Here is a 288358-nt window from a genome sequence, read left to right as displayed (position 1 = left end):
CTTTAAAAAAAAAAAAAAAGATAGAGAGGCCTGGGTGGCTCAGTTGTTAAGCGTCTGCCTTTGGCTCAGGTCATGATCCTGGTGTCTAGGGATCAAGCCCTGCATTGGGCTCCCTGCTCAGGAGGGAGCCTGCCTGTCCCCCTCTACTCCCCCTGCTTGTGCTCTCTCTCCAGCTGTCTCTCTCTGTCAAATAAATGAATAAAATCTTTTTTAAAAATCATAATAATAAAAAAGTGAGAGAGAGAGAGAGAAACTGTCTTCCAGGGTGGAAAGGTGGTTTCCGGGGAAAATATCTATATAATTTAAGAAGGAAAGGTGTCAATTAGAGACTGAACTGTCACCAAAAGGAACATCACCATCATCACCTTCACTGTCAAAGCAATGGGTAAGCTTTGTTGAGCTCAGACCACAGGATAAATATTCTTAAATATCACAACCTGTTGAGGGAGTTGCCATTATGTCCATTTGCTTAGAAGCAAATTCAGTCTCCAAAATCCACATTCCTAACTAACAATTATGATGTACTACAGGGATTGGCAAACGTTGTCTGTAAAGCATCAGATAATAAATATTTTAGGGCTTATGGTCTCTGGAGATTTCTCAACTCTGCTGTTGGAGCAAGAAAGAAGCCAGAAACAGCATATAAATGCAGACTCTGGCTGTGTTCCAGTAAAACTTTGTGAGCACTGAAATTTGAATTTCATATATTTTTCATGTGTCATGAAATATTCCTATTTTTATTTTTTTCCAAACATTTACCAGTGTAAACACTATTTCTCACTCGAGGACTTACAAAAACAGGCATCAGAAGAGTTTTGGCCCTGGAACCCTAGTTTGCAAATCTTTGGTGTGGACACATTAATACTAATATCCAGTATCTATTGAAGACTGACCAGGTGCCAAGGCAGCACCGGGCTTTCCTGAGAATGACTCATGTCATCTTCATAGAAACCCCATGAAGTAGTTACCTGTATGTATAGAGGAAGAAATGAGCCATGGATAAGTTAAGTAGCATGTCCAAGGTCACAGAGCTAGGTCGTGTTGAGCAGGGATTTGAATTCAGGTAGCGTGACTCTGAAGTCTGCACATTCAACCATCATGTTTAACTGCCTTCCATTAAACTTTTAACTTTAGTGCCTCACTCTCTGTCCTTCTGTCCAAGCCCATAGGTTTCACCTTGTCCCTCTAAAAGGCCCACTGGGTCTGCCTTTGCTTCAGCACTGGCTCGTAGGCTTGATAGTTTCCCCAGCTCTTTTCGTAGATCCTCTTCATCCTTCAGCAGCTCAATCCCAGGACCCCGAGACTGGGACCTGAGCCAAAGGCCAACACTTAACCGACTGACGCCCCCAGGCGCCCCTTAGGCTTGGGTATTTTGAAGTAAGCTACTAAGGCACTGAGCCACCTCAGTCTAATAATGGTCTCCTTGTTAATTTTGCATTTGTGATAATAGAATAAAATGGAGAAAGCGTTGCCAAAAGGTCATTTAAAATGGAGCCGGGGAACCTGGCTGGCTCAGGCGGCATAAGCAGGCGACTGGAGATCTTGGAGTTGTGGGTTCCAGTCCTGCCCTGGTTGTAGAGATTACTTGAAAATTTAAAAAAAAAAAATCTTACATATATACATATGTTTGTACATACGTATAGCATACCTGCATATACATATGAGATCTACTTTTTGTCATTGTTTTGCAAAATACACTTTTTTCATGGAATAAAATAAATAAATACATCTTTTAAATTAAAAAATAATAATAATAAAATGGAGCCAGGATGACATGGAGGAAGCAAGGCTTATGCGTGTTTTCCGTGTCAAATTTTGGAATTTTTGCTGAGCTCAGCTAAGAGCCAAGGCATCTGCTATATGTTAAAATATACATAAATGGACCTTCCCCCTGACACTGGCCCCAACAACCAATCACAGATCGACGAGTGTAACTGCTGCTTTACCAGCAGCGCTCATATTTCGTGCAAAACTTAACATAAATTCCCTCTTTCCTCTTTAAAAACTCTATAACCTCCTTTGTCTCTCCAGAGCACACTCCTGATTCCAGCTGGATCAGGGTATCCTGATTGTAATCCCTAGGACCCCAAATAAACACATATTTTACTCCACAGCTTGCAGTTCTGTTTCTCGTCGGTAGACACTTGCTACTCATAGGAGAACTTCTGTTCCCTGCAAAGGATGAATTCTTTCCGTGGATCGAAAAAATAATTCCTCTGCTCATGATGTGACTTCTCAGGCACCGTAACCTGTGTGGGCCTCTGATGGCACCACGTGAATACTTCTGGCCTGTGAGATTGTTTTGGGTTTTTGGGGGGTTTTTTTGTTTTTAAGATCTTATTTATTTATTTGACAGAGCAAGTATACGGAGAGGCAGGCAGAGAGGAGGAATCAGGCTCCCTACCAAGCAGGGAGCCCGATGCGGGGTTCAATCCCCCGACCCTGAGACCATGACCTGAGCGGAAGGCCGAGGCACAACCCACTGAGCCCCGCAGGCGCCCCTGGCCTGTGAGTTTTTATTGGAAGTCACAACCGGATTCATCCAAGAATTAGCCTACTCGGGGACGCCCGGGGCTCCGATGGCGTTTAGTTATTCCGCATCTTCCCCAGAAGGTGTCGCTGGTCCTTGAAGAGGGAAGGTCTTGTTGGGCCATCAGGCAATTAGGCGGTAGATTTTCCTTCAGGTAATTGCTCCTGGGAGCGTCCAGACAGAGCTGTGCTTACCGGAACTTTCAGATTGGTGCCCCTGACATCCTCCCTTTCAATCTCTTTATCCTCTGGTTCAACACCCCTCTCCACCACCCCCGCCCCTCACCTCAGCTCCCAACACGGACCCAACTTCTCAGTCCTGGGCAGCCATTTTCTCACGGGGACCCCTCCTCAGCCTACCGGGTCTGTTACATCACAGGGAGCCGCACTCCTAGAGACCTTCCCAAAAACACATCAATAAAAAAGCATAGATGATACTGACGTCATTTGCGAATATATGTGAGGTTCTGTGGGGTCCGGAGCCGGCAGCCAAGAAGGAATTCTTGAGACCTCTTGGGTGCAAGATGATGGTTTTAGTAAGGCCCCGGGACAGGACCTGTGGGCAGAAAGAGGGACTGCTGCCTGAGGCTCCCTATTGTGAGGAGCAAATGATGATATACTTAGGAGGTGGGGGAAGTAAAGATATGGGAAATGCCAAAAGGATTCAGGACTCTGCTAAAGAAGACACAGGATACCAGAGGTCTTGCTATTTGTCAAACCAATTGTTTTTCCCTCTAGCAAGGTTATTAACACTAAGACAGTCAGGATGTTCCTGGACGAACGTTTTATTCTGCCTGCCTCAAGGATTTGTCAGTGGGCTGCAGGCTATAAGGACATTTAATTTTATCTACATTTCCTTCTGCCTTTGTTTCCACATCAAGATGTGTGAGCGGAAGTTTTATAAATGTTTTTTCCCCGTCTCTATCGCTCAGACTTTCTCTGAATTGGTTACACTATTTGATAATGTAAAATCAAAAAAAGGTTTTTTTTTATTTACATAGAATATACTATTTGTTCGGGGGTACAGGTCTGTGAATCATCAGTCTTATACAATTCACAGCAATCACAGTAGCACATACCCTCCCCAGTGTCCATCACCCAACCACCCCATCCGTCACCCCCCAACCTCCAGCAACCCTCAGTTAAATCAAAAAGATTTTTAAAGGTAGACTAAGTTATTACTAGGTCAGGGATGACATCATTCTGTGCTTGGTCGTTTGTACATAGTCTTCCCGGGTTTTGCTATTATTGAGTACCACCTGCACGATTACATACTTAATAGCTTCTGTTAAATTTATTCACATTTTTAAGAAGTCAAATAAATACATCTTAAAGAAAATCCCACATGACATAAAATGGAAAATGCATCTGCCACAAATATAAAGTAACTAAAAATAAACGCAACAGAAATAGAACAATATTCTCCAGTCTGCTTTAATACTATCACCCGCTGGAAGCCGGGATCCTTTGTTAAAAGGATAATTAGCAAGTGTTAGGGATCTTCTCTTTTACTTAATCAGTATGATTGAAGGAGCATTAAGTCATTGTTAATTAATACAATGGCTCTCATATCTTTTATTGGGTCTATTTGCACTTTAATGAAGTAATCTCAGAGACAATACCTTGGTTGAAGGGAACGAATTCTCTCGAAGTTGCCTCTCAGGTGCAGGGGACTGGTGGGGGTGGAAGAGGCCTGCGTGTGCGCACGGGAGGGCTGAAGTAGGTGAGCGGGCGGACTTTTCCTGAAGGTCATGTATTCAATGGTGGCACGTGCCCGTGGGCCTCACAGGCAAGGGGTGAGGTCCGGAGGTGACAGAGCGCTTATTCCCTGGCCTGGCTCACTCAAGTCCTTTACAGGGGCCTGACCACAGCTCCATGGCCACTCCTACAAACATTCACAGAGGGGAAGCAGGACTGTCTCTCTCGTTCTTCCAGAAACACTGAAGACAGACGGAAGAGAAACCCAAAGCCAAATGGAGAGCCAGTGGAGTTCCACAGGAGTCAACGTCCTGCCGCAGTGGCTTTGCAGCTCTTTTCCCCCTTCACTTTCTTTGCTCGTCACCGCAGTGGCTGGCATTCTGGGACTTGGGTCCTTGGAGCCAGCAAAGCTAGAAATGAGGCTGGACCCCAGATTTAAAAGCCCAGGCGAGGCTTCATTGGGACTCAGGCTTGAGTACAAGAGAAGCAGCAGGAAAGAATCCTCAGGCTGACTCTCCGAGGAGAGGTCGCAGGGAATTTTTTAAAGAAACTTGGGTGAGGGGCGCTTGGGTGGCTCAGTCAGTTAAGAGTCGGCCTTCAGCTCAGGTCATGATCCCAGGGTCCTGGGGTCAAGGCCCTGACGGGCTCCCTGCTCAGCGGCAGTCTGCTTCTTCCGCCCTGCCCCCCCTCCTTCCCGTACTCATTCTCTCTCTCTCAAATAAATAATCTTAAAAAAAAAAAAAAAAGGAACCAACAACTGAATGCAGGAAGCTAGGTAAGAAAAGGGTTCTGTCTAAGCCTGGAAAGGTGGGTAGTTATTAGCACCTTGGAGTTCAAGGTCATGCTTCTTTGTGAGTCTAATTAATGTGTCTAATTAACATGTTAAATCTCCACCCCTAGGCGTGTTTTTAGTATTATAATGAGGGAGAGAGTGGGTGAAAGTTCAGGACTAGGGTTCATTCTGGTGCAAACTGGTTGGGACCAGTCTGGGTTTGCCGGTTAGCTGGTGCTTTCCTTTGCAAGAAAAGTAACAGCTTCCAGGCTGCCGGGAGTTTTTCCCGTGCTCAGGGGCTTGTGCCCAAGGTCCCCGACTGGCTGACTGTCATTAATTACGAATGAAGATCTAAAGAACAGCTAAGTCTATTAACATGTAGTAAAATGAGCTCGAGATTTGGGAGCAGAGGACCTGAGATCTGATGCTCTTTCAATAGTCCTTTGCTGTCTGATTACCTGATTTATCCCATCACAGAGCATATCTCTTCTTCCAGTAAATCTTCAAGTCCCTCCGCCTTGTCTGAATGGATTAGCCGCAGAGGTCCACACTTAGCTCCTGTGTAAGAGGAGAACCGTAGTGTCTATCCGCTCTGGATGGCCGGCGTCTGGACGAGGTCAGCTCTTGTACCCATCAGGTCAATGACCACAGAATCTTATGAATCAGAGAAAACCAGCCATAAGCTGGTACCTCATTCCACAGCCCAAGGCAGTGGGGAGCAAGTGGCAGCCAAGAAGACGGTTACTTACAGAAAACCACTATGCGCGATCAGGATGCTGAAGATCATTTTTACCTAGTACGGCCACACCTCAGAGACTGCGGGTTCAGGACCAGACCACGGCAATAAAGTAAATATCTCAACAAATGAATTTGGTTCATTTGAATTTGGTTCAAATGAATTTTGGTTCATTTGGCTCAAAGTGAGCCAAATGAATATTTTGGTTTTCTGGTGCATGTAAAAGTTATGCAGTAAAAGTTATGTAGTCCCTTAAGTATTCAATAGCATTAGATCTAAAAAAAAAAAAAAGTCCATAAATAAAGTATTGCTAAAAAATGCTAACCCATTGTCTGAGCTTTCAGCAAATCGTAATCACTGATCACAGATCACCCTAACAAATATAATAATAAGAAAGTTTGTGGGGCACCTGGCTCAGTCAGAAGAGCATATGGCTTGATCTTAGGGGTCATGAGCCCAACTTTGGGTGTAGAAATTACTAAAAATAAATAAACTTCAAATTATTTTATTTTATTTTATTTTATTTTTTTAAGGATGTTATTTTTATTTGACAGAGACAGCAAGAGAGGGAACACAAGAAGGGGGAGAGGAGAGGGAGAGGGAGAAGCAGGCTTCCCACCAAGCAGGGAGCCCAATGTGGGGCTTGATCCTAGGACCCTGGGATCATGACCCGAGGGAAAGGCAGACACTTAACAACTGAGCCACCCAGGTGCCTGCCCCTGGCCCCCAAATTTTACATACTAGGATAACTACCTCCAATTTGTAAAAAATGCAGTTGTCTGCAAAATGCAACAAAGTGAAATACAGTGTGAGTTATGCCTGAATTTACTCCTTACAATAGCATCATGAATTCATGTCTGTTACTACCACCACTTTACAGGTGTAGAAACCAAGGCACAGACAATCTAGGTCATTTGTTCCTAACCACGATCAATAAGCAGTAGAGAAAATTTTGAATTGCGCTAACGCACCGCTTAGGGAAATAGGAGTAAGAAGATATACAAAACACTGCCTTGCCCTTGAAAACTTCCACCCTAAAGTAGGGGCAAGGAAGAGGCACAACCACGAACACTAAGCCAGGTAGAAGACAGAGCCAAATAAGGATATTAGGAGGAAGGGTTCCTTCCGCATGGGGATGTGTGTGCCGAGAGCCAGGACCAGGGGGTCCAGCCATCCACATCTGTACCAGGGACTCCCTGGTAGGGAACAGAGAGGGTCAGGCAAATAGAGCAGCACAGCTTCCAAAGATGGCTTGATGGGCCCTTTCATGCCTGATCTGCCTGTGTGTTCCAACATTGATCGAATTTCGGATCCCCAATAGGGGACGGTGGACATGGAGCTCCTGATGTGCTGGAACAGGAAGCCCTCTGCCCCGCTATGGGAGAGTCTTGCCCCTGTCAAATTAACTAAAGTCATTAGACAGCCGTGGTCTCCATTAGCAAACCAAAATCTAAGTCTGAAAGTGCTTCAGGGTTACAAAATGGAAGGACAACCCATCACAAGCAGTCAACTAGACATTAAGTTCTAGTCAATCAATAATTTCCTTGTTTCACCCTTGCCTTTTCTCTGTACAAGTCTCTCCCCACACTTGGTGGAGTACTCCTAACCACTTTTGGTTAGGCACGGCCCCATTTGGAAGTAAATAAACTCTTTCTGCCTCCCTTTACCTTTTAATACCCCCAACAGTCTATTCATCTCCTCAGAACGAACTTAACCCGAAATGCAAGACATAGAGGAGAAAGTTAGATGACCCCACAAAGGAGGTATAGCAACAAACCCCAAATATGGAAATCTTCTATAGGAAAACAGATCGTTTTCTGTACGTCGATGACATGGGGGTCAAAGGAGAGAAGACTGCTTGAGGTGCCAGTACTAAGGAGACAGAACCTCATGTAAGGTAGACCCTAGTTCAAAGAGACTGACTGTAGAAAGACACTGGTGAGAGAATCAGGGAAGGCTGATTATGGGTGATGTCGTAGATAACACTGAGAAAAAGTCATTTAGTCAGCAGTGATAATGGCACTGTGGTTGTATGAGAAAATGTCATACTGTAGAGATCTATTGTGCTTTCTGAGATTTGACACGACTTCAAGTATCTTCTTTATAACACTTGAGCAAGGGGCGCCTGGATGGCTTAGTCCGTTAAGCGTCTGCCTTCAGCTCAGGTCATGTTCCCAGGCCATGATCTTGCTGTTGTTGTTGTTTTTAAGATTTTATTTATTTATTTATTTATTTATTTGCTAGAGTCCCCCCTGAGTAGGGAGCCTGACATGGGACTCAACACCAGGACCCTGAGATCATGACCTGAGCTGAAGGCAAACTTTTACCCGACTGAGTCACCCAGGCGCCCCTAAATAAATAAAATCTTGAAGAAGAAGTAGTAGTAGTAGGGGAGGAGGAGGAGGAGGAAGAAGAAGAAGAAGGAGAAGAAGAGGAGGAGGGAGAAGAAATGTTATAGATCTTGCTGATTACGTAACTGTTTACCTTGTCAAAATTCCTAGATCTATGCAGCAAAAAAAAAAAGGTAAGTATTATTCCATGTAAATTATACTTTAATACACCTATTTTTAAAAACAAAACAGGATGAGACCCAGAGCTAAAGAAGAGAGAGAGGGACAGAGGGTGGGAGGAGAGGGAAGAGAGGAAAGAGGGATTCTCTGCAGAGAAGGCTTGGAACCTAGAGATCAAGAGAAGCTCCGTGTGAACACGGACCAGTGTGAGGTTCCACGTCCTTCTGAGAACAACCGCCTCCCTGTGTCTGTTTCCACAGCCTCGGGGAGGAAACCCGAAAGATAAAATTCTGCTTCGCTTCCCTCCCGTGTTTCCTCTGCTGTACTTCTGAGTGCTATACCCGCCTCGCTCCGCTGTCACCCCTCCTCCTCGCCGTTTTCATTCTCTTGGGAAGACAGTCCCGTCTCTCCTCCTAGTCTCAGTGCTGGCTGCTGAAAGCAGGGGCTGAAACACTGATATCACCTTGATATAACTGGAACAGCCTGTTCCGGGGACGGAACAAGCCAGCAGTGACCCAGAGATTTTTGTTAAAGAATCTGACTGTATTGATCCAAGTTTAAATGAAAGAATGGGTAAGTATTTTTGCGACTAAGCAGTCTCGCCAAGAATTGATGAAAAAAAACATTGAGGAAGAGTTAAGTGGAAAACAGTGGGATTCCCTTTCCAGCTCCTTCTAGCTGATGGAGAATTCTTCCCGATTTCCATTTTGGCAAATGGGGGGTCTCATATCTCACGGGGGGGGGTGCCCCAGGACCCCTCAGGATACCTTTCAGACAGGGAGAGTTACCTAATCACAACCTGCTTATTTCATCCTAAATTACAGTATTGAAAGGTTTGCGGAGCTGTTTTTTTCTTGAGAAAGTACATTTGTTAAAGACTGAAAGTTGATTGATTAGTAAAATAATAAACTGTCTTGTCTTCCTATGTACACCTTCAATTTCCATAGTTGCTTATTTCTTGTAACAAGAATTTTGGGGACTAACAAGTAATCGAACTATTTGGATTTTGGAAGTGTTGTTTTCATTTCGTATCTTTAATTTTTATTTTTATTTTAAAGTTTATTTTTTAAATGTCAGATTGGGTGATCCATTCCAATAGGTCAAGAAGTGGGAGGGGCACCTGGCCAGCTCAGTGGCTACACCATGTGACTCTTGATCTTGGGGTTGTGAGTTCAAGCCCCACGTTGGGTGTAGAGATTATATAAATAAAATCTTTTTTTTTTAAATAGGAAAAAATTAGAATGAAAACTTTTCCTTCCCACCTACAGAGCACCCCTTCCCTAAAACAAGTTTTTTTTGTATTCTTCCAGGGGTTGTAATGCATATGCATATGAATATTTGCTTACCCCATTTTAAAGTGTAAACTTTCTATTAAAGTACGTATCCCTGGGGATGCCTCAGTGGCTCAGTTGGTTAAGCATCTGCCTTCAGCTCAGGTCATAATCTCAGGGATCCTGGGATCCAGCCCTGTATCAGGGCCCTTGCTTAGTGGGAAGTCTGCTTCTCCTTCTCCCTCTGCCTGCTGCTCCCCCTGCTTGTGCTCTCTCTCTCTCTCACTGACAAATAAATAAAATCTTTAAAAAATAAAAAATAAATAAAGTACATATCCCTGGAGAAAAAAAAATGCACAAATAATAAGCGATCAGCTCAATGGTTTTTCTTACCGTGTAACCCTGGATCAACAAAGAAAACTTTACCAGAATCTCAAAGCCCATATCCAGTCATTAACCGGACCAAGGCTCAAACCCTCCCACACTGTATCCTAATTTCTAGCACCATAGACCGAATTTTATATAATACAGTGTGTATCCCAATGTACCTAGCTCTTTCCTTCAACAATGTGTCTGTGAGATTCATCCCTGTTGTTATATGTAGTAGTTGCTGATTTATTTTTGTTGTTAAATAGTATCTCATTGTGTAAATAATATACTTCACTTGATCTGTTCTACTCTGTGCGGACACCTGGGTATGGGGCTATAACGAATAGTGCTGCTATAATTGTTGTCTTTCTTTTCTTTTTCTTTCTTTCTTTTTTTTTTTTTAGCTTTTGTTTATTTATTTGAAAGAGAGCAGGAGCAATGGGGAGGGGCGGAGGGAGAAGCAGACTCCCCATGAGCAGGTGAAGCCCAATGTGGGACTAGATCCTACAACTCTGGGATCATGACCTGAGCCGCAGGCAGTCACTTAACTGACTGAGCCACCCAGACAGCCCTCTTTTTTTTTTTTAAGATTTTATTTTTTAAAGTAATCTCTCCACAAAATGTAGGGTTTAACTCACGACCCCAACCAAGATCAAGAGTTGCAGGCTCCACCGACTGAGCCAGCCAGACGCCCCATGTTCCTGCCTTTTGGCGAATAGCACGCAAGCAGTTCTTTTGCACTCCTAGGACGGGACTCCGGGATCACAGGATTCGTGTATTAGGCTTCTGCACATGCTGACAAAGAGACCATATTCCCAACAAGGCTGTCTGTGTGGTTGCTGTATATCCCAGCAACACTTGATGTTGACTAGTTTTTGCATTGTAGTCATGCTTCTGAGTGGCTTCCATACCTTTTCTTAAAGAATAATAGCCAAATAACTTCTCACATTTGCAGGTCATTTGGATAGCCTCTTAGTAAATAGGTATTTATTTAGGGCTTCTGCCCATTTTAAAAAAACAAGATTTTTTTTTTTTAATTCATCAGTAGTTCTTTACATTTCTGGCTATGATTTGTTTTTGTAGTTGGCACTTTTCGTTCCCTGCTTTAAAAATCTTTGCCTTCCCAGGTCACCTGGGTGGCTCAGTGGGTTAAGCTTCTGCCTTCAGCTCAGGTCATGATCTCAGGGTCCTGGGATTGAGCCCCACATTGGGGTTCCTGCTCAGTGGCGATCCTGCTTCTCCCTCTCCCTCTGCCTGTCGTTCCCCCTGTTTGTGCTCTCTCTCTCAAATAAATAAATGAAATCTTTAAAAAAAAAAAAACATTTTTTTTGCCTTCCCTAAGCTTACAAAGATATTTATCTATGTTTCTTCTATTAGATCAATTGTTTTGTTTTCAGATATCCAATCCTTCCAAGCTGAGGGCTTTTATTTTTTTTCAAGTTGACTTTTATGTATGTTGTAAACTAGGAATCAAGATTCATTTTTTTTCATATGAATATCCAGTTAACTTAGCACCATTTTTTGAAAGGGATGTCTTTTTTCTACCACACTACAGCATAAATCAGTTACGAATCAATTGCCTGTGTATGTGCATTTCTGGACTCTGTCTTACTGGTCTATTTGCCTTTTGTTGCACCAATAACACACAGATTTCACTACTAAATCTTCACAGCTTTACTGAGGTATAATTGATAAATAAAACTGTAAGATATGTAAAGTGTGCGATGTGATGATTTGATGTATATTGTATCAATTAGCCCATCCATCACCTCACTTACTCACCTTTATTTCTTGGTGAAAACGTTTGAGTGCTACCGTCTTAGCAAATTTCAATCATACCATACAGTATGTTCGCCACTAGAGTTGCCAGTGCTACACATTTGATCCTCAGACTATATCCATGTTACACTGAAAGTCTGTTCCCTTTTACCCGCCTCTCCCTCTCCCTATTTCCCCCACCCCCCCAGCTCCTGGCAACCACTTTTCTACTCTCCATTTCAGTGAGTTGGAATTTTTTCCATAATAAGACTTGGTATCTGATAGTTGAAATCCTTTATCTTTGTTAGACTTCAGGGTTGCCTTGGCTCTACTTGGCCCTTTGCATTTTCATACCCGTACCCCATCCCTTTTTAACCTAAATCATAGCAGAACAAACATACGGGTCTGCATCTTGGTTTTTTCCCATATGTCAGAGGTTTTTATATAACTACCTAAAGAGCTTCCCTGGTTTTTTTTTTTTTTTTTTGAAAGCTGAATAGTATTCTATAGGATGGATGAGACAAAATTTATTTTATCTACTGCTGTTAAGGGACAGTTAGGTTAATTCCAATCTTTTGCTCTCATTCATACCTCCAATGAAGACATTTAGGCTTCATGTAAATTGTTTTCTTTGGTGGTCATCAATGTAAGTTCAAAGATATTAGTAAATTTTTCTTATTTTTCATCTACTGGGAATAATAAAATAACAACACAGGATATGATTAGGAAGAATCCTTTGTGGCTTTTGGCCAATATTTGCCATTTTGGAAAGTATAGTAGTTGATGTTAAAAATAACCTGATGTGGGGGCACCTGAGTAGATCAGTTGCTTACGTGTCCAACTCTTGATTTCGGCTGAGGTCATGATCTCAGGGTCATGAGATCAAGCCCACCGTCTGACCTGTGCTGGGGGTGGAGCCTCCTTAGATCCTCTCTGCCTCTGCCCACCCTACACCTCTCTCTAAAAAACCCAAAAAAACAAAAAACCTTTTATGTAGGAAATATGTTGGGATTCAGAGCCAATGGCCAAGAAAGAATTCTTGAGACATCTTCCCTGCAAAAAGTTAGTTTTGTTAAAGCACGAGGACAGGACCTGTGGGCAGAGAGTTGCATTGGGTCATGAAGAGTGGCTTATGATATACTTTCAAGTTGGGAGGGGTTGAGGGATAGTGTAAGTCTCTAAGGAATTTTGGAAGCAAAGTTTCCAGGATCTTGGGGGGCTAAGCTATTGTTAGGAAAAGGTCATTTATTACTGTCTAGTAAAACTCTAGTCATGAGACCCTTCAGATGTGTACAGGTGGGCCACAGGCTTGGGGGATGATTGCTAACATAGATGCTGGGGGTAGAGACATAGGAAGTTCCAAAGGAATTTTTAAATATTATAGAAGACGTGCAGGACCCTAGGGGGTCCAGCTAAGATTGCCTTTTGCCCTTAGGGGCATGTCAACTTTGAGGCCCCTGAGTTTCTAGAAGAAGGTCACACTCTGCCTGTTTCAAGGATTTGTCAGTGGGCTGTAAGCAGCAAGGAAATCTAAGTTTTATCTTTTGCCTTTGTTTCCCACATTATAACTAACGTCTGTACAGAGCTTTAGGGCGAAAGAGTTATTTAACAGAATCATTCTACATACGTCACTTTCACCAACGAGGCAGGATGTATTTTTTATCAATTTCATGTTATAGATGAAGTGCAAAGAAGCTGAGTGACTTGCCCAAGGTTTAGAAGTAGTGAGATGGGGTAGCTGGGAATTGAATTTCAGCTGCCTGACTTGATGTCTTGCATAAAGGCAAACAAGCAATTATAAACAATTAAACAATTAATTGTTTATAATGTAACAATTAATATAAGCAATTATAATACATCAGAGCTCACTCCATATTGCAAACTCCGTGACATAATTTTTTAGGTTAACTGCTCAAAACTAAAGCCAAGCTTTCCTATTACAACCTAATTTATTAAATACAATCATGACTCTTGGGAAAGTTACATTTTAGATGCAACTGTCTTTGCAACTTAGATTAGGTTAGCAAACTTTGAACAGATTTGAAGCAAAAATATTCTATTGTTCCACCTAGGGTCAAAATAAAGGTTCTGATTCAATAAATATTTTCCACATCAAGTATAGAGTGGGACAAAACTTAGTTCTTAGATAACTCCACATTTATTTTGCTAAATAAATACTTAATTGTACTTAGTGACTATTTTACCTGACTGTGTTTCTGAGGTGGAGTGGCTTTACCTTCTGTTGACTTTTATTTAAAAAAACACCGGGGATGCCTGAGTGGCTCAGTCAGTTAGGCAGCTGCTTTCGGCTCGGGTCGTGATCCCAGCGTCCTGGGATGGAGTCCCACATCGGGCTCCCTGCTCAGCGGGGTGCCTGCTTCTCCCTCTGCCTTTGCCTGCCTCTCTGCCTGCCTGTGCTCTCTCTCTGACAAATAAACAAACAAATAAATAAAAATTTTAAAAAATCTTTACAAAAAATAAAAAAAGAGTGGACACACCGGGGTCCTGAGGTTTCACCCAAGCTTCCCCCTGGTTGAAGGAGCTGTGTAGGAATCTCCTCCCCAGCCAACTCCGGGGACAGGGACTGGTTTTGAGTTCCGTGGGATCATTCGCCGACCCGGGATCATCCCCTTGAGGATCACTTCAATTCTTTTTCAAAGGGTCCGCATTGAACAATTTCCAGGAGCCCTTTAAATGCAATTATCTTAGGAGGGGCAGTTCAGTCTAAGTGGCCCTGACCCACCCACTACCCCCCCCCCCCCCACTGTTCGCTCTTACTCCATTCGGTTCTGTGACTGCCTATTGTTTTTGCCGTCTGTCTAAAACGAGTTAAGCTTCGGAGGAAAGAGGAAAAAAGATAGCTAGGGGCTCTCCAGGCCCACTAAAGTGTCCTATCCAGCCTTTTCCACACTGCATTATTAATACAATAACAATGCTTACTTAGTTATCTGCAGCATATCATTTTTTAAAATGCATAATACTAATACTGCTCGATTGACGGTTCTTGCATTTAATTATTAACTAACTAGCAGAGATTCTGCAGTTTTAATGAGAACTAATGGTAACATATGAAACCGTCCTCCTCCCCTCTCCCTACAAATCTCAGGGCCAATTCTAGCCACACCCACCTATTGGCAGGATGAGTGTACCTTTTGGGGCCCGGCTGTCGGTTCATCAATTTCCCCGGACTACCTCCTCCAGAGGTCCTAAGGCAAATTCGAGGGCTCCAGGGCGGAAGTGGGAGGAGCTTGAGTTTGGGGTTGGTGGTAGCTGTTCTACTGGTTTTGTCCTGAACTTCTCTTTCAGGTAAGATCATTTTAATCAGGAATCTGATGTTAGGTTCTCCTGAAGGCAAAAAGCAGTGCAGGCTCTAAATGGTTTTTAGATTTTCTGAAACAAAGAAAGGTTCTCTGAGATCATCAGCCTCTTGAGGCCGAGGGAATGTGATCTGTCCAAATTATTTATCGAAATAATTTTTTTTTATCTATTTTTTTCCTTCTCCCTTACCCCCTGTTTTGTTTGTTTGTTTGTTTGTTTTATTCTCCAGCACTTCCTTTCCCCAAAATCTCCAATCAGGCCTCATCAAGTTCATCTCCAATCTTCAACTACAGCTTCATCGAGGAAACCTTGAAACCTGACAAAAAGTAAGTGATTTGTTATATGTTCACTTCTTTGTGAATTTTAAAAAGATTCCTACCTATTTAAAAATTTCATTTTTTTAATTAATTTTACATTAATGTTATGTGAAGGTGTGAAATATTTTAGGAACAAGTGGAATTTTGAGCAAGGGTCAACTCCTAACTTTTCCTTTGCTCGTATTTTGGGAAGTCCTGCTTTGGTTTACAGAAACTCGCCCTCCTTGTGGACTCCAGCGTGCATCTTGGGTGTGAGTGAACTTGTCATTCTTCGGAAGCACACAAATAGGAACACCGTGGCCCGCTACACGGAGAGCTGAAAACAACGTTCTGTGGGGTGAAAAAAAGACCGAGGTTCTCAATTTCACTTTCGAACAATAACTTGTGATTCATGCAAGTTATTTAAGCTGTTTATACATTGGTGTCCTTACAGGTTATCAAAAGGTAATTTATTTGAGCAAAAATCGGCTGGATTCGGGCAGCCCCAGACTGAAAGTGTTGAGAAGCATCGGCAATGGCAGATGCAGGAAAAGAAGCTAAAGCATAGAAAGGAAATTATTCCATTGGCTATCGCTTAAAGTCTAGTCGGCTGTGAGTGATCAATTTTACGTTTTGATTTCTTAACCTCGAGGCATTCTGGGCTTAGATTTTGGTTTGCTTATGCAGGCCACCAAACCATTACAGCCATTTTGGCCTACTGGCCGCCTTGTCCAGTTAATTTAACAAGGTAAAATGGAGACAACACATAACTCACAAAGTTATTGAAAAATTAAGTAAAAAAAAAAAAAAGATGAGATCATTTAGTAAGTAGACATTCAAGTATTTATTGAGTCTGTGTTAGTTTCAAGCACTTGGAACTAAATAATTGAGCAAAACAGACAAAAATACATTTCTGCGCGTGCAGTTAACGTTCTAGTAAATTGCATAATATGTAAGCACCTGGGAAAATAGGTCAGAAGTTAATAGAGCAGGGGCGCCTGGGTGGCTCAGTGGGGTAAGCCTCTGCCTTCGGCTCAGGTCATGGTCTCAGGTCCTGGGGTCGAGCCCTACACATCAGGCTCCCTGCTCAGTGGGGAGTCTGCTTCTTCCTCTCCCTCTGCCTGCGTCTCTGCCTACTTGTGATCTCTCTCTCTCTCTGTCAAATAAATAAATAAAATCTTTAAAAAAGTAAAAAGTTAATAGAATTATGTCCTAATAGCAGAGCAGGGCCTGAAGGATCAGGAGATCCAGGGAGGTCACACTGGAGAGGTGACATTTGAGCAGATTGGAAGGTGATAGAGGTTTGCCATGCTGCGAAACAGGGAAAAGCATTGCAGAGAGAGGAACAGCCAGCACAGAAGTCCCAGGTGGGAGCGGCCCTGTCTTGTCCCAGAAGCAGCAAGCCTGCGGGTGTGTTGTACTCAGAAAGAGATGACAAGAGATAGGGTCAGAGAGCTAAGGGGTGAGGAGACAGCAAGCTAGATCAGGTAGAGCTTTGTAGGCTTATTAAGGGGGTTTGGCTTTTGCTCTGAGTGAAGTGGGGAGCCACTGGAGCGTTTGAGAGGACTTCTTTGAAAAATGTTTCCTGCCCAGTGTACCTGCCTGGGTGACTCAGTGGGTTAAGTTCCTCTTTTGGCTCAGGTCATGATCCCAGGGTCATGGGATCGAGCCCCACATTGGACTCCCTGCTCCACAGGCCATCTGATTCTCCCTCTGCCTCTCCTCCTGGCTTGTGTTCTCTCTCGCTCCCACACACACACTCTCTCTCAAATAAATAAATAAAATCTTTTAAAAAAGTTTCCAGGCCACTGAGTGGAGAGGGAGAATATCAGACAAGGTTGAAAGCTGGTAGAGTTTGCCGTAATCTAGGTGAGAGATGATGAGATGAGGTCAGGTCAGGTAAGAGTTGGTCAGTTGCCAGACAAGTTGTGAAGGTAGAGCCAACAGACATTCCCGACAGATCCTAGATGGAATGTGCGAGATGAGTGATGGCAAGGATTTAGGCCTGAAAGGAAGTTCGGCAGGGTTGCCAGTCCCTGGGGGCAGAAAGAGAGGCTGGGGATGGAGAGGAAACCTGGGTCTCAGCCCCCCTCTGATCTGCTGACTGGCATGTTGATGTTGCTATGTCTGTTAGATGCTGGCCTGGCCATGCCAGTGGGCACTTAGATAATGAAGCTCGGATCTCAGGACGGGGTCTGGGTTGGGGGTATGTATGCCTTTGGGAACATTAGCATAAGTGCCTGCAGGAGCCTGCGCAGGAGAGAGCAGGGGTAGGAACCAAGGCCCTGGGGCCTCCGGTGATAAGACAAGAGGAACAAGGAAAAGAGATTATGAGGAAGTGCCCAGGAGGTGGGAGAAAAATCTAGAGGGTATGGCGTCTCCGAAGTAAAGTGAAAAGGAGCTTTGGAGCCGAGATATTGATAACTGTGTCCTGCAACCCACCCACCAGGTGGGAGGCACTGGGGACCTGCCGCAGGAGCACCTTGGCAGCGGCCATGGGACCGAGGTGCGCGCAGAGCAGTCTCAGTGGAGTGAAGGGTGAAGGTTTAAGTGGGATTTGGGGAAGGAGTGTTGTCCTCACGTGCATATAATTCGTTGGGGATTTCTGCTGTAAATGAGAGCAGTAACTAGTAGGGGCAGAAGGAGGCCAGAAGGGGCAGGGTCCCTGAGTGGCTTAGTCATTAAGCGCTTGCCTTCAGCCCAGGTCATGACTCCAGCGTCTTGGGGCCGAGCCCTGCCGTGGGCTCCCCGCTCAGCAGAAAGCCTGGTGCTTCCTCTCCCTCTGTCCCTCCCTCTGTTTGCGCTCTGTCGGATAAATAAATATTAGCAAGGCCATATTCCTGAGAAGGGAAGAGGGTCGGGATTAAGTGGCTTTGGATTGGAGTGCAGACAGATGAGGGTCAGCACACTTTTCTACAAAAGAGGAGACAGTAAATATTTCAGTACTTGCGAATATATAGTTTCTGTTGCAATTTGCTTGTCTCTAGAGCCCATACAATTCATAAATGAGTGGGCGTGGCGTGTTCCAATTAAACTTCATTTCGGTCAGCTGAAATGTTAATTTCATATACTTTCACATGTGACTAAACATACTCTTGTGATCACCTGCCCCCCCCCCCCCACCGATTATTTAAAAACTAAAAAACCAGGCACGGTGGTGGCTCAGTGGTTAAGTGTCTGCCTTTCCGATCAGGTCACGATCCCGGTCCTGGAATCGAGCCCCACATGGGGCTCCCTGCTCAGCAGGGAGTCTGCTTCTCCCTCTGACCCTCAGCCTACTTGTGCTCTCTCTCCTTCTCTCAAATTAAACCTAAAAAATAAAAACAAAATAAAAATCTCCAGAAATAAAATAAAGACTCAATAAATACAACTAAACTAAAAACTAAAAACCGTCCTTTGTGGGCATGCCGTACAGAAACGGGTAGTGGGCTGCATGGCCCATGGGCCACGGTTTGCCAGCCTCCAGTCTAGGTGGCAGCGGGGAGGTTAGTTAACATGGGTGAATACAAATTCAGTGGAGATACGTGGTGAGGGGAATCCAGGAATTCTCCCAAGGGCTTGGATTTTCTGTTCCATAGGACCCTGAGAATGAGGAAAGAGAGAGTACAGTAGGTTTGAGGAGAGAAACGAAGGCCAGAACTACAGAGGGTGACTCGACCGGGAGCCGATTAAGTAGGATGATTCTCTGTGCAGCGTGAAGGCCCCTCTTCAGGTCTGGGGTCCTGAGTCGGAAGTGAGACAGCCACAGTTGGCTGCATGAATGGGGACACCGAGTTGTGAGAAAGTTGGGCCTTCCCAAGCTGTGGTTTTGCCAAAGGAGTTTCAAGTAGGAGGAGCAAAGAAGGTGCATTTATGCAGGAGAATCATTATGATGGTTGTAAGGTCTAGCAGATAAAACAACAGGAGGCCCAGTTACATTTGAATTTCACGTAAACAAATAATGTTTTAGTAGAAGCACAGGACACAGGAGGGAGGGAGAACATAAAGCTGTTGAAGGCATCTTGTGGGTGCGGGGCATCAGTGGACTGGAGGTTCTAGTGTGGAAGAATGTTGGAGACCAGGAAGGGGGAGGTAGAATCAGATGCTTAACCTTGAGATTAGGAGCAGTTGCAGCTCCTGATCGTGACAAGGTTCAGGGTTCAGCTATGGGGATAAGCCAGTAGCACTGGGTGGACAAGACCACTGGGGGTAAGGAATTCAAGGAACTCACCATTCAGAGGGGTGGGGTACACTGATAGGGCATTGATAATGCCCTAAGAGGGCTGAAATAACTGTACTCTTCCCATGTATCCAGCACCGTGTTGGGACAGGAAATAAAGATTAATTAGTGTTCCAGGCTAGAGTGACCTAGAAAGGTCATTTAGAACAGGATTAGGCGGGCCCTGGAATGTCATGCTAAGAAATTTAGGAACATTGGTTTAAGATCCCTCCCCTGTGTTGAGAAACAGTGAAATCAATACAACTCTTCCATTGACATACCTGAATATAAGAGGTTTCAAATATGGAGTTGAAACGTATCGTGTTACCATATTATATAAACTGGAGTGGGGTCAACTGCTCTGTCTTTTTAAGCCTTCATAATCTTCTGGTTACTTAGAAAATGAAAGTAATATAGAAAATACTTTAAGGACTTCCTCCTGCCCCCCCCCCCAAGTGAGTAAAAATCAGACTGCATAGAAAGAGTAAGGTTGAGTCCTTAAAATATGCATTGGACCTGTGTGGTGGGTGCCTGGAGGTTGGCCTAAGGAAGGGTTAGGGAGGAGCCTGCATGGGCTGGGTCATGACCTAGTAACAAGGTGTCAGGTCAGACCTTTGAGAAGAGGGAAGGAGCAAGCCAACATTTTTCTGCTAATTAATGTCTCTGTACTGCTTTAGTATGAACACCCTCCCCACTCCCCACCCTTGCCGGTAGTATGCATAGGCTGTAACTGGGATCTGGAAACTAACTGGAATTAGAGGAGGCATAAAAGGGCCTTCCGAGGCGCCAGGTTCTCAAACCACAGTATGCACTTGGTAAGACAGGCTGCCAGTGCTTACGGAAAAGCATGCTCCACGGCATTATCCAATCAGAAATGGAAAATGGCTTATTTGCACAACTGGGATATAGGACATTTGGGGGAAGACTGCGGCGTCCAACAACCCAGCTGCACCCATGGAGAATATTATGGGGCCTGGTGGGGATGCTAACGCCTTTAGTGAAAGGGAATGGGTCAGGTGACAGCTAAGAAGCCCTCTACCCCAACTCCAGAGCTCAGTCAGTGGCAGAAAGCAGAGAAGGGGTTTGTGCAGAGCGTGTCCTCCATTCCTGGCAGAGCTCTTGGCACGTACAGATCAGTAAATTTGTTGAGTGAATGAATGAGTACAGAACAGCGAAAGAAATTCTTCAGAATTTCCTAGGTTGTGTTTGACCACTTAACCAGATATGTGGCCTTGGGCGAGTTAATTAACCTCCCTGAGCCTCAGTGTCCTCATCTGAATAATTAAACTAATTCTGGTCAATACCTCCACACCTTTTGCAAAGATGGAATGCGATAGCACTTAACAGTTAAAAAGAGTGATGTTTGCCAATAGGAAAAGAGATAGGGAATAGTCTTTGTGAGGTGGGAGCGGGTTTTTAGAAATAACCGGAATTAAAAGTGGGGTGGGGGGCCCTTTAACATTTTTGGAAGTTCTGGAACCTAGGAGAAAATCTTCCCAGTAAAGGTAAAAAAAAAAAGTATTTGCTTTCTATTACATGTCAACTTGTATGGAAGACGGTGGTACATCTATTACCTGGAAGCAAATCCCTGGGGATAGAGAACACCCTGAAAAAAAAATAGAACAAACATGCAGATAGCAGGTAAATCATGGAATAAAACTTCAGCCCAGACTGTCAGGTATCAAAACCCTTATTATTGGAGCACCTGATTGGCTCAAGTCAGTAGAGCATGCAGCTCTCCTTCTCAGGGTTGTGAGTTAGAGCCCCGTGTTGGGTGTAGAGTTTACTTAAAAATAAAACCTAAAAACAAACCAACCCATACTATTTCTATTATACCAATAATTTAGGCTCAAGTATCTTAGAATGTTAAAGGTGACTTTAGAGGTTTCATCCAAACCCCAGTACAGAGCCCACATGTCAGCAAGAGTGACTTCTAGATTTGAGGTCAGAATGAGATCTCTTAAGACAATCCCATTCATTTTGAATGGCGCTGATTATTCAAAGGTTCTTTCCGACAAATTGGAATTAGTCTCCATCCATTTGCCCCACGTTGTCACTGGCTCCAGCCTCCAGAGCTGCCCAGAGGAAATCCAGGCCTGCTTGAAGGACATGGGGCCACGGCCTTATGATGGTTGTGTTACCACTCCCCACAGCCGTGCACACGGTGGGCACACAGGAAATGCTCGCTGCGTTGAACCTGTTTCTGCCTTTTCTTGCAACGATTGCTTACAGAGGAGGTAGCTCCCATTTCAGTCACTCCCAAGATGACGGCTGCAGGTACACAATGTGAGATGCTGGCTCCAAGCCCTGAGCTGAGAACCATCCTGGGAAGATAGAGTTAGGCTCTCGTTACTTCCTTCAGTCAAGAGGCATTTATTGAGCACCTACTGTGTACCAGGGACTGGGCACCTGTCACTCAAAATAGGCACCTACCCTTGTGGAGCTCTTCTTGTATGAGAAAACAGAGAATATGTGATCTTTTAGAAGGTGATAAGTGCTAGGGGGGGAAAAAATGAAGCAGGTAAGGGGAATTGGGAGTGTCAGAATGGGAAGTGTTCTGGTTTCAGTTGAAGTGTGATGGCCATGGAAGTGAAGACAAGGAGGTGAAAAAGGCATCTGGAAGGTTATCAGGGGGAAAGAGCAGAGAGGGCAGAGGGAATAGACTGTGCAAAGGTCCTGAGGTATGAGCCTGCCCAGTGGGCAGGAGCTGAGTGAGCCAGGTGAACGGCCTCCGAAGACCCCCTCAGAGAGACATGGGCTCGAGCTGCATTGTCTGGCACAGTGGCCTCTAGCCACATGTGACTCTCAAGCTCTTGAAATCTAGTCCAAACTGAGACATGCCATATGACCAAATGACGTGCTGTGTTTCAAAGACTTGGAATGAAAATAAGAAGGTAAAATTTCTCAATTTTTATATGGAGCCTATGTTAAAGTAGTAATGTTTTAGAGATACTGCTTTTAAAAATACACTGTTAAAATTCATTTCACCTGTTTCTTTTTACTTTTTTATTATGGCTACTGGAAAATTGTAAATGCCACACGTGGCTCCTCTTTCTATTAGTCAGTGCTGGTCATCTATACCTTTCTAAGGACTTTGCTTTTATTTATTTATTTTTATGGTTAAAATGGGGAGCTCTTGGAGAGTTTAGAGCAGAGGAACGACATGGCCTGGGTTTTCGTGAAAGGATAAGTGGGGCTACTGGATTGAGGTTAAGTTGCAGAAGCTCATGTGTAGAAGCAGAAGACCCTTCAGGAGGTCCTGGCAGTGCCTCCGGGGAGGGGTGTGAGGGCGGCTTAGCCCAGGATGCGCCTGATGGAGGTGGTGAGATGTGACTGGAATCAGAATATATTTTGAAGACAGAGACTGTAGGATTTCCTGCAGGAATAGATGTGGGATAATAGAGAAAGGAAGGAGGCAAAGATGTCTGAATCTGTTGACTGAGAAACTGGAGGAACAGGACTGCACTTCAGTGCGATAAGAAGGGACGCCTGGTCTTCGCTCAGCCAACTTTCCTGTCTGGCTCTTAGATGCAATTTAACTGAGTAGTTAAGCATCAGAGTTAGATTCAGTATTAAATAATGACAGGTTTTGCCTAGTTCTATGGCAGTATATTAAGTTGCCTCCCTTTCATTGGTCCTGACAATGAGTGAATATTTTTTTAAGTGTATATATTTTTAGAAGTCAACTCAGAAATTTTTAAAATAAATTTTGGTAGAAATAAAAAAGAGGGAACAGCTGGGTGGCTCAGTTAAGTGTCAGTCTTTGGCTCGGGTCATGATCCTAGAGTTATGGGATCAAGCCCTGTGTTGGGCTCCCTGCTCAGCGGGGAGCCTGCTTCTCCCTCTCCCTCCGACTGCTGCTCGCCCCACTTGTGTGGGTGCTTTTTCTGTCAAAAAAAAAAACAGATAGGAAGACCATGGACAGAGCAGTGGAATATCAGGATATCAATTGGGGTGTCAGTTAAATAGTAGTGTGGATATTGAGTAGGCCGTTGGATATGTGAAGTATGGCACTGGGGAGAAGTCTGAGTTAGAGGTTGTATATTTGGGAACTGTAGTATCTACTTAAAGTCAGGAGACTAGGGTGCTTGGATGGTTCAGTTGGTTAAGCATCTGCCTTTGGCTCTGGTCATGATCTCAGGGTGGTAGGATCGAGCCCCACATTGGGTTCCCTGCTCAGTGGGGAGCCTGCTTCTCCCTCTCCCTTTGTCCCTCACCCTGCTTCTGCTTGCTCTCTCTCTGTGTCAAATAAATAAATAAAATCTTTTTTCTAAAGTAAAAATAAAGTCAGAAGACTAGAGGAGCTCACTAAATGAGTGAGATTATGTTAAGAAGACCAGGTGCCTGGGCGGCTCAGTAGGTTAAGTGGTGGACTCTTGATTTCCACTCAGGTCGTGATCCAAGGGTTGTCACATCGAGCCCAGCATCTAGCTCTGTGATGAGCATGGAGCCTGCTTGATTCTCTCTCTCTCTCTCTCTCTCTCTCTGGGGGGGGGGGGGGGGGGGAGTCCAAGGACTCAGTTTAAGAATAGGACTGGGGGGAAAAGGTGGAAATCAGCAAAGAACTAAGAGAGGCAGAGGAAGAGTCAGAGTATGGTGACCAGGGGAGCCAATCAGGATCGTGTTTCCAGGAGAAGCAAGTAATCGGCTTTATCTAGTGCTTTCTGTAGGTAGAGTTAAGATGAGAACAAGGACTTGACAGTTGGATGTAGGTGCTGTGCAGGTCAGGAGGAGTTTCTTTAGAATGGTCTGAACAAAAAGTCTGATAGCAGTGGGTTTAGCATCAGTGAGCATGGAAAACTCCAGAAATTTTACTGGAAAAGCAAGGAGAGAAATGAGGCCAGAAGCTGGTAGATAATTGAGGCTAAAGAGAGATGATGAATAATGATGGGACAGATAAGAGCAGGTTCATGTGTTAATGGGAACAACACAGAATAGAAAGGGAAGTTGATGATGTGGGGGGCGGGGCAGGGGGAAATGGAGCAAAAAAAAAAAAAAAAAAAAAAAATCTCCGGAGTCCTGTTGCCATAGAGATGGGAGGGCGTTTCGTGGAGGACACAGGCAGGGTTGCCCTTAAGAGCCGGGACAGTTCATCAACGGTAGCGAGCAGAAAGCCAGCGATCACCCTGCGGCTGCTGGGGTGGGGGTGGGGGGCCGGGGAAGGCGTTTCGTGGGCGCTCACTTCCAGCCGCTTCATTTCCTCCTGAAGTGGGAAGCATGCCGGTGGGCAGAGAGGCGTTGGAGGTGTGTGGAGGGAGCTGAAAGTGTAACACAGCTGTCTGGGAGAGGGCGTGAGAGTGACCGCACTGGGGACATCCAGGGTGATTGAGGGTCCTCGTGATATTATGGGTCTGAGTTTGAAGCCAGAGCGGTGAGCTGGGTGGTATGTTTCCTTCGGCTCCTTTTTGCTGCAGTTGGGCCAGGACCAGGGTCAGCGGAGAGTGGATGGATCCAGGGCTGTGCTACCTGCAGACGGATCGGGGTTGCATTCAAGAGAGCGGTCTTAATGACGCTCACAGAGTTCGCGCATTCAAACAGCCATTTGGGCAATGCTCGGGGTCGCCAGTGCCGCAGTGGAATAAACTTGCGCCCGCAGCTCGGCTCAGCCTCTGCGAGGACCCTGTTTGCGCTCGCCCGGCTCCCAGGGGGCCCCGGCAGGAACCCTGGCTGGAACACCAGATAAGACAGGGCTGCCACCTCCTGGCCGGTTGCTGCTACTGCAGACACGCCGGCCCAGCTCCGCGGCTGGCTTATCGCTGTGACTGGTTTAAAAAAAAAAAAAAAAAAAAAAGGTGACCGGGCCAAAAGCCAGCCCCGGGAGGCCACCGCCTCTGCTTTTCCCCACCCCTCACTCCTCCGTTCTCATTCTCAGGAGCAAGCAAAATAATGCCTACGAAGGGACGCTCTTTTCCTGGGAAAGGTTTCCGTTTTAGCAGACAGCTGTGAGTATTGAAAAGCCCTCAGGAAGCAAGCGAATGAAATAGTCTGTGAATTTCGCGGGTCCCTGGAAAATCAACGCAGAAAATACTGGAAGTGCAAGGGTTTGCCTGTGACCATCCCTGCGGCGCCCTCCCCCCCCCCCCCAACACACGTACTACTTTGCAGATAGGACACTACACTCATAGTAATCCCAAACTGAGTTGTATGTTTTTAGATCAGAATCCATATTATGTGTTTACTGGGAACCATGATGCCCTATGCCCCAAATAATGTATTCATCAGCCCGTGGTTTGGTTTAAAAAGCCTTCAATATTCTCCACTCTTCACACATATTTCCTGTCTTGATTAGAATTTTTAGAACTATTCCTTTTAGTATAATAGCACTGAAATCCTTTAAAAATTAAGTAAATTAGTCTGAAAGGATTAGACAACATGTGAGGCTTTATTTTATTACTGTATCAGATTAGTTCCCTGGCAGCTGGGCCCAGAGCAAATGGAGCCGCAAGTGGGCAAGCATTTATGAGTTGATTTTAATTTTTATTAAGACAATACCTGAATATAAGTTCAAATAGTTAAAAAGGCTTATGATGAAAAATGGCAAATATCTGATCTGCCTTTTCTTACCTCCTACCCTTGTATTCATGGAAAATGACCTGTGTCTTTTTGGCAATCTTTCTTAGCATTCATCTCCATGTTTCTGAATAATGTATTTATATTGTGTTTCTCAGTTTATCCATTTTAGATATTACTGATTCATTTCCCTCTCCTCAGGTAATGATACAAAAGATTTTTGGCTACATTTCTTTGACAAAACATAGTTCATTGCTGAGGTACAATCCTTTGTTTTTCCTGGAATTAATAATTGCCTTATTTAGTTGCCCAACTACTTTACTTCACTGAATCTTTACCACACATACTTGATAATATTACAAAGGCACTGCTTCTCATTTTTCTTGTAGTCCTCTGTATTACCATTCTCCAGAGAAACAGAAGAGAGAGAGAAAGAGAGAGAGAGAGAGAGAGAGTGTGTGTGTGTGTGTGTGTGTGTGTGTGTGTGTGTATGGAGAGAGAGTGAGAGATTTCATTTTTAGGAATTGGCTCATATGATTGTGGAGACTTGGCAAGTCCAGAATCTGTAGGATAGGCTGGCAGGCCAGACGCAGAAGGGTTGATACTGTAGCTCAAGTCTGAACGCACTCTGGATGTAGAATTCCCTCTTGCTCAATGGACATCATTCTTTTTTCTCTTAAGGCATACAACTGATTGGATGAGAACCCCCAATATTATATAGGGTAATATGCTTGACTCAAAGTCTGTTGATTGAAACATTAATCTCATCTGAAAAAATACCTCCTCAGCAACATCCAGACAACATCCAAATAATCCAGGATCTTGGACTTGCCAAGTAGACACATTAAAATTAACCAGCACCAAAACAAAACAAACAAAAAACAAAACAAAACAAAAACACAGAAATGAAATTTAACCCTTAGGGCGCCTGGGTGGCTCAGTTGGTTAAGCATCTGCCTTTGGTTCAGGTCATGATCCCAAGGTATTGGGATCGAGCCCTGAGTTGGGCTCCCTGCTCCGCGGAGAGCCTGCTTCACCCCTCCCTCTGCCTGCTGCTCTGCCTAGTTGTGCTCTCTCTCTATCTGTCAAATAAATAAATAAAATTTAAAAAATATATATATATATCCTTTGCACTTTCTTTCCTAGAATCCTCTGTTCATGAATATAGTCTCTGCTCTTAATTACAGCCTTTTGCATACCTTCCCCAGTGGGCTTTCTTCATGGCTCTCCTGGAGCCCTTTCTCATCCAGTTACCCCTGTTTGAGGGGAACATATCCTTCAGTAGCTTCTGGTGCAGCAGAAGTAAAAGTTTAAAGTCACTGAATGTTTAAAACATTTTTAACCTTTTTAAAAATATTTTTATTAATTTATTTGACAGAGAAACAGCTAGAGAGGGAACACAATCAGGGGGAATGGGAGAGGGAGAAGCAGGCTCCCTGCTGAGCAGGGAGCCCGACGTGGGACTTGATACCAGGACTTCGGCATCACGACCTGAGCCGAAGGCAGACACTTAACGACTGAGCCACCCAGGTGCCCAAAACATTTTTATTCTTCCCTCACATTTGACTGATAATAGCGCGCTCTCTAAAATGCTGGATTGGAGATGCTTTTCTCTTAGAATTTTGGAGGCCTTCCTCCATCATCTGCTGATTTTCCAGAGTTGGCAGTAAAATTTTGAACAATCCAGTAAAATTCTGATTGACCTGCGTTTTCTCTCTGAAAGCTTAAAAATTCTTTCTCTTAGGGTGCCTGGGTGGCTCAGTTGGTTAAAAATGCTTTCTCTTGACTCCCAGGGTCCTGAGTTCTGTGGTGACATGGCAGGGTGGACCTTGTTGAGCACGCAGCCCAACTTTCAGTCTGGAGTCCCATGGCCTCCAGTGCTGGCTGGAAACATTTCTCATGTCACGTTGTTTTCCCTCTTTTTAATTATTTCCCTCTTAATTAATTATTTTCCCTCCTTTCAGTTATTTCTTTTTCTGGTAGCTGCTGCTTTTATTTGGGTTGACTTTCTAATCTGATTCTAAGCTGCTTTCCTACTTTTGTTCTCTTTCACTTTTTTAAAGAAGATTTTATTTATTTATTTGACAGAAAGTAGAGAGGGAGCACAAGCAGGGGGAGTGGGAGAGGGGGAAGTAGGCTTCCCACCGAGCAGGGAGCCGGATGCAATGCAGGGCTCCACCTCAGGACCCTGGGTTCATGACCTGAACCGAAGGCAGATGCTTAACGACCGAGCCACCCAGCGCCCCACTCTTTCACTTTTTTTTTTTTTTTTTTTAAAGATTTTATTTATTTTTTCAACAGAGAGAAATCACAAGTAGGCAGAGAGGAAGACAGAGAGAGAGAGAGAGAGGAGGAAGCAGGCTCCCCGCCAAGGAGAGAGCCCGATGCGGGGCTTGATCCCAGCACCCTGGGATCATGACCTGAGCCGAAGGCAGAGGCTTTAACCCTCTGAGCCACCCAGGGGCCCCCCACTCTTTCACTTTTGATTTAACTTTCTGGTTGGTACGTTTCCCTGATTTCAGTCTCCTAACTTTTTATGATTTCTTTCATTTTGACTATTACAATTTCCCAGAGCCCTTTCTTGCTTCTTGATTTTTTTCTTCTTCTTTTTTTTTTTCTTGTAACATCTTGGTGGTTCTCTCCTCAGGAACGTCAATAGCATAGTAACAGCATTTCCTATACTCTTTCCTCCACTCTTTCCTCCAAGGCTTGGTTAGTTGGTTGGGTTTTTTAAAAAGATTTTATTATTTATTTATTTATTTGACAGAGCCATAAAGAGAGAGGAAACACAAGCAGGGGGAGTGGGAGAGGGAGAAGCAGGCTTCCCATGGAGCAGGGAGCCCAATGCAGGGCGTGATCCCAGGACCCTAGGATCATGACCTGAGCCAAAGGCAGACACCCAACAACTGAGCCACCCAGGCGCCCCTAGTTGGTTGTTTTTAAATCTCTTTCATGTTGGTGGCTTTTTCCAAATGTGTAGTCATCCCTGACTATTCATACTTACGAGTGAGATCACTCTTTTGGCAGCTGATTTGTAGCTCTACACATACAGGTTAAACTTTGTGGGTTGGTGGGTTCTCTTTTAGGGGACTGGTCCTTGAGCTGCCCTTTTTATTATGGAATGCTAAACTGTTCACACTTCATTTTTCTAAGGCCGTTCAAATTCTGCAGAAAAGAAAGGTCATCCATTTCTTGCAACGAGAGTGATGTCCAGATGTAGGCCTCGTTGCTGATCTTCTGAGGGCAGGATGGGAAGAAAAGGCCGAGGGCCCCACAGTTAATTTGCAGACTTTATTTAATCGAGCTAATTTCAGCCTAGGGCTCACTTCAACCTTCCCTTGCTCTTTATGACCCCAAATGGCAAATGTCTCCAAGTCCAAAGACTTGGTTATTCAGGTTCCCAAGAGAACAAATAGCGGCTCTCGTATTGGCTGGGGAGACATTATTATCTCACGAGTGGATTAAGGAAAACAACTCAACTGCCCAGTACTAGGACATTCCGCCAATGCTTTTGCCTTACTCCAGCCTGGCCGGCCTTAATCCCTGGGGTCTCCAGGCATTAACTAAGCCTGTGAGCCAGTTGGCTTTCTTTTTTCTTCCACATTCATCTCCATTTAAGTTAGAATGTTCTCCCCTTCCTTTTTTTTTTTTTTTAAGATTTTATTTCTTTATTTGACAGAGACAGCGAGAGAGGGAACACAAGCAGAGGGAGTGGGAGAGGGAGAAGCAGGCTCCCCACTGAGCAGGGAGCCTGATGCGGGGCTCGATCCCAGGACCCTGGGAGCATGGCCTGAGCTGAAGTCAAACCGTAACAGCTGAGCCACCCAGGAGCCGCAGAAGTGACTTTAAATGCTCATTCACAACTACTGACAGATGGCAGGGGCAGAGGGGCAGGGCTGGAGTTGTTGTAAGACCGCTAGTGGTGTTCCTGTTCTGTGTTGCCTGGTGAGGAGCTAATGGCTGAGAGTCAAAGCTTCTCCATCTGTGAAATTACACAAATACTCACCCTGACTATCTTATGAGATTGTTGTCAGATCACGTGTGATCATCCAGATCCAAACGTTTCCCTGACTGTACACTGCATTGATACATTCAAGGATAAGTTCATGGACTTTGCCAGAAACTTGCCTACCTTTTCTGTGGAATGTGAAATGAAATGCGGTGCATTCCATGATCTTATGACACTCAGAATTTAGTAACAGTTGTTTAGAGAAGAGGAAAAACAACAAAGACAATCTGGCTTTTTTTTTTTAAGTACTGGAATTTACATCTCCACTCTGAAATAATTCTGTGCATATTTTTCTGATCCATGTCTGCTGCCATTGGCTCCCTACTCTGCTTTCTTCTTCGTCTGTGTTGAGTTTCTCCAGCCTTTAAAGAAAAGCTGGGAAAGCTTCAATGTGGTGGGAATGACCCAAATGTCCATTGGTAGATAAACATATAAATACGATAATAGTATATGCACACAGTAGAATAAGATGCAGCCTTAAAAAGGAAGGAGATTTTTTTTTTAAGATTTTATTTATTTATTTGACAGAGAGACCACAAGTAGGCAGAGAGGCAGGTAGAGAGAGAAAGAGAGGGAAGCAGGCTCCCCGCCGAGCAGAGAGCCCAACGCAGGGCTCGACCCCAAGACCCCAAGATCATGACCCAGGCCGAAGGCAGAGGCTTAACCCACTGAGCCACCCAGGTGCCCCAAGGAAAGAGGTTCTGACACCTGCTTCAACACGAACCCAGAGGGAGGATGCTACGTGAAATCAGCCAGCCACAAAAAGACAAATGCTACATGATTCCACTTGTCACATTAATCACAGAGACAAAATGTAGGATGGTGCTTGCCAGGTCAGGAAGGGAAAGGAGTTATATTTAATGGGTGTATTTTCAGGTTTGTAAAATATGAAGAGTTCTGGAGATGGACAGTGGTGACGGTTGCACAACTGTGTGAATGTGTTTAATGCCACTGACCTGTTCTTCAGTGGTTAAAATAGTAAATTTTATGTTATGTATATTTAGTCACAGTTTAAAAAATAAGAAAAATAAAGCAGCTTAAGTGCATGATAGACAACATGTCCAGGAATAAAATCAGGTATGCATGGTTCTCTAGAACATTTTTTTTTAAGATTTTATTTATTTATTTATTTGACAGAGCAGGAGAGAGCGCAAGCAGGGGAAGTGGCAGGCAAAGGGAGAGGGAGATGTAGGCTCCCTGCTGAGCAGGGAGACCAACACGGGGCTCAATCCCAGGACCCTGGGATCATGACCTGAGCTGAAAGCAGATGCTCAACTGACTGAGCCATCCAGGGCCCCTGTTCTCTAGAATCTTAGGTGTCTACAGCGTAATAGTAAGGGTTCGGTACACTTATGGAGCTTGTGGAATTGCACTGTATCTCTGCGTACCAAGTTTTCAAGTGACTTTTTTTTTTTTAAGATTTTTTTCTTTATTTGAGAGAGAGAGATCACCGAGGTGGGGAGAAGCAGAGGGAGAGAGAACTTCAAGCAGACTCCCCACTGAGCGATGAGCCCCATGCGGGGACTGGATCTCACAACCCTGAGATCATGACCTGACCTGAGCCGAAATCAAGAGTCAGACACTCAACTCACAACCCTCCCAGGTACCCCTCAAGTGATTTCAGTGAATTGTTCTCAGGGTTAGGTGTTCTGAATGAAGTTTGAAGAAATTTCCGGAAAGATGACTAAAATAGATTTCAGTAAATACCAAGTTCCAACTATTACTCTGGAGAAAAAGGAAGAATTACAGGAACGATCAAAAGGAAGGTCCATTTCAGCTGTGTTGTGTTCCTTCCAACTGACTGGCATTTTTGGTAAATGACAGGCCTTCCAGTAGCAGAGACCTTGGGCAATCATCTGGTCCAGACCATGCCTCCAGGCAGGTAAGATATCATCATCCCATTTTGCAGATGAGGCAATCCTGGTGACTGGAGAGGTAGAGAAACTCGGCTCAGGTCACAGAATGGGGGAAGGAATGGCGTCCAGAGCTCAGGGCTCCTGCGTGCCAGGACTGTGTTTGTTTCTGCTCTCACACTGTCTTCTCTAACTCCTCTGGATCTCCATTTTTTTCTGCCACATTCTAGAGTTACTATATTAGCTATCCTCATTATTGTGTATAAAGTCTTTGAGTGTTCAGGCTGCTGCTCTGGGAAAAGGCGGGTGGTTAAAAAGCTTTTCAGAGTTGATTTGATGGGTATCTGGAATCGAGTCCCAGGTTCAGACTCTAAAGGCAGGAATCCCTGTGATGGTGGATGAATTGGTTGACCTCTGTGACTCTCGGATTCCTCATCTGTTTAAAAACATGCCTGATTCAAAGTGCTTTTGTGAGTCAGTGACATTTGTTTGTGAAGGTATTTCATGTGGTATAAAGAAAATGGTTTTTAGGGGCACCTGGGTGGCTCAGTCAGTTGAACGTCTGATTCTTGACTTCGGCTCAAGTCGTGGTCTCAGGGTCCTGAGAGAGCCGCACTAGGGCTCTGTGCTCAGTGGGGAGTCTGCTTGAGATTCTCTCTCTGTGCCTCCCCCACCTCTGCCCGCTCTCTCGCGCAAATAAATAAATAAATCTTAGAAAAAAGAAAGAAAGAAAATGGTTTTTAAAGTATGGTCCTGTGAGTCTTGGGGGTACCCCAGACCTTTACAGAATTTTATAAACCAGGAGGTTTACAAAATTAAAACTATTTTCATGAATATATTAAAATGTTATTTACCTTTCTTCACTGTGAATCTCTCACACATGTGCAGTGAAGTTCACAGAGCCTACATGAGCTCTTCATGGGCTGTAACACATTAAATGCGGAAGCAGACATGAGATGTCCCGCTGCTATTAGGTTAGATTTTAGAGATTGGCAAAAAAAGTTACTGTGACTGATTCTGCGAATTTTTGTTTTGAAGTTCTTTTTTTATAAAAGTAGTATTTATGTTAAAATGAAATGCGTTATTACTATTATTTCACGTCAATAAATATTTCAAATAATGTTCAATTTTTATTTCTAATAGGGTAAACATTGACAGAACCACATAAAAGCTTTTTGTGAGGTTTTCATTTTTTTTTTTAAGATTTTATTTATTTGACAGATAGAGATCACAAGTAGGCAGAGAGGCAGGCAGAGAGAAAGGAGAAAGTAGGCCCCCCACGCTATGCAGAGCGCCTGATGCGGGGCTCTATCCCAGGACCCTGGGATCATGACCTGAGCCAAAGGCAGAGGCTTTAACCCACTGAGCCACACAGGCGCCTCTCATTTCTTTTTTTAATTTAAACAATCCACCATTATGAATTTGAGAGCTTATTTGTTTTTTGTTTTTTCCTTTTTTGGGGGGGGTTGACACTGGGCTCATGGTTATGACTTTTTGGTATTACATAGATATCTGTCAGTCATAGTTTCTGTAAGTAAAGCAGTTCTCAAGACCTAAAGTATAAATGTTTTTTAAAGTAAGCTTTGTGCCCAATGTGGGGCTTGAACACATCACCCTGAGATCACGAGTTGCATTCTCTACCGACCGAGCCATCCAGGCACCCCTTAAAGTGAATATTTCTAAATTTCACAATATTTTCCAGAGAAAACCATGACATCTGGGGCTTTCCCCACCTGAACCACCAGTTAGGGAACAGTCAACCCTGTCTGTCTTGTCCACCCAGAGATTCAGAAAAAACACTGAGTGAACCTCTTATTCTCAGAACAGATACAGCTCTTTATATCTTGCAAACCTGAAAATACACCCATTAGGTAATACCTCCCTTCCCCTCCTGCTCTGGCAAGCACCATCCTACTTTCTGTCTCTGTGATGGATTTGGCGAGTGGAGTCAGGCAGCATTCGTCTTTTTGTGGCTGGCGTATTTCACATAGCATTCTCTCTCTGGGTTCGTGTTGTAACGGGTGTCAGAACCTCCTTCCTTTTTAAGGCTGCATCTTACTTCATCATCAGTGTACGATGATGTAGGATGGTCTTTAGAACTGAAGTATATTATACAGAACTTGGAGAGTTCTCCGCATGAGAACCACAAGGGGCTTAAAATTTAAGAAACCCTAAAGGAAAAACCCAAAGTTCAGTTTTACAAAGCACGGAAATAGAGCTCTGAGAAGTCCCTAGATTACCTGCTTTAAGAACTGCAGGTGTTTGGTTATGGGTCTGACTGGGCTGATGGTGGTTCTCTGTGTCCTGTGCATTGACTCAAAAGAGAGATATTATGGAGCATTTTCTGATTTTAAGGGGTGTCAGGTTCCTTTGGGTGCCCATCTTCAGAAGGATAAATAAAAAGGAGAGTGGTTTATTTTGAAATCTGGGTAAAATGTGGGCTTACCTAGATGGAAGATGTGTTAGTAGATTTTTTTTAAAGATTTTTTTTTTAAGATTTTATTTATAGGGCACCTGGGTGGCTCAATCACTAAGCATCTGCCTTCAGCTCAGGTCATGATCCCAGAGTCCTGGGATGGAGCCCGGTGTTAGGCTCCCTGCTCAGCGGGAAGCCTGCTTCTCCCTCTCCCCTCCCCCTGTTTGTGTTCCCTCTCTCGCTGTGTCTATGTCAAAAAAATAAATAAAATCTTAAAAAAATAAAAGACTTTATTTATTTATTTGAGAGAGAGAGAGAGAGAGCATAGAGGGAGAGGGAGAGGGAGAAGCAGACTCCCCGCTGAGCAGTGAGCCTTATTCGGGGCCTCAGTTCCAGGACTCTGAGATCATGACTCAAGCCAAAAGCAGACGCTTGACCGACTGAGCCACCCAGGTCCCCATGTCAGCAGGTCTTTAACAGGTGCGACTTAAGGACTCAGTTCAAAGGAGTGAAAGTGTAGATGGCATTCGTGGATCGCACAATCCCAAAGGAAAGGCCTAGAGCTGGCCACGGGCTTGCCTGAATCCAGGGGTCTCTCCTGGCTCTCCCTTTGTCCACTTCTCTCTGCGTTTTGCTCCTTTGCTGGTTCCATGGCCCCAATTCTGTCCCTTGACGGGAGAGATACGCCCATAGCAGGGCTAAGGCCCGCTGAAAGGAACACCTCTGACTCGGGAAATTGAAGGGAAGGACTGTAGTTCAGACTGCGTCCCATGCCAGAAGGGACTGAAAGTTCTGGACAACAGTTTCCTTAAAAATGGTGAAGTTAGGAGGCAGGAGGAACTTGACACCAGAAAGGGCTGATGTGTCTGGTGATTGACTCTGTCATGAGGGGAATGCCCTTTTAACGTCACTGTTCTCTAGCTGATGTTTCTCCTTTGACCGAGATCGCATTACTGATGCCAAGAGATTGGTTACCTCATGATCTACAAGGATTGAGTTACTTAACCCTGGTTTACCTCAGTTTCTCATACTAATATAACTTAATAATACTGTGTTTCACAAGGCAGTTGTGCGGATTAAGTGTTTAGAACAGTGCCTGACATACAATAAAGGTTAAATCCAGGGCTTAGTTCACAGTAGAGAGAGCAGACAGTGTGTGAGGCACCAGGAGGATAGACAAGACTTAACAGACGCTGGAAAAGTTCGTTGCTCTAGGGTAGCAGGGTGTCTGAAGACCACAAACTGGAAACCACAGGTGGTGGTCCACCTAGGCAAACACCTCAGGATTGAAGGTCTGGCATACTTGTCCAGAAGCAGCAGTACAATGCCACTCTCTTCCCAGCACTCTCGAGACATTTGGAAATGCAGGGCTAAGAGGTCAGGGCTGACATTGTGACTCGGATGTGTTTCTGGCCGTTAGTGTCTGGGGAAACAGCATGTTCCTGGGACAGTCCTACGCAGAGAAGAACTCCCCTTCCTAAAATGCCCAAAGCACCCCCACTGATGTAAGAAACTAGAATGGCCTCAGTAGGCAGGCCCCAGAGTGACAGGGAGTGCAAGAACTGAGGGACTGAGAAATCCAAGCTTCGGGGGGTGAGGTCAGTCACCAAGCAGTAGGTCCTCTGGGCACCCGGCCTTTTTTTTTTTTTTTTTTTTTTTTTCAGATTGCATTTATTTATTTGAGGAAGACAGAGTGAGTATGTGTGTGTGTGCGTGCACGCACGCAAGTGGGGTGGGGGGGGCAGAGGGAGAGGGACAAGCAGACTCCCCACTAAGCAGGGAGCCTGATTCCCCTGAGATCATGACCTGAGCCCAAACGAAGAGTCAGACAGTTAATTGACTGAGCCACCTAGGTGCCCCTGGGCACCTGGCTTTTGGGGCAGGATTCTTGTTTTTGGGAAAGAAGCAGAGACAGGAGAGGGCAGCGCAGAGCTCTGAGTACATAGGAGCAGAGACAAAGACTCCAGACCCTGCACAGCACTGGGCAGGTCATGCAGGACCCCGGCCAGCAGGCTTGTCTGAGTTCTGCCCCTGCTCTGCCACCTACATGCTTGTGAGGTACTGTGTTTTGTTGTTGTTGTTGTTGTTGTTGTTGTTGTTGTTTTGGTCAGTTACTATTTCTGTAAACCTTGATTAACCCCTCTGTACAGAGGGTATACTAAGGATAGCCTCCGCCATGTAAGGGTGCTGTGAGGACAGACTTCTTAGCATAGCAGCTGACACGCTGTAAGTGTTCGGTCAAGGGAAGTGGCATAATTACTGTCATCAGTAACAGTGACAGAGATGCAACGAGGACAGTTGGCCTCAGGAAAGAAGTGCTGTTAACCAGTGTGGGACATAAGGGCACAGCTCAGTCAGAGTGCGGATGGAGACAGCTTCTCAGTTTCTTGCTGTGTCCAAGTGGGGTTGGTGGTTGGGATGAAGACGGATGCGATGTTGCAGCCGGGGCCCAGCAGATCGTTGTGTGAGGAGAAGGACCGTGGAAGATTCCAGCTCCTCCACAAAGGAACCAGCAGCTTAGCTGGGGAGCTAGGACTAGCACTCAGGAATAGTTAAAGGAATAATAGGTGCATGTACTCTTACAATTAATGCAGAGCAGTATCTAGGTTTGGTGGTGCATGGAGGGGTAAACAAAAGTCCAGAAGGATGTGACCAGATGTTAACAGTGGGAATCTCCAGGAGATGAGAACACAGATTTGTTAGAAAGATTATCAATTTATTTTGTAATTAGAAGAAAAATGTTAGTCCTAAGAGATCGAAGACAGCCTGTAATTCAGTTAAGAGTTCTGGAATACCACAGAAATAAGAAATCCCATGTTCTAGACTAGTGTGCGAAAAACAGGAGGCGGTGGCCTCTGGGGGGTTCCTGACAGATGGATAGGATTTAGACATGGATGGGAGAAGACACTCCAGAGGGGAGACCTAGGCGAGTGGATAATCATGATGGGTGTGCCAATCACCAATTTATTCCCTCTCAGGTCTAAAATCCACTCTTGGCCCTGCTTTGTGACGCTGGAGCTGAACTGTGTAGACCTTTCTCTCTTGCCCGTTGGCACAGCGCTTGGCTCTGTCCTGCTACAGCGTGCCTGGAGATGTTGAAAAGAGCCCCCTGATCAAGGAGGGACCACAAGAGCCGATCCAGATTGGTCAGATAAGGAGTGCCTGGGTGGCTCAGTGGGTTAAAGCCTCTGCCTTCAGCTCAGGTCATGATCCCGGTTCCTGGGATCGAGCCCCGCATCAGGCTCTCTGCTCAGCAGGGAGTCTGCTTCCCTTCCTCTCTCTCTCTGCCTGCTTCTCTGCCTATTTGTGATCTCTGTATGTCAAATAAATAAATAAAACCTTTAAAAAAAAAGATTAGATAAGCACAAGAAAATTTTTCAGCCTCTCAACATTTAGGCAGAAGAGAAATTCATTCATGAGCTGAAAGACTAGTAAGAAATCTTAATGTTGCCAAAGATCGCTTAGCAACTGCCTGACAGACCATGAGTCTTCCCAAGGCTTGGGCCCTCTGGCCTGCTCATCCCTTCCTCTACAGCCTGTCTTCCATGGTCAGGACTCTCCTGACAGGCGCCTCCTTCTCTGAATGCTGAGCACACCGCATTTTTCACACCACTTTACCTTTGGCCAGAGTATTGCCACTGCCTGGAACACCGTTCTCCATTCTTTGATGCCTTGACAAATATCTGTTTGTCTTTCAAGAGGCTGATGGGGCATCACGATGGACATCGTGGTGGTGAAAGACGTTTCCCCAGATTATCCTCCCTCCAGCTTCATACCTTCCCCTTCCACATTCCTTCTGGATGCCTCGATTCCATGCATTAGTTATCTTAGGCTTACTTGTGTCTTTGTTCATCTTTTCTGCTGCGAAACTTAATACTTTAATTCTCCCTTAGATCTCCAGAGCCTAGCAGATAGCCTGGAACATAGCATGTGGACTGAACTGACTTGGGAGGATGGTGATATTTGAGGGGATTAAACACTCAGAATTAGTGTGTGGGGGAGGGCATTGGTAGGTGTAGAATAGCATTTTATAGTATTCCTGGTTTAGGAATGTTGGCCATCCAATATCTGTTCCAGTAGGTTCCATCAGCATGGTATGTTCCTACCTCTGACTGTCTCTCTGTTCTCTCTCATACACAGGCAGGGGTAAGTGGTAGATGAATTAGAATCTGTTGTTAAGTTAGTCTGCTTTGGGCTCAACCTACGAAATTCTGAGCAGGAAAACACCTATACTTCCTCATGAAGTTCTTTTTTTTTTTTTTTTTTTTTTAAGATATTTATTTATTTATTTATTTGACAGGGGGCGGGGGCGGGGTACAAGCACGGGGAGTGGGAGAGGGAGAAGCAAGCTTCCTGCTGAGCAGGGAGCCCCATGCAGGGCTCGATCTGAGACCATGACCTAAGCCAAAGGCAGACACTTAAAGACTGAGCCACCCAGGCGCCCCCCCCTCATGAAGTTCTTTTTTCGGTGTCCATTTCAGTTAACATCCCCTCTTAACGTAAAGGAGGGGAAAGTTCTGAGGTGAACAATAGAAAATCCCTCACCTTGCTGGTGTTCTGGGGATAATTGTGCTGGTTAAGTGACTGCCTGCATTGCTCTTCCCTGGCCCAAGCTCTTTAAGTCCATCCCAAGCTCAGAGCGTCTAGATTTTGATTGGATTTTTGCCAGAGCTCATTAGCATAGTGTACCTTGACCTGGATTAGGGAACTGCAGCTTCTGCTTAGAAAATGACCAGAACCTGCTGGGACCTGAACCAGAGATGAGATTTTTTATGACACAGTGTTGTCTGCATCTCCGTTAAGAAGTCAGAAGGTAAGGAAGACAGAAATCCTGGGGCGAGGCCAATGTAAGGAATATGCTAATAGCGATCCCATTCCTACAGGATTTCAGTTCTACTTGAAATGATGAAATTTGAATACATTTTGCCCCAAGTTGCTTAAAAAAAAAAAAGGAAGTCTTTACAAATTAACTTTTTTAATTCTGGAGAAAAACTGAATTATTTTCTAAGGGCTGCAAACCGTCGTTCCCTGTGTTTCGTTCTTAACTTTCAGGGAAATACTAAACTAACATTTGTTCATTTGGCAACAATTTATAACTGAGAAAATAAAAAATGAAATCTTTGTGCAGCAAGATTTTTTATTCCTCTCTCCTTAATGTAAAAACGAAAGAGTTATGTCCGTTGTTTAAAACAATGCTTAGGAATTTTTGAGATATGACTCTTGTTATTCAAGGTCTTAAAAAAAAAAAAGAAGAAAGTTCAGTCTGTCCCAATGAGCTATAACAAGTTTTAGACCATCTGAGTTACTGTTGTTAACGCTCAGAGAGGTAACCCCGTAAAGCTGTTACCATCAGGTCGCCACACGATCTCTGTGTCTCGTAGACTTGGAATCGAAATCTGAATTCAGGTCAGTCTGTAGCAGCATTTCTTCAGCAACTCAATGTTTATTTCCCAGACATAGAATTTGATTTAGAACTCCTGGGGATTTAACCTTGCATGGCAGTGTTTGAAACAAGAGATGGACTTCATGCTCTTTGAATCTTTGACCACTAGGTTGTAGGTGAGTGTGGTAGGGGGATAAGGGGTGAAGGGACCCCTATTAGCTTATTATCTAAGGGTCATACATTCGGGTCAGCAGTCTTCTATATTCATATACTTGCCCTCAAATCTCAGTGACTGACAAGTGTTAGGGTAAAGATACGTGACTAAGGAACAGAGCCCATGGCACTTCCTCAGTTGGAGACTATTAAACTAACTCATAGTTCAGGTATACTATTAAGTTGTTTTGTGTAACATCATTATGTCCCTTGTTTTTACAAGAGCCACCAGCAAATGGAGATTACACACATACTAACATGTTTCACTTTGTGTTCCACTAATAACGCACATTTCATCTGCAGAATGATCAGGTTTTTTTCCCTCAGAGTAGAACATTTCCTTTCTTCTTCCTTCCTTCCTTCCTTTCTTTCCCCCCTTCTTTTTTCTTTTTTGGCTAAATCTCCTTTAACCAGTTATGATTAGAAACCAGAGTGGTATTTCTTATGGGGGAGGAAATTCAGTGTGCAAACATTTTTGAATCTCTATCATTTACATAATACGATTTAATCAGAGTAAAATGAGATAGAATCTCCAGTGGGGGGGGGGGGCAGGGGGGAGGGAAGAGGGATATTTTTATTAGAAAACCTTGAAGGGTGCTTTTGAGTTAGTCAGAAAACAATATTTTTATTTAAAAAAATTTTTTTTATTTTATAACATTCTTTTAATTTTATTTTTAACATAAAATATAGTATTTGTTTCATGGACACAGGTCTGTGATTCATCAGTCTTATACAACACCCAACACTCCCCACACACATAACCCTCCCCAGTGTCCATACTCCAGCCATCCCATTCCTCCCCCCTCCCCAGCAACCCTCAGTTTCCTGAGATTAAGAGTTTCTTATGGTTTGTCTCCTTCTCTGGTTTCATCTTGTTTCATTTTTTCCTTTCTTCCCCTATGAACCTCTGCCTTGAAGAAATACTATTTTAAAGCAGTGGTTCTCAAACAGTTCTGCCCTTTCCAGGGGACATCTGGCCATGTAGGGAGACATTTTTGGTTGTCACAACAAATGATGTGTTTCTACTGACACTTAATGGTCAGAGACCAAGGATGCTGCTAGACGTCCTGCAGTGCACAAGATAACCTCCCACAGCAAAAAAATATCAGGTCCTGGGGCTCCTGGGTGGCTCTATGGGTTAAGCGTCTGCCTTCAGCTCAGGTCATGATCCCAAGGTCCTAGGATCGAGCTCCACATCGGGCTCCCTGCTCGGTGGGAAGCCTGCTTCTCCCTCTCCCACTGTCCCTGCTTGTGTTCCCTCTCATGCTCTCTCTCTCTCTCTCTCTTTCTGTCAAATAAATAAATAAAATCTCTGAAAAAATTACCAGGTCCAAAGTGTCAATAATGCCCAGGTTTGAGAGAGAATCCGATTTGAGGCTATCCATTAATAATATTTGAAGATACAAAGTACACACTGGTTTATTGAGGAGATAAAAATTCCTCTCTGGCAATTTAGATTTAAAAAATACTTCTGGATACATTTGGTTGTGATGTTTCCCACTTCTGACTTGAACCACGCGTGTGTTAGCTAGTGTACAAAGGTGAATCTATGAAAACAGCTCCAAGCGAGCTCTCCCTCTTGCCCCAAGGTATATGGAGGACAGTGTTCTAACCATTGGCTGCGGTGACAATGGTCCCCACTCTGGCTTTCCCAGCCCGGGCCCAGCAGGGAGAAAGGCGGCCCCAACCCAGTGAGTGTGGTGCTTCTGATTCCCCATGGTTGAGCTTTATTGTCACAAGATCACTAATGACTTCTACATTGTGTTTTTATTTTGTATGTTGGTGCTTGCAAAAATGTCAATGAATCAGGTTTTTCTGGCAGGCGAGTACTGATTTTTATCTCTTTAACGGTCAGTATTACTATCACTTATTTTTTAGTGTCAGAAAACAGTCTCCAGGTCTAAGCTACTGAGTCAAGAGTGGATTGATCCGACTGTAGGAAACGCCTTTGAGAGGCAGATTCCCCACCACTTCTGTGGGAAATTGGGTAGACAGAACCCTATGGATGACCTGACTGTCATGGCGCCTGAAGACCTTGATTCCGAGGACAGGGAGATGTTAAGCTGGGATATTAACGATATGAAACTGCCACAGGTACGTACTTACATAAGAATCTGCCTTCAGCCTTTGACTCTGAAGCCTTAACTTGTTACATTCTGGAAGGAGATTGGTGAGGGGCCAAGCTGGGTAAATTCCTGTCCTGCAGAGCTTCGGCTGGGCATCTAACTGAGGAATTTTAATCAGAGGAGATGCCATGACCTAGAATTGGAGTGGGTCTTTACCTGGCAGACACCACCCCTCGCCCCACAACAGTTACAGACTGAAACAGAGAAAATGCGGCTTCCCTTCTCTTTCAAAGTTTGGTGTGGCTCCTAGTAGCACCTACCCCAGCTAGCTGGTAGAATAAAGTCCATGGTGAGTTATTTGCCAATAGATTGACTCTGCACAGTGCACAGATTCCCAGAAAGCCTTATTTGCTATATAGTAATGGGTTTCTAATTTTTTTTTTTAAGATTTTACTTATTTATTTGACAGAGAGCACAGGCAAGCAGAGCAGCGGGCAGAGATAGGGGGAGAAGCAGACTCTCCACTGAGCAGGGATTCCCCATTCAGGACTCCATCTTGGGACTGACTCCAGGATCATGACCTGAGCTGCAGGCAGTTGCTTAACCAACTGAGCCACCCAAGTGCCCCAATACAGTAATGGTTTTAAATTAAATCTGTAACGGGAATGTCCAAATGATAGTGCTCTTATGGGCTAGAGCAACTCTTGTAGAACTTGTGTAAGTAAGATGGGGTGCATATACACGGGGCTGTTTTCCAGCTACGGAGAGACTGTTTCATATTTTCTTTACCTTCATGTTTGGCATTTGACTTTTTAACTCTTAATTTGGTGGAAAATATTAATTGTGTAAAACTGACCTCCCCTGACTCCGTTTTTGGCATTCCAAGGATGTTTTCACTGGAAGTTGTTTGGAAAGGGTATTGGGAAGGCAGGGTGGAGATCACCAGTACTGTTTAATGAAAATGTCAAGCTAGTCTGCCTGATTCTGGGGAACAAATTTGGTTTTTACCAAGGCAGGGCAGAAGAAATGAGATTCCACAGTCTCGATTTAAAACCATTCCAGATTTCTCATGAAGACTTCCAGATCATTCCAAATTTCACTCTATTGAAGGTTTTCTTTTGTTTCTCTGTTTTCTCTTAAATTCCTACCTATGTTACCTCTCAGTAGGTCTTAGAAGAGCTGGAAGTCAAAAAGTATACCCTGGGGGCGCCTGGGTGACTTAGTGGTTTAAAGCCTCTGCCTTCGGCTCAGGTCATGATCCCAGGGTCCTGGGATCGAGCCCCGCATTGGGCTCTCTGTTCAGCAAGGAGCTTGCTTCCCTTCCTCTCTCTCTGCCTGCCTCTCTGCCTACTTGTGATCTCTGTCAAATAAATAAATAAAATCTTAAAAAAAAAATATACCCTGCTTTTCACTCAGTTAAGGTGCTTAAATAAACCAGAGTTGAATCATATAAATATCTATTGTAGTGATTTGTCCTTATAGTTGTGCCTTTTTTTTTTTTTTTTTTAGATTTTATTCATTTATTTGAGAGAGAGGAGAAGGAGAGAGAGAGCATGAGCAGTAGGGAGGGGCAGAGGGAGAAGCAGACTCCCTGCTGAGCAGGGCTCTATCCCAGAACGGTGGGATCACGACCTGAGCCGGAAGTTAGGCGCTTAACTGACAGAGCCACCCAGCTGCCCCTTTATGGTTGCTCTTAATTGGTTTATGATCGTTGCTGCTGTTCTAGGAGAAACTTTAATGTACATTGTAGTTTACCTGGCTCAGGGACGTTGACCACTTCCTTTTCCTAATTTCATGGCTGTAGCTCACAAGTAGCTGCCGGGTAATCTAAGCTTCAAGAGTAGAAGTAAGCAAGGACCTGGAAGGTTTGCAGGGCCGCCTTCCCGAGCAGGGGTTTTAATGGGGTTTGAGAACCCTCTGAAGTGGCAGGTAACACTGTCTGCTAATACGCATTTTTTTTTCCTGGGACCGAGGGCCATATCATTCATCAGATCTGTAAACAAAAGAAAGGAAACACCAGGGATGCCTGGGTGGCTCAGTAAGTTAAGCGTCTGCCTTCCGCTCGGGTCGTGATCCCAGAGTCCTGGGATCAAGCCCTGCATTGGGCTCCCTGCTCTGCAGAGAGCCTGCTTCTCCCTCTCCCTCTGCCAGTTGCTCTGCGTGCATGTGCTCGTTGTCTCTCTCTGTCAAACAAATAAATAAATAAAATCTTTTAAAAAAAGAAAGGAAGCACCACTTCTCTGGAGGAAAACTCGGGGCTCATGAAAGTTCATTTTCCATTATGAATTTCCAAAAACAAAAGCATTCTGTTTCCTAAGACATTGCATTCAGAAATTTACAAAAATACACAATGTAGTTTTGAAAATGTATCATTTATAGTTAATCAAAAAGTAGGATTGTTCTGGAAATAACTCAGTGAACTTCAGCAAGTGCCCTTGTAAATATTCCGGGGTAATGATTAGAAGTGCAGTGCCTTTAGGGCACCTGGGTAGCTCAGTCAGTTAGGCCTTTGACTCTTGGTTTTGGCTGGGGTGGTGATGTCAGGGTTGTGAGATCGAGTTCTGTCCAGCTGTTTGAGGGACTGTGCAGGGTGTAGAGCCTACATAAGATTCTCTGTCTGCCGCTGCTCCCCGCCCCCAGCTCATGCATTTTCTCTCTCTCTCTCTCTCTCTCTCAAAAAAAAAAAAAAAAAAAGTGCCGTGTCCCTTTAATATTTTCTAAGCAGAGACACCACCATCCTGATCTGGGTTTGTGCTGGCTCTGGAATCGTATCACGAACCATTTGAGGTGAAAAATAAAAGGGTCTTGGAAAGATTTCCAAGCTGATTAGGTTGTATATTTTGAGAGTATTTCAAGGCCGAGTAGTTGCACTGTGTAAGCCGGGGTACAGGGACAAAACCCCGGCTTGGAATTCCAGTTCTGCCTCTTTTTAATCTGTAAAGCCTTAGGGAGTTGTTTACCTTTACTGAGACTCCCTTTCCTCTTCTGAAAATAAGGTGGTTGCACTGACCAGTCTAGGGTTCTGGGACCTGAGAGTAGGAAAGCAGCCTGCCTTCTAGAACTGTCAGCCCAGCGTTAACACAGTACCTGACATACATTAACAACAGTTGGTAAGTGTGGAATTCACTAGAGAATGGCTCCACTGCTTTCAACCTGTGTGACTCTAAACAAACCATTTTTGAGTCTCAGTTACCTCCTCGGTAGAAGGAAAATCAAAATTCCTTACGCAAGCCGCTTAGAGCCCTGTTTGCCAAAGTATGTTCTGTGGACCATGGGTGACGCGGCGTTTTTGTAGGTGTTGTAAAGAGAAACAGAAGCCCTGGATTCAACAAAGTTAAACAGATTTCTTTGCGCGGATCGGAGACTTCCATCCGCGTCTGTGTTGGCGGTGCTCCCAAGAGAAGGCGGTGTCCGGCTCTGTGGCTCGGACTTGTTTTTGACCCTGGAGTCCTCTCTGTGGAGCCCCTCAGGCGATTCCTGTACCTCAGACTACCTGTTTGGGCACCAAAAAAAAAAAATCCGGTTTGAAGGATCAGATGCAGTTGCTTGTTATTGTTGTAAATTTCATGCAAGGAATTCAGAGTTTGTTTTTTCCTAATTTTGTGTTCTTGACAGGATGAGTACTTCCACAGTGTGTAGGCAAATTCTGGCAACTGGTAGACCCATTTCTTTACTGCTAATCTGCTCACATGCTTCAGGTTTTGAGATGGGCCTCTGAATGCTGAAATGCTCCGTGCCCTGAAATTCCGTAGCCCCTTACATATCTCAATCATGCCAAGATTTATGGGTTGATTTTTGCCAATAGTGAATGCTGATATCCTCATTAGGACATTAGATGTTCCGTGGGGCGCCTGGGTGGCTCAGTTGGTGAAGCATCCAGCTCTTGATTTCGGCTCAGGTCATGATCTTAGGGTTGGGAGGTCAAGCCCTGTGCTGAGCATGGAACATGCTTGGGATTTTCTCTCTCTCCTTCCTCTGCCCCTCCCCTGCTTGCTTGCCCGCTCTCTCAAATAAATTAAATTAAATAATTAAATTAAATTAAATTTTAAAAAGACCCAAACATTTCTGAGTGACGACAATGGGTCAGACACTATAGCAGGCTCTGGGGATACAGGGGCCATGAAGCTATGCTAACTTTCATGGATGGGCTCATGATCTTTTGGGCAAATGGAATAAGGTCTGTGCCTGAATGGAGAGTCTGTGTCATGCAGAAAAATGCTGGAGGTCCTTGCAAGAGGATGTATGTAATTCAGCGTGCCTTGGACATGGGAATCAAGACAGCTTCTGGCACAGGGCTTTCTCTTGTAAAATGTAAAAGGGGGAAGCAGACAAGACCATCAAGGCAGAACAGGGCACCAGAGTCCAAATGCTGTTCAGCCTCTACGTTTGAGGGAGCTTGTGCACAGGCATTCAGAAGGGTCAGCAGGGAGCTGGGGGAGGCTACTGGCTGGAAAGGCGGTTTGGAAGCAGACTATCCTAAGAGGATTCAGTTATTTTCTAGGAAAAGGGTAGTCATTAGGCTTTTGGGGCCAGATGGAATCTTGATTGGATCTGGGGCTCAAAGTCCTCTTGGCTCTGGCTAAGTCATCCCTCCCCTCTATTTGTTTCATGTGGGCTTCCTCCTCCTCTCAGCTGCATGTCAGATCTTTATAAATCTTCCTTTCACTTGCTTCTGGTCCCTCCTCTAAGGGTGGTCATTTTGACACCCTTTCTCCATAATCCAGCCCCCAGGGAGCCAGCTCTGAACCGCAGGCACTCAGCTTACTCAAAACCACCATTGATAAAAATCTCAGACCAGTGTGGTGTACCAGTTTGCTTTCCCTTTTTATTCTAACCCTTATATTTTCATTTTACATTTTCATTTTAAAGGTGCAACTATAATTGCATTAGGGTTTGCTTGACCCAAGCAGCAAATGTCTGGTGTTGGTTTAGTCTTCCCTACATTAAAAATGTTTATTACAAGTTAACGGAAAGGGTCACAATCTCATTAATACTGACTGTAACTCTTGGCAGCTTTGAACAGCTAAGAAAGTGCTTTTTTCCTTTTTCTTGTTTGGAAATTGGGAAAGAATTACTTCTTTTTTTTTTTTAAAAGATTTTATTTATTTATTTGACAGAGAGAGATCACAGTAGACAGAGAGGCAGGCAGAGAGAGAGGGAGAGAGGGAAGCAGGTTCCCTGCTGAGCAGAGAGCCGGATGCGGGACTCAATCCCAGGACCCTGAGATCATGACCTGAGCCGAAGGCAGCGGCTTAACCCACTGAGCCACCCAGGCGCCCCAGAATTACTTCTTTTTCTTCCTAAGTAGCACCCACTTTGGCAGGGCGCTGAGAACACCTGTTCTGTTCCTAACACTAGCCAGTTTCTCTGAGTACAAGTACAGGGTGTACTCAAAAGCACCATTGCAGACAAACCCTGAATCATTTGGTTCCTAAGTATGCAGTTTAAACCTGTGGCCAGGGGTGCCTGGTTGACTCAGTCAGTGGAGCGTGCAACTCTTGATCTCAGGGTTATAAGTTGAAGCCCCATGTTGGGCATGGAACTTACTTAAAAAATAGTAAAATTAAATTAAATAAAAAAACAGCAAACCATGGCCAAAGCCACACCAAGCCATTAACTCACAAAATTCCAAGCTTTAAGTATATTCTTTTCTAGAGAAAAGATAAATATACATAGGCTAAACATAAATACAGGTCAGCCTAAAACCTGGTGAGTCAACCACAAAGAACCCATGTCTCCAGTTAGTTAATTTCCTGGATCATGATTTTAGCCAGCAAGGTTGCTTTTGCCTCAGACTTCAAAGTGAAGGTGAATCTTGGAGCTCTTCAGTGAGTTCCGTTGTGGCTAAATGGAATCACAATGAGCCAGGAATAATCAGATGTGTCTTGGTGCTGACAAGCTAACAGGTAAACCAGATTCTGGGTTTCTTGTCAGTTATTATCTGCCTGCGTGATCAGGTCACATTATGTTGGTCTAACAGGTATACCTATGACTCTGTCCTCCTTGCCAGCATTCCCCTTGATGTCAAGGTCATTTGAACTTCCTGGGACAGCTCCACCTATATTGGGCTCCCTTGGTCATTGAATCCCCACTGGTAGAGCTAGAATCATTCTGCCACCCCAGACTCTTATTGGGATGGGGACATTACTACATCTGTGGTAGGAAAAACTGTCTTCTGGGTGCCTGCCGGGAGGTCCCTTGCTTAGCCAAGTAGAGTGGAAAAGGGAAGGAAGGAGAGTAGAGAGAAGCAAGTGATGGAGAGTTTGAAAACAGGAGAACTCCAGCCCATCTTAGTGTTATCTGAACAAAAACGGACATTTTTGTTTTGAATTTTGATCCTTTAACAAAGGTAGGAAATTGCAGTATTAGCCCTTATAAGGAGTCACTCTTGAGTTAACTCAAAAGCATTTTGTTGAGTTGAATTTCTTCTTTGAGAACACGTGGGTTTGGTTTCCTGTTGGCACGGAAGAGATGAGTTCCTGAAAATGTGTATAGGAACCAAAATGCTGGTTGAATTGGTTTTTTTTCTGTGTTCCATAAGTAACATGTCATTTTTTCCCTCTATCTGCTTTGCTTAAAGGTATATCTGTATGCCTTCCCTGTTTTATTTGGAAACATTTACTTATAAAGAAGCTATTCTTTTTTTTTTTTTTTTAGATTTTTTTTTATTTATTTGACAGAGATCACAAGTAGGCAGAGCGGCAGGCAGAGAGAGGGGGGAAAGCAGACTCCCCAAGGAGCAGAGAGCCCGATGCAGGGCTTATCCCAGGACCCTGAGATCATGACCTGAGCCAGAGGCAGAGGCTTAACCCACTGAGCCACCCAGGCACCCCGAATTAAGCTATTCTTAGCATTAAAGAAAAACGCAGATAATTGCTTTGTATGAGAGTGGATTATATGCTAGGTGAAATCCATTTTTTTTTAAGATTTTATTTATTTATTTGTCAGAGAGAGAGAGAGAGAGAGTGAGCACAGGCAGACACAGTGGCAGAGGGAGAAGCAGGCTCCCTGTGGAGCAAGGAGCCCGATGTGGGACTCGATCCCAGGACGCTGGGATCATGACCTGAGCCGAAGGGAGCCGCTTAACCAACTGAGCCACCCAGGCGTCCCGGTGAAATCCATTTTAATATAATAACAGTGTAGTGTTGGTGTTTTGATGCCATATTTCACAATTTTCATTTTCATTTTATTAGTTTTGTTTTAATAGTATATATTTAATTTTTAAGGGACCCTATTAGAACTTCATGTAGTTAAGTAAAGCAGAATAAGGAGGATTGGGTGCTCTAGGATTCCATGGAGTTGCAGAGATTTTGAGTAAGTTAGAGGATTAGGTCTCTTAGTAAAAAAATTACAGAAGTCGTAGAAATGTTAAACCCCCCAGTGATGTTACCCCTTGAGATTATAAAATATAAATTCGTTAGATTTCCTGTTGGAATCCTGTTGGAAACCTGAAGAATATTCCCTTTAAATTATAAACTTTTAACCGAGAGGAAAAACAAAGTTACTCATGAAAAGTTAGAAATTAAAATAAACACAAGATCAGAAAAGAAGAAAACATTTTATGGAGATCCGCTAAACGAGATTAAGAAATGATTATTCTTTCTTTTTAAATTTTACCTCTCTAGTGCCTTGAATTTACAAGACTTTCAGAAGTCACTGTCATTCATTTGACACCTGGGTTCCTTTGCATTATGGGAATCTAGGTTTTGTCTTTTTTTTTTTTTAAAAGATTTTATTTATTTATTTGACAGAGAGAGAGAGAGATCACAAGTAGGCAGAGAGGTAGGCAGAGAGCTGCTCTGCTGAGCAAAGAGCCTGATGTGGGGCTTGATCCCAGGACCCTGAGATCATGACCTGAGCTGAAGGCAGAGGCTTAACCCACTGAGCCACCCAGGTGCCCCTAGGTTTTGTCTTAATTTCAATGTCAAATGATGTCAGAGATTCCACTAAGCACCCAAATCAAAAGATTGAGCATAGAGAAGAGCTTGATATGAACACATTTACTTCTAGGAATTTTCTCAAGTTAATACGTTGTCAGAATTATTACCGCATTACTGATGGAACTGGAAATGTAGGCTGCCAGTGAAGAGGCTGCTGGGAAGAAAAAAAAAAGGCTTAAAAGATGGTCAAATGTAGGGGCACCTGGCTGGCTCAGTCAGAAGAACATGTGACTCTTGATCTGGAGATCGCGGGTTCGAGCCCCACACTGGGTATAGAGGCTACTAAAAAAAAAAAAAAAACAAATAAACTTAAAAAAAAAAAAGATAATATTTTCAAATGTAGAAAATACTACAATCCCTGAGGCACCTGGCTGGCTTAGGTTTGAGAATGTGACTCTTAATCTCAGGGTTGTGAGTTCAAGTCCCACGTTGGGTGTGGAGCCTACTTAAAAAATAAATAAATAAAATATTTCTTAAAAAGAAAAGAAAATACTGTAAACCCTAAAACAAACCTCAACAATGTTAAAATAGTTAAAATACAGTGTTCTCCAAAGATGGTGGAACCAGCCTAGAAATTAATAGTGAAGGGCAGTAGGGAAATCTGCACATACATGGCAAATAAACAGTATATTTGTAAGTCATCCATAAGTCAAAGAGGAAGCTTCAAAGGGAGATCAAAATATACATTGAACTGAGAGAAAATTGTGGGGAGAAAAGATGATGGAGATCATTTCTTCCTCTGAACCTCTGAGACACTCACATATACCTTCCCCTCCTCGTGGTTCATGGGATTAATGGCGTGACCAGCCTGCAGGGGCTACTCACCTTGAAAGTGAAAATCACCGCTTTTCTTCAAGTCCGCATGGCCCTTGTCTCTGCTACCCTGACCGCTGTGCTTTGTGTCTGAATTATTCAAATGCCCCCAATAGATTTTTACAGTCCAAATTGTTAAAGGTCCACGTTAGTGTTTGAACCCGCATTTTTCTTATTCCAGAAGATAAAATATTCTGCTTCTTGGGGCCTTTCTGTGACTACAGAAAATAAGAAGGCATTGCTTAGAGCCTTAGGTCAGAAGGCAGAGAAGAGAAGACAAGATGTGTGGAGGAAGCAGGAAGGGGGCTGGCTGCCTGAGGTAAATCTTACCCAGCTCAATATTCCCAGGGAATTGGGAGAGGGAGGGAAAGATCTGGAAAAAGCAGACAGTCCATTCAGCATCTTGGCCTGGCTGCGCCTGTTTCCGGGAAGCTCTGCTCTAGTTGCCTGATGGACCAACGCCACACACCCTCCTCCATTTCCCTTCTCACCTCACAGCAGTTACAGTGAGGCACATGAAGGATTCCCCTGAGCCATTACTCTGAGAAAGAAGGCTGTGGAGTCAGTTGTTCCAGCAAAGTCTTTGCTTTAGAGGGGCTTGGACTCCCATCTTGGGTTTGACTTGACAAGGGACAAGGTTTAAGGCATGAAGTGACCTCTCTGTGGGTTTTCTCCCTCCTGAAAGCCGTTGGCTCTTACAACCACATTGGCTGCTTGTAGCCCTGGATCTGGTCCTCCAGGCACGGCTTCAGATGTTTATTTATGTTAACTCATTCAGTCTTCATAACATCCCTGTGAGGTGTGTACTCCTGTCACCTCCATTTTACAGAGCAGGAGAGCAGGAAGTGAAGGCACCCAGAGGGCAAGGAACTTGGTTAAGACTTTGTACTGAGGCCATCTACCTCAGGGGCTGGGCTCTCAACCAGAAGTCAGGAGACTTTCTCTAAAGATTGTCAGTATTTTCAGTTTTATGGGCCATTACAGTCTCTGCTATAATGAATTGACTCAGCTGTAGTAATGTCAAGTATGCATAGACAACACTCAAGTGAATGAGCTTGGCTGGGTTCTAATAAAACTTAATTTACCAAAAAAAAAAAAAAAAAAAAAGGCAATGGCCTGGATTTGATCCATGAGCCCTATGTTGCAGACCCCAGCTTTTTTTTTTTTTTTTTTAAGATCTTACTTACTTATTTGACAGAGAGAGAGACAGCAAGAGAGGAAACACAAGCAGGAGGAGTGGGAGAGGGAGAAGGAGGCCTTTGGCTAAGCAAGGATCCCGATATGGGGCTCAATCCCAGGACCCTGGAATTATGACCTGAGCTGAAGGCAGATGCTTAACAACTGAGCCACCCAGGTGCCCCCAGACCCCAGCTCTTAACTGTTCCTAAAACTGCCTCTATCTCATTTATGTTTCCTCAGATCCACTTTAGTTCCCATGACATGCCATTCAAATGGCAACTATCATTACATCAAACTTAAAGTTTACAACACATCTGTTCTTTGTGGTACTTCTTTGAAGAATATTTTATCACTATGTCCATTTTGGAGAAGAGCAAAATGAGGCTTCAGAGATAGTCACTTGCCCAGAGTCTCAGGTTACAAAGCTCTCTGGCACGTTTTAAACTTGAAATCTAACTCAGTAAACACCAACTTCCCCATGCTGCCCTTCCATCCTGTTGTTGATATTTTCTCTTTTCCTTTTAAAATGCACCCCCACCCCCCGCAATATTCTATGCCTGCTTTCTTGTCGGGGAATCAAAAGGAAGGCACCCTGACCTCTCCTTCTGGACCTTCTAGAATCTTCTTGATGAAAAATGTTCTTCTGTCATGCCAGGTCTCTGGAGGGTATGGGAATAGACACAGCCTAAGTTCAAGTATGGAGATTGCTTAGCAAATGTCATTCTTTTTTTTTTTTTTTTAAGATTTTATTTATTTATTTGACAGAGAGATCACAAGTAGGCAGAGAGGCAGGCAGAGAGGGGGAAGCAGACTCCCCGTTGAGCAAAGAGTCTGATGCAGAGCTCCATCTCAGGACCCTGAGATCATGACCTGAGCCGAAGGCAGAGGCTTAACCCAATGAGCCACCCAGGTGCTCAACGATTGTCATTCCTGAGAATGAAGCAGGATCAGTCAAATGCAGTATCTATGCACCAAAGGGCCTGAGGAATGGGAGCCTCAACATCAGTGACTAACATTTATTGAGAGCTTATTCCATGCTAGGTGCTGTGCTAAGTATTTTTTATATATTATCATATTCTCAGAACCATACTTAAGGTTGGCAGGTCTTGTTATCCGTATTCTACAGATAAAGAAACAGAAGCACAGAAAGTCCAATGACAAATGCCATAAGGATTGAGTGTACTGATGATCTTTCTTAAGGAGAGCTTAGATGTTCACACAGGGTGAATAGTGCTAGTGCTAGTGCTAGGCAAGAACGTAGAACTTTCCAGCCAAAGTAAACTCCTCCCCCTCCTTGTTGGAGGCCCATGGATCTAGAAGTAGATAAAAAGGAAGAAGTTCTCCCCAGGGGAGATAGTGGCTTTCCGAACCCTCCCAAACCCCGGCTCTCTAATTTTCCCACTATTCAGCTCTGGTGACTGCATAAACTGTTCACCTTCGCAATAAGGTAACTAATGTGTTATGAGACATTATCTCACTACCCTGCCACAGTGTTTTCCAGTGTGATTGTGTAAGAGCACAATCACATTACTTCACCTCAAAAATTCTTTGTGGGAGATGGTCAATAAGTCTTCTCTCCAAGGCCTAGAGAATCATCACGGAGTAGAACTAAGGGGAGGTGGGGGGTACTGAATGACAGCCCAGTTTGGTCCAGGGAGCAAACATTCCGCAGACCCAGCAGGCCTATTGGTGTCACTACACCAAGCTCAGATCCTGCTGTCAGAGTGAAATGCTGGTTGGTCTTTGCCAAAGGTCTCCACAGCTCTTGGAGGCCAAGACCACTTTCACATCTAAGAACGGTTGTGTGTTTTTTTTTAAGATTTTACTTATTTATTTGAGAGAGAGAGAGCACAAGATGGGGTGGGGCAGAAGGAGAAGCAGACTTCGCGCTGAGCAGGGAGCCCAACACAGGGCTCTATCCCACGACCCTGCGTTCATGACCTGAGCCGGAGGCAGACGCTTAACCAACGGAGCCGTGCAGGAGCCCTACGAAGTTATGTTGTCTCACTTAAAATACAGCAGTATGTTTTGTGTCTCTAACAGAATGTGAAAAAGACCGACTGGTTCCAGGAATGGCCCGATTCCTACGAGAAGCACATCTACAGCTCAGAGGACAGGAACGCACAGCGGCACCTGAGCAGCTGGGCCATGCGCAACACCAACAACCACAACTCCCGCATCCTCAAGAAGTCCTGCCTGGGTGTGGTGGTGTGCAGCCGCGACTGCTCTGCCGAGGAGGGTCGCAAGATCTACCTGCGACCCGCCATCTGCGACAAAGCCCGGCAGAAGCAGCAGAGTGAGTAGCGTTGGCGGCACAGCGAGGAAGCTGGCATCCAGCAGCCTCCTCACCCCTCGGGGTCTGCCCTGTGGTTCTCGCCATGCCCAGAGCACCCGCCAACAAAACCGCTCCCTTGGGTTAAGGCCCCTGACTCAAGGCTTCTGTTCAAAAGCGGAGGTATCACTTAGGGGACTCATACTAGTTCATCAGGGGACCTACACAAAGTCTAGGAGAACGTTGTTGATCACTTGACCACGTGACATCCTGGGGAATGGGTCTCCCCAGCCTCACCCAGGAGCTCAGTGAATGCTTTGGTCTGGAGTGGGAGGAAGTTTGAGATTCGGCTTCAGTCCACGCCATTTAGGTCCGTGCCATAGTCTGGTTCATTGTGTTCCTCTTTATCACGTCCATCGGATTATGAAACAGATGCATCCAGCATTCCCCTGTGCCCTGCCCGCTGCAGACCTCAAGTTACTTCATGGTCTTTCCTTGTAAGCTGTCTTGAAAACAGGCTCTCCGGAAAGGGTCTGGTCTCGGTCATTTACACTTTAATGAACATTTAGGGGCTGTGCTTCTCCTCTTCTGTGACTTTGCTCCTTGACCCTTAATTCTCACTGGGAAGTGAAGGAATTCTGTCCTCTTCTCTACAGAGAATTTCAGGTCTCAGTAAATATGGAGGGAGGGATTTTCTGCTCAGAAGAGCTCTCCCTTGACCTGTGAGATATCCCAGTCTGTAGGAAACCGCTTCCTCTGTCCCTGTGTGAGACTGGTCTGGGAGGCTTTGATGGTCAGGCCTCCTGGGGTCAGAGGTAATGCCCAGTGGAAGGGAGCCCGGAACACTGCACCCAGGCCCATTCTCGACCATCCCGGAGTCAAGCGCCGCCTGCCGGGGCCGCATAGACTCAGGACTCAGTTGGCAGGGTCACCTGCTTATGCTTTCTTACAGGGAAACGCTGTCCCAACTGCGACGGGCCTCTGAAGCTCATTCCTTGCCGAGGCCATGGGGGCTTCCCGGTCACCAACTTCTGGAGGCACGACGGACGCTTCATATTCTTCCAGGTTGGATTTGACTTAGAGTTAGGAGATGCCGTTTTCTCTTTAATTCGGGAAATGTGTGCAGAGTACAGGGGGAGGTTCCGTACAGGAGATGGGCAGGGGAACGCGAGCCCGTACCAACCCCGAGGCGAGCTCTGGGCAAGCAGATGTCTGTACCCACACCTGCACACGGGCACCAAGACCCGGAGCCCCTGGAGGGGGCCTGGCTGACTCTGCCTCTGGCCCCTGGGGGGAGGCAGCCTGCAGTAATCTCATCACACTCAGGCTAGCACAGTGCTGCGGCATGTGGTTGGCTTCAGCAAACCCGAAATGTGAGTGTGCTGGAGTCCTTGAGGGGGCGGTGCTAAGAACAGGATAAAGTCTGGCTTCTGATGGCAAAAGGTCCGTGGTGTACTGGTCAACCAACCCTCCAAAAAGAAAATGTCCCGATGGCTAGTGTGGGCCAGCATCTGTGATCACAGCAGTTCCCATCGTGGCTCATCTCCAGCTGCCAGCCAGCTCCTAGAATTCCCGAACGTTCTATAGCTGGCTCTCAGCTTGGGCAGCTCTAGCATGCTTTGAATCCCGGCTCCCCGCTCACTCATGGGGGGACAAGGGGAGGAGTGTCCCCTCCATGGCTGGTGGAGTGTCCCCATGCTTCGGTTTCCTACTCTGTAAGCTGGGGTAGTGATAATGGCAGCAGGACTGATGCTGAAGAGTCAGTGAGGTCGTGTGTGTTGCAGCCTCCTCCACACACCGCAGGAAGCACTTCGTAGTGTCGCTTGTTGTGGTTGTGAGTGTGACTTCACCAGGTGGGCGAGGGGCACCATGTTCAAAGGCGGGCAGGAAAGCACGTGATGGGCCGAAGAGGTTTATGAAGTCTTGGGCCAGCAGCAGTACCCGGTCAAGCGGCAGGGCACGGGGTAACACTCTACACACCGTGAGGTCCAATCTTGCTGTGTATTTTACCTCCTTGTCTCCTGTAAGTCAAAGGGAGAGCATGATCATCCAAAACCAGAAACCAAATTGGAAGCCGAGGCAAGAAGAACAATGAAAAAAGCACACGTGGCGTCTGCCTCCGTCCCCTTAAAGCTGAAGGAGAGCCCAGAGACAAAGGTAACCTGTCCCCCGTGTGTTCAAAACATATGGCGACTCTCCACCCCGTGGTAAGGACAATACCCTTCTCCAGTCCCTCCCCACCGACAAACGAGGTCAAAACCATCCCATCTGGTTCATCTATAGGGCAGCATCCCCCAGAGAAAAGAAATAGAATCTGGGGTTTTCCTCTTAATTTCTGCCATCTTGTAGCGTGCTCTCAGATACTCTTAAACTTCATGTAATTTTAGAAACATCTACCCTGCTACAATTACAAGGAGAGACTTGGATTAGTACTTAACCTCTATTTGGCACTTTATATTTTGGTTCAGAAGTGAACCTAAAGTGGTCTTGGCAAAATACCATTCCAAAATGGGCATTCTTCCCCTGAATAGATTAGCAGACTCGACTCAGGGGAAATAACCAGGAAGTTTCTGAAAACATTGGCCACCTGTGGGGTTGGGGGTTGGAGAGGCCACACTGTGATGTGAACTCGCTGGCTTTATGGGCACCATATTATAGGTTGGTGGGTTTGTCTGCTTGATAGTGATGCTAATTCCTATATTCTGCTGCTGCTCCGTGCTCCACATTTCTTTTCATGAGGACCGAGATGGAGCCCGTCCATCCCTAGAGGTTCTAAATGTCCCTTACGTAGAAAAAGAAAATGTCGCTTGGGTCGGTTATAGGGACATGTGAGCCCCTGAAACCGAATGGCGGGTTCCTCACCCCTTCTGCCAGCCATGGGACAAGTTGAAGGGCATTTCCTCCCACTCTGCCTGGGCACAGTCTCTCTATCTCCACCCTCTTGTTACATAAGCAAGCAGATCACGTAATTCTCAGCCAGTTTTTTTCCCTGTGATGAACTGGAAAGTAGTACGTATGCTTCCTTTATTTATAGAAATAAATTTACTACTTCATTTTCTAGAGGCCCTATTTATGGGTCCACAAAATCCCCATGAACTTGGAGAAAAGACTCTTGAGAAGAAAAACAACAGAACAACCCTAGTCTCTCAGACTGCAAACAGTATTAAAAAATAGAAAAGTCAAGGAAGGAAATGACGTGTGTGTGTGTGTGTGTGTGTGTGTGTGTGTGTGTGTGTGTGTATGAGAGAGAGACAGACAGACAGACTGGGTGAGCAAGCAAGAGATCCACTGAGAGTTATACTGAGTATAATATAAATCTTTGAAGCTGTAGTTTGATTTTTCTTAAATAGTCTCTTATAAGTTTCTCACAAAGACAGTTATTGTATCACATTTGTGTTTGAGGATGAACCATTTTCAACACACTCGCTCTGCTCAGAGTCAGAGGAGTGAGAGTAACACAACTCATGCTGGTGAGTAGGCTGTACAGTGGACCTGGAGGCAACCTTGACTTCTTTCAGACTTTAAGTGCTTGTGGTGAAACCCTGCTGTGCGTTTGTGCTTCAAGTATGTGAGGAATGAGGAAAGTCGGACAGAGCACTTATTTGCACAGAGTAACTCTGGGTGCCTGTGGTAGTAGTGTCAATTTGCTTAACTTATTAATGTGAGCTTTTCGCTTTCCTTTCTAGTCTCTTCCAGGTGAAACCCAAAGTTGGGGAAGTTTACCTTTAACTTGGTCTTTCCAGGAGGGCGTCCAGTTGCCCAGTAGTTACAATGGACGTTTAATAGCTAACACACCCCAGCAGAAGTCTCTGAATGATTGCTTATTCTTCTCCAAGAGCTGTTGCATGGGGGGAACCACTGACCTGGCAGACCCCACTTCCACCTTGGGCCCCACTAAGCTCTATGACAAATGCAAACTGTCCAGTAGTTGGCTCTGTAATGGTGGGGACCTGCTTCATCCTGTTTCCGGAGTCTTCTCTGACTACGATGATCGGCAAACATGGAATATAAGCACTGCCTTGGGGAGACATTCTCTTAATGACAACTGTTGTCCCAGTTATCCTTTCCCTCTGACCAGCTGGCCTTACGACTTCTCCCCTTCCCAGAGCTCCGCAGACCCCTTTCCCCAGCAGATTCCAGTGGAACCGCCTGTGGCCGAAAGTAGCTGTCGCCCAGTGTGGCCTAATCCAGGGGGTGAGCTTTATGAAGAGAGGGTGCATGTGGATTTTAACAGCTGCTGCCCTTCCTCCACATGCCACTCGCCTCAGGAAGACCCCTTTCTCCTAACGTACGCCTCCCATCCCCACCATCAATACTCACTGACAGGCAAGAGCAGCAAATGGGATTTTGATGAAGACATGAGGGGTGTGGGTTTGAATCATTACAGCAATGAGATGCTTCTAAACCTCTGTCCTTTAAGATGATCCAAACTGAAAACCCTGTACACTATTAGCAGGACTATAATTTAGTGCACTCTGGAAAACGTATGGAGGTTCCTTAGAAAACTCAAAGTAGAACTACCTGAACTCCCATGGTCATTGCAGCAACATTTACAATAGCCAAAGTGTGGAAACTGCCTAAGTGTCCATCAGCAGAGGAATGGATAAAGAAAATATGGTGTGTGGTGTATATGTATATATATACACACACATATACAGTGGATTGTGTTACTCAGTCTCACAAAAGTGAGAAAATCTACCATTTGTGACAACATGGATGGACCTTGAGGGCATTATGCTAAGTGAAATAAGTCAGACAGAAAAAGACAAATACTGTGAACTCATTTACATGTGGAATCCAAAAAAACCCAGACTCATAAAAACAGATCAGATTGGGGTTGCCAGAGGTTATTGGGGGAGGGCAGGAGTCATGGTGGGGAAGTGGGTGAAGGCAATCAAAAGATAACGAAACTTCCAGTTTTAAGATAAATGTACACTTATGTAATGTTGGAAGCTGTAATGTACAACATGATGACTCTGGTTAGCAATATTGTATTGCATGTTGGGAAGTTGCTGAGAGAGTAGATCTTAAATGTTCCTACAATGGGGAAAAATGTGTAATTATGTGAAGAAATGGATATTAACTTACTGTGGTAAAAAATTTGGCAGTAAATACATACATTGGGTCATTATGTTTTACATCTTAAACTTACACAATGTCATATGTTAATTATATCAATAAAACTGGAAGAATAAAAAGATTACCCAGATTTTTTATAACCATTCAAAAAAACTGTTTTAAGAAATGGCTGAAAAATTTCTTTGGGCAAGAGCTTTCAGAACATAACCACAGGTAAATCAGAACCATGGCAACAAGCAGAAGGCAAGACTTCCTCACACAAGTAATTTGGGTCTTCCTCTATTCCAGTCCTCTCATCCTTAGGGAGGAATGGAAACTTATCTGGTCTGTGGTGAGAAACGTCCTCTGCTTTTTCTCCCCCCTCATTATTTGGGGGGTCTCAGCATCTCCACTGCATTATCTGTTACATTGTCCTTGAATCCTATCAAACAGCAGAGATGAGGAGAGCCCACCTACCTAGGATCTCACCTCTGCCTTCTGGGAAGCTGAAGCTGAAGCAACAGGGATAAAGGGTAAGAGAGCTTCAGAGGTGTAGAAAGATGAAGATTCCACCACGGAGGGGTTTGATGCATTGCCTAGTATTAAACCTGTGGGGTTGATTCGTGAACTCTGCACTTTCTGGTTGATTTCTAAGACTTGTCAAGACAAGGAATATGACCTGATTCCATCTAAGACAAAGACCAAGACTAAATGGCTGCAGGAGGAAAAATCCATTCGTGCCGAATGGCTTCCTGCTCTTCCTTCTCACTTTCCTTCATGGCCTTCCCCTTCCATGAAGGCTTAGACTCTTGTCCCATTTAACTTTGTTTTTATAGTGCCTAAGTCAGTGCCAAGTTCCTAATCGGAGCTTGAGAAATGTTAGCTCAGAAAAGTCCTTGCGTAATGAATGTGGCCATGGTTGGCCAGCCATATTTGAATGCCAGTTCTTTGCTAAAGTACTTGACAATAAAAGATGACCCTAGACATAAAATCTGGAAAGAACTGTGCAATAAACAAATATTTTCCAAAATTAATTACTTTTTTCCTTTTAAAGGATAACAAATGCACATAATACAAAATTTGGTTGCTAGTCTCCCCCTCAAGGCAATACTGACTCATTTCTTGTCTATTCTTCTAGAGGTAGAAGTATTCTGTGTGTGTGTGTGTGTGTGTGTGTGTGTGTGTGTGTGTAGTACCATACCAGATTCATTTCTAGCATGGCTTGTCATTTTAGGACACAATCTGGGCTTCAGGTCCTTATAAGCGTATAGGACCTTATAAGCATATAATTGCCTCATTCTTGTTTTAAAGATTTTATTTGAGAGAGAGACCACACAAGCGGGGGAGCGAGGGCAGAGGGAGAGGAGAAGCAGAAGCAGACTCCCCACTGAGTGGAGAGCCCAGTGTGGGGCTTGACCCCAGGACTTGGAGATGGTGACCTGAGCCAAAGACAGACGCTTAACTGACTGAGTCACCCAGGCACCCCAGGTTGTCTCATTTTTAATGGTACAGAATACATTCCATGACTGTATTATAATTAAGTAGTCCTCTATTAGCAGACATTTAGATTGGGTTGAATCTACTTAATTTGTTTTCTAAGTGCATAAAACTTACATGTTCAGTTTAACAGAGTTCTAAAGCAAGTGCTTATGTAAGCACCATTCAGGCCAAGAAATAGAATTTATGACAGTGAGTAAATCAAGGTCCCCTGATAGGAGCCCCTAATCTCACCCACTCCTGATCTTAAACCCTTTTCTGCATTCCGAACATTACATAATTGACTGGCTTTTTATATTTTTACTACATTTGCATGTACTATGAAGCAATATTTCAGTTTTGCCTTTTGGGGGAAGCTTAACAAATAGAATCATATGGGGTACTGTAAAAAAGTTGAAATATAGCTTACATACAGAGGAATTCACAGATCATCTATGCAGCTCAGTAAATTGTCACAAGCACACACCAATCTAGCCATCAGCTAGTTAGCATGTAGTTTGCTCGAGATTGTCTCCGTTAAGAATCAGATTGCTTTGTGGGGTTGTGGTTTGTTATTTTCAGTCGTAGTAAGTTATTTTTTCAAGTTGATTTAAGTAACCTCTGCACCCAGTGTGGGGCTCCGATTCACAGCCGTGAGATGAGGATCCATCTGCTCTACCAACAGAGCCACCAGGCACCCCTAAATTATTTTTTCACCCATAAATGCCTTTTCTCCATGCTCTCAAGCAAGCGATCTCTGCTGGCTAAAAATTTTGGCTCAAAATTCTGGAAAGTAGTGTGCCAGAAATTCAGTTCTCCTCTGAGATTTCCAGGGTTTTGAGTCCCCTCTTCTACATGGTTCTTGAGTCTGTAACCACTGGATCCAAGAGTTTGAACTAAGTTTCAAGGTCACTTGTGCAAATAACTGAACAGACATGAATCTCTCTTACTCTTTCCCAAATAAAAGTTTATCCAGCATGTTTTTATTGCTTTGCAGAGAGGAGAAATTCTTTTCTTCAGAACATAATCACCAATTAAAAACTACAATAGACTTAAAATACATTCTAATGTATCTTGAATATTGTGATTTTTCCTTGTTTTTCAAAGGTCTAATTCTTATCATTCTTCCTGCTCCATCTCTGAGAGCAGGGATGGGGTATATTAGTGTGTGTGCTCAACTTTTACACCCATGACTGCACATAATTCCAAGCATTTTTTCCTGTGATGAGAAGTATTAAGATCTGTTCTCTTAGCATCTTGCAAATATATACAGTATTGTTTCATCTTGTGTGCACATATAACTTTAACTGAAACTGCCAAACTATTTTTACAAAATGGCTATATTATTTTGCATTCTTACCAGTTAGTGTACAAAAGTTCCAGTTGCTTCTTGCCCCAATCTTTTAAATATCAGCCTTTCTAGTAGGTATACGTAGTGCTATTTCAGTGTGGTCTTTAAAAAAAAAAAAGGTTGATTTTTCAAAGATTATATTTGTCAGAGAGAGAGAGAGAGCCCAAGCAGGGGGAGCAGCAGACAGAGGAAGAAGCAGGTCAGACTCAATCACAGGACCCTGGGGTCATGACCTCAGCCGAAGGCAGATGCTTAACCTACTGAGCCACCCAGGGACCCCAATTTATTTATTTTAGGGGGGGCGGGGTAGAGGGAGAGGGAGGGAGAAACTCTAAGCAAACTGCTTTGAGTGCAGAACCTGACACACGGCTCCAGGTCTCGATCTCATGACCCAGAGACAAGGACCTCAGCCAGAACCAAGCATAACCAAGCATCAGCCATTTAACTGACTGTGCCACCTAGGCACCCCTCAGTGTGGTTTTAATATGCATTTCCCCTGATGACTAATGATGCTGAACTTTTTGTATGCTTATTTGCCATTTGTAATATGTTTGGTGAAGTGCCTATTCAAAACTTTTTTTTTTAGATTTTATTTATTTGATAGAGAGCACCTAAATGCAGAAGAAAGGGGGTGTGGGAGAGGAAGAAGCAGACTCCCTGCTGGGAGCCTGCTGGGTGGGGGAGGCTTGATCCCAGGATGCTAGGATCTGGACCAGAGCCTAGGGCAGACACTTAAGGAACTGGGCCAGCCAGGCGCCCCTATTCAAAACCTGTCACTTCACTGGGTTGATTACCCAATAAAAAGTTGTAGGACTTACATATTCTGCTTACAGTTCTCTTACCAGATAAATGTTCTACAGATTTTTTCCTAAATCTTCTGGATAAAAGTCTGTAATAAAATATAGGTTTTATGTATTTTTATCCCAGCTATTAATGTCTTCCTGATCCAAGATCACAAAAATTTTCTCCTTTGTTTTCTGCTAGAAATTTTATTTCTCAACTCTTACATTTAGGTCAGTGTTCTGTTTCTGGTTATATGGCATGAGGTAAGCGTTGAACTTCATTTTCTTTCGCACATGGATATGAAATAGTTTCAGCACCATTTATTGAATCAAAATGTAATTATGATCTTTGGTTGAATGAATATTCAGAATTTCTGCTTTTATGACTATGTTACAGGGAGACCATTTGGTGTATTATACATTACCATTCTTAGACAGCAGATCGTGTATTCTGAAGTTAATGATTGTCTCATCTCATTGCGTAGTTCGCTATATTACTAACGGTAGTTTATCCTTAACCACTGTCCAAGTTATAAAAGTCCTTTTCTTTATAGTGACCCATAGTTTTCTTCTTTAAAATTTTACTTATTTAAGAGATACCACAAACAGAAGGAGCAGCAGAGGGAGAGGGAGAACCAGACTCCTGACTGAGCCCAGAGCCTGATGCAGGGATCAATCCCAGGACCCTGGATCGTGACCTGAGCCAAAGGCAGACACTTAACTATCTGAGCCACCCAAGCACCCGTAACTCCTAGCTTTCTTAAAGACCATCCTCCTAGAATCTTCCATCTCTCCTCCACTGTGGACAGACTGCACAGTAATCCTGATGTTTTGCTGTCCTATTGTTTCTCTTCACCATCATCTTTGGACCCTCTTCTCCTCTCTGTGGGATTCCACACCTTTCTCATTCTTGGCATGGTCCTGATTTGGTGGAGCATCCACTCCAGTAGTTTCTTATGAAAAGATGGATCGGAGATAACTTTTGAGCTTTTGTACATTGGAAGATGTCTTAATTCTGTCTGCATATTTGAAGTTTTAGCTGAGAGGAGAAGTCGTTGGAAGTGATTTTTCACTCAAAAATTTGAAGTTACTGCTCCACTATCTTCTAGCTTTCAGTGTTGCTATTGAGAACAGTGGGATTTGATTTCTGGCCATTTGAATGTGGCCTACTTTTCCTTTTCAGGAACTTTTAAAGTATTTTTTGTTATTTCTGATTATCTGAGATTTTATGATAATGAGGTTTGGTGTGGGTCTTTTAATTTTTTGTTTGTTGTGCCAGGCATTTACTGAGTTCTGCTCTGGGGCATTTTCTTGTATGTAAAAAGATGATAATTGGGGAGGGAGGGGGCACCTGCTGGCTCAGCCCATAGAGCATGTGACTCCTGATCTTACGTTGTAAATTCAAACCCCATGTTGGGCATGGACCCTACTTTAAAAAAAAAAAAAAAAAAAAAAGGATAATAATGTTATTTTTCTCATTCTCTTTTTGTAACTTCTTTCAAAAAATCTTTTTTTAAAAGATTTTATTTACTTTATTGACAGAGATCACAAGTAGGCAGAGAGGCAAGCAGAGGGAGAGGGGGAAACAGGCTCCCTGCTGAGCAAGGACCCCCCCCAATGCAGGGCTCAGTCCCAGGATCCTGAGATCATGATCTGAGTGAGCTGAAGGCAGAGGCTTAACCCACTGAGCCACCCAGGCGCCCCTTGAAATTTCTTTTAGTTGGGTGTTTGTATTCAACAATTTTTCATTGAGCACATACTCATGTATTTGCCTCGGCTACTGTACCAGGCAAAATTGCATCAACTGTGTTTACTGAGCATTGATTGATTACAAGAACCATACCTGGGCCTAGAGAAAGTTACAAGATATAATACTAGATCAAAGGAATCCAGATTTATTGAGGTCAAGATAAAATACAAATAGAAAATTATAAAAGGCAAGTAAAGTAGAAACATAGATCTTAACAGTTACAGTAGCACAAATTTTACTTTTAATATTGTCAGGCTTCATATATGTAGTCAGTGAACTTCCTTTCACCTGGCTTAATTCCAAGCTCCTGGAGATGACTTAGAATGGCTCAAACATAAAGAAATGTCAAAGGCTAATCAAAATCCATGATCAAGACTGTTATTCTGACTTTGATAAACATATAAATAAGAACAAAGTGTCCAGAGTAGAAACTAGTTCTACTGCCTTTGTTTTGTATAAAAACAAAGTCATTTATCACTTAGTTCAGACCAAATGTATGCTTTTGCCACCTCGTGACAGCTTCCTCAATGTCAATGACGAAGTACAGAAAAAGATTGAACTCCTAAGCCAAGAGAATATAAGGGAGATCGTAAGTGCATCAGAAAGGTCAACACATTACTGAGAGATGGGAAGTAGATGGCGGGTATATGGACCCATAGTGTGGAGGTGTGTTGGGAGACTAGAGGTGGGGCTCTGGAAAGTTTGTGTGCTTGTCACCAAGCTGAAGAATGGGAATGGGAAGGGTGGCGACTCCAAAAACAGGGCCAACACTTGAAGGTCTTTCTCCAGATCAGCAGCTACCAGTCAGACCCTCTCCCAGCAGGCATTCACCCAGACCTGTAGCCTGGGGAATAAAAAACGAAAACTAAGCATTAAATTAACTTATCTCAAAAGAAATTCAATTAAGTGTTCTAGAAAGTACTAAGGATCTTAATAGGGTACATGTTCCCAAGAATAAAACCCCTCACGCTTGCCTTTTGGGGGTCCAGCATCCAAAGTAAGAACTGGTATTACTTGATCTTTATGCTAGAAACTTAAACCCACAGGTAAGAAAATCCTAGCCGGCCGGGTGGCCCTGTAGGGAGCTGTTGACATAGACCCAGTACTGTAAACAGTCATCCTTGAGTTCCAACTTTTATTTATTTATTTATTTTGAGTTCCAACTTCTAAAATTAACCACAGACAAAATACAGAAGACCTCTTAAAGTTACAGCACAGCACGTAACTTTTGCAAACATAAAGGTATAGTTGATAGATGGTGAGGGGGAAAAAAGTGGAGAATTTGGGTAGGGTTCCTTACATCCTTGTATGGAAGGGAATCACCAAATGCTGATGAATATTGATGAACTAATAAATGCATGGTGGTTTAATGTGTTATTTCAAGCTTCCAAGATACTTACTAGAAACATTGAAGAATAATCCTATAACAACATAGGATGGAAAGATCACAAAGAGGAAGGGAGAGGGCAGGGAGAGGAGTGGTCCTGCCACCAAACTAAATTCATTCTGGGGAATGCATAACTCTCTAGACTGGAAAAGAATAGGACTTAGAATTCTGAGGGTGACCTTAGAGAAACTGAAAAGTCGGGGCACCTGGATGGCTCAGATGGTTGAGAGTCTGCTTTCAGCTCGGGTCATGATCTCCAGGTCCTGGGATTGAGCCCCACGTCGGGCTCTCAGCTCAGCAGCAAGTCTGCTTCTCCCTCTCTCCTTGCTTGTGCTTTCTCTCTCTCTCTCTCTCTCTCTCTCTGTATCTCTCAAAAGAATAAAATAAAATCTTAAAAAAAAAAAAAAGAAAAGAAAAACCGAAACATGATTTAAAGTAGAGGATGCCTGGGTGGCTCAGTTGGTTAAGCGTCTGCCTTCAGCTTAGGTCATGATCCCAGGGTCCTGGGATCGAGCCCCGCATCAGGCTCTTCACTCAGAGGGGTGCCTGCTTCTCCTGCCTGCCGCTCCTCCTGCTTGTGCACACTCGCTCTTTCTCTGACAAGTAAAAATCTTAAAAAAAAAAAAAAAAGTAAATAAAGTAGTTTCCTTTTGAAGAAACTTGGAGGAGGGGCAGGACTTTTCTTACAAATTCTTCACTTGTACTATTATATACTATTCTTATATTCATTTATATGTGTATGTATGTATATGTATATATGTATATAATATATATGTTATATATAATATATATGCATTTACCATGTACACATTTCATTTTTATTAAAAACTGAATAACAAATAAAAATCATACATGAATGGGGCCAGGAGGACTCAATCAAGGATCATGATCTCGGGGTCCTGGGATCGAACTCTGCTCAGTGGGGCATCTGCTACTCCCTCTCAAATAAATAAAGTCTTTTTAAAAAAAAAGCACTACACGAACTTACAAGTTCGTCACAAGTGCTTTTGATTGGCTTCTATTGTTCATCATATATGATTAGTAATACTTCTGTTTATGACATGAGTGCTAACAGCTGTGCTTCTACTCTGTACCTTCCTACTGCTGATCTGTTAGCTGGTTCTAAAGGTACGAAGTGGCCCTCCATTCGGGGAGTGCTTTCTTGTTCTTTCATAGATAATATGCAATCGGGAACTGGGTAACTGGAGAGGCGTGAGCTCAGAGACGCAGGTGAGGTGCTGTCCCTGGCCAGGTGAGTGCAGTGAGTGGGAGTGAGCAGGCAGTCAGCCAGGGTGCTGCCAGACTGTACATGGCCTTGACTCCAGGTGGTACCTTTTTTTTTTTTTTTAAAGATTTTATTTATTTTTTATTTGACAGATATCACAAGTAGGTAGAGAGGCAAGCAGAGAGAGATGAAGGGAAGCCGGCTCCTCACTGAGCAGAGAGCCTGATGCGGGACTAGATCGCAGGACCTGAGCTGAAGGCAGAGGCTTAACCCACTGAGCCACCCAGGTGCCCCCTTTTCCCACTTCTTGGGACCCATTTGATTTTGCTCTGGTTGTAAGGGAGATGGAGAACATCCCTTGGAGGAACTGAAGTGTTCGAGCTGTCAAAACTCCATTCTGAGATGCAGAAAGTTTTTCATGAAGCCTGGGAAGAAATGTACTTTTTATTGAGAGGGTTAGAACGTGCCAGACATTGTGCTGCAGGCTTTCTATATATTCCCTTATTTAACCCTCAGAATGATGATGTAGACCGTTTTCACCATCTTCATTTCACAAAGAAGAAAACTAAACTCCCAAGACGTTAATTAACAAGGCTACCCAGATAGAGTACAGAGTAAGGGTTGGTTAAGAGCATGAGCCGTGGAGGGGAGGGAGGGGTGGGTGGGCAGAGGGCGGGGGTGGGGCAGTGCATTAAGAAGAGCCTGATCAAAGAGTACAAATTTGGAATTAGAAGATGAGTAAGTTCTGGGGATCTCATGCACTGCATTGTCATTATAGTTTCAACACTGCATCATATTCTTGAGTCACTAAAAGATCTTAAGTGTTCTTGCCACAAAAAAAAGAAGTAGGAGGCACGACGGAGGCGTTAGTGGTAACTGGATTGCAGTATGTAAGTATGAAATCAACACGTTGGATGAAAGGTAGCCTGTTTACCATGTGCCTTTATTCCTCCAGGTGTTTTGAACCGTTGAATGTTTCCTTTAAAATTTATTTCCAGTTCCCCTTTTCATAAGCACCAAACTTGGATCCAGTCCCTTGGATCCAGTCTGAGTGTGTCCTCCAGGGGTCAGGAACCTCCTCACAAGACTTCACTTGTGAAAACCCATTCTCTGCTAACAGCTCTGAATAAGTTATCCTCATATGGTTTTGTGTCTGCGTTCTAGCAGGGGCCTTTGCGAGACAGTGATTTGGCCTAGGACTGACTGGACCCACAGGAGGCCTACTTTGGCAGGATGCTGGGGAATATTCTAGGACTGGTGTGTGCTTTATGAGTCCACCTCAAAGCAGAGTCCATTTTGGCCTTGCTTGTTTTGGAGTTAGTAGTTCACATTTGTTGAGCAATTACTCTGTGCCAGGTTCTGTTTTAAGGGCTGTATGTTCATTTACCGACTTAAGATAGCAGCACCATGAAGAGGGTGCTGTTACCATCACTCTCCTAAATGCCAAGAAGTAACTTTTCCAGGGGCCTTTAGTTGATCACTTGGGAGAGTCAGGATTTGAACCCAGGCAGAGATTCTAGTCCCGATCTATGCTCTCAACCACTCACAGTATTTGCCTTGGTCTCCCAGAGCTTAGTGATGACCCAAAACCCAGGGAAGGAGGAGGACTGGCTTATGGAGTAAGGAGACTGGGTCCTCCCAACAGTTAACCACTGAGAAGAGGGCTAGCAGGGGAAAGCCTAGGGAGGGACAATTCATTCCCCATCAGTCAAACGCCACACCAGGAAAAGTCCAAATGCTTCACAAGTCCCACGGAACTCATTTGAAATAGAAAAAGATAAATCAACTGAATTCTGACCCCCCCCCCAAAATGTTATCAGGAAAATACAGATGATGGAATGAGTGTTCACTTCTTTGAAAACCTTTAAATTCACAAAGGATATGCCACACGATTCCTTTAAATAATAAGCTAAGATTCACTACAATAAATGCAGCTTCGATGAAGCTTTGCAGGTACCATTCCTAGAGCTTCCTAATATTCCTGAACCAGAAGGTTCGGGGCCAGAACTGCAAGGAGCTCTGTGGAAGGGTCCTGAGGGGCAGTCACGGGGCCCCAAACCAAGGGCTCCACAAATGGTAAAGCCTGTTCTGAAACCAACATGGCAGGGCTACAGCTCCCCTGACCCCCTGATGTCACCGAAACACGTGTCCTCCTCTGGCCTGTGAGGGCAAATGTCACCGTGTTAGTATGACAGAGTCACCTCAATTCTGTACAAGATTGTCTATTTATTTTTTACCATATTCTAATATTTCTGAAATCAGGATGTGGCGATTTATGTATATATTTAATGTAATAGTGTTTCTTACTGTTTTTTGATTAACCTGTTGTTAAAGCAGTGGCTCATTTTGCAATAAATAGGACCTAGGTCCTAAGAACCTGGGCAAACTCCATCCTCCAGAGCACCTGGTCCATGTGGGCTCCCACTTGCAGTGCAATCCCAAGTGCCTTTCCTTTTCACCCCGTGTCCTGGGGGTCCCTAAGCGCGATGTGACGGGCTTCCCCCAGGGAGGCCTCAGGCTCACCTTGGGGGGGGTCTGTCCATCCTGAAGTGTGCCCCCTCGCTGTGTGGCAGTCCCTCTTCCTGTGATGGGTGGGAGGGAGCAGCTGCAGGACAGTCCAGCCACAGCTCCTGGCCCCTTCCTCTGGCTGCAGCTCTGCTCCCTGTTTCTCCGCCCACTCCCACTGCCCTGGTTCCCCGGGCTGCTGGGCTGCCCTGCCACCGGGGCCTCTGCCCAGGTCTCTGCCAACCTTCTGAGTGCCGGGCAGCAGGGCCTTGCCAAGCCCTGACACCTTCAGGGTGTGGCGCATCAGTGGGCTCTTGGCGACCCTGACACGACCCTGACCCTGCTCTGGGTTTCCGCCATCTCCCCTCCCATAGAAGAGTCCCTTTCCTCGCACACAGCTTCTCCTGGGGGAATCCCGCTGGGGATGGGCACTCTGGACTGGAAGGCCACTATGCTGCCCTCCAACCATAGTCTGTCCCAGGACGCAACTTGCTGCAGAGTCTGGCCTTCCTGCTCTGCTCCTTAGCGTTGTGACTGGTCCCCTAGAGTCCCCACTGTTCTTCCCCGCAGCCTTGCTTACAATAAGCCTCCCCGCCCTCCGTAAGTCTCTCAGCCATTTCTTTCTTTTTTTTTTTTTTTTTAAGATTATTTATTTATTTATTTGACAGAGATCACAAGTAGGCAGAGAGGCAGAGAAGAGCCAGGGAAACAGGCTCCCTGCTGAGCAGAGAGCCCGATGTGGGGCTCGACCCCAGGACCCTGAGATCATGACCCGAGCTGAAGGCAGAGGCTTTAACCCACTGAGCCACCCAGGCGCGCCCCTTTCAGCCATTTCTGAACATGCCTGTGTCCTGGCCATGGAAGGATCCAAGTTCTCTCTCCCTGAACTCCTGACCCACCTTAAGAGCTCCTTGGCTCAGGGAGCGGAAGAAAGGTGGGCTGCGCATAGTGGGGCAGACTTCAGGACAGACTGCTAAAGGGGCCGACCACCTCTGACACCCAAGCAGGTGAGCCCAAGGCATCCCTAGTTTATACCTGGCACTCAGTGCCTAGGAACTCAGGGGCTGGGGCTGGGCACTCAGAACATCTGGTGACATTTACCCAGGCTCCACCATTAGGGCCTGACAAAGCCCCTCTGCAATACTTCAAAATAAGAATTAAAATTCTCAGGTGTCCCTAAAGTTGCAATGCACAACACACACACACACACACACACACACACACACACACACACACACACACACACAAAACACCTTTGCATATCGGTTGTCATTCTGCCTCCATCAACCTGTTTTCTCAGAGTAGTTTTTGTTTTTCCTGTTGGATTTTGCTGGATCTGCGGTAGCAAAAGCTGCCAGGGTTCAACCATGAGATAGAGTCCATGCTGTGCGCTGACGTAAAGAATCCCAGGCTTTGGATGTGGAAACGTGCTTGGGTGACCAGAGGTCACAAGGCTGGCTTTACATGATAGCTTCCTTAGAAACGCTGGACATTTCTCAGAAACCATCAAAGCCTGCTGCGGTTTGCATGGCTAAGTGTGTTGTTAAGCAAAAAACTCCGATGCTCTCTCTGGCTTCTGGCTGTGCCTAAGCCTCAACGTTACAACAGAGATGAGCAAGGGACAGCTTGCTCCGGCATACCAACCCTGAAAGATACCACTGCGGAACTCAAAATGTGGACCACGAAGATTAAGATCTCCAGACTTACCTCAAAATAAAGCATGCTTTAGGGAAGTGGGCAGAGTGGTGACAAGGTCAGGTGGAAGGAGCCACTGAAGACTGAGACTTGAGCTCACCTGGGAACTCTCCTTCACTGCTGATTCGGGAGTGTGGTGTCAACACCGTGAACTGGAAAGGACACGGAACAAAGTGCCAGAAGATGTTTTAGGGGAGAAACACGGTCTCCTCTACCCTCTCTGGTTCTGTGACTGAGGCCGTGCCTGGAAATTAAACTGCCAAGAGAGGGACAAACAGGAGTAAAAGGTTGAATTCGCATTTATATGGAGGGCCTCAGAGACATGAAATGAGACCCCAAAGACATGGTCAGACCCAAGGGCTTCTATAGTGGGCAATAAATATGTAGAGAAGTGAAAGACATTTTGAAAAGACTTTTGAGCTTCTGGAGCTGGCACATTGTGGGAAGGTAAATGTAGTGGCCGATGAATGTTCAGGAAGTTTTGTTATGTCACTTCCTCTCCGTGCCATCTTGGGACTGCTGAGTCTAGAGTCCTCTCCACTGGTTCTGTCTTTCTGCCCTTCTAGGTACAAGAGAGAGGAGGAGGATCCCTTCACAATGGGAAATCTGTGCCCTGCTTTTAGGCAAATGGGGAGGGTAGGGAGATTTTTCTGTGGTCTTTTTCATGGTTGCATTCAGCTCAAAATTCCTACGCCAAAGTGGCATGTTTTGGGGTGACATATTCCAGTAACACTCAATTTCGTATAAGTAATCGACAGTCTCTCTCCTGCTAGGCCGAAAGCACTCTGAGGGTAAGGACTGTGTCCATCTTGCCATCACTGTTATTTCCAGGACCTATTACAGTGCCTGGTCCATTTATTTGACTACAAATTCACAGACGATTGATTTTGAGCAGTGCTGGGCCTCAGTTGCCTTGTCTGTGAAGCCAGGATAATAATCTCATTTTACCATCACTAGATCTCTTTCTACACTGACATACAGGTTCTCAGGGTGGGCATGAGGAGACAGTATAATCTCTTAATTTAAAAAAAGTGTTTTTTTAATAAGATCTTATTTTTATTTATTTGACAGATCACAAGCAGGCAGAGAGGCACGCAGAGAGAGAGGGGAAAGCAGGCTCCCCGCTGAGCAGAGAGCCCAATGCGGGGATCAATCCCAGGACCCTGAGATCATGACCTGAGCCGAAGGCAGAGGCTTAACCCATGAGCCACCCAGGCGCCCCCCAAAAAACCATGTTAAGTGTAAAAAATTTTTCATCATTTAAATGGTAGCTCTTTCTTACTTGAATGTTCCCAGGGAAATACGGCAAGCTGGATGGGAAGCAGATCAAGACACATCACAGGAAACTCCCCGTGAGACTTTTCTCATTTTGTCCCCTCACACGTTTTGCTAGGAGTTTGAAATGTGTGGCTGCACACCTTCTGCTAAGGAAATTGCACCAAGGTGGGGATGGCTGGAGGAGCAGCAAGTGTTGATTTCCCAAGTGCTGCATTCACAAAGGCAGGAAGGATAAGAAATCAGAAGCCGGACTTTGCTTAGCTGCAAAATGGAGTTTTTGAAAAAAATGTATAGCTGTACTAATCTCCCTGTGTTTTTCGCAGAAAAATGATAGCGGCAAATCTATGACTTAGTGGAGAAAAGTCCTTCAGGCTGGCATTGGGTGTCTTGGATCCTAGCCAGGGCACACTCTGCCTTGTCCTTGGGCAAGCTGCACTTCCCTGGGGCTCAGTTTCCTACTATTGATCTGAATGTCTATAAGGCTCCTCTGGGCTCTGATTTTTTTTTTTAAGATTTTATTTTTTTTATTTGACAGAGATCACAAGTAGGCAGAAAGGTAGGCAGAGAGAGGAGGAAGCAGGCTCCCCACCGAGTAGAGAGCCCGATGCGTGGCTCAATCCCAGCACTCTGGGATCATGAGCTGAGCTGAAGACAGAGGCTTTAACCCACTGAGCCACCCAGGTGCCCCTGGGTTCTGATGTTTTTAAAGGTAGTATCAGTACAGACTGGGATAAGCCAAGTCCAGGTGCTGCTGCCTTAAGGTGTCTCATCCCATTCCCAGGTGATGCTGGTATCCCCCTAACCAAGTCAGCTGGGCTAACACTTGAGTCCACTCCCCTAGGGTGGGTGAGGCTGCTTGGCTCATTAAAAGCCCCTGGCCCGACCTCCCAAGTGACCAAGGATACAGTTAAGAGATGCAGGGCATTGGGGGGGGGGGCGGAGAGCAGAGCCCTGTGGAGGGGCTGCAAGAAGGGGGAGTTTCGGTCCCCCTGCAGCAGGTTTAAGGATTAAGTAGGAAACTGGTGAGCCCATCAGTCGCAGTCTTCCAGGTGTGAGTTTAGCTAGGCCAGGCAAAACTCAGTGTAGTTCCTTAAAGCTGGAGCTTTCAAGAAGCCCAGACATTCGGCTAGGACCTACAAGGAGTATCCTGGGGCTTGGGGGTGAGGGCAGGTTGGATGCTAGGGAGGGGACTCTGCACACAAGTTGCTGGCGATATAACATCACACCTTTTCTCCAAAGGCTTGTGATGGACGGTGCATGCCGGGATATGGGAGAAAGTAGAGCACAGGTGAAACACAACCTCTGAGAGTGTCCCGGAGGCTGAGGGGGAGCAGATTGTATATAATTATTGAATTAGTCTTTGGCTGGGGAGAATTCCGGGAAGGTCTCCAGGAGGAGTAGAACTCTCGACGTAGAGCTGGAGCAGCCGGGAGAAAGGCATTCCAGTGCCAGCAGAGCAGAGGTGCAGGGCAGAGAGGTGACTCGGGTATCCTGGGAGCCAGCCAGAACACCTCTTGGCTAGCCAAAGGCCCAAGCAAGGGCAGAGAGACGTTTGGAAAAGTAGGTCATTGCTGAATCTGAGCCTAGAATACCATGTTAATGATTCTGGATTTAGCTTGTACACCAAAGTAAGAAATGGCTGATTGCGTTTACCCTGCAGATGGCTTTTGTCTGGCCTGTTTAATGTGTGTGTGTGTGTGTGTGTGTGTGTGTGTTTGATTTGAGCCAACTTTTAAAAATATGGACCTGCATTTCACATACTACTCAGATTTCCAGCTTCTCCTTAACCGACTGAGCCACCCAGCCATCCCCCTGCTTTTTCAAAAGATTTTATTTATTTGAGAGACAGAGTGAGTGAGAGAGAACGCACACAAGAGCAGAGGCAGAAGGAGAGGGAGAAGCAGGCTCCCCACTGAGCAGAGAGTCCAGTCCTCCAGCTTCTTAAACACGGGAAGATCTGGCCTCACAGAGACAATCTGCAGGAGCGGAGTAGCTGAGTCCCTTTTGGACGAGCTCCATAGGGTGCAGCAGGCGTGTCTGCATACCTGTCCCACATGGCTTGGCTCATCTGTGGCACCGTCCAGGCCCAGGCCATAGAAGGTTGCAGCTTGGGGTTAACAGTTAATGAGTAAGGCTAGCGGGGCCAGGGGGGTGCAGCATTTTGGTGGGGCAGAGGCAGGAATGGAGGCAGCGTGCCTGCCAAGACAGTTGGCAGAGGTTCCAGCAAGCTCCTCGGTGGTAGTGGGGCATGAAAAGAAAGCTGGTGTTCTGTGCTGAAGGAACAGGTGCTGCCTGGTGGTCTGGTGTGTGATGTGGGGTCTGGTGAGGTCTCAGTCCCAAATTCCCTCCCAGCCAGTGTGAAGCCCATGCTCGAACCATAATAACTTACACCAGATCATTTCACCTCCCTTATCTCCTTTGATCTGCCACACGCGTGAGCGCAGGGTTGATACTGTCTGCCCTATTCTGTGGGTAAAGAGGCTGAAGCTCCGAGGTGGGGGGTATTTGCCTAAAACTGCTTAGCCAGGAAACAGAACCCGAACAAACCTTTGCCTTTGGGCTTCCAACCTGAAGCCACTTCCGTTGGTCAGGCATGCGTCTTTATGTTGCACAAGGGACTCGGCTTTTATCTTTAAAAAAAAAAAAAAAAAAGGAATGCTTCATGAATTTGAGTGTCATTCTCATTGCAGGGCTTGGGAAAATCTATCATTCCAATTTGAGCATAAGCGCTGTCAGAGTGAATGCCTCTCACTGTGCTCTTTTATTTTTATATTTACTTATTTGAGAGAGTGAAACAGAGCATGAGCAGGGTGAGAAGCAGAGAGAGAAGCAGACTCTCCACCGGGCAGGTAGCAGGGAGCCCAATGCGGGGTTGGATCCCATGACCCTAAGATCACGACCTGAGCCGAAGGCAGCCGCGCCGCTTAACAACTGAGCCACCCAGGCACGCCTCTCCGTGCTTTTTTTAAAGTTGCAACTACATTTAGGTAGGAGGCAGCTCTCCTGCTCCCAGCAGAGTGTGATGGTCTCCTGATGGAGGAGGCACGGTAGCCTTGGGGGCTGGGTGCTGGCTTGGAGCCCGCCTGCCTGGCCTCGAATCCCATGGCTCCCACTCGCTGGCAAGTCAAGAAATACTGTTGCCTCAGTATCCTTGGGTGTAAGAAGTGGTGGCGGTGCCTACTTCACAGGGATGCTGCAAAGATTCACTGAGCCACTGCGTGCTCTCTCCTGGTTCTCCACACTTGAAGGAAGCCTGTTCCCAGCCCTGGGTGTCTTGTGCTGAGCAGAGAACAGCAGGGGCATTGGGGAGACTCGCACAGATGTGGCTGGAGTACTGGTACACCCTCTCTGCACGGTGTTGGCCAACAGGAGGCTCTGTTGGTTGGCGCAGAGCCCTCTGGGCCATGATGGGTGGTGGAGAGAGGGGCTTGTATTTCTGGCACAGCCAGAGCAAGGAGACTAGAGGAGGCTGGTGAAAAGCCTCAAGGTAGACTCCATGCTGCCTGATATAATCATTGGTGCTAAACAAGCTGGTATTGGGCCGACCTAGTGAAGCACCTTCCGAAACCCCTGAGCTCACAGCCTGCACCCCTCAGAATGCAGACAGGAGCTGGACTGATGTTCGTAGAGGCTAGGCAGTTGGCACAGCTGTGGTGAGCCGAACGAGGCCCCTGATGCCTAGGACCTGTGACAAAACATTACGTGGCCTGTGCTGATGGGATTAAAGTAAGGACTTTGAGATGGGGAGACTAGCCTGGGTTATTCAGATGACCCAGTCTAATCCCAGAGCTCCTTAAAAGCTGAGAAACTCTGCTAGCTGTGGTTCAAGAGCGAGGGAGGCGTGGCTAAGGAAGATGCCTGCCACCGGCTTGGAAAAAGGAGGAAGGGGACCTTGAACAAAGAAGTGGGGGTGGCCCCTAGAAACTGGGAGAAGCAAGGGGATAGATTCTCCCCTAGAATTTCCAAAAAGGAACACCATCCAACAGACACCTTGATTTTAGCTCAGAGAGATTCACATCCCATTCCTACCCTCAGAGATGCAGGAAACTCCTAGAACCGAGGAAAACAGGAAGGGCACAGAGAGGTTTCAGAGAGTCTTGAGTGTTTGGGTGGGATCAACCGTGACGAAACTGTAACCGGAGTCAAAGGTCAAACCTAAGGTAATATATTTAAGGGTATGTGAGCTGAGTTTTAGCTGGGCCTTGATGTGGAGTGAGTGTGACCCCCATCCCCCTGTCCCCACCCTACCCCGCAGAGAGTCTGTCCCTGAAGCCACCTCTCTAACTACTGCTCAAGACTTCTACTTAGTTCTCTCTCCTTCAGGATAACTCAAGTGGTTCTCAGTGAGGTGACGACAGGGGTAATTTTTCCCTCAGGAAATATTTAGCAATGTCTAAAGAAATTTTTGGCTGTCACAACTGGGAGGGGGATTGCTACTGGCACCTAGTGGGTAGAGCCAACAGATATTGCTAAATAGCCTACAATGGGCAGGAACTTACCCCTCCCACATATAGCGAAGAATGATCCTGTCATAAATGTCAACAGCAGAAGTCTGAAAACCCCAGCGGTAGACAAAACTGGGAGGAATGGGTTCAAATCCACGTGGCTGATGAGTGAGAGACAACCCTGCCTCTCTGTTCCTCACTGAAAGGCGGTCACCCCTCAAGCCAGTCCCCTGAGTGCAGCAATTCTGATTGGTTCCTCTGCCCACGCATAGGACCAACCCCAACTCAGGCATTTATGACAGGCAGTAACTGGGATGACTAAAAGTTGTTTTTGTCCCCCATTGGTTTTATTTATTTGAGAGAGCAAGAAAGAATGAGAGCTTGAGCAGGATGAGGGGCAGAGGGAGGGGGAGAAGCAGATTTCCCACTGGGCAGGGAGCCTGTTGTAGGGCTCGATCCCAGGACCTTGGAATCATGACGTGAGCTGAAGGCTGATGCTTAAACCCACTGAGTCACCCAGGCATCCCGAGAAGGTAGTTTCAATTCTGAGAAGCCACCAATGGCACAGAGGGAGTCTTTCTGTAAAACCGCTTCATCTCCTGGTTAGTATACCTACTGTTTCTTGGAGGTGTCTGTCCCATTCCAGCAATGTCCGCTTGACCATGTCTTCCCAGGGCTGAGCAGAGAATTCCAGGGACTATTTCTGTGATCAGGATATAGAGCTAATCTCAGGACAGCCTCTGATTGACCCAGAGCTCTTCTCCCTCTGTATTTCCCCATCATTCCCACCCATCAACGTAAACCAGATGGTCACTGCCTACCTTGGTCTGGCAGAGGGTAGAACCCATGGTTAAGGTGTAAAGGCCCCGGCCATAGGAGCTTCAATAAGTAGGCTTTGACATGTTTCATTTCTAGTTTGCGGGGAATTTGACACAATTTATCTGGTATAAACAGAGGCTCTCCCTACCGTACAAATGAGGAAACAAGGCTTTTTTTTTTTTTTTTAAGATTTTATTTATTTATTTGACAGACAGAGATCACAAGTAGACAGAGAGGCAGGCAGAGAGAGAGGGAAGCAGGCTCCCTGCTGAGCAGAGAGCCTGATGTGGGACTCGATCCCAGGACCCCGAGATCATGACCTGAGCCGAAGGCAGCGGCTCAACCCACTGAGCCACCCAGGGGCCCCGAAACAAGGCTTTGAAAGAGGATGTTTCTCAAACATGAGGGACTGTTGTTCTAGGTGGTGAAACCCCTAGCTACCTACCTGGATACATCAGGATAATCTTCACCAAATTATTCCCTAGGCCAACAGTTAGTGTTACCACATCTAGAGTTGAAAAGCATTAAGTTCACACTTTACTCACACCTTCCATCCCCCCCTTTCTCACCACAGTGATAACCACATTTAGTACCCCACATCCTCCCCATACCAAACCCTACCGGGTGAAAAACTGGCAAGGAGACAGTAGGAACATCTTCCCAGCGTACCCGTGTCCCACAGCACATATAGACAAGGGTCACCCGGGTACTCATTAGTGAATGGCAGACATGAGGCCGGCACATACAAACAGTGGTTCTCTCTGGTGGCAACTTTATGGATAAATGCTAATTTCTTCTTCATGCCTCTCTGTGTTTTCCAAAATGGGTATATTCATTCTATAATCAGGAAAAAAATAAGTTTTGAAACCAACATTTCCTAAGAAATAATACAGGAAAGTTGTGAGTCTAGAACCCACATCTTTTCAAACTGAGCCAGACTCTGTCGTCTTTACTTTTCAGTAACGTTTGCCAAAAAGTTTGGAAAATTCACAGGTGCTTCCCAGTGGGCTGTGTCCTTGGAAAATGGAGGACAAAATGGCAAAGTATTATTGCCTGTCCCAGAAGGATTAGGGCGAGGGCTGTGGCGTGCTTCCTCCATGGTGGCTGACCCTAAGGGTCTAAGCAACATGGTAGCCACGTGGGCAGCTCTCCTCACACTCAGAGAAGTCTGCTTAATGATGGTCTCAGTAGAAGAAAAGCCTGTTCTTGTTTTTTTTTTTCTTTTTTTAATTGTTTCGTTTGAAAGAGAGCACAAGTAGGGAGCAGAGTGGAGGGGAGGGAAAGGAGCAGAGGCAGAGGGAGAAGCAAACTCCCCACTGAGCAAGGAGCCCAATGTGGGACTTGATCCGAGAACACTGGGATCATGACCTGAGCTGAAGGCAGATGCTTTACTGACTGAGCCACCCAGATAACCAAGATTATTCATAATTTTACAATCTTCTTTCTGGGGGCTCCTACTTTAGGAGCTATCTTCTCCAGCCACCCGAGTAGTACTGTTCTTTTAGAGAATCCCATGCAGTAATAGTTTCCATAGATAGAGAGCTGTTTACGAGCTAGGGCTTAACATCCGTGGTGTTTTGTTATCACAGCTACCCTGCAGGTAGCTGGTCATCATCATCCCCAGTTTACAGGTAAGGCTCCAGGGGGTAAGTGAGATAACTAGTGCTAGTAATTGTGGGAGTTCACAGCCAAGGCTGTCTCTAACTCCCAAGTCCAGGGTTGTCTTACTGTTTTCTGCTACTTTCTTCTCCCTTCAAGTTCTGAGTTAGGGGAAGGCATTACTCCTTCCTGTTTGGGGGAATAAGGTCCTTTCTTTCCTGTTCAGTTCCAAAGGTTCTAAAGGGACCCAAAGGAATCATGTTTAAGGTTTGAAAGATGTACAGATGAGAGCCCCTAGATCTATACAAGCCCCAGTGTTAATCATGTGCTCTGAATGGTACTCCCCTCTTCCTACCACAGTAGGCTTGAATTGGGGGCACACAGGCAAGGAACTCTTCCTCTGACACCCTGACAGTAGAGAAGATCACAGACCTCCCCTCCACTGCAAGGGTTCCTATGATGGTCGAACTTGCAATCATCTTGCATTTAATGAGCATTTACTATGTGTCAGGCTCTGAGCTCATGTCCTTTGATCGAATTTGTGGTCTTGGCGCCACATGGAGGTGCCTCATAGATGGGAATGAAGAAGGATCAAGGCAAGGAGGGGAAACTTGGCCTCTACTTTATAGCTCAAGGGAATGTGAGTCATGAGGCAAGGAGAAGGTATCACTCATCAACCATCCACATCAACCTGGGATTGTGGGTTCAGGCCTGCAGCAACTAGCCATATAGCAGAGAAACAGACTGCACTAGGTCACAGATGGGAAGGAAGGAGGAACTGGCATACCGATGCAGACTTTCCTGCTGTTGGTGATTGCTGGCACCAGGCCCTGCTGGCTGACGGTAGTTGTCTAGTTGTCGGCAAGCCTTCCAAGGGCAATGAGCAGCGCTCAACGGGAGTCAGTCTACACTCGCCGAAGAAGCACCAAAGCCATTTTCTTTCTTGCTTCTTCCTTGCTGTCAGGAGCAAGAGAAATAGCCAGACTAGGACAAATAACTTAGATTCCAAGTTAAATCTGATTAAAAGCTGTTTGTAGGGCAGTGGCCTTGTATCTAGAGTCACCATTCATCCCAGTTCGTCCAGTTTAACAGGCCCAGTTTGTGCTTGTTGTCTCAGTGTAATGAGAAAACACACTCCTCTTTTCACTAAAAAATATTCTGATTTTGCCAACAAAGGGACGATATGGTCACCTCGCTTATGTAGCAGGTGTCAACTTACTGCTCCTTTGGCCTCCACGCAATAAAATGGATGGATTTCCCGTGTTTGAGTAAAGGTTAGTCTGCACAGACTTCCATTTTGTGAGAGAGAAGCGGAGGCCACTGAGGACAATACCACCCCATCCATCTTCAGTCTGCTGGGCGTGCATGGCCGCGCGTGCATGCACGTGCGCGCCCTCGCACACAGTGTCTGGCGTCAGTCGCCGTTCTTTGAACGGCCCCCGCGTGCTTTTGTGAATCTCAGTTCCACAGCCAAATGCCTCCTGCAGTCACAAGAACAAGGTAGAGATCAGGGAGCCTTGAGTGGATTTAATAGTGATGCGCCAAATCTTGAGACCCGCGGTAGACTGTGGGAGGCGGAGCTGGGGGCCCCCCGGATACAAAGTAGTCCCAGACTGAGCTCTTTGCCTGTGAAATGGGGACAGCTTGGCCTCTCTTCTACCCCTTCCTATCTTTCTTCCCGTCACCACTTCCCCAGATGACTCATCCCAGGATCCCTCTCCTGTTCTTCCAAAACAGGATATTCTGTTTCCTCAAACAGCCAAGATAAACTGGCCAGATAAAAATGGGCCAAGACAACTGGGATTCCTTGGCTGACATACTGAGTACTTCCGCATGGCAGGAGTCAGAGCTCTGACATCGAGATGGCATTTCATGTTTGGATACACACCTTAATTCTTAGATCCTGTCATTTGCAACTTTGAAGGCCAATCTGCAGGATTTGGGAGTGCTCTGTTTTCTTGTGAATGTGAGAAACAGCTCCCCATAGACTTGACTACAAATAAAAGCAAAAATAATGGTGGGACAAGAGTGTCACCTAGTGGCAAAGGTATGCTTTCATTTTTTAGTTTGTTTCAATAAACAAAAATATCAAAAGCCCATAGAATGTGCCCAGTGCTTACTAGGGATTATTGTTATTATTTTAACTGAAGTATAGGTGGCATACAATTTCACACTAGTTTCCGGTGTGCAACATAGGTGATTTTTGTAAGTCTGTGTGTTATGCTGTGCTCGCCACAAGAATAGTTACCATCTGTCACCATACAATATTATTAGAATACTGTTGTGTATCTTTCCCATGCTGTACATTTTATGCCCATGACATTCCGTAGCTGGAAACCTATACATCACACTGCCTTTCACTCTCTTTGCACATCCCCCTACCTCTTCTCCTCTGGCACATCTGTCTAGTCTCCGTAATTTTAAGTTTCTTTCTGCCTTTTGTTTGTTTATATATTTGGGTTTTTTTAGATTCCACATATAAGTGAAATCATAGGGTGTTTCTTTTTCTCTGTTTGACTTGTTTCACTTAGCTTTATAACCTTCCATTCATCCATGTTGTTGCACATGGCAAGAGCCCATTCTTTTTCATGGCTGAGTAATATTCCACTGTGTGTGTATACACACCATTTCTTTATGCATTCATAAATAAACAGACACTTGGGTTTCTTCCATATCTTGGCTATTGTAGATAATGCTACAGTAAACACAGAGGTGCATGTATCTTTTTGAATTTGTGTTTTTGTTTTCTTTGGGTAAATGCCCAGTGGTGGAATCTTACATTTCGAGCTTTACTTTTTTGAGAAAACTCCATACTGTTTTCCATAGTGGCAGCACCAATTTACATTCCCACGAAAAGTACACAAGTGTTCCTTTTTCTCCATATCCTCATCAATACTTGTTATTTCTTGTCCTTTTGATTCTAGCCATTCTGAATGGTGTAAGGTGATATCCCGTGGTAGTTTTGATTTGCTTTTCCCTGATGAGTGATGTTGAGCATGTTTTCTTATGTCTGTTGGCCATTTGTATGTCTTCTTTGGGGAAATGTCTGTTTAGGTCCTCTGCTCATTGTCTAATTGGATGATTTTGTTTTTTTGTTACTGAATTATAGAAGTTTTTTTATATTTTGGATATGAGCCTCTTATTGGATATACCATTTGCATAGTTCTTCTCCCACTCAGTGGGTTGCCTTTTGGTTTTATTGATGGATTCCTTTGCTGTGCAAAAGCTTTTTAGTTTGATGTAATTTCAATAGTTTATTTTTGCTTTTGGTCCCCTTGTCTGAAGAGACATATCTAGAAAAATACTGCTAAGGCTAATATCAAAGAAATTACTGCCTATTTTCTTCTAGGGTTTTTATGGTTTCATGTCTCACATTGAGGTTTTTAATGAGTTTTGAGTTTATTTTTGTGTGTGCTGTGAGAAAGTGGTCCAGGTTCAATCTTTTGCATGTAGCTATCCAGTTTTCCCAGCGCCATTTATTGAAAAAACTGTCTTTTTCCCCATTGTATATTCTTGCCTCCTTTCTTGTAGATTCATTGACCATTAAAACATTTATTTTTCTGGGCTCTGTATTCTGTTTCACTGGTCTTTGTGTCTGCTATTGTGCTGGCTCAATATTGTTTTGATCATTACAGCTTTGTAGTATATCTTGAAATCTAGAGTTGTGAAACTTTGAGCTTTGTTCTTCTTTCTCAAGATCGCTTTGGCTATTTGGCGTCTTTGGTGACTCCATATGAATTTTAGGACTGTTTTCTTTGGTTCTGTGAAAAATGCTGTTGGTATTTTGATTGGGATTGCATTGAATCTGTAGATTGCTTTGGCTGGTACGGACATTCTGACAATATTAACTCTTCCAATCCATTAGCATGGGCTGTCTTTCCATTTGTTTGTATCATCTTCAGTTTCTTTCACCAGGACTTTATGGTTTTCATGGTACAGGTCTTTTACCTCCTTGGTTAAATTTATTCCTAGAAATTTTATTCTTTGGGGTACAATTGTAAATAAAATTGTTTTCATAAATTCTGCTTCTGCTACTTCATTGTTAGTGTATGAAAACACAACCAATTTCTGTGTATTAATTTTATATCCTGCAAGTTTACTGAATTCATTCATTCTGATAGTTTTTCTGTATATAGTATTGTGCCATCTGCAAATAATGACAGTTCTACTTCTTTCTTGCCAATTTGGATGCCTCATTTCTTTTTCTTGTCTGAGCGCCATGGATGAAAGCAGTGAGAGTGAACATCCTTGTCTTGTTCCTGGTCTTAGAGGAAAAGCTGTCAGTTTTCACTGTTGAATATGATGTTAGCTGTGGGTTTGTTATATGTGGCATTTATTATGTTGAGATGTGTTCCCTCTAAACTTACTTTGTTGAGAGTTTTTATTATGAACAGAAACGAATTTTGTTAGATTCTTTTTCTGTATCTATCGAGATGATCCTAGGATTTTCATCCTTGGTTTTGTTGCTGTGGTGTATCATGTTGATTGATTTTGTGAATATTCAACTATCTTTGCATGCCCAGAATACATCCCAATTGATCATTGTGAAGGATATTTTTAATGTATTGTTGAATGTGGTTTGCTAATATTTTGCTGAGGATTTTTGCATCTATATACATCAGCGATATTGGCCTATGATTTTCACTCTTTTTTAGTGTCTTAGTCTGGATTTGGTGTCAGGGTAATGTTGGCCTCGAAGAATCCATTTAGAAGCTTTCCTTCTGTTTTTCTTCCATCCTCCCTCACAATAGTTTGAAGAGAATAGATATTCACTCTCCTTTAAATGTTTGGTAAAATTCACCTATGGATACAGCTGGTCCCAGATTTTTGTTTATTGGGAGCTTTTGATAACCAATTCAATTTCATTACTAGGAATCAGTCTGTTCTGAATTTTTATTTCTTCCTGATTTAGAATTATAGAAGATTATGTTTCTAGGAATTTATCCATTTCTTCTAGTTGTTCAATTTGTTGGCATATTATTTTTCAGAGTAGTCTCTGTAATCCCTTGAATTTCTATGGTGTTGCTGTTACCTTCCCTGTTTCATTTCAGATTTTGAGTCCTCCCCTCCTTTTTCCCCTCTTGAGTCTGGCTAAAGGATTATCAATTTAGTTTCTTTTTCAAAGAACCAGTTCTTGGTTTCATTGATCTTTTCTATGTTTTCAGGTTTTGTTTCTTTGTTTGTTTTTAGTCTTTATTTCTGCTCTGATCTCTATTATTTCCTTCCTTCTATTAACCCTGGGCTTTGTTTGTACTCTCTTTCCTAGTTCCTTTAGGTGTAAGGTTAAATTGTTTATTTGAGATTTTTCTTGTTTCTTGAGGTAGGCTTGTATTTGCTATAAATTTTCCTCTCAGAACTGCTTTCACTGTGTCCCAAAGATTTTGGACCATTATGTTTTCATTTTCACTTTTCATTGGGTATTTTAAAATTTCTTCTTTAATTTCTTTATTGCCCATTGCCACTGTTTAGTAGCATGCTTTTTGGGCTCCACGTGTTTGTGCTTTCTTTTCTTGTGAATGATGTCTTTTGATTCATACAGCTGTGATTAGAAAAAGATGCATGATATGATTTCAGTCTTCTTAAATTTATTGAGACTTGTTTTGTGGCCTAACGTATGACCTCTCCCAGTGAATGTTCCATGAATACTTACAAAGAATGTGTATTCTATTGATTTTGGATGGAATGTTGTGTATATATCTGTTAAGTCCATCTGGTCTACTGTGTCCATTCAAAGACACTGTTTCCTTGTTGATTTTCTGCCTGGGTGATCTATCCATTGAAGTAAGTGGAGCATTAAAGTCCCCTATTATTGTATTACTGTCAGTTTCTCTCTATATGGCTGCTAGTATTTGCTTTATGAATTTAGGTGCTCCAGTGCTGGGTACATAATAATCTGTATTCTTTTGTCAGATTAATTCCTTTATCATAATGCAGTGTCCTTCTTTGTCTCTTGCTACTGTCTTTGTTTTAAAGTCATTTTGTCTGATCTTAGTATTGGTACATCAGCTTATTTAATTTGATTTTTTTTTTTTTTGGTTGAAACAAAATGTTACATTAGTTTCAGGTGTACAACTAACTTAGTGATTTCACAAGTTTATGATACTCTATGTTCACTGCAAGTGTAGCTACAGTCTGGTCCTTTACATCACTATTATAATTGACTGTATTCCTTATGCTCTGCCTTTTATTCCTGTGACTTAGTCATTCCATAACTCAAGGTCTGAATCTCCCTCTTCCCTTCACCCATTTTGCCCATCCCCCCACTCTCTCCTGCCCTGGCTATCAACTGTTTGCTTTCTGTATTTATGGTTCTTTTCTTTTTAAAAGATTATTTATTTATTTGAGAAAGATGCGAGAGAGAGCACAAGCAGGGGGTGGAGAGAGGGAGAAGCAAGCTCCCCGCTGAGCAGGGAGCCCAGTGCGGGGCTCCATCCCAGGACCCCAGAATCATGACCTGCTCTGAAAGCAGACCCTTAACTGACAGAGCCACCCAGGCACCCATGTATTTATAATTCTGATTCAGCTTTTTGTAGATATTGTTTTTTAGATTCCACATATGGGTGGAATCATGGTCTTTGTCTTTCTCAGTCTGACTTATTTCACTTAGCATAATAGCCTCTAGGACCACCCATGTTGACTCAAATGACACAATCTCATCCTTTTTATGGCTTTGTAATATTCCTTTGTGTATATATACCACATTTTCCTTTCTATTCATCTATTGGTGGATACTTAGGTTGCTTCCATGTCTTTTATTTTTCTTTTAAAGATTTTACTTATTTATTTGAGAGCATGAGAGAGTGAGAGAGAAGGAGTAGGGGGAGGGGCAGAAGGAGAGGGAGAAGCAGACTCCCCACTGAGCAGGGAGCCCGCTGTGGCACTTAATCCCAGGACTCCAGAATCATGACCTAAGCCAAAGGCAGACTCTTAACTGGCTGAACCATCCAGGTGCCCCAAGTTGCTTTCATGTCTTGCCTGTTGTAAATAATATTGCAATAAACGTAGGTTGCATATATCTTTTTGAGTAAGTGTTTTCATTTTCCCTGGGTAAACCCAATAGTGGAATTATTGGATCATATGGTATTTCTGTTTTAGGTCTCTAATCCATTTTGAGTTTATTTTTGTATACAGTGTGAAAGTTGTCTAGCTTCTTTTTTTTTACATGTAGCTGTCCAGTTGTCCAAGCACTGTTTATTGAAAAGACTTTCTTTTCCCCATTATATATTCTTCCATTTGTGTCATAGATTAATTGACCATATATCTGTAGGTTTATTTCTGGGACTCTGTCCTGTTCTGTTGATCTTTGTGTCTTATTTTTGTGCCATATCATATTGTTCTGGTTACTGAAGCTTTGTAGTAGATCTTGAAATCTGGAGTTGTGCTACCTCCAGCTTTGTCCTTCTTTCTCAGGAGTGCTTTGGCTATACAAAATCTTCTATGGTTCCATACCAGTTTTCAGAATATTTGTTTTAGTTTTGCAAGAAGTGTTGGTATTTTGATAGAGATTGCCTTGGATCTGTAGATTGCTTTGGGTAATGTAGACACTTTGGCAGTATTAATTTTTCCAATCCATGAGCATAGAATATATTTCCATTTGTTTGTGTAGTCTTCAATTTTTTTTCACTAGTGTTTTACAGTTTTCAGAGTACAGATCTTTCACCTCCTGGTAATACCTATTCCTAAGTATTTTATTCTTTCTGGTGCAATTATAAATGATGGTGTTTTTTAAATTTCTCTCTGTGATTTTGTTAATGTATAGAAATGCTGCTGATTTCTCTGCATTAGTTTTGTATCTTGCCACTTTATTAAGGTTTTTTAATTACTTCTAGTAGTTTTGTTTTGTTTTGTCTTGTTTGCTGGAATCTTTAGGATTTTCTATGTATAGTATCCTGTCATCTGAGTAGTGACAGTTTACCAACATGGATGTCTCTTATTTCTTTTTCTTATCTGATTGCTGTGGCTAGGATTTCTAGTACTATGTTGAATAAAAATGGTGAGAGTGGGCATCCTTGTCTTGTTCCTGACCTTAGAGAGAAAGCTCTCAGTTTTCCACCATTGAGGATGATGTTAGCTGTGGGTATTTCGTATATAGCTTTATTAGGTTGAGATATGTTCCCTCTGACCTCATTTATTTGAGAATTTTTATCGTGAATGGATTTTGAATCTTGTCAAATACTTTTTCTGCATCTATTGAGATGATCATATGGTTTTTATTCTTGATTTTGTTGATGATAGTATATGTCATTGATTGATTTGCAAATATTATACCATCCTTGCATCCTAGGAATAAATCCCACCTGATCATGGTGAATCATCTTTTTAAGGTATTGCTATATTTGGTTTCCTAATTTTTTAAAGATTTTATCTATTTGGGGCACCTGGGTGGCTCAGTGGGTTGAGCCTCTGCTTTCAGCTCAGGTCACGATCCCAGTGTCCTGGGATCAAGTCCCGCATCGGGCTCTCTGCTCAGTGGGGAGCCTGCTTCCTCCTCTCTCTCTGCCTGCCTCTCTGTCTACTTGTGATCTCTGTCTGTCAGATAAATAAATAAAAATCTTTAAAAAAAAAAAAGATTTTATTTATTTATTTGAGAGAGAGACACAGTGAGAGAAGGAACACAAAAAGGGGGCGGTGGGAGAGGGAGAAGCAGGCTTCCTGTGGAGCAGGGAACCTGATGTGGGGCTCAATCCCAGGACCCTAGCTGGGATCAGGACCCAAGCCAAAGGCAGCTGCTTAACTGACTGATCCACCCAGGTGCACCTTCCTAATATTTTGTTGAGGATTTTTGTATCTATGTCCATCAGAGATATTGGTCTGTATTATGAGTGTGTGGGGGGGGGCGGTTTGTGTTGGTGTCTTTGTCTGGTTTTGGTATCAGGGTAATAATGTCCTTGTAGAAGGTACTTGGGAGCTTTCCTTCCTCTTTTATTTTTTCCCCTCTGAATAGTTTGAGAAGAATAGGTATTAACTCTTCTGTAAATATCTGGTAGAATTCACTTGTGAATCCATCTATTCCTGGACTTTATTTTTTTGTAGTTTCTTCTTTTTTTAAAGATTTTATTTATTTATTTGACAGGGAGAGACAGAAAGAACACAAGCAGGGGAAGGACAGAGGGAGAAGCAGGCTTCCTGCTGAGTAGGGAACCCGATGCAGGGCTTGATCCCAGGACCCTGGGATCATGACCCAAGCCAAAGGCAGACACTCAACAATTGAGCCCCCCAGGTGCCCCTTTTGGTAGTTTTTTGATTACTGATTCAGTTTTTTTACTTGCAATTGGGCTACTCAGATTTTTTATTCTTGGTTTAGTTTTGGAAGATTGTATGTTTCTAGAAGTTAATTCATTTTTTCTAGGTTGTCCAGTTTGTTGCCATATAAATTTTCATAATATTCTCATAATCCTTTGTATCTTTGTGGAGTCAGTTGTTACTTTTCCTCTCTCATTTCTGATTTTATTTATTTGGGTCTGTTCTCTTCTTTAAAAAATTATTTTTATTAACATGTAATGTTTATTTGCCCCAGGGATAGGGTCTATGAGTCATCAGGCTTACAACCTTCACAGCACTCACCATAGCACATACCGTCCCCAATGTCCATAACCCAACCTATCCCTACCACCCCCCCAGCAACCCTTAGTTTGTTTTGTGAGATTAAGAGTCTCTTCTGGTTTGTCTTCCTCCCAATCCCTTCTTGTTTCATTTTGGGTCTGTTCTCTTTTTTGTTTGGTCTGGCTAGGGATTTGTCAATTTTGTCTTTTCTATTGTTTTTTAGTATGTATGTCATTTATTTCAGCTCTAATCTCTATTATTTCCTTTCTTCTACTTACCTTGATGTTTGTTTGTTCTTCTTTTCCTAGGACCTTTAGGCATATGGTTAGATTGTTTAAGATTTATCTTGTTCCTTGACGTAGTCCAGTATTACTGTATACTTCTCTCTCAGAACTGCTTTCTTTGTGTCCCAGAGGTTTTGGACTGTACATTTTCATTATCATTTGTCACCATGTATCTTTTTTTAAATTTCTTCTTTGATTGCTTCACTGACTCCTTGGAATTTTGTGTCATGTTGTCTAGTCTCCTTGTGCTTGTGGTTTTTTTCCCAGTTTTTTTTTTCTTGTGATTGATTTCTAGTTTCATACTGTTGTGGTCAGAAAAGATGCATATGAGTTCAATCTTCTAAATTTGCTGAGGCTTATTTTATGGCCTACTATGTGATCTATTCTAGAGAATATTCCATGTGTACTTGAAAAGAATGTGTATTCTGTTGGTTTTGGATAGAATGTTCTGTATGTATCTGTTCATCTGGTCCAATGTACCATTCAGAGACACTCTTTCCTTATTAATTTGCTGTCGGGATGATGTATCCATTGATGTAAGTAGAGTGTTAAAGTCCCCTACTATTATTGTCTTACTGTCACTTTCTCTTAATGTCCATTAATATTTGCTTCATGTATTTAGGTGTTCCAGTATTGGGTGAGTAGATATTTATAATTGTTACATCCCCTTGTTGGATTGATCCCTTTATGTAATGTCCTCCTTTGTCTCTTGTTACAGTTTTTATTTTTAAGTCTATTGTGTGTGATGTAAATGTTGCTGTGGCTTTTTTGTCACTTCCATTTGTATGGTGAATGTTTCTCCATCCTTTCCCTTTCAGTCCATATGCGTCTTTAGGTCTGATACAAGTCTTTCATAGGCATCATATTAGATGGATATTGTTTTTTTTTGTTCATTCCACCACTCTCTCTTTTCATTGTAGCATTTATGCCATTTACACTTAAAGTAATTATTGATAGATATCTGGTAATTGCCATTTTTAAAATTTGTTTTCTGGTTGTTTTTGTATTTCTTCTCTTGCTCTCTTTGTGATTATTTGTAGTGTTTTGTTTGGCTTTGTCTTTATTTTTTGTGTATCCACCATAGGTTTTGGGTCTGTGGTTACCATGAGGTTCATATATACCATCCTAAGTAAATAACCATTCATATTAATTTGTTGGTTATTTAAGTTCAAACATATTCAAAAAAATTTTTTTAATTAGGAAAGAAAAATTTTACCCCTTCTCTTCCCTTTTTCACTCTCCTCTCCAAGTTTTATATATATATGCTATCATATTTTACATCTTCTTGTTCATATTTTTCTGATCTTTTTTTGAAGTTATTTATTTATTTATTTGACAGAGAAAGAGAGAAAGCACGAGTAGGCAGAGGGCAGGCAGAGGGAGAGAGAGAAGCTGTCTTCCTGCTGAATAGGGAGCCCAACCAGGGCTTGATCCCAGGACCCTGGGATCATGACCTGAGCGGAAGACAGCTGCATAACTGACTAACCCACCCAGGTCCCCCTCTTACGTCTTAATGGACATTTCTTTTCCACTTAAAGAAGTTTCTTTCACATTCCTTTTTTTTTTTTTTTTAAGATTTTATTTGTTTATTTGACAGACGGAGATCACAAGTAAGCAGAGAAGCAGGCAAAGAGAGAGGAGGAAGCAGGCTCCCTGCTGAGCAGATAGCCCAATGTAGGGCTCAATCCCAGGACCCTGGGATCATGACCTGAGCCGAAGGCAGACGCTTTAACCCACTGAGCCACCCAGGTGCCCCTTCTTTCACATTTCTTATAAGGCTGGTTTAGTGGTAATGAACTACTGTCTGTATATTTTGTTTGGGAAACTCTTTTTTTTAATTTTTTAAAACGTTCTTATATTAATTCCCATTAGTTAACATACAGTGTTCTATTAGTTTCATGTGCACAGTATAGTGATTCAGCAATTCCATATATCACCGAGTGCTCATCACAAGTGTACTTTTTAATCCCTGTCACCTATTTAACCCACTTAACTCCCTTTGGTAACCATCAGTTTGTTTTCTATAGTTAAGGTCTGTTTATTGGTTTGTCTCTCTTTTTCTCCCTTTGCTTGTTTGCTCTGTCAAATTCCACATGTGAGTGAAATCATACAGAATTTGTCTTTCTGTGACTTATTTTGCTTACCATAGTATACTCTCTACTCCATCCTTTTGTTCCGAATGTCAAGATTTTATTCTTTCTTATAGCTAAGTAATGTGTGTGTGTGTGTGTGTGTGTGTGTGTGTGTGTGTGTGCATGTCAAATCTTCTTTATCCATTCATCAGTCTATGGACATACGGGCTGTTTCCATAATTTGTCAATTATAGATAACACTGCTGTACACACCAGGGTGTGTATATATCCCTTTGAATTAGTATTTTTGTATTCTTTTTTTTTTTTTTAAGATTTTACTTATTTATTTGACAGAGAGAGACACAGTGAGAGAGGGACCACAGCAGAGGGAGATGGAGAAGCAGGCTTCCTGCAGAGCAGGGATCCCAATGCAGGCTTGATCCCAGGACTCTGAGCCAAAGGCAGACGCCTAACGACTGAGCCACCCAGTTTCCCATATTTTTGTATTCTTTGGGTAAATACCTGGTAATGCAATTGCTGGATCATGGTTCTATTTTTAACTTTTTGAGGAAACTCCATACTCTTTTCCAGAGTGGCTGTACCAATTTGCATTCCCACTAACTGCACAAGTGTTGGTTTTTCTCCATATCTTGTCAACACCTGTCATTTGTCTTGTTGATATTGGGAGTTTTTTGGTTAGTGATTCAATTTCTTTCCTGATTGTGAGTCTGTTCAAATGTTCTGTTTCTTCCTGTTTCAGTTCTGGTAATCTATATGTTTCTAGGAATTTATCCATTTTTGTCTAGGTTGTCCAATTTGTTGGCATGTACTTTTTCATAATATTCTCTTATAATTGCTTGTTTTTCTGTGTGTTGGTTTTGTTATTTCTCCTCTCTCATTTGTGATTTTATTTATTTGAGTCCTTTCTCCTTTTTTCTTGATAAATTTTGTTAGAGGTTTATCAGTCTTACTGATATTTTTCCAAAGAACTGGCTCCTGGTTTCATCTGTTGAGTTTTTTCATTTCTATATCATTTATTTTTGCTCTAATCTTTATTATTTCCTTCCTTCTGATGGGTTTGTGTTTTGTTTGTTCTTCTTTGACTAGCTCCTTTAGGTATAAGGTTAGGTTGTTTATTTGAGATTTTTCTTGCTTCTTGAGGGTAGGCTTGTATTGTTATAACCTCCCTCTTAGAACCATTTTTGCTGCATTGCAAAGGTTTTGGACCATTGTATTTTCACACTTATCTCCATGAGCTTTACTTCTTTTATTTCCTGGTTGACTCATTCATTGTTTAGTAAGTAGCATGTTATTTAACCTCCATCTCTTTGTGGTCTTTGCAGATTTTTTCTTGTACTTGACTTCTAGTTTCATCACCTTGTGGTTAGAAAAGATGCACGGGATGACTTTGATCTTCTGGAATTTGTTGAGGCTTGTTTTGTGGGCTAATATGTAATCTGTTCTGGAGAATGTTCCATGTGCACTTGTAAAGAATGTACATTCTGCTTTAGGATGGAATGTTCTGACTATAGCTGTTAAATCTGTCTAGTCTAGGGTGTCATTCAAAGCCATTGTTTCTTTGTCGATTTTCTGTGTAGAAGATCTGTTCATTGAGGTAAGTGGGGTTTTAGTCTTCTGTTAATGTATTATTGTTGACTCATTCCTTTATGTTATTTACTGTTTTAGGTATTTGGGTGCTCCCAAGTTGAGTGCATAAATACTTAGAATTATTATGTCTTCTCCTCTGTTATTGTGTCCTTCTTTATCTTCTAGCAGGACAGCTATAGCTAAAGTGGGTGCAAGCTGAGGTATTCCAGGGTTCTTAGTGTGTGGGGTGCCCTGGTGGGGTGATTAGAGTCAAGGCCAGCATGGGCCAGGTTGTCCTGAGGTCCTCCAGACCTGAGGACAGACACCCTGGTAGGGAGTAGTCCAGGGGTCCTGGGGTTGTCTACACAGGGGGAGCTTTGGTGGGGCAGCTAGAACTGAGGGAGACACTGGCCAGGCCTTCCTGGGGTGCTCTGCACAGGGGAGGCTTAGGGGCAGCTAGAGCCAAGGCAGGCATGAGCCAGAAGGTCCTGAATTGCTTTGTGCCAGAGGTGCCTTTGCAAGCTGTCTGGAGCCAAAGTGGTGTGGGCCTGGAGTGTTCTGGGGTGTGTTGCACCTTGGTGTGACAGCTAGAGCTGCAGTGAGCCCAGACCAGGGAGTTCTGGGGCTGCCTTGGTGGGGCAGCTGGGGCTGGGGTGATTTAGGGCCCAAGGGCTCACCGAGGCCATAAGCCAACGGTGGCCCCCAGGCCTTATTCCTGTCCATTGTGGAGTGGGAATGTAAATCATGGTGCTCACCAGCCCTTCCGGTCCAGAGAGAGTTCTAGCAGTTTCCCCACCATTTGGTGGAGTTTTATGACTGGCTCTTTTATATTTTAGTTGCCTTTCTCTTTTATTTCATTTTTATTTTTTTTAAGATTTTATTTCTTTATTTGAGAGATAGGGAGCACGAGTAGGGAGGGGGGCAGAGGGAGAGGGCTCCACCAACTGAACCACCCAGGTGCCTCTAGTTGCTCTTTTAAACACGGCTTTTTTTCTGTGCCCCAGGGCATTCGGGGCTGGTGTGGGCCAAGGCCCAGGGCTCACTGAGGCAGCCAGCAGGATACGCTGCATGGACTCTGTTCCCATGTGCACCATCATGGTGAAGGGGGAGCATAAACCATGGCACTCATGCACCTCTCAGACCTGGACAGAGTTCCAGGGCTGGTTCCTTTATATTATAGTTGTCCTTTTAAAACACAGCTTTTAGCTTTAAAACATAGCTTTCTTTGTCCTTTTAAAACATACCCAGAGCACCTGAGTGGCTCAGTTGTTTAAGCCTCTGCCTTCGGTTCAGGTCATGATCCTGGGGTCCTGGGATTGAGCCCTGCATGGGGCTTCCTGCTCAGTGGAGAGCCTGCTTCTCCCTCTCCCTCTGCCTGCTGCTCCCCCTGCTTGTGTTCTCTCTCTCTGTCAAATAAATAAATAAAATCTTAAACAAAAAAAAAAAAAACACAAAAAACCCAAAGCTTTTTTTTTTTTTTTCTGTGCCCTAAGGGAAGCAGATCTGCTTACTGTCTCTCAGTACCTCCCTCCTCACTGACGTTTGCAGTGTGGGGGATGGCTCTTCCCTTTACAAGCGTGTTTCCATCTCCCATGCTGTTCTCAGTGTGGTCTTTTCTTTGTGCAGAAGTTGTTCAGTCAGCCATCACTTCCTCTTCAGGAGGAATTGCTTTATGAAAAGGTGTAGCTTTGGTCCGTCCCTGGAGGGGGGGGTTCAGGGTCTTCCTGCATTACCATCTTGGATCAGAACTTAGTGATCATTTAATGTACACAGCACAGAGGTGCTTCGGAATCAGGAATTTAAAAGGAATATTCCCAGACCTCAAGGAATCCAGATTTTAATAGAGGGAACTTGATGTGTAAAAACTTTAAAATTGTCTGTGATAACAGATGAGAACAAAGGCAAGAAAAATGCAGCTAAAATTAAATTTCCTTACAGTTTTCAGCCCACTGATAAATACCTGAGAGTTACAGAGCATGACATTCCTCAAGGACTCATGACTGCCTTCATGTTAATTTTTTTAAAAGATTTTATTTGAGAGAGAGCAAGCGCGTGAGCGTGTACACAAGTTGGGGGAGGGGCGGAGGGAGAAGCAGGCTCCCTGTTGAGCAGGGAGCAGGATGTGGGGCTTGATCTCAGGACCCTGGGATCATGATCTGAGCCCTACACTGATGCTTAACCCACTGAGCCACCCAGATGCCCCAGTGTTAATATTTTGCTAGAGACTAAAAGCACCTTATCTTGACCATAATAGATCTCTAGATCCTGTCATTCTTCTTTAACATGTGGAAATCCCTTTAGAGACTTACTGCATCTCTATGCGCCACCCCCCCCAAACTTAAAGTATATAATCAGTCGCTCCTCACAATCACAAGTGCAGCTGTCTGTCCATGGGTCCTGTGCCTGTGCTATAATCATCTTTTTGCACTGAAAACTGTCTCAAGAATTCTTTCTTGAGCATTGTGCTTGATGGCCCCACATCTTTCTTGGTGTCCCCTATATACAGGGATTCTGCATCTTCCTTCATTTGGACTTCCAGCCTCAGGGCAAACTTGGTGAGTTACTTATCTTCAGACTCCCATGCAACATTTCCTCCTCGTTGGTCTAATGTGATCCCCTCCACATTTCTGGTTTAGCCACTTCTGCCCAGGAGACCTCTGCCTGGAGCTGTCTAAAACAGGTACCCCGACTGAATTAAAACCCAGCCAGGGACCATTTCCTGGGGAAGTCAGCTATCAAGACCACATGTGTTGGAATGTCACTTAGACCATGATGGATTTCCATCTTTACTATTCTTTGTCAGTGTCCTCTACTGACAATTTAAATTGTAACATTAGGTATTTCCTTCTGCAAATTTTTAGCATCTCCTTGGGTTAAGATGGCAGGCTCTATGGGTCCACCTACCGACACCTATTGTGTCCTGGGAAAAACGAAAGGGAAGAAAAGGGATGTTGACATCCCTCCAATAAATAAGTCAGTATCTTAACAGCTTTTTGAGGGATGCCTCTGGTCTCTCTGAACACTAGGAACACTTGACATAATCCTGAAGGGGATGCCATCAAGCAGTCCAGGAGAGATTATGATAATGGACTTTTCTCCTTTTATGGGAATGGAATTTTCCTCTTGGGGGTGTCTTCCTCCCTTGGGGTATCTCTTAACCCATTGGAACTGATTTGGATTGCAAGATTTAAAAGAAGAAAGGACTCATCATCTTCTGCAATAATGTATGGCCTCAGTACTCCTTAGGAGTTGAGGGGAAAAAATAGCCCAATAATGAGACAACAGACTTCAGTACTACATACGTTAGGTCTCTTCTGCAGGAAACAAGGCAAGAGGATTGAAGTGCCCTATGTCCAAGCCTTCATGGCCTTAAATTAAGATCCTGACCTCAGGGCTTCTTGCAAAATTTGTTCCACCACTAACCAAGCTAATGAACCCCCTCAACATATTGGACAATGATTGTCTGAATAGGCCCCCTCCTCCCAAAGAACTTGGGCTCCGGGAGGAATCACCGGCCAGTTCAAAGAAGACATTGAATCTGTTACTATCCCTCCTCCTTACAAGCCCCAAGACCCTTCCGCTCCAGCTGGGCATACCAGGAGTGGAATTCCCTGTCTTCTGGGAGCTCCTTCTAAACCTGGACTATATCCTGTTAGGGAGGTTGCTAATGGAGACAATGGACGTGATTACAGTCCCTGTCCCATTATCCATGGCAGACTTGGCTCAGATAAAACAATAAGGATGATATTCTGAAAACTCTTCTCAATTTATTGAGGGTTTTCAGCAATTATCTGTTAGGTTTGAACTCATTGTTGTACCCCTGAGGAAAAGAACCCTATCTGGGCAGGGGCTCAAGAATTTGTTGATGAACTAGCAGCCAGAGATAGAGATGGTTATCTGGTGGGAGGTGTTGCTATCCCAAATACCCAACCACACTGGCATTATCAAGGAGGGGAAAGATGATAACTTAATGATAACCAAATGATAACTTAATAGAGGAATGAAAAAAAGTATTTGATAAACCTATAAGCTTTGTTAAAATTCATGGAATTACTCAAGAACTGATGAAAATCTAGCTCTATTTCAAGGTCATCTGCTAGAAGCCATCCTTACATATACAAATCTGGACTCCCATCTCACCTGAGGGAACAGTTAGATTATGCATGCATTTTTTAAGTCAGTTGGAGGCTGACATCCACTGAAAATTGACTAGAGTGACTTTAGGTCCTCAACCCCACCCAGCACCTACTAAAGTTCACTACTGGAGTTTTTAATAATAGAAAGTTTTAAGACAGGAAAAGGACCGGAGAGCTAAACTGCAGGGTAAAATACAGGTTCAAATATTGGCTGCCGCTCTTTGCGGATCCCCCACAACACCAGACTAACCAGGGGCCAAAGAAAAAGCCGGCATCAGACCAAGGACCAGGTAAGACCCATGCTATGGGTGTGGCCAGATCAGACATTGGAGCAAGGAATGTCGAAAAAAAGCTCTCCACCAGGGCCATGTCCTGTCTGTAAGGAAGAAGGACATTGGAAGAGAGACTGTCCTCATCTCCAGAGAGAGAGGAAGACAGGAACTCACTTCTTCGCCTGAGAGCAGGAACCTGAGGATCTGGCATGATGGGGCCCTGAGGCTGGTCCGGCTGCCTTTGACATCCAGATGACTGAGCCCCAGGTTACCCTGGATGTGGAAGGTAATTTTGTCAATTTCCTTATTGGTACAGGAGCCATTTACTCTGTTTTTACTCAGCACTCGGGCCGTACTTATCTTTCTCTCTCTCTTTCTTTGTTTCTTTCATTTTTTATTTATTTTTTTTAGAGAGAGTGAGTGGAGGGGGGAGGTGTAGAGGGAGAGAGAGAATCCCAGGAAGGTTCTACATTCGGTATGTAACCCACTCAGGGCTTGATCTCGTGACCCCAAGATCATGACCTAAGTGGAAACCAAGAGTAGGATGCCTAACCTTAACCACCCCAGCCCTACTTGTCTTTCTAACCACAACATTGTTGGCATAGAAGGGGAAACTAAAATGAGATGTCAGACAATTCCTTTACCTTGTAAATATAGAAGTCAGTTGGAGGGGCGCCTGGGTGGCTCAGCGGGTTAAAGCCTCTGCCTTCGGCTCAGGTCATGATCCCAGGGTCCTGGGATCGAGCCCCGCATCAGGCTCTCTGCTCAGCGGGGAGCCTGCTTCCTCCTCTCTCTCTGCCTGCCTCTCTGCCTACTTGTGATTTCTGTCTGTCAAATAAATTAAAAAAAAAATAAAATCTTTAAAAAAAAAAAAAAAGAAGTCAGTTGGAGACTCGTGTTTTTCTAGTCCTTCCATCTTGTCCCACTCCATCACTTGGAAGAGACTTAACACATAAACTAGGAAGCAGGTTTGCTCTTACTAAAGAGGAGAATGGCTTTTCTCTTTAACACTTGGAGAATTAAAACCTTGCCCTGTTATGCCTTCTAATATTTGGAAGGAAGTAAATCCACAGGTCTGGGATTGCAGTGTCCCAGGACAGGCTCTTAAAGACCAACTAGTTAAAATGACCTTAAAGGATCCAACCACTATATGTCATAAAAAAAATAGATACATCCCTTAAAACCTGAGGCAAAACCTGGGTTATAATCACTTATTGGTAAGTTTCTCAAACATGGTATGTTAAGGCCTTGTCAATCTCCTTATAATACTCCAAGTTTACCAGTTAAAAGGCAAATGGATGAATGGCATAAGATTCAAGGGCAATAAATGAAGCCGTTGTACCTATTTATCCCATAGTGCCAAATCCCTATAGTATTCTCACCCAGGTCCCTGGGGATGCTAACTGGCTTACAGCACTTGACTTAAAAGATACCTTCTTTTGCAGCCTTCTAAGTGAAGAAACACAGCCACTACTTGCTGTTGAATAGGCCTCACGTTCAAGCCCAGAGGCTGCTCAGTTAACTTGGACAGTCTTGCCACGAGGATTTAGAGACTGTCCTCACCTATTTGGGGCTGCACTTTGTAAAGACTTTGGTGATAGATCCTTGATCTATTGTCCCCTTGAGGGACGATAATTCAATATGTGGATATTTTACACTGTAGTCCCACAAAAGAAATATCTGAGAGTAATTCTATAACTTTTTTTTTTTTAGGATTTTATTTATTTATTTACCTGACAGAGATCACAAGCAGGCAGAGAAGCAGGCAGAGAGAGAGGAGGAAGCAGGCTCCCCGCTGAGCAGAGAGCCCAATGCAGGGCTCCATCCCAGGACCCTGGGATCATGACCTGAGCTGAAAGCAGAGGCTTTAACCCACTGAGCCACCCAGGCACCCCTATAACTTTTTATTTCTTGGCAAATGGGATAGCATGTTTCTCTTACGAAGCACAGATATCTAAACAAAAGGTGCAATCATCTGTGATACGAATTAACCCAGGCCCACCATACCCTGTCCGCTGATAGGAAAAAGACTGTGTTATCTCAGACCCTGCGCTACAAAGAAATAACTCCATATTTTCCTAGCTGTGGCAGGCACCCATAGGGTGCCTGGATTTGGGTTCTTCGAATCATTGCATGATTCAGTTAAAGGCCCTGATAAGGAACATTTACTCTGGACTAAAGCCCAGCAGACAGCCTTTCAAACATTAAAAGCTAACCTTTCATTGGCCCCAGCTTTGGCTTTACCAAATTTAGAAAAACCTTTTACTTTGTATATAGCAGAAAAACAAGGACTATCTTTGGGGCTTCTTACCCAGAGATTAGGGAACAAAACAAGAGTGCTGAGTTTCAAAGGCCCTTGATAACAATAGCCTCAGGGTGGCTGGCTTGTCTTTGAGTGGTGGCTGCAGCAGCTCTCCTGGTAGAAGCAGCTTCAGAACTTACTGTGGGACAGTCCTTGACAGTGGTGACTCCACATCAGGTCCACGGTGTCCTAGAGACCAAAGGTGACCAATGGATGACAAGAGGCGGACGTATTAAATGCCAGGCTATGTTTATAGATATATCTGAAATAATACCTAAAATCTGTCAAACTTTAAACCCAGCTACCCTGATGCCTGGACCTGACCATCTGACTTCTATGTTAGGACATGACTGCTCAGAGATTACTGATTTTGATTATTCTAGCTGACCAGACTTAAAAGATTCCCCCTATTGAAAATGCAGCAGATAGTAGATTTACCGATGGCAGTAGCTTCGTGGATAAGGGAGAAGGAAAATCACTTATGCTGTAGTTAGCTTAATTAAGACCATTGAGGCCAAAACCCTTCCAGTAAATACATCTGCCCAAAAGGCTAAATTAATAGCACTTACCCCTGCTCATCAATTGGCAAAAGGCCTAAAAGTTAATATTTATACTGATTCCAATGATTTTTCCTGGTGCTACATGCCCATGGAGCAATTTGGAAAGAAAGGGGATTACTATCAAGTCAGGTCCCCAGATAAGGGCCTGAAATAATTACCCTTCTTGAGACCATAAATCTACCTACAGAGGTGGCTGTAATTCATCTCAAAGGACATCAAAAGGATAGGACCTTGGAATCTAAAGGAAACAGTTTGGCTGACCATGCAGCCAAACAGGCAGCACAAGATTAACAAATACTAAGTTTTACATCAGTTTTAACTCCTATTATTTACTTAAGTGGTGGGGGGCAGACAGGGGGAAAGGCAGAGGGCAAGGATGAGAGAGAATATTTTTTTTTAATATTTTATATATTTATTTGACAGAGAGATCACAAGTAGAGAGGCAGGCAGAGAGAGGGGGAAAGCAGGCTCCCCACTGAGCAGGGAGCCCGATGCGGGGCTCGATCCCAGGACCCTGGGACCATGACCCGAGCTGAAGGCAGAGGCTTAACCCACTGAGCCACCAGGTGCCCCGAGGATGAGAGAGAATCTTAAGCTTGGAGGCTTGATCTCACGAGCCTGAGATCATAACCTGAAGTGAAATAAAGAGCACTTAACTGACTGAGCCCCCCAGGTGCCCCCATATCTTCAGACTGTTTAGACCAAGAGATTCATGTGGCCCAGAAGCAAGTATGTTTTTAAAAATGCACAGGACTGCCTTGTTAATGATGGAAACATCTCCATACCCAAAAATAACCGATGGAAGGTAAAATACAGGTTTACACCAGGCTACTCATTTGGCAAAAAAACGCTTTAGAATGTTTAATAAAAAATATATTTGGTGGCATAAATTTAATGACTATAAAAAAGATCTGTCGATCCTGTATTGTTTGTGTACAAGTACATCTGGAAAGAGCTGTCCATCCCGCCTCCCCCCGCTTTTGACACCAGTCCAAAGACATGGAACGTATCCAGGAGAGGACTGGCAGCTTGATTTCACACAGCTGCCTCCTTGCAAAGGCTCTAAGTTCCTACTAGTGTTTGTTGATACTTTTACTGGCTGGGTCAAGGCCTTTCAGTATAAAACTGAAAGAGCCATGGAAGTAACCAGAGTTCCGTTGTGAGATCTTTGTCCTAGATCTGGCCTTCCACGGACCCTTCAAAGTGGCAACAGACCTTTTACTGCACAAATAACAGATAGCACAAGGGAGCTATTAAATATTAAAATAATTAAATATTTTCTATATCCACAATCCTCTGGAAAGATAGAGAAAGCTAATCCTACTTTAAAACAACACCTTACTAAGCCTAGAGACCCGGGAAGACTGGGTGACTCTCTTATCACTAAGATTTCTCAGAATGAGAACTGCTCCCGAAGAACCTATAGGTTATGAGAGATTATACGGAAAACCATTTCTTACAGTGGACCTGTGATAAGATAAAGATCATAACACTTTATTTAATGATTCATTTGAGGCTGGTTTAATTCATAAGTTACTTAACGAATATGCTGATGACATGCTCCCCAAACCTGAGCATGTCAGTTATAGTTCATAACTGAAAGCCCAGCCCATGCCGGCCCTGGAGACATACATGGCTTCTTTCCAGGATTGGAAGTCAAGTGCAGTGGGGGACTTAAATCCAAAATAGAAGAGTTGATGTCGGGTCATATTATGTACTTCTGCTGCAGGAAAATTAGGGGGACACTCTTCTTGGACTCCTGGATCTAAAATAAAACCTGTACTTCCTTCATAGGAAACCAGTGAACAAACTATGATACCTTCTTACTCCTGTGAACCTTTAGAAGATTTGAAACTCCTCTTCAAACGACTGTGAAGGTTGTATATTTTCTTTTTGTTCTTTGTTCACCAACATTAACAGACAGTGCCTTTCTACAAAGGGCACAACATTATGCTGAACTTCAAAATAAAACAGTTTGTTGGCTGTGTCGAAATGTGCCCATGTCAAGTACATTGAAGTTACCCTGGTATGTTTCTCCTTTACAAGCTGCTGACTGGCACCTTATATTTTAGATATGATACATAATCCTAACACCAGCATATATTGTGATAATTCTATCACTTAAAAAAAGTGTTTCTTCTTGGCCCATGATCAGTATGACTTGGAACTTTCCAGGTCATAGCCAGACTTTTTGATACCCTCAAACTATTAAGGTGTTGTTTTTTTTTTTAAGATTTTATTTATGCTTCCTCCTCTCTCTGCCTGCCTCTCTGCCTACTTGTGATCTTTGTCTGTCGAATAAATAAATAAAATCTTTAAAAAAAAATTAAAAAAAAAGATTTTGTTTATTTATTTGACAGAGAGAGAGATCACAAGTAGGCAGAGAGGCAGGCAGAAGGAAAGGGGGAAGCAGGCTCTGTGCTGAGCAGAGAGCCCGATGCGGGGCTTGATCCCAGGACCCTGAGATCATGACCTGAGCCAAAGACAGAGGCTTAACCCGCTGAGCCACTCAAGCGCCCCTCAAACTATTAAGGTTTTAACTGAATTCACAAGCCTACAAGTTAATGTCTGTCAATGAGTGCTTAGATTGCAAAACCCTGCTTCTCAATATACCTATGATGGTATATACCAAATGTGGGATGGTTATTTATGGTTCACACCAACTTCTGGACAATGCAATCAAAAGGCAGTTTTATGCTGACTACAAAGAAATCATGTGATACCTAGACAGCATTTGAGATGGCTATCGCTAGAAGATGCTCTCAAGCCATTGTACTCCAGGTTACTGATTAGTTTGCTAATCTGGGCAAGGCAACCCAGAATTAGGTGGCTGGCTCCAAATGGCCCCCGATGGTTACATGGCTCTAACCTATGGCCTCTGGGATGGATGTGTCATTGTACCTTGGGTTTTGCTTGGATTCATGGGCACGTTATCAAAACCATCACTACTCTGGCTAATCTTCCAAATTTAAAACAATGATAGACACGATCACTATTTCACTGGTATGATCATTTAACATCCATCTTTGTTCCCTCGATGGAACTGGAGGATGTCATTTGGCATATGGAATCCCTTACCGAAAGCACTATAAAAGCACTAAATGATTCACAAAGTATTATTTCCTTACCTAATGCTGAAGTTACACAGAGGCTTAAAGCACTTCTACAAAATCAAATGGCCTTTGGTATTTAACAGCTGCACAAAGCGATACCAACCCTGTTATTAAAATGGAATATTGTGTATATATTCCAGTTTATCACAGAAAAGTAACAGGATTGCTAAAAGATATGAATACTCAAACTGGCACTTTACAGATCCCTCCCTCTCCTTTAATGATTGGCTAAACTCCTGGACTGGAGGAGAATCTTGATCAACTATCAAAGGTCTTTTTATTGGGCTTCTTATTCTCGTAACAATATCCATCTTCTTTTGCTGTTTTTTTTCCAGTGTCTCCCTGCATGGTCTCCCTGGGGAGACTCTTCCAACTGCCTTTGCTTCAAGCTGACCGATGATCCTTTCTACTTGAGGAGATTTGCATGGGTTGTCTACCTTGGATTCGGCTGCCTCTGCCTTTGGTAACTCCTCTGTATAAATTCCCCAACTGACCGATGTTGACTTGTAGGTAGGGACATCGCTGTGCCCCTCTTCAGCAGGAAGAAGTTACAGAAGATAAAAACCTTCCAGCCTCAACGACCTTAAAGATTGAAGGGTCAAAATTGTTCGGTGGTGGGGGGCGGGGGGAGTGATGAGGCGAACAAAGTCAAGAGAAATGCAGCTAAAATTAAATTACCTCACAGTTTTCAGCCCACTAGTAAATGCACGAGACCTGCAGAGCATGACATTCCTCAAGGAACTTGTGGCTGCCTTCATGTTAATGTTTTACTAAAGACTAAAAGCAACCTCATCTTGACAATAATAGCCAGATCTCCAGGATCCTGTAAATATTCTTTCACATGTGGAAATCCCTTTAGAGACTTACGTTATCTATATACTTTTAAGTTTGGGGAGGGGGTGGCGTGTAATCAGTTGCTCCTCACAATCCTAAGTGCAACTCATTGCCCCCCCAGGGGTCCTATGCCTGTGCTATAATAAAGGTACCTTCTTGTGCCATAAAATGTCTCAAGAATTCTTTCTTACCCATTGCGCTCCATGACCCCACAACAGTAACTGCTAGGAGAGCGGTAATATGGGGTATTTAGGAAACACAGACCAGGGCTACATTCTGGTGGAGTAGGGGAGTGTATTACAGAGGGGCTGAGCCTCAGGTTGAGAGGGAATCCCATTAGCTCCATGATTGGCTCAGTGATCCCTGCAGCCAGTTACACTAGTTAAGAAGCTGTGAGGGTTGAGCTTAGCCCACATTATTCTCTTGCTCTTACTGGTTGGGGATGTGCCTGTCCATCACAGTAGCCACCTGCCTTATGGGGTTCTTCAGCATCTGAGGTACAGATTATCTGAACTGAGATGTGCTGTAAATGTAAATTATATTGCAGATTTCAGAAATTAAGAATGAGTGTAAAAAAAATCACATTAATGTTTTTATATTACATGTTCAAATGATAACTGTCTTGGATCCATTGAATTAAAGTCTATTATTGAAATTAATTTCATCTCTTCTAATTTTTTTTTGTTAGTGTTGCTCCAGAAAACTTAAAATATTTAATTTATGTAGTTTAAATTTGAACTAGGTGATGCTGGTCTAAGTCATTGGTTCAGCTCCAGTAGGAGTTCTAGAATGTTGGAGTTTTGACGTGACTTCTTTAGAAGTGGACCCTTGGCTCTGCCACGGAGTCACCCTTGCCCCACTCCTCAGTAACTAGGGTAAGCTTACACACGTTTAAGTAAGCTCTCTCTCTTTTTTTTTTTAAAGATTTTATTTCTTTATTTGACAGACATAGATCACAAGTAGGCAGAGAGGCAGGCAGAGAGAGAGAGGGGAGGAAGCAGGCTCCCCGCTGAGCAGAGAGCCCGATGCGGGGCTCAATCCCAGGACCCTGGGATCATGACCTGAGCCGAAGGCAGAGGCCTTAACCTACTGAGCCACCCAGGTGCCCCTTAAGTAAGCTCTCTTAACACCAGGGTTATTTTAACTTTTAAAGTAGGGACAATAATGCTTATGAATTGTGAACATACACAATTGGTTTATATTCCCTATAAACCAAAGCTTTTTCTCCATACATAACACATTTAAGCTCTTAAAATGTTTAAACGGCTCGGTCGAGGTGTCATTTAGAAATAATAAACTCTTAATGGACATTATTAAGACTCAAATTTATGGAGTGCTTCCTACTGCCAAGCCCTTGGTATGGATTCCCTCCTGTAATTTGTGGGGCTCTACTTTTATCGCCTTTGGCAAACCAGTTCACCATTCCAGGTCCCCATTTCCTCACCTCTGCACCGGGATGGTTGATCATTAAATGATTTCTAAGATAAATTCCAGCTTTGACGTCCTATGTTTCCTCTGAATTTAAAAAAAAAATTTAGCTCTCATATTTGTAATATTCCAAAAAGTTATCCTCCAATGGTTGGTTTCTTTTTGTTGTCTCTTGTTCTTGTTTCCCTGGTTGTATTTCTTCTTTCATCTCTCTGGAGATGTATAATGTTGGTTTGTTCTTAAATTTTTCTCCTACTAACTGTCCTTTCCTGTTTTTCTGCGTTTCTTGTTCTTTTTCTCTGTATGTTTGCTTCCTTTTTTTTTTTTTTTTTTTTTTTACTTTTTTAAATTACGTTATATTAGTCAGCACACAGTACATCATTAGTTTTTGGTGCAGTGTTCCATGATTCACTGTTTGCATGTAACCGGGTGCTCTGTGCCTTATGTGCCCTCCTTGATACCCATCCCTGGGCTCAGCCATCCCCCTACCCCGCTCCCTTAAAACCCTCCATCTGTTTCCAGAATCTGTAGTCTCTCATGGTTTGTCTCCCCTCTGATTTCTCCCCTTTCATTTTTCCCTTCCTTCTCCTAATGTTCTCCATACTATTCCTTATGTCCCTCACATAAGTGAAACCATATGATAATTGACTTTCTCTTCTTGACTTATTTCACTCAGCATAATCTCTTCCAGTCCCATCTACGTTGAGGCAAAAGCTGGGTATTCATCCTTCTCTATCTTTTGTGTTAGAGACTTTCCCCTCCCATGTCTGGCCTTCCTGGCTTGCCTGTTGATATTCAGGAATGAGACACTGAATGCTGACCGGAACCTCTGTCTGGGGGGGAGGGGAGGAGCGGTGGGGGACGGGTGTTGACTGAGTAGTGAGAGATGAGCCTAGTTTGTTGAGGTACCTCAGTGTCAGTATCTAGAGGTCTTTATTTGGAGAGGCTATTTTCCCAGAGAGGAAATCTCCACATTCCTGCCTGATAGGTATCAGCCTGGCAGTTGGAGTTCTGAAGGCTAATTGAGAATCCTCCTTGCCAGGTCTCACCATTTCAGTGTGGTGCCTTGCCTCCAGTTGGAGTTCAGTTGAGTTATTTGCTCTCTTCAGCCTCCCCTACTTCCAGCCAAGGCCTCAAGTCTCTACAGAACAGCAGCAGTCACGAGAGTACGTGCAATGGCTGTTGTTGATGAAGCACCAGCTCCATCAAGCATTGTTCTAAGTGATTAACAAGGAATGTGTCATTTCTTCCTCTCCACTCTGTGGGTGGGTACTGTTCTTTCCACCAATTTCTTCTTGGGACATGGAGAGTTTAGGTGACTTGCTCAAGGTCACAGAGTCATGGATCTAGCACTTCCACCCAGAACCCAGGCTCAAAACCCACGATGTCACTTGTCCCTCTGCTGTCTACTTCCCAAATTCTACCCTCTCTTATCCACTGATGGTGCCTCTCCTGTTGTCCTTGTCTTTGGGGATTTACTGCCATTTTAGCAGGATCGCAGAGAAGAGTGGAGATAATGTGAAGGTGTCATTCACCATATATAACCAGAGATGGAAATCCCTTTTTGGATATAGGTGGCCCTCATAACTGGTCACCTGACTGATGAATGGCCAGTGTGAGACTAAGGCCAGTCCTGCTGTCCCAGCTTCTGCTTTTGATCCCAGTTAGACATTGTAGCCTCAGAAGCCCCAGGGAGCCCTAGTTCATATATTTATTGGCATCATGGTCAACTTACCTAGAGCTGTTGCCAATAGCATCCAGCACCAGGGAAATGACTGGCTAGGTTGTGCAATTCGGAGCATGAGACCATCAGCTAAAGGAGACAGAACTGAAAGTGTTTCACTGCAGGAGTGAGAAAAATCTCACATATATATCAGAGGCCAGAACAATTAACACCAAAAGGTAAATAGTGGATTTTGTTGGGTGAGGTGCCTACAGGTAATTCACGTTTTTTTCTTTCTGTTCACCTGTTTTCCAGATTTTTTTATACTGCATGTGTTATTTAACAAGAAATGGTTAAGATGTTTAAAAACATTCACCCTTTGATTCAGCATTTCTGCTTCTTGGAAACATCCTAAGGAAATGATTAATGATAATGTATGTTAAGATTTAACAACAGCAATGTTCATTCCAGAGACATTAAGAAAGTTAGAAAACAGAAATGTCTAAAAAAGAGATTAAAGTTGGACTATGTAGTCATTAAGAATATATATTGAGGGGCACCTGGGTAGCCGACTCTTGATCTCTGCTGAGGTCTTGATTGCAGGGTCATGTGTTCAAGCCACACATTGGGCTCCATGCTGGGCATGGAGCTTACTTAAGAAAAAAGAGAATATATATTGAAATGATGTATGCGGTACAATTATGTAAAGAAAACAAACCTACAAAGTGTGTGCAATAGAATTCCAGTTTTTTATTTTTATTTTATTTTATTTTTTTGAAGATTTTCTTTATTTAAGAGAGAGAGAGTGAGAGAGAGAGCATGAGAGGGGAGAAGGTCAGAGGGAGAAGCAGACTCCCCGTGGAGCTGGGAGCCTGACTCGGGACTCGATCCTGGGACTCAAGGATCGTGACCTGGGCCAAAGGCAGTCGCTTAACCAAGTGAGCCACCCAGGCGCCTGAATTCCAGTTTTTTATTGAAGTATAATTAATATACACTGATGTATCCGTTTCAGGAGTACAACACTGATTCAGCAGTTCTATACTCCATGCTCACCGTGGTAAGTGTAGTCACCATCTGTCACCATGTGATACCCTTATAATATTACTGGCATTATTCCCAATGCTGTACTTTTCATCTCCATGAATTATTTATAACTGGAAGCTTATACCTCTTAACCCCCATGTGTATTTTTCCCCTCCCTCCATCCACCTCCCCATTGGCAATCATCAGTTTGTTCTATGTATTTTTTTAATTAGCAATAATCGCGCCTCAGATAAACCTCATTGGCTACGATACTGCCACTGCGCAAAGCTTGGTCTATGTATTTTTTTAGAAAGATTTTATTTATTCACTTTGACAGCAGGAGAGAGAGTGAAAGAAAACACAAGCAGGGGGAGCAGCAGAGGGAGAAGCAGGCTCCCCACTGAGCAGGGAGCCCAATGCAGGGCTCGATCCCAGGACCCCAGGATCATGACCTGAGCCAAAGGCAGACGCTTAATGACTGAGCCACCCAGGAACCCCCATTCTCTGTATTTAAGAGTCTCTTGGTTGGTTAGTTGGTTTGGGGTTTTTGTTGTTCATTTGTATTGTTTTTTAGATTCTAAATATGAGTGAAATCACTTGGTATTTTTCTTTCTCTGACTTATTTCGCTTAGCACAATACTCTCATGTTTATCTGTGTTGTGGCAAATGACAAAAGCCATTCCATTTTGCGGCTCAGTAATATTCCATCATAGGTATATACCATTTCTTCCTTATCCATTCATCCACTGACAGACATGGGTTGCTTCCATATATATATATATATTATATATATATATAACCAAAAATAAAACCGCAATAAACCTACAGGTGTGTATCTTTTCTAATTAGCATTTTTGTTTTCTTTGGGTAAATACGCAGGGGTAAAATCACTGGATCATATGGTATTTCTATTGTTAATTTTTTGAGAAACCTCCATGCTGTGTTCACAGTGGCTGTACCAATTTACATTCCCACCAACAGAGCACAAGTGTTCCTTTTTTCTCCACATCCTCATCAACACGTGCTGTTTCTTATCTTTTTGATTCTAGCCATTCTGACAGGTGTAAGGTGCTATCCCAGTTTTGATTTGCATTTCTCTGATGATGAGTGACGTTGAGCATCTTTTCTTATGTCTGTTGGCCATCTGGATGTCTTCTTTGGAAAACTGTCTATTCAGGTCCTCTGCCCATTGTCTAATAGGATTATTTGCTTTTTTGGTGTTGAGTTGTAGAAGTTCTTTAGGTATTTTGGATATGAACCTCTTATTGGATATACCATTTGCATAGCTCTTCACCCACTCAGAGGGTTGCCTTTTGGTTTTGTTGATGGATTCCTTTGTTGTGCAAAAGCTTTTTAGTTTTATTTATTTATTTATTTATTTATTTTTAGATTTTATTTATTTATTCGACAGACAGAGATCACAAGTAGGCAGAGAGTCAGGCAGAGAGAGAGGAAGCAGAGAGCCTAATGTGGGATTCGATCCCAGGACCCTGGGATTATGACCTGAGCCGAAGGCAGAGGCTTTAACCCACTGAGCCACCCAGGCGCCCCATAAGCTTTTTAGTTTGATGTAATTTCAATAATTTATTTTTGCTTTTGGTCCTCTTGTTTAAGGAGATGTATCTAGAATAATATTGCTAAGGCTGATGTCAAAGAAATTACTGCTTGTTTTCTTCTAGGAAGAAAGGTCTTTTTTTTTTTTTTTTAAGATTTCATTTATTTGACAGAGAAAGGAGGGAGAGAACACAAGCAGGGTAGTATGGCAGGCAGAGGCAAAGGGAGAAGCAGGCTCCCCACTGAGCAGAGAGCCCGACATGTGGCTCCATCACAGGACTCCAGGATAATGACCTGAACCAAAGGCAGACGCTTAACTGACTGAGCCATCCAGGTGCCTCTCACATTGAGATCTTTAATGCGTTAGACTTTATTTTTGTGTGTGCTGTGAGAAAGTAGTCCAGTTTCATTTTTTTGCATGTAGCTGTCCAGTTTTCCCAGCACCATTTATTGAAAAGACTGTCTTTTCCCCCATTGTATATTCTTGCCTCTTTTCTCATAGATTCATTGACTATATAGGTATTTTTTCCCCCAGGCTCTGTATTCTGTTTCACTGGTCTGTGTGTCTGCTATTGTGCTGGCTCAGTATTGTTTTGATCACTACAGCTTTGTAGTATATCTTGAAATCTAGAGTTGTGAAACTTTCAGCTTTGTTCTTCTTTCTCAAGATTGCTTTGGCTATTTGGGGTCTTTGGTGACTCCATATGAATTTTAGGACTGTTTTCTTTGGTTCTGTGAAAAAATGCTGTTGGTATTTTGATTGGGATTGCATTGAATCTGTAGATTGCTTTGGCTGGTACGGACATTCTGACAATATTAACTCTTCCAATCCATTAGCATGGGCTGTCTTTCCATTTGTTTGTATCATCTTCAATTTCTTTCACCAGGGCTTTATGGTTTTCATGGTACAGGTCTTTTACCTCCTTAGTTAAATTTATTCCTAGAAATTTTATTCTTTGGGGTACAATTGTAAATGAAATTGTTTTCATAAATTCTGCTTCTGCTACTTCATTATTAGTGTATGAAAACACAACCAATTTCTGTGTATTAATTTTAAAGATTTTTTTTTATTTATTCATTTGACAGAGAAAGAGATTACAAGTAGGTGGAGAGGCAGGCAGAGGGTGGGGGAGCAGGCTCCCCACTGAGTGGAGAGCCCGACGTGGGACTCGATCCCAGGACCCTGAGATCATGACCTGAGCCAAAAGCAGAGGCTTAGCCCACTGAGCCACCCAGATGCCCCTGTGTATTAATTTTATGTCCTGCAAGTTTACTGAATTCATTTATTCTAATAGTTTTGTGATGGAGCCTAGATTTTCTGTGTATAGTATTGTGTCATCTGCAAATAGTGACAGTTCTACTTCTTCTTGCCAATTTGGATGCCTCATTTCTTTTTCTTGTCTGATTGCCATGGATGAAAGCAGTGAGAGTGAACATCCTTGTCTTGTTCCTGGTCTTAGAGGAAAAGCTATCGGTTTTCACTGTTGAGTATGATGTTAGCGGTGGGTTTGTTATATGTGGTCTTTATTATGTTGAGGTGTGTTCCCTCTAAACTTACTTTGTCGAGAGTTTTTATGATGAACAGAAGTGAATTTTGTTAGATTCTTTTTCTGCATCTATTGAGATGATCCTAGGATTTTCATCCTTGGTTTTGTTGCTGTGGTGTAGCATCTTGATTGATTTGAGATTATTGAACCATCTTTGCATGCCCAGAATAAATTCCACTTGATCATGATGCAAGATACCCTTTTAATATATTACTGATTGTGGTTTGCTAATATTTTGCTGAGGATTTTTGCATCTATGTTCGTTAGGGATATTGGTTTGTAGTTGTCTTCTTCTTCTACTACTTCTTCTTCTTTTGTTTTTTGCTTTGGTATCAGAGTAATGCTGGCTTCACAGAATGTATTTGGAAGCTTTCCTTCCTTCTAGTGTGTGTGTGTGTGTGTGTGTGTGTGTGTGTGTGTGTGTGTGTAATTGTTTGAGGAGAATATACATTAACTCTCCTTTAAATGTTTAGTAGAATTCATTTGTGGATCCATTTGGTCCTGGATTTTGTTGTTGTTGTTGGGGAATTTTTGGTAACCCATTCAGTTTCTTTACTAGTAACCAGTCTGTTCAGATTTTCTGTTTCTTCCTGATTCTGTTTTGGAAGATTATATGCTTCTAGGAATTCATCCATTTCTTCTAGGTTGTCCAATCTGTTGGCATATAATTTTTCAGTGTCATCTCTTAATTCTTTGTATTTCTGTCAGTTTTTACCTCCCCTCTTTCATTTCTGATTTTATTTGTGTCTTCTTCCCTTTTTTTCTTCTTGATGAATATGGCTAAAGGTTTATCAATTTCGTTTATCTTTTCAAAGAGCTGGCTCTTGGTTTCATTGATTGTTTCTTTTGGTTTTCTGTTTGTTTATTTACTTGTCTCTATTTCAAATGTTTTTGCTCTGAACTTTATTATTCTTTCTTTCTACTAACCTTGGGTTTTGTTTGTTCTCCCTTTTCTTATTCCTTTAGGTGTGAGGTTAGATTAAGGTTTTTCTTGTTTCTTGAGGTAGGCTTGTATCAGTATAAATTTTCCTCTTAGAACTGCTTTCACTGTGTCCCAAAGATTTTGGACTGTTGTGTTTCCGTTTTCATTTTTCACCGGCTATTTTTAAATTTCCTCTTTGATTTCTTCATTGATCATTGGTTGTTTAGTAGCATGTTGTTCAGCCTCCATATATTTGTGCTTGTTTTTTTTTTTCCTTGTGATTCATTATATTGTGTGAAAAGGTGCATAGGATTTTAATCTTCTTGAATTTATTAAGACATGTTTTGTGGCCCAACATGTGACCTACTCTGGAGAATGTTTCATGTGCACTTGAAAAGAATTGGCATTCTATTTGGTTTGGATGGAATATTCTGTATATATCTCTGTTAAGGCCCTCTGGTCTAATGTGTCCTTCAAAGACATGTTTCTTTATTGATTTTCTGTCTGGATGATCTATCCATGGAAGTAAGTGGGTTGTTAAAAATCCCCTACTATTTTTGTATTACTGTTAGTTTCTCCCTTTATGTTTGTTAACATTTCTTTTATGTACTTAGGTTCTCCAATGCTGGGTGCATAGATATTTACAATTGTTATATCTTCTTGTTGAACTGATCTCTTTATCATTATGTAGTAATGCCCTTCTTTGTCTCTTGTTACAGTTACCATTTCAAAGTAATTTTGTCTGATCTAAGTATTGCTACATTGACTCCTACCCCCCCCCACCCACTTCCATTTGCATGCTAAATCTCTTTCCATGCTTTCTCTTGTCTGTATGTGTCTTTAGGTCTGCAGTGACTCTCTTACAGGCAACATACAGATGGGTCTTTTTTTTTGCATTCAGTCATTTTGATTGGAGCATTTAGTCCTTTGACATTTAAATTATTAATAAGTATGTACTTACTGCCATTTTGTTCATTGTGTTGGTTGTTTTTGTAGGTATTTTTTGTTACTTTCTTCTTCTCTTGCTCTCTTGTAGTTTGTTGGCTTTCTTTAGTGTTATGCTTTAATTCCTTTTTCTTTTGTGTGTGTTTGTATCCATTACATGGTTTGATTTATGGTTATCTTTTCATTCATATCTAATGTCTCATGTGTATAGCAATTATATATTAAGTTGATGATCTCTTAAGTTCAAGCACACTCTAAAAGTATTAAATTTTTATTTCCCCCCTACTTTTTATGTGTATGATATCATTTTCTACATTTCTATTTTGTGTATCCCTTGAGTGAATGTTATCATTACTTTTTGCCACTTAAATTATTATGTGTCTTGGTGTGGAACTCCTGGGTTCATCTTGTAAGGGGCTCTCTGTGCTTCCTAGACCTGGATGTCTGTTTCCTTCCACATTTAGGGAGGTTTTCAGTTATTATTTCTCCAAGTAAATTTGCTAAGGTTTTTTTGTTTTTGTTTTTTTGAGAGAGAGAGAGAGAGAGAGCACAAGCGATGGGGATGGGCAGAGAGAGAAGGAGAGCAGGGAGCCCGATGCAGGGCTCAATCCCAGGACTCCAGGATCATGACCCGAGTCAAAGGCAGATGCTTAACCAACTGAGCCACCCAGGAGCCCCTCTTCGAGTAAATTTCCTGCCCCCTTTCTCTCTTTTTTCTTCTTCTGGGATCCCTATAATGCAAATGTTATTAGGGTTGATGCTGTTGGTGAGTTCCCTTAACCTATTCTCATTTTTAATTCTTTTTATTTTTTTCTGTTTGGCTTAGTTGCTTTCCTTACTGTCTTCTGGATCACTGGTCTGTTCTTCTGCATCTTCTAATCTGCTGCTCTTTCCCTTTGGTATAGTTTGTATTTTGGTTATTGAATTCCTTACCTCTTGTTCTTTTTTGTATTTCCTATCTCATTAAGTTCTTAATGAGTTTATCTACTCTTTCTTTTTAAGTAAGCTCCAGGCCTGGCATGGAGCCCAGCTCAGCACCTTGCGATCAAGACCTGAGCTGAGATCAAGAGTCGGATACTTAACCAACTCCCAGGTGCCCCTATCCACTCTTTTCTCAAGTCTAGTGAGTATCTTTATGACCATTACTTTGATTTTTTTTTTTTTTAGGTTTTTTTGAGAGAGAGAGAGCAAGAATGAGTGGTGGGGAGGGGCAGAGGGGGAGAGAGAGAGAGAGAAAGAATAAGAGAGAGAGAGAGAGAGAACAGATTCCCTGTTGAGCAGGAAGCCCAAAGCAGGGCTCAAGCCCAGGACCAGAGATCATGACCTGAACCAAAGGCAGATGGTTAAATGGCTGAGCCACCCAGGTGCTACATTACTTTGAAAAAAAAATTTTTTTTTAATCAGGCATAGTGCTTCTCTGTTTCATTTTTGCTGTGATTTTTCTATGCTTTCATTTGGGACATATTCCTCTGTGTCTTCACTTTGTCTTAGTCTCTGTGTTTGTTTCTGTGGAATAGGGAGGTCAGCTACGTCCCTGGTCTTGAAAGTACTGGCCTTGTGTCCTGTGGTGTCCTGGAATGCAGTGCCCCCTGGGCCCCAGAATCAGCTGCTCCAGGTGTGTCCCTGTGGAGGCTGCATGTGCTCCGCTGTGCGGCTGAGCTGTGTTTGCCTTCCCCTAATCAGCAGCAATGACCTGCTATGCCTGCCGTGGGCACACGGCACTGGGTTTGGACCCTGCGCCATTGAGGGGCCTGATACCAGTTTGGGGCTTGTAGGTGGATGGGATCGGCAGTCAGATGAGGTGTGTAAATCAGCCTTTCTGCTGTAGCTGTGGGCCCTAGGAAGGGCAGCGCTTTCTCCCTGTGCTCCACAGAGGCTCGCACTGATGGGCAGAGCCGGCGGTCAGACCAGATTAATCTTGCTGGTGCAGTTATCAGAGCACCAAGCAGTGGAGCTTGCTCCCTGCACAGCCAGCTAAGAGGCTCTGCCTCTGGAACTGGGGGCGCACTGGCAGATTGAGTTGTCTCCCTCTCCCCATGGCAGGAGTCGCTTTCGGCAGGCAGGCGAATTTGGTGAGGGGGCGGGGGAAGCACACGGGGTGCTGGTGAAGTAGGTGGAGCGTTAGTGCTGGTTGCCACCAGTATCTGACTGTCTAGTTTCGGGGAGGGAAAGCCCCCAACAGCCCTGAGCCCTCCTACCTTGCCCTCCACCAAGGTGTGAGAGGGGATTTGTGGAGGAAATGCAGCAGCAAGAGAAGCCGACTCCAGGGTTAGTGCTTAGGCCGGAGTCCCTGTGAGGACAGCTGAACAGTTCAGGCAGGAGTGAAATGCAAGTTCTCAAAAATGTTTCATGGATTTTTTAGGAGTGACTGTACCTACTGCTCTGTCAGCTTCCTCTGGTACTTGCTGGCTTCTGTAATGTCCAAATAGAGCAAAGGAAGGACATTCCTGAAGTTGAAAGGCTTCTGTGGCAGGATTTGCAAAGAACAGTAGAAAAAGGCTACACGGCAAAAATTCCTTCTAGTTAGTTATCTTTGGGTGTGTCTTCGGGTATTTTTTGATTTTCTGTATATTCTAATATTCTCAAAATAAATGTATACTGCTTTTGTATTAACAATCTGAATGTGCTGGGCAGGCACCTGCACGGTTCAGTCAGTTAAGCGTCTGACTTGGTTTTGGCTCAGGCCATGATCAGGGTCATGAGATAGAGCCCCCGCCCCCATCAAGGTCTGCACTCAGCTGAGTCAGCTTGATTTTCTCTCTCCCTCTGACCCTCTCCCCTGCACTCTAAAATTAGTATTTAAAAATAAAAATCTGTACAGAAAACAATTTAAAAAATACAACTTTCAGCTTTAAGCTAAAGATGTAAGAGTTGCTTTAGCAGGCACAAGGAAAGCTTTGAACTTGGTATCCACTGGCTGTCTGCAGCAGGTCTTGACTAATCCAGGCATGGTGGCCAAACAAGAAAATCTTCAATTCCCACTCTCCTTAGGAAATTCTTTTCTAGCTGTATTTGACAAGGTCCTAATCAAATGTCCTTTTAACTTGCGTATCAAAACTACTGGCCACATGAAGAGCCGCCTTACCTTAGAAAACGGGGAGGAAAGCAATAAGCCTAACTTGAGGGAAACACCATTTCTCAGATGACTACAAAAAGCCAGCCTAAGTAGGAGTCTCTTCTTTTCAAACACACTCTGGATGTTTGGTTTTCACCTTAAACATAACATGCATTAGTTTTTTAAAAGACCTTTCCCATATCGAATTGTAGGAACTTAGCAGGCATCTTTTAATGTCCACATGAACTTGAAAGCAGCTGTGGCTGCAGCTGCTGATTTCTGTTAAGTGTGTGCATCTTTGACTCTAGCTGTGTTGGAATCACCAGGAAGAGAGCTGACTCTGGGAGAGGGCTGCCCGGCACCAACTCTGAGACCACACAGCAATGGCATCATCACTAGGGAGGCAACACAGCACACTCAGGGGCTGGCGCTCTCCGTGTTTGAATTCTGGATAGAGTGGGGACCGGGTTGACGTGATGTTCTGCTGTGTTCTTTGAGGAACAGAGATGCCCAGCTGAGTTTGTTGAAGGGCTCTCGGCTGGAGTGTGGAGATCTATAGTCTGAGGCTGCAGAGAACATGGATGGAAAAGAGGCAGGTTTCTAAGCTTTTGCTGGCTACCACAGGGCTGTTTATGGCTCTGACGTGTAAGGAAGGCCCTCCAAAGGCATTTTGTTGAAAGAAATGTTTATTATTTTATTGGTCAAACAGTCTCAAACAAATTCAGAACAAGTTTTCACATTTTGAGCCTTTAATGCAAAGACACTATGTCATGCGTGAGAGAAATGCTGACCCAGGGGAGCCCTCCCCTGAAGCAATTAAATGCCAGGACAGTCAGGCGGAAGGAGACTTGTGGGACAGAGTTCTGCTCAGAAATCCTCCTGAAAAGGGACATGATTTAAAGCTCATCTGAAGATTTTTTACAACATAAATGTGCCTGAACAACTTGTAATCTCAACTTCTTAATTTCGAAACAAAATACCCCAAGTATCAACTATCCCTTTTAAATAAAAAAAATAATCAATTTATACTCTTCTTAAAAGAACTCTAACAATGTAAAATAAGTTCCAATTCCATATATATATATATGTACATTTATAACTTAGGTGCTCTTTTGCTCTATATACTTTTATTCATGCAACAGTGACAGAGGACTGGATGTGAGGCCCTACAGAGGCCTCTCTGAGAAAGCAGTGTAGCTCCTCACTCTGGCGAAGAACAAGGGGGTGTACATCTTGTCAATCTCAAAAGCAGTAACTGCAGTCTCACCAGTTGATCTGGAAAGAAAGCACAAAATTACCAGTTACAAGGAAATTTCAACTCATTTAAAATCCTTACATATTTATAGGGGAGAGCTTATCTTACGCTTTAGTCTTTTTTATTTTGAATTCATCTCAGTAAACTAAAAATGATAGCAGTATGATAAGAGAAAACCGCAGGCCCAAAATTGTGTCACTTAGACCGAGTTCCCAAACCAGGGCCCAATACCTAATCTAAATGCAGTCTCAAATCAGTCGGGAATCTTCTGATGGGAGTCCATGCGTCTGCCACATGGGCCCTCTCCACCCTGCGAAGGAAGATGAGGTAGCCTGCATGATACAACTCTCTGCTCCTCCCTCTGAGGGAAAGCAGCACTACCTGGAACAATCCTTCCTGCCTCTACCCTCCTTTTATAAAAACCTTCCAAGTTTGTGCAACTCCTCTGAGCTCCCCTCTGTACCCTTTAGATGGGATGCTGCCCAATTCAGGACTTGTTTAATAAAGCCAATAAGACAATTAAAATTTACTTGGTTGAATTTTTGTCATTTAACAGATTTGGTGGCAGCAACAGGATCTAAAGTGAACTTGTGGCAGCGCCTGGGGATGAGAAAACATAGGCGTGGTACCTGTGAACCTTTGGAGTTCACTCTTTCTCACAATTCTGGGCCCATGGGTAAGTTCCTCTCGGTTATGGGTTCTTTGTCATCATTGCTGACACTCAGGCTCCCCAGCTACATGGTGTCCCTTTACAGGGCAGGACAGCTTATACAGTCTATCGCTAGTGGGGATCTTGGAGGCCAAAAAGCCACAAGAATTGGTGGGGATGGGTCGAGCATTTAAGGCCTGTTACAAGTGCTCAAAACCTCAAGAAGACTGCTGGGATGGGGTAAGTTGATCGTAAAACAGGTTAGCCTGGCACTAGGTCACCTACCAATCTCCAGAAACTTCCCAAGCACAAGGTACCCTGTGAAACACGCACCACCCTCCACCCCATGGCACATCCCTTTCAGGTGTTTGTTTAGCTCAGAGGATCCCTAAATTCTGAAGGATCAAGTATGCCACCTTCTGGCACACCTGCTTATTTCATGTCTAAGAACTACAGTCCCAGAAGTTTCAGATATCTAGCAAAAATGACAAAATATTCCTAAGCTTGTTTTGTGTCCTGAGGAACTCGGCCTGGTAACCACCAGGTCCCAAAATAGACTGATGTGGGTTGACTCTGTGACTAGCGTCCTACCAACCTGCTGGAGCCCTCAGAAGATCATGACCTAGAAGTACAATGGCCGTTACGTGGAAGGTTCCAATTAGGTAAGATCATTTAAGAAGACCTGAAAGCACAGGTTCCCAATTAAACAGAATGGGACACCCATTTCATGTGGCATGCAGACGCCTCCAAAAGGTTTCAAAATTCCAAAAACAGTTTCATTGAAAGGTTTTATTGCAAAAAAGTTTAAAATTAAGAGAAAAATGTAGGTACCTATAACAAGACTGTAAGACTGAGTACTCGTTCTCATCTGAATTTTAAAAGATTACATAAACATCAACAAAATTCTACCAAGTTAAGGGCCTTACAGACACCCTGTTATCTACCTTCTAAGCAGGGCCCTCATATGAGCCCCTCTCAGAGCTGACAAAGCTGAGGGATTTTCTGATAAACTGCTACATCATTCCTTAGACAGTCAAGGGGAAACCAGCAGATACCAGATCGTGCCGAGGGGATCCTGGACAAACTGGCAGAAGCCAGCAAAAGGTGAAAATTCTTACCAGCGTCTGCTGTTCCAAATCTCTGCCTGCCAAGTCAAACAGAAAATAAAATCACACTGTCCTTCCCTTCTAAATCCAGGCCCACTGGTTAGTGATCCCTTCTTTCCCAGGGACAGCTACTGTCTTTCCTGTTTACCTGGTTTTGCACAACTGGGCTTGGCTTTCTGCCTACTTGGGACAGGCAGGTTGTTGGTTCTATCTTTTGGCCATCACTGTGAGTGATTCTAAATTTGGGCAAGTTGATACCCTCTGTATCCTCCTTGCTGATCCATCTTTTTTACCCAACAGAAGCTATTCAATCCTGCCCAAAATACGTAAAGTTAGAACGATGTACCAGAGGGGAGAAAAGCAAACTGAGGATACTACAGTTGGACAACTGCAGCAAGCTCTGATGCCATGTAAGTTCAACAATCCAGTTCTCTGGACTGAACTGAAAGCAGTTGTCCTTGTGTTACACGTCTTTACAAACCAGCAATGTAGCTCTCCAGGCAATCGAAAACTCCCCTATTCCTTTACCAATCCCAAAATGTCCCCTACTCATCTCAGACAGCTTGTACATTACTGGCCTTTGGAAACCAAATTTCTTATAGAAGGAGCCTGCATTTTTTCCTGTGCTTTTTAAATCTAAATGTTCAATGTTCTACCTGGTCTTCTCCAAGAATTCCTTAGTCCATCTCTTTAAAATACAAACTCAAGGGGGCACCTGGGTGGCTTAGTGGGTTAAGCCTCTGCCTTCAGCTCAGGTCATGATCCCGGGGTCTTGGTGATCGAGCCCGTTGGGCTCTCTGCTCAGCAGGGAGCCTGCTTCCTCCTCTCTCTCTGCCTGCCTCTCTGCCTATTTGTGATCTCTCTGTCAAATAAATAAAAAAAATCTTTTAAAAATAAAATAAAATACAAACTCAAGGAGATGATTCTTATCAAGAAAAAACAAAATGGGTAAAGTCATTTGGAACTTGATGTATATAAAGAAAACCTTTACCCACATAGCCAGGTAACCTCAACACATTCAACCTACCAGGAAAACAAAACTCACATCTGACTTTGATAAATCCTGTATTTATTTTAGGGCAGGATTTGCAAAACCAGCAGTAAGGTCTCTGAGCCAGCCTGTTCACATGTGTTTATACATGTGTTGTTAGTTATGTGGTACTTTCCACTTATGGTATTGCTAAAACAAATTTGTAAAAGCTCTATTTAGTGGGTTTGAAGGCAAGTGCCTGTATTGGATGGGCATTCTGAAAATCATAAAGTCAGAGACTAACCCAAATGGTTAAGTGCATGTGATCCAGGAAAAAATATATGATATAAAAGCTAGATTATGGCTGATGGTTTAATTAAAAGACATGGTTTTAGTTATCAACATTAAATATTAAACTTATTCTACCTGAGTTTACTAGCCATATAAATTCACATTCTCTAAGATGTATGCACACAAAACATAATAGCTTAGGAGAATGGCTGACTTTGTCTAACACATTAGACAAAAGTGTTTGTAGTAATCTAAACATAATTCAGGACAAATAAAGCTAAGCAAGACAAAAGTTTATAAATGAGATTTTTGGCATATGTCTACTTAGTTTTCCCAAACTTTTTAAATAGACTAAAACCTTAAACTGAGTTAGGTTAAAAGATAAATTAAATTAAATGCATTAAATATCTAAATCGTTTCCAAATAAGATAAAGTACTAAAACATTAATAAACATAGGTTTATCTACTTTTGGCTTCATATTACAGAGAAACTAAAAGATTTAAAAAGGCTAATGCTACACTGAAACATGTAAAACAGCACATGCTTCAAGAAATTTTAAAATGTGTTCCTAAGTAAGTGAATTTTTTAAAAATGCTAGTTTAACAGTTCAAAATTGCTCATTTCTTAGTTTTCATTAGAAATTAAGGTGTTTTTTTTTTAAAAGACTTTATTTATTTATTTGACAGAGATTACAAATAGGCAGAGAGAGAGAGGAAGGGAAGCAGGCTCCCCCGCTGAGCAGAGAGCCCGATGATGCGATGATGCGGGGCTCGATCCCAGGACCCTGGGATCATGACCTGAGCCAAAGGCAGAGGCTTTAACCCACTGAGCCACCCAGGCGCCCCTAGAAATTAAGGTTTTTAAGAGTTAAGAATTCTAATATCTTTGTATTTCAGGAAATCAGGATATGTTTCTCATAAAATAAAGTATGAAAAAAAGGGATATACTTTTTCACTAAGGGAAAAGAAAGTAAGTTTGTCCTAAAATAAAGCTGGTTGTTAAAGGAAAAAAAAAAAATTGGGATGTAGAAAAGAGGTTGTAAAAGGTTTGTGGAAACAAATCTTTAAAAAAGAATTTAATGTGTGGTCAGACGGTAAGATTAAAATATATTTTTAAAAAATGAGCTTCAATACAAAGAAAGATGGTACAAAATTAGAATTTAGTTTTCTCTCTGTTAAAAAAAACAAAGTTTTCTTGAATTTTGGTCTGCTTTTGATAAGACTACAATTGCATAACAATCTATAATCCTACTTTTAAGGCAAGTGCTTTAAAACCTTTTTTAAAAATTCTGACAGACTTTCAAAGGACCTGTTAAACTAATGAGGCTTATTCACTGTTAAGTGAATACTAAGCCTTCTCTGTGGCACAAGTGGCTAAAGTCCACCCTGCGTCCACAAACATGGCTCCCCATCAGCAGACTTGCCAACAGCCTGCTTCTAAACCAAAGACAGTGAAATGAGTGAGCATTGACTGCAAATTAAACACACACTTACAGAAACCCAGGATGGCCCGGTTCTTCCTGGCTCCCTGACAAATCCCACATTTTAATTTGTGCATTCCTTCACCTACCACAGCACAGTGACAAAGACTCAAATTATAAACAGACATTGATAGACTTTTATGAAAATACAAAAACACTCTATCATTAATGTCTGACCCGTTTGGTCACCACCACTCACCACGCCCCACCCCCATAACCGATTTTTGTTCCCAGAGGCCTCCAACGTCTTCCCTCTGGATCCTTTGAACGCTTGCAGCTGAACCTCATTCAGGTGCCACTTAGTATGGATGGGTGATCAATAGGTTCTTATTCTTTTTTTTTTTTTTAAGATTTTATTTATTTATTTGTCAGAGAGAGAGAGAGAAGAGAGAGTGCACAAGCAGGCAGAGCTGCAGGCAGAGGCAGAGAGAGAAGCCGGCTCCCCGCTAAACAAGGAGCCCGATGCAGGACTCAATCCCAGCACCTTGGGATCATGTCCTGACCTGAAAGCAGTGGCTTAACCGCCTGAGCCACCCAGGCACCCCTAGGTTCTTATTCTTTTATGTATGTCTTCTAGATGGGTTGAGATTTCCCCTACTGTAAGACTGATGTCCTCATAGGAAAAACCAACCGGAAAAAAAAAAAAAGACTTTAAACTGTGTTTCCCACTTCGGGTAGATTTCCACTATCTCTAGGGACCAAGGCAGCCATTTCACTGGACAAATCACATAAGCCTCAATGAAAACCTTACAAGCTTCTTAGAATTCTATCAATACACAACCTTCTGATCCCTTGGCGTCTCATGCTTGTGTGACCAGCTACTACTGTAAGTCTCTAATGTCTTATGCTCAAGCCTGTCATCCATAGATTCAAGAAGCTTTCCTGGATCCCAATTCAAAGAAACCTGTTGATCACAGCCTAGAGTTTGGTGACTGTATAAACGTTGCCAGGGGAAAACCACTCTCCAGCCCCACTGGAAAAGGACCTTTCCAGGTGCTCCTGACCACTGATACTGAAGCCCTGGGTACACATCACACAGAGAAGGCTCCAGTCGACCTGGTCCTGTACAGTTGCTAGAGACCTCCACACATCAAAGTGACAAGCAGAAGTAGCAGACTTCAAGGCAATCTTCTTCCACCCCGGATGACAGATGGACTGCATACGCTAACTAAATGTAAGCCCTTTCTCTTTCCCTCTCCTTCACTCTGGCATTGGCCTGGAAAGATAACACCCTCATCTGTATCTTCCAGGCCACTTCGTGGGAGGAGTATAACCTCTGGAATTTAAAACGATCTTTTATTTCAGGCTAGGAGATAATCTAACTGTGCTTCTAACTTTTCACAAGCAAAATAATAGAGCATTGGTCGAATCTCCTAAATTTACATTGTTGAATTAAAAAGGAAACATTTATGATTCAGATTCACTCCTTTTCATAGGCCCCAATTTCCTTAGTTAGGGATACATATAAATGAGGCTCTGACCAATTCTCAAAATTATTGCAAAATCTGCTGCTGAAGCAAATTTTTGGACTCTCTAGCCAAAGTTGTCCTTGATTATCTATCTCTTAGCTGAACAAGGAGGTAGGTATCTATATTTACTATCATTAATTACTATTAGTAACATATTACTATCAGTAATCCTGCTTTTCATTTAGCATTCTGACATACGCATTTTCCTACACTATTACTCTTCAGAAGTATTTAAGAATAATTTAGTAATAATAATTTATTTAATAATAATTAAATTTTCACTGTCTGCCTGTACCACAATTTCCTTAATAATTCCCTCCTTTTTAAAAAAGATTTTATTTGAAGAGACTGAGCACAAGCAGGAGGAGGGGCAGAGGGAGAGAGAGAAGCAGACTCCCCGCTGAATGAGGAGCCTGATGTGGGGCTCAATCCCAGGATCATGACCTGAGCTGAAGGCAGATGCTTAACGAACGGTGCCACCAAGGTATCCCAATAATTCCCCTTCTGTTGGAGATTTATGTTGTTTTCATTGTTTGGTAATTAAGCTGCTCAGAGGGGATTCTGCTTGTCCCTCTCCCTCTGCCCACCTCGGCTCTCTACCCCTCTCTGAAATAAAATCTTTTTTAAAAAATTTGATATTTTTGATTACATCCTTTGAACAGATTGCTTAGGAATGCTAATAAGTAAAACGCTCCAGACATTTTAAGGATCTTGTTAAAATGTGATTTAAGAAGAATTATAATCCTAAAATAGAATTTAGTGACTTAATATTTGCATGATCAACAGCATTATCCCAGTGGGGTTGGGAGGGGAAGCAGATAGTAAGTAATACTACTACAGCCTTTTATTTTTGTCCCCCAAAGGGATAAATAAAAAGGCAGAAAATTCAAGTAACTTTATACATAGAGTAAGGAAGTCAATGTGAGCAGTAGCAGTTACAAATGACACCTATAAAAATGTCCTTTTTTCTCCTAAAACATGATGCTTTCTATTTATTTGGTACTATGCTGGGTTTGGTTTCTTTCTATGAGAAGAAAACAGAACATTTCACTGCATGGTTTACTGAAAGGAACAAAAAGGAGATAAATGACTGCTAGGTAAGAATGAAAAAAAAAGAAAAAAGAAAAATGCTTTCTCAGTTCTCAGGACCTTTCATACAAGTGGGGAAAGTGTGGAAATACGCCACAGAAAGTTTTCAACCCTGTGGCTAAGGTTGTGAAGTAGGTTAATAGAAGGTGACCTCAAAATTTGTCTCCAAGAATTCTGGATTCCATTTTGGAAGCAAGAGCCATCAATCACACACCAATATTCTTTCAAACCTGACAACAGCAAACCTCACTATCCACACAAATTGATGGTTCACTTACTTCTGTACTGCTCCTTTCTCACACACATTGTTGTGTTCCTTAATTACTGCTTACAGGTAAATCCGAACACAAAAAGCTTTAAATAGGAAACACCTGATAGATTTGGCTTTGGAATACGTGACATCCTTTTAGAAGACTTACCCTCCTTGCTACAATTTTATTAAAATCAGTGTATAATCCCAGAGGGTAAACCAACTGGAAATAAAAATTTTTTAAAAAATGTAAGAGTGAAGCACTGGAGAAGAAAAAAGATTTGAGGTTTTAAAAGTGCCTTGAGTAAGTCAATGAGGAGGTAACACATGAACAGCGTAAAGGTGATGAGTACCATTCTAATTCCAAAGTGGTGGCACCCGTTCCCATGCCTATTCCCACGGCCACTGGGGAGAGCACCACCTCCTGGTCCACTCTTTTGCATGCCTGACAGACTCCTCTAGAAAAGACGGTCATTGGCCAGGGACGTCTCTGTGGTGCCACTATCACACTGACAGCTCTCTACTTAGAGCACAGAAAACTCTGGAGGCATCTACAGGGGCCATGTAATACTCTGTAATGTAACGTCACGGAACATAAAGTGGTTTCATAACAGAACGTTAACCCTGAGGGCTTTCAAATCAGAGAGTTTGCTGAGCCTGATATGAAGTACACATTTATTGTGCAGCTTCGGCATCTGTACTACATTCACCTACCTGTACGTGACGTGACAAGAATGATGGATCCAGATGAGTTTGTTGAACCTCTGGTGGCCACTGGAACACAGCTGGAGCCCAACATGAAAACTCTGATCTGCTTCTTGTACGGGGACGCGACGGAAATATCTGTATTTATAGTCAAGTGGTTTCTATAAAAGAAAAAGTGTGTGAGCTATCATGAACCCCCCTCAGTCATCATGTAACTATGACAGGCACCTATCATGCAAGGGTAAAGTAAAAGTAACATCTTCTCTGCACACAGTAGGGGGGGTCTTGGATATCAAATGAGAAGGTGGATGAGTGCCCTGAAAAATGGTAAGCACTCTAAAAATAAGGTTTTCTCTCCTTCATCGGCTCAGTTACTCAACACAACCACCCCAAGTGTTAAGTATGACTGTACACTGCTGTTTAATGGCTAAAAGAATGAAGACCCAGGAGGTCAAACAAGTTAACCAAAATTACACAGCAGTTGCAGAGTTGGAAATGAAAACTTCTGTCTTTTCCATGTAAGCCTAGTATTTCCTTCTACTGAAAATATGGCAATTTTTAAAGAGGCAAAGTGATAAATTGGTGAAAGATGCAGAAGCAGCATGGGGCAGAAACTTACCTTTTGCAATAACAGTAAAAGAGTCAACGAAGAAAGAGATGTGGACAACGTTCATTAGAATCACGCTTTTGCAAATACTGGTGCTAACAACACAAGCATGCCAACACTATCCATGGTTTCACTGTTACCATATTCTGAAGACAGAACTGGTACTCAACACAGGAGTTCCTATACAAGATAAGACTAAACAAGGGCCTCACAACTCCCCAGTTCTGACCTCAGGAAACTCATGCCAAAGCCACAGCCACAGCCACAGCAGCTACCTCTGCCCCTTAGACAGCTGTCCCAGATCCCCAGCGCCTACCTGAGGCAGGCAGAGAAGCCAGCCACCAGTGGCCACAAGGTGAAGGGACTCCAAGGAAACCCTGCCCTAACTAACACATGATGCCAGAGAAGAGAGGAGCATCTGATACAAGGAAAACATCTGAAAACCATATTAATTATAAAAGCATTGGGCAAGGGGTGCCTGGGTGGCTCAGTGGGTTATGCCTCTGCCTTTGGGTCAGGTCATGATCTCAGGGTCCTGGGATCAAGCCCCACATCGGGCTCTTTGCTCAGAAGGGAGCCTGCTTCCCCCTTCTCTCTGCCTGCCTCTCTGCCTACTTGTGATCTCTCTCTGTCAAATAAATAAATAAAATCTTAAAAAAAAAAAAAAAGCATTGGGCAAGTATTTATTCCAACTACATCACAACTGACTCCTTGCGTACCCATTTTTAAAACCAGGATTGAAAAACACATGCAAGAAAAGTTGTGCAAAAAAAATTAGGCCCTCAATGTGTTAGAGTTAAAAATATTCTGGAATATAGTAATTCAACAATATTTGCTTGGCATTTTTTTTTCCTTTTGTAAGAACAGGAAGAAGGGAATTATCTTACTTTAGCTTATTTCCAGTAGAAATTGAAATTCTCTGTAAGAACATCCTTGAGAAAAAATTATCTATATAAGCTAACTTAGAAAGGAAATCCCTTATGATTCAAAATAGGGATAGCTAAAAAACATATTCAGGTATAATTTCACTAGTTATTTCATAGCACATTTGGCTTTACAATTTATAATTTCTAAAAAACCTAGACCAGAAAAAGAAATCACTTAGAGAAAAATAAGCTGATCCAATTAAAAAACCCCCACATTTCAGAAAACCCTCCAGCTCTCTTCAGAGAGATGTTTTAAGTCAACATATATTTTGTGTAACAGTATACATTATGAAACAGTATTTTCTTATCCTTTCTAATCAGAATGCTTGAGTAAGTAGAGTACTGAAATAAACAGAGAACCTTTAATTCCAATCACATACTCACCTCTTCTTTTTTCTTAGTTATCACAGCAAATACTTTGGTCTGATTGTCTGTATCTTGTGATAAGCGATAATGACCCAATAGAATTGCATCAGTTCTAAAAATTAAAAAGTACAATTTAAGTTCAAGTCTATTAATCAGTTGTTACATGTATTTAAATAATCCAGGAAGTAATGTGTTCTAACAGTGGTTACTCAACTTGCCCGAGAAGAATCAGCTAGGATGTGAGTAAACCTAGTTTGCAAGGGTTCCAAGACCTACTGAAGCACACTCCCTAGGCAGAGAGTCCCAGGCACTGGTGTTTTTCCTAAGGGCCTCTGCGGAGTGCTGTTTTCATCAGCCGGTACTAAGTTAAGGAAGCACTGGATTACATTAACCTGCAAGTAACCACAGAAAATGTGAACTGGACAGACAACTACAGAAAAATACTACCTGGTATTCCTAGTTCTTAAGCGAGGAACAATGGACTGGGGCTCCTCGGGGGTTGTCAACACCATCACAAGGCCATCAGGGAAGAATCTTATGTACCTGTGTAAAAAGAAAAAGAACACCAAAAAACACCACACACACACACAGTATAAAATATGTTCTTGTTTCCTGGCACCTAAACCTGTTCACTGCTGTGAAATCAAATCAGAAATACCATGGGCCAAAAAACCAGCAAAACAACATTAAAACAAACATGACTGGCAACCCATGAGGCCAGTGAAAAAGAAGTGAAAACAGTCTGTTATTTTTCTTAGAGGGAACTGTCGAACTTTCAGTTTTATTCCTGAATAAAAATAAATATACCTCTGTTAAAACTGTTTTTTTTTCCCTAAAGCACTAATTAAGTCAAGAGTAAGACCTAGTGATCATACACAGTAGTTCACATGTCTCCTTATTTCTCAAGGCCAGTAACATCTGATGGACAGTAAGGCTGAAAGAGCACCAGCTAAGTGAAAAGGCAAATGAATCCCACCAAAAGCAAAAAACAACAAAGAGCTCTAAAATGTAAAGGGATTCTTCGATTTAGAAGCTAGGAGGAATTAAATAATTTGTATTAACCTCTTGGTTCTTTGAGTTCAGTTCCTGTTACAAAACTGGAGAAAAATACTGAGGGTCATTTTGTGGATAAATGTGAAGGCCACAAACAACAGTTGCCCAGTAACTAATGAACTAATACTTGGAGAGAGAGAATTTTTCACTCACTCAGTTTACTACAGTTGTACCTGTAATATTCCACTTGGTGCCAGGCTCTATAGAAACCATCAAGAGACTGTTCCCCTTGACGAATATATGTCGTTTTACTGATATACACTCCTATAAAAAGAAAGTTTTGAGGTTTTTTAGGTTTTGTTTTTTTTTTTACAGTTAAAATCAGCTAACATGTTTCCAGCTTTATTTTTACTGTGGTTTCCTTTAAGTATGATTAGAGTACTTAGATCTGTTACAGAAAGTTAAGATTGTGTACTTATCAAAATCAACATGCTAGACCACTATTTCTCCTAAGTTCTGAAGAGTTCAACTTACCATCAAACCGAACACGGGGCCTTTCTAAAAACATCTCCCTCCAGGATGTGTACGGAACAAGCTTAATACAGCTTCTGCCCCAAACTTTCAAGCAGGCCAAACGCCATATCTCAGGGTCTCTAGGTAATAAAAGCATAATATCAACTTATAAAAAAGGCTAAGTCCCTGAACGCAGAAATATTTCTGCAAGAATTTGATGAGCACCTGCAAGGCACTGACCAGGGCTCTGGAGACAGACAAAACAAAGCCCCTGCTCTTTTCCTTGTGGGAAAGCAAACCATACCAAGAAAAGTTTCAGATAGTGTGCTCAGTGCAAAAACAAATGAAGCAGGGTAAACAGGCAAGGACAGCTATGGTGGGGGAGGAGAGACTACTTCAGGCACAACGGCAGGGAAAGTACCTGGGCAGAAGCCATAGCAAGTGCAAGGCTCTAGGTGGGAGGGTGTCTGGTGCGTTCGATGAAAACCACATGGTTGCAGCTAACTAAGCCAGGTTCACAGGTTGCATGACTGGAGGGGCAGTGAGGGGCTTAGAGGCTATTTTGTGACATGGATGCCACTGAAGAGCTCTGAGTATGATTTAGGCTTTCTAACTCTGGTGGTCTGCTCTCTGGGTGCTCTAGGGGTGGAAGAGGGGTAGCAGGCCACTGCCATAATAACCCAGACCAGCTATAACGGGAGGAACAAGAAGGGTCCCTGGACAAGGGGGAAATGTCAGATTAAAGATCTATTTTTAAGGTAGCACCCACAGAATTTTTTATGGGATTAGTGTAGAAAACTGAGTACCTTTTTTTTTTTTTTTTTTTTTTTTTTGAGAGACAGGGAGAACGAGAGAGAGAGCACAGCAGCAGAGGGAAAGGGAGAAGCAGGTTCCCTTGCTGAGCAGGAAGCCCGACACGGGGCTAGATCCCAGGACCTCAGGATCGTGACCCAAGCTGAAGGCAGACAGTTAACCAACTTTGAGTCAACCAAGTGCCCCACAAACTATATATTTTTATGTAAAATATCCATGAAAGATTACCAGTCTCAAATCATTTTATACTAAACTATGATTATTCTTCACAAAGCAGTATTTTTAAAAGTACAGGATAACTTCTAATGGGCCAAAAGAAAATGCTAGTGCAATCTAAATTTAAGTCATTACCACGTAATGGTATTTAGAGTTATTGTGAAGGTGACTCAAGTTTATTTTCCTAGCACAATTCTTTTTCCAAATCAGCTAGAATAGCATGCAAACTGCTCTATGGAAGTAATACGTGTGACTACATCTGCACCCTGGAAATCCAGTGCACTCTAGCCTTTAAGGGCTAGGTGGTTTGGGAAGATCACATAAATACAGCTTAGGCAAAACCGTCCATTCTAAGTTTTTACTGAATATCGATCAAGATTTTTTCTTTATCGAAACTGGCAAAAGACCATAATTCTTTCTTCACCCCTGCCTGAGTTGTTTTAAAAAGATGAAGTACCTGGCACAGATATAGAATCCTCTGCACACCTGCGACAGCTGCTCTAATGACCTGAGGTCTAAGTCGCTAGACACCACCCATCGGAAGATGTACATCAGGACCTCCATCGGCAGCACTGCAAAGAAAACGTCATCCCTTCAGTGACCCTCCTTGGTTACTGGACGGTCTCATTCTCGGGTGCAGGCAGCTTCACTACTCCCGGATTTTGTGAATCACAGCCTCAGTATGGCTCAGAGAGTAATAATGGTTTCGGACGTCAAGACACAAATTTTTTTTCAGTATAGAACAGACCAGAAGCTACTTTTATAAAGCACCTTTTCCTTCAAAAGATCATTTTATCACCAAGAGACATTAAAATAAATTAAAATAGTCTGATATGTATATATTTATATCAAATTATGTACGTATACGTAATCCATATTGCATTTGCTAACACTAAAACTTACTTTCATCTCCTTGAAAATTTTCAAGTGTCTTTCTCTAGAAAACCCCATAACTAAACAACACTTAACATATGAAAAGAAAAAAAAATTAATTTTTATTAATATCTTTTTATTTATTTGAGTGAGAGAGTGTGAGCACAAGCCAGAGGGGCAGAGGGAGAGAATCTCAACTAGACTCGGAGCTGAGCACAGAGCCCGACACAAGGTTCGATCCCAAAACCAAGAGTCTGGACACTTAACTGACTGAGTGGCCCAGGTGCCCCAAACACTCATTTTTAAGTATGTAGCCTCTGGGGTGCCTGGGTGGCTCAGTTGGTTAAGTGGCTGCCTTCGGCTCAGGTCATGGTCCCAGGGTCCTGGGATCAAGCCCTGTGTCCAGCTCCTTGCTCAGCAGGGAGTCTGCTTCTCCCTCTCCTTCTGCTTGCCTGTTGCTCCCTCTGCTTGTGTTCTCTCTCTAGCTACCTCTCTCTGTGTCAAATAAAAAAATAAAATCTAAAATAAATAAATAAAAATGCAACCTCTCTCAGGCTGAAATGCCTCATGACACCTGTCTTCCTCTAATTTTCTTGGGCAGCTTCGATAACTCAGACACCCTTTTAAATCTTCAATGAATCAAGAAGGGCACCCTTAAACTGTACTCCAAACTCCTTTCTACTTCAGATTTTGAAAGCTTATTAGTATATGTAAACAGTAATTATAACTAGCTCTCCCAACATACTTTGAACTAGAGCAATTATTTGGCTAGTTACCTGGCCGGCCCTGTAAGTTTGGAAAATTTAAATCTAAAGTAAAAGTGTACCTCCCTGAGTTCTAAGAGCCATGCACGCTTACCTGATATGTGAGTCTGATTGCTCTCCAGCTCAGGCTGACACAGTTTGAGCACAGACTCCTGGAACGTGAGCTGCTGCTGGAAGCACGACAAAAGGTCTGCCATCTTGCTGTCATCGTCATTATCTTCCATGCTGAAAAAGGAGGGAGGTGAATAAATTAAGTGCTTCACTCCACAAACATAGAGTTTAGAAACTGATTTTTGATAGTACTTTCAAATCTGCTTTAGAAAAAGTTATCTAAATGCAAACTGTCTTAACTACTTTTTTTGATTTTATAAAAGTTTACTCTGCCTCACAAAGGAGGGCCATACCAAATTTTTTGGCGAAAAAAGCTTCAGCCATTTTCATTCTCACCCAGAAAGAACTAGAATTTTGGATACAAATGTTGAGATTTAATTAGTCCATTTTACTGTAGAGATTTCTTGAGTTAGTGAAAAAGATAATTTCAAATGATTTTTAAAAACTTATGTAAATATATTCCATACTAATGTGACTACAATCCATTCTAACTGGATAAAAATCAAATATACAGATGTCATCTGTGGTACTTACTTACCAAGGGTTTTCTAACAGATGTGCCTTACCACCCTACCTTAAGAGAGGAAAATATGTAATTTAGAAATCTTAGCAGGGTCCACAAATCATCTATCATTCATCCAAACAAGGGTAATTCAGTGTTTAAAAAAAAAAAATCTGCCTTTAATTTTTGTTGAATTAACCTTAAAAGCGATCAGATATACAAAGCAGCTTAGATGAGAATAAGGTCCAAAGACCAAGAAGGGCTAATTACACCACAAGAAAGGCACGTGTGGCAGAGGCTAGATGGGTACAAGGGCTGCTCTACCAGCACTTCACAGAAGGCAGAAAACAAGAACAAAACCAGGAGAGTGACTTTCAGAGATTATAAGACCTGATAAGAAAAACACACCTTTATCCTTCAAGAACTTTCACTGCATCTGGGCTTGTACAAAGGGATGGGAGAGAATAGAAATGCTTCTTTAACATTTTTAATACAGCCTTTCTCAACAGCACCTGCATCTATTCATCAAACGGGCCAAGAGCTGGGTCTAAATGCCCGCCAGAGTATAAAGAGGCTTAGAAAAAGCCCACATGATTCATTTTGAGTTTCAACTACCTCATACTATTAAATTTCATTTGGTGAACAACACCATTAGCCTCCAAGTTCAGACAGACAGTTAAGACTAACTTCACTGGGATATTTTTATTATCCAAAGCTTGAGTGTTAATACTGCAAGCAGTTAAAAAAAAAAAACACTGGCAATGAGCACATGTTATCCGTAAAAGTAACTTCTTAATTACCTCATGACAGAGGTAATACCGTAACATAATGGTAGTATTTTATTACTAAAAACACTATTTTCCTATGTATTGCTCATTTCTAACCTGACATTCTCTCATGGGTAGAGAGACTCTCCTCCCTCTAATATCAGCAAATTGAGCTTTTGGAGATAGATTAAGCCAAAAAGAATTTTCTATAATTGGCCTGCAAATCTTTTGATCTTTGTCCATGTAAAACTATCAATGCCGCTTTATGACTTTGATGCAAGAGGCATCTATCCAAAGAAACATGGCTTCTATCCTACACCTGGGCTTTTAAACAAACATAGTCTTAACAATGTCCTCCCAGATACCTTAAGAGAATAATAAAGTCTTGTTATAATTCAGCATTTCCGTAATAAAATGAAAAACCTTTAAAAAAATGTGTAACTTCAAACATATCAAAAAGGAGAAAAACTAGTCTGATGAAACCCCATGTACCCATCACCCAATTTCAACCATTATCAACATTTTGTCAACTTTGGCCTAATTTTATTTTAATAGATTTGACTTTTTAAAATAGGTTTCAGGAAGGTGAACTGTGTCTTTTAATTTACTTTCAATAATCACTGCTTTTATTTAAAAAAAACTCTTGCCACCTTATCTTTGTTGTATCTGTTTAAAATGTGCATTCCTATATTTTAATCTTAAAATTTCCCTAACTAAAAAAAAATTTCTACAGCTTTATAAACAAGTCTTTATGCTAAAGACTATATAATTTAACAGAATTACCACCATCTTCTTATCATGTTAAGAGTCAACAGGGCAAAGACGCTTAACTTTAACAAACTCTATGTATTACTGTCTATCGAATTATATACGCACTAGCTGTTTCCAACGCCATCACCATCTGGAGACCGGGTATAAGTAATCTTGAACTCTATATCAGGTACAAGTTGCATAGCCCTACGATAAAACTTGATGGCTAAAAGAAGAAATAAAGCTAAATTAGCTATGACCACACATTTTTTGTCATTTCCTTTGATTACCTATAACTGTGGTTTAATTTGGTAACTTTCTTTACAAACAGCCAAATTCCTTTTTTCTACATGCAGTAGTAGTTCAGTGAACAAACTTATTTCCAAGCCTTACTACTCAGAAATAACCTTTCTTTTTTCTAAAGCTAACACATTATAGCAGCTTAAGGACTGTTAGCCCTTCCCACCTTCTCCCTCAGCCTCACAGTTAGACGCGATCTTATGTGGTTGTCTTTCTTCACACTTTGGAAATGTAATTGCTGTAGACCCGAGAAAAACACTTTTAAGCAACCTTTTGTTTCTAGGATGCAGAGTTAAGGGTAATCAAATGCTTCCTACTAGGTAGAAGAAAGACTTTTTTTAAAAATTAACCTTCAAATCCAATTTCCTTTAGTCCAGCTGCCTATTACTTAGCTAAATAACATTTAAAACCTATTTTCTTATAAAGTTCATGGCCAGGTGGTTTAGAGCTATGGTATTTATCACTCTCTCCCACAAAGCTATACAACTGAACTTGAGACTGCAGAAGTCAACCAGCTCTTCTTCCCATCGACAGACTCTATTCAATTCAATATATTCTGCTGTGTTCTGTTACTCTGGGTGAATTACTGTACACTAAATGGAGATGAGAATCTTACAAACTAATGAAGACTGTGGAGGGATCTCACCATTTGGGCTCTTTTAATATCTGAGTGAAAATATCACTAGAAGAAACTTGCAAATAAAATACAGTAATCCTGAAAATGTTATTTTGAGGACATTTTCAAAGTGATTCAAGCACAAGCATTTTTCCCATGCCCCAATTATTAGCTTTACTATCACAAAATGGAAGCCTACTTACACACCTAATACAGTAAAATGCCCCACTGCTCTGTTTGTTTATGCATTTCTAATGGGTTAATAAAAGAGGTAATTAAAAGAGGTAAATAAAAGAGGTAATTAAAGCTGAGGGGTAATTCCTTAGTGTAAAATGTAAACTAGTAAATATGTATATGTTCCAGAAACTATCTTTTATATTCCCCCCCAAAGTAATTTTCACCCATAAAAGAATACACTATTTTAAAATGAGAAACAGTTATTTTTAAGACCTTAATATAATGAAGAATTAATAAATACTAAAACCTAAACGTAGACCAATATGATGATGGTTCACAGCAATATTTTTTGAAAAGAGGTTATAGAGAAATACAATATTTAGTTTTGATTTGGTAGAAAACAATTTTAAATATAGGGAGACTGATGTCTACATAACAAATATATTCTAGTTAAAAAAAAAAAAAAAAACTGTTCAGTAACTAAGAGTTGTTATTCAGAAATGTCATGACATATGATCCTGGGCCCTGAGTTTTTTTACCTTCATAGAGAGCTCCATTCTGTTCTTCTTCTACTGCTTTTAGGAAGAGTTCTCGAGCCTATAAAAATAGTGAAATGCAATTTTTGAAAGTCTGTTTTAAAAATGAGTATGCATGGCAGTATAGCCTTTCTAACACAAGTGCCAGAATGATTGGATACCCACAGGCAAAGTAATGAACCATGACCTAAACCTCACATCTTACATAAAAATCAACTCAAAAATGGATCATGGACTTAATCGTAAAATAAAAAACTTAGAGGAAAAAGAATTTTTTAAATCTTGGGAGACCTATGGCTGGGTGAAGAGTTCTACTTGATCCAAAAAACACAATCCATAGAAGGAAAGGTTGATAAACTGGAACTCATCAATATTAAAAACTTTGGCTCCATGAAATACCCTGAGGATGAAAATGTAAGCCACAGGCTGAGAGAAAGAATGTACGAGCCATTTACTCAACAAAGGACTGTATTTAGAATAAAGAACTCTCAAAACTCAACAAACACAAGCAATGCAATTAGAAAAGACAATATATTATACAGAGAGGAAAGGTGGCAAATGGCACATGAAAAGATATTCAACATCATTAGCCACTAAGGAAATACAAATTAAGATCACAGTGAGGTATCACTACATGCCTATCAGAATAGCTAAAAAGGAGTGACAACCCCAAGGTCCGATGAGGCTGTGGAGACGCTGGACCACTCAGATACTGCTGCTGGAAACATAAAATGGTGCAGCCACCCTGGAAAACCCCTGGGCAGTTTCTTTTAACCAAATAGGCACTTACCATACAACCCAGCAACTGCACTCCTAGGCCGGAGAAATGAAAACTTACATTCATGCAAAAACCTGCACATGAATATTCGTAGCAGCTCTATTAATCACCAAACACTGGGAACAACCCAAATGTCCTTCAACTGGTGAACAGTTCAACAAACTGAGGTGCACCCATACTGTGCAATACTACTGAGCAATAAAAAGGAACAAACTACTGTTATACACAAACCTGGATGGATCTCAGGGGAATTCTGGTGAGTGAAAAATGCCCACCTCAGAAGGTTATATACTGGAGGATTCCATTTTTGCACCATTTTTTGAATATCAAAGTTACAGAACTGGAGAAGAGATTAGTGACTGCCAGTGGGTAGGAATGGTCAGGGAGTGGGGGACAGGAGAGAACTACAAAGGTGCAGAAAGAGGGAGTCCTGTGGTGCTACCACAGTCCCGATCTTGATCGTGGTGGTGGTTACAGGAAGCTACACACGTACTATTTATATACATGCACATAAAAAAAGTGCTTACAAATCTGGGAGGTCCGAATAAGCGCTGTGCATTATACCAATGTCTATTTCCTAGCTTCTGATATGGTACTATAGCTATGCAAGGTGTCACTGCTGAAGGAGAAGGGTGAAAGGTACACGGGGCTTCCCTGCACCTAGGTTTCTATAATTATTTTCAAAATAAAAATTAAAACAAGATGAATATGGAAGTTTTTAGTTATCATGGTAATTTCAATTACTTAATGCCAAATTGCTTGTAAAATATTTTGTGTAAACATGAGAACCTCTATGGAACAGGAAAAATGGAAAGTATAACGTGCCTATGTCATGTAAGTACTAAAAAGAGACTTATTCATCAGGTTTATTAGACAGCATTCCAAATATTTTCAGTGTGAGCACTTTCAAAGTCTTCCAGAAGAAGGAAATAATTAATGCATCATTATACATTGGTTCAATTCAAAATGTAACAAAATACTGCATTAAGACCTTTGCAAAGGTGTTAACATTTGAACAAGTTTTTTCTCCTTTTGGGCTTCTACTAATAAATTCAGAAGCATCGAACTTTTAGAGACCAAATGAATCTTAGGCATATAAATTGCCAAAGACAGTTCCATAAAGACACTGTACCTCTAGAAAGAAGCCCGTGAGGAATGGTGGTATCATCCAAAGCACCTAGAAGTAGTAGTGAAGGATGGACATACCAGTATACTTCTGCACATGAGGAAAAGTTTTATTTCATAAGTTACGTGCTTATGTCACCAGAATACAATTACAATGATCACTTACTTAAGACTCTGAAAACTCTCATGTGCAATTAAAAAAAAAGTTCCTTTGTCACAATGTCCATAATACTTAACTTTTCTTCTTTTGCCAGTTCTTGCTTTCCTTTGGTGTCTGGTGCTTTCAGTAAAGAGCCTTTTGATGCTCTGCAAGGCCGAGTTTCTAAATTGCTAGAGCCTACACCTGGAGCAAGTTCAAACATCCACTGAGCTCGGAACATCTGGAGCTGTGCCTAAGGAAAGAAAAGGACTTTAGGGCTCACCAAGGAAGAGCAGCTCAACCCTGGACAATTTATCAACAGGCCCGACATCAATTTCCATATAAATGCATACTTAAGACTAGGAAACATGGTCTTTTAAATTACTAAATCAATATCCATTCAACACGTTACCTTCTAAAATACTGTTCTGCTTAAATCTTCGAAAAAAAATCATGAAAAGTTGCCTGACTGTCTATATGGGAAAAATCTAATGGTATCAGATAACCAAGTTCTGGTTAGAGTTGGAAAGATAAGCCATCTCCTAGGGGCTGAACATAAAAGCTTTCAAACATTTGTTTACCTGGAATACATCATCTACTAGATGTGGAAAGTACTGTTAATAATTCTGTAGTTGAACCCTAAGTCCTTCTTTCAAAAGGAAAGAAGGTCCTTTTTTTAAAAGGAACTATTTTCTCTAATATATGTCATAAAAAATTCTGAATATAGAAACTGAAGTTTCCCAGTGTGGTGGACTCTGCTGTGCTGCCCAGATCCCTTCAGGAATGAAGGCACTGATCAGCCCGAATGCTGGGACTGCTACAGAAACAGCCCTCAGCTGTCAGCCCGTGTGGGCATCGCCTACACAAGATCACGCCTCTTCCCCGGCGATCGCTACCCAATGACTGATCAACAGCTGATAAAAGTGTAAAAGGCTCTGGTTCCTCCATACTCAGAACTCCCACAGAATTGGCTGAGATGGTCCTTTAAGACGGTACAGCAGCTAGACTTCTCCCTCTGCCCACTCCGGCCTCCTCCCTCTCCCCCTTCCATAGGTGTAGATCCCAAAAGAACTCCCTAGTACACTTTCCTCATCATAGTTTCTACTTTAAAGTCTGTTCCCTGGGAACCCAACTTGAAATACTCCTTCTCCCAAAGAAGGCCATTATCAATACGACTGTGTACATTATTCCTAGTGTTTTTTTGAAGAGGCATATATAAAATATGTAAGTTTTTAAAATAACTTTTCTTGCCATTCTGAACAGTTCTGGTTCCCACCCAACCGCTTCTAACACAAAACATACACCTTTGCCCTACAGAATCTTTAGAAACACTGAATGTCTGCTAGATGATACATTCCAAATAAGTATTACAAAGCTTAGAAATTCAGTAAGATACACGAATGTAACTACAATAAATATTTTTCTATTTTAATGCACAAGGATTTGCCCCATCCTATTAAATGACTGCAGTGTATTTCAGTGTATGAATGTACCATTACTTAATACAAATGACGGATAATTAGGTTGTAGTCTATTTTTTCATATTATGCTATAATAAACATTCTTGTACATATATATTTACTCAGTTTCCCCATCATTTCCTTAAGATTAATTTTCTACAAATAGAATTGCTTGATCAGGGGTGCCTGGGTGGCTCAGTCACTTAAGTGTCTGACTCTTGATTTCTGCTAAGGTCATGATCGCAGGGTTGTGTGAGATCCAGCCCCACACGGGGCTCCTCCATACTCAGTGGGCAGTCTGCTGGAGATTCTCTCTCTCCCTCTCTGCCCCTCTGCACAACTCACACGTACATGTACCCTTATTCAAAATTAATAAATCTTTAAAAAAGAACTGCTCAATCAAAGGAAATGTATGTTTTTCATCTTGTTCCATGTTGCTAGTCTGCCCTCCAAAAAAGCTGTAGCAATTTACACTTCATGTGCACTGCTTGAATGTCCTCAAAGACTGGACAACAAAAGGCACTGTTCACCAATCTGATTAAGAAAAATCTCAGTGTAGATTTAATCTGTATTTTATAAATCATGAGACTATCTCTTCAAATATTTAATAGCCATTTATATTATTTTTTCCATTAGTTGTCCATTCATATCTTTCTATCTTGTGTCATTTAAATTAATTTATAAGGCTGTTCCATATACTGAGGGTGGGTATCAATCCTCTGTCAGTACATGGTAAATAGTTCTCCTAGCTAATCATTTCTCTTGATTTATGATGTCTCTTCTACATATAGGTTTTAACTTTTGGGTGATCAAATCTGTCAATCTTTTTAAGGTGATGGGTTTTAAGTTATGTCTTATTTGGAACATTTTAAACTCATATATTGAACCTCATAACGGCAATTATTATCTTCAGTGTGAGCACTTTCAAAATTTTCCAGAATAAGAAAATAATTTGTGCATCACTACACATCTGTTCAATGCAAAATATACCAAAATACTGAATTAAGACTTTTGCAAAGGTGTTAACATTTGAACAAGTTTTTTCTCCGTTTGGGCTTTGGCTAATAAAGTCAGAGGCACAGACCTTTTAGAAACCAAGTGAATCTCAGGGGTCCATAAATTACCAACAAGAGTTCCACGAAGATCGTGTATCTGTAGGAAAGCGCCCATAAGGAACCCGTGATACTTCAGTATCATCCAAAGCACCCAGAAGCAGTAGTGAGGGATAGACTGGATCTGCTGCTTGTGGAAGCTGGCCAAAGGGAGGATCCCGAGCTCACCTCCTCCGACAGACATACCAAGACAACATCTACCACAACTCATTCCGTAAATGACCTGAAGATGCAGAACAGATCTTCCACAGCTAGTTACAGAGAGAAGACCACTTCACAAAGGGTAAGAGGGGCAGAGATACAGCTGGGAACCAAATCCCCAGAAAGACTAACAACTAACAGGAGGGACATCACAAGCACAGAGGAGTGAGGGGATCAAACCCCACACCAGCCCTGGGAAGAGGAGTCCCCATTACATCTGACTTTGAAAATCAGTGAGGCTTAATTCCAGGAGAGCCAGAGAGCTCTTGGAAAAGGAGTCTCCATCCTTAAAGGGCCAGCAGACTAAAAACTCTACCAGGAAATAGCACAGAAGTAGCACTTTGCAAATGCTGGGATATATGTAAAGGGCATTTATTAATTAATTCTAGAACATGTGCCAAAAGGGGTGGGTATTTGCAGGAGAGTTCTCCAGGAACAAAAGTGCTGGTACGTGCCATTTTTCTTCCCTCCCCTAGCCTGGATAGTTGGGTGCATGCAGGAGCTAATTCTAACACTATCCATCTCCCTTGCTAGCACTTTGTGCCCAGCTGCTGCATTTACCTGTAGACTTCCCACCCTAGAGGCACCCATCCAAAACAGCTCTATGCCTGCTACAGCCAACAAGGCAGCCCGGGCCAGGACCAACAAACCTCCTAGGGACTCCTATCATGGGAAGGGAGATAACCCCACACAATAGCATGTCAATCCCTGCAGCCAGCCTCTTTCCTGGCAGTGCAGGAGGCAAGCCCTGCCCTTTGGTGTGCCTGCAGCTGTCAGTAGCAGTTAACTGCAGACAGCCATTGTGAAGACTGACTCCAACAACTATAAAGCCCATGGAAGCCAGGCATCTAACAGCACCAGGAACAAAACCTGCCCAGGGCGCCTGCAGGAAGAAGTAGATCACTGAAACCAGTGGACTGAGGGCCGTCCAACCCACCAGCATGCCTTTATCAATCATAGCTCATCCACAAGAGCGGGGCAAACACAGCCTACACAGCTCATGGTGTGATTGGTTCTGGTGACCAGGGGACTGAGCTACAGGGCACCTCAGGACTTCTTTCACACAAGGCTACTACTTTCAAGACCAAGACATGTAATTGACCTATCTAATACAAAGAAACACAGAGAGTCAGACAAAATGAGGAGACAGAGGAAAATGTCCAAAATGAAAGTACAAGACAAAAATCGCCCCCAGTGAAAACAAACAAATAAACTACATGAAAACAAGAGAAGCAATGTGCCTAGTAAAGAGTTCAAAGTATTGGTCATAAAGATACTCAACAAACTTAAAAATGGGTGAAATCAGTGGGAACTCAACCAAGAGATAGAAAATATAAAAAAGAACCAATAAGAGCCAAAGAACTCAGTAACTTAAATGCAAAATACACTAGAGAAGAATCAACAGCAGATCAGAGGACACAGAAGAATAGATCAGTGATGCAGAAGACAGGGTAATGTAAAGCAACCAAGCTCAATAGCAAAATGGAAAAAGAATAATAAAAAAGAATGGGTTAAGGGACCTCAGCAACATCACTGAGTGTAGTAATATTTGTATTATAGGGGTTCCAGAAGGCAGGGACGACAACTCATTTCAAGAATACCTGAAAACTTCCCTAATCTGGAGAGGGAAACAGATACCCATCCAGGTCCAGGAAGCACAGAGAGCCCCAACAAGATGAACCCAAGGAAGTCCACACCAAGGCCCATAATTAAAATGGCAAAAAGTATAAAGAGAGAATCTTAAAAGCAGCAAAGAAAACAGTTCCTTATGAGGGAAACCCCATCAGGCTATCAGCTGATTTTTCAGCAGACTTCACAGGCTAGAAGGGGGTGGCATGCTACAATCAAAGTGCTGAAAGGAATAAAACCTACAACCAATACTCTACTCAGCAAGGCTATACTCAGAACAGGGGAGAGAGAGTTTTCCAGATAGAAAAAAGTTAAAGAAATTCATCACCACTAAACCAGCCTTATAAGAAATGTTAAAAATCGGGGCGCCTGGGTGGCTCAGTGGGTTAAGCCTCTGCCTTCGGCTCAGGTCATGATCTCAGGGTCCTGGGATCGAGCCCCACATTGGGCTCTCTGCTCAGCAGGGAGCCTGCTTCCTCCTCTCTCTCTCTCTCTGCTTGCCTCTCTGCCTACTTGTGATCTCTGTCAAATAAATAAATAAAATCTTTAAAAAAAAAATTCCTTAAAAAAAAAAAAAGAAATGTTAAAAATAATCCTTTAAGTGAAAGAAAAGGTCAGATCTAGAAGAAGATATTAACAGAAAAAAAATTCACTGGTAAAAGCAAACATACAGTAAAGGTAGTAGATTAACACTTGTGAAGCCAGCATGAAAGCTGAACAACTAATGTAATAAAATCAACTATATCTACAAAGATTAGGCAAGGGATACACAAACTAAAAAGATGTAAAATAAGACATCATATACAAAGAACAGGGAATGGGTAATGAAAAGTTAGTGCTTTAGAATGCATTTGAACTTAAGTGACCATCAACTGAACACAGACTGGTATATGCACAGGATGTGATAAATGAACCCATGGTAACCACACATGAAAAAAAGAATGGATACACAAAAAATAAAGAGGAAGGAATCCAAACACAACACCAAAGAAAGCTATCAGTCACAAGGGAAGACAGCAAGAGAAGAAAAAAGGAACAGAGAAAAGCTACAAAACCCAAAAAACAATGAACAAAATGGCAGTAAGAGTATACTTATCAACAAGTACTTTAAATGTAAATGGACAAATGCTCCAATGAAAAAACAGGGTGTTGAATGGATAAAAAAACAAGACCCACCTATATGCTGCCCAGAAGAGACTCACTTCAGAGTCTGAAAGATGGTGGCAGATTAGGAGGACACTAGGATTGCTTCATCTCTCCAATACAACTAGATAACTATCAAATCAACATACTTCAGAAATCGACCTGAAGACTGGCAGAACAAACTCCACAACCAAAGGTAGAGAAGAGGCCACATCAAAGAAGATAGGAAGTGTGGAGACACAGCTTAGGAGAGAAAGAGATCATGGACACTGCAGTGGGGAGGGAGTCACAGTTGCAGAGAAGGGCTAGAGACAGACTAGCACACAAGGGAGAGCACAGTGTGGACACTTGCTACCTAACTTGCTTATACCAAACCCCACCACCCCATGATCCACAGGTACCACCCCTCCGATTCACAACTGCCTTAGTCCCATTGCGGCAGGCCCTCTCTCCCCTAGTAGTGCAGCCCAAACCCCTGTTACACCATGTTTCCTCACCCAGAAGTTTTACAGGGCCTCAGTTCTGGTGGCAGTGGGGACAGCTGTCATTTCATAAGCAGACCAGAGCACACCTAGTTAAAACGCAACACATTCAGACCAGGGACCAAACACCGCCCGTAACAGCCAAAGGAGCCTCTGCAGACTGGCCTGAAGGATAAAGCGGCCAGGACACAATAGCAGAGTGCACAGAGCACACACTGGAGACACTCCCTGAAGCACCAGGCCCTGGGGAACAGGAGACACTAGACTGCAGGGCACTACAGGACCTTTTCTTCCTAAGGCCATCACTCTCAAGAATAGGAGACATAGCTGACTTTCCTAACTCACAGAGGCAGGCACAGAGACTTAGACAAAATGAGAAGACAGAAGGATTTGTCCCAAATGAAAGAACAGGACAAGGCCATGGCCAGAGATTTAGGTGAAACAGATATGAGTAACTTGCCTGACAGAGAATTAGTAATGATCATAGAGATATAAGTAGAGAATAAATATAAACAAATATAAATATTTAAAATTAAAAATAAATAAATATAAATATATAAATATATATATTTAATATATATAAAAATATATATTATAAATATTATATTATTGTATATTATATATATTTATATATTATATATATTTATATATATTTATATATAATATATATTGTATATATTTATATATTATATATATTATATATTATATAATATATAATATAATAATAATATAATAATAATTATATATAATATATATTATATATATTATAATTATATATATTATATATATTTATATATATAAATAAATATATATAAATATATATATTTATATATATAAATATAAATATATAAATAGAGAATAAAGTAATGATCATAAAGATACTCACTGGACTGGAGAAGAGTAAAAGACATCAGTGAAGTCATTAACACAGAGATAAAGAATAACATAGAGATAAAGGATTCGATAAACGAAATGAGAAACACATTTGACGGAACAAACAGCAGCTGGAAGAAAGAGAACGAATCAATGACCTAGAAGACAGAGTAATGGAAAGTAATAAAGCTGAACAAAAGAGAAAAAAGAATTATGCAAAATGAGAAAGAATACACATTCTTTTCAAGTGCACATGGAACATTCTCCAGAATAGATCACATATTAGCCTAGAAAACAAACCTCAACAAATGCCAAGAGTAGAGTCATACCATGCATCTTTTCTGACCATAAAATGATGACCCTAGAAGTCAAACACAAGAAAAGATTTGGAAAGACCACAAATACACAGAGATTAAATAACATGATACTGGGGAGGAGTCAAGATGGCGGAGAAGTAGCAGGCTGAGACGACATCGGGTAGCAGGAGATCAGCTAGATAGCTTATCTAACCATTGTGAACACCTACAAATCCAACGGGAAATCAAAGAGAAGAAGAGCAACAATCCCAGAAACAGAAAATCGATCACTTTCTGAAAGGTAGGACCTGCGGAGAAGTGAATCCAAAGCGACGGGAAGATAGACCCCGGGGGGAGGGGCCGGCACCCGGCAAGCGGCGGAGCGACGGAGCACAAAATCGGGACTTTTAAAAGTCGGCTCCACTGGGAGACATCGCTCCAGAGGCTAAACTGGGGGGAAACCCAGGCGGGGTCAGCATAACCCCAGGACCCGCAGGGTCACAGAAGGACTGGGGGTGTCTGAGTGCCACAGAGCTCGCAGGTATTGGAGCGGGGAAGCCGGCTATAGCGACAAAGCCGAGGAGTGAGCTCTAAGCCCAGGGTTACCTTGTGCCGGTCGCAGGCTGGGTGGGCTCGGAGCGTGGCCGGAGGCCACAGAGACAAAAGCGACCCGGCGCTTTTCTCCAGCTCCAACAATTGACTGCTTTCCTCGAGGCGCGACCGCAAGCCAGGGAGGCGGGACTGTTGGGCGCTTTGCTCTGAGAGCGCACTGAGGAGCGGAACCCCAAGCTCTCGGCTCCTCCGGGCCGGAGACTGGGAGGCCGCCATCTTCATTCCCGTCCTCCGGAACTCTACGGAAAGCGCTCAGGGAACAAAAGCTCCCGAAAGCAAACCCGAGCGGATTCCTTAGCCTGGCCCCTGGCAAGGGCGGTGCAATTCCGCCTGCGGCAAGGACACTTGAAAATCACTACAACAGGCCCCTCCCCCAGAAGATCAACAAGAAACCGATCCAAAACCAACTTCAGTCACCAAGAACAGCGGAATTCCACAGCAGGAGAAAGCAAATCCTACCTGGACAAAATGACAAGGCGGAAAAACTCACCTCAAAAAAAAGAACAAGAGGCCGTACCGAAGGCTGGAGACCTAATCAATACAGACATAGGTAGCATGACAGATCTAGAGTTCAGAATGACAATTCTCAAGGTTCTAGCCGGGCTCGAAAAAGGCATAGAAGATATTAGAGAAACCCTCTCCGGAGAGATAAAAGCCCTTTCTGGAGAAATAAAAGAACTAAAATCTAACCAAGTTGAAATCAAAAAAGCTATTCATGAGGTGCAATCAAAAATGGAAGCTCTCACTGCCAGGATAAATGAGGCAGAAGAAAGAATTAGTGACATAGAAGACCAAATGACAGAGAATAAAGAAGCTGAGCAAAAGAGAGACAAACAACTACTGGAACACGAGGAGAGGATTCGAGAGATAAGTGACACCATAAGACGACACAACATTAGAATAATTGGGATTCCAGAAGAAGAAGAAAGAGAGAGGGGAGCAGAAGGTATATTGGAGACAATTATTGGAGAGAATTTCCCTAATATGGCAAAGGGAACAAACATCAAAATCCAGGAGATGCTAAGAACGCCCCTCAAAATCAATAAAAATAGGTCCACACCTCGTCACCTGATAGTAAAATTTACAAGTCTTAGCGACAAAGAGAAAATCCTGAAAGCAGCCCGGGAAAAGAAGTCTGTAACATACAAGGGTAAAAACATTAGATTGGCAGCGGACCTATCCACAGAGACCTGGCAGGCCAGAAAGAACTGGCATGACATATTCAGAGCACTAAACGAGAAAAACATGCAGCCAAGAATACTATATCCGGCTAGGCTATCATTGAAAATAGAAGGAGAGATAAAGAGCTTCCAGGACAAACAAAAGCTGAAAGAATTTGCAAACACCAAACCAGCTCTACAGGAAATATTGAAAGGGGTCCTCTAAGCAAAGAGAGACCCTAAAAGTAGTAGACCAGAAAGAAGCAGAAACAATATACAGTAACAATCACCTTACAGGCAATACAATGGCACTAAATTCATATCTCTCAATAGTTACCCTGAATGTTAATGGGCTAAATGCCCCAATCAAAAGACACAGGGTATCAGAATGGATAAAAAAACAAAACCCATCAATATGCTGCCTACAAGAAACTCATTTTAGATCCGAAGACACCTCCAGATTTAAAGTGAGGGGGTGGAAAACAATGTACCATGCTAATGGACATCAGAAGAAAGCTGGGGTGGCAATCCTTATATCAGATCAATTAGATTTTAAGCCAAAGACTATAATAAGAGATGAGGAAGGACACTATATCATACTCAAAGGGTCTGTCCAACAAGAAGATCTAACAATCTTAAATATCTATGCCCCTAACATGGGAGCAGCCAACTATATAAACCAATTAATAACAAAATCAAAGAAATACATCGACAGTAATACAATAATAGCAGGGGACTTTAACACTCCCCTCACTGAAATGGACAGATCATCTAAGCAAAAGATCAACAAGGAAATAAAGGCCTTAAATAAATAACATGATACTAAACAATGAATGAGTCAACTAGGAAATAAAAGAAGAAATTTAAAAAGTACATGGAAATAAACGAAAACACAACTGTCCAAACCTTTGGGATGCAGCAAAATTGGTTCTAAAAAGTTTATAGCAATGTAGGTCGCCTCAAGAAGCAAGACAAATCTCAAATAAACAACCTAACCTTACACCTAAAGGAGCTAGAAAAAGAACAAATAAAACCTAAAACCAAAAAGAACGAAAAAAGAAGGAAACAGTAAAGATTAGAGCAGAAATAAATGATGAAGAAACAGTAAAGATTAGAGCAGAAATAAATGATGAAGAAACTAAAAAAAAACAATAGAACATATCAATGAAACCAGGAGCAGAGTCTCTGGCAAAAAACAATCCATAAAATTGATAACTCTCTAGCCAGACTTATCAAGAAAAAGAGAAAGGATCAAACAAAACCACAAAGGAGAGAGGAGAAATAACAGCCAATACCACATAAATACAAACAATTATGGGAATATTATGAAAAACTATATACCAACAGACATCTAGAAGAAATGCATAAATTCCTAGAAATACATAAACTACTAAATCTCAAAAAGGAAGAAAAAGAAAATGGAACAGACTGATAATTAGCAAAGAAACTGTATCAGTTTAAAAAAAAAAAAAGAAAAGGAAAAAAAAAAAAAAACCTCCTAACAAACAAAGTCTAGGACCAGATGGCTTCACAGGGAATTCTACCAAACATTTAGTTAGCAATAATTGTGCCTAAGATAAACTTCATTGGCTTTAATACTGCTGCTGCACAAAGCTCTACCAAACATTTAAAGAATTAATACCTATTCTTTTCAAACTATTCCAAAAAGTGGAAGAGGAAGGAAAACTTCCAAATTCATTTGAAGAGGCCAGCATTGCCCAGATAACAAAACCAGATAAAAGCACCACTAAAAAAGAGAACTACAGGTCAATATCCCTGATGAACACAGATGCAAAAATCCTCAACAGAAATGAACAAACCGAATCTAACAATACAGTAAAAAAAATCATTCACCACAATCAAGTAGGAGTTATTCCTGGGTTGCAAGGTGGCTCAATACTTGCAAATCAATCAATGTGATACATCACATCAATAATGGGAAGGATAAGAACCATATAATCATTTCGACAGATGCAGAAAAAGCATTTGACAACATACAGCATGCATTCGTTATTAAAACCCTCAACAAAGTAAGTTTAGAGATAACATATGTCAACATAATTAAGGCCATATATGAAAACCCCACAGCTATATATATGGTCAATTAATCTTTGACGAAGCAGGAAAGAGTATCCAATGGGAAAAAAATAGTCTCTTCACAAATGGTGCTGGGAAAACTGGATAGCGACATGCAAATGAAGGAAACTGCATCATTTTCTTATACCCTACACAAACATAAATTCAAAATGGATTAAAGACCTAAATGTGAGCTCTGAAACTTTAAAAATCCTAGAAAAGAGCAAAGACAGTACTTCCTCTGACACTGGCCATACCAACTTTCTTCTAGATAAGTCTCCTGAGGTAAGGAAAACAAAAGCAAAAATAAACTACTGGGGGACTACATCAAAATAAAAAGCTCTGGGGCACCTGGGTGGCAGAGTCAGTTAAGCGTCCAACTCTTGGTTTCAGCTCAGGTTGTGATTTCAGGGTTGTGAGATCAAGTCCTGCACTGGGCTCCACACTAAGTATGGTGGCTGCTTAAATTTCTCTCCCCCTCCCCCCTTTCTTGACCCTCCCCCATGCACTCTCTCTCTAAAATAAATCAATCTTAAAAAAATAAAATTAAAAGCTTCTCCACAGCAAAAGAAACAATCAACTAAACTAAAAGGCAACCTATGTAATGGGAAAAGATATTTACAAATGACATATCCACAATTAAGAACCAGTTAGTATCCGAAAAAGATAAAGAACTTAGAAAACTCAACACCCCCAAAAAACAAATAATACAATTTGAAAATGAGCAGAAGACAGACATTATTATTCCAAAGAAAAAATCCACATGGCCAAAAAAGACATGAAAAGATACTCAACATCACTCATCATCAGGGAAATGCCAATCGAAACTATAGTAAGATATCACTTCACACCATCAGAATGGCTAAAATCAACAACATAAGAAACAACAGATGTTGGTAAGGACATGGAGAAAAAGGAACCCTCATGCACTGTTGGTAGAAATGTAAACTGGTGCAGCCATTGTAGAAAACAGTTTGGAAGCTCCTCAAAAAATTAAAAATAGAACTATTCTTCAATTCAGCAAGTGCACTACTGGGTACTTACCCAAAGAATACAAAAACACTAATCCAAAGGGATACATGCACCCCTATGGTTACAGCAGCATAATGTACAGTAGCCAAGATACAGAAGCAGCCCAAGTATACCCATCATTTAATGAATGGATAAAGACGTGGTATAGACACTGGAGTATTATTCAGCCATTAAAAAGAATGAAATCTTGGGGCACCCGGGTGGCTCAGTGGGTTGGGCCTCTGCCTTCGGCTCAGGTCATGATCTCAGGGTCCTGGGATCAAGCCCCGCATGGGGCTCTCTGCTCAGCAGGGAGCCTGTTTCCCCCCACCCCTCTCTGCCTGCTTGTGATCTCTGTCAAACAAATAAATAAAATCTTTAAAAAAAAAATGAAATCTTGCCATTTGTAATGACATGGATGGAGCTAGAGAATCTAATGCTAAGTGAGATAAGAAAAAGACAAATGCCATATGATTTCACTCATAACTGAAATTTAAGAAACCAAACAAAAGGACAAAGGGGGAAAAAAAGAGAGGGAGACAAACCCTTAACTATAGAGAATTCTTAACTATAGAGAACAAACTGATGATTACCAGAGGGAGGTGGGTAGAGGAATGGGTTAAACAGGTGATGGAGATTAAGGAGTATACTTGTCATGATGAGCACCAAGTGATGTATGGAATCGTTGAATCATTGTATAGTATACCCGAAACTAATATAACAGTGTATGTTGGTTTTTTTTTTAAAGATTTTATTTCTTTATTTAAGAGAGAGAGAGACAGAATGAGAGAGAGCATGAGAGGAAAGAGGTCAGTGGGAGAAGCAGACTCCCTGCTGAGCAGGCAGCCCCATGTGGGACTCGATCCTGGGACTCCAGGATCATGACCTGAGCCAAAGGCAGTAGCTTAACCAACTGAGCCACCCAGGCGCCCATAACGCTGTATGTTAATAACTGAAATTAGAATAAAACTGAAATTAAAATAAAAACTTAAAAAAATCAGACTGTAACCCCCCCCCAAAAAAAGCCTATTTGTTTTCTAAAATCTATTTTATGTCATAGGATTAAACTGTTACCAAAAGAAAAAATAATTTATTCAGCTATGAAGATGACAACAAAACACAGTAGCCAAGGCTGAGAGCTTTACCAAGTTTCAACTTCCACGTACCAATATTTAATTCAGTGTATCTCTTTTTTACAAAAATAATTTGTAAGACTAAAATAAAATAAAAATAAAAAGTGTGTGACAGAAGTATTTAGAAATAAGCCAATGAAGTGTATCTTTTATTTATTTATTGTCTGTTTTAGTCAGCAAAAAAAAAAAAACCTTTTATCTTAAGACACATACAAACTAAAAGTGAAGGGAGAGAAAAATACATAGAATGCAAATGGAAGGGGGGGGAAAAAAAAAAGCAATACCTGTATCAGACAAAACAAACTTTAAAATGAAGACTGTAGCAAGTGGCAAAGAAAAGTACTACACAGGGCACCTAGGTGGCTCAGTGGGTTAAAGCCTCTGCCTTCAGCTCAGGTCATGATCCCAGGCTCCTGGGATCGAGCCCCACATTGGGCTCTCTGCTCAGCAGGGATCCTGCTTCCCCCTCTCTCTCTGCCTGACTCTCTGCCTACTTGTGATCTCTGTTTGTCAAATAAATAAATAAAATCTTTAAAAGAAAGAAAAGAAAAGTACTATATAATAGTGTGAAACGGATAAAAGGATCAATCCAAAAAAAGATATAATAATTACAAATACCTATGTATCCAATATAGGAAAACTTAAATATATAAAGCAAATATTAACATAGAAAAAATGGACAGTAACACAATAGTAGGGGACATGAACACCTTATTTACATCAATGGACAGATCATCCAGACAGAAAAACAATAAGGAAACAAAAGTCAATCAACAACAACAAAAAAATCAATCAACACAGGAGACCAGCAGAACTTAACAGATACATACAGAACATTTCAACCAAAATCAATAGAATACACATATTTTTCATGTGTAAATGAAATGCCCTCCAAGACCAATCACATGCTAGGCCACAAAATAAGTCTCAATAAATTTGAAAAGTTTGAGATAGTTACCAGAGGGGAGGTGGATGAGAGGATGGGTGAAACAGGTGATGGGAGTTAAGGAGTGTACTTGCTCTAGTGAGCACTGGATGATATCTGGAATTGCTGAATCACTACATTGTACACGTGACACTAATATAATACTGTACATTAACTATGTTGGAAAATAAAAAATAAAAAAATAAAATGTTTGAAATTATTATCAAGCATTTTCTCTGACCACAACACTATGAAATTAGAAATCAGTTACAAGGGAAAAAAAGGGAAAACAATAACCACATAAGGGACTAAATAACACATTACTAAACAACCAACAAATCGACAAAGAAATCAAGGAGGAAATAAAAAAAAAATACATGGGAGACAAATGAAAATGGAAATACAATGGTCTAAAATCTTTGGGATGCAGTTGAAAGTAGTTCTAAAAGGGAAATTCATAGTGATACAAGTTTCTAATCAAGAAATAAGACAAATCTCGAACAATCTAACCTGACATCTAAAGGAACCAGAAGAACAAAGCCCACAGATAGTACAAAGAAGGAAATAATAAAGATCAGAGCAGACATAAATGAAACAGACTAAAAAACCAACAGAAAGAATCAATGAGACGAAGAGCTGTTTTTTGGGGGGAAAAAAAATTGGCCAGACTCATCAAAACAAAAACAGAACTCAAGTAACTTCAGAAATGAAGGAGGAGAAATAATAACAGACAAAATACAAAGAATTGTATTGTACAAAAGAACTGTACAAAAATACAAAGAATTGCAAGATAATATTATGAAAAAGTATATGCCAAAAATTTGGACAAGTAGAAGAAATGGATAAAAACCTAGATAAAGTCGTAGAAAAATACAAAAATACAGTCTTCAAAACTGAATCAAGAATAGAAAATTTGAACAGATCAATTACCCTAACACATTTGATCTGGTAATCGAAACACTCCCAAAAAACAAAAGTCCAAGACCAGATGACTTTTCAGGTGAATTTCAAACATTTTTTTTTTCCTATCAATTGTTTAAAGAAGAATTAATACCCATTCTTCTCAAACCATTTCAAATACAGAAGAGGAAGGAAATTTCCCAAATTTACTGTACAAGGTCAGCATTACCGTGACACCAACAAAGAAAAGGAAAATTACAAAAAAAGAAAACTACAGGCCAAACTACAGGTCACCCGATGACCCCAGATGTACAAATCCTCAACAAAATATTAGCAAACTGAATTCAGTAATACATTACAAGGATCATGCACCACAATCAATGGAATTTATTTTAGGGATGCAAAGGTCTGATTCAATATCTGCAAATCAATGCGATACTTCACTCTAACAAGAGGAAGTATAAAAACCATATGATCACCTCAACAGATGCAGAAAAAGTATTTGATAAAATTTAGCATCCATTCACGATAAAAACTCTCTGAACAAATGGGTTTAGAGGGAACATACCTCAACATAATAAAGGCCATATATGACAAACCCACAGCTAATATCATACTCAGTGGTGAAAAATCCAAAGTTTTTCCCCCTAAGATCAAGAACAGGACAAGGATGCCCACTCACCACTTTCATTCAACATAGTACTGGAGGTGCCAGTGGCAGCAATCAAACAAGAAATAAAAGGTATCCATGAGGTGCTTGGTGGCTCAGTTGGCTAAGTTGGTGGAATTCTTGAATTTGGCTCAGGTCATGATCTCAGTGCCATGGGATCAAGCCCCTGTGGCAGGCTCCATGCCCATGGAGCTGGGCATGGAGCCTGCTTGGGATTCTCTCCCGTTTCCCTGTACCCCACAACACGTGTGCATTCTCTATCTCTAAGAAAAAAAAAAACAAAAACTAAAACGTATCCATATTGTTAAGGGAGAAGTAAACAGTCACTATTTCCAGATATATATAGGAAATCCTAAAGGCTCCACCAAGAAACTATTTGAGTAATAAATGAATTTAATAAAGTTGCAGGATACAAAATGAATATATAGAAATCTGCTACATTTCTGTACACTAAGAACAAAGTAGCAAAAAGAGAAATTAAGAAGACAATCCCATCTGCAACTGCACCTGAAAGAAATTACCTAGGAATAAACTTAACCAAAAAGGTGAAGGAGCTATACTTTAAAAACTATAACATGCTGATGAAAGAAATGGAAGACAATACAAATAAATGGAAAGACATCCCAAGCCGTGGATTAGAAGAATCCTGTTACAATGTCCACACTACCCAAATCAAATCTATAGATTCAATGCAATCCCTGCTAAAATATCTATAGTATTTTTCACAGAACTAGAACAAATAACCCTAAGATTCACATGGAACCACAAAGACCTTGAAGAGCAATCTTGAGAAAGAACAAAGTTTGAAGAGGTATCATAACTCTGGATTTTAAGATATACTACAAAGCTACGGTAATCACAACAGTATGAGACTGGGACAAAAACAGATATAAAGATGGACAAAAACAGATATAAAGATCAACAGAAGAGAGAGCCCAAAAATAAGCCCACACTTAAATCGTCAATCTACAACACAGGAGGCAAGAATATGCCAGGGGGACAAGACAGTCTCTGCAATAAATGGTGCTGGGAAAGCTGGACAGCTATATGCAAAGGAATGAAACAGGACCACTTTTTCATATCACACACAAACATAAACTCAAAGTAAGACCTTTCTTAAACTCAAAATGTAAGACCTGAAACCACAGAACTCCTAGAAGAAAACACAGGCATTAATCTCTTGGACATCGGCCTTAGTAACATCTTTATGGGATGTGTCTCCTTAGGTAAGAGAAACAAAAACAAAAATAAACTATTGGGACTATATCAAAATAAAAACCTTCTCCATAGCAAAGGAAAAAATCAAGAGAACAAAAAGGCAACTACTAGTGGGAGAAGAGATTTGCAAATAATCCAAAATATATAAAGAATTTATACAACTCAATACTAACAAAACAAATAATCCCATTAAAAATGGGTAGGGGGCGCCTAGGTGGCTCAGTGGGTTAAGCCTCTGCCTTGGGCCCAGGTCATGATCTAAGGGTCCTGGGATAGAGACCCGCATCGGACTCTCTGCTCAGTGGGGAGCCTGCTTCCCCCCCACTCTCTCTGCCTGCCTCTCTGCCTACTTGTGATCTGTCAAAAAACAAACAAACAAAAAAACAAACAAAAAAACCTTAAAAAAAATGGGTAGAGGACTTGAATAGACATTTTTCTAAAAAAGACAGTGGCCAACCAGTACATGAAAAGATGGCTCAGTGGGTTAAAGCCTCTGCCTTCGGCTCAGGTCATGATCCCAGGGTCCTGGGATAGAGCTCCACATCAGGCTTTCTGCTCAGCAAGGAGCCTGCTTCCTCCTCTCTCTCTGCCTGCTGCTCTGCCTACTTGTGATCTCTGTCTGTCAAATAAATAAAATCTTAAAAAAAAAAAAAAAAAGATGTTCAACATCACTAATTATCAGGAAAATGCAAATCAAAACCACGAGTTATCACCTCACACCTGTCAGAATGGCTAGAATCGAAAAGATAAGAAGTGACAAGTGTTGGTTAGGATGTGGAGAAAAGGGGCACCCTTGTGAATTGTTCCAACCACTGTGGAAAACAGCATGAAAGTTCCTCAAAAAAATAAAAATCGAAATAGCATACAATCCAGTAATTCCACTACTGGGTATTTATCCAAAGGAAACTAAAACAGTAATTTGAAAACAATACATGTACCTCCAAAAAAAAAAAAAAGTTATATGTACATTTATTTTTGTAGCAAATAGGCCGATGTCCAAGAGATTAATAGCCAAGATATGGAAGCAACCTAAAGTATCCATCAACAGACAAATGGATAAAAATGTTGTATGTATGTGTCAATGTGTATGTGTATACAGACACACAATAAAATATTACTCAGCGACAAAAAGGAATAAGATCTTGCTATTTTTGACAATATGGATGGATGTAGGTGATATAATGCTAAGTCAAGTAAGAAAAAGACGAATACTATATGATTTCACTTATATGTAGAATCTAGAAAACAAAACAAATGAACAGACAAGAAAACAGAAACAGATTCATAAGTACACAAAGGAAACTGGTGGCTGGCAGAGGGGACAATGGGGCAAAGGGCAAAAGGTGAAGGGGATTAAGAAGTACAAACTTCCAGTTATAAAATAAATAAGTCACATGGGGCGCCTGGGTGGCTCAGTGGGTTAAGCCTCTGCCTTCGGCTCAGGTCATGATCTCAGGGTCCTGGGATGGAGCCCCGCATCGCTCTCTCTGCTCAGCGGGGAGCCTGCTTCCCCCTCTCTCTCTGCCTGCCTCTCTGTCTACTTGTGATCTCTCTCTCTCTGTCAAATAAATAAATAAAATCTTTAAAAATAAATTTAAAAAATAAATAAATAAATAAATAAATAAATAAGTCACAGATGAAAAGCACATCACAGGGAATATAGCCAATGATACTACAACGACATGTAGACAAATGGTTAAAAAAAAAAAAAATGTCTGGGCGCCTAGGTGGCTTAGTTGTTAAGTGTCTGCCTTCGGCTCAGGTCATGATCCTAGGGTCCTAGGATCGAGTTCCACATTGGACTCCCCGCTGTTTCTCCTCTCCCTCTGCCTGATGCTCACCCTATTTGTAATCTCTTTCTCTCTGCCAAATAAATACATAAAATCTTAAAAAAAAAATCTGTAACACAGCTTTAATTTACATATTCTGTAAACCAATATGAAAATACAGTTAAGGGGTGCTTGAGTGGCTCAGTGGGTTAAACCTCTGCCTACGGTTCAGGTTATGGTCTCGGGGTCCTGGGAACAAGCCCCCCATCAAGATCTCTGCTCAGCAGGGAACCTGCTTCCCCCTCTCTCTCTGCCTGCTGCTCTGCCTACTTGCGATCTCTCTCTGTGTCAAATAAATAAATAAAATCCTTAAAAAAAAAAGAAATAAAGAAAATACAGTTAAATTTAATGCAAATAAGAACCAATAAATGTTGGAGCACCTGCCTGGCTCAGTCAGAAGAAAATGCGACTTTTGATATTGGGGGCTGTGAGTTTGAGCCCCATATCGGGGGTACGTACTTATGTACTTAAATACATACGTAATTTTAAAAAATAAAGAACTGATAAATCTTCGTAAGTATGACCAATTTTTGCTTATGTGTGGAAAGCAATGGAATAAGAATTAAATATACACTTGAAGAAACATGCCTGCAGATCTGTTTCAGCAGGGCTTTCGTTTTCATCATCTTCTGCTCTGACAGTATCAGAATGACAATCTTCCTCAGCTTCTGCCTGAGGGGAGAAAAACGGAAAGAATCATCAGGAATATGCGAACATCAGTTTCCCTTTGTAATCCACATCTCCTTGAGCTACCTGCCCAATGAAATATTTAGTTGCTTCTCTCCAGGTATCTCCTTCACAGCAGAAGTTTAATGATTTGATACTTTAGTAACCCTGTAGAACAAACAACTTCACTGGGCTCTGGCTAAAATGTTCTAGTAGGTGATTTAAAACAACTTTGCTTCAAAAAATAATATGTAGCTGCAGCATAGGGTTCAGCAAATAGTTTTTGTTTCATGGATCACTTAAAGTTTGACTGTTTTTAGCCCATATTTGGATGTCGTTCCTTTTACACGACTGGCATGTTACCAATATGTGAATGTGACTTTTGTCCATTTATTATTTTAAATGTCCTAGGAAAGCTCATTAATCAGATATGTAATAGTGAATGTTTTTGTAAAGAAGCCTGTTATGTTTCACAGACCCAGGTTTTTATATATTGAATTGATTTAAAGTAGAATAAAACTGGACTAAAATTACTGTGCAATGGCCTGGGGTGTTTAGTACAGGTTTCAGGTCAGTTTCCTTGCATTTTATTCTTGTATTCTCAACATATGTTTGCTAAATTAAACTGAATTCTACCTTCCAGGGAAAATGACATGTTGCCTCAGATCAGTGTGTTGGCTAACAGACTTATTAACAAATGGGACTTGCTCAACACTTCATGTGTTCAGTCCTACAATGTAGCAATAGGGGAAATGACCTGAGGGTCAGAAGTAAGAAATTATGAAACCAATTTTACTTGTTCCAAAGATGTAAGTTTATGATTGTAGATTTTCATTGTAGTTTGTTTCTAGGGCAAAAACATTTACATTAACACACATTTTTGAACTTGGCCACCAGACAGACATGCAGTACATCACAGAGCAACATAAATAAGCCCTGCTTCTTATCTCTGACCACCAGGCTCAGAGCAGAGGTGCGTTTAAGACTTGAACTAGATGGTGTAAGTTAAGTGCTAGGCACACTGTAAAGGATAAATTAATGAAAAAAAAAATGAAAGAGGCCAAGATTCTGAATTAATTTCCAGAAAACTGGAAAATTGAAGCACTAGTGTATCACCAAATATATATTTTTAGTAGCTAAGCTAGAAGCTTTCCTACTAATAGGAGAATAATAATGAAGGACTTTGAATTTATAGATCCCACTGAAAAGGCTCTTTCCATTCTCCAGTAAGAGGCTGATTTATCACTGTAAACTCTAAGTACAGCTAATGTGTGGGGACCTGAGCTCTCCAGGGTATCCCCTTAATAACTCAGACTTCTAGCTCTGTCCGAGCAGTCATGCCTAAGTGACTTCTTTCAACAGCTTTCTCTGCTCTCTCCAGCATCAAGGTCTAGCATATGCTGCTTGCTCTCTCCATCCGGAATAATTTCTTCCTCATTTGGCTATTTCTCATCCTTCAAGGTCTCAGTCAGGGACTATCCCAGTAAAAAGGACTTTCTGGTCTTCTGAATTGCCTTTGTTTGCCTACAAAACTTGTGCTTGTATCATAGCATCTAACATTTGTATTGACATTTGGTCTCTTCCCTAGAGTCAGTGCGTTGGGAACAAGGATCAGTCATAAATTTGTAATCTCAGAGGGCCAAACACATTGATGGAGTTATAGTAAAAGCCTGTCCAGGCCTCAGCTTTCACACCTGTAAAGAGAGAGTGTTGGATGTGGTAACCTCTGAGGTCCCTTTTCATATATGAGAATCTATGATTAAAAGTTTACCATAAATTACCTCTGGTGATTTGATCTGGTTATACTGAAGATCTAATATCGTGCTGGGGGTCTAACATTATGCCAGGCTACTAGTAAGTGCGAAAAAAAGAAAAAAAAAGCGCGAATTAACCAATTGTGCGTATCTCAAGGATGAGAAAAGAAATGAGAAATCAATAATACAGAAAGCATCTTCTCCCGAGAGTTCCTGTTATTATTGAATTCCAATCCTTTATTACTTTAATTCTGGCAGTACGATGATGATCAAATTGGGGGTTTAACTACATTTTGCCAACTCAAATACCAACTGAGATAAATAGATCCCCAGCTGTCACCCAGAGATTTTCACGTTATTTTTCATAACTGAGTATGACATAAACAGCACCTTTCGCGTGAGCAGTTCACGTCTCCATCATTTTACTCCTGTTTTACAAACAGGATTAATGAAATATAAGAAGTTAAGTGCTTAATCCTGGTCAGACAACCACTTCCGAAAGTTGAAAGGCACAGTCAATTACTGCTTTTTCTATCCTCCAGGTTAACTTAATATAATAAATTCTTTCAGCCATCCACTTATTCAATAAATATTTGACTGTCTGCGATGAACTCATTAGTCTGGTATCATTTCACACTCGATTCATTTAATCCTAGCTAGAGATTAGTTTCTCAGATGGGAAATTTATTCAAAGCCAAAGAAAGGTAGCATAGAGCAGAGACTACATATTCCAGCATGCAACAGTCCCAAGGAATTTGCGTTGTCAATTTCTGGAGCTTAACTCAGTCCCTCTCCATTTGGACCGTACTGACGCTGCTCAGGCCCTCACCGCTCGGAGGTGAGACATAATCCCTCTGATCCCACACAGCCAGGACCGCCTGCCAACATCCTACCCTCGGCAATGACGCATCACGGGGCAGGCGCGTCCTAACCCCAGGACTCCTTAAAGGATCTGAACGGCTTCTCCGTGGGTACTGCCTTCCGGAGAGGGAATAAATCAACAAGTGTCTCCGTTTGCCAAGGATTCCCCCCTTCCCCGCCCGCCAGTTTCAGACCTGCTACGGCTCACCTCAACCTATCCTCATTGCTTTGGATAAAATCCCTAGAGGAGAGTAAGACTGGCTCGCTGTCCTCAGCGAACCAAGAAAAGGCATTCTTCTCTGCTCTCCTGCACACCCGCTCTTCCTCACATCGGGTCCCGGCTACCGGGGGCCGCGGGGGGGGGGGCGGGGGGAGTTCAGCAGGAAGGAACGGCGGGGAGCGGTCAGGGCTGGCACCCGCTCCACTCCCGCTCAGGCCAAGGGCCTTACAGTGGATGGCGTTCCCACTCCTCCCAGTCTCCACTTCCCGCTATCTCGGGGCTCCTCCCAGGCCTACCCCCTTCTGCACACCGCACTCCCGCCTCGCAGTATCACTCCGAGTCCCCTCCCGGGTTACCATGCTGGCGGGGCAGCCGGCCGCGGTCGAGGGGCTCTCCGCGCCCCCTCTGCACCGCTCCCCCGAGGAGGTGTGCTGGGTGTCCGGGTGTCTACTCCTGCCCGTCTGCTGCAACAAGGCTTAGCAGAGTTCTCGGTCGGAGAAGCGCACCAGGCAGCGGCAGTAACTGCGGGCCCGGCGTACGGCAGCCATCTTCGCGGGGCAGGGGGCCAGATCCGGGCGCGCTAGAGCCACGGCCGGGAAGTCGCGGAGCGCAGGGACGCCCGCTGCCAGCGGAGGCCGAGGACCGTACGAACACCAGAGCGTCGGCGCTGCTGGAAAGCCCGGACGCCGCGGCGTAGCTGCCCGCTCTACTGCGGAAACCTGTGCCGGCGCACTGAGCATGCGCAGTACCGCCACTGCTTGCGTGCGCCTCACGGCTCACCTGCCCCGCGCGCGCCGCCTAGTGGAGGGGTCGGTGGCGTGGGCCTACTGCGTGCGCGACGCGTATTGGCAATCGGGTCACCAATTTGCTGACCCGAAATTCAACCCACGTGTTTGTCTCAGTGACCCCTTATGCAAACTTGAACTATAACTATCTAAAAAGTGTTTATAACTGAAAATTTAGGGTTGAGACCCTAAGGCGAACAACCCTTCAAGAGCATTGAACTTGGTGCTCCGCGAGGTCGCTAGTACGCTTTTCCGAGGTTGTCCAGAGTCCCACGCCGGGAATGCGGAGAAACAGCGAAACTCCACTACAGTCAGAGGCTCCATTACAGTCACAGGCTGTTAGAATGGCTAAACTTTTTGAAAGCACGGATCTCGAGGTTGAGGAAAAGATAGACTCAGGAGAGAGGCAAGAGAAAATAAATGCCCCGCAAAGCATGTCTTACTATAGATCCCATCATGCAACCGGTGAAAGACGTTGGGGCTTCTAAGGCCCTGAAACCCGAGTCCTGCGGAGACGGCGCCCGGGAGGTACTCTGGGATTTGTAGTCCGCTGTTCCTCGTAGAGTGCCGGAACTTATCCCGCGATACGAGCCCCACCTCTTAAAGCCCAAACACCTGACTTTGTTTCCTAAGAAGACACCCTTATTTATCAGGCAATTTATTATGTTTCCACACTTTACATTATTTTCAGTACGGAAGTTTGCATGCTCTGTGAAAACCTACAGTCTTACAGCCTCATACCTTCATTTGGCAAACATTTACTGAGTTTCTACGATTTCTACCAAGTGTCAGGTGCTAGCAGTGATTAGGTTTCCAAGACTGAGTTCATCGATCCCAGAGTTTACATCTATTATCCATGATTTTATTCTGGAGATACTAGAAATGCAATACATCTTCGGCATAAAAAAAAAAAAGAGTAAAAAAGGAGGGGGGTAAAATGGTGAGCTACAATAAGAAAACCCAACTTCTTTAATATTAGGATCCACCCTTCAGATAGGTGTTTTTATTGCTCCCTAAATCAGCTACCTAGAAAAAGGAACTTCATGTTTAACGAAGGCCAAGAAACTTAACAGTTTTAATTTTTTCTTTTTTTTAAAGATTTTATTTATTTATTTGGCAGATAGAGATCACAAGTAGGCAAAGAGGCAGGCAGAGAGAGAGGAGAAAGCAGGCTCCCCGCTGAGCAGGAAGCCCCATGCGGGTCTCGATCCCAGGACCCTGGGATCATGACCTGAGCTGAAGGCAGAGGCTTTAACCCACTGAGCCACCCTGGTGCCCCAAAACTTAACAGTTTTAATTTTTAAAGGAAACGTTAGTCTTTTAAGGATGATTTCCTCCCAATGACCTCTTTAAAATTAGATTTTGCAACTTAAATGGGTGGGAAGGTCAGATGTAAGGATTTATAATAGAAGAAAGTGATATGTGACTCATGAACACAAAAAAATCAGTTTTGCAAATAAACAATGAGGTACTGAAATGTTTTCAGAACTACTCCATTTCATTAAACATGTTGAATGCTAATTTAAGATATCTTGGTTAATTCAGATGATTTCTATTCTAATTAATAGTAAATCTTAAAATAATAATTAGTATTCATAATGATAAATTAAATACCTATTTTATTAAAATGTTATTTTGGGGGCACCTGGTTGGCTTAGTCAGTTAAGCGGCCACCTTCAGCTCAGGTCATGCTGTCAGGGTCCTAGGATCCATCCCTAATCATGCTCCCTACTCAGCGGGCAGCCTACTTCTCCCTCTTCCTCTGCTGCTCCGCCTGCTTGTGCTCTCTCTCTGTCTCTCTCTCTCTGTCAAATAAATAAATTAAAATTAAAAAAAATAAATAAAATGCTCTTCTATTTCAGTTACTAATATTCTATTTTAGACCAATATCCCCTGTATCCACTATACTTCAGGTTCGTATTATCCTATCATATTATGTTTACAGGATTATAATTTTCCTGACCTAAATCACATACTAGCTCAGTGGACCCTTGTTAAAGGTAGAACAAGAGAGTCCCTATATTTGCTGGGTAGACTTGCTTGGACAACTGGTAATTTTGGATACTTTAAAAATCACCTTTCATGGGAGCAGAATATAATTTACTAGGTCATCCCTCTTGTCTCCCTGTCTTTTCATTGATAAAGACTTTCAGTTTTCATTTACCATATGGTTTGGGTGTTATATAGGTAAACACAAAGATAGATAAATGTTATACATTTCCCAAGTGGCCAGATGATCCTTTCCCTTCTGGGACAGGAAATCTTGTATCTTGTGAGTTTCTTCAATAGGAGCAAGAAGAGAGAGGGATTCAGGTCTTTGTTACAGATTCTATTAGGAAAAAACAATGCTGAGTTCTTAGAATTCAGAAATAAAAGCAAAGAAAATCGATATGGTGATGAGCTGGAGAATCTAAACTCAGAGAAAGATCCGCAGTGTGTGTGTAAATGGGCTATTGCTTTATTGATTAAAATTGTGTTGCTTATGGCAGTACCGTTCCCTGGACCAGAAGCATCAACACCAGAATTCTGGGAATAAGGCCCATCAATCTGTTTTCACAAGTCCTCAGATGATTCTAATGCCTCCAACTAAAGTTGTCCCCTCCGCTACGGGCATTAAACTAGTTCTGAAAAATATAAAGACGTGGGGCAATTACATGAATTTAAATCGGGAGCCTTGAAGCAGTTTCTTGTCTCAAGGCACTTCCGGAACCAGTCCTTGTATGGTTGATTTAAGGTAATGTCTACAGTATAATTTAGGACACAAGTGTGTTTAGCACACAAGCGTTCGGTTACATATAACTAGTTACACACAGAGGACAATTGTTGCGTACATCATATCTAGTCCGTTTCCCACCTGGATAACAATCCAGTTTTTCAAACTAAAGTTGCTAACTATAGAACTCTTCCAGCTCACATGAACGCGAACGGGGCAATCCGTTGCGTGTTTATTTTAAAATATTTTTCTTGCGGGAAAACTAACACAATCTGCCATCTTAGCCGTGTTGGAGTGTACGTTTCAGGGGCATTGATTGCATTCACAATGTCGTGCGTCCCCGGTTACGTTTTTCGAAAGCCGGGAAAGGGTTTTCACCATGATTACCTGTAATGAAATGTACTCAGAACCTGCGCCCACAGCCTCCATTTCTAAATCTGGGTACCTGAGGCAGCCGACCTGCAAAAAAGGAGTGCGTGTGGAGCTGGGGGGCGCACGGGCGGTCAGCGGGCCGCAGGGATCCCTGGGCTCGGTCCGCCCCGGCGGGGAGCGCAGCGCCGCGGCTCGGCGCCCCCGGGTGGCCTGGACGCGGTGCAGGGACGCGCAGGGCCAGCGAGGGGAGCTGCAGGGTAACTTTTCCCAGGGAAAGCGGCCGGTCGTCCCCGCTAGAAGCCTCCCTGCCTTTTGTTTGTTTTTCTGCCGGAGGCTGGAGAGCGGCCGGGTTCCTGCTGCTCCACCATGCTCCGCGCGGCCCGTGCGACTCGCCGGACCTCCCGGGCGTCCCTGCACGGACCGCTCGGCCCGTCCTAGCAGGGATCGCCCCCATCCCCTCTTCTCCTGCGGGCCGCTGCGCCCCAGTCGCCGAGGAGCTGCGCTCACCGCAGGGGCGGGCCCCCGCCTGGGTTCGCGGCGCCAGTAAGTGGGGCCAGGGATTTAGGGGCTTCTGCCGGGAGATCTGTCACAGGGGGTGAAGGACTGGAGCTGCGGGGAGACCCCTACGCGGGGCCCCCACGAGGGGCTGGAAGGAGAGGGAGAGGCTCATGGGCTGTAGTTTGTCTCGCGGTCATGTGGCTCTCTCCCTCTTGGCTTGGAAACTCCGGGTTGCTCGGAGTCTGGAAGATTTTGATGGGTGTTTACCTTTCGGTGTTAGAGAGGGGAAAGACCCGTGCCGGGTTTGAAGCCCCCTTAGTAGAATGTGGAGGATTGTTCTTGGAATTTTCCTGACTAGGCCTGTGGCTGTCCCACATGGGGTCTTAGCAGGAATCCTCTCACATTTATGTGCAACCATTTTTCACTGGGTTTCTTTCTGCTCTGATTTCTTCTTACTAACCTGAGTAGATGTTAGGAGAGGGGTGTTGAAGGATTTTTTTCCAGAGCAGTCGTTTCTTTTGTAGTGTGCCTTTTCAAGTCTGACTTGGACACTGACATTGAGGGCTTTTACTTTTAAATATAAAAGTAGTTTAAGGCATCATTCTGCAGAAGAGAGTATTCATTTCTGCTTATAATTAAGTAAAGATCTGCTTTTACTAAAGCTGAGGTATGCTGAGAGGGTACTGCCTTGAATTTTGCATGCAAGTCTAGATTTCTCCAAGGTATTGAGACTTGTGTTTTTATTTTGGCCCGGAGCACTCTTCGTAGCTATAGAAGTTTGATAGCTACACTTCTCATTTCTTGCATTTTCCAGTGAGTAGGCTTTGAGGATGTGCCCCAATAGTGAATTGTACTATTGCTGAATGTAAAATTAAAATGAGCTTGAAATTTGTGTAGTCAACATATAAATTATTAAGAAGAATTTGTGTCTCAGACCTATGCTAGCTGTACTAGGAGTTAATATATGCATAGATATGCACATTTGAAATCGTTTCTGGACAAAGAGCTGCAATTTGGTAAAGAACCTTTTTTTTTTTTTTTTAATTTGGTAAAGACTATTTAAGGCCTTCCTATCTATCTGAGGACCTAGTGTAAAACACTAGGAAGTGGGTGTAGAAATGAGAGCAGTGCTGGGATCCTCTGTTTAAAATGATGTCCTGTACTATTGCCCTGTTCCCTAAGGTCCAGCCCCTTAGGGACCCTGCCTGCTTTCTGTTTATCCCCTGTCCACTTTGCCTTGACCCTTCTCCAAAGTCAAAGCTGTTGGCTGGGCACGAGTGGGCAGCCCATCTCTTAGTGAGATCGGTTTTGTTTTAGATGATAGGGGGATGTCTTGGAGGATTGATGGAACCTGTCTGAGTAGGCAGAGGTCTGTGCTCCTTGCCAAGGGAACTCAGCATTTACTCACACAGAAGTGGTTTCTCTCACTGAAGTTTCTTACCTACAGACTACCTGTAAATGAGCTCCCAGGATAAAGAACGGGTCTTTGGGGGTTTTGTTGACTATGCAGCACCAACAAAGCACTTTTTATACTTTCATTGTTTTATTCTCAGTGCCTTTTGAGGTTCCCAATAAAGGTGGAAAATCATGTCAATGTTGAACCTTTGGAATTATCTTTAATCATCTTTTCCTTCATTTCCTTCATCCTTTGTATCCGTGAGTCACCAAGACCTTTGAAATGTGATTTATACCTATCCCTCCCTCCATATTCTAATCTAGAACCTCACCCTTCCTCTCTGGAGGACTGGAACAGCCTCTTAGCTGGCCACCCAAGCCTGGCTCTTAATAAGTCCTCAGTACCTGTTTGCTGAATGAATGAATGAATGAGTGAATGAGACATTCCCCTTTTTCTTCTCTTCAGCATTTGTTCGTCTAATTTTTCTAAACTATCACTTCCTCGACTCTCTTCTTGCCTTTCAACCTGGTTCCTCTCCGTGTGTTATCTCAGTTCTAAAATAAATTGCCAGATTTTTCAAAGCCTTCATAATCAGGCCTCACCCCTCCTATCCAAATCCTATTTTCAGCTCAGCAAACGTCCCTGTCCCCGTGCTCTATGCGGCTTGGTCTGGCTGTCCTGCTGAGGGGGCCAGGCTCCTTCCCACTGCAGTGTCACTGCCCAGATTGCACCCCTAGAAACCCCCCTTCCTCCCCATTCTCCTGGGCAAATCTTACCCATCCTTTGAGAAGGATCCCACACCCTCCTTCTTCCCTAACGTGTTCTCTAACTACTCATTTATCTTCTCTTTCTTTATTTTTTTAAGTTTTTTTTTTTTTTAAGTTATCTCTACACCCAACGTGGGGCTCAAACTCATGACCCTGAGATCAAGACTCCCACACTCTCCAGACTGACCCAGCCAGGGGCCCCTCTCTTCTCTTTCTTTAAAGTCTTTTTTTAAAGATTTTTTTCGTTTATTTGACAGAGAGAGAGAGAGAGCAAGAGAGGGAACACAAGCAGAGCAGCAGGAGAGGGAGAAGCAGGCTTCCCGCTGAGCAGGGAGCCCGATGTGGGGCTTGATCCCAGGACCCTGGGATCATGCCCTGAGCCAAAAGCAGACGCTTAACAACTGAGCCACCCAGGCACCCTCTTTCTTTAAAGTCTTTTTTTTTTTTTAAGATTTTTTTTATTTGACAGCGAGAGAGGGAATACAAGCAGGGGGAGTGGGAGAGGGAGGATACTTGTTTGTTAATCCTTCATTATATTGCCTGCATTGATCTCTAATTGGTTTAGGTTATTTTAAGCCTCTTCAGGGCAGAAGCCATAGTTTATGCGAGGTAGTGTGATGTCTTGGGCTTTAGAGTCAGGCAGAATTGAGGTCAGGGCCCGAGGGCACTGATTATTTCTGTGGCCTGGTGGGATTTCCTAGATTTGAAAAGAGGGGCCATGCCTCCCCCAGGAGGGGGCGGTGTGAAGATGGTCTATAGTATCTCTACAGGGTTGGCCCTGCCCTGCATCCCCCAGTGATTCAGTGACTCGAAGGGACCTGAACATTTAGGACCTATTTGGTAGGTATTAGTTGACTGACTTGTAGTAAACTACAAGTCACAGCTCAGCCCCGAGGCCCAGAGGACCGACAGGCGTGCAGTGAATCCTCCCTGAGCATTATCCTGACCTTACTTAACATGGCTTGAGCTGAGGTTCTTCCTGGCTGCAGCTCTGCTTCTGGGATCTGTTGCTGTTTTTCCATCTGAACCTTGCCAGGAACACTACTGCCTTCCAGTTGTGTGTGTGTGTGTGTGTGTGTGTGTGTGTGTGTGTGTGTTTTCCTCTCGCTGCTTCTCTTGCAGAAAGCGCCTCCGTTTCATTTTTTGGGATCTTGCTGAGTTGGAGTTGTACCTAGGCCTTCTATTTTTCTGCTTGTGGAGTGTGTGTGAGCATCTTTATTAATGGCAGAACTCCTTGCCTGGTGCTTTCTTGGCAGAATTCTGGGTGCAGTGACCTTTCTGTGTATGTTGATCTGTCAGCCTGTGAGGAGAGTCTCACTTAACTGTAAATTCTCTCCTTGGCTATCTTTGCCAGCCGCAGCATCCTGAGAGGGGCGGATGAGTAGAAGACGAGTGCACAGAGAGATTTCTAGTCCTCCACTCATCCAGAGGAGTGTGGCTAGGAGAATGTGCAGAGGAGTACACGGGCTGATTAACACACACGCACACGTACACACACAAACACACACACACACACGTTGTTTGGGGGTTACGATGCCACCCTATCCTAGGTTGTGACTTTGCTTACCCCGAAACAGCTCTGATGTTGTTATCCATACACATGTGTTCTGGAAAATTACCTCATAAAAGCAGTTTGGTAAAGCAAGTCATTTTGTGGGCAAGTTGCATTACAGTGCTGAGTGTTACGGCAGGCAGAAATCGGAGATGTCTTTACTTGCAGCCAGAGAACGAAGAGAGTAAGCACAGGTCTTCTCAAGATGGTAAGGAAAGTTGATGTGGACATCCAAACTCACCCTCTCTGCTCCTAGTGAAATGCTGCGTGATGTTAGGAAAATACTACTATGCAGCCGATCCTAAGGAGCTACTCAAGCCCAGTGGAAAGCTTCCATTCCTGATTGCCTCGCAAGGAAACTGAAGTGTCCTGGCACAATGAGTCGGTGCCTGACTCACTGTGCTTTGAAAGTCGAAACCTTCATAGAAAGAGTGCTTGTGGTCTGGCTCACCTGGGCAGGTGAAATGAAGCCCCGTATGTGTGGACTTGTGAAGTTGTCTCCGAGTTTGAAGAAAGCACATCATCTGCCCCCTTTTTTTTAGTATGTGGTTCAGGATTAACAATACAGTTATATACTTTAAAAAGACTATTAGAACACTTCTTACATTCGCACATTAAAAGATGTGCTACTCTGAGGATAACAAAGATTCTATTCATATTTTTTTAAGGTTTTATTTGTTTATTTGAGAGAGAATGAGAGCATAGAGGGGGGAGGGTCAGAGGGAGAAGCAGACTCCCCGCTGAGCAGGGGGCCCAATGTGTGGACTCCATCCCGGGACTCCAGGATCATGACCTGAGCCGAAGGCAGTTGCTTAACCAACTGAGCCACCCAGGCGTCCCAAGATTCCATTCATATTAATTGGGTCTCTAGGTCTCATCCGTAAAGTGAAGGCATTGGATCATCATTAAAGTCCCTTATAGGAAAAAAAAAAATCTAATCTGTAGTTTAAAGTTTCCTCCACTTTATGCTGTATCTGTGTTGAATTTAGGTGCTATTGAACTTAGTTAGTATTCAGTCTATACTGATTGGCATTGGGTTATATATTCTCTTACGTTAAATTTTTCCAGAATTTTAAGTTTGTTGTCTTAACGCAATTTTTTAAAATGGGAGGGCCACAGTAATGCCTTACATATCCTTTGGTACTTTTACCACGTCACCTGGAGCTCTTAGTAGCCACTTGATAAATGTATAGCAATGGCCAAGGGCTTGTGAGAGCCCCATATTTGTGAGGAGAGATCAAGGTGAGTCATATTTTACCTTTCTGTAGGTGTAATATGACCTGTACTAAAGTGCTGATAACAAGTGGCTGCCCTCGTCATTACTATGAAAGATAATGTCCCAGAGCCCAAGGTAAAGTATTACGGTGTAATGTCCAACTACATACTTGACAATGTCATGAAAGTTACTATCTGCATGAACTTGTACTTCCTAGAAGATAATAATTAATGGTTTTGGCCTCTTGGACACTGCCTTTGCTCTCACGGTAAATTTATTAAAGAGTGATTTAACTCAGACAAAACTGAGAAAAAAGGTGCATATTCCTGCGTGTTATCTTAGCTATTGAAAAACAAATGTTTTCATGCATTTGTGTAAAAATTCATAAAAGGGTTCACAATTTGTGTGTTCTGGCCCCCATATAGTCCGATCTTGCAGAGAAGGGAGGCACGAGAGGATGAAATATGCAGTGGGAATGGGGTCAGTGGTACAGGAAAGTCACCAATAGTGAAAAATTACCCTTTACAGACCCATAATGTGCTCATTCATTCATTCATTCATTCAACAAATGCTTATTGTGAGCGACTCTTTGTGCCAACTGTATGCCAGGCCCCTGTCTAGATGCTGGGACTAGAGTGAGGAACGGAAGAAAAATTCTGCCCTCAAGATATTTATATTCTCAGGAGAAAACCAGTTTGTGTAACACCATAACCCCTAGAACCCCATGGCACACAAGACTTATGTGGAGAGGGCTAAAATGTTTGTTTATGTGCAGATTTCCTCCGTTTAGGGGTAGACAAATTGTGCTTTGTAGGCATATTCTGCCTGCTGCCTGTTTTTTTACACCGACTGTATGGAACACAACCCATTCATTTACGTACCATGTGTGAGTGCATGCTTTGGGGCTACACTGGGGGGGGGGGGGTTGAGTAGTTGTGACAGAGACATAGCCCTCAAAGCCAAAAATATTTACTAGCCCTTCGTGGAAGATGCTCGCTGACCCCTGCCCTGTTTTATTTTTATATTAAGTCTTTACCTCTTTGATATGTTTTATTGACTTGTTCGTTGTGTGTGTTAGTGAAGCACCTTCCGCTGAGTGAGATCAGCCCCTGAGTTGCACAGCCCTTGAGCTACACCGTCTGTTCTCATTCACTTCCTCCATCTTCACCTCAGCCTGCCCTGCCCCCCCTTCAATCATGAGGTGGTTCTCAGGCAGGCCGCCATGCTGGACTATTGTCACCTACGACAGCCTTCGTTGTTAAGCCTGGGGGGGACTGTCCCTGAGCTCAACCACCGTCTCACACAAGTCCTCTTGTTCTTCAGCGTCTCACGCTAACTTCAGCTCCTCACAGTCCCCACGAGCCACCTATAGTGATGTGCCCTCGTTTAGAAATAATCTCCAAGTGACCAAAGACTTTTTTTTGGTTCAAGGCCCGAGCACCCTTTGGTCCCGTAGGAGAAGCAGTGGGAAGTCGTGCTACTGAGGGCCCTGGTGCACGAGGAGTTCTTTGCTCAGAAGTGGGGTGAAGGAGGTGAGGGAGGGAGAGGCGTGAGCAGTCTCTGGGGAATAGCAGAGGCATACCAGCTAGCTAATTTTCTTCTCCCCTCACTCCAGTTGATGCAATAGCCAAAATCATCTTCGGTAAAAGCAAAGCAAATTCCACATAAAGAAGGTTCCTTTGGCTTTCCTAGCTTCGAGCTGCTGTCCCCAAGGCAGAAAAAAGCGCTAACCTAAGAGGCAGAGTACTTAGAAGATGTTTTTGCTGAAATGAATATGGGCAGAAAGATTAGGCCCCAGAGAGGAAAATATAAACACAGATGTACTATTTTTAGTACCCTTTTTAAAGTAAATTAACAGTATTAACTCTTGCAAAGTTATGACACTATTGGACCCAGAGTACGATGCACTGTTACCTGCAGGATAAAGTAAAATGGAACTCTGAAGTGCCGTGAGAAGGGCCATTGAATGATTTTGCACATAATTCAGCTTTCCTAGGAGGACAGATAAGTTTCAGTGTAACACGATTAAGGTGGAGGGAGAAAAGCTGCTCAGAAGGGTCTGAAGTCAGCAGGGCCGGTGAACCGCAATTCCCAGATAAGACCAAGTTTGTGTACAGTTTTCTGTGTTCTCTCTTGAAGAATTAGTAATTGTGGCATTTATTCAATGACGGTCCGCGTTTCAGACTGAAGAATGGACTCCCATTGTCCTTGCCCTCAGCCTGTTCTGCAGGCTGGGAATGAGCAGGGGAGCGGGTACGCACTGCTGGCCACGAGCAGATGTTCTTTGCCTCCGCTGAGGATTGAAGCTGAAGGGAGGGAATTGGGGCGGATGGCAGGAAGGTTTTCCCCAATGTCACCTAGACAGAGAAACCATGACATTGGTTTGAGAGGTTTGCCGGAACTCTACAAGCGAAAAAGAGTTGTATGTCTGTGTTCGCTGAGTACGGCTTTGCCCAAAGGCCAAAGGCCTGAGCTGATGACATTGAGGAGGCCTTTCTGTAATTTCCTGAGACGCAGTAATTCCAGCGTTGGGGTGGGAGGACCCTGGCGGCCTGCCGGCGGCAGCCTTTCTGTGGTATTTACTGCTCTTCCATTTTAGAATTCCAGAGCATTTCCGGTCAGGTCGAACAATTTGATGATCATCACGTTGCATGTGAGGAAATAGTGCTGTGTTGGGAGATACTTACCAGGGTTGGTGCAGGAAATAAATAGCAAAGACTAAAATTCAAATTTTGATCATACGAACAATGATACCTACTACGTGCAAGTGGAATGTGAGGTGTGAGGGCACAGAGATGAAGGGAACGTGGTGAGTATCGCTGCCGATCGTGAGGGCAGGCCTGTGTGTCACTGACCCCAGGGACGGGCTGGCAGTGAGGTGGGGACAGGGTGCTGTGGTGGCTCGGGTAGAGAGCTATCGTGGGACGGGAGGCTCTTGAGGTGATGATTGAGCTGGACTAAGGGAACGGAAGGAGTAGATTCTGATCTGGGGGACTGGCTGAGCCAGTGGGGCACTGTCCCCCTCTAACAGAGAGATGTCATACAGCGGACAGGGTCACTCTGGGCTACTTTCCCTTTGCTAGCTCTTATGTGTGTGATGGGAAAAGTGGGAACCCTGGGTCCATTTTTTTTAATCTTTATTTTTTTTAATTATTATTATTATTTTTTTAAGATTTCATTTATTTGACAGAGAGAGAGACAGCAAGAGAAGGAACACAATTGGGGGGCGTGGGAGAGGGAGAAGCAGGCTTCCCGCCGAGCAGGGTGCCCAATGCGGGGCTCAATCCCAGGACCCTGAAATAATGACCTGAGCTGAAGGCTGATGCTTAATGACTGAGCCACTGAGCAACCCCCCCCCTTTTCTTTCTTACACAAAACTAACTTGAATCCTGACACAGAGTCACAGAATCAGAGATCATTAGAGCAGACAACCGCCTCACTTCATCAAGTCCAATGTCCCGACTGCATAGAAAGTAAACCTAAGGACCAAGAGGTACTCCAAGTCACAGGGGTTGGTGCCTTTGGCTCTACCCGTGGGATCTGGACTAGACTGAGCAAATCCTGAGAGAACCGGTTTAAGTGATCAAACTGCTGTCTTACAAATGATGTGTATTTTGTATCCCATTCTCTCTATATACTCTGCTATCTATTCTGTAAAGGAAAAGGAAGAAATTGGACCCAGAACATATTGGGCCTGCATCAAGTAGCATTATGGGGAAAAGACTTCTGTTCGGTGTTCATCAAAAGACCGGATGGGCTGCAAAAAATGGGTGTTTCGAGAGCATCTCAGTTTTTGTCAGAATAATGGTTTGGGGCAATCTACAATATGTGACAGAGTGCCAGAAAATTATTCTGTTTGAGTTAAAAAGAACATCTTTAAAAAGACCACTCAATGACCCCAACAACAGTCTTTGCCCAAGTGCTGTGAGCTTGGGTGGTCAGGGTTTCCATCCCTGGTGGGTCCCATGATAAAGGCAAAGGCCGACTCCCCATACCCAGTATTAAAAACCCAAGGAGGGCGCACCTGGCTGGCTCAGTCAGTGGAGCATCTGACTCTTGATCTTGGGGTCTTGCGTTCAAGTCCCACATTTGGTATACGAATTACTTAAAAAAATAAAATAAATTCAAAAAATAATAATATAAAAATAAAAACCTTTCCTTTAAAAAAAACACAAAAATCAAAGACACAGTGATCATTCTGCAGGACAGGTGAAGGCATTCAATCATCACTACATCATTTGCTATTTAAAAGCAATCAACAAGCTTGTGAGCTCAGTCTGTGTGATGATGCATTTGAGTTGAAACTGGGACCCAAGCCCTCTTTGTCTGCATTCACTTTGCCTCCATTGCAGACAGTCAGTGCTGGCGAGGTCCCTGCTGGGTTCCCTGATGTTTGATTGCAGAATGAGGCCAACTAGAGCATGGCCACATCACTGGTTTCCATATTTGGACTTTGAGCTATAAAGTACTTCCAATGCCTCTCATTCTCAAATCCTCAAAAGATTTCATTATCTTTGGATCTTTTGTGACCTTTCTTTTGAGTCAGCCTGGGTTCCTGTCTCAGTTCTGTCACCTATAAGTTATGTAACCTTGGGCAAGTCACTTGTGTCTCTGTTTCCCTATCTAGAAAATTGGGGGGGAGGCAGGTTGATGATCACAGCACTATGGACAAGTTGCTTGTGCCTCAGTTTCCTTAGCTGTAAAATAGTAATAATAATAATAGTTCCTATGGGTGGAGTGTTGAGAATTGAACGGATTAATATACGCAAAGCACCTGTAACAGTACTGTACATAGACCAAGTATTTAAATTGTCATTACTATCCTTTTGGCTTATTTGATGTATTAGGAGGCTAAGTGTGGGTTAATTCTAGTGAGTGCTTTATCCAAGTTAATTCTTGGAGGCAGAGCTGTATTTAGAGTATTGCCCATCAGCTGGTTAGCTAATTCTCAAGAAGGGATGGGCTGCTGCATTGCATTCCCTTCTCAGGCAGTCTCTACCACAAGCTACGAATTCAAATGCTGCCAGAGGCAGAGGAAGAAATATAGAAGATTCAGAGAAGCTGGGTATGTGCTTGTGAAACAGCAAAGGAGTTGCTCTTCTCTTTAAAAACAAAAACAAACAAACAAACAAAAAAACCACATTTTTTCTTTCTAATTTTTCTCCAAACAAGAGGGGCTTTTTAGGCTGTCTTTTACTTTGTCACTTTTGATGGAGGTCCAGGAACAGATAAAGATTTTTCTTTTTCTTTCTTTCTTTTTTTTTTTTTTTAGATTTTATTTATTTATTTGACAGAGAGAGAGAATACAAGCAGTGGGGAGCAGCAGGCAGAGAGAGAGGGAGAAGCAGGCTCACTGAGCAGGGAGTCCAATCCGTGACTCTATCCCAGGACTCTGGGATCATGACCTGAGCCGAAGGCAGATGTCCAACAACTGAGCCACCCAGGCACCCTGAGAAATATTTTTCTAGTAAAACAAGTTGTGTGAAGCTACAAAAATAAATCACATCTAAAAGTATTGGCAGTCGATGTGGTATATCCATTTTAGGGACAACAGGCAGTATGGGGACTGTGACGAGCCAGGAGACCCTTGCTCAGTCTAAAAGGATGGTGACATTTCTCTGGTTTTTTATTGCCATCGAGGGCTAAGGAGCGGGTGTTATTAGCTCTTCAGTTTTTCCAGGGAAGCCCCAAATCTCATTTTTATAGAAGAGTTCCTATTTTTAAATATAGACTCAAAGCATACCTCTGAATTCAGTTCTCAGGCTGCTGGTTTGCAACCCCTGGTCCACACGGTGTGAAATCTCCATATGCTAATGTCATATATTCAGGGATTTCAGCCAGAATTGTGAAATCTTGTCCACTGTACAAAATTAGAGAGAAATCCTCTCTGTATTTCAGAGAGGACTGCCCTTGTTCATTGGGTAAGCACAGACTTCTGATTCCGTTCCAAAAACACTCAACTTTGAGTGAATGAAGAGCATTGCTCTGTGATTCAGATGCTCGTCTGAAAGGCTCTGGGACTTGTGTTGGAGAGTAGCAGGCTAAATAATATCCCCCAGAGATATCAGGTCCCTGGAACCTGTGAGTGTTACCTTGTATGGCAAAATAGACTGCAGATGTGATTTCATTAAGGGATTGGAGGTAAAAAGGGTACCCTCGATTATCCGGGTGGGCCCTAAATGCAACGACAAGGTCTCATAAGAGAGAAGCAGAGGGAGGTTTGACATCACCCAGAGGAGAAGGCCATGGAACCAGAGAGACAGAGACTGGAGCCATGCGGCCAAGACCAAGGAAGGCCAGCGGCCACCAGAAGCTGGAAGAGACAAGGAAGGGATTCCCCCTGGAGCCTTTGAAGGAAGCGCCTCCACCTTGATCTCAGCCCACTGAGAAGCTCAGTACTGGTTTCAGACTCTGCCCTCCGGAACTGTGAGAGAGTAAATGTCTGTTGCTTTCAGCCACCAGGTTTATGGTAGTTTGTTACGCCAGCCATGGGAAACAAACATGGCTGGTATGGAAAGCTTTTTATATTTTTTTAAAGAGTTATTTTTTTGTCAGCATATGGGCAAATGGCATGTCCTCAGAAATTAGCCATGATTTCGAGATCAGTGACCCAACACCTGGAGAGTCCTAGCCAGTGGTTCAAAATGACTTCTCTTTACTTGGGCATCTCTAGCATCCTTGTGGTCTCCACCCCTCCCACCCCTGCCGTGTCTCCTACTCACTCTGCGTGTTCCACCTCCCCAGCTAGACGGGAAGGTCCTAGAGGCCAGATCTACTTCCTTCAGCTCTTTGGATCTTGTCTCAGAACTGAGTATAGTGCCTTGTGCATAATTTTTCACCCATGTGATATATTGTGGATGCTTTAATTTTTTGAGCATATTTCAGATATTTCTGTAGATCTGGAATAAATATTTGTATACTTTTTTTAAAAGACTTATTTATTTATTTATTTGAGAGAGAGAGAAAAAGAGGAGGAGTTGGGGGGGGTGGCAGAGGAAGAGAGAGAGACAGTCTTAAGCAGACTCTGTCCTGAGCACAGAGCCTGACACAGGGCTTGATCCCAGCATCCTGAGATCATGACCCAAGCCAAAACCAAGACTGCACTACCCAGGTGCCCTTAAATATTTGTATACTTCTATAAAAATATAAAAATATGTATTTCACATATTTCCGTATTGTGCAGCAAAAATGTGGGTAAACCTCACAACAAATTGTAAAATTTTTTACCAACTGTAAAGAACCCCAAAGTAGAAACTGTCTTCCATTTATGTAGTGAGATCTCAATAGAATGACTCAGAGACACGGTGTTGTGGAGAGGAGCCGACATGATGGGCTTGAGAGCAACCAGAATGATATGACTATGATTTTTATACTGAGTTGAGACTCAAGTTAGCTACAGTTAAAAACATAGTTTAGCTTCATGGCTTTTGTTCTAAACAAGAATTCCAAAACACCGAGTTAATAAAATACATTGCAGCACCCAACTTTTTATTTCACATATGCATTTTACACATTTGATGTGGTCTGCCTTTTTTTTTTTTAAAGATTTATTTATTTATTTATTTATTTGACAGAGAGAGAGGTCACAAGTAGGCAGAGAGGCAGGCAGAGAGAGACAGGGAAGCAGGCTCCCTGCTGAGCAAAGAGCCCAAGTGGGACTCAATCCCAGGACCCTGAGATCATGAACTGAGCTGAAGGCAGAGGCTTAATCCACTGAGCCACCCAGGACCCCCAGTCTGCTTTTTTTTTTTTTTTTTTTTTAAAGAACTGACTCGGTAGATGTGGATGTCTCTCAAGCATCAAAGACATCAGTTAGTTTGCTGAAACTGCTTTCCTGTTAAAACTCAGACTGAGAGTTCTGTGATTTCCTTGGTTGCCTTTAACTTAAGTTTCCTTGTTTAATGTGGTAAGTTTCACTATCAGTAACATACAGACTGGGTCCCACATGAGCGTCAGGACAGTCTTGTCTGTTGGGCCATTATGAGAGGATTTGCAGAATCTGGGTTTCGGTGCCCAGCTGTGTCCAGCTGTAGAGAGTACTTGTCTGGGAAAACCATCCACCTAACATGGAGGGACCCTCAAGGCCCAAGAGAAGTTGAGTTTGGATGAATCCTGGGGAGAAGAAGGAAGCCCAGTCCCAGCTGGCTAGTTGTCCAGCAACCCTAGTGACATCCAGGGCATTTTTGGACACTCATCCTTGTTTCACCCCAAGATTTGTAGTCACTTGTTCTTCCAAAATGGAAGCTGATCATGGTGGATGGAAAATGAACCTTAGGCTAACAGAATTACTTCTTCTAATTTGTTTCCACCTATATTCCTCTTGCAGTCTTCAAAACCGTGCTAGCGACAGTTCAATCAATCGATTGATTGAACTATCACCTCCTGTGTAGATAGAACTCTGTGTTTTGTCTCTTAAGTCAGAGTAGCGTTAGTCTACTGTATCCAGAATGCTTTCCGCTGTACTCGATGGATATCTAACATTGGCCTCGGCAGCAAAGACCTTTAATTAGGTCATAGAATGAGAAATCTAAGGCTGATAATTTCAGAGATCATGCAGGAGCCCAATGCTATTATCACAGACTCAGCCTCTTTCTTTCTTTCTTTCTCTCTTCTTACCCTTTCTGAGCAGACAGGATTCTCATGTTGAGAGTTGATTTCTCATAGTCACTGGAAGGCTGTCTCAACCCTAAATATTACAGTTTTATGCAACCATGTTTAAGGCAGAAACACAGGGCAACCTCTTTGTCAGCTGTCTATCAGGGAGGACATTCCTTCTCAGAAGACTTTGTCTTTCCCTTACCAACTCACTTTCCTTTCCAGCTTATGAGTGAGAGCCATAGTCCCATTCCTAAACAAATTTCAGTGGCAAGTGGGATTGCTTTGCTTGGCTTAGCTGGATCAGAGTTCATGCCCTGGGGCTGTGGTAGGTGGCTGCCATCCCCAATTATGTGGGATCCTGAATAAAATCAGGGTTTTGAAAATTAAGCAAGAAGGGCAGCATTGCTATAGGGTAGATCAGCAAAGGCATCCGCTGCCTCTCCCTTCTTTTTTCTAGTGCATTGTCCATTGCCTTGTTGTTTTCCCAGAGCAGCAGTGAGATTATGTTCAGTTTCAGATGATGACATGAGTCATCATATTCGGGCCACCACAGAAATGGTGAACAACTGAAAATACTGATCTCAAATGTATTTAACCACTTCCTGCTGGGATGTGCTCAGAATTGACTGTGGGTGGACTGAAGCTTCTTGTGTAATGCTCATTTGAATAATACCACTGCATTTTTTTAGTACGGGAAATAATTCACCAGAGTACAGACCAGCAAGCTCAGACAGTTGTCATGGTCCTGTTCTCTGGATCCAGACGTAGTGCCACCAATCCCTCACTCTTATGCCCCTTTGTACACTTGAAACAATGATCAGGGCTCCCCAGGTCTCTTTTACTTCAGGTATTCTTTCTTCGCTTACTCTGGTTGTGCTTTTATGTAGGCCCTTTTTATGTTCTTTAATGTCTGTCTGGAAGTTTGTCACCCAAAGTTGAAATGACCAGAGTTGTGCAATGTATCAACCTTGTCTGAATGCTGTGTTCCTAAAAAGAGTTCCAGTCAGTCATTACCTTTGGAATAAATAAAATAAACAACCTTAGATCTACTTATAGCTGTCTGCTGAGCATCCAAGCATCTCCAGTGGGAGGTTTTGTACATACCTCAGATCCTACACCTTAGAAAACAGAACCATCATCTCCACACCTTGTCCAAGTAGCACATGCACACGCATTCCATATTCCAAAGCTGTCTCTCCTGTACTTAAGAGTCAGCAAGTCCAGAGCCTTTGTTCAGGCCTTCAACATGTATCACATGGACTACTGCAAACTCTCCAGACCAGTCTCTCTGCCTCTAGTCTCTCTGTCCTAACATCTGTGTGGTCTCCAGAGAGACCTTTGTCGTGCCATTTCCCTGCTTAAAAGCCCTGGAGAGCTCCTCTCTGCACTGCAGGATCAAACTCCTCCGTGACAAATATAACCCCTTCGCAACTGGGCCCCAGCCTGACTTTCTAGGTTTGTCCTGCCATTTCCTAACTGCCCTCCATGGCCTTTATGCCTTAGTCCCCTACTTCACCACCTGGTTGCACGTTAGGGTCACCTAGAGAGCTTTCTTAGCTACTGAAACTTGTTCCCCAACCCTGACCTGACCTTTAGAGGTGGGGCCTGGGCATCAGTATTTCTTAAAAGGTGATTCTAATGTTCCACCGGGGACGGAACCACCGGGCACTTGCCAAGGGCCTGTACCACTAATCTTTGCACATAGGTTGCATTTTGCACACTGCTCCATTTCTAATTCCTTTCTCTCCCTTTTCTGTATAGTAAAACTTGGCTCATTCTTCGAAACCTCAGTACTGCCTCTTCTCTGAAGGGTCGTCAAATCCCTCCCTCCACACGAGAGCTGGTTGCTCTCTCTACCGTGTTGTCATAATACTTTCTACATGTTTCATGATGGTGTCAGTTGTGAGTTACTTAAGGAAGGACCCTTACCTTATGCATAGTGTGCCCCAAAAGCCTCGCATAATACTTAGCATCTCAGTAAAGCTTCAAGAAAATTCTACACGGTCAACCTGACATCAGTGCCCGAAGAGACACTAGTCTGATCCATTGTAGAGTTACCATGTAATCACCTGAAATAGTGTGAGGTTAAAGAGCAGCCAGCATAGCATGGTGAGAGTCATATGTTGCTAGAGTAATTGAATTTTGTTCTATGATGATAGGACAAACTGTAACAAGGAGAAGTTGTGAGGGCGGCTGTGTGTTAAATGAATGACTCACTCTATCTTGACTTCACTAAAGTTCTTAGTTCTTTCACAAATGACTTTCTCAATGATAATCTAGAAGCGTTGTCCCAGTTATACAATTTAATTGGATGAAGAAGTAGTGGGACATTAACTACCAACGAAAGGCTTCTACAATTAATAATTTGTAGATATGAATCAGTAATATAATGCCATTGCAAAAAAAAAAAAGTGGGGGAGAGCCCACATGCTACTGGAATGTACATCATTATGAAGTTTGGTCATCACAGCTCATCAAAGGGATGGAGAAATGTGCGAGGACTCAGAGATGAATGCCAAAGATAATTAAAGGAGTGGAAAAAGGTCCTATGAGGAAAGGTTGCATAATTAAAGCAGAAGGCTGAGAGACACACATTTGATTACAATTTCACGTACACACACATATTTGTGGGATACTTTCTTTTATATCAGCAACAAAACGAAACATGAAGAAATTAGCTTAAATTAGAACAGGCAAGTTTTAGTTGGATATAAAGAAAAATATTCTAATTAACTGGATTACAAAATACAAATGTGATCATGTTATTCTTAAGTTAAAAAGAAAAAAAAAAAAAAACCTTAGGGCATCTGGATGGCTTAGTTGGTTAAGCATCTGTCTTTGACTCAGGTCATGGTCCTGGCGTCCTGGGATCAAGCCCCACTTCAGGCTCCCTGCTCAGTAGGAAGTCTGCTTTCCCCTCTCCCTTGGTCCCTCCCCCTGCTTGTGCTCTCACTCTCTCGGTCAAATAAATAAATAAAATCTTTTAAAATTAAAAAAAAAACAGATGGAGGTAAATATGAAAAAGAAGAAGGGGAAAACAAAGAATAAAAAATTGCTTATGTTGTGGTTCAAGTACTCTTTCTTGTTGTTTTGAAATACAACCATGTTGTATGATAGTGTTCTAATATTAGGTTTTATTGAATAATTCTACACTTGTATGTCTTAAGCTGAAGTTTGCAATAGGTATCTTTTTAAAGATTCTCTTCCTCTACCATTTTGAGAAATTTTTAAACTTCTAAGTAGAATAATTTCAACATACAGAAAACTTGCAAGAATAGTGCAAAGAATACCCATACACCTTGACCCATATGTACCTTTTATTAACATTTTACCCCATTCGTTCCCTCTGTCTCTACACTCACACCATTCCCTGCACACACACACCCAATCTTTTTCTACCCAATTGAGAATAAATTGCATATATCGTGGTCCTTTACTTATAAACCCTTCAGGGTATGTTTTCTAAAAATAAGACCATGCTCTTACAGAACCACAGGACAGGTATCAACTTTAGTGACTTTAGCAGATGGAATACTTTGACCTAATCTACCAATTATATTCCAATCTTCTCCATTGGCCCAATGATGTCCTTTGTAGCATTTCATCTCCTTTGGTATAGGATCCAGTCAAAGCCTATGTTTTTCAAAATGGCATCTAAGGCCTTCCACAAACAAAACTCTGGGGTTCTCTCTCTCCAGTTCCAAGCTCTCCACCTTTTCCTCCCTCCCAGGTTGATGCCTTTGTTTCTGCTCCTTGGACTGCTAGAATGTTTGACCTTACCAAACACCTACTTTTCTTGTTCTCTCAAGCTCTGTCTTCTGTGAAGACTTTGCGTATGCCCTTTCTCGGCTCAGATGGAATTGACCCAACTGGAAGCCGGCAGTATGGGGGTGGGGGGTGTCCCTTTAACCTTGCCAATGTCCTGAACCCGAAATGTAAGCATACTTGAAATATCTTAGTGCATATTCATGAGTACCTATCCGGGCCCACACACTGTGTACCCTTATCCCCCTGCCATGAGACTCTAGGAGCTTTGAAAAAAGGAACAGTACTTTATATTCCTTGTATCCCCAGGCTGGAACATAGGGTCTCTCACACAGGAAGGGCTTTATAAGTATTTATTAATCAGCAGTAGAAGACGTCACTGTAAAGAGCTGCTGTAGGAAGTTGCAGGGAGTTTGAGCCTGTCAGGCTTCAAGAGGAAGGAACATGCCCCTTTGATCAGGGGCCTCAAAATGGCTCTGAGGGAGGGGAATAAGTTTGGGGAGGGAGAGTTTGTTCTCTGAAAGGTCTCTAGTTATAGAGTGTGATGAAATCAGATACAAGCTTTGCATTTAAAGCTTCCCAAAGACTCGCACAACCTTTGCAAGAACAGACTGGATTTTTTTTTTTCACCCATCTTCCCACCCATCTCCCCTCTGAAAACCACAGTTCTTTATATTTAAGAGTCTGTTTTTTGGTCTCTTTTTGTTTTGTTTTGTTTCTTAAATTCCACGTATGAGTAAAATCATACGGTATTTGTCTTTCTCAGACTGACTTCTTTCACTTAGAATTATACTTCTGGATCCATCCTTGTCAGAAATGACAAGATTTCATTCTTTCTGATGGCTGAGTAATATTCCATTGTGTGTATATAGCACTTCTTTATCCATCTGTCAGTGGACACCTGGACACCTTCCATATATTGGCTATTCTAAATAATGCTGCAGTAAATATAGAGGTGCATATATGTTTTTGAAATTAAGTTTTTGTTTTCTTTGGGTAAATACCCAGTAGTGCGATTACTGGAATAGATGGAAATTCTACTTTTAATTTTTTGAGGCACCTCCATGGTGTTTTCCGCTGTGGCTGCACCAGTCTGCATTCCCACCAACAGTGCATGAGTGTTCCTTTTTCTCCACATCTTTGCCAACACTTGTTGTTTCATGTGTTTATAATGTTAGCCATTCTGAAAGGTGTGAGGTGATATCTTGGTGGTGGTTTTGCTTGGCCTGTCCCTGATGATGAGTGATGTTGAGCATCTTTTCATGTGTCTGTTGGTTATCTGGATGTCTTCTTTGGAAACATGTTTGTTCAGGTCCTCTGCCCATTTTTAGTTTGTTTGGTATTGAGTTGTGTAAGTTCTTTATATATTTTGGATATTAACCCCTTATCAGATACATCATTTGCAAATATCGTCTCCCATTTAGTGGAATATGACTGGATTTATGTTTTTAAGATTTTATTTAAAAAAGCTTTTAATGTAGTCTCTACCTCCAATGTAGGGCTCAAACTTAAACAACTCTGAGATCGAGAGTCACATGCAGCTAGGTCTCATAATAAATAAATCTCCTGGATTTATTTATTTATTTATTTTTATTTTATGGGTTTTTTTTTTTTAAAGATTTTATTTATTTACTTGACAGAGACACAGCAAGAGAGGGAACACAAACAGGGGGAGTGGGAGAGGGAGAAGTGGGCTTCTCACCGAGCTGGGAGCCTGATGTGTGGCTCGATCCCAGGACCCTGGGATCATGACCTGAGCTGAAAGCAGAAACTTAACGACTGAGCCACCCAGGCACCCCTCCCGGATTTATTTTTAAATTCCGAACTAATTTTGGACTTCCAGAAGAGTTACAAAAAACCATACAGAAAATTCCTAGAAATCCTTCACCTAGTTTCCCCTAATATTAACAAGTTCTATAACAAAAGAACAATGATCAAAACCAAGAAATCAGCATTGGCACATTGCTATTAACTAAGCTACAGACCTGACTTAGATTTCACCAACTTTTCCACTAATGTCTTTTTTCTGTTCCAGGGTCCTATTCAGGATCCCACATTGCACTTAGTTGGTCACATCTCTTTAATTACCTCCAATCTGTGACAGTTCCTCAGCCTGTCCTTGCCTTTTATGATCTTGACACTATTGAAGACTATAGGTCATTTGTAGAATGTCCCTCATTTTGGGTTAGTCTGAAGTTTTCTTATGAATAGAATGAGGTTCTGCATTTTTTATAAGAATACCATGGAAGGGAGGTGCCCTTCTCATAACATCATATCCAAGGTTCATGAGGTTGTAAGTTTTATTAATGGTGATACTGAATTTTATTGCTTTGGGTAAAAAAGTTTCTGCTGGATTTTTCCCTATGGAGTTACCATCTTTCCCTTTGAAGTTAATAAGTATCTTAGAGATACTTCAAAACTATGTAAATATCCTGTTTCTCCTCAACCTTTCATCCACTCATATTTGCATCCATCAGGACTGTTGTCTGCAACAAATCTTACTGTGGTATTTGCCTAACAGTGAACTTTTTATTTCCCTCTTTCCTTCTGCATTTATTGATTGGAATTCTTCTGGAAGGAGAAGCTGCGTGGACTGGATTTAGATGCAAAAGTTCACATACTTCTAATGAGTATTTTCTGATCTTTTGATTTTTCAGATAATTAGTTTGACAGCCTTATTTTCCTCAGAGTGCCTGGCTGGCTCAGTTGGTAGAGCATGCAACAACTCTTGATGTCAGGGTCGTTGAGTTCAAGCTTCATGTTGCACATAGAGCTTACATTAACAAAACAAAACAAAACCATAAAAAACCTTTATTTTCGCATTTGTAATTTATTAATGTTTACATAAAAGCATTGCAATCACTTATTACTACATATTCTTTATTATAAGCAGATTGAATGACTCAATTTTATAAATTGCAAAACCATAATTTGTTATTAAAGAAAACATAACTGAATGACTTTTAAAAGGGCACACCCTACATACAGGCCTTAAGAAATTTGTTGTTCCTTGTTTAGCTTCTGTATGTCTAGTAGTAAAAATAATACTGTTGATGCCTAGCCACAAATAGTCCGTGGAGCACATGTAAATTCTGTATCGGGAGAACTTTAATTTTAACATTTCTTGGCTTTGTTACATTGTAAATCGTAGCAGAATTACGCAGAACACGGTATATTTAGTACAGATTTTTGTAGCTCGGCAATTTTTATCGACCGTAGTTTTCATGCTGTGTTTGCCCACAGTGGCTGGTCAGCAGAAAAGCATTGAATTGCAACTGATTCATTTCTGAGTCAGTGATAAATTCACTTTCCAAGAGTGGTATCTCTCATCTTATAAAAATTAAAAAGAGCCTTATTTAGGCCAGAGTTTGGCAAACTTTTTCCATAGATGTCCAGATCATAAATATTTTAGGTTTTGTAAGCCATATAGTCCTTGTCACTACTGCTGAATTCTGCTCTTGTGTGTGAAAGCATCTGTAGACAATGTGCAAATGAGTGGCCATAGCCGTGTTCCAATAAAACTTTATTTACAACAAGAGGTGGTGGGCAGGGGGGAGGGGTTGTCATTTGCTGAGCCCCGATTTAAACAATAAAAATACACAAACTTAAAATGCACATTAGCAGTTACCCTTGTCTCGCATTTGTCTCTACAGGCAGAAGACTGATCTTTGAAAATATGTATTTGGGAGATAGTCACGTTCTATTGAATACCTTGTGCTGGTGCTGCCATCGAAAAATCTGGTTACACTCCGGGGAGGCCTGCCGCCTCTGCAGGACTGCACCGCCTCGGCCCTGAGATGAGTGTCCGGCCTGAGCGGGCACACCATGAATAGATATACAACGATCAAGCAACTCGGGGATGGAACCTATGGTTCCGTCCTACTGGGACGAAGCATTGAGTCTGGGGAGCTGATTGCCATTAAAAAGTAAGTTTTATTCTCCACTCGTATCAGTTCATCTTCAACTCCACATTGTCAACATCATTTTAACTCTACCCTCTGCATTTCTCACTACTGAAAAATTTCTAAAGGGGGTGAGGGGGTAGGACACACGGAGGAAAGTCTTTTTTTTTTTTTTTAAGATTTTATTTATCCATTTGAGAGAGAGTGAGAAAAGGCAGAAGAGCAGAGAAGGTCAGAGGGAGAAGCAGACTCCCTGTGGAGCTGGGAGCCTGATGAGGGACTCAGTCCCAGGACTCCGGGATCATGACCTGAGCCCAAGGCAGCTGCCCAACTAACTGAGCCACCCGGGCACCGTGGAGGAAAATCTTAGACATTGATTTCTGCAGGCTAAGTGACTGTCCGCTCTGGAATGTTCATGGCAGAGGTCTTAAACACATCCCTACTTTAGATTTGCATACAGCACTAGTACTTTTTCAAAGGGTCTTATCCTAAAGAAAAGAAAAGAAAACAAAGTGTTAGCCTAGTGTGACATAATAACGAGCAGGTTTACAAACATTTCAGTGGAGAGGAGATTGAAACTCTGAGAAGTTAAGTGACTTAATTTGGGTCATTTACATATGGTACACATGGTGGTAGTCAGGGGGCTGCTGTCTTCATCTCCCCTGTCCACTTGCTCTTTGCAGTATTTATTAGTTATCTGTTGCTGTGTTTAAAACTAAGAATTCATCATTTAAAACTACACACATTTATGATCTCAGAGTTTAGGTGAGTTCTTTAGGGTCTCTCATGAGGCTGCAGTCAAGGTATTGGCCAGTGCCGGGGTCTTGGCTAAAGGCTGGACTGGGAAAGGATCCACTTCTAGGCTTACTCACGTGATTGCAGGCAGCATTCCATACCTCTCTTGTGGTTGCATTGAGGGCCTCCGGTCCCTGCTGGCTGTTGGCTAGAGGCTGTCCTCCATCCTTTGCCATGTGGGCCTCTCCAAAGAACAGCTCACAGCTTGGCACCTTGCTTCAAGATGGGGCCATGAAGGCCATGAGAGAGGCTTCTACCAAGGTGGAAGTCCCATCTTTTTGCTTTTGTTAACTAATTCCAGAAGGGACCTCCTCTCAGGTTGCTGTGCTCCATTGGTTAGAAACAGGTCATTGAAGGGGAGGCATTATCCCAGGCACCAGGAGGTGGGAGTCTTCAGGGGCCATTTTAGGGTCTGCCCACCATACCCATCTATATCCAGTCACTTTCTCAACATCTCCGTCTGGATGCCTTGCAGACACTTTGAACTCATTACATCCTGAACTGAGCTTTTATCCAACATTTTCCCTCCCTTGCCCCAAACCTGTTTTTCCTTCAGTGTTCCCTATCTTGAAAATGATACTACCATTCCTTCAAAACCTGCACATCCTCTTGACCTCCCTCTGGATGCCCAGCATTGGCCACCTAGACCCGTAGATTCCAACTACTGTATATTTATCTGACCTACGTACTGCCTTGTGTTCACCCTGCCAACCTCGCATTCAACCCATTATCATTTACCAGCTCCACCACTGGAATAATCTCCCCTCTAGGATTCCTGAGTTCCGTTCTACCCCTCTCCATTCCAGTCTGAAGGGATTACTTTAAACACATGAATCTAATTGTCTAAAATCCTTTGCACCAAACCCTGTGTCTCTGCTGCCCCATCTCATCACCTCGCCCTGCCTGATTTCAGTGTGTTGTGGTATACAGTTCTATGCCCACTACCAGGACCCTTATCCCCCAAATCATATGGGAGATCTCAACCAGGGCACCCTCCATACTGACCAATAGAAGGCCCCCAGCAGGACTAAGCCCCAGTTGCACACCTTGGTACCAGCTCAGTAACATACACTTTAATGGGTTTCCCATTTTCCCTGCTCCTTGCTCTGTCTTCCTGGAATCACCTCACAAATAAACTACCTATACCCAAGTCCTTGCCTCACGCTCTGCTTTCAGAGGAACCCAAACCACAGCATTTTGCAATATCTTCCTATCAATTTTAGGAATCAAGCCCCCAATTTTTTTTTAAGATTTTATTTATTTATTTGACAGACAAAGATCACAAGTAGGCAGAGAGGCAGGCAGAGAGAGAGGAGGAAGCAGGTTCCCTGCCGAGCAGAGAGCCCGATGCGGGACTCGATTCCAGGACCCTGGGATCATGACCTGAGCTGAAGGCAGAGGCTTAACCCACTGAGCCACCCAGGCGCCCCATCAAGCCCCCAATTTTTAATGTGACCTACAACGTGCTGCATCACTTGGCTGCTCCCGGTTTTCTTTCGTCTGATCTCCTGTCACTAACCCCCTGCTGACGTCATTCTTGTCACTCTGGCCTTTCAGCTTCTTGAACTCATCAGATACTTTTTTTTTTTTTTTTTTTTTTAAACTCAAATACCTTTCCACCCCTAGCCTTCACAGTGATATTCCCTGCCTCCTGCCTCCAGGGGCTAAATTCTGCTGATCCTTCAGGTCTTAATTAAAACATCATCTCTTTTCAGAAGTGCTTCCTGATAGCCCAGACTAAATTCGGTTACTTTGGGATCCGCTCTCACTGTGTCCTGTGCCTTTCCTTCCTGGCACTCAGCACAGAAAGTGATGATTAATTGCCCACCCTCCCGCCACCGTGTCAGGCCCACGAAGGATGCCCCTCTCACCGTTGTGTCCCTAGTGCATGACAAAGCCCCTGCCATGCAGGAGAGGCTAAAGAATATTTGGGGCATGAACTCCACCAGCAGACCATGGGACAGTGGGGACAGAGTGTGAGAGTGAGGTGGAAAGATGGAAGTCAGCCTCCCATTATCCAGCAGGAAGACCTTCGGGAAAATCACAACATCTCTGTTTCTTCATTTCCTTCCTTGTCCCATCTATTTCCCCGGGGCTGCAGGAAGAGTCCAATGAGACCATGTGATTGCAGGGTGATGAGAGGTGGAACCTTGAAACTTGAGTTTCTGGTTAGCCTATAGGGTTCTCTCTCTCTCCCCTCAGGCCTGAGGTTGGCAAACAACTTCTGTACAGGGCCACACAGTAAATATTTCAGGCTTGACAGGCTTGACAGGCCACATGGTCTCGGTCTCTGCGTTCGTGTAAAAGCAGCCATAGGCCACGTATACATGAATGTGTGGTTGTATTCCAATAAAACACTTTTTGGAAACTGAAATGTGAATTTCATAAAATTTTCACACATCGTGAATTCTTAATCTTCTTTTGATGTGTTTTCCCCAACTATTTAAAGAGATGGTGGGGTACAGTTGGCCCATGGGCCATAGTTTGCCAGTCCCTGCACCAGAGGGTCTAGAACTATATTGTCCAACAGGGTAGCAAGTAACCATAGGACATTTAAATGTGAATTTTATTGAAAGTTGAGCTCCTGTGTTACGCTAGCCATATTCCAACTACTCTCTACCCAGATTTGTGTAGTCTCATGGCTACCATACTAGGCAGCACAGAACATTCCCATCAATATAGAAAGTTCTATTAGAAAGCTCTAGTCTAGATCAAAGAAGCCTGAGGGATTAGCCTCCAGGACAAGGTTAGCCAATTTGTGATGGAGCAAGACAGCTGGAGAGGTCTTGCCCTGCCCTGCCCTGTACCACCTCTGGGAAATTTTGTGATGTAGGTTTGATTGCACTGCCAGATTTTAAAGTGAATGTTTTGGATAGTATAATATTTGGTGGAAATTGAAACCAACTTTAAGCACTATTCATTAGATTCAGAATGAAAACATTTTTTTGTTTTGTTTTGGGTTTGAGGTTTTTTGGGTTTTTTAGGTTTTCGGGTTTTTTGTTTATCCACCCCCCTCCCCCATCCCTGAATGAAACCATTTTTAAACAGGAAAGTTGAGCCTGTTACTGGGAATAAGCACATTATTTGTTTCTTTGTTCTCTTTTAGAATGAAAAGAAAGTTTTATTCCTGGGAGGAATGCATGAACCTTCGGGAGGTTAAGGTATTTATTAATACACCAGGGAATAATTTATGTATGGTTGATTAAAATAGCTTTATACCTGCTTAGATTTATGGTTGATAGTGTTAGTCATTCTGTTTGAATTGTTCCACTGATGCCAACAAAAGGGGGCAAATAACAGTATTATACAACGAATAGCTCAAGGGAGAAGCTTGCTAAAATACTAAGAAATCTACTTTTTTAAACTTTGGTATAGTACTGTTAACTAAACCACAGATTTATTCCAATCTGACACGTTTCCCGCTAATATTCTTTCCCTTTCCAAATGTTGTGAAATTTACCATATTACGAATTTGTAAGTGCACCGTTCGGTGGTATTTACATTTGTATTGTATGGGCCTCACCTCCATCCACCTCCAGAACTCTCTTCATCTTGCACACCTGAAACTCTGAACCCATTAAACAACAACCCCCGTGACCCCTCTGCCCCCAGCCCTTGGCAAACACCCTTTTAATTTCTGTCTCTATAAAATTGACCGCTCCAGGCACCTCAGGTAAGGGGAAATCATACAGTATTTCTTTTTTGTGCCTGGCTTTTTTCACTTGGTGTCATGTATTCAAGGTTCATGTCATAGCCTGGGTCAGAGTTACCTTCCTTTTTAAGGCAAAATCCTAGTCGGTTGTAGGTATATGCCACATTTTGTTGATCCACTCACCCGTTGATGGACACTTGGGCTGCTCCTACCTTTTGGCTCTTGTGAACCTTCCCATTTCTTTAAGCTTTCCTTTCCACTGGCTCCTTCTCTTCAGTCTCTAAATAAATATATGTACCCTCCATCCTCCCTGATCAACTGAGCAGCGAGCCTGGAGTGGGGCTCAATCCCAGGACCCCAGGATAATGACCTGAGCCAAAGACAGACGTTTAACTGACTGAACCACCCAGGTGCCCCTCCAGTTCGTTTTCTTAGGCATTTTCTTGCCTGCAGTGTTGAGTGCTGTCTTCTCCCAGGGTTGTGTGACTGTGCTTTTTGCCCCACTGTCCTACCTCTTTTTTTTTTTTTTTTTGAAGATTTTATTTATTTATTTATTAGAGAGAGAGAGAGAGAGCATGAAAGGGGAGAGGTCAGCGGGAGAAGCAGACTCCCTGCTGAGCAGAGAGCCCAATGCGGGACTCGATCCTGGGACTCCAGGATCATGACCTGAGCCGAAGGCAGTTGCTTAACCAACTGAGCCACCCAGGAGCCCCTGTCCTACGTCTTTCTTGCCTTTATCAAGTGCTCTGTAGTTCACCCTTTAAAGGGCGATGATTTCTCACATTCCATCCTTAGCGGTGTTCTCCTTTGCTCCAAGTCTCCTCCTGAGTAATTTCAGTTACTTCCCTCACTTCAGTGGTCTCATCAGATCTTTTATTCTTTGTAAGCATTGGACCAGAGGTTGATGAATGGCTACGTCCTGTTTAAATGTAGTTCTGTTGGAACACTCGTCCACTTACATACATATTGTCTATGGAGGGTTGCATGCTTTGATAGCAAAGTTGAGTATTTGTGGCAGGGACCTAGATAGCCTAAAATATTTATTATCTGTCCTTTTAAGAAAAGTTTGCTGACACCTGCTTCAGGCCCACATATCCAACTGCTTCGTGGATATCAGTACCTGAATTTTCTAGAATGTCTGCCTCCCCCAGTGCTCCTATTTTCTCCCTCTTCTGCTAATGATCATTTACCCATTCACCCAGAAACTGCAGCTCATTGCAGGTGGCCTCTGTGACCTCACTTCCTCCACATCTCCTCCACCCGGTGTGCTGTCCCCAGAACGATCTCGGCGACATTCAGCTGCTCACACACTACCTACTGTTTCCTGAGACACTGCTGTGAGCCAGGCAGCACATGCACTGTCTTATTTCATTCTCACAATTACCTCACGAGGAAACTGTTAGTACCTTGGGTTTGCTGCTGAGAACAGCTGCAACCCAGAGACTCAGTCACGTGCTTGAGGTAACAACAACTCTAAGGCCACAAAGCTTGGTTTCAGCCCACGTTTGTCAGGCTTCGAGGCATATATATACATCTGGCATCCAACCAATGTCTTCCCTGCCCACTTCCCCTGTTGGAGTCTTCTGGATGGGCTTCCTTCAGAACCAAACTGGGGCGGTTCTCATCCCTCAGGCATAGACCACGCCATTCCACTCCCACACCCATACCTAAGAAGGGCTTCTCTCCCGACATACCCTTTCCCTCCCACTGACTTATCAAGATGCTACTCTTCCTTCAAGTCACATTGAGAATAATATACTCATTGACCATTCAGTTTGCTGATCACTCCTTCTTGAAACATTTCCAAGTTGGCTCTGTTTCTTGTCCCCAAGTTGTCTCTAACTTGTCTCTGTCATTCTCTTGACCCTAATAAAATCTCCTTCATTCTGTTCTGTAGATTTTTGCATTCATGCCCTCTCTTCTTAATTAGGCTATTTGCCCCTTACAGGCAAGGACTGTGCCTCATGCCCCAGGGCACCCTTGAGGAGTAGTTCATTGTAGTTTTGTTTGATTGTTAAGAACCTTCACCCAAATGGGGATCCACAGTCTCCACTTGGACTGCTGACCTGGGTTTAATCTGCTATTTGTGCTGCTCAGCTCTAACTGTCCTGCCTCTTCCTCTCCTTGTAAACCTTCCCTGTGCCTAAATAAAATGCCTTCTCTCTGTAATGAGTCACATGAAATCTCCCACACAAAATTCATCCCTTTTATATTAAACCAATAAAGACTTTACTTGTCCATGGGACTCACACAGAAACAACTATGAGCCCTGAACCAATAATTCATGCTCAAAACATACGTCAGCGCAAGCATTTAAGGTACTCTGCTCCTTACCTAGAATCCTCCTCTTGAAAAGCTTAAAAAAAACGACTTCCTTTTCCTCTGGCTGAATTTGCCCAGTTCGTTCTGCGGCTCACCCGCTGGACATGTGTCAACTGTGGCTGGGATGCATTTTAAGAGAATCGAAAAGGTGGCTGCAGGGTTGACTACTTTTGAGTTAAGCAATGTTTGTGTTTGTTACTCATGGAGAACCTGGAAACCAGCCTAACTAAAACAAGTAGTTGGCCTGGTTGGGTCATTCTAGAAGGATCCAGCCTTCGGTTGAAGATTTCCTGCCTGAGAGTCTCCTTGGCAGGAGTTTGTCTTTCAGGAAAGAGGCTCCAGAAGACTTTGGTTTTGTTCACATTCACTGGCCATATTTCCTCTCTCTTCCTGGTGACTTGAAGGAACTCGATGTGGGTGTCCTTCTAGATTTCGATATTCATGTTCACCTTTTTGTCTTCAGCCACCGTGTGTATTTTATAAAAGAAGTGTTCTTTTGAAGGAAATTCAAAGATCAGGAGGGCTTTACAATGTATTATCATCGGAGTCACTTCTCTGAGGAGAAGGCTTTTGGAATTAAAGGGCTCATCCCACTGGCCCGTGGCCCTTGGAGGCTCCCTTGCAGGAGGCTGTTAATCAAATTCTGATCATCTGGTGAGCAAAGCTGCAGTTTCTCTGGCTGTGGTACATGAACAGGATCACTGCTCACGAATAAAAAAGTGTCCTCGATCACCATCAGCAGAACTAATGATGCAAACAGAAAAAAGTTGACAGGTAGATGCGGCAGGAACAGGAGAACTGCACGTGCACAAGGATAAAGAATCAGGTCACGCCCCATTTTCTGAGCCACCCTCTTGTTTCTCATCACCTGCCTGACCTTTTTTTGCCTTTGCTGTTCTTGAGAGCAGAGCTCTTTCTCCCTTCTCACCTTGGAGGGGCAGGGGGATGAGGGGGCTTTGCAATGAGATTTCTCCTCTTTTTTTTTTTTTTTTTTAAGATTTTATTTCTTTCTTTGACTCAGAGAGAGAGAGAGAGACAGTGAGAGAGGAACACAAGCAGGGGAAGCAGGAGAAGGAGAAGCAGGCTTCCCACTGAGCAGGGAGCCCGATGCCAGGCTCGATCCCAGGATCCTGGGAACATGACCTGAGCCGAAGGCAGACGCTGGATGACTGAGCCACCCATGTGCCCTGAGATTTCTCCTCTTCCTCCTTTCTCCTTTAAAACTCACATTGGTGGGACGCCTGGGTGGCTCAGTTGGTTGAACAGCTGCCTTCGGCTCAGGTCATGATCCCAGCGTTCTGGGATGGAGTCCCACAGCGGGCTCCTTGCTCAGCGGGGAGTCTGCTTCTCCCTCAGCCTCTGCCTGCCACTCTGCCTGCCTGTGCTCCACTCTCTCTCTCTTTCTCTCTGACAAATAAATAAAAAATCTTTAAAAAATATATTAAAAAAAATAAAATAAAATAAAACACATTGGTGGGGGATGGGCTAAATGGGGGATGGGCATGAAGGAGGGCACTTGTTGGGATGAGCTCTCGGTGTTGGATGTGAGTGATGAATCACTAAATACCACTTCTGAAAGCCAATACTACATCATGTGTTAACTAACTTGAATTGAATAAAATATTAAAAAAAATAAAACACCCATCGTGAGGACTGCTGTGTGCCTCATGGACACACATGAGTCCAGTGAAGCTGAGAGCCTCGGGCTATCAGCCTCTGTCTATGAGGACGATTTCCCGTTCAAAGCGTCTGCAGACTGTTGGCTGGTCATCTCGGCCCAGAGCAGCTGCCTTCTCTAATGCTAAAACGATCAAAGCCTCAGCTTCCCATTGGTTCCCTTCTGGCCGTTTTCATGGCATGAATTCCATCATCTGGAGGGAGTGCGCCTAAAATAGCCCAAGCCTATTGCCTGGTGCAGCAGGTGGCCAGAAATACCCGTCATGGTCAAGTACTTACTGGCTAGTCAGCTAATCGCAATGGCTTTGCTACATGAAGTCATTATTGACTTCGGAGAAATACCATGTATTGTCAATGAAATGGGAATTGTGGCATTTCTGTGGTTCTAGAATTAGATGTTTCTTCCAAAGTATACGTGCTACTGCTTTTCTTTTCCAACAACAGATTTTCTCTCATTTTTTTCTGTTTCTCCTTTCAGTCTTTAAAGAAGCTCAACCATGCCAATGTAGTAAAATTAAAAGAAGTTATCAGGGAAAATGATCATCTTTATTTTATCTTCGAGTACATGAAGGAAAATCTTTACCAGCTCATTAAGGAAAGGTACAGTTTGGTCTTCACGATCTTAGAAATAAAGACTACAAAGTCCATGTGTTTTCTTTTTGCTTTTGTCTATCGTACTTAACGCAGCTTAGGCTTCCCTGTTGAAAGCCGCCCAGTAGATGAGGGGCCCAGCCCACATTCCTGCTCGGGAGGCCTCGGGATGGCTTCACAGAAGTGACTTTCAGTGCAGCCATTTTCATGCTTCAATGGGTTATTCACCCAGAGAAGCTCAGAGATTGAACAGAAACTCTGCAGCTCTCCATTCCCACGAGGACGTATGGACAGAGCAACTAGAGCCTCCATTGAGAACTTGGTTTCTCGAACTTCCCTTCTTGCTGTACAGGGTGCAGGGGCTTATGTGCTGGGAAGAGGAAACTAATAACAAACTTGCCTGCTATGGTCATTTTGAACTTTTGAACTAAAGTGAGTCACGTGGAACTTCGCAGGGATATTTTCTCAGTGGCAAATGAGCGCCATTCACAGCTTCTTTCTGAATGAACTCAGTCAATAAATACAGTCTTCATGGTCACCAAGAGCAGAAAAGCGGCATGGTTTGCCCAACTTGGAGGGGAATACGGCACTATCCCCTACTATCCACTACATTTCGTAAGGACTTCATCTGGAAGACCTCAGATTTTCCCCATTACAAATTTTTCAAGTTTCATATTATGGAAAGAGAAGATTCTTATATGATAGATCAGAGGGTTTGGAGGGGTGGCTCCCATAAAATGTTTAATCTTTTCTTCTTAGTAACGTAACTGAATATACCAATTGCCAATGTACCAATACAGCAGTGTTGACAAGGTAGCTGTCTTGTATGGACAAATGGTTGTTTTTCTTTGGTCTTTGTTATCAAAGGATCTGGTCACATTTGTGTGTAAGCAAATGTTTTCTTAAATTCCTACTGTATAACCAAAAGAACAGGAACATAGAGTATTTGTTTTCATATGTAAATCTAGATTTATAACTTTTTTCCTCCTCTGTCCCATCCAGAAATAAGTTGTTTCCTGAATCTGCCATAAGGAATATCATGTACCAGATTTTACAAGGACTCGCATTTATTCACAAACACGGTAGGTGATTTAGAGTACTGTGCTTTTTAACAGCAGTGAAATGTTGTCATCAGGTAGAAGGTACAGGAAGCATCAGGGTCTTTGGTGACGGCCTCCCAGAAGAGGTTGCTGGGTCGAGAGGCTGGCAGTGGGGTTTGGGTTATGTTCTCTTTTGTAACTTGATTTCTGAATTTTTCTTGTTGTTTATCATGTCTGTGTGTTCTTATTCTTTAGGCCTTAAGGTTAAGCTCCCTGGTTATAGATCTAACAGTTATTCCTGCCCATTATCTGGTGTATTAACAAGACCCCTAAGATTAGGATTCAGAGACATTTCCATATGTTATGTTTAATCTACTATTACCGCTTCCGTGTGGCTTCTCATTTTCCTGATGTATTATATTTCAGCTCAGAAGCCTTCAAAAATGGCCTAACAAAATTTATTCAACACAGGAAAATAAAATCAATTAAAAGTTAGCAAAGAGGTGGGGCCCCTGGGTGGCTCAGTGGGTTAGGCCGCTGCCTTTGGCTCAGGTCAGGATCCCGGAGTCCTGGGATCGAGCCCCATAACGGGCTTCCCCTGCTCTGCAGGGAGCCTGCTTCTCCCTCTCCTTCTGCCTGCCACTCCCCCTGCTTGTGCTCTCTCTCTCTCTCTCTGTGTCAAATAAATAAATAAAATCTTTAAAAAACAAAATAAAACAAGCAAAAAGTTAGCAAAGAAAAAGACAAAAGGTATGGATAGAGCTAACGGGGGAAGTTAATTGGCAAAATGCGTGTCTGCAAGTTCTATTTAAGTAAAAGAAATAGGCTATAGATTTGATTCTGAGCTTGCTTTCTGACAATGCAAAATGTGAAACATGACCAACTACGTCTAACGTAGTTCCCCCAGCCCCAGTAAAAATAGTCCAGTTGCCCAAGAGAGCAGAACTATTCTTGGAACTAAGACCAAAGAGGTTTATCTCATGAATCCTTCTAGAGGGGACATTATATAATGTGACTTCATGGTAAACAGTGACAGTTTGCATAGAGCAGTTTCATGTCATGTCCCTCATTCTAGGCCAGTTATATCACTTGGTCAGAGAAAACAGTCCTGCTGGGGACCAGTATGATTCACTGTAAGGATGGTCCAGGGAAGCCTGGGTGGCTCAGTGGGTTAAAGCCTCTGCCTTCGGCTCAAGTCATGATCTCAGGGTCCTAGGACCGAGCCCCGCATCTGGCTCTCTGCTCATCAGGGAGCCTGCTCCTCCGCCTCCCCACACTGCCTCCTCTCTGCCTACTTGTGATCTCTCTCTCTATCAAATAAGTAAATAAAATCTTAAAAAAAAAAAAAAAAGGATGGTCCAAGGAGCGATTTAGAATATCTAGAGGAACGGATGGCCACACACCCCTTGGGAAGTCCTCCAAGACTGTTGTCCATGGCTGAAGATTTGAAAGGTGCTGAGTAGCAATGACTCTGGGGCTATATTTTCCAGCAAACATCTGGGGCGTTACTAAGTCTCTGCTACTAACTAGACACAGACCCACCTTCTTGTGAACCTAGAGCCATGGGATGGACGTGTCCCCCAGTGGAGCCAGGAGTTCTGTAGGGGTCATTTGAAGGCACTTTAACTTGAAAGACAGATGGACCAAGCAGTTGATCTTGCAGAGGCGGAAAGTCGTTCAGTTCACCCCCAGCCTGAAGATGTTGCCACTGCAAATACTGCACCATCAGATGAGTTTCATTACCCAGTAAGGTACCCGGGTGGAAGCTCTTTGATAACATGGTCAGCGCCGATTTGACACAAATTGGCAGGGAGTAGAAAAGACATCGCACCTCAGCCAGTGGCACAGTTCGTCTGGGATCCTTCCCAGCCCGTCTTTAACCTCTAAGCAGCCCCTTGGTTAGAGGCTAAACGAAGCACAGACAGATAGACAGAGGCTCTCTGTGCAAATCCATGTTGGCCTCAGGCACATGCTGAAGAACCAGTGAGTAATAATGCAAGACTGAGTCCACTTGTGAACCAATTCCAGGAGAAAGTTTTTCGTAAACAGTCAGCCTGATTCTGCTGGCATTGATAGAGCCTTCAGTCACCAGAGTTCACAAGGGATGGAATTTGCAAAACGTGAAAAACTGGTATGGTATCTAAGGGACAAATCGGGGGAGAAGGGTAACTTACTACAGGTAAGAGCCCAGCAGAAGGAAGTGACGAGAAACCAATGAGATTCTCAAAAGGGAAAGGTCGACCAGAATGTTTTCACCCAGGGACAGTCACATAATGGCTTAGTTACTCAGGCTGTTGACTCAGTCCTGGAAACTGAGTAGTGGGCCTAAGAGAAAGTGAATATTCATTGGCTTTCTTTTCTTGTCCTTGGGTTGTCCTTGGCTTTTCATGAAACTGGGTTTTCTCTTGCCAGAAAGTACTTGTAATCTTTTTGCCTGGGTCTCTACCTGATCCCATCAAATGAACACACATGCTCACACACTCGCCTCATGCCTGTGCATACACATCTACACATACACAAGCCCACGTACCTGCATGTATGCTGTCTTCTCACAACACCTGCACACACCCATACCCGCAAACACACATGCATATTTGTATCCAGTAATGTAGCTTCCAGACACTAATGTGACACCACAGCTTCTGGAAACTCTGTACTGTCAGTTTCCCTCACCTGCCTTGGACACTCAGATTGTGTATGAAGACGGCTCACAGGAAGGCTCAGGTCGTGGAGTAAAGTCAGACCACCTCTGTTTTTACAAGCCCAGTGCCATTGCTGTTCCCAAAGATTCTTGCGGAGGCTTTTCCCCAGATGTCAAGTGCCCAGTTCTAGCATGAGCTTCATAACACTTCATCTGTCATCCAACTCCCTTCCTTACCACTTTCTCAGTGAGCAAGGACAGATAGTATCTATTCCTTCCAAAGAAGAGACTGACGTTCAGAGAGGTTGAAAGACCTGCCAAGGGCCCCCCTGCCGCAAAGTAGTGGGGTGGAGATTAGCTCAGGGATCTGTGCCCATTTGCGGTGCTTTACTAGAAGAACCTACCTTCTCTCACAGAGAAACAGAGAATCAGAGGTGAACAAAATAGTGATAATAATTGTAGGTGGGAGGGATATTAATTTTACAGGTTATTTTCATTGATAAATGATTTCAGAAATATTACAACAGTTGGTTTTTATATCATTGACTTGCCTTTGTTTAAGTGCACGTGGAACTCCATACTATCCCTTTTCTCCAGTAATGGAAAAGAAAATCATCTCAAGCACTTCACAGATTTGTCTCCTTAGCTTGTTCTTACTATGAGAAGGTGCATTTTGTCCCCGGGGAGTAGACTCCTTCGAGAGGGGAGAAGAGCGCTGCAGGTAGTTGCTATGGCCATAGTTCATGTCACTGAGTACTTTCCTCCCCGCAGGGAATGAAAACGTGACTCCACTTGGTGCTGATTGAGCAATGCCAAAGCATATGTACTTTGCTGCAATTAAGTAATTAATGCAAACCGTGTTTCATCCTTGACCTGCCCTTGGAAATGCCCAGCTCACACTTATCCACGCAGGCAATCAGAAACACCTTAAGTGGCTTGGAGGACAATGTTTTGCCCCAAGAAGTGGTTCTCTGCTTCTGTGTTTCACCACTGTCTTGCAGAGCATGACCTGGAGTTAGCCCGTGACCCTTTTGTGTGTTGCTGTCCTATTGGTCTTCGTGATCATAAAAACACTGTAGTTTTAAATTCAGTAATATCTGTGAAACTAACAACTTCGCAGGAAGGTGTGCCATGTAAATTCCTTGTGTTTCAGTAGTCCCTGGTTATTTCCATATATTCATATCAGGTTCATCATTAACAGAATCCAGCAGAGGGGAAAAAGCCTTCTTTGTGGCTTGATGTTTTCCTTGCCCAAGGGTTGTTAATGAAAAGTAAGCACCACACACTTCCTGCCAGGATGAAAGAGAAGATCCCTCTGTTACTTGACTGGCATGGAGGTACCCTGAAATTAAGTTGAAGGTCTGTTCCTGTCTTCTGGAAGCCAAACAGTTTTGAACAGGAAGGTTCTTATCTTTCTAGCACTTTGCTGTTGCATGATGTCTGAATGAACCATCTGTATGGGTTTCCATTGTGAATCAGAAGCCCAGAGGAAGAAATGGGCTCATTGTGACAAGCTCCAGTGCCCACATCAGCAGAACACATACCTAACTAAGCACTGGATCAGAGGTTAGCACCACCTACTCACAGGTGAAGCGCATGGCTAGCTTCCCAAGCCTTAATTCTTACATGCAAAAAATGGAGCTGTGTCAGCCTGCCCTCCTGTTGAGAGGATAAGAGGATTCATACTACTACTGATGACAAGGTCTCACAAGGGGCCAGCGTGCCCAACATGACTCTAAAACTTTTATAAAATTAACACATTACATCCTGCAAAACAAGCCCTCAAGGTTTTCTTCCCATTTTCCAGATTTGGAAAGTAAGGCACAGAGAGGTTAAGTGATTTCCAGACAGTGAACAGAATTGAGATTTGACTGGTCTGCACACTTAACCACTATGCTGCATTGCCTCTTATATGGAAATTACAATATTTTGTTAAAATAGAGATGAAAAACAGGGGCATCTGGGTGGCTTAGTCGGTTGACATCTGCCTTCGGCTTGGGCTGTAATCCCAGGGTCCTGGGTTCGAGCCCCACATCAGGCTCCCTGCTCAGTGGGGAGTCTGCTTCTTCTCCCTCTGCCTGCCGCTCCCCCTTCTTGTGCGCTCTCCCCTCCCTCCTTCCCTCTCTCTCTCTGTCAAATAAATAAATAAAATCTTTTTAAAAATAGAGATGAAAAATAAATATACAGAATGTGAGGGTCTTACAGTTTTAATTACTAAGGAATAGAACTCATAGGTATAAGACTAATAGTACCAATTTAGTAATGAAAAGAACAGAGGGCTAGATCTTCTAAAGACTTATTCCTGAATGCTTCCTAGTTATAAAGGCTTATACTCAAATACAGTATAACAAACAACATATGTCACCTGACCAATACAGTTTTCATTAGTCATTTGTAAGGCTTTGTTTGCAGTTTTTTCCTAGCCAGTGTAAATCTGATTGCTTTGGGCCTAAAGTATGATCTATAGATCACTGACAGATACTTACACAGATACATGGTGTGGGGGGGACCAGAATCTTCATTCTCCTCATTTTATGAGCGTATCTGTTCTGGTGGGATTAAAGAGGAGCTAGCAGTGGGGGAAAGGATAGAGCTCAACTAATGCGAGGAGGTGGTCAGCGCTCACAGGAGCATGATCTATCGAGGAAGCAAGGTGCGAGGTCTACAGTGTGAGAGTGACACTTGTATCGTGGTGCAAGTCAGAGTGATGGGACAAAGGTGCTAGTTCGTTGAGGTGGGTGTTACAGATGGCAGCAGAGGGAGCTTGCCATGGGGCTTGGACGCTGGAGGACAAATGATTCATGATGAGGGAAAGGCCACATGCGTTTGGAAGTAATAATTTAGCCCAAGTAGAGGAGAAAAAGGGAGTCTTAAGAGGAGAAACAGCATCAAAGGGTACTTGAGAGGACTGGAATCACAAATCAAGATTTAACCATATGGATTGAGAGGGACAGAATATAGAGTCCAACAGTACAATGGCGCTAGCCCATTTCTGGTAGGATGGGGAATAATTAACCACCCCCACCCCCGTCACCAACCAGTGACTCAGTTTTCCCATCTGTTCAGTCAGAAAATGATGTTTGCCATTTCTTTTTTTCACTGGTGTGTCTTTAATGCTCTGAGTTTTTAGGAAGAGGGGCCATGGTCCCACAGTTCATAGCTTTTCAGGGTCACGGGAGTTTTCCTGCGTGCACTGACGAAAGATGACTCTCTGGTAACTGGTTTTGTCTTTGCACATTCTTAAACCAGTTCCAAGATGGGAGCATACAGCCAGGCCTTCTGGGTGCTGGAGGGTGCTCTGAAGAACAGAGGGTCCCAACGTGGTGACTCAGTTATACTGAGTTAGAAACTGCCCACTCTGGTGTGCGTTGATCATCTTTATCTAATTCGTCTGATACTAAGCCATCCAAACTTGTCCACATCAGAAAATTCTTTTCTTTTATTTTAAAGGCTATCCTTGACTAATACTGAATTACCATTTGAATGTGCTGACGGCCTCAAGTTTGGTTCTTACTATAATTTAGGTTTCAGTTATTATTAATTTGGTTAGGATACTTAAGGAAGTGGTGTGAAGAAGGCCAAAGGGTATATATTGGTATGATGGCAGAATAAAGAACAAAGCAATGGAGTATAGACATACTACATTTTTTTTTCTTTCCATACACATTTCCACACAAAGGAGATATGTAGGCGTATGCACACACATACTCAGATGGCATGCCAATAGCAAAGTCTCTGTGCCTGTCTCTGGTCTAGCCCGGGTGGGACTCCTTTGATCTTCTCAATGCCTTGGATTATGGAAAACAGAAGCAGCCTTTGGTGAGAAGGAAGTACTTTCTCTTGTCACTTGTGGCCCTCTTGAATATAGAGGATCCCTTCTATACGTCTAGCCCCTCCTTTTTAAAAAATTATTTGTGTGGTTTTTTGTTTTTAAGATTTATTTGTTTATTTTAAAGAGAGAGCGCGGGTGGCAGGGCAGTGGCAGAGGGAGAGAGAGTCTTAAGCGGAACCCACAGTGAGCACAGAGCCCAACACAGGGCTCAGTCTCATGCCCCTGAGATTAGGACCTGAGCCAAAACCAAGAGTCAGGACACTCAACTGACTGTGCCAACCAGGCACCCCCCCCCTTAGGCCCCTTCTGTGTGCTCTGTAATTATATTTATTTTGTGCATTCTAGCCAACCATTCGCCTGCAGATCCATCATTAGGCCATAATACTATCCGTTTGGAGTGTGACCTAATACCAAGCTCTGGCGATGAACAGAGGGGAGGGTCTTTAAAAAAAAAAAAAAAAGAACAAACACGTTGCTTTCGGGGCGCCTGGGTGGCTCAGTTGGTTAAGCAACTGCCTTCAGGTCAGGTCATGATCCTGGGGTCCTGGGATAGAGCCCCACGTCAGGCTCACTGCTCAGCAGGGGTCTGCTTCTCCCTCTCCCTCTGCCTGCCGTTGCCCCTGCTTGTACTCTCCTGCTCTCTCTCTGTCAAATAAAAAAATAAAATCTTTTAAAAAACAAACAAACCAGATGAGATCAGGAGGAAGACAAACCATAAGAGACTCTTAATCTCAGGAAACAAACTGAGGGTTGCTGGAGGAGGATGGGGTGGTTGGGTTATGGACATTGGGGAGAGTATGTGCTATGGTACGCACTGTGAATTGTGTAAGACTGATGATTCACAGACCTGTACCCCTGAAACAAATAATACATTATGTGTTAATAATAATAATAATTTTTTAAAAACCAACCAGTGTTGCTTTCCGTGATACATGACCTCCAGTGCATGTTCAAGTATAACCACATCACAATTGCCTGCCCCTTCCTCTACAGCAGAGAGGGCTTGGGGCATTTAGTCCTTCTGGAACTCCCCCCATGCTGAGGACTTCCTGCTTTGAGCCCTCAGGGTCTCCCCCACTGCTACAGGGTCACTGCTCTTCTCACTTCTTAGTTGCTGTCTGGTGAGCCTTCCTGCCTCCTGGTCTTCTCTCTACTGCCCCTGACGACTTGGCCAAAGTAGATGTGTCACCATTGAGCTCTTTCACATTCCCTGCATACCTATTCAAGTCTTTGGTTCTGTCAGTAAGACTATCTTATGAGACTACCATGGTCCCGCCATAGTGCTAGGCACTCAGAAAAAGTAGCATCATGGCTTCTACCCTTAAAAGTGCTCCATCTAATCAGAGAGAGATGGTCAGTGTACCTGAAAATGGCAGAGTTCTGTTCAAGTTCAAAGAGAAGAGCCTATCATGTCTATAGGGCAAGAACTGTGTCCATTTGGGTTGCTTCTGAATCCATAGTGCCTGGCCCAGAGTGGGCCCTCCATGAACATTTATTGGTTGGATGAGTGAGTGAAGAAGGCTGGCATAATTAAAATGACCTCCTGGGGCGCCTGGGTGGCTCAGTGGGTTAAGCCTCTGCCTTCGGCTCAGGTCATGATCTCAGGGTCCTGGGATCGAGTCCCGCATTGGGCTCTCTGCTTGGCAGGGAGCCTGCTTCCTCCTCTCTCTCTCTCTCTCTGTCTGCCTCTCTGCCTGCTTGTGGTCTCTCTCTGTCAAATAAATAAATAAAATCTTTAAAATAAAAAAAATAAAAAAAAAAATAAAAAATAAAATGACCTCCTGGAGGAGGAGAAACTCGACGTAGGTCTTGAAGGATAGCAAAGATTGGGATTGACATAGATAAAAAGGAACAAGGGTATAACATGGGGAATAGATACAGTGAACCTGAAAGAAATGAGGAATTTTACCTGATTGGAACATTCGTTATACATCCTGGTGATAAGTATTAGAAGAGTCTATCTCTAGGTATACTGAAAGATGTTCGAGCTTATTAAATAACTTTAGAGGAGCCATGGAAGGCTCTGTGTGAGTGTGTTTGTGTGTGTGTGTGTGTGTGTGTGTGTGTGTGTGTGTGTGTGTCAGTGACAAGGAAAGACAGTGTTTAAATTATCAGGAGGTGAGGAAATCCAGAGAAGCTGATCGAGGAAGGCCAGCAAGTGGCAATAGAGGGATAGATGAGGAGAGCAAAGATTTGGGAGGGAGGACTGGAAAGGGGCAGGAAGGGTCAGATAGGAGATATTTGGATGAGAAATGGAACACAATTCCTTGACTGTTCGGAAAGGGTCCAATATAACTACAGGAAACCAGGATATCTTATCAAAGATTTGGGAAGGAGAGATGATTTGGGAGAGGAAAAAAGTGGTTTGGGACAGATTGATGAGGGAGACAGTGATATCCAGCTGCAACCCCAATGGAGACGGAGGTCCAGAGAAGGGTGGAAAAGGCAAGTCATAGATGTAGATCTGAGCATCTTCAGCATGGAGATTGTCAAGGGATAGTGTAGCTCTTCTGTGATGGCTCTTTATTCCCCCCATCAGGTGCTAGTTGGATCCAACTGTCACAACATTGATTAAAAACAGCACATAACAAATAACACCATCAGCAGCTTTTACAGAGTTGTGTACCCAGTGTTGGTGTTCCATGGCGATTGAGAGTCGTGCACAATGATGGCCATGTCAATGATGCTCTCTACAAGTGGAAGGTTTTGGGTTTTCGAGGCGTTTATCACTGATCAGTGGGTATCTGAGCGCATCTGGAAATTTCGCGTGTTGAATATCCTGCACGCACCCCCAGAGCTCTGTGGTAGCCGAGACGGGCTTGCCATTTGGTGAGCTGTGTTTGCCTTCCACAGTACATGCTGCAGATACCTCTGCTTCTTCATTGGGCAAAGTAATAAGCATTGAACCTATGAAATATTTGTTGCAATACACCAGAATCTCAATACGAGTAGGTCCCTTCTTAAATCCCTTGTTCCTTAAACAGAAGTTGTAATTGTGTTTTTCTTGTGATATAAACTCTCAGAACTCGTAAGACTTTTGTCTTTTGAAATGGTTTTAAACTCAAATTCTTTCTAGCTGATGTGGGCAGTGTAGGCATGAGATAGATAGATAGATAGATAGATATAGATATAGAAAGAAAGAATCTATCTATCTATCTATCCCCCCGCTCCGTGGGTGACAATTTCTTTTTGCAAAGTTATCTCAGCCTGTAACTGAGTTTTGATATTTTATTTTTTTAAAAGATTTTATTTACTTATTTGACAGAGAAAGACACAGAGAGAGAGGGAACAGAAGCAGGGGGAGCGGGAAAGGGAGAAGCAAGCTTCCCGCCGAACAGGGAGCCTGATGCAGGGCTTGATCCCAGGACCCTGGGATCATGACCTGAGCCGAAGGCAGACGCTTAACAACTCAGCCACCCAGGGGCTCCCAGAGTTTTGACACTTTATTTATTTATTTATTCATTTATTTATTTTTAAAGATTTTATTTATTTATTTGACAGAGAGAGAGATCACAAGTAGGCAGAGAGAGGGGGGAAGCAGGCTCCCCACTGAGCAGACAGCCCGATGCGGGACTCGATTCCAGGACCCTGAGATTATGACCTGAGCCGAAGGCAGAGGCTTAACCCACTGAGCTACCCAGGCGCCCCATGATGTTTTTAAAGCTGTTTTCTATGTTGGAAAAAAATGATGATCAGTTTTTGAATTGTTTTACATTTTGGCGAATTCATCAGTGGGCAATGAAAGAAGTCCTGTGCGTAGAGCCTTTGGTGTCATTCCAGGCTACTTCTCAAGTTACAGCTATTTATGAAAAGAGAAATACAGCTGCAAAGAGTAATGCAGAAGCAAATGTGTATTGGGATTTCTCTCTCTACAGGTTTCTTCCATCGGGACTTAAAGCCTGAGAACCTCCTCTGCATGGGCCCGGAACTTGTGAAAATTGCAGACTTCGGGTTGGCCCGAGAAATCCGATCCAGACCCCCATACACAGACTATGTATCTACCAGATGGTAAGCCCTCTTCCCTCCAACTTACTTAACTGCACTTCTTTTAAAATACACCATTATACTGAGAATAACATTAATGTCACAAATAAGTAACTTTTCACTGAGAGCAACAGTGCAGTTTGAAACACATATTTGTAGGTATCTTGGCATTGTACCAGGTTTAAAAGCTTGGGCTGTAAATAAATCCTTTTACAAGGAGGCCCGTGATGCTTTTCCATGATATAAATAATATTTTATATACAGCCCTTACTGAAGACCGTTTCCTAAAAGAGTTGTGTAGAAGATTCTCCAAAGACCTGTCTAAAAAGCCAGCTAACGATTATTGCTAAAACTTTGAGACCGGAAGCATTTAAGCAGTTGGCCGTGACCAAGAAGTAGCCTGCAGACAAGTTTATGTTCTCTCTTTCTCCTGTTCTTCCTTTTCCTCACTCTCACTCTGTTTCTCAAGGGTGCTGTACAGAAGAGTCCTGCAGAGAAATGCTCAGTAGGAAAAACCATGAAATAGAGAAGCACTGCTTTATGACAGCAGCCCCGACAATGGCCAAGCCGTCCTGGGTCCACCTACCCCACAGAACTAGATAGCAATTAGAAATAGAGAAGATCTCTCCCTGAGAATGGTTGGTAGTATTTCATTGAACTTCTGGCCTGTAGCCGCACTAACCGGCAGTGCATCTTTGGCCCTCCAGGTACCGGGCTCCGGAAGTGCTCCTGAGGTCCACCAGCTACAGCTCCCCCATCGACATCTGGGCCGTGGGCTGTATCATGGCGGAAGTGTACACCCTCAGGCCACTTTTCCCCGGGGCCAGTGAAATTGACACCATCTTCAAAATCTGCCAGCTGCTGGGGACACCCAAAAAGGTAATGATCCTGAACAAAAGCCTGGGGGCTGAAGCCAACTTCTGCCCCACCCTCGCTTCCTGTCCTGCACCCACACAGCCCTAGCCCTGTGGATCGCCTGCTAGTCCTACAGCCTTTCCCTCGACCTCAGTGGCCCTTCCCTGCCCTTTCCGCTGACGTGGCGGCCTCTGTCCCTCCTGCTCTTCATCTTAAGTACACGTGTTACGGCTCCCTCTCCTCTTATCTCAGCCACCCCACCTCCCTCGCTGGGCTTCTCTATCCTCCTGGCTACGACTCCTGCAGTCCTTCGCAAGTCTCCTAACTGAAACCCTCCTTGGGCCTGCTATCACATACTTAGACTACCTGTGAGATTTTCTCCCGACACCCTCACCGTCACCTTGGACTTGACACCTGACATAGATTGTGATTTGCTGACCCCCACCTAGCTTCCTTCCCCCGTTCTCCGTTCCTGTCCACGCTTGCACCAGAATCCCAGCACCCCAGCCTTGAGACTAAATTTCAGTGTTTCTCTCTCTCTCTCTCTCTCCCTCTCCCATACCCTCCTTCCCTGGCCACAAATCCTGTAGAACTCCATGGCACGGCCAGCGGTGACCCTCCTGCTTTGTCTGGGGCATCTTCTCAGTCCAGCTGCTGTCAAGTTCTGCCCCCAGCTTATCTTTCACTCTGCAGCCAGATTCCCCCAGCCCTGGTGCTGCCTTCCCTGTGAAAAATACCCATTGAGTGCCTACACCACAGCCTGCTTCACCCTCACCACTAATCTCCCACGTGCTCCCGTGCTCCCTTCCACCCGGCCTGGTGCGGTCCTGGAAGTGCCCCCCGCTTCCCTGCCCTGTGCATGCGAGCTCCGCTCCCCTGCCTGAATGTCTCACGTGACTGAACTCCACTCTTCCCAAGGCCCCTTAATAATTTACGTCCTCACTGCTGCTCTAATCTCCTCTCCATTTCAGCTGTGCTTTAGGTTAGTAATATCATTATCCTTGGACATCTCTTGTGCCCTAGACCATGGGCTTGTGTTTATTGGTATTCTTTTTCGAGGTCCTAGCACCATTGCTTATACAAACCAGACCCTCAGAACATTTTAGATCATTTGAATAAATTATGAGTGCTACCTCCTCAAGATTTTCCAGAGATTCTTGCTGGATATCTTTGCCTCCTCTGGTTACCTGTAACTTTCTTGCAACCCTCATCACTTTTTTCTCTGTATTATTGTGTTTTAAAATAAATGCCTTTTTTTCTCTTTCTGGACTGTAATGCCAAATCCTGGATTATTTTTGGATACCCAACAATACTAAGCATATAATAAGCCCTCAATAATCATCTAAGTAAATAAATAACATAAGCTATACATAATGCCACTTTACCTTAAAAGATAAAATTATACCAGAATGTGTTTTGTTAAAAAAAAAAAAAAAAAAGCGGGGGGGGGCGGGGAACCTTAAAGATTATTTGCTCATCATTTTGCGTCATTACCTCCAGAATTTAGTGGGAATGATGCATGAAGCAGTGGAGAGCTTGAGACTGAGGGGAACAGCTTTCTTTCCTGCTGGACTTCGCAGCATGGTTATTTTCAGTTATCAAGATGGGGTTATTGTTGGGCACCTGGGTGGCTCAGTGGGTTAAGTATCTGCGTTCCGCTCAAGTCGTGATCCCAGGGTCTAAGGTGTGCTCCTTGCTCAGTGGGGAACCTGTTTCTCCCTCTGCCTGCCCCTTCCCGCTTGTGATTTCTCTCTGTCAAATAAATAAAATCTTTTAAAAAAAAAAGGTAGGAATATTATAATATATAGGGTAACACAAATTTATTTAACTGGAAACAAGGTGTCTTCTTTTCTTTTTTTCCCCAATACAGTTTCTCAGCGGTTTCTTAAAACCTCTGTCTCATAGAACACAACTGGGAAAACACTCATTTGAACAATCAATTGAATGGTTATAAAACCAGTTGGTGGCAAATTCACTGTGTTTCCCACTGTTCCCCTAAATTGACGTTCTTTGCAGTCCCTCCATTAGCATCTTCTGTGTTTCGTCAGACGCAGTGCCGCTCCGTGAGTATGAGCGTGGTAATGACATGATTGCTTTTCTGGTAGGGCTGGAGTGGAAACGATCAGAACAAGTTGGCTGAGCAATATCTTCCCTCTTGTCCTTCTTTCAGACCGACTGGCCTGAAGGCTACCAACTTTCAAGTGCGATGAATTTCCGCTGGCCCCAGTGTGTACCCAATAACTTAAAGACCCTGATTCCAAATGCTAGCAGTGAAGCCATTCAGCTCCTGAGAGACATGCTCCAGTGGGATCCTAAGAAACGGCCAACAGCTAGTCAGGTTTCCTTCCATTTCCTTCTGTTTGATGCATTTCTTGTGAAGTTCATATCTGACTCTGGATAATTCCTATAATCCTCATAGGAATTATCTTACTTGGTATTATGGGTGAAAAACAGTATCAAATGCCACTAATGGTATATTATATATAAAAACAAAATAGTTTGAAACTCACTGTATACAGTTAAAGGTTTAAACAATACAGTTGCTTTGGAAATTGGCATACAGGTTCCTATCACCACGTACGAGGAAGAGAAAATAAGCAAATATATCTGCCTGTCTTTGGAGAAAGTTTTCAAGGATATTCTCTAAGTTAAGACTACGCAGCAGTTTGCTTATAAGGCAGTATGGGGTGTCAAAAGGGAATTTGAAAATATCTTGTGAAATCCAACTCCCTCGTTTTACAGCTGGCACAGAGAGGGCGACAGACAAGGTAGAGCTAGGATGATAAGCATCGTTAATATTTGATAGCACTTAACAGTTTGTAGATGCTTTAGTATGTTCTTACATGATATTAACCCTATGAAGGTTCTGTGAAATCAGGGGTAGTATTTTCCCTCTGTGAGAACACTGAATCTCAGAAAGTCGAAGTGATCTCCCCTAATCATTCATCCAGCAACTAGTACAGATAGTGCCCCAGACTGCAGTTCAATGACACAGATCCTGGGTCTCCTGCTTCATACATCCTTTTTTCTCAACCCGCCCTCCCCCAAGGCCGCTTGGACTTAGATGATAAAACACCCTTGTGCCTCTTGCAATTCTCCCTCTGTAGTGTGTCTGGCTCCTTCCCAGCAGCCCCTCACCCCCATGGTGGTTACACGGCTCAGAATGACAAAGGTGACCAGTTCTAATCAGAGGTGATGATTCAGCTAAACAGAAGTGATGGGGGCCATTTGAAGATAGGGCCAATGTGATGTTAGAATTTGTGAGAACCAGAGAGACCATAGTTGGAGGTTAAGGAATTATGGAGAAGCAGCTTTCCAAAGGCTCACACGGGAAAGAGCCATAATTCGGTACCATAAGACTCGAGGTAGCCGAGGTTGGAAAGCCCACAGAAGTGCACTGGGGGGGGATGAAATTCATAAATATCCTGAGGGCAGGAGAAACGCTTCCTGATGAACCCAGTTTTTTGAAGGTTGTACCCAAGAGATGAAAAGAAAAAAATCTGTAGCAAGGAACCAAGAGAACAATGTGTACTTTTAAGAATAGTGTCAGAAAGGCTAAAAACGGACCCAGATCAGTTTGCAGAAGTGCCTGGAACTACAGAGACTTCTCAAATTAGATGCCAGGGTCCAAAACCAGTACCAGAGTCTCCACGTTATTGGCCTCTGCATCTACACTTACATATAATCATTACACATGCTTATAACAGAGCTATTAAGAAAGGTTCTGTTCTGTTTGGTGACTTCCATTCAAAAAGACTAGGGAATACAGAGACTATTTCAGAAAGAATTGTAAACCCCAGCCCTTCAAGATTTATCCCCTGACTGTCCGGAAAACTGGATTGCTCAGAACAACTAACAAGGCTTGCCAGTTGTTGATAGGCAGGGTTTCCCTGTATCCCATATCACATTCCTGGCATTCCTGGGGTAAAGTACCTGCTCATTTTACACTTGCCTCTTCGGAGTCTTCCAGGATTATTGTGTTTGGCTCTCTCAGCTTTATAGTATTTTTTTTTCTTTTTATGGTCTGAGGAAATTGGCTCTGAGAGGTGAAATACTACATTTAAGACACATAGCAGGGGCACCTGGGTGGCTCGGTTGGTTAAGCCTCTGACTCTTAATGTTGGCTCAGGTCACGAACTCAGGGCTGTGAGATCTAGCCCCACATTGGCTCATGCTCAGTGGGGAGTCTGCTCGGGATTCTCCCTTTCCCTCTCCCCCGACCCTCCCCCACCAAAAAAAGATACATAGCAAATAAGTTACAAAACCAGCCTCTGACTGGCTATTATATAAGACTGATGAATCATAGACCTGTACCTCTGAAACCAATAATACATTATATGTTAATTAATTGAATTTAAAATTAAATTTAAATAAATAATAAATTAATACATACCGCAAATTGTGATTTGCCAGCACGGACCAATATTTCTGTGGCTCCATGATACAACGCATATGGCAATTATTTAAATATCCTTTAACTCTTTTAGTGAGGTCTACTTATATTAAATGGAAGTTTCAAAGGAAAAAAAAAAGCCAGCATCTGTGTTGAGCGAGATACTTTTCAGAGGCAGCAAAGGTAATAGCAGTGTAACTGGCTGCTTTATCCAAATAATTTTAAGTGTATAAACTTTATATTTTAGATAAGGAAAATCATAAAGAGTATCACACATTCAATGCTGTTTTCTCATTGGTTTAGGCTAAGAAACTGTAGTAAACTGATCCCATGAAATGTAGCTCAGTGAGCCTGATGGTCGTAACCTTCCTGGCTAGACTTTGCTCCTACAACAGCCCTCTGTGTTATTCCAGGCGCTTCGATATCCCTACTTCCAAATTGGGCATCCACTGGGCAGCACCACACAGAGCCTTCAAGATTCAGGAAAAGCACAGAAGGATGTCCTGGAAAAGGCAGGCCCACCTCCTCACATCAAGCCAGTCCCCCCCGCCCAGCCCCCAACCAAGCCACACCCACGGATTTCCTCGAGACAGCATCAAGCCAGCCAGCCCCCTCAGCATCTCATGTACCCCTACAAAGCAGAGGCGTCCAGGACAGATCACCCGAACCATCTTCCGGAGGACAAGCCAAGCCCGTTGCTCTTCCCATCCCTCCATACCAAGAATGCTCAGTCGGTAAGCAGTGAAGATTTGCTAGGACGCCTTGTCTTGCCTGTACCTCTTCTGACCCCACCTATGATGTGAAAGATTTCCTTTTTTCAGCCTATAAAGTCTAATTACAAGGAAGGCTAATTACAATAAATGTATCTTTGCAATATCACGGAATAATGAAAGGAGATTTGGCCTTGGAGTTGAAGGTCTAAATTCAGGTTCTGGCTGTGCCTGTTAACAGCGGGGCTGGCGGCGGCAGCTGCGGTGTGGTGGTTCAGAGCTCCCCATTGTGAACATGTTTTGAAAAATCACAAAGTGCCATAACAAAATGTATAGGTTGTCATTCCTATTAATGCTGTCGACGATTGTGTTAATGCTAGGCTGTTGATTGAGCCCAGATCATTCTCCTTTCTGGGACGGGTGTGCAAAAGGAAGGAAGGAGTGCTAGACCCAATAACCTGATCGGGGCGTCTAGTTACCATTAGGTTTGTGGTGCTGTCTGAGAGCCTGGTTTTCTGACAACTTTATGCGGAAACAGAATTCTTTCTGTCGACAAGTATTCATTCACTGACGCCGGCTCCCGACCCGCCCTGAGATGCACTGTGAGGTTACCGGAGTGCTATCTTTAGACTGTTTGCTGGGCCCCCGCCCTCAACTTTGGAAGCAGTGTGTATTTGGAAATTTCCTACTATAGCTAATTCTGTAATTAAATAGTATCCAGATCTACTAAGAAGGCAAAGAAAGCATGTTTGCAGTGTTTTCGGTAAATGAGCAGGATGACTGATGTCTGAGCTGTATTCTCTTGCATCTCTGTTTATGACAGAAAAGCCTGTTAATGTCTTCAGGGATGAGGCCTGGATGACAGCCTAGCTATCCTCCCCATATGTGAGCAGTACCTTAGACTTCTTTTTAGGGGTGCCTGGGTGATACAGTCAGTTAAGCGGTTAAGAGTCGGTTTGGCTCAGGTCATAATCTTGTGGTCGTGAGATCGAGCCTTGCATCAGGCTGTGCGCTCAGTGTGGAGTCTGCTAATGCTCTCTCTCCCTCTCCTTCTGTCCCTTCCCTGTCTCTCTCTCTCTCAAAAATAAATCTATTTTATTTTATTTTATTTATTTATTTATTTATTTGACAGACAGAGATCACAAGTAGGCAGAGAGGCAGGCAGAGAGAGAGAGAGAGAGAGGAGAAAGCAAGCTCCCTGCTAAGCAGAGACCCTGATGCAGGGCTCGATCCCAGGACCCTGGGATCATGACCCGAGCCGAAGGCAGAGGCTTTAACCCACCGAGCCACCCAGGTGCCCCCAAATCTATTTTTAAAAAATGTCTTTGTAAAAATTCTTATCTTATACACCTGAATGTCCCCATAAGATGCCAGTGGGTGGGATGCATGCAGGAGAGGTGAAAGACAGAGGCCCGGGAACGTGCTTCCCACAGTGGCATGTGGGGAATGATATGCCCCTGTCCTCCTTTTCATCAGTGAGGAAGTGTGGAATGGGGATTACTCTTGGGTGAGCTCCATTAATGCCAAGTATCACTTTGTCCCCTACTCCTCGGGTGCACAGAAAATGCTAGCTGGCCTGGAACACAAAAACGGGGAGATCAAGCCCAAGAGTCGGAGAAGGTGGGGTCTTGTATCCCGGGCGACAAAGGATTGTGACGACTGGGCTGACTTGGATGACTTGGATTTCAGTCCGTCCCTCCCCAGGACTGACTTGAAAAACAAGAAGAGACAGAGCGAGGAGGCTCTCTGCAGGCAAGTGTGCGCCTCGGCTCTGGACACAGATTGAGTCTGGGGTTTTTGAATCGGTCTGTACCTCTCTGATGGTGCTCCCCATCTCATGCTGATCCAAGCCACGTTCCCTTGCTTCAGATTTGAGAGTGTTCTGGACCTGAAGCCCTCCGAGCCCATCAGTACAGGCAGCAGCGCCCCTACCCAGACCTCCTATCAGAGGCGAGACACACCAACCCTGAGGTCCGCGGCCAAGCAGCACTACCTGAAGCACTCACGATACTTGCCTGGTAATAGAAATGCTTGCCTTTACTTTCCTCCTCGATAAGAAACCATTTCCCCGGAATCATGTATTCACGGAGATTCTGTTTTGGAAGGCAAGGCCCCTGGACTTCTAGAACTTCAGAACTGGCAGGAACATCATAGAAATGTATGATGTAAGCCCCTGTGCAGCCTATTTTGTAATGCTGGGAGCCAGACCCTAAACAAATAGACAACCAGTAGATCCGGTGGTGGTAGAAGGCGGGGAGGAGATGCCACTGTAGACAGAGGGCTCAGGAAGGGCCTCTCTGAGCGCATGACTCCTGTTTGGGCCCCCAAAGAATGGGGAGGAACAAATGAGCAGAACAAAGGCAGGGGAAGAAGCAAGTGGAGAGCCTGGAAGGAAGGCAGGGACTCGGCTTGTGAGGGGAAGGGCAGAGGGGCCAGCGTGACCTGAGTGTGGTAAGACGGTGATACACGTGGCATGGGGCATCTTTGGGAGTCTTGTAAGACATTTGGAATTCATTTCACAAGCAGCAGGAAGCTGTCAAAGGGTTTTAACTGGAGAGCATGCTGGGTTCACGTTCATCTGCGTGCTGAGTGGCTGAGGGCAGGCTGTAGTTCTCGTGCAGGTAAGGGGAGTGCTGGCTCAGGCTGGGGCTGCGGGGCCCAGGGGACACGAGGTGGGAACAGCAGGCCCCGCTGGTGGATTGACTCCTCGCCTCTTGGTCGGCCTCCCAGGATGACCTGGAAGAAGAGAGAGCAGGTGACAGGGTACAACAGTGGTTCGGGTGTCGGGACAGAGACACCCTGTGTGCATTGGGCCAAACTCCAGTGACTACAGGCCAAAAGGAGCAGGGAGGGAATTAGAGTTATTTCTTTTTGGCTCTAGGAGAGGAAAGAGGGTAAAGGATGAATTCAGTCTTTCAGTTCTGAAAACCATCTGCAGTGCTTGACATAAATGGGAAAGTGGGCGGTCTAGTGGGTGGTTTGGCTTGAGTTTGAGGTGATTGATTAAGGTAAAGGCAGCCTTGGGTCTGATGGAGTCTGTGAGGGTCCCCAGTGCTGACCCTAGTCACCAGCACTAGATGGCGCTAACAGTCCAGGTCAGGTGAGAAGAGGGATCTGGGGGACCAAATGCAGAGAGGAAAGCAGGGAGCTGCAGAGCTGGGGGGGTGGGGACCAAGAGGAACTTGGTAAGGTGATGGACAGGTAGTGGCCCATGCAGGGTTACAGATGGGAATGGCCAGGAGCACTGACACCCAGGAAATAGCACCAGAGTGGCCAAGAGAGAAGACATGAGACAGACCTGTTGGGAGGAGTTTAGGGAGACCTCTTTCAGGCTGCCCAACAGTGAGTCAGCCTACTAAATCCCAGGACAGCATATTTCCTTCTTTCCTCAGCAATCTATCGGACAACCTCACGGCCAGTTTTTATTCCTAAATACATTACATTCCTACTATGTAGGAAGTTTAGACAAATTGAGTTTTGTGATGAGGTTACCACTGGAATCTGGTTCAACATGAAATAATGTGTTTTGCATCTGAAAATAATTTCTTCCCCATTAGGAATAAATATAAGGAACGGTATACTTCCAAATCCAGGCAAGGATTTTGTTCCATCTAATCCGTGGTCGAGTTCTGGTTTGTCCGGAAAATCTTCAGGAACAGTATCAGTAATCAGCAAAATAAATTCAGGTGAGTAGTGATTATTAACTCCGAAATGACAAGAGGCAGATTCTCTGGATACAGCAAGGCTGGTCCAGAGAGACAGGCTATGAAAATGAGAGGGTTTTCTGAGGTGGAAACCCAGGGCGCCCCCTTTTCAGGCCACGCTCCTATCTCTTTCTTGGCAGCAGGCTCTGGGGGCCCAGCCAGCTGCCCTGGGTCTGCCCTCAGGCATAGCTGGGGAGTTAGGCATCTCTGACTTCCAAGGCCCCACCCTGCTGGACATCCAGTTTAGCTCCACCTGCGTGCTCCAGCTCGCCCCTCTCTCATGACCCAGCCTTAGCCCAGAGCACCGAAAAACCTCTTCTGGACAGCTCAGAGGGGTGTCCCCACTTTTTTGTTGTTGTTCTCAGTCCCACTTCTTTTAAATGACTAAGGGCATTTCCTAAGCCTTCCAGGCAGGCTGACCCCATTCCCAGCAGGCCTGTTCCCTGCACCATTTTCCCTCACACAGGCAGCCCCTGTCATGCATTGCTTCCCTTCCACATTGCCAGGTAAACATCTGGGCCTCACTTCTCCCTGCTTTATCCATGACACATTTATTTATTTTGAGAAATACAAAAAAGAGGGAAATGAGGTATCAATACCCATCTACCCACCCCAGCTCAAGGAGTCAAACTTTGCAAGTACACATGAAGCCCACCGTCTAGGCCCTCCTACCCATTCCCTCTTTCCCCTCTCCTAACCCCCCGGCCCCTACCTAATTTGGTGTTTATTACTTCTGTGCCTTTTTTCAAAGATTCATGAACCGCATAGTGTTTTTTACATGTTCAAAAATTACTACGAACGTGATTCTGGATCTCCACTCATTTTAGTAACTGTTATGATCTAGCAATTACACAGAGATATAAGACTCATCAGAGTGTATGTTACAAAACCTATATAACTTATGTCACCATATCATCCCCTAATTTATGACTCTTTCTGGACCGTAATGTATTTATCCTTCTCTCCTTGGTGAGCATGGAAGTTGTGAACCATCTTTGCTATAGAAGGAGCGCTGAAATGAACCTGGGCGTACCCTCTTGTCGCGCACCTGCGTGAAGGTTTCTCTGGGGTTGATGTAAACGGGTTAAAGGGTGTGCTCATCTTTGACTTTACAGATGTTGCCCAATTGCTCTCCAGCAGGGTCTGGGAGTGGTGCTGCATCCTTGATGCCACTTGGTACTGTCGCGATTGCAAACTGTGTGCTGGTCTAATGGGTGTGAGATGGCCTCTTGTGGTGGCTTAAGCTTGCATGTCCTGTGTACTAATGAGGTGGAGCATCTTCTCTCGTGGTCATGGACTGTACGTTCTTTCCCTTTTGTGACTTAACCTGTTCAGATTCTCTCATTTTTTGTATGAACCTATTCACCAAAAATGAAAATGTGCTCTAGCACAACACAGCTCCTTACCCAGGCATTATCACTCTGCCACACATTCTCCCCCCCACCGCCGGATATAACTTGCGTTTGTATAATGGCCCATGATAACATTTGTCTTCATTCCGTGTGTCCTAAAGTCTTAATAGGCTCATAGATCTCTGTTCATCCATCCAATATGTATTGATCACTGCTACATATAAGCCATCCCATTAACTTCCTAGATCACTGGGTGCCCATACAGTTCCAGCCCTTAAAGCACTCTCCCTCTGAAAGTTTCATAAAAAGTGAATATATTTAATATACATCATTAATTTTTCTGATTACGGGCAAGAGTATTTAGCGTAGACTTACTTGTCTTAACTAAATGGTTAAGATCACCTACCTGCATGCCATTCAGTAAGACAGTGGTGTGTGGATTACGGTTTAGCCAGTAGTTTGTACATACTGACCTGGAAGGATAACTCTTCTCTGTTTTGGAGTGGAAAAAGCAAATTTCAGAATGGGCTAAACCCATTATTGCAAAAAAGAAAGAAAACCACACCTTTCCCTTTTCTTGAATGAACCAAGCATCTGGGCTCCATCCAGGCACAGGCTACAAGAGCGGCCCCGTCTTTGCTGCCCCTCTCCCCCCATCTTTCCACAGTGTGGTGTGGAGGAATGCTCTGCTCGCAATTCACTGTTCTTATCCTATTTCCCTCCTAAAAGTAAACACCTAATTCTTTATTGTTCCACACCTGTGTGACCCTGTTGTGTTTTGTGCACGTGGGGTCTTCGTAGTAATGAGCTTTTGCTTTTGTGCATCAGTTGGTTCCGGTTCTACGAGTTCTAGTGGACTGACTGGAAACTATATCCCATCGTTCCTGAAAAAAGAAGTTGGTTCTGCTGTGCAGAGGGTACACTTGGCTCCTATTCCAGACCCTTCTCCGGGTGAGTCCTATTTTGGGTTATTCATGAAGCAGTTCATCAAATGGTTATCGAGTCATGGCTTTGTGCCAGGCATGTTGTAAGCAGAGGATCCACCAGGGCAGGGTAGATGCTCACCAGTGCTGAGGAGAAAAACGAGGTAGGCAAGATATAGGGAATGTGGAGGTTGGAGTGTGCATGTTTAAAGAGGGTGCCAAACCCTAAGAGACTCAATCTCAGGAAACAAACAGGGTTGCTGGAGGGGGAGGGGGGATGAGAGGAATGGGGAGGCTGAGTGAAGGACACTGAGGAGTATATGTGTTGTGCTGAGCTCTGGGTGCTGTGTAAGACTGATGAATCACAGACCTGTACCCCTGAGACAGATACTACATTATATGTTAATTTTAAAAAAATAATAATTTAAAAAAAAATAAAGAGGGTGGCCAAAGAAGACCTCACCACCAAGGAGCTGTTGAGTGACGGTGTGTGAAGGAGGTGAGCGGGCTAGCCCTGCGGTGTGGGTGAGGCTGCCCCCCAGCCCGGGGTTCCTAGCGCGTGGGCCAGGAGACAGGAGAGGTGGGCGTGTTCCCGGAAGAGCCCGGAGGCAGGTGGCAGGGGCGGAGTGCGCGGGGCTGCGGTAAGTGTGCTGTCCTTGCGTGTGAGGGACCTGGCTGCCACCGGAGGGTCTGGGGCAGAGGTGTGAGGTGATCTGACTCACATCTTGCAGCCTCAACTCGCGTGCTCCTCGTCGTGAGACTGGAGGCGGGGAACACGGTTGGCAGCGGGGAAACTGGCTGTTGCAGTCATCCCGGCGGGGAATCACGGGCCCGGCTGCTGAGAGCGGAGCCGGGCCAGATTCTGAGTCTGTTTGGAAGGGAGAGCCAGTGGCATTTGCTGACCCATGACATGTGGGCTGGGAAAAAAGAGGGGTCAGGAATGACACCAGTGTTTTTAGCCTGACAACAATAGAATGAAGTTGTCCTTCACCGGGAGAGGGAAGACTGTGAGTCGCCCGCCAATGCTTCTCTTGAACTCCCATTTTCCAATATTTTTGTCACCAAGATGCATTTGTTTGCTGTGTTTGCAGGAGTCCCATATCAATCCGACCCAACTTCCTCTTTAATTGCAGGATATTCTTCCCTGAAGGCCGTGAGACCTCATCCAGGGCGACCTTTCTTCCACACCCAGCCTAGAAGCACTCCCGGGCTGATGCCACGACCTCCGGCTGCACAGCCTGTGCACGGCCGGACGGACTGGGTTTCCAAGTACGCGTCTCGGCGATGACGGGCCAAGCTTCTGGGCGCGGGGGAAAGCAGGACACGGTCCCTCGGCCATCTGGTTGGTGTTCTGCCAACAAGAAACTGGCGACGGTGTGAAAGCAAACAAACACTTTATAGTTATTCTTCTGAACTAAGACATTTCAATATTCTTTTTAAGGTTTTTTTTTAAAATATTGATTTGAATGCAATACCCTTTTTTTGTACAAAATTATTTTATTCTAAAACTGGGTCCCATTATTTTCTTAAGCAGCAGCATTTTGTATATATGGATTATGTTCTAGCATTTTATACAGTCAACTTTGTAATGAACTTTTTAAAAATTAATTGATTTTCCTTTGGGGTTCCAGATAATATTTTATACAGATTTTTTAAAATGTAATAATATTGATGCAGTATTGCAGCAGGGGTGCAATTGGAGGCTACATGATAAAGGGTTACTGACTCACCACGTGCAGATATTTGTGAAGTGGTTAAATTTTAAATGCGGCACACTGGTACATCGGCTTTCTTGGACCAGCCTCAGCGCTAGATAAATGATCTTCTGCTTTTTTCAATATCAGGTTATTGGTTTGATTCTGTGACACCACTGTGCTGTTCTAAAAATACTATTATGCAATGAACTTCACAGCTGAAAGAACTCCAAGTAAACAGTTTTTGAAATTTTTACAACCCTTTTTGGTGGTTGGAGATATGCAAGGTGGTTGGAGAGATGGTTTTATCACGGTAGGCCATCCCATCCTATTTTCTCCCATTTTTTGATGTTTCTTCCATTTTTGAAATCCAATTGTATAAGTACCCCCAAAAGGGAAGCTTTTCAAGCCAACAGGTCTTTCACTCAAAGGTCAACACAGTCTGTTAAACTTATATTCCTATCAAGATGCATGACCAAAAAGCTAAGTTTCAAAGCAGCAGAAGATTTTTTTATTGTAATAACTGATCGACTCTTGCATTCGGTCCAGTTCTCCAGGCCTGGCTAGGAACAGACAACGAAGAATCTTCTGTCCTAGCCACATTCTCAGGGCACTTTGGGGAGCAGGAAGGATTCATGGCCGAGGTTCCGCTGACCTGGGACATCCCGGCTACATGATGGTGGTGTCAGTAGCGTGCCACATTTGAACTCGTAACCCTTGTGTAGTTTCTTCACACAGTGGGAACTCTAATTTGTTGGACAGAGGCTGTTCCATTGAGAGGAATGTTTACAGCAATTTTGAAAACGACAAAGCTAGTTTGGAGACAGAAAAAGACAAAAGGTCCACTCTTCGTCCATCTCTGTAGGCCCATCTGCCCCTGCCTGTGGTTTACCTGAAAGGCAGGAGGGAAGGTCTCCGCCAGTGGACGTGATACAAGCTCAGGAGCGCATTGACTCACATTCTCCCAGGCCCCAAGCTACTCTCATTGGGTTCCAGGTTCCCGGATCTAGCAGGTTGAGCCATATGAAATTGTCTATCATTTCTGTAGGTTAAAATGACAGATAAAACAGAATGTCGGCACTTTGACACAATTTAACCCAATCCGTGGGTAAATGATTGCTTTGATGTATTCGTAGTATGTTAGAGCCTGAGCAAATTGCCGGGGCTCCCATAGGGCCCTCATCTAAATCAGGGAGTAATTTCCGCTTTGGGCAATCTGGCGCAAAAATGTACTTGACCAAGCACTATGATCCCTAGGGGCGTGAGAAAAGCACATAATGGATGTGAATTTGATAGGGAATATTTTCTGTTAACAAACTGGCAGCAAAGCTTCAGAAAACAAATATGTATATGTAAGCACAACTTGAAGCTGAGTTCACTTCTGTATTATATTCTCAACTCATTATCTAAAGCAGCAGAAAATGTGTTTTCAGAGATGAGTCCTTTACTGCAATTACTATTTATTTTCCCTTTCTGTATTATGTATAAAAAGTAAGTTAATCTGTAACCTTGCCCAGCTTGCTGGAAAGCTGGTTTTAAATTGTAAATACCTCTTAGAGAAGCGAATGGATTGTGAAAACCATATTCTTGGCACTGTAGCTTATGTTAAGGTCATGACATTTTTTTAAATGGAAAAACCCAGTCACCTGGTTATTATGCATTATAGAATTGTTTCTGTAATACTTTTGTGGGCCCACATTCAGAAAATATTTCCGTTTTCTTCCTCTTACTTTTTGCTTTATTTATGAACAAACAAGTCCCCTTCAGAAGCCAAACACGATTATCCTTGTGGAAGTCGAGAAGCTGATGTGCAGTCGAGAAAACTAGAAGACTGAAAAAACAATGTAAATTCTAAAGAACCATCAAAATCCTGGAAAGTTCTTTTTTTTCCCCTGTAAAGGGTAAACGGCAAATGTGTATACATGCTGTTTACTATAGAAGGGAATCGTGACCATTTTTTGTTAAGTGAAAAATTAAATGATACCTGGTGTGTGTATCTTTTAGTTAGTAGGGAATTATAAGATGTACTATAAGACACCAAGAGGAATGAGGAGTTTCACTGTACCTATCCATGACTATACCTCATTTCCAGTCAGAAAGCTTTTCGGGACATTGGGAAATGGTACAGGGATGGTTCTCTTTCCACACCCAAAGGTCCGGTGATAAGTGGTGTGCCGAGGGGTATGTGTGCAAACCACAAGGCAAGCCACATGGGCATAAAAGCTACTCTTGGTGTGACTGTTCATCTTACAATAAAATTCCATTAATTACTAAACACTCACCCAGCTCATGTATGATAGGATTTAAGGAGGAAGAAAATTGATTTTCAAACAGTTTTTTTAGACACCTCTTATAGATAGGCTAAAAGACTGTATACATCTAACTGACACTGTGTCGTCTTCTGATGTTATCAAAAGTTGAATACAATCAAGGTAATGCCCAAGAACAAATAAGGGTAGTACTGGGGCTCACAGGCACCGTCTTTGCTCATGAAGGAGCGTTTCCCTACCATCAAGCCATTGTTTTGTGCCATTTAGGAGGAAAAGAACGCAGGCTGTATGTTTCAGCTCAGTGTATGACCCAAAGCAATATGTTTATAAGAGAATGTTTGACATGCTAATTATTTTATATCATTTAGAGCATACTGTAGCAACGCGTTTATTTAATATATGTGCTTAATTTTTAGAATTATTTTTACAATTTCCAACCAAAGTACTGTATTTTATATAACTTATTGTGAGGACCCTCTCATGGAAACCATTAAGAAGACAAGCTGGAGGCAAGCATCCCATCAATCTGTATTACCAGTTTCTTAGAGACACTGGGCTAATGTGAATTTCAAATGACCCGAACAGTCTTCTGATCTCAGATGTCTTTGTACTGATAGCAGTGTAGTCACCAGATTTGATTACAAGGAAATAACTGAGAATATATTTATTTAAAAAACAAATAGTCATCACGATGAGAATAGAGGAGGAGAGAAAACCACTGACACAAGCCCTTTCTGAAATAAAATATTGCGTTTTGAATAGTTTGTCCTAAGTTGTTTAAAAGCGTTAACTTTATGTAAGGAAAATTCTGCTCCAAATAAAGTTACAGTTAAAGAAAGAGAAATGATCTGAGTGTTTCGTTTTTATTTTCAGTGTTCTTCCATCAGAAGATAACAGTAGGGCACCTGGCTAGGCTCAGTTGGTAGAGCACGCCACTCCAGATCTCAGGGTTGTGAGTTCAAGCCCCGTGCTGGATGTAGAGATCACTTAAAATCTTTCACAACAAGAAGATAACATTAGTATTTCCTAATGTGGGGGTTTTGCTATTTTATAACTTCTTAATCCTTAGTACAGTGTTACTGCCATGAAATTAAAAGGATAAGCTTAGAGCAGCATGTAAAGAGTTATTCTGCAATCTGGAGACTTTTATTTTTATTTTTTGTTTTTTGGAGGCTTTTAAAAAATTTAGTATTTAGCAAGTTAGGTGGCTAGGAATATTTTTAAAAAAAAAGCAGATGGAGACAATTTCTGGTTGCCGATTTCATCGTGCCTCCTTGTTAATACCTACCTTTATGCTTTCAGCTTTTCACAGCATACTCCTATGTACAATAAATATGTACAAATGAAACTCATCACTTCATGAATTACACACAAGATGCCATGGGAAATTCACTTCCCATTCTTTGGATCCTCAAAAGAATTTTGTAGGGACACAATTTACTGAAGGTGCATTGCCGAATCCGTAAGTGTGAACTCAAGAGCATGTTTGGAATCATCTGCCCATCCTGCCCCTTCAGAGGCCTTAAGGATTTGAGCTCCTGCCAGCCTTCCTGCTAATAAAATCTGCTGTTAGAGTCTCCCATGTGGAAGCAGCTTTCCAGCTCGAATCTCTTGACTCGTTCAGCCTACTTGCCTCCACTCCAGCTTCCTCCACGTCCTTCCGGGCGACCCAGAAGTCTTACAGGATGTCCACCTGCCTCCTGGGGCCTTCAGGAGCCTCTCCTACATGGGAGTGCCTGGCGAACACATCGGCTCCTCCCTGGCCTAGCCGGCATCACCGCCAAGGTCAAGGCCCGGTACCAGGGGGTCACCGGCTGCAGCTGCAGCCGGGCCCAAGCTGAGAACGTGTACTTGATCCAGTACAGGGAGCTGCAGACCCTGGCTGGGAATCACGCTGATGCTCCCCAAAAGCTGGAAAACAGAGAGTTCCGAGATGAACTTCAGCCTCGGTCAACTCCAGGATGAGATGGAGGGCCTCCAAGGCCAGAGGGCTTCCCTAGAGGCCACCACAGCAACGTAGGGGGCCAGGTTAGGGAGGTGGAGTGCATTAAAGAGATACTCCAGGGCCCTGGCCTTGGCTACCGTCTGCGCTCCTTCTAGTCCAGCTTTGGCTCTGGTGGGGGCTCCAGCTCCTTCCGCAGCGCCAGTTCCTTCAAGGCCATGCTTGGTGAAGAAGATCAAGACCCGTCATGAGAGGCTGGTGTCCGAGTCGTCCGATGTCCTGTTCAAGGGAAGCCGCTATGGTGCCTCCCAATCTCCCCTATCCGGTGCCTGCCATAGAGCCTTTGGGGGAAGGAGCTGTGCAGGGGAGCATTGGGAACAGGAAACCCACCTGAGGCCCATCCCCAGTCCTCAGCTGACCCTTGGGGAGAGTCTATTGCCCTGGGTACCCCTCTTGCCCTTGCCTCCAACTAAAAGCCCATTCAAGTGCCTTTTCTAAAATAAAGCCTCAGGGCTCCAGCTGGCTCAAGTCAGTAGAGCATTTGACTCTTGACCTTGGGGTTATAAATTGGAACCCCAGGCTGGGTGTAGAGATTACTTTAAAAATAAAATCAAAATAAAATAAAATAAAATCTAAATAAAATAAAATAAAGCTTCACCTAGTTCAAGTCAGTATAGCATGCAACTCTTGATCTCAGGGTTGTAAGCTGGAGCCCAAGCTGGGTGTAGAGATTACTTAAAATCTAAATAAACAAAACCTCAGTGGATTCAGCCAAAAACAAATCCACAAAAATAAAACTCTGCTGTTGGGGAGTGACATCACCAAGATGGCAGCATAGGTTGCTCCTGACTTCATGACCTCTCATGGGAACAACCAGTGACCAGAAAATGCAGCTGAGGCCGAAGCACGCCCTGCCCCAAGGAGACCAAGAGCTTCTGCATTAGAAAGGTAGGAAGTGACTACTGTTGACTGCACTGGCCCTCCCCCAAGACAGCCTAGCGCCACACAGAGAGGTCTCCCCTGAGCCTCTTGACCCTCCAGTGGGAAGAGAGAACCCCAGGGGGACAACTGGACTCCCCTGAGCATTGTAGGCCACTTTGGAGGAACCCCTCCCTGATCTCACACCAGGGGAATCTGCAGCTGTCGGGAATCTGTGATGGAGAAGTGGGGAGAGACTTGTAACAACTGGCACACTGCTCTCAGCAGACCGAATTCATGCTTGCAGTGCCCAAGGGGTAATCCCGACCAGCAGTTTTGCTCATCTGCAGAACCAAGTCAGAGCGCACTCTGACCAGGGAACGTGGTGGGGTGCAAATCCGTCTGTTTCAGATCCTCAGGCGTGGAGTTTTGTTGGGCCTAGAGCTCAGTTTGCCCATGCCCAGGCAAGGAGCTGAGTCACAGCCCTATCTGCTGGGGAGTGTCTCCCAGCCCCATCTGACCGGAAGGGCCAGCGACAACTCCTGGAAGCTGTGTGACCCAGCAGCACTCAAGCTAAGAGGCTGAGCGGAGCTGATCACCCAGAGGGCAAAGCCAGTATGGGGTGCAGTGTTCCCATGCTGTGCCCAGGCAGGGGTTTGATCCACAGCCAAGGCTGAGGGTAGCTCCTGGCTCCGCCCAACCTGAGAGCTTGTTGAGAAAATTGAAAGTACCCTGGAGCAACCCAGCCCCCTTCCCAGCAGGCAAGGGAGCTGAGACCGGGCCACGATTGCTGTAGAGAGTGTCTCCTGGCCCCGTCTGATCAGAGAGGCTGGCAAAACACCCAGCAGTACTCCAGCCTAGCAACAGGCAGAGCCTACAGTCTGCAGAGCAAAGCCAGTGGCCCTGTTTGGGGTGTGGGTGGACTTGAATTAAGAAAATCAATGAAGAGCTGTACCAGCTTGAGAGCTGCTTCTCCTGCTGTGTCCAGGCAGGGAATCTGATTCATAGCCATGCCCATCACTGGAGACAGACTTCAGTGTGTGCAGCCAGGGAACCTAAGCAGAGCATGCAGGAAGCTCTGTAGCCCATTCCACCGGGCCACATACAGTGACGCTGGAACACAGCACAGCCCATGGCTTTCCCATCTGCAGAGAAAAACAATGGCTTCACCTGACCACAAAATGCAGTGCACACTCTAGCCTGATTTGGACCCCCAAACAACAAGATATATAAGACTTGGGTTCTGTCCTGCTACCCTAAGGCAAGGAAGTTAATTCATAGCCTCATCTATTACTGAAATAGTTCTCAGTCCTGCCCATCTAGCAAGCCTGTAGAGCCCATCCTACAGCCTCACTTGGGCAGGGAACCAAGAGCCAGCTGTCCTGTCCAGCTGTTCTCATCCAGTGACACACTCTCCCATCCCCATCCTCAGAACGTGAACAGCTGCCTCACCCAAAAATAGACCATAATAGTAGGCCTCTTCTATTCAAAGACATTACCAGCAGACATACCCAAAAACCCCAACTGGGCTGACTGGTGAAGAACTATCTTTCCCAAAGTAAATCCATAAAGTCTGAGAGAGGAGCCCCATTACTCAAATACACAGATACCAAGTAAGGATACATGGATCACAAAAAAAAAATCAAGTAAATATGACACCACCAAAGGAAACTAATAAAGGTCCAAGAACTTACCCCAAAGAAATGGAAATCTATGAACTGTCAGATGAAGAATTCAGAATAATCCTCTTAAGAAACTTTGGTGAAGGTCGCCTGGGTGGCTCAGTCAGCTAAGGCTCTGGCTTCAGCTCAGGTCATGACCCCAGGGTCCTGGGATGGAGTCCCAGATTGGTCTCCTTGCTAAGCAGGGAGTCTGCTTCTCCCTCTGCCTACTGCTCCCCCTGGTGTGATCACTCTCTCTGACAAATAAATAAAATCTAAAAAGAAAAAAAAAAGAAGAAGAAAGAAAGTTTAGTGAACTGCAAGAAAACAGAAAAATAAATGAAATTAGGAACACAATGCATGAAAAATTGAGAAATTTAACAAGGCAATAGCAACCATAAAAACAAAACAAACCTACCCAAAACCCCACCAAACCCTAGAAATTCTAGGAGTTGAAAACTACAATAATTGAACTGGAGAATTCAATAATTTCAAAAGGAGATTCAACCATGCCGAAGAATGAGCAACCTGAATATTACCCCATCAGAGGAGCAAAAAGCAAAAAGGATGAAAAAGAGTGAAGAAAGCCTATGGGAATTATGGAACACAATGAATTATGGGACACAATATGAAGCGATATTCATATCATAAGAATTCCAGAAAGAGAAGAGGAAGAAAAAGGGACAGGAAGTATATTAAAGCAACAATGGCTGGAAACTTCCCAAAGCTGGGGAGGGAAATGGACGTCCAGATCCATGAGCCCCAAAAGACGCCAAATAGGTTGAACCCAAATAGGGCTTCACTATGACACATTATTATATTAATAATTAAATTATATTACTTTTTATTATAATTAAATTGTCAAAAGTCAAAGAAAGAATGTTAAGAGCAGCAAGAGAAAGGAGAGATTTTATAAATAAAATACCTGATATGTTAGATAACAATAAATGTTATGGGAAATAGACAAGAAGGGTCGAAAAGGGAATGTGTGTATGTGTTTGGGGGGAGATTCTTTCTCTTCCTTTCCCCTGCTCTCTGTGATATGATTACTAAATCTGTTACCTTCCACTTCCGTAATATTTCACCTTTCCTTAACCATCATCTTCAAATTCATGGTGCTACTTTAATGCACATGGCTATTTAATAGGTCTGTCTCTCTCCTTCCCACTGTGCCAATTCATTCATTCATTCTCTACACTCCTGCCACAGAAAACTACTGAAATTAAAATCTCTGTTATTTGCTGCAATTGTTCAGCACCACAGATTTCTCAAGGCAGGTACTCTCAAGAGCCCTTCATGGAGGAAACAATAATCAACAACATCGATAGTCTGAAAAATAGCAGAAGCTGCCTCTAAAAGCAAGAAATAGTTTTAAATAAATATTTTAAATTTATTTTTAAATTATTTAAAATTAAATTTTAATTAATAGTTTAATAATGCCTTTTGAAGGCATGTATTTTAAACTTTGAGATCCACGTGAATTCTGCATTCTACTCTATAATATAGCCTCGATGGCTTTACTCTATTTTTTAAAGTTTTAAATTATTTACCAGCCAAAGTATTTTTTTAGGTCCACTGACACCTCCACCCCAATGCCCCCCTTCCCCTCCAGGAAGGTGCTCTGTTTAGCCCCTCACTTAGAGTGCCTCTTTTTAAAGTGTATGAGATGAAGGGAAAGTTTAAGGTGATCATGGAGTCAAAGAAAAAAGGGGGGGGAGGAAGCAATATGTATATGATCTATATACAAAATGAGACATTATAAGTTCTATTAATACATAGTGTATAACTGTTGTGAGTTGTACTTGCTATTTACCAAGAGTTTTAAAAATAGTTCAAGACTTTATTCTCAAAAGAAAGGCAGACTGCCACGTGCAGCGCCTCATTTGGATGTGTCTGGAGTCTTGGAAGCTTGACTACCCTACGTTCTCCTACAAATGGACCTTGAGAGCTTGTTTGGAGGTTCTAGCAGGGGAGCGCAGCTACTCGTATACCCTTGACCGAAGAACGGTCCTCTCCTCTATCGGGGAAGGTCGTCCTCTTCGACCGAGCGCGCAGCTTCGGGAGGGACGCACATGGAGCGGTGAGGGAGGAAGGGGACACCCGCCTAGCCAGCCAGATCAGCCGAATCAACCCTGGCGATCAATGGGGTGACAGATGTCGCAGCCAGATCGCCCTCACATCCGAGGAAACAACCTCTCGCACTAGATATATAAACCCTAAAAGCACTTTTACTTTTAGCATAGGCCGAGTTTTCTAAAAACATATCGGATCTCTAACAGGTCTTTTCTAACTAAAGTTGTAAAGTTGTAACACTTTAAGGCCATTTTGTGTCTCAAAAAACTAAAATTTGTTTTGAAACAGGCTTGAATTTGGGCTGTTTTCATAGTATCCAGAATGCCTTGCAGATGGGTGGGGCATGCTAAACATTACGGTCCCTATTGGTGAAACTTCCCGGAGCCTCGCCCACCCGACCGCCTTCTGGCGGCCAACCCGTCCCGCCTCGCTGCAGACCGCTCGCCGAGCGCTTTGTGCAGCTCCGTGTGCTCCGAGCGGACTTCAGGTCTGTCTCCCTCCTGCCGCCCCTCTCTCCTCGCCGCGTTTCTCCTCCCCTCCGCTCCTCGGCCCCAAGCCTCCTACTCTATCGTCCGTCGCAACTCTCCCCAGCTCCCCATTCAGACTTTCTCGTCTCCCTCCCTCCGTTCCCTTTAGCGCTTCCGCCCCCATCTGGGCAGACGTGGGCTCCTTGGCTGGGGCTGGGGTCATTCTTGGCTCCGAGTGCGTGTTATTTTTATTAACCCGCTCTGCGGAGTCTGAATCCACGGGTTTCAGTGGACGACTAGCGCGGATCCTCCCGAAGCCCCGGTGTAGCGTGGGCTGAGCGGGGACCGGAGTAGCCCAGGACTCTGGTTTCGGGTGGCCGAGCCCGTGGCCTGGGCGCATTCCGAAGGTGGGAGGCGCAGCTCCCAGCTGGGGCGGGGGATATGCGGGACCCAGGGCGGGGTGGGGAGAAGCTACCGCAGGCTGGGTGAGGGACGCGCATTTTGCAGACAATAGTATCGCTCGGCCGGTCCACCTCCCCGTTGCTGTGATGACCAAATAAGATGTTGCCTGTGAGAGCGTGAATTCTTGCAAGGGTTCCGAAGGGTGCACACTTCCCCGCGGCCCCCCGCGTCTTGCCTCTCCAGCCCGAATCTGGAAAATTTTAAATTTTCAAGGTCAAAGTATATGATGTTCTGAATCTATGAAGTACCTTACTGCTGACACAAATGTCTTTATAACCAATGCCCCCCAGCTTCCCAAGATCCAGAATAAGGAATCATAAGTAGACACGGTATGAAAACCAAGGTGGTTGTTTCTTTTAATATTTGGAAATGGTGGTAGGTTTTTATGGAGTGAGGGAAAACGCAGTCATTTAAAAAAAAAAAAAAAGCGCAAAACCCCACCAAAAACCGATTTCCTGTGCGAAAATCCTGAATATTCATTCAGGCCGTGAGCGCAGAATTGAAGACAGGACACAAGACTGCTCGTTTAGGAGGAGCTGCGCATTTGTTTTTTGTTTTGTTTTGTTTTTGTTTGTTTTTGGTTTTTTCCAGAAAGCCTGAAAGGCCATCATGGCAGCGAAGCCCAAACTCCACTATCCTAATGGAAGAGGCCGAATGGAATCCGTAAGATGGGTTTTAGCTGCCGCCGGAGTCGAGGTACCCTATATGCTGTTTCTTCACAGATTTGTCGTACAACTTTGAGACTTTTGAGGAAAACATCAATGGCGGAGTCCTGTTCTCACTCTCTCCCCCCTAACACAGACAGGCTTGGTTGAGTCAGAAGACGCCCTCCTTGCCAGGGTTATTTTTCTTTAAAAATGGAATGTGGTCGATGGAATTTTATTTTACTTTAGACTTTTATGTAATCATTAGCTTCTGATCTGCCACCAGGAAGAATTTATTAATAAGGAGGAAAGGAATGAACCTGAAATTTGCCGGTGATGACTTTTGTTAGTTAACACAATCTGTAGGTAAATTTCCTCTTCACTTAAATGGCTTCTAACCGGTAACCTTCTTGTCTGTCTGCCTCTGGTGTAGGCTTTGACCCACAGTGTTTTTATCTTTCTTTTTGTTCTCTTAGCTGCTTATTTATGGAAATGTTCCAGTTGGTACACAGGTTGAGAAAACATTGCCACACATTTCCCGTCATCCAGTTTCAATAGTCATTTTGCTTTAAAACGCTGCTCTGCTCTCCTCCGTCTCCTCCATTTGATTTTGTGGGACTATTTTAAAGCAAAATCCAAGCATCATATCCTTTCATCTGTGATGAGTGTTCCAGTTTTTATCTGTAAAAGATGAGGATTTTAAAATGCAACCACAATACCGCAATCGCACCCAACAAAATTAACAATTCCTTATTAATATCTAAAGAGCCTGATTGTCTCAAACAGGTCTTTTTATAGTAAGTTTATTCCAGCCTGGATCTAAATCACACCCACACATTGCATTTGGTTATGTTTCTTTCAGTATTTTTAAAATCTATAACAGTTTCCTCTGCATTTTTTAAAAATAAACTTTATATATATTTGGGAATAATTTTAAATATATAGTGAGGTTGTAAAGACAGTGCATGTAATGGCGACTGAGTCTTCCCTAATGATATCATCTTACGTAATCATGTCAAAACTAAGAAATTGACATTGGTGCCCAACTACGCTGCAGACTATTTGAATTTAATGAGTTTTTCCAATCATGTCCTTTACTGTTGTTGGATCCAACATTATACTCAGTCACTATGTTTCCTTAAGTCTCTCTCAATATCACAGTTCCTCAGTCTTTCTTTTATTTCATGATGTTGACAGTTTTGAAAACTACTGATCAGAATTTTTGTAGAACTCCCTGGTTTGGGTTTGTTTGTTTTCTCATGATTGTACCGGGGTTTGGGACTTGAGGGAAGACTAGCACAGAAGTCAAGTGCCCTTCTCGTTGCATCATATTAGGGGTGATATTTTTTTTTTTTTTTTATATTAGGGGTGATATTAACATGAGTTATCCCTGGTGCTGTTAACCTTGGTCACTTGGCTAAGGTCATGTCTGCCAGGTTTCTTCATTGTAAAGGGATTATTTTCCCCTTTATTATTTCCAAACAAGTCATTAAGTTCAGCTCACACTCAAAAGGACAGGCATTAAACCCCACCTCCTGGAGGGGGAGGCATCTGCATTGAAAATTCTTACATAAGAGAGATTTTTTTTTTCTCCTCCATTCATCTAGTCAAGCATTTCTTTATATCAGTACGTACGTAAGTATATAGCATTTATTTTATGCTTCATATTATAATCCAATAATGCTTTCTTGCTCAAATCATCCCATTTTGGCCATTGACTGTTTCGGGTTAGCTCCACGGCTCCGTGCTCCCTTAATCTTTTCTTTCCCTTCAGCTCTCTCTTACGTTCTGGCACTTCAGGACGCTCCAGGCTTTTCTTGTGTCTTCCTTGCCCTGGCCCTAGAATCTGGTATTTCTCCAAGGAATCCTGGTCCCTTTTACCGGCAAGTGGTTTTAGCAACCAAGAGCTGAGTGCTAAGTGTCTGTATTTGTTTTTGTGCCATTTCTTTGTGGAAGAAACTGTCCTATAGAATTTCCCCCATTCTGGATTTGGCTGCCTTACCCTCATTTTAACATACTCTTCTCTTTATCTCCTGTTAACTGGTAGTTGAACCCAGAGCTGTGATCATGTCTCACTTTTTCTCTCTAAACCTTTTTTTTTTTTTTTCATTTTTTGCCTGCCAGACTCCATCATAGGGATACTGTAAACATGTGTTTATTACACAGCATCAAGGGATGCCTGATGTCTGTCTCCCTTTCAGAAGAGCTGGGCTTGATCACCATGTTCCAGAGATGTCTGCCTGATCCACACATTGCAAAATTTCCTCCATTACCTTCTCAACTAGTGGTTTTAGCATCTATTTTTCATCACCATTGTTAGGGATTACAAAATGGTGATTTTTCTGTTTCTATGAGTGTATCTGAATTTATTAACTGTGTTTCTCTTACAAAGAGTAATTTTTTAAAATATTTTAGTTATTTATTTGACAGAGATCACAAGCAGGCAGAGAGGCAGGCAGAGAGAGAGGAGGAAGCAGGCTCCCTGCCGAGCAGAGAGCCTGATATGGGGCTCCATCCCAGGACCCTGGGATCATGACCCGAGCCAAAGGCAGAGGCTTTAACCCACTGAGCCACCCAGGTGCCCCACAAAGAGTAATTATTTTTTAAAAGATTTTATTTATTTATTTTATAGACAGAGATCACAAGTAGGCAGAGAGGTAGGCAGAGAGAGGAGGAAGCAGGCCTCTTGCTGAGCAGAAAGCTCGATGTGGGACTTGATCCCAGGACCCTGGATCACGACCCCAGCAGAAGGCAGAGGCTTTAACCTACTGAGCCTCCCAGGTGCCCCCAAAGAGCAATTTTTAATTCCCTTGAAGTACAGTTCATACGGGAAAGATTAGGTAAATGCTTGATGTAGTCTCTTCATCAATTTTCAGAATACTTGGTTGTTACCCTAGCAACCTCCAAAGATGGCAAATGAGGGTTGTTGGGTTTGAGCCTTTGTGTTTTGTTTGGTTGGTTTGGGTTTTGATTTCTTTGCATATCTTTTTATTTATTTATTTATTTATTTATTTATTTGTCAGAGCAAGAGAGAGAGCACAAGTAGGCAGAGTGGCAGGCAGAGAAAGAGAGAGAAGCAGTCTGCCCGCTGAGCAGGGAGCCCAGCGCTCCCTGCTTGATCCTAGGATCCTGGGATCATGACCTGAGCCGAAGGCAGCGGTTAATCGACTGAGCCACCCAGGCATCCCTTTGTGTATCATTCTAACTCACTGTACAGTGTGTTAAAATTTGCTAAATCAGTTAATATCATTTTTTTTAAAGATTTTATTTATTTATTTGACAGAGAGAGACACAGTGAGAGAGAGAACACAAGCAGGGGATGTGGGAGAGGGGGAAGCAGGCTCCCTGCTGAGCAGAGAGCCCAATGTGGGGCTCGATCCGAGGACCCCGGGACCATGACCTGAGCCGAAGGCAGACGCTTAACGACTGAGCCACTCAGGCGCCCCAGTTAATATCATTTTTATGTATGAATTCTGACTTCTGACTTTTCTTGATAAGTCTGAAGATCTGATGGTACTAGGCCCTGGTTTTCAGAGGGCAGTAATTGCTAAATCTGAGTAAGGAAGGACTGCCACTATAGATGGACCTTTCGAGTTGATCACGCTCCCCATCATTTCCCTGTTGTCTCAGGATAGATTTTCTAGTTGTGTTAAGGGGTGAGTGAAAAAATTCTTGGTTCCATGTCCTGAACCTGGTTGGCTTATTGATGTCACCTGTCTTTCCCCTGTGTGTTTCTGAGTTTGAAGTTCTGGCTTATTTAAGAGGTTTGCAATGGGTGTCTTACTTGTGCATTTAATATAATCCTTTGCCAAATCCTCTCTTTCCAACCTTCATTCTCCCCTATTCCTCCTACTCCCCTGTGTATGTATCAAGATTCTTGGTGACAGCAATAGAAAAACCAACCCTCAGTAAGTTAAAAAAAAAAAAAAAACCCAACAAAAAACAAAACATGGGTCCCATGGGTCCCTAGACCAGTCACAGCGGGCAGACAGGTGAGGTAGAGTATTGGCCCAGCGGGTCCCAAGCCCACCCTTCCGACCCGTGTGGAGGGAACTAGATTAGCCTCCCTTACTAGGGGCCGGCCACATGGTTTATAGAAGCCATTCCCCAAAGATAATACTGGTGACGAGACCTCCATCCAAAAAGCACATGTTTAGTTAAGCACACAGATCTGAACAGTTGTGGAGGACATGCTGGCAGCCCACTGGGTAAGTTCATGGTTCCCAGTGTCACAGCGCTGGGTTGAGCCAGTCATGTAAAGCACACACACCTGAGTCACTCGGTAACCAAAACCTGCTGAAAGGCAGTCCGCCTGATTCGGACAGTCGGCATCCTCGCTCTCAGTTAGTGGCTTTGGATCCGTAGATGTTGCTCTTTGCTCCCTGCTAAGTGTTGCTTCATTGCTGCTTGGGGCTTTAATTACCTGAAGACCGCCCAGAAACCCAGTCCAATCCCCCTGGGTAAGAGGGAGAGTAACACATATAAAAGAAGACTCAAGTGCTACAAACTCCTCATTCAGGGCTTCTGGGCCATTCATGTAAAACTGACAGTGTGGATAAGGGAGTGGTAAGCAGGAGAGCAGGTCTGCAGAATATCCCACTGGGAAGGGTACCCTGGTTAGGGAGCAAAGGCCACTGATTGTGTAGATAGAAATCGAGACACCGTGTCTGTCCTTGAAGCCTCACATAATACTTGAGTCACCAAGCTCCCTCCAAGGTCTGTCTTGTGATATTTTTCTTCCCTCTCCCACCCTCTCATCTACCTGCACTTCCATGCTGGCTTCTTACTGAACAGAAGCCAGAATCAGAACCCTTTAGAAAGATGGGCTTTAAGAAATGTGCGTTTCTAGCCTCAACTGTGAATCTCCGAAGAGTGGGCTTGAGTTCTCTCTCACACACACACACATACACACACAGATGCACACATGTCAACGTACACATGCACACACACACTTTCCTATATGCTTTAAATGATCGTGGTTATAAAAGTTTGCAAGGTGTAGTATGGAGGGATTACCACCTGCACTACGTCTGGCTGTTGCACAAGTGCCCTGAACATTTTTTTTTTTTTAAGATTTTATTATTTATTGGAGAGGAAGAGGGAGAAGGAGGCCCTCCACGGAGCAGGGAGCCCGATGCGGGATTCAGTCCCAGAACCCCGAAATCATGACCCAAGCGGAAGGCAGGTGCTCTGGTGCCCTGCCCTGAACATTCTTGCCCAGAGGTTGGTGCTCAGGGGGCACCAGATGGTGTTCCTACCAAACCCCTCTCACACCACGAGCATCCCGGCGAGTAGCAGAAGCCATACCTACACCCCATTATCTGGGTTCAACTCCCCTGTCAGGTGGTTGAGCCAGAAGAGGGGAGGATTGCTGATTTGTGCTAATCAGCTCTGCCCCTCCCTAGGACAATTCGGGGGAGAAACACGGGGACAGACATGGGTGGGGAGTTGTCTGGGGACTTGGTGAGAGGAGGTCTCCCCTTCCGGACATGAAGCACATTACTGCATTAGAACACTTTTTTTTTTTTTTAAGATTTTATTTATTTATTTGACAGACAGAGATTACAAGTAGGCAGAGAGGCAGGCAGAGAGAGGAGGAAGCAGGCTCCCCGTGGAGCAGAGAGCCCGATGTGGGGCCTGATCCCAGGACCCTGGGATCATGACCCGAGCCAAAGGCAGAAGCTTTAAACCACTGAGCCACCCAGGCGCCCTAGAACACTTTTTTTTAAATGTCCAAGAAGAGGAACATGCTTCCACCATTTCTTTTCCCCCCAGCTTTTTAATTTGAAAACTTTCAAACCTATAGAAAAGTTATAATAGGATAATGGACACCTTTGAACTCAGTTCACTAATTGTTAACATTTTGCTACATTTGCCTTCTCCCCCCTGCACCCCACCCCCGCCCCCTGGCTTGCTTTTTTTTTTTTTTATCAACCATGTGAAGGAAGTTGTAGACGTCAACATGTATTTTCCTCCTAAGAAAAAGTAATTGTGCTAATAACCACAGTATCATTGTCACAACTAATAAAATTAATACTAATTTTGTAATAACAGTATATGATCCATATTAAAAAGTTCCATACTGTCCCCCAGATGTCTATATTCCTGTTATCTGTGTAGCAGTTTTAACCGTCACTCCCCTTCCCTGCCCCCAATATCCAGGACCTAGTCAGGATTCAGGTGTTTGGTTATTTTGTCTCTTTAGTCTGTTTTCATCTAGAATAGTATCTACTTTTTATTCCTTTTTTCCTCCCATACTCTTAACTGAGAAGAAGTATGTAAAGAAGAAACTGACTCTTTTGGATGAACTTGGAAACCAAATACCATAAAGAAGAATTATCTGAGGAGGCGTGCCTGTCTAAAGTTGAAATCTCTTTTATTTTATTTGTTTTGGCTTTTTTTTTTCTTTTTCTTTTCTTTTCTTTTCTTTTTTTTTTTTTTTTAAGCAGAGAGACACAGCGAGAAAGGGAACACAAGCAAGGGGAGTGGGAGAGGGAAAAGCAGGCTTCTCACTGAGCAGGGAGCCCGATGCGGGGCTCGATCCCAGGACCTCGGGATCATGACCTGAGCCAAAGACAGATGCTTAACGAGATGAGTCACCCAGGCGCCCTGAAATCTCTTTTAAATAAAGATTTGTCCTTGGATGATGTAGCTCAAACTTTCAGTCAGGAAGTGAATGGAAGTCTAGAAAAGGAGAGCCAGATAAGTGGTGAAGAGGGCAGAGTGGGAATGACAGAGGCAAATCCCTCAAACCTGTTGTTTTCAAACCTTGCACACCCAGGAGAGGCTTAAACACAAAATAAATTGTTGTTTAAAGATTTTATTTATTTGAGAGAGAGAGCATGAGCAGAGGGGAGACTCAGAGGGAGAGGGAGAAGCAGACTCCCCACTGAGCAGGGAGCCCAACATGGGGCTCATCCCAGGACCCTGGGATCATGACCCAAGCTGAATGCAGACGTTAACCTACTGAGCCACCCAGGTGCCCCTGAAACAAGTTTTCTGTAGGGTTGAAAGAGTCTCAGCCGTATTTGTTACAGAGTGCCCCACATTCTGCACATGCCTGATTTTCACCTTGCATTTAGATCTGGGTCACGGTGTTACTGTGCCCTTCTCATTGGGTCACAGCATGAAGCACCCAACATATCCGTGTCCCCCAGTGGGGAGCTAAGTTTGATCACTTGGTTAGATAGATGGTGAGATCTCCAGATCCTTCCACCACAAGGCTACATTTTTCCTTTCTCATAATTAGCTTGTGAGATGAGACTTCAAGGTTGTTTGAATATTCTCCGCCTTTATAACTCAGTGATTTCAGCATCCTTCTTGATCCTTATCAGAATCAGTTGTAGATTACAGGTTGGTGGTATCCTAATTTTATCATTGGTTAGCACTAATTCTTCCGTAAAAAAGAGCTTTCCCTTCCACTTTTTTGAGTATCATCACGTAAGGACACGGATTTTTTGTTGTTGTTATTGGTATGTGTAATGGTCCCTAAGTGACATTACTCTTCTGATGCTTGGATTGTCCCAGGCTTGGCTAGGGACTCCCCCTCAAGCAGGGTCCTGCATGCCTTTGCCGTATCTTACCGGTCTTTGAGCTCGTCTTTGCTTTCTAATCTACCAGCAACAACCTTTTCTCCAAGGAGCCCTGGTTGCTTTTAGTGGGAAACCAAGATGTGGGTGCTAAGTGTGCTCCTTCTCTCTGCTTCTGAGACAGTTTGACTTGGTATTTTCAGTCCTGATCCTATAATGACCTATGCCTTCTTGGGGTGGGGGGCGGGTATCTTTTTTTTTTTTTTTTTAATTTAGTTTGATGAAGAATTCTTAGAAACAAAAGAACAGTTGCAGAAGTTGCAGGATGGTGAGTATGGAAATGAAACAACTGTTGGTAATACTGATTTTTCCTCCAGGTGTTCTTTTTAAAAGATTTATTTTTAGAGCATGTGCATGTGTGCATGCAAGTGGGGGAGGGGAGGGACAGAGAGGGAGGGAGAGAGAGAATCCTAAAGCTGACTCCTTGAGCTGAGCATGATATGATGCCCAATTTGGGGCTCGACCTCACAACCCTGAGATCAGGACTGAGCCAAAATCAAGAGTTGGACACTCAACCGACTGAACCGCCCAGGCGCCCCAATAATGATTTTAAGAACTGATTTTTATGTGGAAGGGCAGAGATGCTGACAAGAACGTTCAGAGCAGCATCCTAAAACCAAGGGGGAGAAAGAACTGAAATTGTCAGTAAATCACTTGTATCAGTAATTCCCTGAGAGCTGAAGGGAATGAACTGTTAGGTAAACAGCTCTTCTCCATCCCTTTTTCCTCTTCCTGCCCTCCTCTGACTGCTCCCTCCCCTCTTTTTTGCTCTCCTTCATCCCTTCCCTCATTTTCATATTCCATACCTCACTTCTTCCAAATTGTCTGGGGCACCGGTGTTTGCTTGAAGTATACAGCCAGAAGTCCCCATTTACACTGGGCCGCCTTTCTGTGGTGCATAGCAGACAGAAATGAATTCAGTGAAAGCCCCCCCTTAAACTCCTGGTCAGCCCCACTCCCACCGTGCGTGCCCAGGCTCTATAAGGAATACCCAGCAACTGTAAGTAGCCTCCCTCCCAATCATCAGCAGGGTGTCTCGGCCCAACTAAAGGCTCCCTGGCGAGGGACCAGCTGCAGTGGCAGCCTTCATATGTAACACTGGCCTGATGTCCCCCAGACCCTCAGGTACCGTCCCAGTCCTTGAGCCCCTTGAAGACTGGGCTAGATCCTGTATTTGCCTCTCTGCAAATATAAACAACAAACCTTGATACAGGTTTGTTGGAGAAAGCAATAGCCTGCTGTCGATCACTGATAGTGAACTTGGTTGTACGTGGTCTGTGGCTGGGGCGTACACGAGTGCCAGCTGGTGACTTTGGTTTTATGCTCAGATTTTCTAAAGCTGTGCCATCAGTAGAACATTCTACAGCGGTGGAAACATCCTGTTCTCAGTCCAGTGTAGTAGTTGCTAGCCACGTGTGTCTACTCAGCGCTTGAAATGTGTCAAACATGCTTAAGGAATGGAATTCTAAATTTTTCAGAATTTTGATTACATGTAGGTTTCGCTAGACACCTGCACCTGCTGGCAGCCGTGTTGGCCAAGGCAGCTCTGCAGAAATATCTTCACTGCATTCCCCCCTGCCCCTTGCCCCAGTGGGTAAGTATTTCCCCCTGCAGTGAAAAATGAAAAAGGAAGGTTTAGAACAGTGCTGGTTTTCAGGCTTCTTTGAGGGTTCAGTGTGCTCCCCTGAATGAAGTTGAGGTTATCTGGGAGTTTCACACGGGTCCCTTTTCATGCGGTTGGGCGTGGTTAGGGGCACGGGGACAGGGAAGAGATCAGTATTAACTCCAGGTCTCCATTCTTAGGTAACCACCTGCTGTTCCAACAAGTGCCAATGGTTGAAATTGATGGAATGAAGTTGGTGCAGACCCGAAGCATCCTTCACTACATAGCGGATAAGCACCACCTCTTCGGCAAGGACCTCAAGGAGAGAACCCTGTACTGTGTCCCATCTGAAGTGTCCTCGCTTGTCACTGATACCTTAGCTGATTAGCGGTCTCTACAGCACGACCGTCTCCTTTGTGCCTTGTATCGTTAGTGTAAATGGGGAAGAATCAGTACAGAGGGTCTGGGTAAAATGAAAGAGAAGAATTGAGTTCAGAGGCTGGATCCTCTCTCTGGGGCGTGATTGTTTCAGGTTTCAGCATCGTTCAATGCTTCGATACTGCTTTTAACTTTCCTCGAAAATTTATTATCACAAAGCGTGAAGAACGGGAAGCTGCTATGCCATTATTCAAGGCCAGGGATACTGTGCCTTGATTATAATTTCGGTTATATATTTTTAAACTCAAAGCCTGGTCCTTGTACCTCCTAAGATGTGTGATCTAGGGTGAGGTGCTGGGTTCCACAGTCCCACCGTGTGTCCCGTGCAGTGTACAAATAGCACATACCTGATGACGTCATCGGAGTCCATGAAATACTGGGTGTAGAGCATTTAGCACACCAAGAAGTCCATAAATGATACCCGTTATTTTTATCAATCTGAAATTCCACCCACACCGAGCATGGGTACTGGAGTAAGGGTAGGGGGTTAGGGGCCCGGGAGGGGGAATGTCATGATTCTTGTGCTTACTGATTTGTGACGGGTTTTTCTGAATTAAACTAGAATTGACTTTGCATCTTTGCTCTTGGAGGCAGATAGAGATGAATGCTTCTGAGTTGCCAGAATCTTAAGAGGAAAAGCACTCTGAATTTTTAGTCGTGGAAGCCGATGAGTTCAAAGAAGGGGAAACTGAGGAAACTTCCATTTTGTTTTGTTTTAAGGATTGACATGTACGTGGAGGGAACACTAGATCTGCTGGAACTGATTATCATGCATCCTTTTCTAAAACCAGATGACCAACAAAAGGAAGTGGTTAACATGGCCCAGAAGGCTATAATTAGATACTTTCCTGTGTTTGAAAAGGTAGGTGGCAGAGAAGCCTGTGAGCACAGCCTCACCAGATGACCAAGGGAGGTGACGGTAGCCGTCAGCACAAAGCAGGGATGTTTTGAAGCCCCTCAGATGTTCCTTGGGCCATGTTATTCTAGAAGCCTGGGGAAAATACGGGTTCACCCCATGTTTGCGTTACTGTCCTTACATTCACCATGAGCCCACCCTGTGGGAGATACAGAAGAGCAGAAACTACCTAATTCCTTCCTTCCTTTCATCCCACAAACCTTTGTGGAACAGCCATTGTGTGTCAGACATCCTACCTGATGGTTCGATGTGATGAGAAGGCCATTATTGTTTTGTTTCTCTTCCCTTAGCTCTTTTTGTTTCCTGTTTTGTTATTTTCCTCGTCTTATTAATATATCTGCTTTTCTGAGCCTCAGAGTCTTTTTCTCCATGGAGAGGAATGGTTTTCAATGTTTCTGTTAAAAAAAGACGTATAAAATTAGGGAATTGGTAGATCTCCTCTGGCCATCTTTGTGGATCTAGATTTAAGAAGGAGAGGTATTTTCTGGGTCTTTCCGTCACTTGGTGTAATGGTCTCTTGCCCACAGGCCCTTGGTGAATGTAAAATATGATAATATAGAAATGTGGGTGTGATGAGGGAGGAGCATGTGGCTTGATGAGGTTGCAGACAAAGTTGGGGCTCCTCCCAACACATTAGCTACAAACTGTTATCCCTTTGACACATAGTGGAATGGAATCCCAGGCAGCTTGAGGGACACTCCTGAGGTGGGGAGCCAGAATTGGACAGGCTTCAGACTACAATTCTGGATTCATTGTGCTCTCCCAGTCCGGCTTCAGTAGCTATATTTGACTGAGAGTTGTGGAAAGCCCCTGTCAGACACCACACACACACACACACACACACACACACACACCCCTCACAGACACTCTCACACACACACGCACCTCACACACATACACACATACACACCTCACAGACGCACTCACTCATGGGCATCCAAGAGTTCACTACAAAGAAGATCCTCACTTTCCTAGCACTATTCCTTGCTTCTCCCCCATTATCATCTATCCCTATGAATCACTGAACCTACGTGCTCTCAAAACGGGTGTCAAGATGAGCTCTGGAAGATAGGAAAGGAAGCCTACTTTTTAAATAGTCATGTCTAGTTAATGACTGAGTCCTGATGTTTACAGAAACACAGAGCTGCCAAGTGACATGAGACTCCTTGAAGGGAACCTGTTGCTTACATCACATCCCCCAGCCTCCTGAATTTGTCACCTCTAATTCATTTCTGTAGATACATTTATGGAATGGGTGTATCCTTTTAAAGCTCTGGATGCTAAATCCAGAATTAATATTTTCTTCCCCTTCAGTGTTCATTCTGATACAAAGCAGATATTTTATGGTAGTTCTGTTTCTTTACCCTGTGTGCATTTTCTTTCGGTCTGATATAGGGAGCCACCTCTTAGTTGATATTATTTATAAAATACTCAGATACTGCACTGATTCCACAGTTTCATCAGTTTCTCCATGTAAAGTATTGTAAGCAATGCAAAACATTTGTATCCTGTAGGTTTTAAGAGATCATGGGCAAAGGTTTCTCGTTGGTAACCAGCTGAGCCTTGCAGATGTGATTCTACTACAAACCATTCTGGCTCTAGAAGAGAAAATCCCCAATATCCTGTCTGCGTTTCCTCATCTCCAGGTAAATAAAACCACATTTTAGAACATTGGCTCAAAACTCTTGGGCCTTTCTTCAACGTCTGTTGATTGGTTGGCTGGGGTATGTTTGTACTTTTTTAGATTCTAGTTCATGAAATGGAAGTACAGACTTGAAACGGTTTTTCTAGTCTCCAGATCTTTAGAGCTAAAAGATCATGTACCTGTGCAAGGATTTTAGCTTAGTTTTGTTTCATAACTACGGTCTTGAAACAAACTCCATACACAGTTTGCCAGTGAGGCTTGCCTTAGCGGTAATTGCAGGGATGAGGGATTCTTCCTCTGTCTGTGCTGTATATATACAGACAGGAGAGCTTGAGGGTCAGTACCAAAAACAGTCTTATCATCAGGGTGTGGCTCCAAGTCTCAGAAATAATGTGCTCTTCAATTGGAAACATTCCAGCCTGAGTTCTGAGAGTTGATCAGTGACATGCAAAGAGTTCCCACCATTCCCCTTCCCAGAAATTCCAAGGAGAGACTTGCATGTGGCTCTGCTTATTTCTCAGTATTCTGCTAAGATTGATCATAGAACTTCAAAGAAGCAAAAGGCTTTATTTTTTTGTTTGTTTTTTTAAAGATTTTATTTATTTATTTGTCAGAGAGAGTGAGCATGTATACACACAAGCAAGGGGAATGGCAGGTAGAGGAAAAAGTAGGCTCCTTGCTAAGGAGGGGACTGTAGTCATTGACTATATTCCCTGTGCTGTACATTTCATTCTTAGGATTTATTCATTCCATAATTGGAAGCCTGTACCTCCCACTTCCACCCATTTTGCCCATCCCCCTACTCTCCTATCTGGCAACCATCAGTTTGTTCTCTGTATTTATGTGTCTGTTCCTGTTTGTTTTGTTTTTTAAATTCCACATATAAATGAAATCATGATACTTGTCTTCCTCTGACTTATTTCACTGAGTATCATACCTCTACGTGCATCCATGTTGTCACAAGTGGCAAAATTTCATTCTTTTTTATGGCCAAGTAATGTTCCTCTGTGTATGTGTGTGTGTGTGTGTGTGTGTGTACACCACATCTTCCTTATCCATTCGTCTGTGGTTGGACACTTAGGTTGCTTCCATAATTTGGCTGTTGTAAATTAGACCACAATAAACATAAGGGTTCATATATCTTTTCAAATTAGTGTTTTCATTTTCTCTGGGTAAATACCCAGCGATGGAATTACTAGATTGTATAATATTTCTATTTTTAATTTTTTGAGGAACTGCCATACCGTTTTCCACAGTGGCTGCACCTAAATACAGTTTTTCTTTTATTTATTTTTTATTTTTATTTTTCTAAATACAGTTTTAATTAAAGGACTTCAGAATCTAATGCCAGATCTGAATTGAATTAAAGGGTCATTCATTCCTACATTGATTAAAGGGTATTTAAAAAAGTCAGAATTCACAAAAATTTTATTAGACATGACAAATAATGAACCTTGGGTAAATTTTGAAATGATAAATCCTATAGAACAAGCTTCTAAATATTGGTACAGTATTGATAAAAGAGAAATTTGTCATTTCAATAGCTTTGACATAATTATTAGCTTTTGTCAGTATTAGCAATATATATATATGTATGTTTGTGTATCTTTGTGTGCATGCTTAAGGCTGTGCTTTGTACATTATAGACATTTAATAAATAGTAGTTTTTTGAATAAATGACCTCTTTGAAAAATTTAACTAGAATAATTATATTTGATGGATATACACGTCTTCCTATGGTTGAAAAATATTACTAGATCAAACAGACTTCTGTCTCAATTTCTGAGAATTGGTAAGATTTGACACTGAATGGACAATGTGATTTCCCTAAGTATGGTTTACATAAACATCTGGTGTCTGGTGTCTGAGCCCTAAGCCATTAAAAAATGCAACTGGCTATCTCCCACACATAGCCAGAAAGAGGATTCATTTGCTAATAGGGGTAAAAAAGTACAAGGAAGCTGAATTTTAAAAAGGAAAGTGTGCTATATGATGACCTTTTAAAGTACTTTTATTTAAATGGCTCATGCATTTTCTCTGAGTAGATCAATATATTTAAGGTACTGATTTTTCCTTCCTTTTTTCTCTTAAGCAACTATCATAATCCTAATCTAAGCATCTTTAAAAATTTTTTTTAATCTCTGAAAAAAATTCACATGTTGATCTGAACTGTGTGGTTTGCGTACATAAAGCCTGGTCTAGATCCAGCCATTGTGGACAGAAATCGTCAGCAGTCCACACCAAGAGATCAGATCCCAAGCAGATGCTGGATTACATTTCCGGTTGGGTTCCTGTAACAGATACTTCTTGAACAGATTTTTTCATGGACCATTTTACACAACTGTGTTTTCACAGTTACCTTTGCTTTCACATTACCTTTGCTGTTAACCTCGAACTGTTGTGTTTTCCTTTTACAGGAGTTCACGGTGAAAATAAGTAATATCCCTACAATTAAGAAATTTCTGGAACCTGGCAGCAAGAAGAAGCCTCCTCCCGATGACATCTACGTGAGAACCGTCTACAACATCTTTATGCCATAAAACATCACGTACATCTGTGAGTGAGAGCTAGCGCCTAGAGATTTCTGTGTCCACTGCCCTGATCCCAGCTCTGTCACGGTGCTATGTATAACCTTTCCTTAGTTGGGTCTTTCATGCTGAGATCTTTTCTAGAAACATTCATTGACCTTTTGTTTTGTCCGGTGAATAATTGTTAACACCACTTTTTCCTGAAAGCCTTTTCAGAGAGGCTGGCATTTCGGTTAGATCTGATGTGGTGACTCATTTCCTGACAACTAGGCTGGGCAGGACCTTGTGTTCTCCCTTGAGCTTCTTTCCCTCTTCTTCTTATCCCTTTCTAAAAGCCCTCCAGTCTCTTCCTGATTTTTGGTGTTTAATGACAACAGAATATCTAGTGAATAATTCTTCTCAGCTATAATAAATCTGTGGTAGTAATGAAGGCAATCAATATTAGCCAAAATAAAGAATTTACAAATCACTGCCCTGTTGCCAGAATTTTTTTTTGATTAATTTTTTTGTAATCTGTAACATATTCCCATGGTTCAGAAATCAAGAGGGCATAAGAGGGTATAGAGTTGGAAGTGGTCTTTTGGGCCCTGCCCCCCAGCTGCACGGTTCTGCTCCCCACAGAACATAGTTATTGTTCGTATATCCCTCCAGTTGTATTTGATGCACGCATAAGAAAATTATATATTACTTTTTTAAAAAAAGATTTTTATTTATTTATTTGGCAGAGAGAGAGAGAGAGACAGGGAGAGAAAGAAAACAAGCAGGGGAAGCAGGAGAGGGAGAAGCAGGCTCCCCACTGAGCAGGGAGCCCAATGCAGGGCTCGATGCCAGGACCCTGGGATCGTGACCTGAGCCAAAGGCAGACGCTTAACAACTGAGCCACCCAGGCGCCCTTGTTTATGTATTACTTATATCTTCTTACTACCTAAATGGCTATTCATAGGCTGCTAATTTTTTGCATTTCAGAACTAAAGTACAGTTTCTTAACATTGCTTTGAACATGTATTGATTTAGGTCTTAAATATTAATTGAGCATTTCCTATGTGCCAGGCAGGGTACCAGGAGGCAGAACCCTAGAACAGAGCCCCTGCTTTAGAACAGTTCAGCACACAGTAGGTGAGAGAGATGTGTACCCAGCCGGAGTAATTTTGGAAAAGGAAGAATTGCTGCTTTTCGCATCTCTGGTATTTCAGGAAAATAAAAAAGCCAAGGAGAAGCCAGTGTTTGATGAGAATCTCAGAGAGGGCACACTCATTCCTCCCTGCAGGAGGGAATTTTGGCCAGAGGTGAAAAGCCAACACCAGTCTCGAAGCGCTCCTTGACGCCTGTCCCGATCAATGCAAGTACCTCAGTATTTTATTGGAGAAGAAGCAAGGGCAGGCATCCAGGTGGTTGTTTGTGTTCCCACGTTCACAGTGAGGGCTTCTGTCATCACCATGGTACTTAAAATTGTGGGACAAGCCATGACTGAGGGCAGGTGCAGTGCCAAGCAAGCCTGAGGAGCAGTGATGGCCCAGGCTGCTGCTTCTGAGGCAGAGGCCCAGGCTCCCGCCAGGCTCCTGAGAGCCCAAGCCAATAAGAAGAAAATGGGGGCGTGCATAGTATGGGATTACCCTGTCCAAAGACAGGTCTGGCATTCGCTTCTGGAAGTTGATCTCTAAGCCCTTGGACTGTCCTGCCCGATGGGAACTCCCTTTTGCCTCGAGGCTTTGAGTCAGCTGGATAATAACCTACGATTTAGGGCGAGGGCTTTGAGCTGCACCAACAAAACAGCGTAGGGTAGGGTCTTTGGGTCATGTAGTGTCAGCTCCTCTCTGGAGGGGCTGGAGTCCAATCAGCTAGATGGGCCATCAGTTACGCCCACGCAATGGAGTACCCCCCAGAAGTCCGGACTCAAGGCTCTGGTGAGCTTCCCTGGTTGACAGTACCCCCGTTGTCACACATGGTTGCCATGATGTCAGTGCTGTCCACAACTCCATGGAGACAGCACATCTGGAAGCTCCACATGTGGAACTCTCCTGGATTCTTCCCTGGGCATCTCTCCCCTTGGCCGATTTTTATCTGTGTCCTCCCCCTGTAGGAAACCATAGCTGTGAGTAGAACAGCTTTCAGTGTGTTCTGTGAGTTCTAGTGGACTGTGGAACCTCAGGCTGGTGTTTGGGCACCCTTCAACTTGGAGCTGGTGTTAGGAGTGAGGGTGGCCTTTTGGACTGCTGCTTCTAACCTCTTTAAGGAAGAGAAACACTTTATACTTATGTGTTGATTAATTTATGCATAGGAACCAGACATTGACTTGATAACACCCAGGGGTCTGTATAATGGAGTTGTGTGGGATGGCAGCAATTTTGCACTATTTTATACTATGATTTTGGTGTAATTTTACGAGGGAGTGCCATTGCCTGGCAATACGTGGCCTCGAAGCCTTTTTGTAATCATTGGGTTGTACTTCTCTTAAACACCAGGGGGCCCTCAAGGCTGTCTCTGAGGAAACAACCAGAGAGGATTGTTGGTCTTTGCACCGAGAGAATTGGAGGCAATAAACACAGCAGGTCATGCTGTCACGTGAAGACGCATGCCCCTGTCTTTCCTGCCCACAGGTACATGACCTTAAATGGTGCTGGGCCCTTTCCATACTAAAAACAAGTCTCCCTCCTCCCCCATCTTGCCTCAGGTGGAATTCCCCCAGCCTTGTCCCCGTCCCTTTTTGGTCCAGACCCCTGCCCTTTAGTCTCAGCCCATGGCACCCACCCCCAGTTTCCTGAGCCACCAGCCTCCAGTCATAGAGTAAGTGGTCAGGTGCGAGAAATCGTTGATCCTTAAAAACAACAGTGTGCAAGAGGGCTCAGGGCTGAACCCAAGCAGAGGAACCAGGAGGCTCACCGACTAGAGTCCCAATAGGTAGATCAAGCGGTAAAAGTGTGGAACAGCACGTCAAGGGGCTGTGGTGTCTAAACAGAGGGGGAGGGGCAGCACTTAATGAATCTGAGACCCGCTACCAGCTGCTCAGAAAGTTTGCAGGACCACTTCCAAATAAGATACCTGATGGGGTGGAGGGTGGGGGTGGTGCCTGGGTCGCTCGGTGGGTTAAGCCTCTGCCTTTGGCTCAGGTCATGATCTCAGGGTCCTGGGATCGAGCCCCTCATTGGGCTCTCTGCTCAGCGGGGAGCCTGCTTCCCTCTCTCTCTGCCTGCCTCTCTGCCTACTTGTGATCTATGTCTGTCAAATAAATAAATAAAATCTTCAAAAAAAATAAAAAAGATACCTGATGGGTAGCGCAGGTATCTTACAACAGAGTCTTCCCGATTCCTCCTTCCGGCCCCTTGTAACATTTCTGTTACAGATGTCACATCCATCAGCTATCATCGTCTGTCACTACTGTTATTTTTAACACACGACATTGATTTGTTCATATACTGATGCTGCCTGTCTTCCCCAACTAGAATGTGAGCACCGTGGGAGCAGGAATTGGGGCTGTCACGCCCACCATTTTAAACCGGGGGCCTAAAATAGGGCCTGGCACAGAGTGGTCCTCAGTAAATATTGGTTCAGGAAGCCAGTGAAGTCCTTCTTCTTACTTGGGCAACTTGGTATGCTCTCAGATCCACAAATAACAGATGTAAAGTGAAACCGCAGAGGTGTGTACAAACTGGAGTGCTCCATTGGCTAATCCCTTGCGTGGGTGGGGCATTTAATGGGAAAGAGTTATAAACCCTCTCTTGATCTCCGGGAGGCACCCTGAGAGGAGAGCTGGGAAGAGAGAAGGTTAGTGGGGGATTTCTTACACACTCTTCTCGGCTGTGGCTAGATAGTTATATTCTGTGGCCGGTTTTGCAGCTTACAGTCAGCAATTGTTCTAGCTTCGTGGCTAATTTAATGCCTAATATTTTAAACTTGCTTATATCAAAAGGAACATATTTTTATGCAGAGTAGATGGGTACATGAAAATGAGATGGCAAATGTATATTTAGATAAGGCCTTTTAAAGACTTTCCTTGCCTGTGTATGACATTAAAATGCCACCAGACCCCCGTACCACATGTGAAATGGAATTTTTAAAATATGTAAGAGTCAAGTGGTGTTTTGGTTGATTGATGGAAATAACCCACTTAACCGAATTGAAGCTTTTGAGCCATTATATTTTTTTTTCTTCCTCAGGCAATCTCATATATTTTTTAAAGAATTTATTTATTTGAGAAAGAGAGAAAAAGAGCAGTGCAAAAGGGCAGAGGGAGAGGGAGAAGCAGGCTCTCCACTGAGCAGGGAGCCCGATGCAGGGCTTGATCTCGGGACCCTGGGATCATGACCTGAGCTGAAGGCAGACGCTTAACCGACCGAGCCACTCAGGCACCCCCAAATCTGATGTTTCTGTATGAGTTGAAGAGGACACAGGCAGTGCCTCAGAGAGAGGCCAAATCTCCTTCTCTAGGTGTCTGCATATGCTTGGAGGATATAATCCAAATACTGTGACGAGGAGGTCTTCCTCTGAGGTCCTGCATCCCTCGGGGTCTGTGCTAAGTTGAAAAGCAGAGGGGCCTCTAGTCAAGCCCTAAAACAATTTTCCTAGGACTTGTCCCAATCGTTAAACAGCGGTGGGGTAGGTGGTGGTCCACTGCGCTTATTCTCCCGGCAGCCTCAATCACCTGGGCAGGTGAACGTCTCTTTCGTGGCTCAGGTCTATTGTTCATTTCAGTTTATAAGGCTGGGTGTAGAAGTCGACCTCTCGTCAGTTTTGGAAATGTGACTCAATCCTTTAGACCCTAACGGAAAGGAAATATAGTTTCTGAAATTCAAATATTGGGCTTTTTGGAGAAATTACTTAGCATGCCAGCAACACTGGCCTAGAGCTACCGCCCTAATCGTCCTGTGACAGAAGTGACTCAAACCTCACCCCACCCAGAAATCTCCTTTGGCTATTTGTGTATTAAAAATGCCAGGTAAGGGGCGCCTGGGTGGCTCAGTTGGTTAAGCAACTGCCTTTGACTCAGGTCATGATCCCAGCGTCCTGGGATCAAGCCCCATTCAGGCTCCTTACTCAGCAGGGAGCCTGCTTCTCCCTCTCGCTCTGCCTGCCACTCCTCCAGCTTGTGCGCGCGCGCTCGCTCTCTCTCTCTCTCTCTCTCTCTCTCGCTGTCAAGTACTAAATAAAATTTTTTTAAAAATGCCAGGTAAGTGCTTGAGCTGGTTTTCGGAAGAGCTAGTTCTATGTAGGAGGCTTATCTTTTGATAACATGTCTGATTTTGCTAATAGGTCATGTTAGGAAAACAGAAATAATTCCAGGCCATTATAAATGGGCTGTGACTTGAAGGCTCTATTTAGCCATACTTTGAAACTCTACTGAAAGTCTCGATTATGCTGTTAATATTGCTATTTTCTGAACTTGAACATATTCTTTGTCTGAAACATTAAGTACTTAGGGCTAAATTGATGCTACATATCTCCAGTCTAGCAAGTTCAAGTTCTGTGGGGAATACAGGGCTATCTGGGAGAGGTGTGTTTTGGTGTTTTGTTTAGTTTTGTTGGTTTTTTTGTTTTGTTGTTGTTGTTGTTGTTGTTTTTTGGCTAAGTAACACATTCTGATCTGCTGGTTGTAATGAAGACAGCCCATTCTGATCCACTGGAGAAGCCAAAGTAAATGTTATAGCTATTTCTGTTAATAATAGATTTAGAATTGACATCTTATATTCTGGCCCAGAGCATCTGCTAAAACTAGAAGCCTCTTAAATGAACCCCTTAAAATGTTGGTCATCCAGAAAATTCAATAAAATCCTACCTTTTGCCTGACTGTTCAAATAGTTGATAAAAATGTGTGCCGTTTCACCCCAGTTTTCCAGAATGGCAGTAGAGTTTCGCCAAAAGCCAGCCAAAAGACTGGCTACTTTCCCAATGTGTTTGTTCTGCTGTTAGGCGCGTAGGGCAAAGAATGAAGACAAGGGAAGAGACATAAGATCAGAAAGACTGTTAAAACTGGAAGAAATGAAGGAGGTTACCAGATTCTGAACCCACTTCCATATTTATAGTTCAGGCACCTGACATTTCTTCCAGACCCGCTCCAGGATTGGAAAGCAGCTACACACCTGTTACTTGGTTCAACTTGGGGTTTGAAGAAGACCTCACTCACATCTCCTCAAAGGAGGTCAACAAAAATGATATAAGACGGGAAATTCACTCATAATCACCCCAGTTTCTTCTGCCCCTCTCCTTCTTAGCTACACACAACTCCAACACTTCACCATTTGCCCACCCTATTTTTCAGGCATCCTTTTCTGCAATTTATACCTGCACAACTGTCCCTGAGAAGAATGACCCATGGCCACACACCAAGGCCCTGATGCAATTTTGTTGGGTTTTCACTCCAGACCTGGCTTCTCAAACTTCATTTTAATATACAAGTCAGCTGTCCGGGGCTCTTGAGAAAAATGTAGGCTCTGATTCAGTCTCTCTGCCCCAGGGACTTAGAGTCTGCAATTCTAACTTCACCGTCAGCCTCCTGGTGAAGCCCATGCTGCTGGTCCGAAATCATAGTCCTAGAGAACGACCTCCCTTCCTTTCAGAAGCAAATTTCACTGCTTTTCTTCCTTCCTTCCTTCCTTTTTTCTTTCTTTCTTTCTTTCTTTCTTTCTTTCTTTCTCTCTTCTTTCTTCTTTCTTTCTTTCTTTCTTTTTTTAAAAAAGATTTTATTTATTTACCTGACAGACAGAGATCACAAGTAGGCAGTGAGACAGGTAGAGAGAAGGGGGAAAGCAGGCTCCCTGCTGAGCAGAGAGCCCAATGAGGGGCTCGATCCCAGGACCCTGAGATCATGACCTGAGCCGAAGGCAGAGGCTTAACCCACTGAGCCACCCAGGCGCCCCTCACTGCTTTTCTCTCACGTGAATATTGCTGCCATCTGGAGACATGGATGTGTGTGTGCATATGTTTGCATGCCTGTGTGTGTGTGTATCATTATTTGAGTCCTTACGGTGCTTAGCGGTTTGCACACATGATCTTATTTCCACCTTATAACGACCCACATGAATTAGGAACTATTAGTCTTATTGCACAAATGAGGAAACTGAGGCTCAGAGAGTTTAAGAAACTTGCCCAAGGGAGAAATGGAGCTCAAATTTCAGCTTAGGTCTTTGCTTTTATTGGTACCCAGGGCAAACTTAGATATGAGTTCTTCCACATTTTCTTTTCTTTCTTCTTTTTAAAAAAAAATGTTATTTATTTATTTGGGGGGGCAGAGGGAGAGAATCCTCAGGTAGACTCCACGCTGAGCATGGAGCCCAAACGGGGGGCCTGATCTCACGACCCTGAGATTATGACCTGAGGCAAAAGCAAGATTGGATTGCTTCACCGACTGAGCCACCCAGGCATCCCCACGTTTTCTAAAAGATTTTGGGCATGTTTTTTACCAAGGCCCACACTCTGACCATCCAAAGTGTGCGATGACATCGTTGCTGCCTTAGACACGGGCCTCCGAAGCTCTGGGTTGGGGGTGGGGGCGGGCATCCCAGGGCTCATCTCAGGTGAAGCTGCATTTGGGGGATGTTTGCAAGCCCCAAGAGATGGCTTTCAATTTCCAATGTGATAAGCCCTTTGCAGGAAGCCTAGCTGGTGAGCTAGGTTTAATTCAGGACATACCTTTTGGTCAATAATAGCTGCACAAAAAACAGACTTGTTTATGGTGAGCTCAACACCTTGGGTTCTGGATCTTTCAGCGGCTATGTTTGCAGAGTGTCTGCATTTTGGGTGAAATCCAGAAAACACTCTCCTTTGTTCCCTTTATTTCTCACGAAAGGAATGAATATTTTCATTGTGGTATGTGCTTTGTCCATTACTTTAGTCCTCAGTTCTCACAATAGCCCTCTGACGTCAGTAGTGCAACCACCACACCCATTCTAAGGATTAGGAGACTGAGGCTTACAGAGGTGGAAATAGGTTGTACAACATTAGTGAGGACTCATGACTCTATAAAGCCCAGAGCCCCCCTGCCTTTGAAAGATGGGGTTGGTAACACACACTTACCATTTCCATTTAAGGACTGGACATAGCTGGGTATCGTGCTTGGTAGAGGGGCTATGAATAAATGGGACCAGATCTACATCCGGGCCCTCAGCTTTCTCAGTGTTCATTCTTTCAGTGAACCCAGGGTGGCTGTTAATCCACGTTCTTGGTTATAGACACAAAAGAGCACAGCTTTCCCTTCTCACCCGGGGAAAACGTCCCTCCCAAAGGAACATACCAACTTCCACTCCTGGTAATGAGCCTCCCGTCTACCTGACGTTGCCAGCTCCCCGCTGTTTCATTCCAGCACCTCGAAGGGCTCATATCTCTTGAGTATTGCTCCTGCCATGCCAGCAAGAAGCTTGCCCTCTCTTGGTCATTTTCGAACTACATTTTGCCGCCTCTCATCTGAGAGATTTCACTGGGTCTCTGGAACAAATACAATGTCTAGAGCCTCCACGTTAGGACACTTGGTAGTCGTATTAGGTTAACTGTCTCTTGTGGGCAGTCTGGGGCTAGGATTTTAATCTCCGTAGGTTTCAAATGATTAAGAGAAGAGTCAGAAGAAAGACCATTTGGCCTGCATTTTAAGTGACCATTCATTGCCTAGAAACAACATTCTGGAGCCTACCAGATAAGACCTTTTCTGAATTCATGGTCTAAACCAAAGGATAATGTTCAGCTCTGGCTAACTGGGGGAGCAGGATAGAATTACTATAAAAAAGGTGTTTGCAGGTGTTCATATGTCCCACATTCTTCCACCGTAAGATTTATTTCAAACAGAATTTGGACTGTTGGACTGTTTGGACTGTTGGAACGACAGGAATTAACCTGAGACCAGCCCTGGCCAGATCCACAGCCTCATCCCCATCTCTCAGAGCAGGTGGAGAGGGGTCAGACTGGTTGGAGCTCTGTGTGCTAAGCAGAGAGTGGAGAGAAGGAGTTCCTCTACACGGGTGGTGATATTTAACTTCACCAGTATTGCTTTATTATTGTCTGAAGGCAGCAGGATGGACAAGACCTGGAAGGGGTTCTCAGAGGGAGGGTTTGAATCATTTGCCAATCACCCAGAGTTTGCTGCTGTTGGATGTTTGTAGTTGTTTGTCTGTGTGTTTGTCTTGCTTACATTTGCTCCTTAACCATCCTACTTGGGATGCTGGAGGTGACCAGAGAATTCAAGAGTTTTTTCAACAGGGAGAGGTTAACATGAAGCCACGATTTCTCTTCTCCCTCTCATCATATTTTCCCCACATTGATTTTGTTGTAAGGTTCATTCTAACATGTGTTAGCAGTGTGTTACTACACTCAAACGTATTTCTCTAATTGGGGAATTTGGGTGCCTTTTTAATCATTGTGTCTCCCAAGACAATAAAGTAGTGGGTCTTTAGGAAGCTCCTGTAACTTTCAACACCCAGTAGCTAAAGAGGCAACTTGAAAGGAAGGACTCCTGACAGCAACCCAACAGAAGCAGTGCCCAGAGCATGACAAGACCGCTGCAAGAAAGGAATTAGCGTGGCTCTGGTAGCACATACACTAAAACTGGAAAAACAGAGATGACCACAGCTCCAGGCAAAGATGATGCACATGTTTGTGACGTGTTCCATATTCAAAAAAAACAAAAACAAAAAACAAAAAACAAAGGAGGAAAGGAATTCAACTTTTCTAAGAGTTCAACTATAAATGCAGCATATAAGAAAACAGGGTGGTTGTGGGTAGCATTGCTTCAAGATACTTTTAAGATTTTGTGAACCCGAGTGCCTTTGCTGTCATGATTGTGGGTATTTTACAGTCAAAGTTTTCATTATCAAAAGAGCTACCAAGCTGATTTTTTTTAAAAAATTTTTTAAAGATTTTATTTATTTGACAGAGAGATCACAAGTAGGCAGAAAGGCAGGCAGGAGGCAGGGGGGGAAGCAGGCTCCCTGCCTAGCAGAGAGCCCCCTGTAGGGCTCGATCCCAGGACCCTGAGATCATGACCTGAGCCAAAGGCAGAGGCTTAAACCACTGAGCCACCCAGGTGCCCTGCTGATTTTTTTAAAAAAGATTTTATTTATTTATTTGACAGAGACACAGCAAGAGAGGGAACACAAGCAGGGGGAGTGGAAGAGGGAGAAGTAGGCTTCCTGCTGATTAGGGAGCACAATGTGGGACTCGATCCCACGACCCCGGGGATCATGACCTGAGCCGAAGGCAGACGCTTAACAACTCAGCCACCCAGGTGCCCCTACCAAGCTGATTTCTAACTTTTTTGGTGAATTTTGTTAGCACAGGCAGCATCCTTAAGCGGAATCCCAGCCAGGACAGGATGCTTGACAGTTTGGTGCTTAGTAGGCAAAGGACCACAGTGAGTGCTGCATTAGAGAGCTAAGGTCAGTCTCTCCAAGAGCCATGTGTCATCCCAAGGGTGCACCCTCCCAGCCACACCACCCCATGTGCCACCACCTGTGCCAGAAGCTCGGCTTTCTTGCCATTTCCTTGAAGCATGCCTTGTTGCCTATGGGGCCAGAGTGGCAAATGTGAGAAAGGGAGACCCAGTAGTCCTCTAAGTTGGTATAGAGCTTTTGGTATTCTCAAAGCATGTTCAGTAATCCTGTGAGACAGGCAGGGGTCACTAACATCGTAACCACCTTGCCACAGCTAGGTGGAAAGTGTAGATCAGGCATGCTCCCATTAGCCCTATCCTCTTCTTTAAAAGGTTGTGGGTCGCCTAGTGCCATCCTTCCCAGTTGCAGATGAGGACATGCAGGCAGACAGAGGTACTGAACTGGGCCTAAGTCTGCCTGGCTCCCTGGTGCCTGGGTCGACTAGAATCCTGGTCCTGACTAGGCCTGCCTTTGTCTATGTCTCCCCCAACACTCAGAAAAGTCTTGCGACAGAAACAAAAGCATGCCCAACTCCCACGGAACATTTCAGTCCTAACCAGCCCAGCTCACTGACACTGTTAGTTAAGATTTTCTTTTTGCAAGGTCATTCACAAAACCATCATAATAACTCCTGGATCCTACCTCAAAACCCCAGAGACTCTCAAACCTATGGAATACCTTGATACCTTGGTATGTATTGTTTGTGCTTTCTTTTTTCTTAAATTGTGAGATAGAGCATACATACAGGAGAGTGTATTTTATGTACAGTTTAAAGACTAGTTATAAAGACTGATTGTCAATTTTGTTTAAGAAACAGAATATTAATAGCACTCCAGACTCCTCACCTATGCCCCTCCCAAATCGCAACCCTCATTTTCCTCACCAGAGGTAACAACCATCCTGCTTCTGTGATCATTTTTCTCTTGCTTTTCTTATTTTTCTTGTTTTGCCCTTCAGAAAACCCCAAGCCCAGAGTCATGGCAACCAAACCCAAGCTCTTCTACTTCCGTGGCAGGGGCAGGATGGAGTCAATCCGCTGGCTGTTGGCTGCAGCTGGAGTGGAGGTTGGTTCCTCACTGGGAAAAGAAAGGGTAATTTGGGTGGACTGGAGCGGTCCTCTTCCCCCTTCAAAATTTAGGATGGTGCCATCAAGATAGATCCACTCTTTCCCTTTCCACCTACCTTTCTTTGTAAGAGGTGAGAGAGGGATCACAGTCTTCTGTTTAAGCAAGGATGGGAGAGTAGAAGCCTAGGGAGATGTTCTGGAAGCTTGATAGAGGCCCAAGAGGTCGTGGTGATTCATAAGACAGAGGAGAGAGAGGAGTCTTTACTGGAACCAACTGATTTCCTGTGGTTCTTCTGGCTCTGGCCTGACACCTCAGTCTTTCTCTACCCATGGCTGCCAACTGGAACCTTAGGCCCAGATGCAGCCTGGTCTCTTCTTGAGCCCTTCTCAGAAAGGTCTGCCCCACTGGGATCTTTCCTTAATTCTGAATTCCTTAACCATTGACTTTTCCATAGATTTTCACAAATTCTTTGGAATTGTTTGGTTTCAGACAGGTGTGAACCTCTTTCTCCCCATTTGAATGCCACTCTTTAAGACAAGGACCCATACATGAACTTCTTTGCTTTGTTCACCTTATCCTACCCCCATCTAAAAGTTTAGGGGACCAAAAAAATCACTCTTTCCCACAGGAGTTTTAGGGATTCCATCAATAAGTAATGACAACCCACCTGGGTAATAATCTTGAGACCCCTTTTCATTGAATGTATGAACACGAAAGAGAAATTTAATTTGACCTGAGGGGGAGAATGACACACAAGAGAGAAAAGAAAAGAAAGCGAGGAATGGAAAAAGGGCAAGCATTGAGGGAAGTTGATGAAAAAGACAATAATTTGGAGAGAAAAAAGATCTAAGGTGAAGAAAGGGGAAAATATGAATGGGACTGAGGAGATCCTATAAGTAGGCAAAGTCCCAAAAGGGGTGCCAGTCCCATGCCCATATAAAGTAATCTACACACACACAGGTGGAATTTTGTGTGGAAATTGACAATTTTGTGGTTCCTTTTAAAATTTTCATTCTGAAAGTCATTGGGTACTTTATACTGTGAACATCCCCCCCGCCCCTCCCCCCTCCTCCCCAGGACATTAAAGTTATAACAAAGTTTCTATCCTTTATCTAGTTTGAAGAAGAATTTATTGAAACAACAGAACAATATGAGAAGTTGCTGAAAGGTGAGCCTAGACTTAGTCAATGTTTTCTTACTGGAAAAATAAGTATTTGTTTCTGGAAATATTCATTTCAATACAGAACACAGAACTCTGGAGTGACAACAATAGCACTGAACGAGTGCTCACTGTGTCCCTGTCACAGGGCTAAATTTATCATCTGCATTGTGTCGTTAGCTGTCATAAAAGCTTATGAAGTAGACTCTGATCTGGACCTCAATTAGAGATGGTAGCATGGGTTTGATTCAGCTAATTTGTTCAATACTCCCCACCCCACCAAAGAATGCTTTAAGAATTCTTAAGTAATGATCCAGTGGATTGGAAGGGAGAGAGCAAAAGGGAAGGGGAATTTGAGCTAAGATATTCTCTAGTTCTCATGGCTCACATCCGTTCTTTCTTAATGTTCAACAGATTATCAGACACCATCTTATCAGGTCACAATAGTAGAACTAAGATTATCGAAAAAACCGAAATGTGATTAAATTTGGAAGAAGTCCTCCTTCTTCCTTACAATCCCTAGAAAAGTTTCTCAAACCAAGAGAAAAGACTTGGGACGCCTGGGTGGCTCAGTTGGTTAAGCGGCTGCCTTCAGCTCAGGTCATGATCCCAGCGTCCTGGGATCGAGTCCCACATCGGGCTCCTTGCTTGGCAGGGAGCCTGCTTCTCCCTCTGCCTCTGGCTACCACTCTGTCTGCATGTGCTCGCTCTCTCTCTCTCTCTCTAACAAATAAATAAATTTAAAAAAAAATTTAAAAAAAAAAAAAGAGAAAAGACTAATACTTTCATAGTGCTTCTTTTTTTAAAAAAATTTTTATTTTTTTATAAACATATAATGTATTATTAGCCCCAGGGGTACAGGTCTGTGAATCGCCAGGTTTACACACTTCGCAGCACTCACCATAGCACATACCCTCCCAATGTCTTTCATAGTGCTTCTTAACTGTCTAACAGCTACAACATTACATTCCTTACCTAAGGAAACATGGATGTCCTCACCATTGCTGATAAACACTCATGAAATTGACACATATTGTTTTTTTTGGAGAAACATTCAACTAGTAATCAGCAGACCTGCCATTTACAAAGTGTATGACTTTGCAGAAGACCTTTAACTTCTCTGCATCTTATCTCCTTACCATAAAATAAAGGTAATCTCTGTGGTCACAGATACTGTACACCAGTAGATCTTGCTAAATGGGGAGGGCTGGCCAGGCCCTTACCCAATTCTTGCCCAGGAACTTTATTGTCCGGACTGTCCCTGAAGTTCCCTATTCTCTTTGTTTCTGCCCTATTCCACCCCAAATGAGGCCAGTCCCTGGTATGTAGTAGGGATTAAGTACATATGTATTGAATAAGTAAATGAAATGCATCTCCAGAAATTCCTCCATGATGATTCTGGCAAGAACTCTTCTCTAATAGCCTATGAAATCTTCCATCCTTCCCTGAGTCTGTGATGCTACTCGGGTGCTTGAGACAGTCTCCTGGGCATTATTATTAGTGAAGAGGAGACAGAGAGGGACTGTTGGCTGAAACTCATGTGGCCCACTTCTGTTGTGAGTTTGAGCAAGTCGTGTTTGCCCCCTTGGCCTATGAGTGCCATAGTCTATTATATGAGTGAGCTAAATGGTCTCAAAGATCCTTTCCAATACTCTTGATACGAGAGTTTTTAAAAAGCTTCTGAAGAAGATCATCAGTTCTTAGAAGCATGGGTCATATCTAGTGGACCTCTGCCTCACTAACAAGCTGTAGCACAGAGCCCAGTTTAGATGCTCATTCAATGTTGGACAAATGTAGAACTGCCTTTAGGAAATGGAAATTTCACAATCTCTGCATTATTAATAGTACTAATATTTCCAAAGCATGGTCACAGGCGTGATTTTATTCTTGCTCAAGGAAACTCTACAATGGGCATATCAGAAAATAGGCTCAGGGAAGACAGAGACTTGCCTGAAGTCATCAACTAGAGAGAGACACTGGCTCTCTGGAAAGTTCCAGGGGTGGTTTCCTCTCCACCATCCTCTACTGGTTCTCATTAAGTCAAGTGGCAACAGTATTGGAAGTTGGGGAAATTAATTCTGGCCTTTGCCAATGCACTAATGAATTCTGGATACAAAGTTCCTTATTCTCAGCAACATACAGGTGGCAAAGGAAATTTAAAGGCCATTTATTTCTTCAAGACCCTATGAAAAGAGCACTATTTATAGTGCATCTTTAAATGCATTACTTACATAGGCAGTCACTCAAAGAAGAAAATTTAACTTCACTGAACACTAATTATTGACAGTATTGTTTTATTTATCTCATTTCATCCTTTCAAAAATCCTGCTAAATAGATATGATTGCCATTTTAGAGCAAAGGAAACTAAAGCTCAGATAGGTCATTCACTTAAAGTCACATGGCTGGGGAGGGCTAAAGCTGGCATTTGGACCTGATCTGCCTGGGTTCTTGCTGTTGCATCCGTCCTGCTGCCCCATAGGCCTGGAGTAATACCTGCTGTGCTTTCCAAGGAATTCAGGCTCCCATCCTCCACTCCTGAATCAGAATATCTGGGGAGTGGGGTGAGTATTTTTAACCCACCACGGTGAGATGATTCTCACACACCCAGAAACACTTACACTGTAACAGTCATAGTAAATGTACAGCATCTTAAACAATCATGATTAACCAACACACAAAAATGCATGAAACTGTGAAGCAAATCTCAGATTTTCCATAAAGCAAATGGTAGGCATTTCCTCAACAACTGGGGTCTTTAGCTCACCACTTTGGATGAAAACCAAATCATTCACCAAAATTAAAGAGACCCTCCTGCAGGCTTACCAGAACCAAGGAAGGAGAGTTTCCTAACCTCGCTTTGCTAAATCCACAGATGGACGCCTGCTTTTCGGCCAAGTGCCTATGGTTGAAATTGATGGAATGGTGCTCACACAGACCAGAGCCATCCTCAGCTACCTTGCCGCCAAGTACGACTTGTATGGAAAAGACCTGAAGGAGACAGTCAGGTAGCGTAGCAATCACAGCTGTACTTGATTTTTTTTTTAAAGATTTTATTTATTTATTTGACAGAGAGAGATCACAAGTAGGCAGAGAGGCAGGCAGAGAGAGAGGGGGAAGCAGGCTCCTCGCCGAGCAGAGAGCCCAATGCGGGGCTCGATCCCAGGACCCCAAGATCATGACCTGAGCCGAAGGCAAAGGCTTAACCTACTGAGCCACCCAGGTGCCCCTGTACTTGATTCTTATCTAAGCTCTGTAGTCCTACACCGGCTAAGACCCAGCTACGGTGTTGCCTTTCAGCCTAGACTTGAGGGAGAAGGCAAGGGAAACAACAGGGAGATGCTCTTGCCATACCCAAATGTCTTGTGCATAACTGAGTAAGTACTCCAGCGTTTCCCTTTTACTACTCATGGTGGTGTGCATTCAACATTCTCATATTCTCTCCCCACTCCCAACAAAATACGTTCCCATAAAATGATCTGGTAAACTCTTCAGCATGAAGGTGGAAATGACTGACGGGGCAAACAAACATTGAGCATTGTATCAGTGGTCTATTACTACAAATAATGCTATATAGCATATCACCTTGAAACTCAGTGACTTAAATCAGCATGCATTTATTACTGTATCTTGTGGGTGTTGGCATATCTGGGCCAGGCTTGACTCTTCTTGGCTGGACTCAGTCGTGTGATCTGTGGTCAACCAGTAGTCAGCCAGGAGGCTCTGGTTTGGGGTGCTGAGTATCAACATATGGCAAGTGGGCCATACGTCTCTCATCCTCCCACACCAAGCTTGTTCTTGCGGCAGCTAGGGAAGGTTCTAGGAGAGAGACTGAAAGCACACAAGGCCTCTTAAGTTCAGAACTGCTCAATTTCACCTCATTCCATTAGTCAAAGCAAATCATGAATGAGATCATCCCAGAAGACAGTCATCCTAACTTGCAATCCCCCAAATATATGGCAAGAGCAGCAATTTCAAACAGGGTGTTAAAAGAATCCTTTTATAACACTGTAAACAAGTACTAACGTACAAAAGCAATCTATTTCTCATCGTTTTGATGCATGTGTTTTTTTTTTTACAATTAAAGTGACCAGCTAGGTAGTAATCTAACCTGTAAGAAAAATGATTTGTAATTCAGATAGGACAATAAAGTAAATTATGCTTTTTATATATGTTATAAAGCAAAGGACAAAGATGACCATTGAACCAAATGTGTTAGCATGTGGGAGGGATACACAGACACACAACCCTTAATGTTTACGCACTGGTTGTAGAGATAACTTGCTCAGCATAACTCCGCCAATAGGCCAATAATCCAAGGTAATGTATCTACCATTCTTGGTTATTGTTGTTGTTGTTGTTTTTAACCTTTTCTGTGTTTGTCAGTGAAAGGAAAATTTTAGAGAAATGAAATCCAGGTGTCTGTCCGACCTGACTAGGAAAGCAAACTTTTCTTTCTCAATTGCCAGGTCAGGGGAAGACCTGCTAAATTATGTATTTTCCCTAAAGAAGTGAAAACGTTCTGGTACTAATAGTCTCGGCCTTCTGGTAAACTTCATCCGGTTGGGTTTTTAAAACCATAATAACGTATTTATCTATTTACGGCAGATTTCAGCTTGGAGGCACTTAATTTTTCCCACACATCCCTTCATGCAGTAAACATTTCCAGAGACCCTCGTATCCTCGGGTCCCTTGGAGGGGATTCCTGAGCACGGAATCTTAAGGGGTGCGACAAGTCATTTGCCCCTTAGCCATTTCCGCCATCGCAAAGGCGAAGTAGCAAACCCCCATCCTCAAAAGGTTCCCAGGGCGAACGCCAGTCACGCGCTGTTTTGTCAGGATCAACATGTACACGGATGGCACCCTGGACCTCATGCTAATGATCGCGGTGGCTGCGTTCAAACCCCCCGCGGAAAAAGAGGAGAGTCTTGCTTTAGTCGTGAAGAGAGCGAAAACTCGTTACTTTCCGGTCTTCGAGAAGGTAGGGATCAGGGACCCGGTTTGTGTCCGAGCGAGGACCCAGCCCAGCGGGGAGAGACGCCTCGGTACTCTCGCGAGAGACGCCTCGGTACTCTCGCGAGAGACGCCTCGGTACTCTCGCGAGAGACTGGCTTCCAATCGGCGGCGGCTGCGCGCGCAGAACATGCCGGTAGTGGGGGGGGGGCGCGAGGGGAGGGCGGGGAACGGGGGGCGGGGCTGACATCCTTGAGCGGCTTCCGGTATCCCACCGCCGCATTGCAGAGAGGGACGAGAACTGAGAGTTGGATTTGGGGCACAGCAAGTTCCCACTGCCGCTTTCCGGCGTGTAGGGATGCAGGGCTTATTTCCTGTTGCTGAGAAGATAGTTCAGCAGTGAATAAGTGAAAGGACAAGCTATGATGGTGCTTTACTGCACTCGGACCAAAACTTTAATAAAGGGTTGCAAAACAAAAGGACGTAATTATGTGGAACCTCTGACAAGACAGAATGGGAATAAATCAAATGCAATGAAAGGACACAGCATTTCTGTTCCGATTTTTAAAAATAAGCCATCAGCAGCCTAGGGCATCACCACCTTAAATTCACCGTGTCAGCTGTTTCTTTACCTTTAATACTGGAGGCTGATCATGCCTCAAGCAAAAGACAAGATCTTTTAAATTTACAACTTTCCCGAAGTCATTTTGGAGTGAATACTAATTACGAATGTTCTCGAAATACATCTGGTAAGGTTCCAAACTTAAAGGACAGCATGGGACATGGTAAAGAAAACTTGTTAGCAGAGGGCTCCATCAATAAAGGCTTGCCAGACTGAAGAATTCTGTGGAATTTCTCCTCAGTCTTAGTCTTGGGAAAGAATGATTTACTACTGATTAGTCTATAATGAAGAGTTTTGCTGGTGCTTCACAGTCCTGGACGATCCAGTTCCTTTTTATTCAGGAGCAATGTACAGTGTTGTTGAAACGCCTTCCCTTTGAAAAATTAGTATCATTCTTTGAGTTGAAATGTTAAATGGGCTTTCTGATACTATTTTCTACTGTGGTGTAGCAGCCTGATTCTAACTAATCATGACTTTTGTGTCTCCCTATACTGGTGGGTATAGTTTTACTTAATCCTCTTGTAGGCTTATAAGAGAGAGCTCTCTTCATGCCCTTCACTACCCCAAATGTCTTGATAATCACTGACAGATTCCCAACAAGACTGTGCCAATATACAGCAATGTTTATGCGTGTTTAAGAGTTGCTTTCATCTGATCTTTTCCGAGCAGACTTGGAGATTATAAAGAAAAAGATTCTTTAGTAAATTTGATCTGTACAGAAGATTCCCTGCTTTTTAAGTGCGTAGCCAGGCAAAATAGTCTTTACTTTTATTTGATATTCTTTGTTATTTCTCTTTCCTTAGATTTTGAAAGACCATGGAGAGGATTTTCTCGTTGGCAACAAATTCAGTTGGGCAGACATACAACTGTTAGAAGCGATTTTAATGGTGGAAGAACTTGATGCTTCTGTACTTTCTGAATTCCCTCTGCTAAAGGTAGGGTATTCACTTGCACACGAAGCCCAGGAAATAGTGAATAGAAACGAAGGCTAAAATGAAATGCATCTCCAAAAAAAAAAAAAAGAAAGAAAGAAAGAAAAGAAAAGAAAAGAAATGCAGCTCCAGGTCAATATCAAAAGAAGACTTGTTAAAAATCATTATTTTATTCATCTTGGCAATTTTCTCCTGCTCGCCCTACAGGATCATTAGGAAATAAACCCTTATGATGGGAGAGAGATAGGTTATGTTGGCTTCTAGCATAAACATTGAGTGCTTTCTTTCTTTCTTTCTTTTTTTTTTTTAGTGCCTTAAACATTTTTTCCTGATGAAGCAAGGCTGACAAGTCTTCCTTCGTTGTTTCCCTCCCCAGTACCCACCGGACAACTCTGCCTCCCTTTAGTACCCCAGATGTTGAGGACACCCCTCCATGCCCCTCCATTGTTCAGAGCTTCTGCCTGGGTGTCACTGCCTGTCTCTGCTGTGTCGCCCATCTATAGACCTTCCTCTCTCAATCCTGCCACTGCCAGACCTGAGCCAGCCTCTGTTCCAGTTCCTTAGGAACCTTTTATCTAAGAGATGACCATAGGTTTTTTGGTTTAAGAATAGTATCTTTTTTTCTTACTACCAAAGAAATGGAATTTCAGGTCTTTACACTAGACATTTATATGAAACAAAAAAAGACGGGACCTAACTAGCCAAATTCTACTACTGGATTAGACTCTCTGCTCTCTTATTTTACATTTTTTCCCCAAAATAAGATCATACTAAATATTGTTTTGTGGCCCGCTTTTAACATTTAAAAAAATTATCATGAATAATATGACGTGTCAGCAAATATTCTTCTACAATATCATTTTATTTTATTTTCATGAGACAATAATAGAGTCCCATCTTTTTGAATAATCAGAACTATATAAAAAGGGCATAAATTAAGAAAACTCATTCCCACCACTACCCTCTCACCTTCCTGCCCCATAATCATTTTTATTAGTTTCCTGTGTACCTTCCCAGTGTTCCTATTTATGCAGATACAAGCAAATATGAATATCTATTTTTCTCTCACCCCCACCCCTAGCTCTCTCTTACACAAAGTAGCAAATATATTTTGTTCTGCCCTGGGCTTTTTTTTTTTTCTTTCTTTCTTTCTTTAAAGTAAACCATGCATTCTAGAGTTCTTTTTCTGTCAATACATGGACCTTCCTCTTTCTTTTTATATACAGTATCATTTTAAATTACCAGCTTATATACCTTGTGGGGACTTACCATAGTTTATATGATCAGTTTTCTTTTCTTAGAAAGATAGGCTATTTTCAATTTTTCACTCTGCTAACATTTTTAAAAAAGATTTTGTTTATTTATCTGACACAGATTGAGAGAGAGGGAACATAAGCAGGGGGAGTTGGAGAGGGAGAAGTAGACTTCCCACTTAGCAGGGAGCCCAATGCAGGGCTTGATCCCAGAACCCTGGGATCATAACCTGAGCCGAAGGCAGACGCTTATGACTGTGCCACCCAAGCACCCCACTCTGATAACATTCTTAACACGATTTCTTTGCTCACCTTCATAATAAATTCCTAGAACAGGAATCAATAGGTCAAAGAATATTAATTTTTTAAAGTTTTTAATTTGTGCCATCTACTTGTGACAGTGAGTTTTTAAGAAGATAATTTATTTTATTTATTTATTTACTTATATTTATTTGAGAGAGAGTGAGAGAGAGCATGACAGGGGAGAAAGTCAGAGGGAGAAGCAGACGCCCCATGGAGCAGGGAGCCTGATGCGGAACTTGATCCCAGGACTCTGGGATCATGACCTGAGCCGAAGGCAGTCGCTTAACCAACTGAACCACCCAGGCGCCCTTAAGAAGATAATTTAATTCACACTAAACACACTAGCCATTGTATTACCTTTCCCGGGAACACCCGGCAACCAGGTGTTGAGGGATTAAGTCAGATTCAACCTACTGGGCTTCGTAAGCTGACAGTCTAGACACCCTCCTCCCGTGACAAAGTTCTGTGTAAGGTTATGACTGCTATTAAGGCTCTGACTTTACTGGTTCTCATCTCAGGCATTTAAAACAAGAATCAGTAACATCCCTACGATTAAGAAGTTCCTGCAGCCTGGGAGTCAGAGGAAGCCACCCCCAGATAGCCACTACGTGGAAGTGGTCAGAAGCGTCCTGCACTTCTAATGGCAGCAGGTCTTACCCTGGTCAACAGCGACGATCCGTCCGGTCACAGCATCAGTACGGGCTGCCCAGTGAAGCGAATTGTAGATTCTAGGAGTAAAGTGTCTGAAGAGAACAAAACCATACAGCCATGAAAGAGCAAACACCAATTAAATGCAATACAAAACCATTCTGATGTGTGACTTTTTTTTTTAATTGTAAAATGTTATAAAATTATTTTTATTATTAATGTAAACGAAGGGCTTGGAAAAGTTGAACTTTCTTTTAAGGTATCTCTTAGGTAAAGTCTCTTTTAAGAAGTCTCTTCTCTCCCGTGCCTGGGTGGCTCAGTTGGTTGACCATCTGACCCTTGGTTTTTGGTCACATCCTAATCTCAGAGTTGTGAGGCCCTCCCTCCTCCCCCATGGGGCTCCGCACAGGCTTGTACGCTCGCTCTCTCTCAAATGGGTAAATCTTTTTAAAAATTTTCAAAAATAAAAATTAAAATTGAAAAAAAAGTCTCTTCTCTCTTAAGAAGCTGAAAAGAATATAGGCTTCTAGACCAGAAAAATGTGGTATTTAGGAGGAGTTTATCGAATTTATTGACTAGCATTCTTTTTTTTTTTAATTTTTAAAAAGATATTTATTTATTTGAGAGAGAGAGACAGCAAGAGAGGGAACACAAGCAGAGGGAGTGGTAGAGGAAGAAGCAGGCTTCCCGCTGAGCAGGGAGCCCGATGCGGGGCTTGATCCCAGGACCCTGGGACCATGACCCAAGCCAGAGGCAGCCGCTTAACGACTGAGCCACCCAGGTGCCCCTTGACTAGCATTCTTAACTATTTCTGGATATTTCAACTGTCTAAAATCATAACAGTTTAATATTTCTATTATGTGGTACTTTTTTTCTTAAAAGATATTTATTTATTTATTTGACAGAGATCACAAATAGTCAGAGAGGCAGGCAGAGAGAGAGAGGGGGAAGCAGGCTTCCTGTGGAGCAGAGAGCCCGATGTGGGGCTCGACCCCAGCACCCGGGGATCATGACCTGAGCCCAAGGCAGAGGCTTTAACTCACTGAGCCACCCAGGTGCCCCTAATGTGGTACTTTTGAATATTAAGTTATATATAATTATATTTGATATAATTGTATATTATATATTGTATGTCATATATATTTTGGACAATGCTTGAAGCCTAGTTATACATTTGATAAATGTTGACACATATTAATTTTCTTTCCTCTTCTTTGGGGATTTTTGTTTCCTTGACATGCTATTTCTCATTTATTTATTTATTTATTTATTTTTCTCATTTATTTATTTTTGAAATATAATTAACATAGTGTTATATTAGTTTCAGGTGTAGGATATAATGATTCAGCAATTCTGAATATTACTCAATGCTCATCATGCTAAGGGTACCCAAGCCCCTTTATCTATTTTGCCCATCCCCCACCTACCTCCCCTCTGGCAACCACCAATTTGTTCTCTGTATTTAAGAGTCTGGGGTTTTTGTTTGTTTCTCTTTTTTTCTTTGTTCATTTATTTCATTTCTTAAACTCTGGATATGAGTGAAATCATAACATTTGTCTTTCTCTGACGGACTTATTTCACTTAACATTATACTCTCTAGCTCCACCCTTGTTGCAAATGGCAACATTGCATTCTTTTTTATGGCTGAGTAATATTCCAGTGTGTATATATATCACACCTTCTTTATCCATTCATTTATTGATGGACACTTGGGTTGTTTCCACATCTTAGCTATTATAACTAATGCTGTGATAAACATAGGGGTGCATATATCTTTTGGATTAGTGTCTTCACTTTCTTTGGGTAAGTACCCAGTAGTGGAATAACTGGACTATAGGGTAGTTCTGTTTTTAACATTCTGAGGAACCTTCACACTGTTTCCCACAGTAGTTACACCAGTGTGCATTCCCACCAGCAGTGCACCAGGGTTCCTTTCTCTCCACATCCTCAACTTGTTATTTCTTGCCTTTTTGATTCTGGGCATTCTGCCAGGTGTAAGGTGATATCTTATTATGGTTCTGATTTGCATTTTTCTGATGATTAACAATACTGAGCATCTTTTTAATGTGTCTGTTGTCCGTTTATATTTCTTCTTTAGAAAAATGTCTATTCAGGTCCTCTGGCCATTTATTAATCAGATTATTGGGTTTTTGGTATTGGCTTATATAAATTATATGTTTAGGATATTAACCCCTTACCAGATATATCATTTGCAGATGTCTTTGGCCATTCAACAGGTTGCCTTTTTGTTTCGTTGATGGTTTCCTTTACCATACAGAAGCTTTTGATTTTGGTGTAATCACAGTAGTTTAGTTTTGCTTTTGTTTTTTCTTGCCCTAGGAGATATATCTAGAAAAATGTTTCTATGGCTGGTATCAAAGACATTACTGTCTGAGCTCCCTTCTTTTTTTTTAAATTAACATATAATGTAATTATATTTGCTTCAGGGGTACAGGTCTGTGAATCATCAGTCTTACACAATTCACAACACTGTCCCCACGGGGGCTCCAACCGCCCCCCCACGTCCCCCCCCCTCCCCCACTGCTTAGCCTCTGAACTGATGTCCCTCAGTGGAGCAGACTTCTAAAAGTTCCAATTTTGTGCTCCACTGCTCTACCACTTGCTGGGAACCGGCCCCACCCCTGTGGTCTCTCTTCCAGTATATCGCCTTGGATTCACTTCGCACGTCCTTCCAGAAAGTGGTTGCTTTTCTCTTCCTAGAGTTATTGCTCTTCTTCTCCGATCTCCTGTTGAGTTTGTGGGTGTTCACAATGGTTTGATATCTAGCCAAATTCCTAGGACCCTAAGATATTTAGGTCCCCTACTCCTTTGCCATCTTGCTCCTCCCTTGATGGGTGACATTTTTGTAAGCTTGTCAGTTGTGGACAATGGTTACAACTTTGATGAAATTAGTGTTCTGTGTAAATAAATAGGAGGTTGATGTGTTTAGGGCAAGGCACAGTCTACTCAAGGCACTGTCCTTACCATCTGTACCAAGATCAGGACCACTGTTGGAAAAACAGAGACTTGGGGCCCAGGATCTCCTCCAATACCCACAATGACGCTGTGTACTTGCAATAGAAAAAAAGTGACAAATGACAAATCTGAAGTAAGATGATGGCCGATGCTGGGAAATCCTGTGAGAAGGGATGGGGAAAGAGAGAATGTCCATGGAACATCCTTCTGAGACTGTAAAAAAAAAAAATGTGGACAATTAGACAACCTTATTCCACCCAACAGAGCCACCTGAGACTGGGTTTTGCTTTGCTGAAACAAGTAACGCTGAGATTAAGATTTAACCGATATTTATACGAATTGACCCAAAGATTCCTTCTCCTTTAAGGGTCACAATGGTGTTCCACATTGGTAATTCGGAACTCAGCCCCACATCAGGGCCCTGTGTGATGAGGGATGGAACAGCTGTGCAGGGTGATGTCCCGGGCGAAACTGTGGTTTCCAGTGGGGAGTCTGTGGTGTGGAGCAGGGCTCCTGCCAATGCTTTGATATACATGACTCCACCAGCTCTCCACTGCTGCTGGGCCATCCTGCCCAGGCCACACACTAGACCAGGTTCTGAGTGCGTATGCATGTACATGTCCTTACTGGTGAGATGACCTCATGGCTCACCAGACTTCATACCCTTTCCTTAGGACCACCACAGGCCAGGACCCTTCCCTCACAATACGCTGGCCCATCCATTTTTCCTCCCCAACTCAAGTGACAGATTGATCAACAGAGTTATGACCACCTGGGCCATTCAGCGTCCCCCAGCCCAGCCCATGTAGGGCCTGAGCTCTTACTCCCATTGTGGTCAAATCCCAATCCAGGATTCTCATTGAGCTAATTGCCTGATCTCACTGGCCACTCTGGCAAGGCCATGGCCGACTACCAGATGACGCATAAGACAAAGAGGGAAGAAAGGTTTCTCTCAGAAAACTCTGCCTCTCTCTGTGTGAGATGACTTTTTCTTCTGACCTCCTCCAAACCTAAGAGTCTGACCCAACAAAAATTGGATGAGAAAAGGAAAAGAACTGATTTTTCATGATTCATAATTGTAAGCCTATCTCTATTTGTTATAACCACATGGTTCTGGTAAATAATTCAAATTGTTTAGAAGGCTTACACAATGAAACATAAAATCCTTCCCTCCCTGAATTGTTCTTAAACACAAGCACTTTCTGGGTCCTCCCTGCTTGCCCTGGTGCTTCCCTTGAGAAGCCAAGCACTGCGTGGTTGAGTTCCCAAGGCTCTAAGCCTGTTTTGCCTGGAGTTCTAGTTCCTGGGTGTTGAAAACAAGCCCTAGGTCTGACGCCAACCTGGCACATTTTCTGAGCACACCCTAAAAGCACCTGACAGAGGGACAGCCAGCCAGGGCCAAAGCAGGTTTCGTCATCTAATAACCCCATACACACAACTTGCTGTCTTTCTTGTAATAGTTTTTACACCTTCGTTCTTCCCTATAGTTCTCTTTGGGCCCATTGCCTAGCTATCCAAACTTAGTAGAAATAACTCTGGGTACCCAAAGAAGGGAGCCTCAGAGAGCCCAAGAGCATCCAGCAACATTCAACTTCTCTCCCACCACCAGAGAGTCGTAGCTTTGGACCGAAAAAACAAGGGCAAGTGAAGATGGTCAGCTCAATATACCCATAGAATTGGTGCGGGGCTTGGAGGTCCTTGGTCCTCCCTTCCAGAAGATACTGGAATGGAGATCCTGTTACCAGCTTTGTTCTCCCATTTCAAGAGTTCAGCACTCTAGAACATGAGAATTTCTTTTCTTGGCAACTAGGACTCTCCCATTTCAGTTAAAGCCCATTTGTTTTGTTTGTTTAAACAAAGAATTAAAACCTGAGCAGTGGCCCCATAATGACCCTTCCTAACTTGATGTTGATAATTAATCCTCCCTTTGGACTCCAGCTTGGTTTTTTTAAAACACGGGATTACTGTGTAAGTTTCTATGCATGGGGTTAGAGTGAGAAACTTAAGACAACAAAGTCAGAGATGGTTGCCCCGCGACAGCCCCCCCTTCCCTGGATTGCCAGCCTTGAGCAAACTGGGGAGAAAGGGATTTGTTTTTGTTTTTGATTTTTGATTTGGGGCACGGGGTGTCGGTTGTTGCTTTTAAGCAAAGACGATTTATTAGCTCATACGTTTGAAAGAACAAGTATGAACCCTGGGACTTTCAGACCATCAGTACTGCCCAGACTTCATTCTGGGTTGGCCTCAGTTTCTTCCAAGGGTCTGCGGTTTGCTCATCCTCATCCCAGGCGGCCCAGGGGCTGGCACTGGGTTAACTAACCATGCAGCCCCAGGAGAACCACCAGGAGGAGGCAGAAGAGGTTGCTCAAAGGAGTGGGCTGGCATTGCCAGGAGGGGAGGGGCCAGACATACTTGCAAAGTTTTACTATCTCCCCAGTTTGCAGATAGGGAAAGTGAGGCTCGGCAAGTCAGTTACCCCCTGCACCGAGCTCCCACCCTGTGTGCTGCCAGCACGAATTGCATTCTGGCTTTAGGAATGGGAAAAACCAGACCCACAGAGAGGAGACAGATTTGTCTAAGCTAATGAGCCTCTGAACCGAACCTAGACCCTACAGTTGGGGTCAATGGTCTTTTAAGTAGATTTGGCAGTAGCCTGGTGTTCAGTCAAGACTGAAGATAGCGAGATTAGTCTTTCCTGGTTGCTTAAGAAAAGGCGGGTTTGGATTGGGTGTTCCCATGCCTCGCCCTCTGCAGCCGTTACCATGCTGAGTCAGCGCATTGTGTTTTTTGGTTTTTTTTTTCCCCCCACGGCCCTTTCCATCCAGTATCTATTGGATCCTCCCCAAAACCTTGCAAGGCTAAGACTTCTTTCTTTCAGATTAGAACACTATTGGAACTTGATGCTTTTTTTTTTTTTTTTTTTTGGATAAAGCTTTTTAACTAAGTAAAGCAAACACTCAGTAAAGGGGGCAAATCTTACATTTACAGCTCAATGTTTTTTATTTCTGTTCTTACAAATGTTACCTACCTTTCTTTCTTTCTCTCTTTCTTTCTAAGATTTTATTTATTTATTTGACAGAGAGTGACACAGCAAGAGAAGGAACACAAGCAGGGGGAGTGGGAGAGGAAGAGCCTGGTGTGAGGCTCTATCCCAGGACCCTGGGATCATGACCTGAGCTGAAGTCATATGCTTAACCAACTGAGCCACTTAGGCACCCCTCACATTTCTTTTAAAAAAAGATTTAATTTATTTATTTAGAGAAAGAGAGAAAGAGCAAGAGAGAGTGAGAGGTGGGGAGGTGGTAGAGGGAGAGGGACAACCAGATTCCCCACTGAGTGTGGAGACTGCTGCGGGTCTCAATCCCACAACCCTGAGATCATGACCTGAGTGGAAACCCAGAGTCAGCTGCTTAACCAACTGAGCCACTCAGGTACCCCACACTTCTATTTTTAATAGAAAGCATTACTGAGGATAGCATAAAGAAAATGTTCAATAAGTTTTAGTAAGTGTATAAAGTTGTGCAAGTACCCCCTCCCTGTAGTTTTAGAATGCTCCCATTCCACACAAAGCTCTTTGTTTCAGTCAAAGGCTGCTCCGAGGCCCCCAGCCCCAGGCCATCTCTGATCTGCTTTCTGTCACAGAGCATTCACTTCTCCAAGATAAAACTTGCATGAACCCACAGTGCCAAGGTAATAAATAACCCTGGGTCATCTTCCTGTGGCTTTCTCTTCTTGCAGAAAGGCCCAGTAAGGCTTGCCCTCACAAGGGAGAGGCTGTCCTACCTTGAGCTGGTAACTCCTTCTCTCAGCAGTGAATGAAAGAAATAAGATATTACAGACTCCACTAGGCAGAGAGAGAATGTCAAGGTCCTGTGAGGAAATCTCAGAAACTCCTAAGTCTGTTAAGGATGTTGAGGTCTAACCTTCAGAGAATAGGATTTAATGCAGAAGTGAGTTAGAATTCACTTAGCTGTTTTATAAGGCAAGGTGCAAAGGACAGGAATTTGGAGATTGTTCCAGCCCTTGAGCATGAGTATTCTGGGCCCCCTGATGCAGAGCTTCCCAATCTGTGTGTCCTGATGGGTTACAGAAGCCAGGAATGAATGAGCCAAGCCCCTGGGGCAGTTAGAGCAGTGTTGTGATTTACCTCCAGGGCTTACAAATATGACCATTTCTTCTCTTTATTAGTCGTGAAAAACTGGTTGGGAAATTGTCCTGGGAATTGCTGATGGTGGACCCTGAGCTTCTAGCTTCATGAGTTGAGCCAGCTCTCAACATCACCCCACTTTCCTACCTTGGATTCTGTGTTCATCACGTCATCTCCTACAGACCTTTTTTTGTTTTGTTTTCTTTTTTCATCTCCAGGATTGTGGGTGTGTTGGCCAGCTACCAGGAACATTCTGATACTCCAGAATGTTATTTTCTTCTTAAAAAGTAACAGGTGTCTCTGGTATGTATGTGTGTGTGTGTATATGTGTGTGTGTGTACACACACACACACACACACACACACACATATATCTCCTCTCTGTGTTTTGTTTCTTATTTTTTTAAAGATGTATTTATTTATTTGAGAGACAGTGTGTGAGCATGAGCAGGGGGAGGGGCAGAGAGAGAGGGAAAGAGAGAATCCAAGCAGACTCCATGCTGAGCAGGGAGACCAACGTGGGGCTCAATCTCACAACACTGAGATTATGACCTGAGCCAAAATCAAGAATCTGATGCTTAACTGACCACGCACCCCCCCCCACCAGGTGTCCCTCCTTTCTGTGTTTTATTGTGGTAAAATATGCATAAAATTAACCATTATAACCATTTTTAAGTGTCTGTTTCAACAGCACTACCTGTATTCACATTGTCGTGTGACCACCAAACTGAAACTCTATACCCAATAAGTAATAACTTCCTATTCCTCTCCCCCAGCCCCTGGCAAACACTGTCCTATTTTCTGTCTCCATGAATTTGCCCACTCTAGGTACCTCATACAAGTGGAATCATACAATATTTGTCCTTTTGTGTTTGTTTTCAAGGCTTACCCATGTTATAGCTTATGTCAGAATTTCCTTCTTTTTTATAGATGTCTCCTATATTTTTCATGAAAGGACGTTTTTCCCTGTTATCATACCTCTGGAGGCACTTTATTGTATCTTAAGACCTGTAGAGCTGACACACAGACCCAGGGCTGATGATCCTACAAGATGCCGCCATCTCTGACTGAGAATCCAGCTGGGGCCCTGTTCTTTCTGGCTTCTCTGATCACAACACTTTTCCCCTCCACAGTTAGTTCTCAGATTTATGTAAACGCTCTCTGCACAATTTGTGTGTTCTATGTCATATTTAATTGTAAAAACCTTTTTCCCTTCTAAGAGGAATTTCAGGTATCCAAACATACGTATGGATATATTAGGGAACAAAAGTCGTTCATGCTGAAACTATACAACATAGAGATTGCTTCAGACATATGTTATGAGTGAAAAGTAACATTTATTAGGAATTTTCTATGGACCAGGGTCTCTTCCAGGTGCTCTACCTCCATTATGATATTTAATCCTTTCAACAGTGTTCCAAGAGCCATACGATCATTTGAGATCATACAGAGGAACTCGAGGCCGAGAAGCCAGAGGACGAAGGTTTCCAGGGACAGGATCAGGACAAGGGTGAAAAGACTCATGCCAGGCTCAAGGTGCCTTCCTTTTCCAGAGTTAAGAGTAAATAATTGTAAAATACAAGGCTTTAAAAAGATCTAGACACTGGTTGGGGAGAGATTATCCCATCTTGTTTCTTGGCCTCTGATAGCCCGAAGGAATCCAGTCTTGGGGGACATCTTTGCTCAGCCCAGGCTCCAGGTGAGACCGTTCTGACAAGCCAGGTCTGCCAGGCCAGTGGACCCAGAAGGGACCAGAGAGGCAATTCTCTCTTGCTGGGAGTTGTGGGAGATAACTATGGCCATCCTGCTTAGGAAGTTGATGTGGCCCCATTCGCCCTGGCGGCATCCCCCAAGACCTGACCAGTAGACTGAGGCTGGCTTCCTGGCTAGACTTCTAACCATGTGAGATAGCAATCATTCCCAGAGGCAACTGACTTACCTCTTTCATCCCCACTTTCTTTTTTCTTTGTTTAAGATTTTATTTATTTATTTGACAGACAGAGATCACAAGCAGGCAGGGGGGGTGGGGAAGCAGGCCCCCTGCTGAGCAGAAAGCCCGATGTGGGGCTCGATCCCAGGACCCCGGGATCATGACCCGAACCAAAGGCAGAGGTCTTAACCCACTGAGCCACCCAGGCGCCCCTCATCCCCACTCCTCAGTGCTTTGAAATTCCCTTCACATAGCCTCTTACTTATAATGATGCCAATAATTTAGCAGCTAATGTCTTGGAGTACTGTCCTTCCGTCTAGCTTTGTGCTAGGCAGGTTTTACCTATGACTTAATCTTCACAACCACCCTAATAAGTAGGTCTCAGAGAAGTTAATGAAGTAAGTTGAGGGAGTGAAAGGAGTTTCCTCTGCCATTATAAGAATGGCTGTTGTGAATCTCCCTAGCGGAGAGGAGGGTCAGGGGCAGGAAGACCCGCACTGTTATTAGACCGCATACCAAGGACGCTGATACAGGCGAGAGGAGGGTGTGGAGAACTTTCAAGTCCTGCTTTTAAGCTGGATCACCTCTTCACAGGGCTGAAATGCATACTGAGAAGTAGCCAATATTTCCCAAAAGTCTGAAGGCCTCTGTTGTCCCTTGACATTTGTGGAAGAATTCAATAATCTAGGTAATTTGATTGTTCTTCCTTTCATGACTTTGAGGCCGAGTTAAAAACTGTAATTTAGTTGCATTTATTATTCCCAGAACGCATCAAAGAGAATAGCTTTGTGTAGTGATAAAGCATCTGGTCAAGGGCAAAACAAACCAAGAAAGGAATGTTGGGATTGGGAGAGATGCTGGAATTCACTGAATCAGAAGATACCTCCAGAGACAGGTCCCCGGAATGGGTGGGGCAGCCCCGTCCCTTCTAGGGAATGGAATTACAGAGGCTTTTCTTGGGTAAGATTGTACTCTATCTGAACAATTTCCAAAATCAAATTTTCCGTTTCATGGGGGCATCTGTATCAACAAAAGGAAAAAGATTTGAAATGTGTGTCTCTCTGTACTCTAACGATAGATATTTATTCTCACAAATGACTTGAACAAAAATTAAAAACCAGCTGCTTGCTGCCTCTTACTTCTACGTGTGTGTGTGTATGTGTGTGAATCCAGTGATGTGATTTAGGCACAATGCCTGGCACATAGCAAACCCTCAACACATTGCAGTGTTTCTCTTTCTTTCCAACCCTAGAGAAGTAGAGATTTTTGCTGATGACCCTGAAGCCATTATCTGCCTTCAAGTTTGCCAGATATGAGGTGCCAGGCCTTGATATCTGGAACAGTTTCATTCTGTAGCGTTGCTGATCTTGGGCAGGGAAAACTCACTGCTCCCCAAGGCTGGCTCAGGCCCAGGGCACCTGGCTTCTTATGAGCCTCTCTGGGTCTGGCATGACACTTGAACCCTGCTCCCTGTAATTCAAACACAATTGAATTGTTTCTGAATTGCTCTGCAATTGCTCTGAAAAGTAAGGTGGTGGGGAAGGGGTTCCTTTGATCTGGAGATGGGAAGATGAGATGAGATGTCCTTGTCCTTGAATCCAAATGTTTGCAGGTTAGTAAATGCTCCCACAGCCAGCCCAACCACTGTAGAAATGCAGATCTTTTCCCTGACAGAAAAGAGATAGCACCCCCAGGCCAACAGTGCTCGTATGTCTTTTGCTAAAAGTAAACAATTAAGATGCACCGTTGGACTGGAACAGCAGCAGAAAATAACAGCCTTGCCCAAGACTGTGGTTTTCTGAAGCACAGATTCCTGGCACCTCAGCGGCTGTGCCCCGGGGCCTCTGTCCCCCATTCCAGGGTGGAAGGCTCCATTTGTAGAGGGCACCTGCGAACTACCGGTTCAGACAGTAGTTCAGACGGTTTACCCGCACTACTCAGAGTGTGGCCCAGACCAGCAGTATGGACAGCACCTGGAAGCATGTTAGAAATGCAGTCTTAGGCGCTCCCTCAGGCCCACTGAATGAGAATCTGCATTTTAACCAGATTCCAGGTGATCTGGGTGCCCACTGACGTTTGTTGTCTTTCCAAACAAACATAGTCTTGGCTCCCCACGGAGAACGCTAGCCTCCTCAGGTGTGAGAATGTTCTATTGCCTGTCATCCCTTCCTTGTTGTCTACTACCATGGGAGCCATCAAACACTGACTTAATAAGAACAACTTCAAGGCCCTGCCTCTAACTCAAACAAAAAAGATACAAAAGGCATTCAGAAGCAGGGCTGCTAATTTAGCAAATAAAAATACAAGATGCCCGGTTACATTTGCATTTCCGAGAAGCAATGGCAAGTTTTTTGGTACCAGTAAGTCCCAAATGTTGCATGTGTCCTGTATTTTATCTGGCACAGCTACTCAGGGGCCAAAGTCCTGGGTTGCCCTGACCACCTCCCACCTCCACCTCTGCCTGCTTTAGGTATCAGACCCTCAGTTGTTTCCAGTGGTAGTGGCTTTGGTTCATGTTTCAAGCCCCAGATTATGGGGTGATTCCTTTCTCCCACTGTGGGTGAGACGCAGGTGGTGAAAACAGCACAGATTTTGACATCAAGGCAGCCCCTTAATTCAGCAAGTTTTGTCTTCCTGAGCCTGTCTCCTTGCCGTACAGAGAGTGACTGGGACAGAACACATCTGCTTATCCAACGTCCTTGGCTGTCTTCAGTTATCTCTTGATAACCAGGTTCCTGGCAGGCAGGGCCCAGTTGGCCTTGAGTCTCTACCCTTGTCCAGGATCAACTCCAAGAACAGCACTACCGATGCAGACCGGGGCTGTCTTCCCATGGTGTGTGTTAGTGGTCTGCTATGAATTCAGCTCTGATTGGAGCAATTCCTGGGTTGCAAATTTAGCATGAGCTCCTTCGCTCAAGGTGCTTCCAAGCAAAATGCAGTAATTAGATGGTGGTTACGTTGCAACAATAGTGGCTTTTTGTTTAAGAGGAAACGAATTTAACTATCACCAATGGACAAATTTTCATTTGGGTGGTTTCAATTGCATGTCTAAGGAAAACATGTTTGGGGTATTATGTATTCTGTGCATTCCACAAACACCATGTACTACCCCCCCCCCCCTCTTTGAATTTCCACTTTGGTTGGCTCCTTTAAGCCCTCCTGCTGTCACCACTAGAGGTCAGCAGAGGGAAGAAGGTGCCTTCTGGTCAACCCATTGGTCTTTGCCAGGTGGTAGCTTTGAGAGGGGAAGTTGAGTTTCTCTGTAACTTTCTCTTCTCCAAATGGGGAGAAACAAACCTGAAATTGATGTATCCACATTAGTTTTACTAGCTCTGTTATACAAGCTGTATGTATATTTGATGACAGCTGAATAATCAAAAGTTAAAGAAGTACCAGCTTTAAGAAGTGTGTTGCATCTAATGTTTACTTCGATTTTAACATCAAACCAGCAGCGGACTGCAGCCCCAGCTGTTAATGTTGTCCATGCAGTGTGGGCGTCTCACTGCAGGAAATAGGACTTCACAATAATAAGAAAGAGGAGTTGGGATCTAGAAGTGCCATGAGCACCAGGTGATGTATGGAAGTGTTAAATTGCTGTATTGTACACCTGAAACTAATAAAACACTGTATGTTGACTCTATTGGAATTAACGTCAAAATGAAAAAAATAAGAATGACATCTGCTTGCTTTGACATCTGCTTGCTTTTCCTCAGTTAAGATTTTGGTTTTGGGTTTTTACCTGGCTCTTTTTTTGTCAACATAGATATTTGTACCCATGCTGTACCCATGCATTTGCATTGCTCATCATGACCAATGACTTCCGTGCCAGCAGGCCCCTTTGGCCCTCTGGATGGTTCCAAGTATGTTGGAGGGAGGGACAGAGCTCCTCTCCACCATGCTTCAGACCTGGTGTGGAGACATCCAACAGTTAATCTCAATCTAAAGTCACCTGGGGGATGGCTTTTTTTTTTTAAATTTATTTATTTTTTTATTCATTTGACAGACAGAGATCACAAGTAGGCAGAGAGGAAGGGAAGCAGGTTCCCCGATAAGCAGAGAGCCCGATCCCAGGACCCCGGGATCATGACCTGAGCCTTCCGCAGAGGCTTTAACCCACTGAGCCACCCAGGCGCCCCACCTGGGGACTGGCTTTAACAGAGGCACCTACTTGATCCTTGATGAGTTTCAAATGATTGGCTTTCAAATTATAACCTTGTAGCAGAAGGAAGATATATTAAAAGAAACATTCTCTCCATTGGGGAGTCTGGTTGGCGCTGTCGGTTAAGCGGCTGACTCTTGATTTCCGCTGAGGTCATGCTCTCAGGGTCCTGGGATCGAGCACTGCGTGGAGCTCTGTGCTCAGCACAGAGTCTGCTGGAGGAGTCTCTCTCCCTCTCTCCTCTCCTCTCCTCCCATGTGTGCATGTGTACTCTCTCTCTCTCTCTCAAATAAATAAACAAATCTGTAAGGTTTTACAGGCGAGATACACACAACACCAGGCGAAATAGGTGCAAGGCAAGGTTTATTAAAGGCGCCCTCGGGCGAGGTTCTGCGAATCCGGAGAGGAGAGGAGAGGAGAGTCGGGGGAAGTCACGCCCTGGATGGGGTCGAGTGGGTCTTTTATTTGGGTTAAGACAGAGCGTAGGTTCACAGCCCTATAAGGTAAGGTATTTGGTGATTGGAGGGTAGGGGGTGTCCTGATGTTCCTGTTTCCTGCATAGGTATGGTTTACTTATGGTGATGTGTCCTCAGCATACGTCCTTCCGGTGGGAGAGTCATGGGTAAAGGAAGAGGGCGGCCTGGAAGATGACGGCCTGGCAGCCATTTTTATTGTTCCTCCTGCATTCCCAGAGCTGCCCACCCAACAAAATCTTAAAAAAAAAAAAAAACCCCTCTTCATCGAAATGAATTTGGAATTTGTTGTTCCTGTTGTAAGAGAAAATAAGCTGGATTTTGAACAGAACAGGCAGACATGATCAAACCAGGCCATTGTTTGCTTTTGCCTTAGTATGTCTCTCTAAAAATGTCAGATGAAAGTCTCTTTGTCAGTAATTTGATGACCTCCATGGTCATTTTGTAGCTTTTCTACTGGACTAAACTCCTACATTTCTGGAAATGACCAAACATTGAAATCAGGGATTCCAATGACCACTTGGCAGAATCCAGGCATACTAAACATTGATCCAAAACCTTTAAAACCATCCTGAATGAACCTAATTTTCTTAAAGAATTTGTTCCCCCCCCCTCCCCCATAGACTGGAAAGTCTGGACTGTCCTAAACCACACTGTATACATGGCACAGTCTTAACCATCCGCTGGCTGGAGCTCTCTCCTGGAAGCACATTCAGATTCAAAGCATGTCCTCACCTAACCCTCAGGAAACAGGGGCCACCTGGTTCAGGCTCTCATCCAAACTGTCATCTTCTGCACATGAAAACAAAGACCCAGGGAGGCTAGCTACTCTCTGGATAAAGTCCTAAAGAGGAAAGCTGGAATCCCCAAGCGCTTATCTTGTTTCAGTGTCAATGTTTTTATGGTTGGTGGCGTCTTGTAAACGTGTGGTTCATAGGTCAGCAGCATCAGCATCAGGGAGCTTCTTAGAATGCAAATATTTTTATTATTATTATTTTTAATGTTAGTAAAATACGTATAAAATTTACCATCATGCTGATTTCAAAGTGTACAGTCCAGGGCATTAAGCACATTCACATTGTGCAATCATCACCACCGCCCATCTCCAGAACTCTCTTCATCTTGCAACACTGAAACTTCATACCTATCAAACATACCCTTTCCTTCATACCCTTTTCCCCTCTCTCCCTGGGCCCATAGCAGCCTCTGTCTCTATGCACCGGACTCCTCTAGGTATGTCATGTGTGTGCAATCAGCCAGTCCCTGTCTTTTTGTGGCTGGTTTATTTCACTTAGGGTTCATCTAGGTTGTATGAGTCAGAGTTTCCTTCCTTTCGGAGGCTCAGCGCTGTTCTATTGTATGTACATACCGTATTTTGTTTGTCCATTCATCTCTTGTGGAACCTTGGGTGTTTCCACCTTTTTTGGCTTTTGTGAAGCAAGCTACTATGTGAACATGGGTGTCCAAGTACGTCTTCAAGAGCCTGCTTTAATCCTTTTGAGTTTCTACCCAGAGGTGGGATTGCTGGGTCTCACCTGAGTGCAACTCAATTGGAATCTCTCCTCACGGAGGCCCAGGATCTGTGCTTTCACAAGCTCTGCAGGTGATTGCCTTATACCCCAGAGCTGGAGCAAACAAGGCTCTGGAGGGCTCCTCGGGGTGGTGGGCTCGCGGGGAAAGAGAGGGGCTGGCCTTCCTTGGGCAGGAGCTTGGTTGCTTCCCTGCCGTCATGGTGCCACTAGCAACTGACTTTGCTGCTGGTTAGACGTGAGGTCTGACTGCAGAGTCCTCCTCGAGAGCTCTAATTCATTGGAAGAGTGCAGAGTAATAGGTGGGGCTTAAAAAAAACAACAAAGAAGAGGTGAAAAAAAGAAAAAAAAATGCTTGATTACTCTGCTTTTAAGGAAAAAGAAGGAGGAAATTGAATGATCATAAAAGAACTGTAAGGACTGGCTGGAAAAGGGAGGATAGCTAACCTAACTGGAATGCCTGCAGGGAAGCTGGGGGGCAATGAATGAAGTGGGCCGGTGGGTGGAGGGTGTGTGTGAGTGACTGAGTGATGCGGGGGGTGGGGCCCCAACGGCCTCACCAGACCGGTGGGTACGACTCAGCGACTCAGTTCCGGCCCACTGCTGACCTGTCTGAACTTGCACTAATTCCTTCTTTTTTCTGAAATTTTACAAAAGAACCTTGATATCTGGGTGTGTGTGTGTGAAACCTCCCCATTTGCACTATTGGCTTCAATGTTTTAAAAATACTGGGCCAGTCAAATAAAAGACTGAGACAGATATGAGCCCACAGATGGCCATTGAGAGCCCATCATCTTTCGCCATCTTTTCACTGAAACTGGGAGATAAAATAATGTGCTCAAGAGAGCAGCCTCCAGTTCCCTTGGATAAACAGTTTAAACTCTCAAAGCCCCAGATTCCTTGTCTGCAGGAGGAGGATAATGGTGCCAGATCAAAGGAGGGTTGTGAGGGTCAAAGCAATTAGCACAGTAGTTGCAAAAAAATGAGTTACTTAGTAAATCCTAGCTAGTATAAATATTGTCATCGTTCATTCATTTATTCAGTCATTCAGTTAAGAAATAGTTTTTAAGGGACACCTGGGTGGCTCAGTTTGGTTAAGTGTCTGCCTGCTGCTCGGGTCATGATCTCAGAGTCCCGGGACCGAGTCCCACATTGGGCTCCCTGCTCAACAGTGTGCCTGCTTCTGCCTCTGCCGGCTGTTCTCCCTGCTTGTGCTCACTCTCTTGAGCTCTCCCTCTCTCTCTGACAAATGAATAAATAAAATATTTTAAAAAACCGAGTTTTTAAATGCTGTCTGCTCTGCTTGATGTTGGGCTGGACAGACCATGGAGATCAAAGCAGACACAGTCACTGACATAATGATTCTTATAGACTAATGGGGAAGACAGTCAAATCATTAAAAATAATAGTAATAACAGTGTGCAAAGTATGATGATGGCAATACAACAGGTTCCTATGGAAGCCGCCAGGCACTGGCAACCCGAATGAGTGGGATCAGGAAGTAGTGGTGTCTAAGCTAAAACCTCCAGCCCTGTTAGGTCCATATATACAGGTTTTCAACTGGAGATGAATAGGTCTTTTCTGAGTATTATACCACCGTTGTTTTGTTTGTTTTTTTTTTAAGATTTTTATTTTATTTTATTTTTTAAATTTATTTGACAGAGAGAATACAAATAGGCAGAGAGGCAGGCGGAGAGAGGGGGGAAGCAGGCTCCCTGCTGAGCAGAGAACCCAACGTGGGGCTCAATCCCAGGACCCTGAGATCATGACCTGAGCCGAAGGCAGAGGCTTAACCCACTGAACCACCCAGGCGCCCCACTGTTGTAACTTCTCCTGACCCCAGAGAGAGACTCCAGTCTTTCATCTTACCAGGGCGGTCCTGCCATTGCCTAAAAGTCCACATGGCCAAATCTTAACACCACAGAACCTATGTTCCCCCCTCAACTGGCTCTCCTGCCCAACTTTCTTCTAGCAAAATTATTCCACTTATCACCATTATCTTTGACTCCTTCCTCTCTCTATCAGCTTGTATGCAACTGGTTCAACAATAACGATGTTTTAGGTAATTGAAAGCTCACTTTATGCCCATCATAGAAGGTGGGGGAGGGGCCACAAAAATCAATAAGATATACACACTAGCTCAATGAGCTAGTATCTGGCAAAGAATCCTTACATCAAGAGGTAACTTCTAAGTCAGCTTGCAAGAGTTTTATAAAAGCAGGATGATGTGAAACATTTAACAATGGGTTCTAGGAAGGTCAGCGACTAACCAGAAGGGAACTCAGCCACTGTACTGAGTAGATATAACTTGGAATGAGACTTTAATAAGGGTTATTTAGGCCCATCTTAGCTGAAAGGGGAGACTCTCTCCAGGTGTCTTGGAGGCTCAATATTAGCTGAAAGGGGAGACTTCATCTTAGCTGAAAGGGGAGACTCTCTCCAGGTGTCTTGGAGGCTCAATATTAGCATGAGAATAAAGGAGGGAGAGGACAAGCGTGGAAGAGATTAATTGGTATGTGTAAAAATACTTCTTCGTTTGTATTCGTGCTGCTAGAATGTAGAGTAGGGGACTTAAATCATGGGGAGCCGCTGAAGGGCCTTAATCAGGAGTGCAGGTAGATCAGCTATGCATTATAAGGATGCCTTTTGTGCAGAAGGAGGCTGGTGAGGAAGGTGAGGGATCGCAGGCACATTTGGTTGCCTATCCTACTGGCATCCAGCAATTTTGTTCTGTCATCACCCTGTCGTGGGCTCAGAGCAGGTGGCCCCTTCTCAGTTCCATCAATGAATTCTGATTAATCTATAGACAATCCTGGTCACGTGTTTACATGCCGCTATGCAATCTTCACTAAAGACCTAAAAGCAGAAGTCAGCTGAAGAACCGAGCAGACTAGGGCTGTGGCAGTCATTGTGTGGCCAAGAGCATGACAGTCATGAAACCACCAACACTCTTGCAGAGTCCTTGATAACCTTATTGTGTTGCTGAGTTAATGAGCTTTTGAGATGCTTCCAGTTTTTTGTTGAGACAGTGATATTCGCCATTGCTAACACGCTGTAGTTTGAGTTTTCTGCAACTTCAAGCTGAAAGACAGAACCAGGGAGCAGAGAATCTGTTTAGGGGCTCCTGGAAGGACCTAGCTGAGCGGTGGTGGGGCCAAAAGTAAGGCAGAGGGAAGTAAGGACAAAAAAGGAGATGGATTAAAAAACAGGGAGGAAAATCAGCCAACTTGGTAGGTGTTACATCTGGACATGAGAAGCCCATGACTCCTTGTGAGCCACCAACTCCTTAGATTCTTCCAGCAAAATATTAATTTTGTCCAGATGTCTTTTTTTTAAAAAGATTTTATTTATTTATTTGACAGAGATCACAAGTAGGCAGAGAGGCAGGCAGAGAGGCAGGCAGAGAGAGAGGAGGAAGCAGGCTCCCCGCTGAGCAGGAAGCCTGATGCGGGGCTCGATCCCAGGACCCTGGGACCATGACCCGAGCTGAAGGCAGAGGCTTTAACCCACTGAGCCACCCTGGTGCCCTGTCCAGATGTGTCTTAAGGAGGAGTTAGGGATGACAGCAGATTTCCATTTTAAACCAATTAAAGCTCAATAAATCTACTGAAATCCACTTTGAAGGTCTGGAATTGCTTCATCTGTGTTTTCATGACATTTTCTTGGCCATATCTAAGCATTATTTTATACTGAGTCCTTGGTTAGAAATAAACTCTACAAATATATCACAATTCCTGGGAGAAAATAAGCTCTGACTTATAAAACCCACTTTAGAAAAAAATTTTTTTGTGATGTAGTTGACATATAGTATTATATTAGTTTCAGGTATACGACATGATTTGGTATTTGTATGCTTTGTACAATGATTGCCACAATAAGTCTAGTTAACATGTGTCACCGCACAGAGCTATAAATAGCTACACATTTTTCTTACAATGGGAATTTTTAAGATCTACTCTCTTAGCAACTTTCAAATATACAATACACTTTTATTAACTATAGGCACCTTGCTGTACATCACATTCCCACCATTCTTCTATTTTATAACTGGAAGTTGGTACCTTTTGGCCCCCTTCATCCATTTCACCCACCCTCTGCCTCCTGCCTCTGGTAACCACCAATCTGTTCTCTCCATCTCTGAGCTTTCCCCCTAAGATTCCACCTCTGCGTGAGATCAGAAGGTACTTGTCTTTCTCTGTTTGACTTATTTTACTTAGCATAATGCCCTCGGAGTCCATCCATGTTGTTGTAAATGGCAAGATTTCCTTCTTTTTTTTTTTTTAATGGCTGAATAAAAGCCTGCTTTAGAAATAGGTTCTAGAACCACATTCTAATTAAAACCTGGGATCTGATGTATTTATGGAGCCAGAGTCTCCAGCAGCTGGCTGCAGACCGCTCCTGAAGGGCCCCAGCCCAAGGGTCTGCGTAGTGACCTCTAGTCTTAGTGACCACCTCCCACAGCTAGGCCTTTTGTGTATCAACCCGAATGATCTCTACTGTTTTTAAAAATATTTATTTTATTTCATGATAAGTGTACTCTGTAATCTCCACCCTCCTCCTCCTCCCCTTCTTCCTCCTCCTCCTCTTCTTCTTTTTTTAAAGATTTTATTTACTTATTTGACAGAGGGAGTGAGCATAAACAGGGGGAGCAGCAGAGGGAGAGAGAGAAGCAGGGTCTCCACTGAGCAGGGAGCCCAATGCAGGGCTCATCCCAGGACCCTGGGATCATGACATGAGCCGAAGGCCATAGCTTAACCCACTGAGCCACCCAGGCGCCCCATTCTCCCATATTTTTAACCATAGTGAGGAAATGGTTGAGTATTCTGATTCTTCTTATTAACTTCCTAAAGTATTGCATTACTTTTTCCTGAAATTTCAAACATAGTAGAGGCTTAGTGCGTAAAGCTTGTGAAAAGAAAAAATGTATACACACAACCTAATTTCACAACCCAAAGATAACCATTGTTAATCATCAAAATGTATATGCCTTCATATTTTCCACATACTACGTACCACCTAATGAGGTTAAAGGCTAACATTCAGGAAACATTGGGACGGGGCAAAAATATAACAATTAAGACCCATATACAGTGCTTTTTTACTATTAGGCTCTGACCTATGCACTCCACATTTAATCCTCACAATAGGGTCATGACATAAGTATTATGGTTCCATTTTATAGGTGGGGAAACTGAAACACTGAGAGGAAGCCGTTTACCCCAACCTACACAGTAGTGAGGGCCAGAGCCATGATATGAACCCAGGGAGGGAGTCTGGCTCCAAAGGCTGGGCTTGTAACCACCACACAAATGCAAAGCTGAGCTCTTAGCAGACCTGGTCTGTGTGACCACATCAGGAGAAGCTTCTAGCAGGCAGTGGCACTTTAGCTGGCCTGAAATGTGAGGAGCCGGTATCCAGAAGCGGGAGGAAGAAGGCAGGTGGGAGAGAGAATTCTAAGACCAAATGGCCTGTGTCAAGGCAGGAAGGTAGGGAGATGGAAAAGAAGTTCTACAGGTGAGAGGGGGGACGCCTGGGTGGCTCAGTCGGTTAGGTGTCTGCCTTCGGCTCTGGTCATGATTCCAGGATCCTGGGATGGAGCCCTGAGTCCGGTTCCTTGCTTGGCGGGGAGCCTGCTTCTCCTTCTGCCTGCTGTTCCCCCTGCTTGTACTCTCTCTCTCTCTGACAGATAAGTTTTTAAAAATCTTAAAAATAAAAATAAAATAAAGGTGAGAGGGGGGGGGAGGGGGGAAAAGTGAGCGAAATGAGGCTGAACAAGAGTGGGGAACTCAGGAGGGCTTTGTAAACTCTGTGCAAGAGTCTGGACTTCTCCCTGAAGGAAATGGTGGCTCACTGAAGGGGTTTAAGCCAGAAAATGACAGACTTAATTTGCTTCTTAAAAGACCCCTTTGAGGGGAGCCTGGGTGGCTCAGTCGTTAAGTGGCTGCCTTCAGCTCAGGTCATGATCCCAGGGTCGTGGGATCCAGCCCAAATAGGGATCCGTGCTTGGCGGGGAGCCTGCTTCTCCCTCTCCCACTCCCCCTGCTTGTGTTCCCTCTCTCGCTGCCTCTCTCTCTCTCTCTGTCAAATAAATAAATTAAATCTTTACCCCCCAGAAAAAAAAAAAGACCCCTTTGAGGAATGCCTGAGTGGCTCAGTCAGTTAATTGTCTGACTCTTGATTTTGGCTCAGGTCATCATCTCAGGGTCACAGGATTGAGCCCTGCATTGGCGGGCTCTGCCCTCACCAAGGAATCTTCTTGAGATTCTCTCCTCCTCTCCCTTTCCCCTTTGCCCCTCTTGAATAAATAAATCTTAAAAAAAAAAAGAGCTTAGAAGATATAGATTATTTATGGATGAAATAAAAAGAAGTCTGGGATTTGCTTCGAAATATTACTGACAATTGTCGAAGCAAGGTGATGGGTACATTGTATCTATTATATGTTAGAAATTTACCATTAGCAAAAGATAAATTCTATGTATTATATTAAGTCCCTTCCATGGGCCAGGTGCTATAGTTAGCCGTGGACACTTGTAGCCCTGCCCTGAAGGGAGCCCACAAAGAACGGGGGAAAGCAGCTGTTAAACACATGACGTCAAAATAGCGACAGGCTTGTGGATGCACAAGTTGGCTAAGAGTACAGAGGGGAGACTGCTTCCAAGCCCAAGAAGCAATACATGCAAGAGCCCTGAGGACAGTTAAGAAGAGTCTGCAAATGACCCAGTTAAGGCAGCTGAGGTCCTCCCACCCAGGGCTAGAACAACTCAGCTAGATTATCTGTTTGTACAGAATTTGCATTCCAAAGGTCTGCCGTGTATAGTCCTCCTCACCAATTTAGATTGCTATCTCCCCTATTCTATCATATCTTCTTTGCTGACAAGACCCTCCCATGACACACCCTGCCTTTCCACACAGGACTTTCTCCATGGGCTATTAACTTTGCAGCCAAAGTAATGAACCCCATAGGCAGTGTACATAGCAGCTTGGCCCCACTGACCTTCTGGGCACCAAAATAAGCCTGAAACCTCTTATTTGTGCATTCAGGGATCACCTCGAAATGAAACATTGTTGATTTGTCTTTTTTTTTTTTTTATCACGTTCCCGGTGCAACAGAGGATTTGCTTCCTTCTGTTTGACTCGGTAAACATTCCCCTGGGCTACCTTGCCAGTGAATTGTCCAAATTTTATCGCCTGGTTATGTTTCTCCATGTGGGAGGGCTCATTCCACTGCTTTGATAAGTCTGTTTAAACAGCACCGTGTGGGTTTCTAATCAGCATCAGGCACTTCGTTA

General features: G+C 43.3%; 6 protein-coding genes across 9 annotated transcripts; 5 read left to right on the top strand and 1 right to left on the bottom strand.

The window, feature by feature from the left end:
- Positions 1 to 41858: 41858 nt before the first annotated feature.
- GCM1 (glial cells missing transcription factor 1) lies at positions 41859 to 58533 on the top strand (the record flags this gene model as incomplete). The annotated part of the gene is made up of 5 exons (XM_080805693.1): positions 41859 to 41933; positions 53881 to 54133; positions 55062 to 55174; positions 56138 to 56266; positions 57796 to 58533. The coding sequence occupies 5 exons, from the start codon at positions 41859 to 41861 to the stop codon at positions 58531 to 58533; spliced, it is 1308 nt and encodes a 435-aa protein (XP_080661819.1).
- Positions 58534 to 116987: 58454 nt separating this feature from the next.
- On the bottom strand, positions 116988 to 161021 carry FBXO9 (F-box protein 9). The gene is made up of 13 exons (XM_080805312.1): positions 160044 to 161021; positions 156775 to 156858; positions 137556 to 137709; positions 135418 to 135477; positions 133912 to 134011; positions 131750 to 131880; positions 130476 to 130590; positions 129011 to 129129; positions 128710 to 128800; positions 127931 to 128026; positions 127502 to 127595; positions 125594 to 125745; positions 116988 to 117594 (listed from the first exon to the last, which is right to left on the bottom strand). Exons 1-13 carry the CDS (start codon positions 160044 to 160046, stop codon positions 117486 to 117488), a joined length of 1308 nt encoding a protein of 435 aa, XP_080661438.1. The 5' UTR covers positions 160047 to 161021; the 3' UTR covers positions 116988 to 117485.
- Positions 161022 to 163832: 2811 nt separating this feature from the next.
- Positions 163833 to 185270, top strand: LOC308344498 (uncharacterized protein). The gene is made up of 2 exons (XM_080806061.1): positions 163833 to 164100; positions 185003 to 185270. Exon 2 carries the CDS (start codon positions 185026 to 185028, stop codon positions 185143 to 185145), a length of 120 nt encoding a protein of 39 aa, XP_080662187.1. The 5' UTR covers positions 163833 to 164100; positions 185003 to 185025; the 3' UTR covers positions 185146 to 185270.
- CILK1 (ciliogenesis associated kinase 1) lies at positions 185175 to 219450 on the top strand (the record flags this gene model as incomplete). The annotated part of the gene is made up of 13 exons (XM_080806060.1): positions 185175 to 185275; positions 189153 to 189207; positions 194176 to 194297; positions 195291 to 195370; positions 205677 to 205809; positions 206493 to 206664; positions 208811 to 208978; positions 211447 to 211767; positions 213305 to 213495; positions 213613 to 213761; positions 215301 to 215429; positions 217628 to 217750; positions 218856 to 219450. 13 exons carry the CDS (start codon positions 185175 to 185177, stop codon positions 219008 to 219010), a joined length of 1899 nt encoding a protein of 632 aa, XP_080662186.1. The 3' UTR covers positions 219011 to 219450.
- A 9229-nt stretch (positions 219451 to 228679) lies between these two features.
- Positions 228680 to 245041, top strand: LOC308344509 (glutathione S-transferase A4). The gene is made up of 7 exons (XM_080806080.1): positions 228680 to 228767; positions 229801 to 229905; positions 237659 to 237710; positions 239246 to 239378; positions 240204 to 240345; positions 241914 to 242045; positions 244462 to 245041. The coding sequence occupies exons 2-7, from the start codon at positions 229819 to 229821 to the stop codon at positions 244582 to 244584; spliced, it is 669 nt and encodes a 222-aa protein (XP_080662206.1). The 5' UTR covers positions 228680 to 228767; positions 229801 to 229818; the 3' UTR covers positions 244585 to 245041.
- Positions 245042 to 247034: 1993 nt separating this feature from the next.
- LOC308344507 (glutathione S-transferase A4-like) lies at positions 247035 to 266015 on the top strand. Of its 4 annotated transcripts, none has more exons than XM_080806075.1 (7): positions 247035 to 247169; positions 255879 to 255985; positions 257105 to 257156; positions 260021 to 260153; positions 261985 to 262126; positions 263524 to 263655; positions 265727 to 266015. In XM_080806075.1, the coding sequence occupies exons 1-7, from the start codon at positions 247145 to 247147 to the stop codon at positions 265847 to 265849; spliced, it is 714 nt and encodes a 237-aa protein (XP_080662201.1). In that variant the 5' UTR covers positions 247035 to 247144; the 3' UTR covers positions 265850 to 266015. The 4 variants fall into 4 exon arrangements, with proteins under 4 accessions (XP_080662201.1, XP_080662204.1, XP_080662202.1 ...); XM_080806078.1 differs by lacking the exon at positions 247035 to 247169 and adding an exon at positions 248291 to 248334 and having other exon boundaries at positions 255937 to 255985; XM_080806076.1 differs by lacking the exon at positions 247035 to 247169 and adding an exon at positions 248297 to 248334.
- The last annotated feature ends 22343 nt before the right edge of the window (positions 266016 to 288358 follow it).

The sequence above is a fragment of the Martes martes genome (assembly GCF_963455335.1).
Source record: "Martes martes genome assembly, chromosome: 6".
NCBI classification, from domain to species: domain Eukaryota; kingdom Metazoa; phylum Chordata; class Mammalia; order Carnivora; family Mustelidae; genus Martes; species Martes martes.
Note: the sequence above shows the minus strand (reverse complement) of the source record. Positions and strands in the feature narration are given on the sequence as shown.

What these genes read in the sequence shown, in the direction of transcription:
- FBXO9 (XM_080805312.1), bottom strand. An exon ending in GAATGGAGCTCTCTATGAAG is followed by an intron (nt 134,012 to 135,417) that starts GTAAAAAAACTC and finishes TTCTTCTTTTAG; the next exon opens with CCATCAAGTTTTATCGTAGG. An exon ending in TAACTAAGAAAAAAGAAGAG is followed by an intron (nt 125,746 to 127,501) that starts GTGAGTATGTGA and finishes TTTCTTTTATAG; the next exon opens with AAACCACTTGACTATAAATA.
- LOC308344498 (XM_080806061.1), top strand. Translation starts at nt 185,026, where the DNA reads ATGTATTTGGGAGATAGTCACGTTCTATTGAATACCTTGTGCTGGTGC.
- LOC308344509 (XM_080806080.1), top strand. Translation starts at nt 229,819, where the DNA reads ATGGCAGCGAAGCCCAAACTCCACTATCCTAATGGAAGAGGCCGAATG. An exon ending in GTTGCAGAAGTTGCAGGATG is followed by an intron (nt 237,711 to 239,245) that starts GTGAGTATGGAA and finishes CTCCATTCTTAG; the next exon opens with GTAACCACCTGCTGTTCCAA. An exon ending in CTGCGTTTCCTCATCTCCAG is followed by an intron (nt 242,046 to 244,461) that starts GTAAATAAAACC and finishes TTCCTTTTACAG; the next exon opens with GAGTTCACGGTGAAAATAAG.
- LOC308344507 (XM_080806075.1), top strand. Translation starts at nt 247,145, where the DNA reads ATGCCCCTGTCTTTCCTGCCCACAG. An exon ending in ACTTTCCGGTCTTCGAGAAG is followed by an intron (nt 262,127 to 263,523) that starts GTAGGGATCAGG and finishes CTCTTTCCTTAG; the next exon opens with ATTTTGAAAGACCATGGAGA. An exon ending in CTGAATTCCCTCTGCTAAAG is followed by an intron (nt 263,656 to 265,726) that starts GTAGGGTATTCA and finishes TTCTCATCTCAG; the next exon opens with GCATTTAAAACAAGAATCAG.